Source organism: Lactuca saligna, chromosome 2 (assembly GCF_052625555.1).
Source record: "Lactuca saligna cultivar CGN05327 chromosome 2, ASM5262555v1, whole genome shotgun sequence".
In the NCBI taxonomy this organism is placed as follows: Eukaryota; Viridiplantae; Streptophyta; class Magnoliopsida; order Asterales; family Asteraceae; genus Lactuca; species Lactuca saligna.
Genome location: NC_136418.1, coordinates 85,898,347 through 86,186,704, shown reverse-complemented (window position 1 = coordinate 86,186,704; position 288,358 = coordinate 85,898,347). Strand labels below are relative to the sequence as shown.

At 38.2% G+C, this 288,358-nt stretch overlaps 2 protein-coding genes across 2 annotated transcripts; one reads left to right on the top strand and one right to left on the bottom strand.

The window, feature by feature from the left end:
* The first annotated feature begins 164,026 nt into the window (after nucleotides 1-164,026).
* On the top strand, nucleotides 164,027-165,485 carry LOC145028930 (zinc transporter 3-like). Its single transcript, XM_078977617.1, has 3 exons — nucleotides 164,027-164,593; nucleotides 164,809-164,958; nucleotides 165,073-165,485. The coding sequence occupies exons 1-3, from the start codon at nucleotides 164,027-164,029 to the stop codon at nucleotides 165,376-165,378; spliced, it is 1,023 nt and encodes a 340-aa protein (XP_078833743.1). The 3' UTR covers nucleotides 165,379-165,485.
* Nucleotides 165,486-179,027: 13,542 nt separating this feature from the next.
* Nucleotides 179,028-285,468, bottom strand: LOC145029841 (uncharacterized). Its single transcript, XM_078978297.1, has 8 exons — nucleotides 285,070-285,468; nucleotides 266,044-267,309; nucleotides 264,578-265,875; nucleotides 257,435-258,704; nucleotides 255,969-257,266; nucleotides 248,826-250,095; nucleotides 247,360-248,657; nucleotides 179,028-179,106 (listed from the first exon to the last, which is right to left on the bottom strand). The coding sequence occupies exons 1-8, from the start codon at nucleotides 285,466-285,468 to the stop codon at nucleotides 179,028-179,030; spliced, it is 8,178 nt and encodes a 2,725-aa protein (XP_078834423.1).
* Between the last annotated feature and the right edge of the window lie 2,890 nt (nucleotides 285,469-288,358).

Sequence of the window (288,358 nt, the reverse complement as noted above, 5' to 3'; positions counted from 1 at the left end):
AGCAACCAAACAAGTAACTATAAGTTTTTTTTGTTCATGTTTAGTGTATTATGTGTGTCTAAAAATAAACATTTTGTCAATGATAAAAGAAAAAAATCTATAAGTATAAGTATGTTTTAGTCACGGTAAAACATATTATTTGTGGCTAAAAGATAAATCATGTTCATGAAAAAAGGAAATACTTGTAATTATAAGTAATTTATTGTTACTTTTTACAATCTGGTGTATGTATAAAAGTAAAAGATAGTCATCGTAAAAAAAATTTATTGTAAGTATTTAATGATCACTGATTAAATTATTAGGGGTGTAAAAGCGAAACAAAAAAAAAAACAAACAAAAACAAACAAAAAAAAAACAAAACTATGATTAAATATAAAAGATGTGACTATGAGTATTTTATTGGTAATTTTTAGAACACAACCATGATTTAATCTCTTATGTGTTTTAATAGTTAACAATAGTCGTTATAAAAGAACTAGTTGATTGAAGAAGTTTCCTATGTTAATTTGATCCACATTTTGTATTGTTTTAAAGTTATTCTTCAAGAACCGATTGATTGAAGAAGTTTACTCTATTAAATCCTATGCACATAAGGTTTTTGATGATTTTATTATTATTATTTTTTAATTTGTGAATTTTAAAATTTTAATTACATGCATAAATTGATGTATAAAAAATAACCATAATTTCCTATAAATAAGAGTGATAATGGTTTTATATTAGTTAGTTTTGTGTTTACATAAAATATTAATAAGAAAATATATAGTTTTCAACTTTAAAATCAACAAAACATTATTTACATTTGGTTAGAAGGATTTTATTATATTTACAAATAGTTTTTGCGTTTATGGTTACTATCAGTCACCACTGCATAAGACCATAAGACCAAAGGGGAGTTATGAATATATGGCTAATAACAAACACCACCACCACCTACCGCCATTGCCGCCACCAACTACCGCTGCCACCGCCACCGCCACCACCACCGCCACCACCACATACCACTGCCACCACCGCCGCCACCCTCACTTGTCACCGCCACCGCCATCGTCACCACCACTCATCATCACCACCGCCAACCATCACTACCATTGTCTCCGACACCACCCACCTATCGTTGTCGCGACCACCACCACCACTTACTATCACCATAGCAACCACCACCACCTATCGCCGCCGCCACCACCATCACCACCCACCTGTCGTCGTCGTCACCACCACCACCACCACAATTTACTGCCACTGCCATTATTCACCGCTACTGCCACCGCCACCCAATACCTATCACCTAGGGGTGTTGATCTGGTAAAATTTTCGGGTTTCGGGTAGAACGGGTCGGGTAGTTCGGGTATTTCCTTAAAATAATAATACCCAATACCCGACCTATATTGTAACTCAGGTTCTCGGGTTTCGGGTATTCGGGTTTTAGGTTGGGCCGGGTACTTTCGGGTATACCCGAAAATTACTTAAGCATCACTTATTGATTTTTTTTAATTTTTTTTGTATTTCAGTTCCTTTAATAAAAATTAGGTAACAAAATATTTCATACAATTAAGAAGTACATATACGATAACAATACAAGTCATTTTAATATGTTATGTGATTTTTGCATTCTATTTCAAATTTGGATAAAAAAAACAGTTTATGGAGTACATGATCAATGTTTGATGAAATTTGGATCAACCAAACATGTTACATGATTTTATGCAAAAGGAAAATGAAGGGGAATCTAACATCTTATTCATTTTCATTATATTTGTTGTAACATTCTATTCAAAACGAAGTCATATAACATTTGGTTTAAACTATAAGGAACAATAATTATGTAAAATAATGAAACAACTTTAATAGTTATTATAACTAGTGTATTAATTAGTTTTTTTCTAAATCGGGTATTCGGGTGTACCCGGATTTTTTTAAACTTACCCAATACCTGACCTATTTAAAGATCGGGTTACACAATTACCCGAATTTTTAAACCCAAAACCCGATTTACCCGAACCGATCTACCCGAATGCATAACGGGCCGGGTCGGGTAATCGGGTATTGGGTACTTTCAACAGGCATAAAATTGATCATTTATGTCTTTTTGAACAACTTGCAAAAAATGACCTAAATGGTCAAATTGACCGAAAGGATCTAAAAATGTTGCAACTCCTTTCTTAAAATCATCCCTTTTCTGGTACGGAAAACCGATACATAACCTTATTAAAGGCAGAAAACACGAAAGCATTAAATGCAGGAAAAATTACATATAACAACATCAAATTAAGTACCAAAGTGTTATAAATCCGTACAAATATCAAAATAAACAACAAAAAGTGTTATAAAGTTATGTCATAACAAGTCTAACATACAAAACACAAAATAATTTGACAAACCATCATCTTCGCTCCCCTTGTTTCCTTCTTGATCATCACTTGGTGGCTTCCCCGAAATGAAAAACCACAATAAGCTGCTCGCTACACGTCGGGTTGTTAAGCGTTGCATGAAGATTTTCCATCTACATAATAAATAACAACATATATAAACTTATATGTTAAACTACCAACATAAACAAAAACTACCAAAGTACATTACTATTTCTTGTACTTAAATACAAAAAATACCAAAAGTACATTGCTATTTATTACACTTGCGACATAAGCACAATTACCGAAATCAACATGCTTTTATTTATCATTATATATATATATATATATATATATATATATATATATATATATATATATATATATATATATATATACATATAGCGTTAGGTATTAATTAGGAACCAAAGAACCGATCGTGGGAGTCAGAAATCATAATGATCAATGACAAAGGGAATGGATGTACATTTGTACAATAGACGCAAATATATTGGATTATGCAAAAGAATCCGACCTCTTTACCAAAAAAAACTCAACTTTTTTTTTTGTTTAATTTTTTACGCCATGTTGTTTATTGAAAAAACAAATCGAATATACTGTTGTTCACGATTTTTCATCCTCTTTCCATAGAGATTTATATTTATATATAAAAAACAAAATTTTTATTCAAAAAAAGAAACTCACCTCTTTTGTTCAAAATTGAAGTTTATTTTTATCAATAAAACTAACTATACCAAAGGTCTTAATTTTTTGTTAATGAACATCAACAAAGATTTAATAAAAAAAAACCTCAATCAGTTCAGATTCGTACTATGAATCTTCTAAATATAAACTGTAAATATTTCAATTTTAACATGCACAAATTAATTTAACGAAATTTGCCTATGAATCAAAATATATTTTCATGTAATTTTATGATATTTTAACGTTTTGATTACTAATAAATTAGTATTGTAAAATAAACAAACATATTTATTCACAAAATAAATTTTTTTGAAAAAAATCATGAACAATGGTATATTCGATTTTTTTTTCGATAAAAAGTATGGTCTAAAGAAAGTTAAACCAATGAAAGGGAGTGAGTTTTGTTATAATCTGATGCATGTTCGTCCATTGTAAAATTTTGCAGCTATTCCTTTTGCCGATGATTGTTTTAAATTATGACGCTTTAGATCGGTTCATTGGTTCTTTGATTAATAATAGTTTTCTATTGAACTATATATATATATATATATATATATATATATATATATATATATATATATATATATGTATGAGACTTTGAAATCAAATAGTGCAAGAAATTAATAGTTCTCTTTGATTACTTTCTAATTATTTTGTGCTAAACAAACTTAAATTCAAGAAATACCAACGTACATCGTTATATCTTGTACTTGAACAAAAACCAACTACCAAATTTTTTAACAAATAATCATCATTAAACAAAATTACTAAATCAACATATATATATATATATATATATATATATATATATATATATATATATATATATATATATATATATATGAGACTTTGAAATTAGATAGTCTTGCTTAATTGCGATGGTTGTGACTGTGGTGGTGGCTATGATGGTTGTGTAGTTGTGAAAACGGTAGAAGGGTTTCGGCCGATGCCTCTAATATGGATACGCCAAGAACCTAATACGTTGTTAAAATAAGTTGTTTCTTCAGCGGGTGTTAAATCTCTTTCTCTATTTAACCCTTGAGTTTGTTCTAAGACCTGTTGCACTAACTTATTATGTGTTTTCCAAAAACGATTGAAAATTAAGTCTAAACAAATACTTTATTCTATGATAAGATTATAATTATTTCTTACATATTGTTGCTCGGCTACATTACTAACAAATACATCGTTTTTATCGGTATTAGTAGCGCGGAATGTTTCAAGGTTGAGTTTAATATTAAAAATTAGACTATATTTAAGTAAATAATTACATATATCGTACGTTACCTTTTTATTGCAAGTAATACTATACGAGCTCGACCCCCCACGGTTTGCATACTTTTTCAATTCATTGACTTTTTTGTTTCTTTTTGAAGCTCTTTTGTGTTCATCCTTTGGAAATACTCAACTGCTTTCATCCAATCAATAGCTATATCTTCCAAAGGGTAGCTAATGCTCTCAGGATATCCTCATACCCTTCAATTGTCAAAAAATATTATTTTGCATCCTTTACGGTCTCTAAAATGTTTTGTTAAAGTCGTGTCAAAACTATCTAACAACCTAACACTCTTTGGATCCATGGAAACCTGATCCAAATAAAACTTGTAAGGTTACACCTTATGATCTCATAACTCAAACACTCTATACTCTAAATGATCAGCTCTAACGCCAACGTCAACGTGTAGTCATATAATCTAATGTGAACTTTGGATATTAGGTAAGTATACATATATGTTTAGAATAGATAGCATATTTGAAATCTTTGTGATAACGATTGTTTCTTAGTATATATTAGATACAATCACTTAATTGAAGGGATATACTTGTCTAATTCAATATTAGGATGAAACCCTAATGTTAACAATTTGGTGACCATATTTGTGACAACCCATTTTGTTGGTAAAAACAACCTCTTTCTTGGTGAAAGATAATTTGGTGAATTCTATATTCTCTTTATTTTGTTGTTCTTTATTTGCCTAGTTTCAATTGGACAGAAACTTGGAATCATGCAACTTGTATTGTACGATAAATCAGAACCCTCATCTTTTGGAAATTAAGACTAATTCCTTGTTCACATATAGATGTGAGTAAAGTGAATGACTAGGGGATCTAGTAGACATTGTTGTGCATTGGTCAAGGTACACTACAAAGAACAATAGGACTATTTGTCATGATTTACTAAGAGTTTAGTAAACATGGTTATGCTTACAAGATTAAGCATAATTCTGAATCATTGAAAAGTTTCAATGTATAGTAAAACGAATATGAAGAATTTATTAGGCAGAAAGATAAAAGTTTCTCCAATTTGAAAGGAATGGAGAGTATTTTAGTATCATGTTTTATGATTATCTTAATGATTATGGAAAACATATCACAATTGAACCTCTAAGGAAACCTTAGTGCACTTGCATGACTAAGAAGAGGAATCGGAAATTGTTAAAGTGGTTAAATCATTAAAGTGAATCATACTCCGTTCCAAAATTGAGTCTTAGAGTCATACTCCAAGATTGTTCCTTGGGTGACACATCTTAAGTAGGTTTATAACACATCATGAAATATGGAATATAAATGTTTTCTAACTCTTGCATATTTCAAATTGGTAGTTGTGATGTTTTGTCTAAAACAAAGACCAACTAAGACCAATTATATGAAGTGTCATTCTTGATAAGAATTTGCACTAACTCCTGAATGTTTGTTTGTTAAGGAGTATTTCTTGACAAGAGAATCTTATATCAAGAAGTCAGTAGGAGTCTTGAAGATCTTGAAAAGGTTCAGAAACTAATCAAGAATAAAACATATTGTTTATCGCTAGCACAAGATTTGATGTTTGTAACCTATCGTGTTGACATATTCTTGCTTCTGCGTTCATTCCAGCTAAAAGTTGACTATGCATGTGAGTTTTGTGAGTTCTCAATTGTTTGCATAAGGCAAAGCACACTACTAGAAAACAACCCTTTAATGACGTGCAAATCATGACACTCTGTGATTTACAATACGCAAAAGCATGTGCCCTAAAAAATAATGTCAACTCTTCTAAAATTTTGTCACACCCCCGAACCAGACGGCGGACACGTCCGAGGGCTCACGTGACGTAAATTGAATATCATTACAATGAATATACATGAATCATAACATAAATGTCACCATGCATCAATATATTACAACTGGAATTGTTCACCTCAAGTGCATTGTTTTAACATTACACATTCATAACATAAATTGTTAGAGTGCTTCTAACAACATAACATCCTAACATTACTTCATATTACTCTTCCGCTTACCTGTTACTTGAGAATACAAGTTATATTGGAAAAACATCAACATATGAAATGTTGGCGAGTTCATAAGCAATGTTGTGATGAAATGATTTGTGTAGTTTGTAAATCCTAGAAAATCCGATATTTTCTGAAAAGACTATTGTATATCAAAGTGTGAAGATCCATAAGTTGATGCATGAATGATTTCAAAAACACACACACACACACACACATATATATATATATATATATATATATATATATATATATATATATATATATGAAGGGTATTTTGTATTATAGTTATAAATCTCGAGCAAGTAGTATTGAATTCCCCAGAAAACCCAATGTTTTCCGATGTTGAAATGTATTGATGATTACTGATTTTTGTAAAGTCTTAACAAATGAATATTGATTAATCCACATTGTATATCGTCCTAATTTTGTCTACTTTGATTTCTCGTAAGCCTTAGCGAACGAAGAGAAGGGGAGCATTATGTCCCACTACTGTCGTAAGTACCTTAGCCTGTCTTGGATGCGAAAGACACGATAGTCCAACTCGCATTTGATTACTGTGACCTTACTAGCTTTTCTAACGGGACACTTTGGCCCACTAGCACATAAAAGCTATTGAAAGTCCTTTTATAAAATATTGGGTCATTGTAGGCCCAATAACATATAAGCGTTATCCCTTTGGGCCAAAAAATCATGTTGGTGGGCTTGCAAGGCCCAACAAGCATGATTTGAAACTCATAAGCCCAAAGTTTGTAGGTTTATTCATTTTAGTCATCACATATCTATTGGAGAGTTTTGATTTAACGATTGTTGTTTTGTATTGATTCGAGACCGAATCAATTCGTTTATAACGATATTTGGTGTTGAATGTGTATTCGTTTTCCGTTTTGTCCGTAATCGTAGATCTAGCATTTTGTCTTAATGAATTAATTTGTTTCAAAGTATAATTTTGAACTTTTCACTATCTTTCTTTTATAAAAATAAAACTTTTAGTCCTTTATATAAAAGAATTTGATTTCTAGTCCTTAAAACATTTTCTTGACACTTTTGTATCATAAACTTGTTGAAAAGACAGTTTTAGCCCAAAATTTATGTTGTTAACAGCTTTAGCCTTTTCAAAATGGAGTTTCTCGGTTAGAACCCCATATTTTGCAACTTTTACAATTTTGGCCCAAAATATAAAAAGTTTACGTTTTTTATCCTTTTTGGAATTTAAAAGTATTTTTGAACTTTGAAATAGTTTATTTCACTTCTTATCCCCTGTTTTGTAGAATATTACATTTCAGCCCATTTAAACTTCAAATTTCGCCATTATGGGCTTATTGGGCCGAAAAGCCCAAATTTAGCCCATTAAGCTAAAATTTTGCATTTCAAGTCCTTTGAAAATTCTAATATTCAGAAAAATGATTATAGAAACTGTTTTGACTCATTTGACCCTCAAGAAACTGTGCATTGACAGTTTTTAACCCAGGTTTTGTATTTTTGACAATTTAAGCCCTAAAATGGGTTTTATGTCAGAATATGTTCCTCATAACCTTATAAGCTAATTTTCTTGACTTGTTTAGTGTAAAATAACTTAGATTATGTTTGTTTTGTTTCTCATGTCATAGATCTCGAGTTAACACCCCTTTTTGTTACATATTTATCACAAAAACACATAAAATCACACACATACATGCATAAAATCACACATAGCATACATATACACATAGATCTACACAGTTTCTTGTATTATCCCGCATAAAACATATGAAAACCGAAAAGAGAGGGGTATGAAGCTCACCTTGAGTTGTGTTTTCGGTTTTGAAGAGAGAAAAGAAGAAAATTTCAATCCTAGCAAGTCTTCATGGTAGATCTCGAGTTTAGTGGCTTCTTGGATGTAAGATCACAAGTTTGAATATATTTAGAAGAGATTTTTAATAAAATGAAGTAGCTAGATTATGGATCCAAGCAATATCTTACCTTAGATGATGTATTTGTGGGAAGATCTTCTTGAAAGCTCCCTTAATCTCGAAAATTTGATGAATAAATAAAAACCTTCATTCTTTTAGATCAAAATGAGTTATTAAGTTTTTATTTCAGGAAAATTGAAAATTGTTCGAATTGTGTAATCATCAATTACTGACAGTGGTAAACGACCCAAAGCAATTTGATTATAATTCAATTCGTGACGATCATAAGTAGAAAGTTCATATTCTTCAGTCATTGATAAACAGTAAGGATGTTCTAGTAAGAGTTTGAGAGAATGGAAATGAATTTTGTGAGTGTGTGTGTTGTGTTCGGCCGAGAGGTGAAGAGAGGAGAGAAGCGAGAAGATTGATGAGATGGTTGCATGGAAATATGGGAGAATACATGGAGAACCATTAAGTAAAAATTAGGTGGCACACCAAAAGTCAACCCCTCCTTCTTTGTGGGATTGGGCTGAGAATGGAGAGGGGAAAAGAGAAGATGATTGGGCCTTGCATGCTTAAGCCCATATCGTGACTTATTAGATGATTTTTGGTCCAAAATAAATCAAGGTATAATTTTTATGATTCATTAGGGCTAAATTAAATTGATTGTGACCCATTAAGGCCCATTAAAGTTAACCTAGTGTATTTTGGGCACATAAGGCCCAAAAGTATTAAGTTTCATGTATATGAGTCCAATTAGGGCCCATTAGAGAGATCTAGATTCAAGATGGATAAATTGGAAGTTTATTAGTCCATTAGGCACAATAAGGAAATCCTAGTCCAAATGGACTTAAATTGGGATTTCAAAGGTTTCCATTTCTTTGTTGACCATTTGTAGTGCTAGAATGAAGTATTTGATGAAGTTTTGTTGTTATAGAATAAGGATCATGCATATTTTCATGTTATTGATTCATAGTTGTTATAAGTGTTGTATTTACAAGGCCTCAAAATTCCTAGATGTGACATCATCCCCCCGTTAGAGGGAATTTTGTCTCGAAATTCTTTTGAAAGCTAGATTTGAGAATGCGATAATAGATGAGGGTACTTCTTCTTTATTTGATCTTCGCGTTCCCATGTGAATTCTGGTATGCGTCTCTCGTTCCATCGAACTTTCACAATTGGAATGCGGCTCTGCTTGGTACGCTTTACCTCTCGGTCCATGATTTCAACCGGCTCCTCGATGAACAGAAGGTTCTCATTGATTTCGATTTCCTCTAATGGAATGACGAGAGTCTCGTTGGATAAGCACTTCTTTAAGTTGGAGACGTGGAACACAGGGTGTACACTGCTGAGTTAGGCGGGTAGTTGCAATCTATAAGCCACTGGACCGATTCGGGCGAGAATCTCAAAAGGTCTAATGTATCGAGGGTTCAGCTTGCCCTGCTTCCCAAAACGAATCACTCCTTTCCAAGGAGATACTTTTGGTAACACCCTATCTCCGACTTCAAATTCCAAGGGCTTTTGCCGTTTATCGGCGTAGCTCTTTTCTCTGTCTCGTGATGATTACAGTCGTGCTCTGATCTAAATTATCTTCTCGGTCGTCTCACGTATGATTTCCGGTCCCGTGAAGGCATTGTTTGGAGTCTGCCCTCCCGCTAGTTGGGTGTCTCCTACCTCAGCCCAGCACAACGGTGATCTACATTTACGCCCGTATAATGCTTCGTAAGGAGCAACGTTGATACTTGACTGATAACTGTTGTTATACGAGAACTCGATCAAAGTCAAGTGGGTATCCCATGATCTTCCAAAGTCTATCACACACGCTCGGAGCATATATTCTAGTGTTTGAACGGTTTGCTCGCTTTGAGCATTCGTTTGTGGGTGGTAGGCAGTGCTCATATCGAGTTGCGTTCCCATAGCTTTCTGAAGCGATTGCCAAAAGCGTGAAGTAAATCTATTATCTCTATCTGAGATGATAGATACCGGTACTCCGTGGAATCTCACGATTTCTTTAATGTATATTCTTGTCAGGTGCTCCATCTTGTATGATTTTTTTATTGGTAGGAAATGGGCGGATTTCGTTAGTCTATCAACTATTACCCAGATCGTGTCCAAACCGTCTGTCGACTTGGATAGTTTGGTCACAAAATCCATGGTAAACCTTTCCTATTTCCACTCGGGAATTACTGGTTACTGTAGTAATCCGGAGGGTTTATGATATTCCACCTTTACTTTAGCACAAGTGAGGCACTAGCTCACATAAGTGTCAATCTCTGGCTTCATATTTGGCCACCAATAATGTTGCTTAACATCCAAGTACATTTTGTCTGAACCCTGATGGATGGAGTTTCGCGTCTTGTGAGCTTCGTTCATGACTACCTCTCTGAATCCCCCAAGTTTAGGGACCCATATGCGGTTCATGAAGTAATATGCTCCATCTTCCTACACCTCCAAGTTCTTCTCCATTTCCACGCAACGCTTCACTTGTTTTGTTTTCCGCCTTCATGGCATCTGACTGGGCTGTTCTGATTTGTGAGGTCAGGTGGGACTGGATGGTTATCGAGAGAGTTTTCACATGACGGTTTGAGTATTCTTTTCGACTCAAGGCATCGGCTACCATGTTAGCCTTGCCTATATGGTACTTTATTTCACACTCGTAGTCGTTTAGCAGTTCGACCTATCTTTGTTGCCTCATGTTTAGCTCTTTTTGATTCAAGATGTGCTAGAGACTTTTATGGTAGGTGAAGACAGTGCACTTGGTATCGTAAAGGTAGTGTTTCCAAATCTTCAGGGCGAAGAACACTACTCCCATTTCCAGATCGTGGGTCGTGTAATTCACTTCGTGCATCTTTAGTTGACGGGACGCGTAAGCTATCACCTTTCCACGCTGCATGAGTACACAGCCTAAACCCTGATTTGACGCATCGCAGTAGACTATAAAGTCATCCGTTCCTTCGGGTAGTGATACCACCGGCGCACTGCAGAGTGCTTGCTTCAGAGATTGAAACACGACTTCCTGCTTGTCCATCCATATGAAGGGTACGCCGTTTTGTGTAAGCATGGTAAGCGGTTTGGCCGTCTTAGAGAAGTTTTGGATGAATCTCCTGTAATAGCCTGCGAGACCCAGAAATTGGCGAATTTCTATGGGTGTTGTTGGGATTGCCCATCCTTCGATAGCTTGAATTTTAGAAGGATCCACATGAATTCCTTCCTGACTAACAACCTGTCCCAAAAAGTTCACGCTTCGAAGCCAAAACTCGCACTTGGAGAGTTTTGCGTATAACTTTTCGGTTCGTAGGGCTTCCAGGATTTTTCGAAGATGTTGGTCGTGTTCTTCTTCACTTTGGCAATACACTAGGATATCATCGATGAAAATGATTACAAAATTATCAAGAAAAGGTTGGTAGATTCGATTCATTAGGTCCATGAATGCGGCAGGAGCATTCGTTAGACCGAAGGGCATTACAACAAATTCATAATGTCCGTAACGAGTTCGGAAGGCGGTTTTTGGAATATCCGCCTCCCGGACCTTGAGTTGGTGGTATCCAGATCGCAAATCTATCTTTGAGAAGTGACTAGCTCCTTGGAGCTGTTCGAATAGGTCGTCGATTCGTGGAAGAGATATCGGTTTTTGATAGTGAGCTTGTAAAGTTCTCTACAGTCGATACACATCCTGAAGGTACCTTCTTTCTTCTTAACGAAGAGAGCCAGAGCTCCCCAAGGTGAGAAACTGGGTTGGATGAATCCTTTATCCAAAATCTCCTTTGCGGGATTTACTAGTGGGGCGGGATGGTCTGGCTGCGCCTCGTTGACAGGTGTCGTGGTAGTGTCCTCGTCGGTGTCTTGTTTTTCCTAGATACGACTACATAACTGCCCAGGTTTAACCGCAACATACAACACCCATTTACTTATGTTTTGTTTTACTTTTAGTTACGGATTTCGACGGTTATGTATACTTGTATGCTTTTGAAAATACTTATATTTTAAGGTATACTTTTAGTTCAGAGCACTTAGGCCCCTTAGTGTTTATAGTCTTATACCATGTAAGGTTTGGTATACTAGTTCACTATAAACAAGGGCTCTGATACCAATCTGCCACACCCCGAAACTGATGGCGGAAACGTTCCGGGGCAGAGGACGTCATGAATATCGCAACCAATGTACATAGTAAGTGTAGTAAACACAAAGCATTACATTACATAGAATTATTACACTTATTTGAAATCAAAGTGTTACAAAAGTTGTACATATATATATATATATATATATATATATATATATATATATATATATATATATATCATATGAACAAAAAGTAAAGACTTGACTTCTATGCTCCGACTTCGCCAAAAGAATCGTTGGGTACCTGTCTAATGTGGACCTGAGAATACAAGCAGTTTGAAAATCAGCATACAGCTGGTGAGTTCATAAGAGGTTTGTTTTTTGAAAATGTACAAGTTTCCTTTGGTTTTCCGAAAAAGTTTGTTATCCAAGAAAATCCCGTATTTTCTTACAAGTTTAATTGAGTTATTCGTTTATTACACGGTCCGATTATGTATAGTTTGTTATCCCAGGAAAAACCCTTCTTTTCCTAAAGTGAAGTTTAGTTATCCAACAATTATATGGAAATTCATTTGTGAAATATAAAATATAACATTTTTGTCACACCCCGAAACCGAAGGCGGAAACGTTTCGGGGCGGAGGACGTCATGAATATTGCAACCAATGTACATAGTAATCATAGTAAACACAAAACATTACATTAAATATGAATAATTACATTTGTTTGAAAGCAAAGTGTTACAAAGGTTATACATATATCATATGAACAAAAGTTAAGATGAGTCTTCTATACGCTCCGTTTTCTCCAAAAGATTGTGGGTACCTGTCTAATATGGACCTGAGAATACAAGCAGTTTGAAAATCAGCATAAAGCTGGTGAGTTCATAAGAGGTTTGTTTTCTGAAAAAGTTCAAGTTTCCGTTGGTTTTCCGAAAAGTTTGTTATCCAAGAAAATCCCATATTTTCTTATAAGTTTATTTGAGTTATCCGTTTATTATACGATCTGGTTATGTACAGTTTGTTATCCAAAGAAAAACCCTTATTTTCCTAAAAGTAAAGTTTAGTTATTGAATCCAAATGTAATGTACAATTATCTGACATACTTGTTGTATTAGTTAGGTATTCTGATATCCTAGTTATTTTACACTTGAATGTATCCAGAGGCGTGCTTTCGTATTCGTATTTCCTATTCCTATTCATATTCATATTCGTATTCGTATCCGTATTCGTATCCGTATTCGTATTCGTATTCGTATTTGTATTCGTATTCGTATTCGTATTCGTATGCATATTCATAATCCTATTCCTATTCCTAGTCCAATTGCTATTAGTATTCGTATTCATATTCGTATTCGTATTATTCCTAGTTGAAATTACGTATTCGCTCTATTCCTAGCTGTACTTTCGTATTCGCTCTGTTCCTAGCTGTACTTTCGTGCTTGCTTTGTTCCTAGGTGTACTTTTGTATTCGCTCTGTTCCTAGCTGTACTTTCGTATCCGCTCTATTCCTAGTTGTACTTTCGTATTCGCTCTATTCCTAGTTATACTTTCGTATTCGCTCTGTTCCTAGTTGTATTTTCATATTCGCTCTGTTCCTAGTTGTACTTTCGTATTCATATTCGTATTAATCCTAATTGATGATTTGTATGAATTATTCGTAAATTATGAAATATAACATAGATTATAACACTTATAAAGGAATTTACATTTACCCTGAAAGTTTACTCTGCAATTTGAACCATTGGTTAATACGAATTTTGAGAATAAAGGCATACAATTTATGAAACATTTGAACTAAAAGTAATAAGTTTAAGTACAAGATTTTCTTGAACTTTTTCTTGTATCCCCCCCCCCCTCAAAACAGTGAAAAACATTGAAAATGGGTAGGGGTATGAACTCACCGGTCGTGAAGCGTGTCGGTTTGGGTGCTAAACGTCAGTTTGGGGCTTGATAACGCATGAGGTTCCTATGTAATATGAAATAATATACAAATGTATCTAATTACACTATAAATCACTAATTAGATATGATTATACACTCCAAGACGCGAAAACACTTCAAATCAAGTGTTTGGAGTGACCCGGGTGACATCTACGAACGCATATGGCTTGGATATGGAGTTTACTCTTCAAGCGTAAACTCCTAAGGGAGTTCACGGCCCTAATGACCCATTCCCCATGAGTTTACGGCCGTAAACTCACGGTGGGGTGTTCTAGGGTGCCTAATGGTCTTATATCACTTGGGAAAATTAACTATGATCAATTCTAGGGTAAAGGAATGGATTAAACCAATATATGGACCATTTAATGGAGTTTACAGCAGTAAACTAAGATTTTACGGCCGTAAACTCCCCCACACAAATTCCTTTGATGTTTTGGTGGTCCTAGGTCCTCACAAGTGTTTATAGCTAAATCTACAAGCCATAGAATGAATTTAAGGCACCATTTGACTAAGTTATAGGAGTTTACAGCCCAAGAACCCATCCTTGGGGGGGTTTACGGCTGCAAGCTCCTATGGGAATGATTTTCATTAAGTTTAAGGCCTCTAACTCGTTTGTGGTTGCTTCTAGACTTTAATCCAAGGCTTAGGAGGTGTGTAAGTGGCAATTTACCACCTTAGAAGGAGTTTACTACCCATGATTGGGTGTTTACGGACCAAGCATGATCTTGGGCAGTAAACTCATGTTTACTCCTCTAAAAATGAGTTTAAGGTGTTCTAAGTCCATTCCAATAAGTCCTTAAGCCATATCTAAGCTCCAAAGGTGGTTTGAAGGGTTTTTGGGCACCAAAACCCATTTTATGTGAGGTCACAGCCTAGGACTATTCTAGGGCCGTAAACTCATGGTAATGGTCCTATTTCGAAGATTAACCACGAATTTGAAGGCTAAGGATGCTATACTAGGAGCTAGGATAGTTACCTTGATGATTTGGAGCCTTAATTTGATGATTTTGGACTTAGAGTTTGGATTTGAGGAGAGAGGTTAGAGAGAGAGTGAAAAAGCTTCAAATGAGGCTTAATCAACTTAATATATGGTTCGGGTTTGGGACACGATGGAAATCTACCTGATACCGCCGTTAAATGGGGCTTTTGGTCGCACCCGATTAAGTAGTCGTAACCCGGCGGGACCAATTCTAAAAATTTTCAATTTAATAATTTGGGCAGTTTACATGAGTTTCTAGGGAGTTTGGACACTCATGAGATTATAATAAACATATAAATTTAAATAAATTAGCCCAAAAACGAAAACAGAACGAATTGCTAAAGATGGGTTTTACGGGCGGAATGGGTTACGGCGATGGAAAAACTTCGGGTTGTCACATTATCCCCCCGTTAGAGAGAATTTCGTCCCGAAATTCAAACTTTAGATACAATTTATGGATTCGGAAAGAAATACGGATACTTCTACTTTGTTGGATTTTTGCGCTCTCAAGTGAATTCGAGTTCTAGTGTGGCTTTCCAGTGAATCTTCACTGTTGGGATATGACTTTGTTTCGTACGTTAATCTCTCAATCCATGATTTTGAGTGGTTCTATTATGGGGTTCAAACTTTCGTTGGTTTCGGTCTCTTCGAAGGAATTACTAGGGTTTCATCGGGTAGGCACTTCTTAAGGAGAGAGACGTGGAATACTGGATGGATGCTGCTAAGTCCTGAGGGTAGTCAGAGTTTGTAGGCTACAGAATCAATCCTAAAGAAGGATTTTGAAAAGTTCTATGTACCTCGGGATACACGTTTCAGAATGTAACATGCCTTCTTTCTCATCGTTAACTATCTCGATGGTAAACGTTTTGGTTACTATTTGAGGGCTATGTTTATGAAGATGTTCGAATGAATAGCTAACAGTTTATCTTTATGTACTAGAATTGAAAAGGATTGCAAGTATAAAGGTTGTCGAAGAGGAATATACCTGTGGCAACGGTGGGATCGGCGGCTGTCTCACCTTGTCCTATAGCTAGGACTCTTCCAGTGTTTCCAGTTGTTGCTGCATTGGGGCAGTTTCTCTTATAATGTCCGACTTCACCGCAGCCATAACAGGCCTGACTGATGCTCACTCCGGAAGCTTGGTTTGTTGTTGTTCTGCAACTTCGCGCAAGGTGACCCTATTGGCCATAATTTTTGCAAAATTTCACACGATAGGGACCGGGGATGTGGTGGTGGTAACTACATTGGTCACACCACGGGAGAATACCGGCATATCCGGTGATAGGTGCTTGGGCTGGGAAATCGACGACACAAACAGCAGCAGGGGTAGTGGCAGCGTGGACTGCCACTATCTGTTGTTTCTTCGAGAAATCATGTGAAGGCTGACTTTTCTCCTTTGTCTCCCAAAATTTTCTTTTCTCACCACTTCTCTCTGTCGGCTCAGATGTGGTGGTTGCTTCCTTTATGTCCTAGCTATGGTCGATCAAGATTTCCGCTAGGCATTTGGTGTTGTCGTATGTATCCAGCTTCGCAGCTAAAACGTTCCCTTTGGTTGGCTGGGTCAACCCCCAGATGAACCTCTCAACCTTTTTTCTTTCCGGGGTCACCATCCCCGGACAAAGAAGTGCCAAGTCGTCAAACCTCGAAGTGTAAGCGGCGATATCAGAATCTTTCATCTTCAGGTTCCAAAGTTCATGCTCCAGCTTCTGTATTTTACCCCGAGGGTAGTACTCTGTGCGCAGAAGTTCCTTCATGACTTCCCAACCCATAGCATTGGCTACAGGTATGGTTAGAGATTTAACTCGGCCGTTCCACCAAGTCACAACTTTATCGGTGAACGTGCAGGCGGCGAATTTCACCTTGTCGGATTCTAAACATGCACAGATCTTGAAGGTAGATTCGATTTTCTCTAACCACCTAGTTAGGGAAATGACACCTCCTGTGCCATCGAAGAATGTGGGTTTCGCGTTCATAAAGTCCTTATAGGAACACTCCTTCCGGTGTCCCTGGCTACCTTCCTGGTTTTGGGTTTGGGTACCACCCCTTGAACCACTGGGGTTTATGTGAGACATTGCAGCTGTCACTGCAGCATCAACAGCTGCCTGGAACATGACAGGATCAAATTGAGGAGGAGGTGGTGGCGGAGGGTTGTTGTTATTCTTTGAATTTGGTATCTTTCACGGAGGCATCTTGATCTAAAAGGATCAGGAAAGAGAGGATGGTAAGTCCTCTGAATTGAATCAAGAGATATGAAACAAGGGATATTTCTTTATGACAGACATAGAATTCTATTAAGCGATAAAGCAGGAATGAGTCATCAAAGCAGATAAACTTTCGCTGAAATAATGATTGAGGAGCAACGCTGGGATGAGGATTTCTATAACAGATTTGGCTCAAGAAATACTCCCATAGTATTTCATGACTCGCTACAACGACGGCTCATTGTTTGGGTATTGGGTAAGTTTTAGGCATGCCGCATACCACAGTCACTCCCAAGCACATGTTGGCCGTGTCTCGAATGAATACAGTTGGCCGGGCTATATTGATCCTAGACACGACTACATAACTGCCCAGGTTTAACCGCAGCGTACAACACCCATTTACTTATGTTTTGTTCTACTTGTAGTTATGGATTTCGACGGTTGGGTATACTTTGTACACTTTTGAAAATACTTATATTTTGAGGTATACTTTTAGTTCAGAGCGCTTAGGCCCCTTAGTGTTTATAGTCTTATACCATGTAAGGTTTGGTATACTAGTTCACTATAAACAAGGGCTCTGATACCAATCTGTCACACCCTGAAACTGAAGGCAGAAACGTACCAAGGCGGAGGACGTCATGAATATCGCAACCAATGTACATAGTAATCATAGTAAACACAAAACATTACATTACATATGAATAATTACATTTGTTTGAAAGCAAAGTGTTACAAAGGTTATACATATAGCATATGAACAAAAATTAAGACGAGTCTTCTGTACACTCCGTTTTCTCCAAAAGATCATGGGTACCTGTCTAATATGGACCTGAGAATACAAGCAGTTTGAAAATCAGCATAAAGCTGGTAAGTTCATAAGAGGTTTGTTTTCTGAAAAAGTACAAGTTTCCGTTGGTTTCCGAAAAGTTTTGTTATCTAAGAAAATCCCATATTTTCTTATAAGTTTATTTGAGTTATCCGTTTATTAAACGATCCGGTTATGTACATTTTGTTATCCCAGGAAAAACCCTTATTTTCCTAAAGGTAAAGTTTAGTTATTGAATCCAAATGTAATGTACAATTATCAGACATACTTGTTGTATTAGTTAGGTATTCTGATATCCTAGTTATTTTACACTCGAATGTATCTAGAGGCGTGCTTTCGTATTCGTATTTCCTATTCCTATTCATATTCGTATTCGTATTCCTATTCGTATTCATATTTGTATTCGTAATCCTATTCCTATTGCTATTTGTATTCGTATTCGTATTCGTATTCGTATTTGTATTCATATTCATATTCATATTCGTATTATTCCTAGTTGAAATTACTTATTTGCTCTGTTCTTAGCTGTACTTTTGTATTCGCTCTGTTCCTAGCTGTACTTTCGTATTCGCTCTGTTCCTAGCTGTACTTTCGTATTCGCTCTGTTCCTCGTTGTACTTTCGTATTCGCTCTGTTCCTAGTTGTATTTTCGTATTCGCTCTGTTCCTAGTTGTACTTTCTTATTCGTATTTATATTAATCCTAATTGATGATTTGTATGAATTATTCATAAATTATGAAATATAACATAGATTATAACACTTTATAAACGAATTTACATTTAGCCTGAAAGTTTACTCTGCAATTCGAACCATTGGTTAATATGATTTTTGAGAATAAAGGCATACAATTTATGAAACATTTGAACTGAAAGTAATAAGTTTAAGTACAAGATTTTCTTGTACTTTTCCTTGTATTCCCCCCTGAAAACAGTGAAAAACGTTGAAAATGGGTAGGGGTATGAACTCACCAGTCGAGAAGCGTGTCGGTTTGGGTGCCAAACGTCAGTTCGGGGCTTGATAACGCGCGAGGTTCCTATGTCATATGAAATGATATACAAATGTATCTAATTAGACTATAAATCACTAATTAGATATGATTATACACTCCAAGACGCGAAAACACTTCAAATCAAGTGTTTGGAGTGACCCGGGTGACATCTACGGACGCATATGGCTTGGATATAGAGTTTACTCTTGAAGAGTAAACTCCAAAGGGAGTTCACGGCCCTAATGACCCATTCCCCATGAGTTTACGGCCGTAAACTTATGGTGGGGTATTCTAGGGTGCCTAATGGTCTTATATCACTTGGGAAAATTAGCTATGATCAATTCTAGGGTAAAGGAACCGATTAAACCAATATATGGACCATTTAATGGAGTTTACGGCAGTAAGCTAAGAGTTTACGGCCGTAAAATCCCCCACACACACTCCTTTGATGTTTTGGTGGTCCAAGGTCCTCACAAGTGTTTATAGCTAAATCTACAAGCCATATAATGAATTTAAGGCACCATTTGACTCAGTTATAGGAGTTTACGGCCCAGTAACCCATCCTTGGGGGGTTTATGGCCGTAAGCTCTTATAGGAGTGGTTTTCATTAAGTTTACGGCCTCTAACTCATTTGTGGTTGCTTCTAGACTTTTAATCCAAGGCTAAGGAGGTGTGTAAGTGGCAATTTAACACCTTAGAAGGAGTTTACTACCCTTGAATGGGTGTTTATGTCCCAAGCATGATATTGGGTACTAAAATCATCTTTACTCCTCTAAAAATGAGTTTTAGGTGTTCTAAGTCCATTCCAATAAGTCCTTAAGCCATATCTAAGCTCCAAAGGTGGTTTGGAAGGGTTTTTGGGCTCCAAAACCCATTTTATGTGAGTTCACAGCCTAGGACTATTCTAGGGCCGTAAACTGATGGTAATGATCCTATTTCAAAGATTAACCACGAATTTGAAGGCTAAGAATGTTATACTAGGAGCTAGGATAGTTACCTTGATGATTTGGAGCTTTAATTTGATGATTTTGGACTTAGAGTTTGGATTTGAGGAGAGAGGATAGAGAGAGAGTGAAAAAGCTTCAAATGAGGCTTAATCAACTTTATATATGGTTCAGGTTTGGGATACGGTGGATTTCTACCCGATACCGACGTCAAACGGGGCTTTTGGTCGCACCCGATTAAGTTGTCGTAACCCGGCGGGACCAATTCTAAAAATTTTCAATTTAATAATTTGGGCACTTTACATGAGTTTCTAGGGAGTTTGGACACTCATGACATTATAATAAACATATAAATTTAAATAACTTAGCCCAAAAACGAAAATGGAACGAATCGCTAAAGACGGGTTTTACGGGCGGAACGGGTTACGGCGATGGAAAAACTTCGGGTTGTCACAATTTTAAAACAAGCTTCACAAATAACATGATGGTTTACTCTGCAAGTTGAAGGATTGGTTAATACAGTTTTCTGTGTTAAAAGAATACAAAATATGAAATGGATCAAATAAAATCATAAGTTTGAGTACAAGATTTCCTTGTACTTTTGCTTGTATTCCCCCCTGAAAACATTGAAAAACAAAGAAAAAGGGTAGGGGTATGAACTCACCGGTCGAGAAGTGTGTTGGTTTGGATGCTAAACGATAGTTCGGGGCTTGAACGTGTGCGAGGTTCCTATGTAATATGAAAAGATACACATTTGTATCTAATTAGGATTTGAACTAGATATTAGACAAGATTTATACACTACAAGACGCGAAAACACTTCAAATAAGTGTTTGGAGTGACCCGGGTGACATCTAGGGACGTATATGGTTTGGATATGGAGTTTTCCCTTCAAGAGTAAACTCATAAGAGGGTTTACGGTCTTAATGACCCACTCCCCATGAGTTTACGGCCGTAAGCTCATGGTGGGGTGTTCTAGGGTGCCTAATGGTCTGACAACTGTTGTGGGGTAATGCTAGGCTTGATTTTAAGGCATTGGAAGGCAAATTGGACACCCTAAGGAACATTTGAGGAGTTTACGGCCGTAAACTCTTATGTGCCATGTCTCAGAGTGTTTTGGTGGCCCTAGGTCATTTACAAGTGTTTCTAAGTCATTATACAAGCCTTGGGATGAGTTTAAGGCACCATTTGACTAAGCTTTAGAAGTTTACGGCCTAAGAACCCATTCATGGGGGGTTTATGGCCGTAAGCTCCTATAGGGGTTGTTTTGGCATGTTTAAGGTCCTTAACTTGATTGTGGTTGCTTCTAGACTTTATTCTAAGGCTTAAGAGGTGTGTAAGTGGCATTTTAATACCTTAAAAGGAGTTTACTCCCCATGAATTAGTGTTTATAGTCTAAGCATATGCTTGGACCGTAAACTCAAGTTTGTCCAATTTGAGTATGGTTTGGTGCATGTCCTGAAGGATTATAAGGTTCTATACTCTCATGGAAGCTTTTTGGAGGTGTTTAGGGGCAAACTAACACCTTAAATGGTGTTTACGGCCCATGAATGAGTGTTTACAGTCCAAGCATGTGCTTGGGCCGTAAACTCATTTTTACACCCTAGGTGTTGAGTTCAAGGTTTTCTAAGTCCAATTTGGTAAGCCCTTAAGTCACATCTAAGCTCCAAATGAGGTTTGGAAGGGTTTTATGGCTTAAAAACCCCCATTTACATGTGTTCACGACTTAAGGATGTTCCAGGTCCGTGAACACATGTTTATGGTCTTATTTCTCATATAAATCACGAATTTGAAGGCTAAAGGTGTTATACCAGGAGCTAGGATAGTAACCTTGATGATTTGAAGCTTGATTTGGATGATTTTGGCTCAATTTCGAGTTTTAGAGAGAGAGTAGAGAGAGAGAGAGAGAGTGGAAAAGGCTTCAAATGAAGCTCTCTCAAATTTATATATTCTTAAGGTTTGGGACACGGTGGAATTCTACACGATACTGATGTTAAGTGAGGCTTTTGGTCGTACCCAATTTAATTGTTTTATAACTCAACGGAATAAAACTAAAATTTTTCCAAATAAAAATTTGGGGCATTTTCATGAGTTTCTAATGTGTTTGGACAATTATTAAGTCATACTAACAAACTCAAAATTAATGACTTAGAACGAAATGGAAACAATTCAAGACGACGAATTTTTAACGACGGAACGGGTTACGACGACAGAATGAACTTCGGGTTGTCACATTATCCCCCCGTTAGATGGAATTTCGTCCCGAAATTCAAACTTTAGATACAACTCAAGGATTTGGAAAAAGATACAGATACTTCTGTTTCATCGGACCTTCATGCTCCCAAGTGAATCTGGATCCTTCACTAATTGGGATACGACTTCGTTTCATACGTTTAATCCTTCGATCTTTGGTTTCGATTGGTTCTCTCATGAGGATCAGACTTTTGTTGATTTCGGTCTCATCAAAGGGATTACTATGGTTTCGCCGATTAGTTACTTCTTAATGACAAAGACGTGGAATACTGGATGGATGCTGCTAAGTTCTGAGGGTAGTCGGAGTTGTAGGCTACGGGATCGATCCTAATGAGGATTTCGAAAAGTTCTATGTACCTCGGGATACGCGTTTCAAAATGTAACATGCCTTCTTTCTCACCGTTAGCTATCTCGACGGTAAACATTTTAGTTACTAATTGAGGACTATGTTTATGAAGATGTTTGAATGAATAGCTAACATATTATCTTTCAGTACTAAAATCGAAATGGATTGCAAGCATAAGGGTTGTCAAACAGGAATATACCTGTGGCAACGGTGGGGTCAGCGGCTGTCTCACCTTGTCCTATAGCTAGGACTCTTCCAGTGTTGCCAACTGTTGCTGTCTTTGGGCAGTCTCTTATAATGCTCGACTTCGCCGCAACCATAGCAGGCCTGACTGATACCTGCTCTGGAGACTTGATTGGTTGGTGTTCTGCATCTTCGTGCAAGGTGACCCTCTTGGGCACAATTTTTGCAAAATTTCACATGACAGGGACCGGGGATGCGGTGGTGGTAACTACATGGATTACACCATGGGAGAATACCGGCATATCCGGTGATAGGTGCTTGAGCTGAGGAACCGACGACAGATACAGCAACAAGGGTAGTGGCAGCGTGGACTGCCACTATCTACTGTTTCTTCGAGAACTCCTGTGAAGGCTGATTTTTCTCCTTCGTCTCCCAACATTTTCTTTTCTCACCACTTCTCTCTGTCGGCTCAGGAGTGGTGGCTGTTTCCTCTATGTTCTCACTATGTTCGATCAGGATTTGCGCTAAGCATTTGGCGCTATCGTATGTATCCGGCTTCACAGCTAAAACGTTCGCTTTAGTTGGCTAGGTCAATCCCCAGATAAACCTCTCAATCTTCTTACTTTCCGGGGTAACCATCCCTGGACAAAGAAGCGCCAAGTCGTCAAACCTTGAAGTGTAAGCGGCGATATCAGAACCTTTCATCTTCAGGTTCCAGAGCTCATGCTCTAGCTTCTGAATTTCTCCTCGAGGGTAGTACTCTGCGAACAGAAGTTCCTTCATGACTTCCCAACCCATAGCATTGGCTACAGGTAGGGTTAGTGATTTGACTCGGTCGTTCCACCAAGTCAGAGCTTTATCGGTGAACGTGCAGGTGGCGAATTTCACCTTGTCGGATTCTGAACAAGCACAGATCTCGAAGATAGATTCGATTTTCTCTAACCACCGAGTTAGGGCAATGACACCTATAGTGCCATCGAAGAATGTGGGTTTCGCATTCAAAATGTCCTTATAGGAACACTCCTTCCGGTGTCCCTGGCTACCTTCCTGGTTTTGAGGCTGGAGACCACCTCCTGAACCATCGGGGTTTATTTGAGACATGGCGGCTGCCACTGTGGCAGTAAGAGCTGCCTGGAAAATTACGAGATCAAATTGGGAAGGAGGTGGTGGCAGAGGGTTGTTGTTGTTCTTTGAGCTAGGTCTTTTTCTTGGAGGCATCTTGATCTAAAAAGATCAGGAAAGAGAGGATGATAAGTCCTCTGATTTGAATCAAGAGATATGTTACAAGGGATATCTCATTATGACAGATATAGGATTTCATTAAGCAATAAAGCAGATAAACTATCGCTAAGGAATGATTGAGGAACAACGCTGGAATGAGAATTTCTATAACGGATTTGGCTCGAGAAATACTCCTATAGTATTTCATGATTCACTGCAACGGCGAATCGTTCTTTGGTTATTGGGTAAGTTTTAGGCATGTCGCATACCGCAGTCACCCCTACCACATGTTTGCCGTGTCTCGAATGAATATAGTTGGCCAGGCTATATTGATCCTAGACACGACTACATAACTGCCCAGGTTTAACCGCAGCATATAGCACCCATTTACTTATGTTTTGTGCTACTTGTAGTTACGGATTTCGACGGTTAGGTATACTTGTATGCTTTTGAAAATACTTATATTTTAAGGTATACTTTTAGTTTAGAGCACTTAGGCCCCTTAGTGTTTATAGTCTTATACCATGTAAGGTTTGGCATACTAGTTCACTATAAACAAGGGCTCTGATACCAATCTGTCACACCTAGAAACCGATGGTGGAAACGCTCCAGGGCGAAGGACGTCATAAATATCGCAACCAATGTACATAGTAAGCGTAGTAAACACAAATCATTACATTACATAGAATTATTACACTTATTTGAAATCAAAGTGTTACAAAAGTTGTACATATATATATATATATATATATATATATATATATATATATATATATATCATATGAACAAAAAGTAAAGACTTGACTTCTATGCTCCGACTTCACCAAAAGGATCGTTGGGTACCTGTCTAATGTGGACCTGAGAATACAAGTAGTTTGAAAATCAGCATAAAGCTGGTGACTTCAAAGGACGTTTGTTTTCTGAAAATGTACAAGTTTCCTTTGGTTTTCCGAAAATGTTTGTTATCCAAGAAAATCCCATATTTTCTTACAAGTTTAATTGAGTTATTCGTTTATTACACGGTCCGATTATGTACATTTTGTTATCCCAAGAAAAACCCTTATTTTCCTAAAGTGAAGTTTAGTTATCCATTAGTTGCACAGTCTAGTTAAGCATAGTTCAGTTATCCTAGTTGTCCTACATTCTATTATATCCAAAGGTGTACTTTCGTATTCGTAATCCTATCCTATTCGTATTTGTATTCGTATTCGAATTTGTATTAGTATTCGTATCCGTATTTGTATTCGTATTCGTATTCGTATTCGTATTCGTATTCGCATTCTTATTCCTATTCCTATTCCCATTCCTATTCGTATTCATATTCGTATTCGTATTCCTATTCGTATTCGTATTCGTATTCGCATTCCTATTCCTATTCCTATTTCTATTCCTATTCGTATTCATATTGGTATTCGCAATCGTATTCGTATTCGTATTCGTATTCATTCTGTTTCTAACTATACTTTCGTATTCACTCTGTTCCTAGTAGTACTTTCGTATCTACGGGGAGTTATATCAAGAACATTTTAATGCTTTAAGATTCATACTTTTAACAACAATTATATGGAAATTCATTTGTGAAATATAAAATATAACATTTTAAAACAAGCTTCACAAATAACATGACGGTTTACTCTGCAAGTTGAATGATTGGTTAATACAGTTTTTTGTGTTAAAAGCATACGAAATATGAAATGGATCAAATAAAATCATAAGTTTGAGTACAAGATTTCCTTGTACTTTTGCTTTTATTCCCCCCTGAAAACATTGAAAAACATTGAAAAAGGGTAGGGGTATGAACTCACCGGTCGAGAAGTGTGTTTGTTTAGATGCTAAACGATAGTTCGGGGCTTGAACGCGTGCGAGGTTCCTATGTAATATGAAAAGATACATATTTGTATCTAATTAGGATTTGAACTAGATATTAGACAAGATTTATACACTTCAAGACGCGAAAACACTTCAAATAAGTGTTTGGAGTGACCTGGGTGACATCTAGGGACGTATATGGTTTGGATATGGAGTTTACCCTTCAAGAGTATGAAATGTTGGTGAGTTCATAAGCAATGTTGTGATAAAATGATTTGTGTAGTTTGTAAAACCCAGAAAATCCGATATTTTCTGAAAAGACTTTTGTTTATCAAAGTGTGAAGATCCATAAGTTGATGCATGAATGATTTCAAAAACATATATATATATATATATATATATATATATATATATATATATATATATATATATGAAGGGTATTTTGTATAATAGTTATAAAATTTCGAGCGAGTAGTATTGAGTTCCCTGGAAAACCCGATGTTTTCCGATGTTGAAATGTATTCGTGATTACTGATTTTTGTATTGTCTTAACAAATGAATATTGATTAATCCACATTGTATATCGTCCTAATTTTGTCTACTTTGATTTATCATAAGCCTTAGCGAACGAAGAGAAGGGGAGCATTATGTCCCACTACTATCCTAAGTACCTTAGGCTGTCGTGGATGCGAAAGACACGATGGTCCAATTCTCATTTTATTACTGTGACCTTACTAGCTTTTCTAACGGGACACTTTGGCCCACTAGCACATAAAAGCTATTGAAAGTCCTTTTATAAAATATTGGGTCATTGAAGGCCCAATAACATATAAGCGTGATCCCTTTGGGCCCAAAGATCATGTTGGTGGGCTTGCAAGGCCCAAAAAGCATGATTTGAAACTCATAAGCCCAATGTTTGTTGGTTTATTCAGTTTAGTCATCACATATCTATTGGAGAGTTTTGATTTAACGATTGTTATTTTGTATTGATTAGATACCGAATCAATTCGTTTATAACGATATTTGGTGTTGAATGTGTATTCGTTTTCCATTTTGTCCATAGACGTGGATCTAGCATTTTGTCTTAATGAATTAATTTGTTTCAAAATATGATTTTGAGCTTTTCACTATCTTTCTTTTATAAAAATAACACTTTTAGTCCTTTTTATAAAAGAATTTCATTTATATTCCTTAAAACATTTTCTTAACACTTTTGTATCATAAACTTGTTGAAAAGATAGTTTTAACCAAAAATTTATTTTGTTAACAGCTTTAGCCCTTTCAGAATGGAGTTTCTCGGTTAGAACCCCATATTTCGAAACTTTTACAGTTTTGGCACAAAATATAAAAAGTTTACATTTTTTATCCTTTTTGGAATTTAAAAGCATTTGTGACCTTTGAAATAGTTTTTTATCACTTCTTATCCCCTGTTTTGCAGAATGTTACATTTCAGCCCCTTTAAACTTCAAATTTCGCAATTATGGGCTTATTGGGCTGAAAAGCCCAAATTTAGCCCATTAAGCTAAATTTTTGCATTTCAAGTCCTTTGAAAAATCTAATATTTAGAAAAATGATTATAGAAACTGTTTTGGCTCTTTTGACCCTCATGCAACCGTGAATTGACAGTTTTTAACCCAAGTTTTGTATTTTTGACAATTTAAGCCATAAAATGGGTTTTATGTTAGAATATGTTCCTCATAACCTTATAAAACATATGAAAACCATAGATCTACACATTTTCTTGTATTCTCCCCCATAAAACATATGAAAACCAAAAAGAGAGGGGTATGAAGATCACCTTGAGTTGTGTTTTCGGTTTTGAAGAGTGAAAAGAAGAAAATTTCGATCCTAGCAAGTCTTCTTGGTAGATCTCGAGTTTAGTGGCTTCTTGGATGTAAGATCACAAGTTTGAACCCCATATTTCGAAACTTTTACAGTTTTGGCACAAAATATAAAAAGTTTACATTTTTTATCCTTTTTGGAATTTAAAAGCATTTGTGACCTTTGAAATAGTTTTTTATCACTTCTTATCCCCTGTTTTGCAGAATGTTACATTTCAGCCCCTTTAAACTTCAAATTTCGCAATTATGGGCTTATTGGGCTGAAAAGCCCAAATTTAGCCCATTAAGCTAAATTTTTGCATTTCAAGTCCTTTGAAAAATCTAATATTTAGAAAAATGATTATAGAAACTGTTTTGGCTCTTTTGACCCTCATGCAACCGTGAATTGACAGTTTTTAACCCAAGTTTTGTATTTTTGACAATTTAAGCCATAAAATGGGTTTTATGTTAGAATATGTTCCTCATAACCTTATAAAACATATGAAAACCATAGATCTACACATTTTCTTGTATTCTCCCCCATAAAACATATGAAAACCAAAAAGAGAGGGGTATGAAGATCACCTTGAGTTGTGTTTTCGGTTTTGAAGAGAGAAAAGAAGAAAATTTCGATCCTAGCAAGTCTTCTTGGTAGATCTCGAGTTTAGTGGCTTCTTGGATGTAAGATCACAAGTTTGAATAGATTTAGAAGATATTTTCGATGAAATAAAGTAGCTAGATTATGGATCCAAGCAATATCTTACCTTAGATGATGTATTTCTGGGAAGATCTTCTTGAAAGCTCCCTTAATCTCGAAAATTTGATGAATGAGTGTAAGGATGTTCTAGTGAGAGTTTGAGAGAATGGAAATGAATTTTGTGAGTGTGTGTGTGTTGTGTTCATCTGAGACAAGAAGATAGGAGAGAAGAGAGAATATTGATGAAATGGTTGCATGGAAATATGGGAGAATGCATGGAGAACCATTAAGTAAAAATGAGGTGGCACACTAAAAGTCAACTCCTCCTTTTTTGTGGGCTTGGGCCGAGAATGGAGAGGGGAAAAGAGAAGATGATTGGGCCTTGCATACTTAAGCCTACATCATGACTTATCAGATGATGTTTGGTCCAAAATAAATCAAGGTATAATTTTTATGATTCATTAGGGCTAAATTAAATTGGTTGTGACCCATTAAGGCCCATGAAAGTTAACCTAGTATATTTTGGGCTCATAAGGCCCAAAAGTATTAAGTTTCATGTATTGAGTCCAATTAGGGCCCATTAGAGAGATCTAGATTCAAGATGGATAAATTGGAAATTTATTAGTCTATTAGGCCCAATAAGGAAATCCTAGTCCAAAATGGACTTAAATCAGGATTTCAAAGGTTTCCAATTCTTTGTTGACCATTTGTAGTGCTAGAATGAAGTATTTGATGAAGTTTTGTTGATATAGAATAAGCATCATGCATGTTTTCATGTTATTGATTCATAGTTGTTAAAGTTACAAGGCCTCAAAATTCCTAGTTGTGACAAATTTGAAGGATAGAGGACACACTTTTGTGCGTGCCCTAAAATTAACGTCCAACAAAAAAATTAAAAACATGGAGGTCACTTATTTAAAAATGGGCATCGTCTAGAAATGTCGCTTTATATTTTTTTTAATGAAAGGCTTGTTCTTTTCTTTTGTAGCTGGGGGGAAACGAAAATCCCAAAAGTTTGAAAGGCGGCCATCATTATCCTCTAAATTATTTCCATCGTTCTTTTCTATCTCTCTCTGTCACAACTAGAAATTTTGTGTCTTGTAATCACTATACTCAAGTAAATGTTGAATCAAAAACTTAAGAGCATGTGTGATACCTATTACTATGACATCAAAAACTTCAATCAAATACATCATACAAATACTACAAATAGTCATCAAGCAATTGGAAATCCTAGAAGTTCCTGTTAGGTCCATTTTGGACTAGGACTTCCTTATTGGACTCAATGGACCAATAAGCTTCCAATTTGACTATCATGGAATTAGAACCTTTAGATGGGCTCTAATTGGACCTACATTCATTCATTTCAACATTTTGGGCCATATTGAGCCTAGAATGAAATAAATTAAAAGTTTTAAACCATGATTAACCTAAACTAGCCCAACAAAGTGTAAAAATCATATTATATTTCTTTTGGGTCAAAAATCATCCAACCTAACTCTAATATTGGGCTTAGGGACATTAAAGCCCAATACTCTCTTTTCGTTCAAAATCTCGGTCCAACAACCCAACATGGAAGCGGGTTGACTTGCAATTGACACCTCATTATTATCTCTTGGTTCTCCATGCAACCTATCCCATGTTTCCATGCATATCACCTCAAGGTCTATTTCTCTCTCTCTCTCTCTCTCTCTCTCTCTCTCTTGCTCTCGGCCATTTTCAAACACACACACACACACCTCATAAACTCTCTCTAGATTACTCAAGAAATCATCCTTCCTCTCCATTCAAAAATCTCGAAAATTAGGAGGTTTTCAAGAGGATATTTCCACAAACTCTTCATCTAAGGTAAGGTTATGCTTGGATCTATGACTTAGATTATTTGTTTTATCAAAAATCTCTTTCTATTCCATGAAAAAATCGTGATCTTGCATCCTAGAATCACCTCAAACTCGAGATCTTCAAGAAAAGGGTGCTAAGGCCAAAAATCACCAAGTTTTCTTCCATCTTTTCTTCAAAAACCGAAACTACACCCTAAGCAGAGCTTCATACTCCCTATTTTTCAGTTTTATAAGTTTTGTGTGGGGGGGGGGGGAATACAAGTGAAAGTGTAGATCTATATGTATTTTGTATGCCTTGTATGATTTCTATGCTTATATGTGTGTTTTTGTGTATTTATGATGTTGGATCTAGCCATAAACTCCTAAAAATCGAGATATACTTTATGATAAATAATACTAGCATAAATTATATTTCTACATACAAAGTATTTCAAGAAAAATAGCTAAGTGGCTTAATAACATCTTCTTTGGGCTAAAAACTCAATTTTTGGACACAAAATGTTAAAAATATAAAGTTAAAGGGCCCAAAATGATGTATTACGGATTCTGATGGATGAGAGGAGTCAAAACAGTTTCAATAAAATATTTTCTAGAAATATACTCATTTGGAGAATTAAAAATATAAATTTCAAGCTTAATGGGCTAAAAATGACAATTTCGGCCCAATAGGGCCCAATATGCGAAATTTTCTGTTTTGAAGGGCTAAAACTATGTTTTTCTGTAAAACAGTGTTAATGGGCTACTAGTGTTCCAAGTCCTTTTCTAAGGTTTAAAATGCTTTTCAAAATTTAAAAGGACCAAAGTTGCAAAAATTTTCCGATTTGGGCCAAAATTGTAAAAACTGCGAAAAAGAGGTGTTACAACCGAGAAAACTGTATTTTCAGGGAACAAAACTGTTTTTAACTAACAATATGTTGAAAAATATCAATTTCGATAAGTTTTGGTGTTAAAATGACAAGAAAAATGGTTTAAGGACTAAACCGGAAATTTATTTATGCAAAGGGTTGAAAAGTAAATTTACAAAATAAAGAGGGGCTGAAAACAGAAAAATTTCAATGCTAATTCGATACATCCGTTGTGATCAAATATTGGCACCGCGACTACCGACGAAATACAATACACAACAATACCAAAAATCGTTGTTAAATGAATTGATTCGGTCTCGAATCAATAACAACCCGAAACTAGTAACACGACGATAACTCGATTCACACAAGTAACATTTGGGAATTCAATACACACGTGAGAGTGCACTGACGTCGATGCACCATCTTTGGGCCCCAAAGTGTAAAATCTTGTTTGTTGGGCCTAGCTAGCCCAATGACCTGATCTTTAGGCCCAAAGACTTCAACCTTACGAGTTATTGGGTCTTCCATGACCCAACACAGCGTAAAAGGACTTTCAATGGCTTTTATACTATTGGTCCCCAAGGGTCCTTTGGTACTGCTAGTAAAGTCGGTTATTCTAATGCGAGTCGGGTCAAGGGCCCTTCGCACTCTTTTTATCCCCAACCGACTAACAGAGTTATCGAGGTCATCGTGCCCTCTTTCTCTTCAAATGTGGGACTACAAGAAGTCAGGGCGGTTGGATTACGTGAATAGTACGGACGATGCCTACGGGATCGTTAGTATAGTTGTAAATTGGTCGTTTGCGTAACGCGTGTTTATAGCAATTCACCATGCGCAATAATCCGACGTCGCCTGGAATCAATGACTTCACACGCCGCGATGGTTCTACAACTACATGGAATTCAAAGTATTAGGAAAACATCGGGTTTTCCTAGGGTTTTTCAATACATACAGTTTCGAAATGTACACAAGTTTAATGAACACTTTTTACAACTATAGAAACAAACAAGCATACTTATGGATCTTCACACTTTTTATACTAAGCTCTTTTCAGAAAATATCGGATTTTCTGGTGGTTTTCAAAGAATACAAAACATTGGATTTCAAACATTACTTATGAACATTTCATATGTTGACGTTTTTCAAAATACTTGTATTCTCAGGTAACAAGTAAACCGAAGGAAAATGTACTCAGTGATGGCTTGCAGTTTGTTTATCTATGAACTGAACAATTTATTTTTTGGCATGTAATATTTTGAGACAGTGTAATGGATGTAAACACTATCAGTTGTTATATTTAAATGTTGGTGACGAATGATGTTATGTTTCATGTATATTCATTGTGATGGTATTCAATTGAGTCACAACAGCCCCCGGACGTTTCCGCCGTCTGGTTCGGGGGTGTGACACACTCTCTCTCTCTCTCTGTATATCTCTCTCACTTTAATACCCAAAAAAACCTAATATCATCACCAACCCTCTTTTCTCGCACATCAGAATCGCAATATCACCGAATCTCTGATCCCGTCTTTTGAATAGATCAAACCAGCAGGGGTTCTTAATTTCTCTATGTTGATGTGTGGTGACACGAACAAAAAAAAGGAGTGTAGCGCCTATACCTTTCAATTTCATTTTTCGGTTGCTTCAAATCGAATCTTTCTTTCTCTCTCACAGGGGTTTCTTTGTGCGTTCCCTTCACCTTCGTTGATGTCGTTTTCCAAGGCCATTATGGATAATCAGCATCATCGGTAAGTGGAAGTTATGATGGAATCTCTGTCGGATACAAAAGGCGTTCGAGAGAAATGGAGGACATCGATCAAGGCTTACTTACTTCTACCCATTGGAACTGCCATATCTCCCACTCAATGTTGAAATTGTTAGAAAAGCCCTAATTTAGTATTATACTCTCAAGTCTCAATTGGAATGCAAATCTTGATTCTCATTCGTTTCTGATTCTCATTTGTTCTAAGCATCTTTCCGTATTAATGAAAGATTATAGAAGCCCAAAAGCGGATACTAGAATTTCTTGAAACATGGGCCCAAACATGAATGTTATGCTCAAAGGCCGAAGCACTACACTCCTATATGGAATTGGAAAACATGACTGTATTCTATTAAAAACTACATTGTAATTGCAATCCGGAAACCCTCCAACATTATTTGCTCAAACAAGATTTTGTTCTTGTCTTTAGGTACCCATATGGTCTTGCTCGATTTTTTTTCTACCCTTTCTGGTTCTTTTAGGGTTTAGATGCTAATGCTCTTCTCATAAAGCATCGCTTGTGGCTTTGTATTTTGTAATCATTACTTAATGCTTCTATAGTTTTTAATCTTCATGTGGTAGTCCTATGGGCATTAGCCATCATCGGGTTTGTATTTGGGTGGCATTGAGGGATCCAACATTAGCTGTTAAGGAAAGGGAAGTTGAGGCATTGCGTTCTTGCCTTCATGTTATTGAAAAACGAGAGACAAGTTGGCGTGTGCAGTGATTAGTAGCTTAGTGTATTCACAAAGACTTTGAATCTTTTCAAATCCTATAATGTTATGTGACTATGTAAGTATTTTATGATCTATATATATTGATGTTAACAGGTATTATCGTATGTTTGAGGATACACATGATGGATTAGGGAAGAATGCTTTTGTACATAGCATATATACATGGTTCTCCTCTTGTAGTTGGTGAACTTTTGAGGTTGGTTTGGTTGATGTTCATTGAAAAAGATGGATTAAGGTAATGAACCCTAGTTGCTACTTGCTTGAATAAACTTTTTCCATGAAACAGAAATACAAGTGAATTCATGATGTCAAGATACAGAGAAGTTGCAGAAATTGTTCTTAGATATCTAAAACATAGGAATCCCCTTGTTCATCTCAATATAAATTCTTTATTTTAGTTTAGAGATTAGATATACAGAAAAGAAAAGAAGAATGCATGTTGTGTTTTATTTTAATTTTAATATAAAAAAATTGGGCAGATGTTGACATATGCTTAGCAATCTCGAGAGAGATCAAATTATGAGTAAGCAGCTCTGAACGAAAGAATGCAAGAGTACAAAAAGACAGATTGATTGGGAGAGCTGGTGGTGTTCAAATTCAAATTCAAATACAAATACAAATGGTTCCAACGGATCTCCAAATGGTGGGGATGGCATTCAAGCCATCGGGTGATGTTCCCATAAAATGATAGAGCCGGTCATCCAGTCTGCTTCAAAGGGCAAGGTTCAAACCATTCGCCTCTATCATTTTATGGTGTTATTTTACAGAGTTGAAAAAATAAGAGATCATCTCCAAGCTCTTACTTGAACATCCATGGGATTCTGTTCGGTATTCAACTGGTGGCTCTTTTCTGTATGACAGACCAGTTGTTTCTAATCCAGGGGTAATGGAAACCCATGCTCTTAACAAAGGTGGCAATGTGACCAATGGGTTTTGTCACAACTGTAAATTTTGAGCCATGTAATCTATGCATTCAACCTAATGTGACTCAAAAACTTCAATCAAATACAAGATACAAGTACTATAAGTAGTCATCAAACAATTGGAGACCCTAGAAGTTCTTGTTAAGTCCATTTAGGACTAGGACTTCCTTATTGGATCCAAATGGACCAATAAACTTCCAATTGGACTATCATGGGTTTAGGACCCTAATTGGGCTCTAATTAGACCCACATTTGTTTATTTCAATATTTTGGGCTAGGTAGAACCTAGAATGAAATAAAACACAAGTTTTGATCCATAATTTAACCTAACCTAGCTTAATAAAGCATAAAAATCACAATTTTATTTTATAAGTCCAATAAATACCCTAAACTACCTCTAATGTTGGGCTTAGGGGCAAAAGCCCAAATTTTTCCTTCTTCTCTCCCCATTCTCGGCCCAAGCCCAAGGAAAAGGGAGAGTTGACCTTGGGTTGCCACCTCACCTTTACATGTTGGACTTCCATGCATATAACTCATGTTTCCAAGCAAACATCATATCAAAGATCACTTCTTTTCTCTCTTCCCTTCTTGTTTCGGCCGAGGATAACCAACACACACACACATCTCACAAATTCTCTCAAAAATTCTCTCAAGAAACTCTCTCCTCCCCTCTCCAAAAATCTCGAAAATTAGGGACTTTCCAAGAGGATTTTGCAAGTAAATCATCATCTAAGGTAAGATTATGCATAGATCTATGGTTTAAATTCTTTTGTTATCAAAATCCTTTCCTAATCTATGCAAAAATCGTGATCTTGCACCCTAGAACCATCTCAAAACTCGAGATCTTCATCAAAGGGAGCCAAGGCCAAAAACACTTCATTTTTCCTTCCATTTTCCTTGCAAAACCGAATCAACACCCCAAGGTGAGCTTCATACCCCCTATTTTCTGTTTTCACTTGTTTTTGGGGGGGAGAATACAAGTCATAAGTGTAGATCTATATGTGTTTGTATGCTTTGTATGATTTCCATGCTTATATGTATGCTTTTATGTGTTTTTATGTTGGATCTAGCCTCAAAACTCATCAAAACCGAGATATAACTTGTGCTACATGATTTTAACTTCAAATATAGTTCTAAATACAAAGTGCTTCAAAAAAAAATGGCTAAGTAGTTTAGTAATAATTTCTTTGGGTTAAAAACACAAATTTTGGGCCTAAAATGTGAAAAATGCAAAAATAAGGGCCCAAATCGTCATTTCACAGATTCTGATGGATGAAGTGTGCCAAAACAGTTTTCATAAGTAAATTTCTGGAAATATACTCATTTAGGGGACTAAAATCATAAATTTTAAGCTTAATGGGCTAAAAATGTAATTTTCGGCCCAATAAGGCCCATTATGCGAATTTTTCTGTTTTGGAGGGCCAAAACTGTAACTTTCTGTAAAACAGTGGACTATAAGTGTTCAAACTCCTTTTCAAAGGTTAAAAATGCTTTTTAAATTTAAAAAGGACCAAAGTTGCAAAAATTTTCCAAATTGGGCCAAAATTGTAAAAGTTGCGAAAAGAAGGGGGTTAAAACCGTGAAAACTGCAAATTTCAAGGACTTAAACTGTTTTTATGAAAAATATGTTGAAAAATATTAATTTCAATAATTTTTGGTGTTAAAATGTCAAGAAAAATAGTTTAAGGACTAAACCGGGAAGTATTTAATATAAAGGGTTGAAAATGTAAATTTTACAAATGATGAGGGGCTGAAAACAGGAATATTTCAAGGCTAGTTCAACATACACAATTTGATCAAATAACGATACTGCGACTATCAACGAAATACAATACATTACAATACCAAAAGTCGTTGTTAAACGAATTGGCTCGGTCTCGAGCCAATAGAAATCTACAACTACTAACACTACGACACTACAATTCATACAAGTAACGTTTGGTTATACATACACATGCGAGTGTGCACAGACGTCTATGCACCATCTTTGGGCCCCACAAGTGTAAAATCTTGTTCGTTGAGCCTAGCTAGCCCAATGACCTGATCTTAAGGCCCGAAGACATTTTTTTTACGGAGTGTTGGGTTTTACCGATCCGGCACAACGTAAATGGACTTTCAATGGCTTCTTTACCTCCGGTCCCCAAGGGTCCTTTGGTCTTGCTAGTAAGGTCTACATTTTATGCGAGGCGGGTCTGGGACCCCTCGTACATTTTATCCCCAACCGGCTAATGGAGTTACCGGGGTCTTCGTGACCTCTTTCTCTTCGGATGTGGGACTACACCTAGTCAGGGCAATTGGATAACGCGATTAGTACTGACGACGCCTTCGGAGTCGTTAGTATAACTTTAAACTGGGCGTTTGTGTAACGCGGGTTTTTAGTAAATCATCCTGCTCGAGAACCTTCCAACGTCGCCCGGGACTGACACTATACGCTATGCAATGGTTTCAATGTAACATCATGTAATTCAAGGAACTAGGAGAACATCGGGTTTTCCTAGGGTTTTCAACACATACAAATTTAAAAGGCATACAACTTCAATGAACATTTTTTTTAGTATAGAAACAAACAAAGCATACCTATGGATCTTCACAAACCTTTTTAAAAGCTTTTCTTTTCAGAAAAATTCGGATTTTCTGGTGGATTTTTCAAACAATACAAACATTCGATTTTAAACACTACTTATGAACTCACCAACATTTCATATGTTGACGTTTTTCAAAATACTTGTATTCTCAGGGAATCAGTGAATCAAGGGAAATTACACTCAGTGACGGTTGCAGTTTATTTACGTACGAATCAAACAATTTAATTTTTGGGGATGTAATGTTTAAACAATGTTTGACATGTAAACACTACTGGTTGTACTATGCTGATGAATGGTAACGAATGTTGTTATGTTTCATATATATTCAATGTTATGGTATACAATTGAGTCACGGCAAGCCCCCGGACGTTTCCGCCGTCTGGTTCGGGGGTGTGACAGGTTTGTCCTCATGATGACATAGGATGCAACTTAAACCCTCAGAATGAGAATGAGATGGATGCTTGAATATAAAGTATTTATGCTGCACCAGATACTTCACTTTTGAAGGAAAAAAGCTTGAGAGCTTCGAACCAATGAAAAAAATGCAGCTAGAAGTTGTTTAGGTGATGAAATTAGAACATCCATGTTTCTTTTACTGGAGACCAAGTATCCAAAAGTAATTCCCATTAAATCACTGAATCAAGATAAGTGCCCTTCAGAGATCAGAAGCAGGAAAATGCGATGATATCAGTTGAGTAAATTCTGTGATATTTCTAATACCAATGATAAGGAAGAATTAGTCAACCAGTCAACAATTTGGTGTTATGGAAGGAGTCAATCTCTTTGGGAAGTAATGGGCCAAAAGAAGGTTTTTTGTTCTCGATAGCCGAGGAATTCTCCACTACTACCGCAAACAAAGCAGAAAACCATCTGTAACTCAACTTCCTTTACTTTACTTCAGTCTTCACTTCACTTATTATACATTTATATTTTTATTTTCGGCAACAGGGCTCTGGCAGTCAAATCTCTGATAAGAGGAATAGCTCTACACTCGGTCATGGCCTGCTGAGTTGTTGGCTTTCTAGTACTTTTTTACACAAATCAAATATATAAATTTTATTTACCAAATTACCCTTTTCTGGAATCATTTGATGCAACAAGGTGGATAGAGAGAAACCTAATTCGTCTATGTTCCAAATTTGGGGACTATAGAAAAGATGACACTTATTCATTTTCTTTAAACCCTAGTTTCTCATTTTTCCCTCAATTCATGTTCAATCTTCAAAGATCATAGTTTGTTCTGGTAAATGTTGGATTAGTTTCTAAGCCCGTAACCATATTTGGTAAGTACTTGACCCGGTTGTGCATGGTCCTTTTGGGTTGCCTTCACCAAAGCGACTTGACTAGAGAAATAATAGAGAAAGAGGTTGTTATGGTTTATTAATATATTATATGAATAATATATTAAAGGAGAAATAATATTTATTTAGTTAACATTGGTCAAGAATTAATTAAGAATTAATTTTGTGATTAAAATAAGTTAACTAAACTAGAGGGGCTGAACTGTAATTATGTGATAGTTGAAAAGTAGGGCAATGGATGCCATATAGGATAGGGTGGGCGAATTCAAGGGGATAAGGCCTTAGAATTCATCCATGATAAGGTTTCTAGGGTTATCCTTTGGACTACTTGGTGGGCAAGCGACCAGATAAGGATAAGGACTGAAACCCTAATCCCTACACCTATATAAACACCCCTTGGCATATGAATTTCGTCCATGCCTTGATTTAGGGTTCCTAGAGCCGAATTTTATACCTCTCCTCTTTCTCTCTTGCCTCTCCATTTGCTCTTGGTGTTTGTGAACAATTAGAGGTAATACACTTGTGGTACTTGCTTTCAAAGACAAGAAAATTCAAGATTTAAGTTGTTATTACAATATAACAACAAGAGGTATGTATTTCATCTTTCTTTGTCAATTTCGAAATCCCTAGAAGCTTGTTAGGGCTCTTCACATGTTCATAATGTTGTATAACTAATAGTGATAACATAGATCCAAATCTAGGGTTGCATGCACACATAGGATTGTTTGTATAAAACCCATCAGTGATATCAGAGCCATTGGTTTTTGTTTTCAATTAGCATTATACAAATGTATGAACTTGACAAATTAGGGTTTATGGACAATAAACTCTAGGAGGCATGAATTTTCGAAATTAGGGTTCTTGAACCCTGATTTACGAAATTTGGTTAGGGTTTCCCAAACCCTTTCCTTAGCCTCCAAGATTTCGAAATTGGTTAAGGTTTCCCAAAAACTTTCCTTAGCCTCCAAGTTTTTGAATTCTAAGGTTATCCTTGTTGGATAAGGTGTCTAAGTCCATAACTTATTTGGTATATACTTGACCCGACCCGGTATGGTCCATTTGGGTTGCATTTCATCCAAACTATTTATGGATAATTTTATGAGAGTTATACACATATGTTTATTAATATATTATAAGTTATAATATATTAATATGAAGTCATGTTATTTAATTAGTCTTAGTCTTAAATTAATTATGAATTAATTTAGAGATTAAAAGGAAGACTAATTAGATTGTGGGCTATTCGTTTTATATAGTGTGGGCTAACACTCATTTGTTAATGGGCTAGGCTTGTATGGAAGTCCATGGATGATCCATGGAGCTTTTAACCCATGGATCCTTGGAAAAGGAAAGGTCATGGGTTATTAGGGTTTCACCCTAATCATGTACACTATATAAGCATGCTTATGTTGCATGAAATAGCCACTAGTGGCACTAGTGTGTGTCTTTGTGTGTGACCGATTTTATGTGTGTGTATACACTCTTTCAAAGTTTTCCAAGAGTTTGTGGTGATTTTTGATTCCATTTGAGGCATTCACACTATTGGTGCTTGGCCCTCAAACTCCTTAGGAATTGAACTCATCATCAAAGGGTATGTAATCTCATCTAATTCTTTTATGTTTAAGAGTACCCCATGCCATGTTAGATAGGTTATGAACCTTGGAAAATTATTATTTTGCATGTATTTAGACAAACATAGATCCAAGGTTTATTAGGGTTGCATGCACACTTAGGAAGTGTTAGATTGCTCAAAACCCAACAGTGGTATCAGAGCCTAGGCTTGCTTGTTTAATACTTGATGCAAAATAGTGAAAAAAGTTGAAATTGTTGCTGTCTGGCTGATGGACTCGCCGAGTTCAAGGTAAAATTCATCCTACTCGGCGAGTAGGTTCGTGCACTCGACGAGTAGAATGAACAGAATGCAGAATTTCGACTTTTGCTGCTGGAAATGGACTAGAAACATTACCCTAAACTGTTTTGGTGTTTTAGAACCTGTTTTAGTTGGTGTAATGGTTGTTCTAATCCATTTACAATAGCATATATCAAAATTCCTTGATTTTTATGTGTTCATTTAATTCTTGAAATTTTGATGATCATGTTCATGTTCTTATGAATTTAGAAGATGATAGGAATTATTTGCTGAATTGTTTAGAATTAATTCTTGATCATTTATGTGTTTTAATGGAGTCCATAATTTGTCCTCAAGTTATGGATATCCAAAGGTCACGTTTCTTTAACACACACATTTAAACACATAAGTTACATGAAAATGAAGCGTCTTCATTTTATGAACCTTTAATTCATAAGTTATGAAATGAAAAGTTTTGGATAGTTACAAAACTTGCCCTCAAGTTTTGGAATTTGTAAAGTTTCACACACTTTAATAAACTTTAATTCCAACCCTTAGAGTTTTAATAGTTAAAACTCAACCCTTATACTATTTATAACATTAATGGTTAACTATTATATATATGTATAACAATAAGTCGTTCTACCGTTAGTAAGCCTCATTCACAAAGTCGGTCTATAAGGTGGGTATAAGGTTGTTGCCTATAAAATGGCAACTTAATGGGTGTCCACTCTCACCCACTGCTTGCTTGACTGGTGGAGGGTCGTTAGCTGAACGGGTAGGATCATGACTTTAAATTCTCATTAAAAGTATAATGATTATTATAAAGTAACTAAATGTTTTATTTAATTCCCAATCTGTCACAACTAGAAATTTTGTGTCTTGTAATCACTATACTCAAGTAAATGTTGAATCAAAAACTTAAGAGCATGTGTGATACCTATTATTATGACACCAAAAACTTCAATCAAATACATCATACAAATACTACAAATAGTCATCAAGCAATTGGAAATCCTAGAAGTTCCTGTTAGGTCCATTTTGGACTAGGACTTCCTTATTGGACTCAATGGACCAATAAGCTTCCAATTTGACTATCATAGGCTTAGAACCCTTAAATGGGCTCTAATTGGACCCACATTCATTCATTTCAACAATTTGGGCCATATTGAGCCTAGAATGAAATAAATTAAAAGTTTTAAACCATGATTAACCTAAACTAGCCCAACAAAGTGTAAAAATTATATTATATTTTTTTCGGGTCAAAAATCATCCAACCTAACTCTAATATTGGGCTTAGGGGCATTTCAGCCCAATACTCTCTTTTCTTTCAAAATATCGGCCCAACAACCCAACATGGAAGAGGGTTGACTTGCAATTGACACCTCATTATTATCTCTTGGTTATCCATGCAACCTATCCCATGTTTCCATGCATATCACCTCAAGGTCTATTTCTCCCTCTCTCTCTCTTGCTCTCAGCCATTTTCAAACACACACACACCTCACAAACTCTCTCTAGATTACTCAAGAAATCATCCTTCCTCTCCATTCAAAAATCTCAAAAATTAGGAGGTTTTCAAGAGGATATTTCCACAAACTCTTCATCTAAGGTAAGGTTATGCTTGGATCTATGACTTAGATTATTTGTTTTATCAAAAATCTCTTCCTAATCCATGCAAAAATCATGATCTTGCATCCTAGAATCACCTTAAACACGAGATCTTCAAGAAAAGGGTGCTAAGGCCAAAAATCACCAAGTTTTATTCCATCTTTTTTTCAAAAACCGAAACTACACCCTAAGGTGAGCTTCATACTCCCTATTTTTTTGTTTTATAAGTTTTATGGGGGGGGGGGGGGAATATAAGAAAATGTGTAGATCTATATGTATTTGTATGCTTTGTATGATTTCTATGCTTATATGTGTGTTTTTGTGTGATCATGAAGTTGGATCTTGTCATAAGCCCCTAAAAATCTAGATATACTTTATGATAAATGATACTAGCATAAATTATATTTCTACATACAAAGTATTTCAAGAAAAATAGCTAAGTGGCTTAATAACATCTTCTTTGGGCTAAAAACTCAATTTTTGGACACAAAATGTTAAAAATATAAAGTTAAAGGGACCAAAATGACATATTACGGATTATGATGGATGAGAGGAGTCAAAACAGTTTCAATAAAATATTTTCTGGAAATATACTCATTTGGAGGATTAAAAATATAAATTTCAAGCTTAATGGGCTAAAAATGACAATTTCGGCCTAATAGGGCCCAATATGCGAAATTTTCTGTTTTGAAGGGCTAAAACTGTGTTTTTCTGTAAAACAATGGACTACTAGTGTTCCAAGTCCTTTTCTAAGGTTTAAAATGCTTTTCAAAATTTAAAAGGACCAAAGTTGCAAAAATTTTCTGATTTGGGCCAAAATTGTAAAAACTGCGAAAAAGAGGGGTTACAACCGAGAAAACTGTATTTTCAAGGAACAAAACTGTTTTTAACTAAGAATATGCTGAAAAATATCAATTTCGATAAGTTTTGGTGTTAAAATGACAAGAAAAATGGTTTAAGGACTAAACCGGAAATTTATTTATGCAAAGGGTTGAAAAGTAAATTTACAAAATAAAGAGGGGCTGAAAACAGAAAAATTTCAATGCTAATTCGATACATCCGTTGTGATCAAATATTGGCACCGTGACTACCGACGAAATACAATACACAACAATACCAAAAATCGTTGTTAAACGAATTGATTCGGTCTCGAATCAATAACAACCCGAAACTACTAACACGACGATAACTCGATTCACACAAGTAACATTTGGGAATTCAATACACACGTGAGAGTGCACAGACGTCGATGCACCATCTTTGGGCCCCAAAGTGTAAAATCTTGTTTGTTGGGCCTAGCTACCCCAATAACCTGATCTTTAGGCCCGAAGACTTCAACCTTACGAGTTGTTGGGTCTTCCATGACCCAACACAGCGTAAAAGGACTTTCAATGGCTTTTATACTATTGGTCCCCAAGGGTCCTTTGGTACTGCTAGTAAAGTCGGTTATTATAATGCGAGTCGGGTCAAGGGCCTTTCGCACTCTTTTTATCCCCAACCGACTAACAGAGTTATCGAGGTCTTTGTGCCCTCTTTCTCTTCGGATGTGGGACTACAAGAAGTCAGGGCGGTTGGATTACGTGAATAGTACGGACAACACCTACGGGATCGTTAGTATAGTTGTAAACTGGTCGTTTGCGTAACGCGTGTTTATAGCAATTCACCATGCGCAATAATCCGACGTCGCCTGGAATCAATGACTTCACACGCCGCGATGGTTCTACAACTACATGGAATTCAAAGTATTAGGAAAACATCGGGTTTTCCTAGGGTTTTTCAATACATACAGTTTCGAAATGTACACAAGTTTAATGAACACTTTTTACAACTATAGAAACAAACAAGCATACTTATGGATCTTCACACTTTTTATACTAAGCTCTTTTCAGAAAATATCGGAATTTCTGGTGGTTTTCAAACAATACAAAACATTGGATTTCAAACATTACTTATGAACTCACCAGCATTTCATATGTTGACGTTTTTCAAAATACTTGTATTCTCAGGTAACAAGTAAACCGAAGGAAAATGTACTCAGTGATGGCTTGCAGTTTGTTTATCTATGAACCGAACAATTTATTTTTGGGCATGTAATATTTTGAGATAGTGTAATGGATGTAAACCCTATCAGTTGTGATATTTAAATGTTGGTGATGAATGATGTTATGTTTCATGTATATTCATTGTGATGATATTCAATTGAGTCACAACAGCCCCCGGACGTTTCCACCGTCTGGTTCGGGGGTGTGACAGGTTGGTATCAGAGATTTGTTTATAGTGAACTAGCATATCTAGCCACACATTGATATGCAACTATAAACCAAAAAGAGGGACTAACATAACTCTGAACAAAACAAGTAAAACACAACAATAAAACACCTTTGCTTTCATTAGGGATAAGGAACGTAACGCCGAACAAAACAAAATAATGCTAGTATCTCGGTTAATTCAGGACTGTTCTTAGTGGTACCAAGGAGCGGATGTAGCCTGATCAACTACATCCCCTCCAAGGTATAACTAACACATGTTCTGATGAGATCACGAGCTAGGGAACCTAAAAACAAACCCCTTTATCACCAAAAAGAGAACGTCTGTTTAGTCTGCAATAGTGGAAGAGGCATAGGATAATATTAGTGAACTTTTATGTGTTTTGCTATGTGTTGCGAATCTATGATTGTATGCTAAACGATAGAAGTACTTAAGTTTGTGCCATACACCTAGTCAGTAGGACCACAACCTCATGGAAACCACGTACACTCAACATCTTTCTGTTTCGCGACAAGAAGATGCCTCGCCGACCTACTCGCGGAAACCCTGGACCAACTACACCCGAAGTTGACTCCGCTGCATTCCAGGCAGCCGTGTCTGCTGCGGTCACCGCAGCTATGGCACAACTCCATCAGGGGAATAATGGAGGAGGCAACGGGCAAGGGGCAGGGAGTTCGAACAACGGGATGAATCAAGGACCTACCAAAACATGTATCTACAAGGACTTTACGAACGCCAAACCACGAAATTTTAACGGCACTGGAGGAGTGATTACGCTGAAGCGATGGATCGAGAAGGTGGAGTCGGTGTTCGAGATATGCGAATGTCCTGAGCAGATGAAAGTGAAGTTCGCGGCCTGCACTTTTGTGGATCAAGCACTCACCTAGTGGAACGGATATGTGGAAGCCATGACGCTCCCTGTAGCCAACTCTATGCCGTGGGCGGAGATGAAAGAAATGTTAATGGCTGAGTACTGCCCACGAGGGGAGATACAGAAGATGGAGCAAGAACTATGGAACCTCACTGTGCAGAATGCGAATATCGATGCCTACATATCAAGATTTAGTGAACTATCTCTGTTGTGCCCGGGTATGATCACCTCGGAAGGAAAGAAGATTGAGCGATTCATCTGGGGACTAACAACACCAATTCAAGGGAATGTGATAGCTGCGAACCCCGAAATATTTGACAGTGCAAAAAGATTGGCAAAGAAGTTGTATGACCATGACAACAAGAAGGACGAGAAGCCAGTGGAGGCTGAGAGAAAGAAGGAAGGTGATGGCAAGAAGGGGAAGAACAATAAGAGGAAGGGGCGCCAGGGCCCCGAGACCTCTAAAAAGCAGTAGACAGTGGCTGTTAACGTTGTCACCGCACCGATTCTAGCCGCACCACATGCTCCAGCCTCAGCTGCTTCAAATGCTTCAAGACCTTATTCCGGTAATCTTCCTAAGTGCAATAAGTGCGGTCTCCATCATAATGGAGAATGCAAGGATTTTCAGTGCACCAGTTGCAATAGAAGGGGACACTCTGCAAGGTACTGCAGGACTTACCCTCCCCAGAACCAAAATCAGGGAAACAACAACAACAACCATCGCAACAACAACAACATCATCACCGGCGGCAACAATGCAGGACCTAGCCACACCTGCTACGGGTGTGGAAGGACGGGGCATTTCCGCCGAGACTGCCCTAACAACAACAATTCAGGAAAACGGAGGAACAGGGAGGATGCTGACCATGGGTCAGGGTGAGGCTATTCAGGACCCCTCTGTTGTTATCGGTACGTTTCCCCTAAACCACACTTATGCATGCATCCTATTTGACACCGGAGCGGAGCAAAGCTTCGTAAGCGATAAGTTTAAGCATTTATTAAAACAACAGCCCCAAAAGCTAAATGAAACCTTTACGGTGGAAATGGCCAATGGGAAAACCGAATCCACTGGGGAAATCTACATCAGATGTACCCTAACCCTCAATCAACACGTCTTTCGAATAGACTTGATGCCTGTATCAATTAGGAGTTTCGATGTGATTATTGGCATGGACTGGTTAAGCCCCCACCATGCTGAAATTATGTGTCACGAGAAGGCTGTTCTCCTTCGCCTACCCAATCACGAAACCCTAGTAATTTACGGAGACAAACCTAGCATGAACCTTCGCCTCATCTCGTGCATCAAGGCACAAAACATCTATGAAAGAACAACTTGGAGTTCTTGTCTCACATAGTGGATAAGACCAAGAAAGAAACTAACATTCAAGATATTCCGGTAGCGTGTGAATTTCTAGACGTGTTTCCTGAAGATCTTCCGGGAGTACCTCCAGAGAGACAAGTGGAGTTTCGAATCGACCTCGTTCCAGGAGCAACTCCTCTCGCTAAATCACCCTATCGGCTGGCTCCTGCTGAAATGCAGGAATTATCCAGCCAACTCAGTGAGCTTCTGGACAAGGGATTTATCCGACCTAGTTACTCGCCATGGGGAGCTCCAGTCCTTTTTGTTAAAAAGAAGGACGGATCTTTAGAATGTGCATCGACTACAGAGAATTAAATAAACTCACTGTTAAAAATCGCTACCCACTTCCACGAATCGATGATCTATTTGACCAGCTCCAAGGAGCTAGTTATTTTTCTAAAATAGATCTACGGTCCGGATACCACCAACTCAAAGTCCGGGAAGAGGATATTCCAAAAACCGCTTTCCGAACTCGCTACGGACATTACAAATTTGTCGTAATGCCCTTCGGTCTAACAAATGCCCCTGCAGCATTTATGGACCTAATGAATCGAATATGTCGACCATTCCTCGACAAATTTGTCATTGTTTTCATCGATGACATCCTCGTCTATTCTAGAAGCAAAGAAGAGCATGGCCAACACCTCCGACAAATCCTAGAAACGCTGCGATCGGAGAAGCTATACGCAAAACTCTCCAAGTGTGAGTTCTGGCTCCGGAGTGTGAACTTCCTAGGTCACGTAGTTAGCCAAGATGGAATTCATGTGGATCCCTCTAAGGTCAAAGCTGTTGAAGGATGGGCAACCCCAACAAAGCCCACAAAAATTCGCCAATTTTTAGGGCTAGCAGGCTACTATAGGAGATTCATTCAAAACTTCTCTAAGATCGCCAAATGCACGGACAAACAAGAAGTCGCATTCCGAACCCTGAAACAAGCTCTCTGTAGCGCCCCGGTACTATCTCTACCTGAAGGAACAAAAGATTTTGTAGTCTACTGTGACGCGTCAAACCAGGGCTTTAGGGTGCGTTCTCATGCAACGTGGAAGGGTGATAGCTTACGCATCTCACCAACTAAAGATGCACGAAGTAAATTATACGACCCATGACTTGGAATTGGGAGCCGTGGTCTTCGCTCTGAAATTTTGGAGGCACTACCTGTATGGTACGAAGTGCATCATCTTCACGGACCACAAGAGTCTCCAACACATCCTGAACCAGAAGGAGCTGAACATGAAGGAACGAAGATGGGTTGAATTGCTAAACGATTATGAGTGCGAGATCAAGTACCACCCAGGCAAGGCCAACGTGGTAGCTGACGCATTAAGTCGGAAGGAGTACTCTAATCGTCGTGCAAAAACTCTCTCAATAACCATCCAATCTCACTTAGCCACTCAAATTGCGGTAGCCCAGTCAGAGGCAATGAAAGCGGAAAACAAGGCAAGCAAAGCATGCGCGGGATGGAGAAGAACCTAGAGGCAAAGGAGAATGGAGTATACTACTTCATGAACCGTATTTGGGTGCCTAAAGTTGGAGGATATAGTGAGGTAGTTATGAAGGAAGCCCACAAGACGTGATACTCCATTCATCCTGGTTCAAACAAGATGTAATTGGATATTAAACAACACTATTGGTGGCCTAACATGAAGGCGAAAATTGCTACCTACATTAGTAAGTGCCTTACGTGTGCCAAGGTAAAGGTGGAATACCAGAAGCCCTCAGGGTTATTAAAGCAACCAGTAATTCCTGAGTGGAAATGGGAGGGAATTTCTATGGATTTCGTGACCAAGCTACCCAAAATGTCGGATGGACTGGACACAATATGGGTAATAGTCGACCGACTGACGAAGTCTGCCCATTTCCTGCCTATAAAAGAATCCTACAAGATGGAAAGATTGACACGTTTGTACATTCGAGAGATCGTGAGACTCCACGGAGTACCAGTGTCTATTATCTCGGATAGGGACAGTAGATTCACTTCGCGCTTTTGGCAATCTCTCCATAAGGCACTAGGAACTCATCTCGACATGAGCACCGCCTATCATCCGCAGACGGATGGTCAAAGTGAACGAACCATTCAAACGCTTGAAGACATGCTTCGCGCATGTGTGATAGACTTTGGGAAGTCATGGGATACCCATTTACCTTTAGTCGAATTCTCGTATAACAACAGTTATCATTCAAGCATTAAGGTTGCTCCTTTCGAAGCACTATACGGGCGTAAGTGTAGATCACCGTTATGTTGGGCCGAAGTAGGTGACACCCAGCTAGCAAAAGCACATACGTCGGAGAAAGCACTAACGGGACTAGAGATCATTCGCGAAACCACAGAAAAGATCGTCCAAATCAGGGCTCGATTACAAGCATCACGTGACCGACAAAAGAGCTACGCCGATAAACGACGAAAGCCCTTAGAGTTTCAGGTTGGTGATCGAGTACTGTTGAAAGTCTCACCCTGGAAAGGAGTTATTTGTTTCGGAAGACGGGGAAAACTGAACCAACGATACATTGGACCTTTCGAGATCGTCGCCTGAATAGGTCCGGTGGCGTATAAGCTGCAGCTACCCACATAGCTAAACAGTGTTCACCCCGTGTTCCATGTCTCTAATCTAAAGAAGTGTCTATCAGATGGAACACTCGTCATTCCTCTTGACGAGATCGAAATCAACAAGAATCTCCTGTTCATTGAAGAACCAATTGAAATCATGGACAGGGAGGTGAAGCGTACTAAGCAAAGTCGCATCCCGATCGTGAAAGTTCGGTGGAACGCAAAGCGTGGGCCAAAATTCACGTGGGAACGCGAAGACCAAATGAAGCAAAAGTACCCTCACCTATTTTAGCATTCTCAAATCTGGCTTTCAAACCGAATTTCAGGACGAAATTCCCTCTAACGGGGGGATGATGTCACAACTAGAAATTTTGTGTCTTGTAATCACTATACTCAAGTAAATGTTGAATCAAAAACTTAAGAGCATGTGTGATACCTATTATTATGACATCAAAAACTTCAATCAAATACATCATACAAATACTACAAATAGTTATCAAGCAATTGGAAATCCTAGAAGTTCCTGTTAGGTCTATTTAAACACTATCAGTTGTGATATATAATGTTGGTGACGAATGATGTTATGTTTCATGTATATTCATTGTGATGGTATTCAATTGAGTCACAACAGCCCCCGGACGTTTCCGCCGTCTGGTTCGGGGGTGTGACACAATCTTAGTTACTTTAGGATAAATGTGAATTTGGTTCTAGCCCATGGAATTCACACTTTGTACATTACCAAGTCATTGGTGGAGCGTGTGTGGTTAACCGACACACTAACTTGGACTAGTAAGGATCACGAAGGGTGACTTAATGTTTTTCATAGATCAATGGAGCGTGTGTGGTTACCCGGCACATTGATTAGGTGATAATATTAAGGGTACCAAGTGAATTGGTATGGTTATTCACACCTTGTTTTGTGATCCTCGGCATCCCAGTCACAAAATTTGAGAGGGCACACTCGAGATTGAAACATGTCATTGAAAAGTTCAATGAATCTCAAAAGATCTAGGAATTTCAAATCCAATTAAAACCTAATAAATTATTTCGTTTTTCATGGTGGAAATTGGTGAATCGTCATTCGCCTACCTTCAAATATTTTATAGCTTGAATTACGGCATCCCTCTTCCAAATTATAAAATGTTGTGTTGGGTCCTAGCCTTAATATTTCATATTGGGTGTTATATTAAGGACTTTGAATCAACTAACTTGATTTTCTCCCATTATAGATGTCTGGTTCAGACAACTATGATCTTCCCAAATCTCTTGAAGATGGTTTCCCTCAACATCATGCTTCACTTCCTCCACCTCCTCCAATTATTCTCCCTCACCCACAAGTTCTTGAAAAGTTTAAAGTCACTCAATCCCTATTGGCAAGCATAGTCTATGTGTGCTCACATCTTGGAGATAAAGTCACATATTCACAAGCCGGGAGAGTTGGGTGTCAAATTTTCGTGAAAGTTGGATGTTCAATCACTTTCTTAGTAACATAGTGAGTCTCTTTGGGACTACTATGAGACGGACTATGACATGACCCTTAATGATGTTATCTTTTTGCTTGGTGTTGTGGAATCAACAATGATTTAGAACACCAGTAAAGCAAATTTGATTAAAAGAACAACTTCCCAAGTCTACATGGACATTGGCAATGGTAGCATTGGATATCTAGAAAAGGATTTCTCTTCCCAATGGAAAGGGATCAGCCATAGTCAACTCGGTTGACCAAATGGTAAAGAGAAAGGCTAAGTCTGAGGTAGTCTCATGTGCCATTACCAAAGGGTCCATGTGTTTTGTTGCCAAAGGAAGGGGAATTGGTTGCGAAGGTGCCCTATTCACCTAAAAGGTCATAAGGTTGATCAAGTCAGGAGGTTTGACTCTACTTCGGGTAAAGTCCACTGACTAACTCTATTAAGTTTCTATTTGGAGATTCTTATTACATAATGTGAATGGGTCACATGCTGATGTTTTTAAGAATCAAAGAAAAGATAGGAAGCTTAAAGTAAGTATATGTTGATTCTGATTGCGAAGGTGGGTTTCGATCACATGGTTCGGTAATTAGAATTTTGAGCTGTTGCTTAAGAGTTATAATATATTGCTTATGAATAAATAACAACAAGGTTTTCATGTGGATTGTAAGGATTTGTTTTTCCGCAAAGTTTTAAAATAAAAGAAAAAAAGGGTTTTAATTTTATTTATTTTAAAAATATCCTTATAATGGCATCTATGGAAAATTGTTGCTTATATGTTTCCAGTAATAGCAATATTGGAAAGTGGATTTGATTCTTTCATTTGTGGTAGTGTCTGAATTTACCAAATGAAGAAAGTTTTTCATCACCCAAGTTTCAATTGGACAAAAACTTGGAATCATACAAGTTGTATTGTATGATGAATGAGAATTTTCATCTTTGAAAATTAAGACTAATTCTTTGATCACATGTATATGTGAGTCAATTAAAGGACTAAGGAATTAGGTACACTGGGTGTGCGCTAGTCAAGGTCCACCACAAAGATTGATTTGTCATGATTTACTGAAGATTAGTAAATATGATTATACTTATAAGGTTAAGTATAATTTTGTAACATTGGAAAGGTTACAATGTATGACAAAACAAATGAGAAGAATAAAATTAGGTGGAAAGATAAAAGTTTCTCAAATCTGAAAGGATGGGAGAGTACTTTAGTATCATATTTCATGATCATCTTAATGATTATGAAACCATATCACAAATTCATACTCTAAGGACGTCTTAGTGCATTGTTATGGCTAAGAAGAGAGGTCATGAATTGTTGGATTGGTTAAAATCAAGAAGATGAATCATATTTCGTTCCAAAACAATTCTTAGAGTCATACTCCAAGATTGTAACCTGGAGTGACATAAAGGAAGATTTATTAACACTAGTCAAATGTAAGAGTAAAATGTTTTCAACTCTTGTACATTTGAGATTGGTAAGTTGTGATGTCTTGGATGAGACAAAGACTAACTAAGACCAATTCTGTGAAGTGTTAGTCTTGATAAGAATCCGCACTATCCCTTGAATATTTGTTTTGTCAAGGAATGGTTCTTGAATGGGGAAACTTATATATCAAGGGGACAGTGGGAGCCTTAAAGATCCCGAAAGAGTTTCAAGATTTAATCAAGAGTAAAACCTGTAATTTATCACTAGCACACGACTTAAGGTTTGCAACCTATCATGTTGACATAATTCTTGTTTCTGTACCTACTTCAAATAAGTTGAATTTGCATGTGAGTTATCAGAGTTCAACTTGGAAGCATTGGTGGGCCTTGTGCTACCAAGGTGACAAGAAACTAAGATTGAACAAGTTTAATCCACGTAAGGCTGAATTTGTCACTAACCTTATCTTGTGATTATGGTTTTGACAAATTCACATGGATAGGAACTCATACACTATAAAATCTAAGTTTCATAAGGTTTCTCTCCGATTCATGAAAATGATGGTGAGGAAACGTTTTCACTAAGTAGATTTTACGTAGATATCAATTGTGTTATTTGCATTTTCAAAAGTCGTTAGTGGAGTGCGTGTGGTTAACTGTCACACTAACATGGACTTGTGAGAATTGGCAAATGCCTAAGAAATTGAGACTATGATTACGACATCCCTTTTCATATTTCTTGAAATTGCTTAGACACACATGTGAGCTATCTAAGAAAGAGTGTATGAATCTAAATTTCAGAAGTCCAGCAGATTTCTGGAAATATGTCAGAGCTAGTGGGAGCATAAGTGTTATGTTGATAATCATCATGTTAGTGGGAGCATGATTATTACGTTTAGTGTTGCAAGTTAGCAATGTTAATTATAGAAAACAAAGTTTCAATTCGTGAAGTTGCAGGGGTTGAAAAGTTGTTTTGCTATAATTAAGGGAGAGGAAATTATACTTCGTTTCAATTCTAAAGCTTAGATTGAGATTTTAATCATCTTTAGTCAAGAATATATATATATATATATATATATATATATATATATATATATGAATTTTATGTTGGAATGGTTCAACTTGAAGAAATTCTATATATATATATTGCGTTTTCAAAATTCGATTATGATTACGGCATCCCTCTTCATAGTTAAATTTTGAACACATGGAAAATAAAAATATTGTAGTAAAAGACTGGTCTAGTATCATGTCTTTATGTCAAACATCATGAATCGTGTCCCATATGCTTCGGATATAGGATCGATTACATGTGCTATAATATTCATTTTTCTAAATTTTCCAAATGCTTAAGGCATTGAGAAGGGAAAAGTCTAGAACTGGATATGACTAAAGTGATTACGCAATTATCGAGGACAATCTGAGGTTCGCCAAAGATTGGTTGCTCAGGGAAAGTTGGAAGTATGATGTAAGTTGTCGGAAAGGACCATATTGACATATTCTGAAAAGAAGTAACTTTTGTTCGGAAGTGATAGTCAAAATGGGACTATGGAAATGTCTCCATAGGTGGAAGTTATTCAATCTATGTAAGATTAGAAAACCTTAATGCAAAAAGGATGTTCAAAGAAATGTACTTTGAATATGAGACTTCCGTTCCATAGAAGTTGACCTTCTTTGGAATACTCTATAATGACTGTTGACAAGGTTTTGGTGACTTTGTGCATAATCATTACAAGAGGAACATTGCATAAAAGTTTAAAATCTAACAGATTTTTTGGTAAATGATAGGAATCGGGGATTCTCACATTTACAATAAGGATTTGGGATTGTGAAATGAGTATCATTGGAATCATGTTCAATTGATCTACATCACAATGTAAGGATCATAGACAAACATAGTGTGCATACTTGGAGTATGGCATAACTATTGTTTAGAAAACCAAAGTGTACATGCTAGGAGCATAGGACGACTGTTGTTTTTTATTCAAGTCTTAAGTTGATTGTTTGAAACATTATACAATGAATAATGTGTAATTAATATGGTGATAAATAAAAGGTGGTTCTATTTATATTCAAAAGGGTTCTGAGACCATATTGGATTCGATTATTATTGTGTTTCACTTTGCATGTTTTGACTTCCTAAATAGTTAGGTTATTCTTTCCGAATGACTAAGTTATTTAAACACTCCACAGTCGTTTATATGTTGGAAGTAGGTATGAATCAAGACTATCATGAATCGAGTTTGTAGATGGCTAAATGGGTTTAGTCATAGCAATGGTTGCTACAACATTCATGAGTGCTCATAAGTTATGAGTATTGGAATAAACCCACACTCACTTGTATCACTTCATGGAATTTATCTCGAGTGATCGTGAGATGGTAATATCATATAAATCTTCAAACCTAGAGATATGAGTTGTTATCTATGAGTTGGTTGTGCATTGATTGCATGCAAATGCATCAGGAACTTGATGTTATAAAACGTGCCTTTGTCTACAATTCAACAAGTAGTAGAACAAGCATATGAGTCGAAGTTTATCTGTTCCTTCTAGAAATAGAAGCGATATCTGGGCCCCTCGATGATTTTGTTGTGACCTATGTACCGGCCGGTCAGAACTAAATTGATGTGTTCGATTAAGTTCTTTGTCAAACAAATCGAAAATCGGGAAACAAACTGCTGGACAATAAGTACAACGTTGTTCCATGTATTTGTCCGGCTGATATCATGAGAACAGAGGATTATACGATCACTTATCTAAAATGGCGCTTCATAGTTCAACAGAGATTTCGAGAGCTATGATTGCTGGTTGGTTCCTGAAGTAACATACGCAAATATAGTTATTAGACTTATCCAAGTGGGAGTCTGTTGGATAAGGTGTCTAACTCCATAACTTATTTGGTATATACTTGACCCGACCCAGCATGGTCCATTTGGGTTTCATTTCATCCAAACTATTTATGGATAATTTTATGAGAGTTATACACATATGTTTATTAATATATTATAAGTTATAATATATTAATATGAAGTCATGTTATTTAATTAGTCTTAGTCTTAAATTAATTATGAATTAATTTAGAGATTAAAAGGAAGACTAATTAGATTGTGGGCTATTGGTTTTATATAGTGTGGGCTAACACTTATTTGTTAATGGGCTAGGCTTGTATGGAAGTCCATGGATGATCCATGGAGCTTTTAACCCATGGAGCCTTGGAAAAGGAAAGGTCATGGGTTATTAGGGTTTCACCCTAATCGTGTACACTATATAAGCGTGCTTATGTTGCATGAAATAGCCACTGGTGGCACTAGTGTGTGTGTTTGTGTGTGACCGATTTTATGTGTGTGTATACACTCTTTCAAAGTTTTCCAAGAGTTTGTGGTGATTTGTGATTCCATTTGAGGCATTCACACTATTGGTGCTTGGCCCTCAAACTCCTTAGGAATTGAACTCATCATCAAAAGGTATGTAATCTCATCTAATTCTTTTATGTTTAAAAGTACCCCATGCCATGTTAGATAGGTTATGAACCTTGGAAAATTATTATTTTGCATGTATTTAGACAAACATAGATCTAAGGTTTATTAGGGTTGCATGCACACTTAAGAAGTGTTAGATTGCTCAAAACCCAACAATCCAACCCTTGAATTTCGAAATTTTCCTCCTTCCCCAAGAGAAGATCCTATTTTTTAGGAATTTGGATAAATGCCATGTCTTGTAATTATCTTTTAAGTGTTTAAATTTGGTAATTAAAGATTTTGAATTATCCCATCCCATAATTTCGAATTTTAGGGGATTTAAGGGATTAAGTTAAATTAATTGTTTCATTTAAAAGATCTCCTTACCAAAATAGAAGATAATTGTCAAATTAATTAGATAATCGTTGCCTTATGTGATAAACTTTATTTATTTGAATTATTTGATAGGTTATCTCGCAAGAAATTGAATTAGGTCATATTTAGATAATTACTAATTAATTGGTTCATTATTATTATTTGTAATTTGATCTAGAATGTTCTTGCTCGTGTTTTGAAAAGTTTCAAAACTTGCACTCAAGTGTTGGAATTTAAATTTTGATTAAAAGTTTAATTTTAAAATGTTAAATTCTAAAACCCTAGTTTTGAAAAGTTCAAATTTCACCCTTTTGGTCTTATTTAGTTAATTAAAAGTATAATAAAAAGAAAGTTAATAAATCCATCATCGTTTGGTTTATATTTGATTAAATTAAAAGTGTGATTTATATAATTAAACCACATAGTATTTTAAAAGTGTAAAATACACCCTTATACTATATATAACATTAAAAGTCTAATATTATGTATGTATAACTTAAATTCTAGTCTTACCATTAGTAGGTCTTATTCACGAAGCTAGTCTATAAGGGGTGTTTAAGGAAATTGCCTATATAATGGCGATTGAATGGGTATCCACTCTTACCCACCGCACACTTGACTAGTGGAGGGTCGTTAGCCGAACGGGTAGAATAGGGAAAACCCTCTCCTCATTAAAAGTATAATGAACTATAAAGTAACTAAATGTTTTACAAAATTACCAATCTTAGTCACTTTAGGCAAAAGTGAGTTGATCCAAATCCATGAAATTACACTTTGTACCCTTGCTAAGACGTTAGTGGAGCATGTGTGGTAAATCGGCACACTAATTGGGTTCTAAGAAAAGGCGGCAAAGGGTGACTCCATGTTTTTCATAGTTCGACGGAGCGTGTGTGGTTAACCGACACATCGAATAGGTGACTGTAACATTGGGGGAACCATGTATATTTGCATGGTTATCACACCCTGTTTTGTGATCCTCGGCATCCCAATCACAAATCGAGGGGCATATCGAGATTTAAACATGCCATTGAAAAGTTCAATGAATCTTAAAAGATCTAGGAGTTTTCAATACATTTAAGACTTAAACTCTTTTTCGTTTTTTCATGGTGGAAAATTAGTGAATCGTCGTTCACTTACCCTCAAATGTTCTGCAAGTTGGATTACGGCATCCCTCTTCCAATTTGTAGGATGTTGTGTTGGATCCTAGGCTTAATTTCTCATTTGGGTGTTTCATAAAGGATTCAATCAACTAACTTGAATTTTCTCCTGTTTTGTAGATGTCTGATTCTAACCATGGTCTTCCCGAATCCCAAGGAAAAAGTGTTCCTGTCGAAAGTGAAAGCTCGTTCCAAAGTGAAGGTTCAATGTGGACTAGCTTGATTTCACTTCCTACTCCTCCTCCCGTTGTTCTCCCTGACCCACAAGAACGAAGACTTGAAAGGTTCAAGATCACCGAAGCCCTGTTGGAGATGAAACATGAAGATGGTAAGCCCGTGTGTGCTCACATTCTAGCAATGAAATCACACATCGATAGGTTGATAATGTTGGCTGGCACTTTCCCAGAGAATTTGGCTGTAGACTGGGTTCTTTAGTCACTTCCTAAATCATATAATGAGTTCATAAGAGAGTATTATATGATGGATCTTGATGCAACCCTCATTGACCTGACTTACGTGTTGATTGTTGCTGAATCAGAAATGATTTGGCGAAGCAATGGAGTAGTTGTGTCCAAAAACTCAACCTACCATGTTTCTATGGATACTCCAGAAAAATCCACTTGTTTCCATAGTCATGAAAAGTGGCATTGGAGACGAAGCTGCCCAGTGTACCTGAGAGATCTAAGAGATGGGAGAGTCAAGGCGTATGGCTCTGCTTCAGGATCAAGGAAAAGAGAGGAAGCTTGATAGAAGAGCAAGACGAGTCTGATCACGAAGAAATGGATTACGATTGGATGGATTCGAAGATCAGATTTTGAGCTTAGAGAGTTATGATAGATTTGTTAGGAATATTTAGCTACATAGTTTTTCAATTTGATTTTGCATTGTAAGGACAAATGTTTTGCGCTGCTTTTATGAATAAAATAAGTTTTGTTAGACTTATTTATTGATATCCTTGCAATGAAATCGTTATGGAAATTTGATGTTTGTAATAAATGGATGTGATTCTTAGTTATTTTATTTATGGAAATGTTGAAATTTTCTTAGTAAGGAAAGATTCCCATCGCACAAGTTTCAATTGGATAGAATCTATGAATCATATGATTTGAATCATGTGATGTATGGAGATCTTAATACTTAGAAATTTTAAGACTAATTCCTTGACAAAAGGTCAAGTGAAGGACAAGGAGACCGGGTTCGCAATGTTGTGCACCGGTTAAGTCATAATGTAACGCCATGTTCTAAAATATTCGTTTATGGAATTTCAAAGGCCAAGGCCAGGGGTGTTTTAGTCCTTTATTAAATTGGAGTTATTATGCGAGAAGTTTCCGGGTCGGGTTATGTTGTTAGAAGCGTAGGATTTCTCGCCACCTTTCTATGGATATAAAGCTCATCAGAAACGAATCTAGAATGAAGGAGTTATGTCACTTCGAAGATTTGGCGAGAATGGCCCTTAAAGAGAAAAGTTTGCATAGAAGACCATTCATGCATGTTTATAACACGCGTGGGTACACCCAACATAGGTTGGGTTACGCCCAGCATACCAGGAGGTACGCCCAGCATACGCTAAAAGGTTATGAAACCCTAATTTCGGATTGAGCACTATATAAAGGACATTATGGTTCCAACCCTAGCCCCCATATGAGCCTCCCCAACCTCCGAAGAAACCCTAGAATGTCCCTACCATCATTTTATGAGATCTTGACCTTGGAGAACCCATTTTGTTGGATTAAAGCTTGGAAGCAAAGAGAAGAAGATTGGCAAGGAGGAACCTTTGAAGCTAGAGCTTGTAGATCTGGGATAAGTGCTTCATTTCGGACCTTTGCAAAGTAAAAAGTCTTGAGCTTGATGATTAACCTCTTAGATCTCCTTAGTGCAAGTTTATGGACCTTTTGGTCCCAAGATTGGGACTTTATGACTTAAGCTCGTTTCTAAGACCAGGGTTGCCTCCCTTAGAGTCATATGAGTCCCAGAAGCAGTAAAGTTTCGACCTTTGTGATCCTATTAATTCCATGCATGAGATCTAGTCCCCTTTATGGAAGTGGAAGAGTGTTGTGAGAGTTTGGGTTGGTTTGGGCCATATAAAGTCACCAAGTCAGTGACTTTATGGCTTAATGCATGGAATAAGCCTTGGATTTGAGTTTGTAGCTTCTGAATTGGGGTATTAAGAACTTATTAGAAAGTTGATTTAATGAGGCTGTACGCTAGGCGTACAAGGAGGTACGCACAGCGTACAAGCCACCAGCCAGTACGCTCAGCGTACCTAGGAGTACGTCCCGCGTACATTGCCAGATTTGGGCCTTGAGCTGTTGGGCCTTAGTGTGGGCTGTGTTTTGGACTATAGGTCTTTGGGCCTTAGTGGGCCATCAAGAGTCAGTGTTTATGGGCCAAGTATATGTTTTGGGCTTAAGGTAAGGTCCAATAATGGGGTTGGGCCCAATGTAGCAACTAGGTCATTAGTGGGCCTTTAGTGGGTCATTGATGGACTTAGAAGAATTTAAGGTTGGGCCTTGGTTATGACCCATACCATAGTAAGGAGGTAAAATAGTCATGTTACCCATCAAAAGATTTCCCTTTTTGATTTAGTGTTTGACTTTTCATGATAGCCGGAGAGCAGCCGGAACATTAATTGGGGATCTTTCACTCGAGTTTTCAACAGCCATCATTTCGAGGCGAGTTTCCTTCCAGTAGGAACGGGTCTAAGGCCACAATGCCGGCCCGTTTATCTAGCAGTAGTTTCCGGACTTCAGTCTAATGCAGTAGTTAGTATGTTTGATGCCTTCGTGGCTCATACAGGATTTATGTGTTACATGTTCCAGTTCACGGCCCGATGCAGTATGCAGTATATGTGTGTTCATGTTAGTTGATATGTTTATGTTATGCTTTGTTCAGTTAGTTTCGGACTTTGGTCCGATGCAGGGGACAAGGTCCCAGTCAGTTTCTGGACTTTGGTCCGATGCAGGGGGGGCAAGGCCCCGGTTAGTCCGGACTGCGGTCTGATGCAGGGGACAAGGTCCCAGTCAGTTTCCGGACTTCGGTCCGATGCAGGGGGCAAGGCTCCAGTGAGTCCGGACTTCGGTCCGTTGCAGTGGGCAAGGCCCAGTATGTGCTTTATATGTTGTATGGTATGTGGTAGTTTGGGGGAGCTCAATTAGCTTCGTGCTTGTGGTTTTCAGTTTTGGTTTCAGGTACTCAGTTTTCAAAAGAGGAGCTCGGAGAGGTTGTAGTGCACACACCATAGTCAGATAGCCTGGGGAATGTTTTACTCTGATAATGAGATTATGTTATGAATTTAATACTCGAAAATTATATTATGACTTATGATATGATTTTATAAATATGGTTTTAGTAATGTTTTAAAAGAAATTTTTAGTCGTGATTTCTGGGTCGTTATAAGTTGGTATCAGAGCGTTGGTTTGAGGGATTCAGGCACACTTTCGGGTCTGTCTGAACTCAAACTAAGGAAATTGTAAGATGTTTTTTTTCGAAAGAAAAGAGTTTTAGAAAAGTAAAAAGATTCTTAGAAAGAAAAGGACTTTGAAAAGAGAAAAGGGTGTGGTGCATGTGATCAACCGAGCTCAAGTAAGTACTCCCAAATTCCCCATACAAGTAAGGACTATCGGTTTCAGTTTCAGTTCTAGTTCAGTTTCAGTAGAATAGCATGCTAGTATAGGACTAAGGATCTAGGAGGATGCCTTATGTCCCTGCTTATGTGTTTCAGCCTTATAAGAATTGCATGCTAGTATTGAGTAGACAGCAGTAGGATAGCCTGTTTTGGTTATGCCTGATAGTATGAGTTCAACATTGAATGCTAGTATAGTTTCTTGATTATGAGAGTAGTTTGCATGAGTATGTTTCCTTTATCCGAATGCTACTTGCTTTGTGCTTTGTGGGACTCTAAGTAATAGGAGTTAGTCATTAGGTGAATACATCACATCACATGTGATCCAGGTTGAATAAAATCAGAGTGTCGGATTTGACCCTTTTGCACAGCTCTCGTCTGAGTCTAACTGTTGTAGGGATGAGTCTTGTACTCGAAGGATTATCCGAGCCTCAATGAATGTGATGGTATTCAGGTGGTGCCTAATTGGCATTACGAGGAGGCCTTAAGCAGCTGAGGACTGTTTTGGGTGGAGTCAGAGGTTCCCTAGGGAAAGCCTAGGATGAGAGTAGCGAAGATTAGTAGTAGAGAAAAAGGGACTTGGTGGAGTTGAGGTAAATCTTGAGGAAAGTACGGATAAATGTGGAACGTAGTATGGGCCCGTACTACTGAAAGCAGAGGATCCGTACTCGATTCAAGAGGGGCCAAGGCAAAGCCAGGGAACTAGTAGAGGGTGTGAGAAGTCCCTCAGCAGCGGTGTGAACTGATCAGTAATGTGTTATGTTCTTAGCATGGTGACGTTGCGTGATATATCAGTTGGCAGTTCAGGTGCCGAGGAGGGATCTACCTCAGGTTCTAGAGCCGGGCAGCTTGATGATCAGATGAGGGATTTCATTTCCGCAGAGATCATGCGCGACATCATTGATCAGACTCCAGTGATTTTCGGTTCGGTTAGAGAGGCCATCATGGAGCTTATGGATTGTCATCTTGAGGCCTTTAGGGTTAGGATAGTTTCAGGATAGTTTGGGGCTCGTCTAGAGCCTGATGCTTATGGAGTTCAGGGATCCATTAGGAAGGGAGTTCCCATTTGTAGCTCTTACCATCAGGGGACAATTGTGAGTGGGGCACCCTGTCTCCAGGAGAGACCTTTGCATGATTGGGTAGTTAATGAGGTTTCGCTAGTCATTCGCGAGGAGTTGCCCAACATCATTGAGCGGGTCACTGGTCGGTTGACCGCTAAGTTCCAGGGACAGCCAGTTGGTGTTCGTACGGTTGATGGAGTAGTCGGTGTCACTCGGGAGCAGGAGAGTGGTTTGGATGTGCAACTCGGAAAAAGGAAACAGGCACGTGTTGCAGGGAGATTGGGAAGAAGTGTAGAGTCCTACTCAGCTGAGTTGGGCGCTGGAGGTCAGGAGGACCAAGAGGTGTGTGGTAAGTGTGGAGGGACTCATGGGTTTGCTTGTCACAAGTTCAGGTGCTTCATGTGCGGAGAAAGGGGACATGTGTATCGAGATTGTAAGCAGGATTAGAGATGTTTTCATTGTCACCAGCCAGGTCATTTCAAGTCTTGATGTCCCGTTTTGGTGATGGAGAAAGTTCAGGGTCAGGCACCCATCCTTCCGAAGAAAGTCAATATCGAGCCGCACTAGATTGCAGGTATGTAATCTGAATTGTACCCTTTTGAAGTAACTCTATTATTATGGTACTGCATCGATGTTAGTAAGCATGTAACCGTGAGTATTATATTACATGTTTGTGTCAGAGATATATGCCATTTGCATACGTTGGGAGTAGAATGGTGAATTGGAGGTCGTCACCTCTAGATCAGGTTATTTTGGATACAGTATGTATAGCATCTATATGTAAGATTCAGTAGTGTCTCACTACTTGCGGAAGGTGTTAGTCGGGTAATGATCAGTTATATTCTCAGTAGCGAGTAGCTAGTGGTCAGAAGGGAAGTGGGTTGGGGATGTGCACCCCAAACGTAGGTTCTCAGGATGTAGTCCCTAAAGCAAATACAATTAATTGAAGGGTGCTCAGTTTGATAGCAAGAATGGTTCGGATCTGGTAAGAGTTAGTTGGAGCGCCAACATAGGTAAACGTTGGCGGACAACAGATCGCCCTTTTAACGGAAAGATGGTTGGGAATCCTTTCGACCAGTGAGCAGTAAGGAGTTAGTTGGATCCAAGTGGGGGAGAACCCTCCGAGTATACAAGGGTAAGAGTACGCAGATCCAGAATGAATACGCGGCCTCTGAGAAGAAAAGATAGTAGCAACGATTGATGGACTGAGGAATTCAGAGTTGGGAGTTTGACGAACTTCCCAACAATGAGTTCACGTGATCGAGATGGTTAGTAGCTGGTTGGGAATTCAGGGTTGGTGGACCGCCTATAGGACACTAGTGAGTCGGAATGAGGATCTTGGGAACGATTAGCACGAGATGCTTTTGTGTTAGTAGTCAGTGGCGGAGGCGACATGCAGGGTTGTGTGGATTCAGGAGTTGGGGGTTTGGAAACTTCCCAATGATAGTTTCATGTATCCGTATTAGTAGACGGTCGGTTTGGGAACCAAGCCGAAGGATCCCTCGACGGACCGCTAAGTGTATCAAGAATATAAGAAGTCGAGGTTGATGTAGCATTCGATGTTTGAGGGCTGGTTTTGAGAAATCAGGATGAGGAATCACTAGCAGGACTAGGGATAGTCAGGATCTCCTCAGATAGTAGTAGTAGTGTTGTAAGTCTGCGGGGGTAGCCGTAGCATTCACTAGCAGTCAAATAGTAGTAGTAGTAGTGTTGTAAGTCTGCGGGGGTAGCCGTAGCATTCACTAGCAGTCAAATAGTAGTAGTAGTAGTGTTCTAAGTATGCGTGGGTAGCCGTAGCATTCACTAGCAGTCAGATAGTAGTAGTAGTGTTGTAAGTCTGCGGGGGTAGCCGTAGCATTCACTAGCAGTCAGATAGTAGTAGTAGTAGTAGTGTTGTAAGTCTGCGGGAGTAGTCGTAGCATTCACTAGCAGTCAGATAGTAGTAGTAGTGTAGTGTTGTAAGTCTGCGGGGGTAGACGTAGCATTCATTAGCAGTCAGATAGTAGTATAGTGTTGTAAGTCTGCGGAAGTAGCCGTAGCACTCGTCAAGTTAGTAGATGGCATGAGCGCGTTATTTGGACGCGGGGGGAAATAATAGTACCCACCAGTTCGGGTGCAGCAATGAAGATATGGCAATCCACGGGTTAGATTTCGGATTTCCCAAATGGTTCAGTTATGGTTAAGCCGACGATTCGACAGTCGGATCGTCACCACAGTTATGAGATCAGGGTAGCAGTGGACCGTCGGGGTTCGGGTATGTTAGGGGCTACTATTAGTTTGGGAGCCATCATGTTGTTAGTCGTGGAATTGATGATGTCAAGATGTGACGTTTGGACCTGATCGGTGGATCGATAGGTTGTTAGAGCCACAGTGACAGGATAAATAGTGGAAACTAGTTCTAGAGAAAGATTTCGTTTAGAAGTCGTGGGAGCGACTAAGTGAGGAGTTCTTTGAGTCCATAGTTGAGTTGGAACTAGGTGTTGCAGATAACCGACAAATGGTTGGAGACCAAGAAGGTCTTGAGATAATTTGGGAAGCAGAGTTTTAGGCATGTTCAGTGTTTCATGCAGTTCAGTGTTTCAGGCGTATTCAGAGTTTCAGGCATGCTCGGTGTTTAATGCAGTTCAGTGTTTCAGGCATATTCAGAGTTTCAGGCATGTTTAGTGTTTAATGCAGTTCAGTGTTTCAGGTGTATTCAGAGTTTCAGGCATGTTCAGTGTTTCATGCGGTTCAGTGTTTCAAGCAGCTCAGTGTTTCAGGAAGTTCAGAGTTTCAGGCATGTTCAGTATTGCAGGCAGTTCAGTGTTCGGATAGTTTCAGAGTTTTTGACAGTATTAATATTTTTGTTGGCATTCAAGTAAGGACGATATAGTTGGTTGATTTGGGAATGGCAAGTCCCTCTCAGCAGGATCAGTTAAGTCTTCTGCCAAGTATAAGTGATCTGCAAGGGTAATTAAGCAGGTAGCCTTTCTTTCGGGAAGGGAGACTCAAGTTTTTTTGAGGTTGAGTAGTCAGATGAGAGATAAGAAGGCTAGTTCCAGCATTTTCGATTCAGTATGGGTGGCAGAGTGGATAGAGTGGTTATAGATAGTCGAAGTATCTTCAGAAGTCGCTGAAAGTGACTATGAGATTGCGATGGGGTTTAGTAACTGGCAGGAATCCGGTAAACCAGATATGGAGGTATCAGTAAGGACCAGGGCGGTCTCGGTTCATCCGGAAGGCGGATAAGGGAAAACAGAAATTTTCAGTCAGTGGCAGTAATGGAAATCGGACTATGGTAGAAGTCGACTAGTTGATTGATGAGTACTCAATGCTAAATAGCAAAAAGTTTCTGGTGCATAGCTTGTGGTAAGCAGTAAGTGGGTTATGAAATAATTGACCATAACGGACTTTGAGGACGAAGTCTAGTTTAAATGGGGGACAGTTGTAATGCCCTATTCTAAAATATTCGTTTATGGAATTTCAGAGGCCAAGGCCAGGGACGTTTTAGTCCTTTATTAAATTGGAGTTATTATGCGAAAAGTTTCCGGGTCGGGTTATGTTGTTAGAAGCGTAGGATTTCTCTACACCTTTCTATGGATATAAAGCTCATCAGAAACGGATCTAGAATGAAGGAGTTATGTCACTTCGAAGATTTGGCGAGAATGGCCCTTAAAGAGAAGAGTTTGCATAGAAGACCATTCATGCATGTTTGTAACATGCGTGGGTACGCCCAGCCTAGGTTGGATTACGCCCGGCGTAATGAGGCAGCTGGGTCGCGGATGTTCAAGACGTACGCCCAGCGTACCAGGAGGTACGCCCAGCATACACTAAAAAGTTATGAAACCCTAATTTTGGATTGAGCACTATATAAAGGACATTATGGTTCCAACCCTAGCCCCCATATGAGCCTCCCCAACCTCAGAAGAAACCCTAAAATGTCCCTACCTTAATTTTATGAGATCTTGACCTTGGAGAACCCATGTTGGTGGATTAAAGCTTGGAAGCAAAGAGAAGAAGATTGGCAAGGAATAACCTTTGAAGCTAGAGCTTGTAGATCTGGGATAAGTGCTTCATTTCGGACCTTTGGAAGGTAAAATGTCTTGAGCTTGATGATTAACCTCTTAGATCTCCTTAGTGCAAGTTTATGGACCTTTTGGTCCCAAGATTGGGACTTTATGACTTAAGCTCGTTTCTAAGACTAGGGTTACCTCCCTTAGAGTCATATGAGTCGCAGAAGCAGTAAAGTTTCGACCTTTGTGGTCCTATTAAGTCCATGCATGAGATCTAGTCCCCTTTATGGAAGTAGAAGAGTGTTTTGAGAGTTTGGGTTGGTTTGGGCCATATAAAGTCACCAAGTCAGTGACTTTATAGCTTAATTCATGGAATAAGACTTGGATTTGAGTTTGTAGCTTCTGATTCGGGGTATTAAGAACTTATTAGAAAGTTGACTTAATGAGGCTGTATGTTGGGCGTACAAGGAGGTACGTACAGCGTACAAGCCACCAGCCAGTACGCTCAGCATACCTAGGAGTACGCCCTGCGTACGTTGCCAGATTTGGGCCTTGAGCTATTGGGCCTCGGTGTGGGCTGTATTTTGGACTATAGGTCTTTCAGCCTTAGTGGGCCATCAAGAGTCAGTGTTTATGGGCCAAGTATATGTTTTGGGCTTAAGGTAAGGCCCAATAATGGGGTTGGGCCCAATGTAGCAACCAGGCCATTAGTGGGCATTTAATGGGCCATTGATGGACTTAGAAGAATTTAAGGTTGGGCCTTGGTTATGACCCATACCATTGTAAGGGGGTAAAATAGTCATGTTATCTATCAAAAGATTTCCCTTTTTGATTTAGTGTTTGACTTGTCATGATAGCTGTTGAGCAGCCGGGATAGTAGTCGGGGATCTTTCACTCGAGTTTTCAGCAGCCAGCATTTCGAGGTGAGTTTCCTTCTAGTAGGAACGAGTCTAAGGCCACAATGTTGGCCCGTTTAGCTAGCAGTAGTTTCCGAACTTCGGTCCGATGCAGTAGTCAGTATGTTTGATGCCTTCTTGGCTCAGACAGGATTTATGTGTTATGTGTTCCGGGTCATGGCCCGATGTAGTATGCAGTATATGTGTGTTCATGTTAGTTGATATGTTTATGTTATGCTTTGTTTAGTTAGTTTCGGACTTCGGTCCGATGCAGTTAGTCCGGACTTTGGTCCGATGCAGGGGACAAGGTCCCAATCAGTTTCTGGACTTCGGTCTGATGTAAGGGGCAAGGCCCACAAAACAAATGAAGTAAAGAATCCTGTTGACTGGTTAGTCCAGACTTCGGTCCGATGCAGGGGACAAGGTCCCAGTCAGTTTTCGGACTTTGGTCTGATGCAGGGGGGCAAGGTCCCAGTGAGTCCGGACTTCGGTCCGATGCAGTGGGAAAGGCCCAGTATGTGCTTTATATGTTGTATGGTATGTGGTAGTTTGGGGGAGCTCACTAAGCTTCGTGCTTATGGTTTTCAGTTTTGGTTTCAGGTACTCAGTTTTCAAAAGAGGAGCTCGGAGAGGTTGCAGTGCACACACCATAGTCAGATAGCCTGGGGAATGTTTTACTCTGATAATGAGATTATGTTATGAATTTAATACTCGAAAATTATATTATGACTAATGATACATTTTTATAAATATGGTTTAGTATTGTTTTAAAGGAAATTTTTAGTCGTGATTTCTGGGTCGTTATACATAAATAACAATAAGATTATTCATCATGTTTACTAAAAGGTCTAGTAAATATGGTTACACTTACAAGATTAAGTATAATTATGAATTATTGAAAGGTCTCAATAAAAGCATAACAAATAAAAGGAATCATTATGCAGAAATATAAGAAGTTTCTCCAATCTAAGAAGAAGGGAGAGTACTTCTATATCAAGTTTTATGACCGTCTTAGTAATAGTAAAGAACCATATTAGAATTCATCCTCTAAGGTCACCTTAGTACACTAGTTTGGCTAAGAAGAGGAATCAAGAATTGCTATAGTGGTTAAGACATTAAATCATACTTCGTTCCAATATCGAATTAAGATTGTGACATCGAGTGACACATCTTAAGTAGGTTTATAACACTTAAATGTGGAATGGAGAAAGTTTTCTTATTCCTACACATTTGAAATTTGTAAGTTGTGATGCCTTGAAGAAGACAAAGACTAACGAGAACAAATTAAGTTAAGTGTTAGTCTTGATAGAATCTCGCGCTAACTCTTAAATATTTCTTTTCTCAAGGAATGTTTCTTGACAAGAGAATCATATATGTCAAGAGGTCAGTGGGAGTTTGTATGATCATGAAAAGTTTTCAAGAACTAATCAAGAATAAACCTAATCAACTATTACTAGCACACGACTCTAGGTTCGTAACCTATCGTGTTGACATATACTTGTTTCTGTGCCATTTAAATTTAGTCAACTATGCATGTGAGTTCTACGAGTTCTCAATGGACTGGATAGGAGCTAGGCACCTTGATCAATGGATAGTACATTGAATTGTAGGGTTGAGCTGCTCAATAACTTGGAAGCAATGGTGGGACCCTTAATGGCAAGAAATTAAGAATGAACATGTTCTGTCCGTAAGAGTTTGGATTTGTCACTAACATTATCTTCTGATTATGGTTATAACAAATTCACATGGATAACGGCACATACAAAATAAAATCTAAGCGTCATAAGGTTTCTCTCCTTCATGAAAATGATTGTGAGGAAACGCTTTCACTAAGAGAGATTTTGAAGATAGCATTATGTAATTTGGGTTTCTCAAATTCAACTATGATTATGACATCCCTCTTTATAGTTCAAATTGTGGGAAATGGCAAATGGGTATGAACATTTTAGACTTATTACTATAAGTTCTAGAATCGTTTAGACACACGCATGAGTTATATAAGAAAAGGTGTATGAGGTTGAGAAGCTTAGATAAAGTCTTATCGAAGCGTCTTAGTATTAGAAATATGAACTTAAGAAACTCAATAAGAATTGTTTTCTAGAAGTTCAACTGTTTTCTGAATACATGCCATAGCTAGTAGGAGCATAAGTGTTATGCTGGTATGAATATAATCATCATGTTAGTGGGAGCATGATGATTATGGTAAGTTGCCAGTGAGCAATATTAATTATAGAAAACAAGTGTTTTAATTTGCAAAGTTGCAAGGGTTGAAAAGTTGTTTTCTATAGTAAGGGAGAGAATATTGTACTTCGTTTTGAAATCTAAGAGCTTAGATTGAGAAATTTTAATCAAATGTAGTCAAATATATGAATTGCATTCTCAAAATTCGATTATGATTACGACATCCCTTTTCTTAATTCGAGTTTTGAGAGCATGGAAAATAGAAATATTATTGCAAAAGACTGATAAAGTGTCATGTCTTTATGTAAGACCTTATGTTTCGTGTTCCATACGCTTAGAGTATAGGATCGATCACATATGCTGTAATAATTGATCGTTCTAAAATTTTCCAAATGCCTAGAGCATTAAGAGGGAAAAAGGACTAGAACTGAACATGACTAAGTTTATTAAACAACTATCAAAGGACAATCTAAGGTTCACCAAGGATTGGTTGCTTGTGAATAGTTGGAATTATAGTAGTGGATGAACCATATTGACATTATTATTACAAGATTTGATAATGAGTTGTCATATGGAAAATATGGAAATGTTTGCATATTGGGAGTTGGATGTTAAGAATCTATATGTCTAGATTAGAAAATTTTATGCAGAAGGATATTTAAAGGAATGTACCTTGAATATGAGACTTTGTATCTATGGAATTGTCTTGCAATAATCTCCGATAGAGGACTTTGTAATTTCATTGGCAATAGTCTTTGTGACTTTATTGCAGTGACATTACAAAATGATCATTACATAAAACGTTAGAATATAACATATTCTATAAGTGGCAAGAATTTGATATTCTTACACTTGTGATAAGGATTGGGGGTTGTGAAATGAGTATGATTGGAAATGTGTTCATTTGATCTATTTCACAAAGTAAGGACCATAGGTAAACATTGTGTGCATGCTAAGAGCATGGGACAATTGTAGTAATAACTCAAGTAATAAGTTAATTAACCGAAACAAAAAATAATGAGTAATCCATATGGTGATAATAAAGGGTGTTTTATTTGTACTCAAAGGTTTGGGACCATATAGGATTAGTATAATTCTTGTGTTTCACTTTGCATGTTTTGACTTCCTGAATAATTAATTATTTTAGAATAATCAAATTATTCGAATGGTCCACGGTCGTTCATATGTTGGAAGTAGGTATGAATGAAGACTATCATGAATTGGTTTGTAGATTGTCTAAAGTGTATCAGACATAGCAAAGGTTTGCTGCAACGTTCATGAGTGCTTATGAATATGATTTTGAGCATTGTATTAAATCCACGCTTACTTGGATCGCTTTAGGGATTTTATCACGAGCGATTGGTGAGACAATAATATCATGTATTCTTGAAATCGAGATGTGTGAGTTGTATCTTGTGAATCGGTTACACATTGATAATATGTAAATGCACCAGTAACTTGGTGTTATAAAACATATTGTTGTGTGTGATTTGGTGAGTGAGTGCAAGCAAGGATTGAGTCGAAGTTTATCCATTCCTTTTACCCAAAGTGGGATAAAAGCAATATCTGTTGGCCCTTCGATGATTTAGTGATGAAAAATGTAAAGGCTCGGCCGGGCTAGGGCTAATTTGATTTGTTCAATTAGTCAGTAGTCGTAAATCGGAAATCGGGAAACAACACATAGACTGAGAGAATGATTTCAATCAATGTCTCACGTCTATACGATATCTAGAATGGAGGAATATATGATCCCTTATCTAAAGGACAGGTTACTGATAAGATCAGAGTTCGACAGCGTCTTTGATAGCTACGGTTGCCAATCGGGTTGTACTTGCATTTATGGTTACTAGAGTTATCCAAGTGGGAGACTGTTGGATTAGTGTCTAAGCCCGTAACCATATTTGTTAAGTACTTGACCCGGTTGTGCATGGTCCTTTTGGGTTGCCTTCACCAAAGCGTTGACTGGAGAAATAATAGAGAAAGAGGTTATTATGGTTTATTAATATATTATATGAATAATATATTAAAGGAGAAATCATATTTATTTAGTTGACATTGGTCAAGAATTAATTAAGAATTAATTTTGTGATTAAAATAAGTTAACTAAACCATAGGGGCTGAACTGTAATTATGTGATAGTTGCAAAGTAAGGCAATGGATGCCCTATAGGATAGGGTGGACGAATTCAAGGGGATAAGGCGTTAGAATTCGTCCATGATAATGTTTCTAGGGTTATCCTTTGGGCTGCTTGGTGGGCAAACGACCAGATGAGGATAAGGACTGAAACCATGATCCCTACACCTATATAAACACCCCTTGGCATATGAATTTCATACCTCTCCTCGTTCTTTCTTGCCTATCCATTTGCTCTTGGTGTTTATGAACCATTAGAGGTACTACACTTGTAGTCCTTGCGTTCAAAGACAAGAAGATTCAAGATTTAAGTTGTTATTACAATCTAACAACAAGAGGTATGTATTTCATCTTTCTTTGTGAATTTCAAAATCCCTAGAAGCTTGTTAGGGTTCATCACATGTTCTTAACGTTGTTTTACTAATAGTGATAACATCAATCCAACTCTAGGGTTGCATGCACACATAGGATTGTTTGTATAAAACCCATCAGTAAAAACTGGTTAATTTACCGAATTGCCCCTTTTTTTGTGTTTTTAATTTTCTGAAATGTTGGTAGGTGTTTAATAATAGTCCAGATGAAACTGCTTATTTTCGAATGATGTTAAACAGAGAAAGCATAACAAATGCAACTGTGATGATTCAGCCTTCATTAATTTCATATTCATTTAACTCAATTCCTTTTCCGGCATTTCTTGATGTGGCATCAATTTCAGTCGATATAATCTTGTTATTAGATTCTTATTTTAGTTTAGTTGTTTTTCATGGCATGACAATTTATCAATAGAGAAACAATGGCTGCTAACGTCAACCTGAACATCAAGTACTTTTTCCTCATTTCACTTTTCCTTTTTATAATTTTAAAAGAAAAAACCATCAGATTAATATTTTCTTTATATTTTGTAGGTATTTGCTCCGTTGTTACAAGCTCCATGTGAAGATGCAGATTGGTTGTGTGTGATCAACATGGCCTTCCTTGGTTTCTGAATGTAATTTACTCTATAATTAATTAATATTTTTTGAACAAGACTAAATGGCTACTAACCGTTTGAACGAGATTAAATGGCCATTTTACCCTTGCATTCCAAATAACAAATTTTACAATATTCATTAATTCTATAGTAAATTACATTCTTGGTTTTTGAATAGCTGATTTTTTCAATTTTGGTCACAAAAATACGTGAAAAACAGGCAAGATTCTTATTGGCTAAGTTGAATCCATCAGCAACATATAACAATGAAGTGGCTACAGTTGGAATGTATATCATCTTTAATGATGATGTCAACACTAGTAGACCTTTGCAAAGTGTTGAAATAAGGTTTTAGAGAAACTGGTATATATAGATTTCACTTCATGTTTTTGCAGATGAGAGTAAGAGATGCTTTGAACTCTACTCTTATGAGGAAATGGTTGTTGATTTCATTGTCTTTATCATGGGTGAAGAGGTAACTAGCCAGTACTGTGTTTATCATTATATATCTATAGAGTGTTTTACTATAAGCCTCATCTTTTTGTGATGTGCAGGTTAGAAAATACCAGGATGCATACAAGGTTAGAATTTTAAAAGCATTCCTCTTGATCTATCAAGTTTGTGTGTGTTTTGGTCTTATAATATTAGATTTGTTTATGCTTAGATAGATTACAAAAAGATTGTTATACAAGTATGGGCCTGACAGGGTTGTTGACACCCTATCATAGAGGTTAAATAATTAGTTCTTCCCTCATATATTTAGGTCCTTACAAGATGCATTTGATGATGTGAAGGTATATTAAGATCATAAGATCATAAATTTCATTTCTAATATGTTTCAAAAAATGTCAACAACATGCAGGAGAAATTATACTATGCATTGGTTCCATTGTTAAGGAAAGCTATTGGATGACAAGGAGGAAGTCTAATAACCCTTGAGACACTAAATGTGTAGTGGTTGCACAAGGTCTTAGGTCGGTAATCATGTCGTGTATCTAAAATCCAATCGTCACCATCGATCCAAGTCGACCTCGATCTAGATCAAGGTGACCAAGGGTTGTTAGTTTTATAGGAATGTATAACCCATGTTAGCTATTATTTTTGTTTAACATTTGAATGATTATTTGTATGACATATTATACTTTGTGCAATTTATTTTTATTTTTTCTGTATGAAATTTTATTTTATATTATGAGACAATAAATGTGTGATGTAATTTGAAAATTAGTAAATTTAGAATATATATATATATATATATATATATATATATATATATATATATATATATATATATATCATTTTTAAAACATTTAAACTTTATGACATGCAAAAATGTGTGTCATCTTTCTTTATGACATGGGCTTTAACGATACGCAATGCAAGTCGGAAATGTGCATCGTTTTACGACATGCAAAAGCGTGTCATCTTCTTTATGACAGGGTCTTCGTTGACACGCATTGCACGTCGTAGACGCGCGTCGTGAATGCGTTTCGTCTCTCGTTATGACAGGGCCTTCCTTAACACGCATTTGTGCGTCGTCTGAGCGTTTTACGACACGCATTGCGCGTCGTAAAAGGCTATTTTTCTAGTAGTGGCACCTTGATCAGCGAGAGTTCTTTGATTAGTAAGGGTGATCTACTCAACAACCTGGAAGACACGGTAGGCCATTATGCTACCGAGTGGCAAGAAATTAAGATTGAACAAGTTCAGTCCATATGAGTTTGAATTTTTCATGGACTTTATCCTATGATAATGGTTAGGAAATAACAAATTCACATGGATAGGAACACATACACCATAAAATCTAAGTTTCATAAGGTTTCTCTCCAATTCATGAAAATGACTGTGAGGAAACGCTTAAACTAAGTAGATTTTAAAGACTTAGAAATTGTAATATTTGTGTTCTCAAATTCGATTATGATTACGACATCACTCTTCATAGTTGTAATTGTGAGAAATGGCAAATAGTTTCAACATTCAGAACTTATTGTTGTAAGTTCTAAAATAGTTTAGACACACATATGAGGTTTTTATAAAATGTGTATGAGATTAGATAAAGGCTTATCGAAGCATCTCGTATCAGAAATTTGAACTTTGGAAAGTAATTCAATAAGTATTGATTTCTAGAAGTTCAACCGATTTCTGGATACATGTCAAAGCTAATGTGAGCATAAATGTTATGCTAGTAACAAATAATTCTTATGCTAGTGAGAGCATATTTATTATGGTAAGTGTTGCAAGATAGCAATGCTATTTATAGGAAACAAAATGTTAATTCGCAAAGTTGCAGAATTTGAAAAGTTTAGATTGAAGTATTAAGGGAGAGGATACTTATACGAATCCAAAAGTTTAGATTGAAGTATTAACCATACTTATTAATATACATATATATATATATATATATATATATATATATATATATATATACACATATGATTACCATGCTGAAATGTTTCAACATTGGAAATTCTATATATGGAAATATACTATAGCAAAAGACTGGTCAAGTATCATGCCTTTATGTAAGACATTATGAATCGTGTCCCATATGCTTCGAATATAGGATCGATTGCATATGCTATATATAATATTCACGTGTTCTAAATTTCCTAATGCCTAGGTCATTAAGAGGGAAAAGGGACTAGAACCGAATGTGACTAGAGTGGTTAAACAACTGTTAACAACAATCTAAGGTTATCTAGGGATTGGTTGCTTAATGACAGTTGGAAGTATAGTAATGGATAGACTATATTGACATTATTATGAATAGACAGAATTCTATTAATAGTTCATTGTCATATGGCAAACATGGAAATGTTTTCATAATGGGAGTTAGATATTGAGAATCTATGTGTAGGTTAGAAACTGTAATGCGAGAAGGATATTCAAAGGAATGTACTTTGAATGTAAGACTTGAATTCTGGGGAATTCTTTTGTAACAATCTCCAATGGAATACTTTGTAATATCATTGGCAATGTCTCTATGACTTTGGTACCATGGCATTACAAAATGAATCGTTGCATGAAAGCTTCGAACCTTACACTTATGATAAAGATTTGGAATTGTGAAATGAGTTTTTGTTTATTTCACAAAGAAATGACCATAGGAAAACATAGTGTGCATGTTTGGAGCGTGGGATAACTATTGTTTTAATTCAAGTATTAAGTTGATTAGCCGAAACATCATACAATGAATGATGTGTAATAAATATAGTGATTAAATAAAAGATGTTTTATTTATATTCAAAAGTTTTGAGACCATATTGGATTTGATTATTCTTGTGTTTCACTTTGCATGTTTTGACTTCCCAAATAATAAGATTATTCAAACATCCACAGTCGATCATACTTTGGAAGTAGGTTATGAAAGTAGAATGTCATGAATGGGTTTTTTTGTAGGATTGTCTAAGGTGTTATACATAGCAAAAGTTTGCTACAAACATTCATGAGTGCTCTTGAAATAAGATTTGAGTATTGGACTAAACACAGTCTCACTTAATCACGTCATCGATTTTATCACGAGTGATTAGTGAGACGATATTATCTTATATTCTTCAAATGGAGACATATAGTTGCAATTTAGAAGTCGGTTGCACATTGATGATGTGAAAATGCACCAGTAACTTGGTGCTATAAAACATATCATTGTGTGTGATTTCATGACTAAATAGAGCAAGCACATGAGTTGAAGTTTATTCGTTCGTTTTACCCCGAGGGGATAAAAGTGATATATGTAGGCCCCCTCGATGATTTGGTGATGACAACCCTAAGCGCTTGGCTAAGCCTGGACTGATTTGATTTGTTCAATTAATCGGTCTTCATAAATCGGAAATCGGGAAACAACACATGAAAAGAGAGAATGATTATAATTCATGTCTCAGTTCATACGATATCAATAATGGAGGAATATATGATCCTTATCTTATTGACGCGTTACTAATAAGATCAGAGTTTGACAACGGTCTTTTGAGAGCTACGATTGCAAATCGGATTTTGAAGTCGTACTAGTAATTATAGTTATTAGAATTATCCAAGTAGGAGACTATTGGATTAGGTGTCTAAGCCCATAACTATAATCGGTATGTCCTTGACCCGATACAGGCATGGTCCATTTGGGTTGTAACACTCTGGAACAATTTGATAGGATGGATATTAGAGAAAGAGGTTAATGTGCTTTATTAATATATTATATGTATAATATATTAATTGAGAAATCATATTATTTAATTAGTATTGATCAAGAGTTAATTTGGAATTAATTTTGTGATCAAAAGAGACTAATTAAATTAAAGGGGATTGATTGTGTAAATCTGTGATATATATAGTTTGGGCTAATGATCCATATTGATTAGTAATGGACTAAGTTCATGTAAGACTCCATGAAGAGTTATTCCAAAGGGCTTATCATATGGATTATTGGATTAAGGCCCAAGGAAGTGGATTAGGGTTTAACTCTTGGATTCTACACTATATAAATGTAACCCCTAAGCCAAAAATCATGCACTAGTGATTCCAATAAGCTCTAGATGATTTTTATGTCTCTAAACCTCTTTCTCAAGTTCCTCCTCTTCTTCTTGGTTTGTTATAAAACATTTGAGGCATCACAATTGAGGTGCTAGGATCTTAAAAGACCAATTCCTACAAGCTAAAATTGAGAGGTGTTATTCTAACTTATTTTATGTTTGAATTACCAATATTGTATGCTAGTTGTAGGTTTCAAGATTTTGAAATTTTTGTTGCATGTATAACTAGAGAAAACTTAGATCCAAAGCTATTAAGGTTGTATGTGCACCATCGGAGTGTTATAGTACATAAAAACTCAACAATAAGTTGGGTACCATGATGGTTCTTGGTGGGAACTTGCGTTGGGAATCATGGGTGTTTATGTGAGAGGCTTTCTCATTTGTAGGTTATAAGTTAAGGAATATGAATGCCAAGAGTATCAGTTAAAGGTTTCATGGTTGAAGGGATGGTTTCAGTTTTGATGATAGATTAGGTTCTTATGATTGTGTTGGATGGGTTCTAGCTATGTGGAGGTCAGGCAAGTATGAGGTTCGTATTTTTATACGTATTTCATTATATGATTGGTCATGGGTTTCTTCAAATGGTTAGACCAGGGCAAGTCAGTTTGTAAGGTTGTAGGAAGACCACAACATGAATGGAACCGGGTAGTGGTAGGTCGTTGGAGACTAGTTGTGATATAAAGCTACATTTGGTCTTGTAGCATTCACTTTTAGCATTGGAATTGGTGGTGCTAGGGTTGTCGGGCTTTATGATCGGTTGGAGTCGTAAGTGGTAAGATAGATAAGGGCAATTATTGCCAGATGAGGCCTTCATGTGGAAGTCGTGTAGGTTAAATGTATGTGTATTTTGACTCAGCAACCGGGCGGGAATCTAATGTTTCATTTAGAGGTAGACAAGTTGGGCCCATGGAGGTCTCGACTGCTTTGGAAGGCAGCTATGGGCACCAAATTAAGTCAAGATAGTGTATGTAGTTTGGGAATTGTAGGTGGAGTCGCTTGTTATTCGGAGAAGATGGTAAGACAATTGCAGCTTCGATTGGATAATCTGAGAGTAAATGATTTGAGCCTGTTGTGCAACACTCGTCTGAGTCTAACCGTTGTGGGGATGAATCTTCTACTCCAAGGATTATATGATCCTTCTGTCAAGTATAAGTGTTCTACAGCAGTAAATGACTCGTGATTTTCTTCCCAATGCAAGCAACAAGATAATCAACGACTGGAAGCGTATTGTTGGTCTGGAACTCTTTAAGGTTTCAGGATGGTAGTGATTCATTATGGTCGGTCTATTAGGGAGTCAGACCAATTCAAGAATTTGAGATTTGAGGCTTCAGGTAAGGTAGGGTTGGTTTTCTGCATGGGATTATGGATTCGTCTTCTTCGGATTTAGAGAGTTCTTCCATGGTTGGGTTTGGTAGCCTTGGGAAGACAGTGTGTGTTCGGGGATGTGGATGCATTCTTCAGGTCGTCTGGGTGCCTGGGATGGTAAGGAACGATTTTGAGGAGGAAATCTAATTCAATTAGGGGAGAGTTGTAACATCCAGAATCTTGAGGAGCAAATGTATGGAATGAATCTCATTTTTAGGACTAGACATGGCGTGTTGGAGGAACCAATACAGAGTGTCTAGTTAAAAGGAAAAGAGTGGTTCTTATTAAGGTCAACACGACGTGTTGGTGTCTAAACACGGTGTGTTGGAAGATGGGAAGGAAACCCTAATTTTAGGATGTTGTACCATATATAAACTCTTTAAGCCCTAAGGGTTGGTCTCCATACCAGCCTCCATTGACACTAAAACCCTAAATCGATCCCTAAGTTTCTTTGTGGTGTTTTGAGCTAGTAAGAAGCTTTTGGTGTTTATTTTTGGGCTTCATGAAGGAAGAGGAGATCTTGAAGTTGTCTAGCTTGGTAGATTGGCCTTGAATCCAAAATCATCATCTTGTTGGAAAGCTTTCCAATGTATCAAGCTTTCATCTTGGCTTTTAGATGTCTAGATCTCTTCATTTTGTGCCTTGTTCTGCTTTTGATCCCTTTTTGTTGGAGTATGAGCATTCTAACACTCCTAAGTGTACATGCAACCCTAAATACCTTTGATCTATGTTTTATCTATTATACATGCAAATATGAATATTTCAAGGTATTACCCTATCTAGCATACAATATTTGATACTTGGGTAATAAAACAAGTTAAAAGACATACCTTTTTATGTAGTTTGATTCCTTGATGCTTAAGAGTCGAGTGCCCCAAGTGTGACACCTCAAATGGTTCACACAACACCATGAACATTTGGAATAACTAGAAAATAAAGGATACTTGGTTCTCTCCTTATGAAATTCGGCTTTCCCTCCTCACTATCAACTAGTGTTCATTTTTAGCACCCATTTCATGAACCATATGAGTATTTATATAGTGTGGAGGACTAGGGTTAAACCCTAATATCCATGACCTTTCATTTCCATAGGATCCATGGGTTAAACAATCCATGGACTATCCATGAAATCTTAGCCCAACCTAAACGAACTAGGCCCACTACACACACACACACACATATATATATATATATATATATATATCTAAGAGTCCACATTTAATTAGTTCCTTTTGATCACTCAATTAATTATAAATTAATCCTTGATCAATACTAATTAAATAATATGTTTATATATAAATATATTATAACTTATAATGTATTAATATAAATCACTAGTATCCTTTTTTACTCATCTTCTCTATCCAATTGTCCCGATGCCATGCAACCCAAATGGACCATGCCGAGTCGGGACAAGTACATACCAATTATAGTTATGGACTTAGATACTAATCCAATACTTTTTGGGTTGGTGAGAGTGTGAAGTTGTTTAAGGGATTGTTATTCCAAATCTAAGTTTGTTTTAGTCCCTTTGAGCATAAAGGTGCAAGCTTTACGAGATTTATGGTGTCATGCATGCATTGAGTCAATTATTAAGTCCCTTTTAAGCTTAAGGGCTTCATCTAGACATGCATGAATGTCACACCCCAAAACCAAGAACGGCGGAAACGTTCTGGGGCGGTGGACGTCATGAACAGTATCACAACAATGAAAAGTAGTAAACAAGAAACAACATCATCTATTGCATTAATAGTATAATTCTTAAGTACAAGTGTATTCTTTCATAGATTAAAACAACATAATGAATAATCAAAATAAAATATGAGTCTTGACTGCTCCGTCTTCACAACACCTGGTCGTTGTACATGTCTATTGGTGACCTGAGAATAAAAATTATTTTGAAAGCGAGTATCAGCAATAAAGCTGGTGAATTCATAAGTATTTAATGTCATTGATTAGTAAAACTTGCGAAGAAAAGACTTGTAATTGTTTGAAGGATAAGTTTGTATTTGAACTATGTAAAGTTTTGTTTAACTTTGAAAACTCCTAGAAAAACCTATATTTTCTACTAGTATAAAAAGTAGTCTTCTACCAAGACTCGACTGTCTTGTGTGTTTGTCTCTTTGTAAAAATTAAAGCTTTTCCTAAGTATGACTATCATTAACAAAATATAGTTTTATATTACCTTTTAGGTGAAAAGATCACAATTTGAATATAATTGGAAAATGTATATGTGTGCTACAGTATTATTTGTATTAATTGCTGAAGTAATAACTATTATTATTCAAATCTAGTCTACCTCATCGATTATGTGAATGTAACACAAAATAAAGGTAATAAGGAAATAATATAATTATTTTAATCGTATCCTTTTGTACTAGGATATTCACGGCATGGAAACTCGCCGAACAGTACAACCATAAACATCCGTCGACGTGCATTTTCCCACAGTAGCTATTAGTCGGGTGTGGAATGGTAAGTCCCGTATAGTAACTATAAATATCTATTCAGGTAGTACGAATAGTATCTCTTCCTATAGTATGAATTAGTATCTAGTATTCTCTGATATAGTATGCTCTGTCTAGTATTCTCTGTTATAGTATTCTCTGTTATAGTATTCTCTGATATAGTATTCTATGTTATAGTATTATCTGTTATAGTATTCTCTGTTATAGTATTCTCTTCATATAGTATGTAATGTATTAGTATTGTATCACTATAGACTCATGAATGAACCGACTCTTGTTTGATTCCTTGTACTTGGAATAGTAAGTAGTATCTCCTAACTATACCTATTATAGCTACTTGTAATGTACTTGTTTAACCGAAAGTATGCCTTTGCTACCCAAAGGTACTGAACTAACTGATAGAACTTTTATGTCTATATATGTATACATGATATATAGTTAATATTTAGACGACATTCAGACGAATAACCGATGCCCTAAGGCCACATCCCAACGAGGAAAAGGATATAAAGCAAGCTAGCCGTCCTAAGTCCATTAAACATTACTTATATAACTATACATATATAGGCATGCATTTGACAATATAAAAGTATAAAATAAGTTTTGTAAAACCTTTGAAAAGTTTAATAACTAAGGAAAGATGACTTGATGTCAGTTTGGAAAATGATTTTAAAGCAGTTTGTTTGATAAGAATAGTTTTATGTATAAGGAAACCTTTATTTGAAATGCAATTGTAATAAAGTTTGAAAGGAAACATACAGTATCTAAGAAAGTTTGATAAGGAGTTTTAAACACGTAAAAACATTTGAGAAAGCCATTTGAAGTAATCTGTTTGGTAAAACAGCTAAAAGTGTAGTAAATCCATTTGTAGGCTAGTTATTAATCACATGTGATTGATGTACTAACTAGCATGATTCAACTTGTATTCCCCCATGAAAGCATTTATAAGCATTTAGAAACATTTAAATGTTAATTAAGGGGTATGAACTCCCCTGTAGTGAGTGGATCGTATGGAAGTGTCGGACAAGGTGCTATGTGTCAAGTGAAGACTTGAACACACACGATGATCCTAGTTAACATATAATAAAGATATATGTATCTAATTAGACACTTAACAACTAAATAATCAAGTTAAGACACCCTAGGACATGGAAACACTTTAAATCAAGTGCTATAGGTACCAAAGGGTTGCATCTATGGGTTGTATGGCATGACATTGGAGTTTACGGCCCAAGGACCACTCCTTATGGAGTTTACGGCCCAAGACCATTTCCCCATGAGTTCATGGCTTTAAATTCATGGTACTAAGTGCCAAATTGTGTTTTGAGGTCATACAAGTCATGATTGAGCATCCGATGATCAAGTCCAAGCCTTAGGAAAGCATTAGGGGCACACTAACACTACCTTGTAGATTTCACGGCCTAAGGACAACTTCCTTAAGTGTTTACAGCCGTAAACTCTCATGGGGACTTGGTTTTATTGTTTTTTAAGGTCTTAAATACTTCTAGGAAGGATCAAGGTTGGCATCCAAGGCTTAGGAAGGAACTAAGGTCCATTTAACCACTTTAAGAGGGGTTCACGGCCCAAGAACATCCTTGGCCATGAACTCCTTTGTTCTTATGATTCTTGATGATTTTAAAGTGTTATTAAGATCATACTAAGCACACAAGAATCTAGGGCAAGTGTACTTACAAGCTAGAAGCTCGATTGGGTGTTTAAGGTCCAAGAACACTAGTGTGTGTTCTTGATGTTCTTGGTGTTTTGAAGAACACTTGAAGATCTAGTTGAAAAGAAATAATGAATGGATGAAATGATGTATAAACACTAGGTGATAGGTTATAACAACAAATCAAGTCGAGAAACACAAACGTTTTCAGAAGATCGGGCAAAGAACGGGGTGTAAACTTGAGGGTGGAAGTGAGAAATGAGGAGTTGGGGGAGTAAAATCATGCCTAAGGCATGAGTTCACGGCCACACAAGAGTTTACGGCCCAAACTCTAAAATTTTGGCCATGAACTCTTTATTAGGGTGCATTGGGTGGGTTTGCTACTTCAAGGCCCAAGACGGTACTTCCTTTCTTTCGTTCGTTTGAAGAATAAATAATTATAACACTCAAACGGACTATTAAATTGGCTAACAATTATTAAAAATGAAATCGAATTTTAATTGAAGTGATTGGTTTTAGAATTTCTACGAATGAAATTTTGGGTTGTCACATCATCCCCCGTTAGAGGGAATTTCGTCCCGAAATTAGGTAAAGGAGTACGTATGAATAATCGAGTCAAGAGGTGGGGATACTTCCTAATCAATTGAATCCTCGCGTTCTTAAGTCAACTTAGGTCCTCAGTTGGCATTCCAGCGAACCTTCACTATCGAGAAGCGACTTTGATTCGTTCACTTGAGCTCTCGGTCCATGGTCACTACGGTTCGTCCACGAAGGTGAGGCTCTTGTTGATCTCAATCTTGTCGATTGGGATTACAAGAGTCTCGTCAGACAGACACTTTTTCAAGTTCGTGATGTGGAGGGTAAAATGTACGTTACTGAGTTCGCGGGTAGGTTGAATTTGTAAGTTATAGGGCCGATTTTTGGCAAGAATCTTGAAAGTCCTAACTATCCTGGATCTAGCTTACCACGTTTTCCCAAGCGTATTACGCCTTTCCAGGGTGAGACTTCAAAAAGAATTTGGTTTCTCACTTGGAATTCCTAAGGTTTCTTTTTTTGTTTCTCTTCCTAGTCAAGGGCCACTCCCTTCTGCGTCAAAGTCGTAAAAGGTTCCATAATTCGCGAGGAGTTCTAAACGAACTACGACAGTAGGTCAGCGAGACCTAGAATTTGCCAAATTCCCGTCGGCGTCTTCGGTGTTGACAAATCCTCAACGGTTTTGATTATTGGAAGGGTCCTCAAGAAATCCTACATCACTAATAGTGTGCTTTAGGAATTCGATTCTTCAAATCCAAAATTCGTATTTAGAGAACTTCGCGTAAAGCTTCTCTGATCGTATTGTTTCCATCGTTTGTTGTAGACGCTCTTCATGATTTCCTTCTTACTACGAGATTAGATAAGTAAGTCATTTACAAGGACTATGACAAACTGATCCAAGTAAGAATGGCGTACCCTATTCATTAAGTTCATGAATACTACGGGTGCATCGGTCTTATCCGAGGGGTATCAGTTACAGACTCGTAGTGTCTGTATCGAGTTTGGAAGATTGTCTATGGGACATTCTTCTCCAACACTCGTAACTGGTGATATTCGGAACTCAGGTCTATTTCTGAAAGGTAAATCGTTCCTGGCGGTTGGTCAACCAATTCTTTTATGTGAGGCAGATGGTAATGGTTTCTAATGGAGATCTTGTCGAGGTCTCCGATAGTCGATGATCCTACGTATCATTCCGTCTATCTTCTTGAAGAATAAGACTGGAGCTTTCCAAGGTGAGAAGCTTGGTCTTTCCATTCCATTGTTGAGTAGTCGTTAAGCTGTCCGGAGGGTTCTTGTATCTCAGTGGGTGTTATAATGCAGGGCGATCTAGTTACAGGCGTCGTATTGGGTTCTAAGTTTGTTCGCATGACGATGCCATTACTTGTAGTCTTGGGCAGTCTCCGTCCTGAAGTTCATATTAGAAGTCATACATGGTTCATCAATCACAGTCTCGTGTATACGAGTCGTATATAATTAAGATAGAAAAGGTAGTCGAATGAATGATTCTTCTTTAAGCTCACATCCCAACGAGTGGAATCGTCAATTCTAAGCCTGTAGAACCTTGATTATATACCACTCCTATGTATACATTCTTCAACGATAGATTAACCGTACGTGTCTTTGGATTGAACTTGACGTACTATACGAATGGTACTTCGGGGAGGTTTGCTGAGGTTTCTTTGGAAAGGATAACAAACATGAGGCACTCTAGAAAGACGATTTCTGAGAAGGAGGTTTACGCACGAAGGTGGTATTGTGAGGATTGAATTTACTCAAGTTGAATGATAATATCAGAATCTCTTGGAAAATAAAGGTACTATATTTGATCAAAAAGGCGTTACAGAAAAAACACAACAGTGTAACTTATAACAGAGTTTCAATACTTTTAGATTTACTATAGGAATCCTGCTCCGAACAAGGTATACTACAAAGGACAAGTATACGCAGCACGTGCGTCCCTTAACTGACGGGATCTCGCAAAGGATAAGACTCGAGTTGCACTAGTTTTTAAACATGTTTAAAAACATACTAAATAGTGACGATTGGAAGTGAACCCATATTATAGTAGGGTCCTTCGTTGCCTTTTTCCATTCTGAGGTCAAACTTGTGACAACCGTCAAAATCCAGTCAAGTCAAAGTCAACTAAAGTCAACATGTCAAACCGATTGACTCAAGTAACCCTTGTGTACTAGGGCTTACGTTAGGTAATTACTATACAACTCGCTATGCTAATGAGAAATCATCAATCGAAAAGTTCATACATCTAGATTCCCTTAACCTAAAACTGTGGTAAGTAACGAGCAAACCGACAAAACAAAGTTGCATACTCATCGGGAGTGTGTAAGGTCCTTAAACACGGCATAACGGGGCTTACGGACCTTGCGTTGCGAAGCCAAACACTCACAAATGTTACACACGAAACCTCTCTCAATCGTTTTCACTCTATCTCTCCTTATCTAGAATCTCTTCCAAATCTCTCCATGTATGTCAAATCTCTCCAAAATCTCTCTTTTTATGAGAAATCTCTCCAAGAGTGTGAAATCTCTCCCAAATCTCTCTTTGTATGAGAAATCTCTCCAAGAATGTGAAATCTCTCCCAAATCTCTATTTGTATGAGAAATCTCTCCAAGAATATGAAATCTCTCCCAAACCTCTCTCAAAATCTCTCTCAACTTTTTATAGTCACTCGGGGCATCCCGACCCTCGAATTTGGCGGAAACGGCTCAAAAACGGAAGTCTACGCGAAACCTCTTAGAGACCGAAACCCTAAGCAGCCGAGACCGAGACCGAGACCGAGCCTCACCTTCTCCCATCCCACCTTCGCACCTTTGGTTATTTTCTCCTTCCCCTCTAGGTCATTCTCCACTTTCGGTCCCATAGAGCAACCGAACTTCGGCCTCGGTTCTAAGCTCCTTAGGAGCCGAACCATCGCAATTTCGGCCAGAAATTCGTATTTTTGTCATTTTTGCCCAATATTCATTATTTTAACACGGGATTTTCTCCAAATATCATATTTTAACATATAAGACCCTAAATAATTATAATTTAAACTTGTTTTTATGAAAATCTTTATTAAAGGAATAAAATCTAGTATGTGAATAATTGAGGTGGAGTGTTGACTTTGCTTTACCTTATGACACAAGCAACCACCCCCACACCCACTCTATGACCAGCCACACCTCCCCACCTTACCTAGGTCACTTCAATGTCCTTTCCACTCAATTACCAACCCTCGCCACATCCTTACGGCCGGAACATCCATCCTCTCTCCTAACTTCTCTCATTTTCTGTCATTCTTCCATCAAGATCAAACTTCACTTTCTCTCATTCATCTCTCTAAAATTCGAGATTGAAGGCCATTCTCCAAGATTTTCTTCTACCTTTGGTAAGTATTAACATCCTCCATGAGATTATTACACTTCATTCTACTCCAATCATCGATTGCTTACACAAACTCCATCACCTTAATGTAAGATTCTCAAAAATCTTCAAGGCATCTTCAAGTGTTCTTGAGTTGAAGACTCCCATCTTTCAACAATCATCTACTGAAATCACTCAAGGTGATTTCATACCTCTACATTTTCATGTTTTCTCAAGTTTTTAGGGGGGAATACAAGTTAAAACACCAAGAACATAACTAAACTTTCCTAACAGTCTTCATCAGAAAAGTTGGACTCCATTCACGGACTGTTTTGGAAAACTTAAACATTTTAGTTTTCAAAACTGTAGTAGGTGCGAATAGTTCAAGTTCTTACCTTTAAAATGACTACTTGCACATCTCCATACGATTTTTCTACAATTTATGGTGATTTTTACAAAACGGCCTATCATTTCAAACATCAATCCGGACCAGTCTGTGATTATGGACTTGTTCACACAAGTTAGAGGTCATTAAAAATCATGAGAAAAATTATGGAGAAACTAGACTCATTTTCAAAACTCTCAGAATTTTTCGATTCTTATTTAGACCGTTGATGATTTTCCAATAGATTTTCTAAGAACAGCAAATCAAAATGTAAACAACAGAAAAATGCTATCAATTTCATTTCGCCTTGTAACATGTTGAGCAAGGTGTATATCTTTATGTGATTATATGTTATTAAAATATATGACAATATTTTCTTAGTATGTAGACATACATCAGTTAACAAATGGATTTTTTTTAACAAAGCATAGAGATAACAATTTGTTATAATTAAAGTACACCTATTACATACAAACATTTGAATAAACTATGTTATGTATAGTTTATGTACATTACCACTTTTACCCTTGTTTTGATAAACTATAATAGGTATAGTTTAGATTACATCACATAAAACACTCATACAAAAAGGGTACATTTATACAAAAAGGTTCTACACTCACACACACTACATGTAAGCTTGTTAACTCGGGTTGTGAGACATTCTCTCCCTATACGTCCAAGTACGGGATCCAAATTCTTGTAAGTTAGAACCAAAATCTCTTGTAGGTAGAGCATGATAATTATGTATAGATCTATATTGGGGTTGACATCCCACACCTTGCTGCTAGCTACAGCCGGACCGGCAGGTCTGCGGGTGACAAGAGTCATAGGATCAGGGTGTCTGAAAGACGTTGTGCAGGTTACCTCTAGTCATAGTATGGTTATAGTGACTAACATAGGGAGCTAACAATACATAAAGTTTACGGGATTTTTATAAAATAAAAGGGGTTTGATGTCGATTTAAAATCACTTTTTTTATATCAATAAGTACGGATATTACTGTACACTTTCGGTCTTGGTATTTAAGACTACACATCATTTGGTATTGATGAATACACATCATTTAAAACCACTTTTATATCTTTAAGTATGGCAAATACTTGTTATTTCTCGGTCCTGGGATTTAGGACTACATATACATATTAAAGAAAATATTGGATTTTTTGGATACATATTCTATCACTTTTACAAGGAAAACGGCTTACTTCTCTAAAGAAATCTCTTATGAACTCACCAAAATTTGTGTTGACACTTTTTCAAAAAACTTGTATTTTTAGGAAATCACTAAACAGGAAATCGAGTGCATTTTAAGGATGGGACATTAAGGCGTCAAACATTTCATATTTTGTCAACATATTGTTATTGATTTTGAAACATGTTCTTTCTTCAATGATGTAACTCTTTCAATTATATATATGTTGATTTGTCTTTACTTTCATCACTATTGCCATTGTTGTTATGATACTATACATGAAGTCCTCCACCCCCGGATGTTTCCGTCATCCTTGGTTTGGGGGTGTGACAGATTGGTATCAGAGCATTGTTTATAGTGAACTAAGTATATCGAACCACATAAGATATACAAACTATAAATGCATTGGGACTAAGGTATCTGATTTAAAGTTTTCAAAACAACTATACTTTTAGAAACAAATAGTTTGTTGTTAAAAGTATACATGCATGCATACGTACTAAGGTCAGCATCATTCTAGAACAAAACAAAAGTAATGATTGTTGAATGGAACAAGTAGGCTTGGGGATGTATAGTCAGGTCTGGGAAGGACATAGCCTGATCAACTATGTCTAACCCAGAAGTGATTAGCGTATGCCCGAGAATGGTTGTGGCATTGCAACAACTCTAAAAACTTACCAATTCTATCTACAAACAAACATTGAAAAGCATAAATCAAACATTAAAAATACTATAGGAGTATTTTGTAATACTATAACCAACTTATGTGAAAACTAAAGACCCCTATAAGTAATTAATTATAGAGTTAGACGCCTAGTAGTATCTCTTCCACTCCTATTCTCGCACGTATAACATAGCAAGATCCTAGTTACCGGGCGACCCCTACTTTCCCAATCAGAGAAATGGTGGATGGTTATGAGGAGAATCAGAAATGGAACCAGAGGTAATCAACCCTCCATACATAGCAAGGGTTCCCGCGAACCGTTTCGACTACATCGAACTTGTGCCCCGTTGAGCAACTGTGATCGAGGGTTGAAGTCGACAACAATGACAGCAATAACCATGTGGAGACCAACGAGGATGCTATGACCTCAACCACGGGGGATCGGCTGAAGACCAGACAGATCGCGAACATCGGGGATTAAAACGGGTAGACTACAACCCGAGTTCGGAAACTGCACTCTACTACAGACCCTACTATCTCATGTACCCGAGACTCGGAGATAGACTACTATTTCAGAGGCCAACATTATTTTTAGAACCTTATCACCGCTCAGGTAGAGGCAAGAGAGTAACAGGATAGACACACGACATCCAAAGAGAGGAGGATTGCAGCCAAGCATCGATTGGCAGATCTGCAAGGTGCATCGACATTGCCTCAGGCATCGCAAGGGACGGATCGTCGTGAGTAGAGTTCATGCTGCTCACAAGACCTTGTAAATTAGGTTCATGAGTATGCGTTGGTGCTACTCTATTCTAGGCGTAAGCACGACACTGCGATTTAAGCGGTCATACTAATCGAGAGATCTAGTTGCTATCAGAACTTTTCCTTGCATGAAGGTGAGACAAACCAGCATCGAGGTCAAAATTTTCACTGAAACCATAATTACTAGAATCATGTTAACAAAATGGGTTTACGGCAGATCCATCAGACTCAAAGGTGTATTAAGTCTTAATTATACCACTAAGCATACATCAAATGGTCATAAGAAAGACCTAGCTTGGATCAAATTTCAAGGTTTCACTTGGATATAGAACTACTAAAATACATGAGTTTATCATCTAAAGACCCTCATTATGAATTGTTTTCAGAACACCATAAAACAATCAAAATGCATTACAAAATGAACTAAGATAAACTTAGTTAGAAAACTCACGACGTATAGTCATCCTAAAAACTCATTTCCGTCACACCTTTAAACACCTTGGTTGAGAGATGCCTTCTTCGTAGACCTATAGGGTGCGATCATACCAACACTAATGCACCGGATCCCATCAAAACTCCTCAGCTAAGTGTGGTTGGGCAAACATGATCCTAAGATGAGTAAAGCTTAACGCCCGTACGAAACCTACTTATGCCCACTACCATAACTCTGTCTTAGGAACGTTAGTAGAAACACTAAGAATAGTACAACAATGTGCAAAATTTATATATGTGAATATAAATCGTAAGAATGCACTTGAGATAATTATCGCCACTCACAAAGTCGTTTTCATCGTGAAACAGAGCAATGTCTTCACCAAGAGGCAACCAATCATCTAGCAAGGCGCCAACCCTACAGATAGACACTGCTACTTTTTAAGCTACAGACACGACAGCCGTGGCAGCCGTCATGGCGCATCTCAATGCTAACAACGCCAGGAAGGATGGAAGCGGCACCGACAATACAGATAGTGGTAATAATCAGGAAGACCAACGAGTGTCTACCAACGAAGGCGCCTCAGGCCACAAACCTACGACCAATAAGCAAAAGTTTTGGGACGAAAAGAAGTGTAACCTACCTCAAAAATTCGCTATAAGAAAGCAATCCGTAGCTGCACCTGCCATTACAACAGAAGTCATGACACATGGCTCAACACTAGCCAGAAGGTCGGTCACCCGAGCGCCGGCCATACCATATGAGGGATCACTTCCTAAGTGTAACAAGTGTAACTACCATCACATAGGAGCCTGCCGGATTTTACACTGTAACAACTGCAACAGGAAAGGACACACCGTCCGTTTTGACAAGGCCCTGACTCAGCACATCGCTTCAACCACCAATACTAGTGTAAGTCCAGTGTGATACCTATGCGGTGAAACCGAACACTTCAAGAGAGAGTGTCCAACTGAGAAGAATGACGAAGGAGCAGGAGGAGGGTGATGAACACACCAATAGGAGCAACAAGGTGACCATGTTAGGACTTTTGTAATGTCTCCAACGACAAAAACGTTTAAGCACCATATGTTTGTAATGAATTTGGTATGCTTGCTAAAATCACCGTCTTTCTAAAAGTAGTTAAAATAATCTCTCATTCAAATCAAACCAAAAAAACTCATATTTGACCTCAGGATCATTACCTGTAAACTATAATGACCTTGTACTTACATCAGGGTTACTTATAATCAAAATACTAAAGTCATGAAACTAATAGTTCCATCCTGACTCCTATTCCACGTCTAGTGGTAAGAATTGAGTGGGGCCACCCACTCGACGATTGCACCAACATCAAATTACATACGACGTTCATATACCGCTCGATCATAGAATGACCTGTCAGGGATCATGATATAAAGTATCATTACCAGTTATCGAAACACATCCACTACCAGTGCTAGACATTGTAGTACAAACCATTTGCGATAATAATAACATCGAGCAGAACGGATCACACTGGAAAGAAACACAAGATACTCTATCCCTCTAATGAGCACTTCTTACGAATGCAACTTAACACATGTTTTACCTAAAGAGATACTATTGTCACCATTCAATTTCGATTGGCATAGTCCTCATCTTCCCGATTGAACGACTATGAAAGGAACCTTCACCTAACCCACCGAATATCGAAACCTTTGTCTCCTATAAACAGGTCCTACAAGGACCTCCGGGTCATCTCTCGCCTTGAAAAACCCCAAAACACTCACCAGAGGAGTGTTATACCTTCCGAAACCTTATCACAAGTATTCCCAGGAGACCCTTCGGGAATGTCACGCATACAGCAGACAAGGTTCAAGCACAGAAGCTTGGGACGGATACGGTTAGTCTACCACTACTACGTATATACGTGAGGATAATGTATAATTAAGATTCTACGGACATTGGATGTGTGCTTCCGCCCTATTTCCTGTTCCATGACTGGTTGTGGACTTGGGGTAGAGTCACCCATCCAACTGTCTTGCCAACCTTAAGTACACACGACTTATATGCGCAGGTTAATGATAGATGGACCAGGTACGAGTCCTGCCATGAACTACAGGCCAAGGTTGCCCAGGATGACAAGTGAATGTCCTACCATCCGAATAAGTCTAGTCGCGTAAACCAAACCCACATGCTTCCTACCGAGCTAAGCAATCAAGGAACACTGCGGCAGGCCCTACGTAACGCTCCGAGGAGAAGTTATTACTTATGACTTAAGACAGCTAAAGACGTATGAGGTCGGCTAGGTAACGCATGACCTCGAACTAGGAGCGGTAGTATTCTCCCTAGAGGTCTAGAGGCACTACCTCCACGACACGAAGCATACAATCTTCACCGATCATAAGAACCTAGAAGGCACGGACGGCAGGGCATGTTATCTCATGAACCGGATCTGGACACCGAGATTGATGGATTCAAAAATAATGTCACAAACGAAGGACACGAGAACTCGCCACTCCCTTCATCCAGACTCGGACAAGAATGTCCAGACCTTAAAAAGTGCCATTAGTGGGCGAATAGGAAAGCAAACATCGTTACACACATGGGCAAGTATCAGACTTGTGCTAATGACAAAAGAGAATAAAGGAAGCCTTCGCGTCTCCTACAACAACCAGTGATACCTGAAAGGAAGTGGGAGCGGCTAACCATGGGCTTCATAACCAAGCTACACTAGGCAATGGATGGTCTCGATACCATTTGGGTAAGCATCGACAGATTGGCCGAAAAATGTACACTCCTGCTAATCAAAGAAACTGACAGGATGGAGGAATCGACTAAAACGTACATCAAAGAGATTATGCTACCACATGGTCTATTAATATTTGTTATCCCTATCAGAGATAGTAGATTCGTTTCGTGACCCTGGCAACCCTTTCAGGGAACTAAGTTAGACTTGAGCATGGCCTACAAACAGCAAACCAATGGGCAGAACAGAAGGGATTGTTCAAAACTTGGACGACATGTTAACAGCAGGGGTGATGAAATTCAGTAAAACGTGGAGGTACTCACTTACCACTTGACGAAATCAAAATGAACGAGAGTCTTCACTTTGTAGCGGGGAGCATAAAGGCACACATAGAATACACTATCATTTCAAAACAATAACTCCTTTAAATTGACTTAGCTCAAGTTACAATAAGAAATTCAAAGGCGTCATTTAACATCAGGCGGATTGGTCCCCACCATATCAATTTCTTGTACTACGAGAAGTTTTCACCATCTTTTCTCCAAATTTATGAAGTCCCGGTCAAAGTGCTAATTTCGGGACGAAATTCCCTCTAAGGGGGGGGATGATGTGACAACCGTGAAAATCCAGTCAAGGCAAAGTCAACTAAAGTCAACAAGTCAAACCGATTGACTCGACTAACCCTTGTGTACTAGGGCTTACGTTAGGTAATTACTATACAACTCACTATGCTAATGAGAAATCATCAATCGAAAAGTCCGTACATCTAGATTCCCTTAACCTAAAACTGTGGTAAGTAACGAACCAAACCGATAAAACAATATTGCATACTCATCGGGAGTGTGTAAGGTCCTTAAACATGGCATAACGGGGCTTACAGACCTTGCGTTGCGAAGCCAAACACTCACAAATGTCACACACGAAACCTCTCTCAATTGTTTTCACTCTATCTCTCCTTATCTAGAATCTCTCGCAAATCTCTCCACGTATGTCAAATCTCTCCTAAATCTCTCTTTGTATGAGAAATCTCTCCAAGAGTGTGAAATCTCTCCTAAATCTCTCTTTGTATGAGAAATCTCTCCAAGAATGTGAAACCTCTCCCAAATCTCTGTTTGTATGAGAAATCTCTCCAAGAATTTGAAATCTCTCCCAAATCTCTCCACGTATGTCAAATCTCTCCAAGAGTGTGAAATCTCTCCCAAATCTCTCTTTGTATGAGAAATCTCTCCAAGAATGTGAAATCTCTCCCAAACCTCTCTCAAAATCTCTCTCAACTTTTTATAATCACTTGGGGCATCCTCATAGAGGCCGAAACCTCTTAGAGGCCGAAACCTCTTAGAGACCAAAACCCTAAGCAGGCGAGACCGAGCCTCGTTATCCCAGCCGAGACTGAGACCGAGCCTCACCTTCTCCCATCCCACCTTCGCACCTTCGGTTCTTTTCTCCTTCCCCTCTCGGTCTTTCTCCACTTTCGGTCCCATAGAGCAACCGAACTTCGGCCTCGGTTCTAAGCTCCTTAGGAGCCGAACCTTTGCAATTTCGGCTAGAAATTCATATTTTTGTCATTTTTGCCCGATTTTCATTATTTTAACGCGGTATTTTCTCCAAATATCATATTTTAACATATAAGACCCTAAATAATTATAATTTAAACTTGTTTTTATGAAAATCTTTACTAAAGGAATAACATCTAGTGGGTGAATAATTGAGGTAGAGTATTGACTTTGCTTTACCTTATGACACAAGCAACCACCCCCACACCCACTCTATGACCAGCCACACCTCCCCATCTTACCTAGGTCACTTCAATGTCCTTTCCACTCAATTACCAACCCTCGCCACGTCCTTAAGGCCGGAACATCCATCCTCTCTCCTAACTTCTCTCATTTTCTCTCATTCTTCCATCAAGATCAAACTTCACTTTCTCTCATTCATCTCTCTAAAATTCGAGATTGAAGGCCATTCTCCAAGATTTTCTTCTACCTTTGGTAAGTATTAACATCCTCCATGAGATTATTACACTTCATTCTACTCCAATCATCGATTGCTTACACAAACTCCATCACTTTAATGTTAGATTCTCAAAAATCTTCAACGCATCTTCAAGTGTTCTTGGGTTGAAGACTCCCATTCTTCAACAATCATCTACTGAAATCACTTAAGGTGAGTTCATACCCCTACATTTTCATGTTTCTCAAGTTTTTAGGGGGGGGGGGGGGAATACAAGTTAAAACACCAAGAACATAACTAAACTTTCCTAACAGCCTTCATCAGAAAAGTTGGACTCCATTCACGGACTGTTTTGGACAATTTAAGCATTTTAGTTTTCAAAACTATATTAGGTGAAAATAGTTCAAGTTCTTACCTTTCAAATGACTACGAGCACATCTCCATACGATTTTTCTACAATTTATGGTGATTTTTACAAAACTGCCTATCATTTCAAACATCAATCCGGACCAGTCTGTGATTATGGACTTGTTCACACAAGTTAGAGGTCATTAAAAATCATCAGAAAAATGATGGAGAAACTAGACTCATTTTCCAAACTCTTAGAATTTTTGGATTCAGACTTGGACCTTTGATGATTTTTCTATAAATTTTCTAACAACAGCAAATCAAAATGTTAACAACAGAAAAATGCTATCAATTTCATTTCACCTTGTAAACTGTTGAGCAAGGTGTATATCTTTATGTGATTATATGTTATTGCAATACATGACAATATTGTCTTAGTATGTAGACATATATCAGTTAACAAATGGATTTTTTTATAACAAAGCATAAAGATAACAATTTGTAATAATCAAAGTACACCAATTACATACAAACATCTAAATAAACTATGGTAAGTATAGTTTATGTACATTACCACTTTTACCCTTGTTTTGATAAACTATAATAGGTGTAGTTTAGATTACATCACATAACACACTCATACAAAAAGGGTACATTTATACAAAAAGGTTCTACACTCACGCACACTACACGTAAACTTTTTAACTCAGGTTGTGAGATATTCTCTCCCCGTACGTTCGAGTACGGGATCCAAATTCCTGTAAGTTATAACCAAAATCTCTTCTAGGGAGAGCGTGATAATTGTGTAAAGATCTATATTGGGGTTGACATCCCACACCTCGCTGCTAGCTACAGCAGGACCGAATGGTCTGCGGGTGACAAGAGTCATAGGATCAGGGCGTCTGAAAGACGTTGTGCAGGTTACCTCTAGTCATAGTATGGTTATAGCGACTCACATAGGGAGCTAACAATACATAAAGTTTACGGGATTTTTATAATAAAAAAGGGGTTTTATTTCGATTTAAAATCACTTTTTTTATATCAATACGTACGGATATTACTGTACACTTTCGGTCTTGGTATTTAAGACTACACATCATTTGGTATTTATGACTACACATCATTTAAAACCACTTTTATATCTTTAAGTATGGAAAATACTTGTTATTTCTCGGTCCTGGGATTTAGGACTACATATACATATTAAAGAAAATATTGGATTTTCTGGATACATATTCTATCGCTTTTACAAGGAAAACGACTTACTTCTCTAAAGAAATCTCTTATGAACTCACCAACCTTTGTGTTGAAACATTTTCAAACAACTTGTATTCTCAGGAAATGACTAAACATGAAATCAAGTGCATTTTGAGGATGAGACGTTAAGGCGTCAAAGATTTCCTATTTTGTCAACATATTGTAATTGATTTTGAAACATGTACTTTCTTCAATGATGTTACTCTTTCAATTATATATATGTTGATTTGTGTTTACTTTCATCACGATTGCCATTGTTTTTATGATACTATACATGAAGTCCTCCACCCCCGGACGTTTCCGCCATCCTTGGTTTGGGGGTGTGACAAAACTCCTCTTATTCCACCTTCATTCTTCTCATTTGGGCAGTCCCTTTTGATATGTTCCATTACGCCACACAGATGGCATATCCGAGAAATTTCAACATTGGTGGTTGAAGTAATGTGTTGAATCCGAGTCCTGCAGAAGCTCGTAGTGTGTCCCTTTTGGTTGCAGTTCCTGCAGTGCAACAGATGACAACTACCTAGATGATGGAAGCTACACTTATTGCACTTGGGGATGTTACCAGCATACTGTCTGGCTGGGTTAGGGATATCCACGATGCTAGTAGGGATGGTAGTAGGAGTTGCAGATGTTGTAGCCACGAAGGCTGCGACTGGTGATTGTTTCTTGTTCGTCCCTCGGGGTGATTTGCCTTTAAACTTATCCCTGAAATTTCGTTTGTTACTCTTGGGTTTGGGATTCGGAGTGTCGTGGTAGTTCGTTACTTGATGATGTACTTGATTGTTTCTTGGATTGGAATTATTGATAACCATCCCACTAACATTTGCGTTGTTAGTGTTAAGGTGAGTCAGAACAGCTGTCACGGCAGCTGAGACTGCAGCTTGAAAGGTAGCTGCATCTATCTGAAGAGTTGGTGTTTGGTTGATGGATTGACTACTTTTCTTCGGAGACATGATACGGTTACATGGGACGAAAATGAATTCGTGAGCGATTATGGTTGAACCTAGATGTATTTCGATCGTTTATGTAAAGAGTAGAAGTATGTTCTCGAAGGTTTGACCTACATCCCTATGATGCAGTCCTGGTGCATAGTAAAAGTAAGTTCGTAGAATGGTCACAAGACGTTTGTCGTTCAAACCAGGGCTCCATTGGTTGGGGAATAGCATGATCCCACCTTTGAAAGAGAATTGGGAATGATCCCTGACTTAAATTACCCTAGTCCAATAACTTGACTAGAGTGAGTTTCAGATAGACTCCAATGATAGTACGATGAAAGTATTTGAACGAAGCGAGACACAGAAATTAGCCGACTATCAATATCATTGATATTCATGACGTAGTAAGTTTGGGAAAATTGACCTTGAGGAAGATCTTTGTGACATCCCGAAGTTTGTTCCGTCGTCGTAACTCGTTTCGTCATTAAAAAAATTTGTCGTCTTGAATTGTTTCCGTTTCGTTTCTAAATTAATTCATTTATTTTGAGTTTGCTATTATGACTAAATAATTTTCCAAACACATTAGAAACTCACGAAAACGCCCCAAATTTTAATTTAGAAAAATTTTAGTTTTATTCCGTCGAGTTATAAAACAATTAAATCGGGTACGACCAAAAACCTCGCTTAACATTAGTATCGGGTAGAATTCCACCGTGTCCAAACTTTAAGCATATATAAAGTTGAAAGAGCCTCATTTGAATCCTTTTCCACTCTCTCTCTCTACTCTCTGTACTTTCTCTCTCTAAAACTCAAAATTGAGCCAAAATCATCCAAATCAAGCTCCAAATCATCAAGATAACTATCCTAGTTCCTAGTATAACACCTTTAGCCTTCATGTAAGGGGGGGGGGGTGAGCCTTAAAACCCCTCCAAACCTTATTTGGAGCTTAGATATGACTTAAGGACTTATTTGCATGGACTTAGAACACCTTGAACTCATCATCTAGGTTATAAACATGAGTTTATGGCCCAAACACATGCTTGGAATGTAAACACCTATTCATCAAGAGTAAACTCATTTTAAGTTGTTAGTTTGCCCTAAACACCTCCAACATGCTTCCATGAGTGCATTGAACCTTAGAATCCTTCAAGAAATGCACCAAATCTTACAGAAATGGGACAAACTAGAGTTTACGGTCCAAGAACATTCTTGGACCATAAACACATCTCCTTAGACCTTAAACTCATCCAATGGGTGTTAAAGTTCCCTTAACACCTTGTATGGCTTAGAAATGGGTCTAGAACTTAGTATGCTTAACTTTCAACCACTAAAACCCATGAATCTTGGACAAACATGAGTTTACGGTTGTAAACTCAAGTGTTTAAGGTAGTAAACTCCCAGGAACATCTTCATAGATCGTAAACTACTTTCCCAAGGCCAATTCAAGTCCCAATCACTTCCTAAGCCATGGAATCAACCCTAGAACCTTCCTATGTGCATTGTAATTTACCTAGGACCACCAAAACATCTTAAAACATGACACATAAGAGTTTACGGCCGTAAACTCATAGTTTACTACCGTAAACTCCTCAAATGGTCCTTAGGGTGTCCAATTTGCCTTCCAATGCCTTAAAACCAAGCCTAGCATTACCCCACAAGAGTTGTAAGACCATTAGGAACCCTAGAACATCTCACCATGAGTTTACGGCCATAAACTCATGGGGAGTGGTTCATTAGGGCCGTAAACTCTCTTATGAGTTTACTCTTGAAGAGTAAACTCCATTTCCAAGCCATATACGTCCCTAGATGTCACCCGGGTCACTCCAAACACTTATTTGAAGTGTTTTCACGTCTTGGAGTGTATAAATCTTGTCTAATTTGTAGTTCAAATCCTAATTAGATACAAATATGAATCTTTTCATATTACATAGGAACCTCGCACACGTTCAAGCCCCAAACTAACGTGGAGCATCCAAACCGACACACTTCTCGACCGGTGAGTTCATACCCCTACACCTTTCGCATTTTTCAATGTTTTCACGGGGGAATACAAGAAAAAGTACAAGGATAGCTTGTACTCAAACTTATTATTTCATTTGAATTGTTTTATATCTCACGTGCTTTTAACAATCAAAACCATATTAACCAACAGTTTGAATTGCTGAGTTACTTTTCAAATCTTATTATATATTGTTATAATATATGTTTCTCACATGATTTTCCACTTTGTTATTGTTAAAGGCATTAGTTTAGTACTTTTGATTTTGTCCTTTGTAACACTCCACAGAGATACGCGAGTGGAGGACCGCCCTTGTAATTAGAATTTAAAACAGGAGTTTCCGCATTATTACTTGTAAATTTGTTAATCTTAATAATTGGAGACACGTCCTCTGTAAACACTCCACAAAGATATGCGACTGGAGGACCGCCCCCGTAACCAGAATCTCCTGGAGTGAGAGTGTGACTTGAGTGTATAGATCTATACGGGGCTGACTACCCCGCACCTGGCTGTTAGCTACAGCCGAACCGAAAGGTTTAAGGGTGACGAAAGTCATAAAATGATAATGGACTCCCTATTGCCATATCTAGTCTATCGTATGGTTATGGAACTCGCAATTTAGATTACGGAGATTTAATTGTTGGTAATAATGAATTTAGTAAGCTAATAACCATAAGAATTAGTTTACTTTTCACACAATAGTTATATATACGTGTTAAAACTAACATACATTTCAAGGATAACCAGGCTTTCAGGAAACCTCACATAAACATTTTTAAGTATGGTAGATACTTGTACATTACATTTTGGACTAGATAACCAAACACAAACTTTTAGTAAAATAAGGGTTTTTCCTGGGACAACTGAGCTGTTCTTAACTAGATCGTGTAACTAATGGACAACTAAACTTCACTTTTAGGAAAATAAGGGTTTTTCCTGGGATAACTGAACTGTTCTTAACTAGACCGTGTAACTAATGGACAACTAAAATTTACTTTTAAGAAAATATGGGATTTTCTTGGATTCATAACATTTACAGAAAACCAAAGGAAACTCGTTCATTTTTCAGAAAAACAAACCGCTTATGAACTCACCAGCTTTAAGCTGATTTTTAAACTGCTTGTATTCTCAGGTCCACATTGGACAGGTACCCATCGATCCTTTTGGCGAAGACGGAGTACATAGAAGACGCGTCTTTACTTTTGTTCGTATGATGCGTTTAAACCTGGGCAGTTATGTAGTCGTGTCTAGGATCAATATAGCCTGGCCAACTATATTCATTCGAGACACGGCTAACATGTGCTTGGGAGTGAGTGTGGTATGCAGCATGCCTAAAACTTACCCAATACCCAAATAACGAGCCATCGACACAGCGAATCATGAAATACTATGGGAGTATTTCTCGAGCCAAATCCATTATAGAAATCCTCATTCCAGCGTTGCTCCTTAATCATTCCTTTAGCGATAGTTTATCTGCTTTGATAATTCATTCCTGCTTTATTGCTTAATAGAATTCTATGTCTGTCTTAATGAGATATCCCCTGTTCCATATCTCTTGATTCAACTCAGAGGACTTACCATCCTATCTTTCCTGATCTTTTTAGATCAAGATGCCTCCAAGAAAGTAACCTAGCTCAAAGAACAACGATCGTCGTCTACCACCACCTCCTCCTCAAATTGATCCCGTAATGTTCCAGGCAGCTGTTACTGCCGCAGTGGCAGCCGCCATGTCACAAATGAACCCAGGTGGTTCAGGAGGTGGACTCCAACCTCAAATCCAGGAAGGTAGCCAGGGACACCGGAAGGAGTGTTCCTATAAAGACATTATGAATGCGAAACCCACATCTTTCGATGGCATTAGAGGTGTCATTGGCTTAACCTGATGGATTGAGAAAATCGAGTCTATTTTTGAAATCTGTGTCTGGTCTGAAGCTGATAAGGTGAAGTTCGCCGCCTGCCTGTAGCCAATGCCATGGGTTTGGAGGCCATGAAGGAACTTCTGCTTGCAGAGTACTGCCCTCGGGGCGAAATGCAAAAGCTAGTACACGAACTTTGGAACCTGAAGATGAAGGGTTCCGATATCGCCGCTTACACTTCAAGATTTGATGACTTGGTGCTACTCTGTCCGGGAATGGTTACCCTGGAGAGTAAGAAGATTGAGAGATTTTTCTGGGGGTTGACCCAGCCAACTAAAGGAAATGTCTTGGCTGCGAAGCCAGACACCTACAACAGCGCCAAATGCCTAGCGCAAACCCTGATCGACCATAGCGATGACCTAGAGGAAGCAGCCAGCACTCCTGAGCCGACAAAGAGGAGCGGTGAGAAAAGGAAGTTTTGGAGGAAGAAGAAAAGTTAGCCTTCTCAGGAGTCCTCGAAGAAGCAGCAAACTGTAGCAGTCCATGCTGTTACAATCCCAGTTGTTGCTGCTTCTGCAGTAGGATCCACAGCTCAAGCACCTACCAGTAGGTATGCTGGTAACCTTCCCTTATGCGACAAGTGTAAATACCAGCATAACTTCGGCCCCTGCAGTGAACTGTCATGCTCCAACTGTGGTAAACAGGGGCATACGATTCGATTCTGCGAGGCGCCAGCCCAATCAACCAGCCAAGCTTCTAAAGCAGGTATCGGTCAGACCTATTATGGTTGTGGTGAAGTTGGTCATTACAAGAGAAACTGCCCCAAAACAGCAACAACTGGTAACACCAGAAGAGTCCTAGCTATTGGACAAAATGAGGCAGCCGCCGACCCCGCCGTTGCCACAGGTATATTCCTCCACGATAAATCTTATGCCTGTAATCCTTTTCAATTCTAGTGTTGAAAGAGAATTTTTTAGTATTCATTCAAACACCTTCTTAAACGTAGTTCTTCGTTAGTAACCGAAACGTTTACCGTCAAGATAGCTAACGGTGAATAAAAGAACGTTAACGACATATCCATAGGTTGTATCCTTACTCTGGGCGACTATTCCTTTCCATTCGACCTAATGCCAATTTTTCTTGAAGGGCTTTGATATTATCATTGGCATGGATTGATTCAGTCTCAATCGTACCGATATCCTTTGTTCCGAAAAATCTATCCATCTCAACCTTCCCCCGGTCAAACTCTTATAATCTGCGACAATAAACTTAGTTTCAGCTGTTGCATCATTTCGTGCATCAAAGCTCAAAAGGCTTCTCCGAATGGAGTGCCATAAATTCCTAGTCTATGTAACCATTGAGAAACAGGAAGTTGCATCCCCGAATTCTACAATTTTTCCTGATGTCTTTTCCGAAGAGCTTATGGGAATTCCCTCCGAACGCCAAGTAGAGTTTCGCATCGATCTAATTCCAGGAGCAAACCCTGTAGCCAAATCTCCGTATCGATAGGCTCTAGAAGAAATGCAAGAGTTACCCAGTCAGCTACGACTTCACAGGAATGATGTTTCCAAAGCAACATTCAGGACTCGATATAGTGACTACGAAGATGTAGTGATGCCCTTCGGTCTAACCATTTTCTTTAGCCATGTAGTAATCAAAGAAGGCTTGTTACTTTTTAAACACGTATCCCGAGGTACATAGAACTTTTCAAAATCCTCATTAGGATCGATCCCGTAGCCTAAAAACTCCAACTACCCTTAGAACTTAGCAACATCCATCTGGTATTCCATGTCTCTGTCCTTAAGAAGTGCCTACCCGATGAAACCATAGCAATCCCTTTGATGAGACCGAAATCAATGAAAGTCTGAACCTCATGAGAGAACCAATCGAAACCAAAGATCGAAGGATTAAACGTACGAAACAAAGTCGTATCCCGATAAGTGAAGGATCCGAATTCACTTGAGAGCGTGAAGATCCGATGAAACAGAAGTATCTGTATCTCTTTCCAAATCCGCGAGCCGCTTCTAAAGTTTGAATTTCGGGATGAAATTCCCTTTAACAGGGGGATAATGTGACAACCCGAAGTTCGTTCCATCGTCATAACCCGTTCCGTCATTAAGAAAATTCGTCGTCTTGAATTGTTTCTGTTTCGTTTCTAAATTAAGTCATTTATTTTGAGTTTGCTATTATAACTTAATAATTGTCCAAACACATTAGAAACTCACGAAAACGCCCCAAATTTTTATTTAGAAAAATTTTAGTTTTATTATGTCGAGTTATAAAACAATGAAATCGGGTACGACCAAAAACCTCGCTTAACATCAGTATAGGGTAGACTTCCACCGTGTCCCAAACTTTAAGCATATATAAAGTTGAGAGAGCCTCATTTGAAGCCTTTTCCACTCTCTCTCTCTCTACTCTTTCTCTACTTTCTCTCTCTAAAACTCGAAATTGAGCCAAAATCATCCAAATCAAGCTCCAAATCATCAAGGTACCTATCCAAGTTCCTAATATAACACCTTTAGCCTTCAAATTCGTGATTTATATTAGAAATAGGACCAAAAACATGTGTTTACGGCCCTGGAACACCCTTAGGCCGTGAACACATGTAAAGTGGGGGGGGGGGGGTGGGGTTGAGCCTTAAAACCCTTCCAAACCTCGTTTGGAGCTTAGATATGACTTAAGGACTTATTTGCATGGACTTAGAACACCTTGAACTCATCATCTTGGGTGTAAACATGAGTTGACTGCCCAAGCACGTACTTGGACCGTAAACACCTATTCATCAGGAGTAAACTCATTTTAAGATGTTAGTTTGCCCCTAAACACCTCCAACAAGCTTCCATGAGTGCATAGAACCTTATAATCCTTCAAGAAATGCACCAAATCTTACACAAATGGGACAAACTTGAGTTTACGGTCCAAGAACATTCTTGGACCGTAAACACATCTCCTTAGACCTTAAACTCATCCAATGGGTGTTAAAGTGCCCTGAACACCTTGTATGGCTTTGAAATGGGTCTAGAAATTCGTATGCTAAACTTTCAACCACTAAAACCCATGAATCTTGGACAAACATGAGTTTACGGTTGTAAACTCAAGTGTTTAAGGTATTAAACTCCCAAGAACATCTTTATAGACCGTAAACTACTTTTCCAAGGCCAATTCAAGTCCCAATCACTTCCTAAGCCATGGAATCAACCCTAGAACCTTCCTATGTGCATTGTAATTTACCTAGGACCACCAAAACATCTTAAAACATGACACATAAGAGTTTACGGCCGTAAACTCATAGTTTACTACCGTAAACTCCTCAAATGGTCCTTAGGGTGTCCAATTTGCCTTCCAATGCCTTAAAACCAAGCCTAGCATTACCCCACAAGAGTTGTAAGACCATTAGGAACCCTAGAACATCTCACCATAAGTTTACGGCCATAAACTCATGGGGAGTGGTTCATTAGGGCTGTAAACTCTCTTATGAGTTTACTCTTGAAGAGTAAACTCCATTTCCAAGCCATATACGTCCTTAGATGTCACCCGGGTCACTCCAAACACTTATTTGAAGTGTTTTCACGTTTTGGAGTGTATAAATCTTGTCTAATATGTAGTTCAAATCCTAATTAGATACAAATATGAATCTTTTCATATTACATAGGAACCTCACACACATTCAAGCCCCAAACTAACGTGGAGCATCCAAAGCGACACACTTCTCGACCGGTGAGTTCATACCCCTACACCTTTTGCATTTTTCAATGTTTTTAGGGGGGAATACAAGAAAAAGTACAAGGATAGCTTGTACTCAAACTTATTATTTCATTTGAAATGTTTTATATCTCACGTGCTTTTAACAATCAAAACCATATTAACCAACATTTTGAACTGTTGAGTTAGTTTTCAAATCTTATTATATATTGTTATAATATATGTTTCTCACATGATTTTCCACTTTGTTATTGTTAAAGGCATTAGTTTAGTACTTTTGATTTTGTCCTCTGTAACACTCCACAGAGATACGCGAGTGGAGGACCGCCCTTGTAATTAGAATTTAAAACAGGAGTTTCCGCATTATTACTTGTTAATTTGTTAATCTTAATAATTGGAGACACGTCCTCTGTAAACACTCCACAGAGATACGCGACTGGAGGACCGCCCCTGTAACTAGAATCTCCTGGAGTGAGAGCGTGACTTGAGTGTATAGATCTATACGGGGCTGACTACCCCACACCTGGCTGCTAGCTACAGCCGAACCGAAAGGTTCAAGGGTGACGAAAGTCATAAAATGATAATGGACTCCCTATTGCCATATCTAGTCTATAGTATGGTTATGGAACTCGCAATTTAGATTACGGAGATTTACTTGTTCGTAATAATGATTTTAGTAAGCTAATAACCGTAAGAATTAGTTTACTTTTCACACAATAGTTATATATACGTGTTAAAACTAACATACATTTCAAGGATAACTAGGCTTTCAGGAAACCTCACATAAACATTTTTAAGTATGGTAGATACTTGTACATTACATTTTGGACTAGATAACCAAACACAAACTTTTAGTAAAATAAGGGTTTTTCCTGGGATAACTGAGCTGTTCTTAACTAGATCGTGTAACTAATGGACAACTAAACTTCACTTTTAGGAAAATAAGGGTTTTTCCTGGGATAACTGAACTGTTCTTAACTAGACCGTGTAACTAATGGACAACTAAAATTTACGTTTAAGAAAATATGGGATTTTCTTGGATTCATAACATTTACAGAAAACCAAAGGAAACTCGTTTATTTTTCAGAAAAACAAACCGCTTATGAACTCACCAGCTTTAAGCTGATTTTTAAACTGCTTGTATTCTCAGGTCCACATTGGACAGGTACCCAGCGATCCTTTTGGCGAAGACGGAGTACATAGAAGACGCGTCTTTACTTTTGTTTGTATGATATATATATATATATATATATATATATATATATATATATATATGTATTATACATGTAACTCTTTGTTTTTCGACAATGTAAATGAATCTATGTAATGTAAAGTTTTTGTGTTTACTATGCTTACTATGTACATTGGTTTCGATATACATGACATCCTCCACCCCGGAACGTTACCGCCTTTGGTTCCGGGGTGTGACAGTCTTACATCATATCCGGAGTAGAAAGGTTTTGCCCGCATAAAGGCCTAGCTAAAAGTACCTACAGTACAAGATAGTTTCATACAAAAATGCCACATAGTACATAGACAGGAAAACGATTCTTTTAAACAAGGAAGGAAAATAAAGCATTCCCTACTGGTGATGCTCATCCCTTTGGTGAACTCTCAATTCAGCCAGTTGACGTTCCATATCAAGCAGGTGCCTCTCGTACAGCCTCTTGCGTACTCGAAGCTCTATGACTTCGGCTCGTGTTTCAGCCAGTGCTTGTAACAGGGTGTCATGGCCTTTCTCAAATCTCTCATGAGTGTGTTCAAGGTGATTGGTGCGGATGGTATGCATTCTTGCATTGGCATCAACCTCTACAATACGATGGAGAGCTGTCCTGCCCTCAATCTCATTTTGGGCAACTCTACGGACCAGAATTGGAAGAATTCTGTCTGCTAAGCTTCCTTTGCTTATGTTGTAGAAGCTTTGGTTTCCATTAAACGGCATAGGCTGCTCTTTCTCTTCGCTCCATGTCTCCAAACATTCTACCCAAGGGGGCATTGGGCCATGAAAAGTTGGACGAGGGTTAGGAATTGGAATAGGAGCTACCGGGGGTAGGTTATCAACTTCGAGCTTGGAGTTAGCATCATCTGAAAGGTCTTCAATATGGTGATCATTCAAAGGGATTGGATGATCATCCTCTGGTTCTTCTCCAAATCATCTAGCATTGCCTTCGTTCAGAAGGTACGGGTTGTCATGGGGAGGAGTCCAGCCATGTTATCTACGCGAGAATTGGGGTAAAGAAATAATTAAAACATGAACTAACTAGATAATTATAAGATAATCATCATTAGTTACATCACTATTTGTAAAGTGCATACTAATTATATGTAATCCAAACAGGATAGGCCTTCGAATAAGTGACCTGAACTCCAAATTCACAAGGAACAAGGGTAAAGCAAAATTTCACAGATTCTAAGTCTATATCATCCTAGTTACATATAACCTTAATGTATCCACTTATCAACTATTGACCTAGTAATGAAGATCTTTTTAGTTCTTAAGTAAGAAATCATAGTAACACAAAATACTCATATAGTATTTTAGACTTATGTTCTATTCTAGAGTTCTCATTGTGGTAGTGTTGGTAAGTTTTTAGACGTGTTGCCACATCAAAACCATTCTTGGGCATATGCTAATCACTCCTCGGACCAGCATAGTTGATCAGGCTATGCTAGTCCCAAGACTGACCATACATCCCCGAGCTTACTTGTAATATTCAACAATCATAATACTTTTGTTCTTGTCATTGTGGCACGGATTTTAGTATGAATGCAGGTATGTATACTTAGTTAAATATTTTATTATTTACAAGTATAAACTCTTGGTCATAGTATTTTAATCCCATTGTATTTATAGTTAGTATATCTTTTATGGGTTGATATACTTAATTCACTATAAACAATGCTCTGATACCAATCTGTCACACACCCCAAAACCAAGAACGGCGGAAACGTTCTTGTGCAGAGGACGTCATGTACAGTATCACAACAATGCAAAGTAGTAAACAAGCAACAACATCATCTATTGCATTAATTGTATAATTTTTAAGTACAAGTGTATTTTTTAATATAATAAAACAACATACTGAATAATCAAAATAAAAGACGAGTCTTGACTGCACCGTCTTCACAACACCTGGTCGTCGTACCTGTCTATTAGTGACCTGAGAATACAAGTTATTTTGAAAGCGAGTATCAGCAATAAAGCTGGTGAATTCATAAGTATTTAATTTCATTGATTAGTAAAACTTGTGAAGAAAAGAATTGCAAATGTTTGAAGGATAAGTTCGTATTTGAACAATGTAAAGTTTTGTATAAGTTTGAAAACTCCTAGAAAAACCTATATTTTCTACTAGTATAAAAAGTAGTCTTCTACCAAGACTCGACTGTTTTGTGTGTTTGTCTCTTTGTAAAAATGAAAGCTTTTCCCAAGTATGACTATCATTACCAAAATATAATTTTATATTACCTTTTATGTGAGAATATCACAATTTGAATATAATGGGAAAATGTATATGTGTGCTACAGTATTATTTGTATCAATTACTGAAGTAATAACTATCATTATTCAAATCTAGTCTACCTCATCGATTATGTGAATGTGACACAAAATAAAGGTAATAAAGAAATAATATAATTATTTCAATCGTATCCTTTTGTACTAGGATATTCACGGTGTGGAAACTCGTCGAACAGTACAACCGTAGACATCCATCGACGTGCATTTTCCCATTATAGCTATCAGCCGGGTGTGGAATGGTAAGTCCCATATAGTAAGGATAAATATCTATTCATGTAGTATGAATAGTATCTCTTCCTATAGTATGCATTAGTATCTAGTATTCTCTGATATAGTATGCTCTGTCTAGTATTCTCTGTTATAGTATTCTCTGATATAGTATTCTCTGTTATAGTATTCTCTGTTATAGTATTCCTGTTATAGTATTCTCTTCATATAGTATGTAATGTATTAGTATTGTATCACTATAAACTCATGAATGAATTGACTCTTAGGTGATTTCTTGTACTTGGAATAGTAAGTATTATCTCCTAACTATACCTATTATAGCTATTAGTAATGTACTTGTTTAACCAAAAGTATGCCTTTGCTACCCAAAGGTACTGAACTAACTGATAGAACTTTTATGTCTATATATGTATACATGATATATAGTTAATATTTAGACGACATTCGGATGAATAACCGATACCCTAATGCTACATCCCAATGAGGAAAAGGATATAAAGCGAGATAGCCGTCCTAAGTCCTTTAAACATTACTTATATAACTATACATATATAGGCATGCATTTGACAATATAAAAGTATAAAAGAAGTTTTGTAAAACCTTTGAAAAGTTTAATAACTAAGGAAAGATGACATGATGTCAGTTTGTAAAAACGATTTTAAAGCAATTTGTTTGATAAGAACAGTTTTAAGTATAAGGAAACCTTTATTTGAAACGCAATTGTAATAAAGTTTGAAAGGAAACATACAATATCAAAGAAAGTTTGATAAGGAGTTTTAAAAATGTAAAAACATTTGAGAAAGCCATTTGAAGTAATTTGTTTGGAAAAACAACTAAAAGTGTAGTAAATCCATTTGTATGCTAGTTATTAATCACATGTGATTGATGTACTAACTAGCATGATTTAACTTGTATTCCCCCCATAAAATCATTTATAAACATTTAGAAAGATTTAAAGGTTAATTAAGGGGTATGAACTCACCTGCAGTGAGTGGATCGTATGGAAGTGTCGGACAAGGTGCTAGGTGTCAAGTCAAGACTTGAACACACACGATGATCCAAATTAACATATAATAAACATATATGTATCTAATTAGACGCTTAACAACTAAATAATCATGTTAAGACACCCTAGGAGATGGAAACGCTTTGAATCAAGTGCTATAGGTACCAAAGGGTTGCATCTAAGGGTTGTATGGCATGTCATTGGAGTTTATGGCCCAAGGACCACTTCTTATGGAGTTTACAGCCCAACACCATTTCCCCATGAGTTCATGGCCGTAAAATCATGGTACTAAGTGCCAAATTGTGTTTTGAGGTCTTACAAGTCATGATTGAGCATCCGATGATCAAGTCCAAGCCTTAGGAAAGCATTAGGACCACTCCCTTAGGTGTTTACGGCCGTAAACTCTCATGGGGACTCGTTTTGATTGTTATTTAAGGTCTTAAATACTTTTAGGAAGGATCAAGGTTGGCATCCCAGGCTTAGGAAGAAACTAAGGTCTATTTAACCACTTTAAGAGGTGTTCACGGTCCAAGAACATCCTTGGCCGTGAACTCCTTTGTTCTTGTGATTATTGATGATTTTCAAGTGTTATTAAAATCATACTAAGCACACAAGAAGCTAGGGCAAGTGTACTTACAAGATAGAAGCTCGATTGGGTGTTTAAGGTCCAAGAACACTAGTGTGTGTTCTTGGTGTTTTGAAGAACACTTGAAGATCTAGTTGAAAAGCAATAATGAATGAATGAAATAATGTATAAACACTAGTTGATAGGGTATAACAACAAATCAAGTCGAGAAACACTTACGTTTTTAGAAGATCGGGCGAAGAACGGGATGATAGTTGAGAGAGAACGGGGAGTAAACTTGAGGGTGGAAGAGAGAAATGAGGAGTTTGGGGAGTAAAATCATGCCTAAGTCATGAGTTCACGGCCACACAAGAGTTTACGGCCCAAACTCTAAAAGTTTGGCCGTGAAATCCTTATCAGGGTGCATTGGGTGGGTTTGCTACTTCAAGGCCCGAGATGGTACTTCCTTTGTTTCGTTCGTTTGAAGTACTTTTAAATTGGCTAACAATTTTAAAAAATGTAATTGACTTTTAATTGAAGTGATTGACTTTAGAGTTTGTATGAATGAAAATTTTGGGTTGTCACATCATCCCTCTGTTAGAGGGAATTTCGTCCCGAAATTAGGTAAAGGAGTAGGTATGGATACTCAAGTCAAGAGGTGGGGATACTTCCTAATCGATTGAATCCTCACGTTCTTAAGTCAATTCAGGTCCTCAGTTGGCATTCCAGCGAAGCTTCACAATTGGGAAGCGACTTTGCTTTGTTCACTTGACCTCTCGGTCCATGGTCACTACGGTTCTTCCACGAACGTGAGGCTCTAGTTGATCTCGACTCATTGAGTGGGATTACAAGAGACTCGTCAGACAGAAACTTTTTCAAGTTTGTGACGTGGAGGGTAAAATGTACGTTACTGAGTTCGCGGGTAGGTTGAATTTTTAAGTTACATGGCCAATTTTTGGCAAGAATCTCGAAAGTCCTAACTATCTTGGATCTAGCTTACCACGCTTTCCCAAGCGTATCAAGCCTGTCCAGGGTGACACTTCCAAAAGAATTTTGTTTCTCACTTGGAATTGCTAAGGTTTCTTTTTCTTGATTCTCTTCCTAGTCAAGGGCCACTCCCTTCTGGGTCAAAGTCGTAAGAGGTTCCGTAATTCGCGAGGAGTTCTAAATGAACTACGATAGTAGGTCAGCGAGACCTAGAATTTGCCGAATTCCCGTCGGCGTCCTCGGTGCTGACAAATTCTCAACGGTATTGATTATTGGAAGGGTCCTTAAGAATTCCCACATCACTAGTAGTGTGCTTTAGGTGTTCGATTCTTCAAATCCAAAACTCGTATTTAGAGAACTTCACATAAATCTTCTCTGATCGTATTGTTTCCATGGTTTGTTGTAGACGCTCTTCATGATTTCCTTCTTACTACGAGAGTAGATAAGTAAGTAATTTACAAGGACAATGACGAACTGATCCAAGTAAGAATGGCGTACCCTATTCATTAAGTTCATGAATACTATGAGCGCATCGGTCTTATCCGATGGGTATCACTTACGGACTCGTAGTGTCCGTATCGAGTTTGGAAGATTGTCCTTGGGGCATCCTTCTCCAACACTCGTAACCGGTGATATTCGGAACTCAGGTGTATTTCTGAAAGGTAAATCGTTCCTTGCGGTTGGTCATCCAATTCTTCTATGCGAGGCAGATGGTAATGGTTTCTATTGGAGATCTTGTCGAGGTGTCCAATAGTCGATGATCCTACGAAACATTCCGTCTATCTTCTTGAAGAATAAGACTGGAGCTTTCCAAGGTGAGAAGCTTGGTCTTTCCATTCCATTGTTGAGTAGTCGTTAAGCTGTCCGGACGGTTCTTGTATCTCCGTGGGTGTTAGAATGCAGGGCGATATGGTTACAAGCGTCGTATTGGGTTCTAAGTTTGTTCGCATGACGATGTGATTACTTGTAGTCTTGGGCAGTCTCCGTCCTGAAATTCATACTAGCAGTCATACATGGTTCATCAATCACAGTCTCGTGTATACGAGTTGTATATAATTAAGATTGAAAAGGTAGTCGAATAAATGATTCTTCTTTAAGCTCACATCCCAACGAGGAAAAGAAGTTAAAGTGGAATCATCTATTCTAAACCTGTAGAACCTTGCCACTCCTGTGTATACATTCTTCAACGATAGATTAACCGTACGGGTCTTTGGATTGAGCTTGACGTACTGTACGAGTGGTACTTGGGGCAGTTTTGCTGAGGTTTCTTCGGAAAGGATAAGAAACATGAGGTACTCTATGCATTAGTACTTCGGAGTTCTGAAATGACGGTTTCGCTAGAAAGACGATTTCCAAGAGGGAAGTTTACGCACAAAACTGGTATTGTGAGGATTGAATTTACTCAAGTTGAATGATAACATCGGAATCTCTTGGAAAATAAAGGTACAAGATTTGATCATAAAGACGTTACAGACAAAACACAACATTGTAAGTTTTAACAGAGTTTCAGTACTTTTAGATATACTACAGGAATACTGCTGCGAACAAGGTATACTACAAAAGAAAAGTATACGTAGCACTTGGGTCCCTTAACTGACGGGATCTCGCAAAAGATAAGACTTGAGTTGCACTAGTTTTTAAACATGTTTAAAATAATACTTAATACTGACGATTGGAAGTGAACCCATATTATAGTAGGGTTCTTCGTTGCCTTTTTCCATTCTGAGGTCAAACTCCTCCTGCTCCATCGTCATTCTTCTGTATTGGGCAGTCCCTTTTGTAATGTCCCATTACACCACATAGATGGCATATCCGAGAAACTTCAACATTGGTAGTTGAAGTAATGTGTTGAATCCGAGTCCTGTAGAAGCGCGTAGTGTGTCCCTTTTGTTGCAGTTCCTGCAGTGCAATAGATAACATAGATGATGGAAGATGCACTCATTGCACTTTGGGAGGTTACCAGCATACTGTCTGGCTGGTTTAGGGATATCTGGGATGCTAGTAAGGATAGTAGTAGGAGTTGCAGATGTCGTACCTGCGAAGGCTGCCATCGGTGATTGTTTCTTGTTCGTCCCTCGGGGTGATTTGCCTTTAAACTTATCCCAGAATTTTCGTTTGTTACTCTTAGGTTTGGGATTCGGAGTGTCAACGTAGTTCGTTACTCGATGATGTACTGGATTGTTACTTGGATTGGAATTATTAATAACCATCCAGCTAACATTTGCATTGTTAGCGTTAAGGTGAGTTAGAACAGCTGTCATGGCAGCTAAGACTGCAGCTTGAAAGGTAGCTGCATCAATCTGAAGAGTTGGTGTTTGGTTGATGGATTGATTACTTATCTTCGGCAACATGATACTGTTACACGGGAAGAAAATGAATTCTTGAGCGATTATGATTGAACCTAGATGTATTTCGATCATTTATGTAAAGAGTAGAAGTATGCTCTCGAAGGTTTGACCTACATCCCTATGATGCAGTCCTAGTGCAGAGTAAAAGTAAATTTGTAGAATGGTCACAAGACGTTTGTCGTTCAAACTGGGTTTCCATTGGTTGGGGAATAACATGATCCCACCTTTGAAAGAGAATTGGGAATGATCCCTGACTTAAATTACCCTAGTCCAACAACGTGACTAGAGTGAGTTTCAGATAGACTCGAATGATAGTATGATGAAAGTATTTGAACGAAGCGTGACACAAAAATTAGCCGACTATCAATATCATTGATATTCATGACGTAGTAAGTTTGGGAAAATTGACCTTGAGGAAGGTCTTACATTATATCCGGAGTAGAAAGGTTTTGGACGCATAAAGGCCTAACTAAAAGTACCTACAATACATGATAGTTTTATAGAAAAATGCCACAAAAGACACAGACTGTAACATCCCGAGTTCAGGGGTGCAAAGTTCAGGGTTCAAAGTTAAAATGTGAATGGTCAACTCTGCGAGTCCATGGGTAGACTCGGCGAGTAGGGTCGTGATTCTGGTCGCATGTCTAGTGTCCAACTCGTCGAGTCGGTGGCTGGACTCGGCGAGTTGGTGCTATGTGGAGAAAAGCCTAATCCCAGGGATTAGGACCTATATAAAGAACATAATACCCTCTCCCCAGCCTGTTTGCTCTCCCTTGAAGTCTAGAAACCCTAATATTCATTGTGAGAGAATTAGAGAACATTTGGATCTTGAAGGAGTGTTTGTTGAAGAGATCTTTGAAGATTATGAGGCTTGGAGCAAGGGGCTTTTCAATGTTTTGACTTATTCTTCTGTTGGAGCCTTCTTTTTAGGTAATGATTCGTTGCTTGAGCTATTATCCATCTAGATCTATCATTTGTGGGATTTTTCGGTGTATATCTAGTGCTATCTTGGGTTTGGAGGTTAGATCGGAGGTTGCTACCTCAGATCTAGAGTAATGGTGATCCAAAAGAGCATAAAGTCCCTGTTCAAGAGCTGTTGATGAAGTCTTTTGGCCCCAAACCTTAGCCCAAGAGTGTTTTATGCTTAGATCTCCTTAGATTCACGTAGAGTTTGCCACTTTACGTAATGGATGGCTTGTATAAGAGTAGATCTATGGATTGGAAACCCTGCATGGCTTGGAAAGCCTCTGTATGGGTTAAGAGCTAGTAGTACTTGGCAAGTCACATGGGTGCACTCGGCAAGTTGCATGAAGATAGGCAGAAACTTGGCGAGTTGGAAGAACAACTCGGCGAATTGGTTGAAGATAGTCTTGCACTCGACGAGTCTGTTCTTGGACTCGACGAGTTGAGGTCCAAACCTTTTCTGGTTAAGCTGAGAATTGGTGAGTCAAGGGATGACTCAGTGAGTTGAGTACGGTTTGACTCAGAGTTGTGGGACTCGGCGAGTCTTGGGGCGACTCGGCGAGTTGAGTCGTGTTATGGGAGTTTCCGAGCATGGAGACTCGATGAGTCAGCGGGTTGACTCGACGAGTAGAGTCAGTCAGGAGGGTTGGCTTGACCAAGAGTTGACCAGTTGACTTTAGGGGTATTTTGGTGGTTGTTGGTACTTATTGGTTTCGGTGATTCAGTGGTGGAGTTCGTGATGGTGGTCGAACAGCGTGATCTTATTCTTCAGTCGATAGTAGCAGGTGAGTCTCCTCACTATACGTTACCTTGAGTGGTAGTTATGTGTGACCGGAGGGTCTTATGTGCTTACATTGAGTATTATGTTATATGTGTTATGCTATGCATCATGTCTTTGTGATTTATGCTATGAGGAGTTTATAGACCAGACTGCAGGGTCCAACGATATAGACCAGACCGGAGGGTCCAATGAAACAGACCGGGGCGGAGGGTCCAATGATACGGAACCGGAGGGTTCCGCTGAGACACACCGACCGGAGGGTCATATTGTAGCCTTGAGTGGTGTATGTTTTGAATGTGGTATTTTGGGGAACTCAGTAAGCTTCGTGCTTGTCGTGTTATGTGTTATGTGTTTCAGGTTCTGTAGATTCGCGGGAAGGCGGCGACTCGATTGTACACACACAAGAGAAAAGAGTGATGAATATAGATCCTGGAATTTTATATTGTTCTAAAAACCTTGTTGATGATTTTTGAATAAAAAAAAGTGTTTATATGGAATAACGTGCATTTTTATGAAATAAAAAAATGAATAAAATAAATTTAAAATTTTTCGGTGTTACAAGTTGGTATTAGAGCCTTGGTTTGAGGGATTCGGGTACACCTTCGGGTATGTCCGGACTCAAACTGAGGATTGACAAAAAGGTTTTCAAAAGAAACGGGTTTTCTAAAAATGATTAAGAGAATTTATAAGAGAAAGAGACAACGAGCAGTGTGTACAATCAGCCAACGCCCAAACAGTGATTTCCTTAAAAATACCCTTACATTGTGTGTTACGAGTAATATGTGAAATGTTGTATATGCTAGAGAGTAGGCTAGGTATTTTATATTTTAGCACTAGAGTGGCCTGATTTGCGATGCCTTAGCCTAGGAGTTACTTTTATTTGTAAATTGCTTTTGTGTATGTGCAAATTATGGGAAGCTAGTAGGAATCCTATTTAGAGAAGGATTTGAGCAGAGGAGTCACAATCTAATCCCATCAATATCTCAAACAGGATCGGATCAACGACGAAGATTCCTATTCTTTACACCCAGGATTATGAAGTCTGGGCGCATCACTTTGAAGATTATGTCATCGGATCGGAAGACAATGGATACCTCATTTGGGAAGCAATCGTTTCTGGACTGTTTGCTCACTCAGGAACGTCAAAAATCATTAAAACTCAGAAAGAGTATAATGATCTGCTAAAGGACGTGAAGGATGTTGCTCAAGACGAAAAGGAAAAGTTTCAGTGCAACATTAAAGAATTGAGACTGATTCGATTCGCTCTTCAATCAGATACATTCCGGTTGGTGAGTTCATGCAACACTGCTAAAGAAATCTGGGATAGGCTGCGAGAGCTATATTCCACAGACGAAGATCTAGAGCATTCTATTCAGACCTTACTTTTTTCTGAGTTTGGTGAATTTAAATAGAATTCTGATGAAACTGTTACTCAAACGTTTGATCACTTCAATCATCTTCTTAGCAAGATGATCAAACACGATATAGAAAGGAAGCTGATTGAACAAAAAGTAACCTTTTTGAATGGCCTTAGATCTGAGTGGAGAGCGGTTGTGTCCACTGTTAAAGCTCATGAGCAGTTTAAATCTTATTCATTTGCAAAGCTGGTGGGGATTCTGAAATCCCAAGAAAAGATTGTTTTGCAAGAGAAAAATGTGGCCTCTGGTTTAGGGTCCTTGGCTCTCCTGTCTAAAAGCAAAAGTGTGGTAGAAGAGGAACATCTCAACTTAGAAGACTATGATCTTACCTCTGAAGATTATGCAATGATGGTGTCAAATCCAAAGAGGTTCATTAAGAAAAGGTTCCCTACCAATAAGAACCGCAATTGGCAGGGAAGCTATAGTTCTGAAAAGGTTAGGGAGGAACCAAAGACGGAAGAACCAAAGAAAGAGGCGAAAGTTGAAGGAGATTCTGGTGTGAACTGCTACTACTGTGGAGGAAAGAACCACTATGCTAAAGACTGTGTCCTAAAGAAAATGGCTGAGAAGGATGAGTAAAAAGATGAAGAGGCTGTGTTGATGAAAAAGCTGGAAGAGATCAAGATAAAGAAAGCTACTGCTAACCCTTCGATGAATGCTTTAATTGTGCAGGGTTCGGCAGCGGATGATGAAGTTCGGCGGCGTGCAGGTCTGGTCAACCGACTCAGAGGATGATGAGGTCAGGAAGCCATCTCATGGAAAGGTGTACATTGCAAGAGGTGGGAAGTGTTTGATGGTGACATAGGTCAGAAAATTCATCGCATGATTTTGCCCTTCCTTGAGTTTAAGGAGGATGAAATCGATGATGAAGCATATAATTGCGAAAGTGTAGTTTCGTCTGATGATGTGAATCCGACTTATATGTATGGTCTGGACAAAATTGAATCTTTTATAAAGTCCAAGGACCATAAGGACATGCTGAAAAACCTTTTGGATGAAAACGATAAACTGAAACTGAGGACCGAAACCATACAAAAATTTGACTCATTGAATGCCAACTTGAGTTCAGAAAATAAAATTGATGTTAAAAACGCATCTGAGCTTAATGAGGATGATGATATGAGCGTAGTTTCTGTAGAGGATGAAGTCGACTGTTCTGAGTTTGTCAAGAGCGAACCCGAAAACCACAAAAATCTTATTTCAGAAAATTCTATGGAGTTTGCTCGTTTGTCCCAAAATAAGTCCCCGATTCTTGAAGAAAAGGCTGTTGTGTACCAAAAGGTGAGAACAACACCGAATCAGGTGTATAAGGTCACAGGAATAACCGAACATCAGACAGCCGAACTCACCGCCATAGTAAACGAAGATAATGCAGATGGCTGTGATGAGTTTTTCTGGTCTGCTCCTATAGATAATGCTAAAGAAACCGTTGGTCTGTCAGAGCGGACGTCCTGGAAAACCAAAGGCAGATATCTGCCAGAGCCACTAAATAAGCCTGACAACTTCGATGTACCAAGTACTAGTGGTACAAAAGAAGTTCCTGTAGAAGAAGTCACTCCTTCAAGCGAAACATCATCTGTTCAAAGTGAACCGACTGATAGGAAGCAAAAGCAAAAAGCCAACATCCACAGACAGTTGAAGCAAGTGAAGGATCAAAAGCAGCAAAGAAATCTGAGATACAAAAAGAATCTCTCAGAACGAAAACAGTTTTGGCGATCTCAAAAGGCCCATTTCTTTTATCATGACTAAAATTCAAAGTCAGAGAAAAGTGCTGTTAGGCCGCAAGAAAGTAATAACTACCGAAAGGACAAGTTCGGTTCTGAAAGGAATAACATCCGAAGGGAAAGGTTCGGTTCAGAGAACACCAGCTACTGAAAGCATAGGTTCGGTTCCGAGAGCAAAAGCTACCAAGGTTCAAAGTTCGGTCCCACTAATGACCAAAAACAAAAGGGTCACTCAGAACCTCAAGTGAAGAAAACTTCTTAGTCTAAATTCTCTCGTTCTGATTCTTCTCAACCCCATTCTAAATCCAATTATGTTCGAAATCAAAATCCAAAATCTTCAACGGATTTGAAAGGAAAATCGAAGGTTTCCTCAGTCAAGAATGATCAAAAGCATTCTAAGGCCCAAACGCCTAAACCTGAATCCAAACCGACTGTAAAAAATCCTAAAAAAATTAAAGTTTTCACCATTAAGAAGAAAGATGAAAGAACTTTAATAAAAAGAACGTATTTTGTTGACATTTCTCTAACTATTCCTGTTCCTGTGAAAGGCTCACGTGGACCCAAGAAACTTTGGGTTCCTAAATCTGCTTGATTTTTGCAGGTCATCAGTGATGAGCAGTTCGGCGAAGAATGGTATATTGACAGTGGTGGCTCACGTCACATGACAGGAAGGAAGGAAGAGCTGAGGGAATTTCGATCTCTTCCAAACGGCGGGAATGTAAAGTTCAGGAACAACTCATATGGCACGATAAAAGGTTATGGAATGATTACAAATGGAGACTTCACGATTAGAAAGGTTGCATAAGTTGAAGGGCTACAACATAACCTCATCAGTGTATCTTAGCTTGTTGGAGGTACCGGTCTTAAAGTTTCGTTTGATGATGAGGGTTCGAAAATATTAGAGAAGAAAACAAAAAGAGTGATTCTGAAATCGGAGCGCAAAGGCGAAATCTTTCCTCTCAATCTCAAACCTATCAAAGGAAATCCAGCTATCTGTCTATTATCCAAAGCATATTCTGAAGAAAGTTGGATGTGGCAGCGAAGGCTCTCCCATCTCAATTTCAAGGATATCAACAAACTTGTCACTAGAGGTCATGTTCGGGGTCTTCCATTGCTCAAGTTTGATCAAGAACATTTGTGTGCTGCGTGTGAAATGGGGAAGCAGAGTCATCAAAGTCACCCATCCATCATAAACACTAAAGTCGTTGAACCACTTGAGTTAATTCACATTGACTTGTGTGGTCCATCATCTATCGAAAGCATTGGCGGTAGCAAGTATATTCTTGTTATTGTTGATGATTTTTCACGTTTTACATGGGTGTTCTTTCTGAATCACAAATCCGAGGCAACTCTCAAGCTAAAGATGTTTATCAAGCAGGTTGAAGTGCAGCTGAGGAAAGTCGTTCGCAACATCAGAAGCGACAATGGGCTGGAGTTCAAGAATAAAGAATTTGAAGACTTTTTAGCAGAAAATGGAACCAGTCACAACTTCTCAGCTCCTTACACCCCTCAACAAAACGGGATTGTTGAAAGACGAAACCGATCTTTGTGTGTGGCGGCCCGAACCATGTTAAGTTTCGCTTCTCTACCTTTATATTTCTGGGCTGATGCTATTGCTACAGCATGTTTTACGCAGAACAGGTCCTCTCTCAATAAGCGTTTCACTCTTACTCATTACAAGATCATCAACAACAGAAAGCCAAACGTCAAATTCTTCCATGTATTCGGCTCACGATGCTTTATCTTCAATTCTAAAGAACATCGTAACAAGTTCGACGTTAAAGCCGATGAAGGGATTTTTCTGGGATACTCTCTGACTTCGAAAGCATACAGGGTTTTAAACAAGCATTCGAGGAAGATTGAAGAAATGTATTATGTGACTTTCGATGACAGTTATGTCAAGAAGCTGAAGGCCACGAAAGAAACAGTTGGATAAATTTTCTCTCAAACAGGGCAAGTCACAACCTCGATTGCAAATTTGTTTGAGCAGTTTGTGGAGTTATTCGATGAACCGGAGAAGGCTACTCTCTCATGGATGCTCTTGCAAGCTTCAAGAAGACTTAGCTGCCGAGAACTCTCTCATGGATGCTCTCGCAAGGAAGACTACCGCTCTGAAGGTCAAGAGCATTCAACTCTCCAACTCTCAACAGGAGATTGATTCTCTTCGATCTGAAAGAGAGGTGGTTAAATCGTGTGTTTCGGATGTCCACTCAGCAATCTCAAACATCCTTGAAGCACATGACCCCATCCTCAATTATTCTGTTAGGCGTGACCTTGCAGAGAAGCTTGCTCCCGCCCTCTCTCTACTCAGCAAAATAGAAGGGCTACTTGATTTCATGTCCATTCTGAAACAATGGGGAGAAAAAGTGAATATGTCTCAACCACCTCCTACTTCAACAGCAACACACACAACCGAACCTCCTCTAGTAGGCCAAGCCTTCGGTTCCGGTGTAAAAGACAAGGGCAAAAAGATTGCTGAGCAGAGTGATGAAGATGATAAAGAGACGATTGCCGACATTCTGAAGCGGCAAGGTCGAGACAAAGAGGTTGACATTAATGCTCGTGTGGCTAGAGAGGCTGAAGAAGCCGAAAGAAGACAGAAGGAAGCCCACGACCTTCTCGAGAGTAGGAAAACTCTTTTTCCACTGTGGACTCTTGAGAAGCTGATTAGAGAAGCCATCGAAACACCAAGTATCTTGTAGCTAGAACCTATGATCTCTTTAGATCGTTCTAACACTGTCGACTCGCAGTTCGACATGCCACTGACCCGAAAGGCATTTGTTTTTCATGCCTTTTCAAACATTGCAGAGTTCCCTCATCCTCATCCACAGGTTGATCGGGACTTAGTAGAATTTTATCTGAGGGCAGCTCAACCCCAATACCAAACTTGGAGCGCTCAGAAAATTGTCAATGTTCGGGTCCTAAAGCCGTTCAGGGAAGGTAACTTCACCAACGTTCGGTTCAAGGTACTACGGGGATCTACCAAGACCGAACATGCCATCTCACTTGCAGATCTTCCCAACCTTAATCCCCATGACTGGATTATCTTGCACAACATTCTTCTTACAAACGAAGCAGAATATGGTCCGATCATCGACCACTTTAAGAGGATGATTGTTTGCTATGTCATGGAAGTTGCTTTGATGGATCAGGAGATAGCGAGCGTATTAAAGAAGAAGCCTACCATATCTCCTGTTGGCTCTGCCAGTGATCTCAACATGATGCAGATGGGGAAGATTGACCCAAAGAGAAACTCCGTCATGTTTACCAGGAACGAAGGACAGAAATGTCTTTTCGCCTTGGCAGACAAACATCTCTACACCACTGCCTGTTTGGAACACGTTTTAGGGATCATCCATCGATGCAAGCAGAACACATCGGATGATGTAAAGTACTTTGATGATATGATTCAATGGTACATTCGGTTCAGACAGACTATCCTTGCACAGATCTCACGTCTGTTTGATACAACAAAGAAGGTTCCCGCTGCTGGCCCAAGCAAGAAGAAGAAGTAGTCTCGCTCCAAATTGATGCAAAGGCGGAGATTGTTGGGTCGTATTTTGTGTTGCATCTATTGGGCTCTTTAGCTTGTCCAATATATATCTCCGGTATGGGCCTGTCCATCCATGAGTTTTGTAGGGTTTAGTATAAATAGATGCTTGCATGCATCCTAGAACGAGATGATTAGCAGATGATTAGTATTGATTAGAAAAGTATTGTTCAGTAATATCATCGTTCTTATTTTGTAACCCTAGCATCCTCTACAGTGGAAGTTCTTAGTCGAGTTCTGCAGATGATCGAGTAATCTAATCATTCGACACATTCCAACTCATACTTGTGTTTCGTTTTTATTATCTTTATGTTCATCATTTACCTGTTACAAAGATCTAATCAATCTAAGAGTTATTTCATAACTCATCAATTCTAATGAAGGGAGGCAGTATTCGTGTATGATGTTGTGAGTTCGAGATCAGTGATTGAGATAATGCATCGTGGGATGTTGTGATGGTGTCCTGAAGTATCAGAATATGTTGTTATTAAGTTCGGATTATTTTGGAATTGTGAGGCGGAGGAAGATAGTGGGTATCAAGTGAATACGGTTCCGGTGAGAACCCTATGGCCAAATGACATCATGTGAGATTATTCGGGAAGGTGGTTTGCAGCAGGGAAAGGTGTGTTTGGATGCTTTCAGAAATAACAGTGCATAGTTTGAGTAAGTGTGTACACCTACGCATGGCCAGTCCGCAGGGCATGAGTTGACGATCACGGTGTGGCGTCTACGTGAAAATGAGATTATGAAGAGGTAAGGGTTGGTATGGTAAGACTGCGGGGAGCCATAGTTCAGTGTCTTAGAGAAAAGGTTGTGGTGATGCTACGGGGAGCCATAGTATTCACGGATCAAAGAGAAGGTGTGGTGATGCTACGGGGAGCCGTAGTATTCATGGGTTAGAGAGATGTTGTGGTGATGTTACGGGGAGCCGTGGTATTCAAGGATCAGAGAGAGGTTGTAGTGATGCTACAGGGAGCGGTAGTACTCACGGTTCGGAGATAGGTTGTAGTGATGCTACGGGGAGCCATAGTATTCACGGATCAGAGAGGTTGGGGTGATACTATGGGGAGCCGTAGTACTTACGGATCAGAGAGAGATTATAGTGATACTACGGGGAGTTGTAGTACTCTCGGATTAGAGAGAGATTGTAGTGATGCCACGGGGAGCCGTAGGAAGCACTAATCAGGGACGAGATTTTGGTTATCTCAATTGTTTGGAGTGGTTATATTGGATGGAATCGTGATTGTAGTAGATGGGTGAGTTAAGTGTGGGTTGCAAGTGGTCCAACCTGGGGATTGATCAAACTCTTGAGATGAGTTTGATTTTAGTAGTGCGTCGGGAAGGCGACATGAGGTTTCAGATTCAGAGAATGAGTACTCTTCTGAAAAGTTAGTTGTCATCTGGAATTGAGACCAGAGGTTTAGTGTTTGAATGGGATAGTGCAGTGAGTTGCATGAAATTCTTTAGCCTTAGATGTCAAGTGTCAGTAGAGAGAATGGATGATTAAGAGTATGGTGGTTGAACATTGTGTTTGTGCCACTGGTATGGAAGCGCATCCGGGTTGGGTGGCTGTTGAGGTTGTAGAAGAATCTCCGGTGGTTTAGAACCAAAGGAGTTTAGAAGAAATGCAAGGATAGAGCCTTGGAATTAAGTATGGTTGTGATTAGGAGGTTATGTATATAGTGGTAATTCATCCTGGGGATGTCTGATGGTATCGTCAGTATGTCAGGTTTTTCCAACCCGAGGATGTAAAGCAGGCTTATCATGTGTATGCGATTGTAAAGGAGAGCTCAGGAGAGTTGTTCAGGAGCTGAAGGATGGGTCATCCTGCCAGCACTGAAAGAAAAGAGTTGGATTGGGATTGAAAGCGGGATGTGTCCCAGAAGTGAATTTGATAAAGGTTATGCTAATCAAGGAAAGGGATAGCAATTTGGTCTGGGGTGATATCTAGCTGTGTAAAGGTCAAGCGATCGTTGTGATTTGGAGCGAGTGAAGTATCATGGAGTGGTACTTGATTGATAAGTGTAGGTATCAGAGGATGAGGCGATGGTCAGGACACCGCAGGGGAAGAGTTAGGTTTTGGGTTTCGGTGGTAATGTTTTGAGGAACCTGGTTCGGTTAATGCCAGGTGGTGCATTGCGAGAGTAGTTTCTGGAGTTGTGTTGTCGCAGGCTTCAAGGATGAAGCCTAATTTAAATGGGGGAGAATTGTAACATCCCGAGTTTAGGGGTGCAAAGTTCAGGGTTCAAAGTGAAAATGTGAATGGTCAACTCGGTGAGTCCATGGGTAGACTCGGCGAGTAGGGTCGCGATTCTGGTCGCGTGTCTAGTGTCCAACTCAGCGAGTTGGTGTTGTGTGGAGAAAAACCTAATCCCAGGGATTAGGCCCTATATAAAGAACATAATACCCTCTCCCTAAGCTCTTTGCTCTCCCATGATGTCCAGAAACCCTAATATTCGTTGTGAAAGAATTAGAGAACATTTGGATCTTGAAGGAGTGTTTGTTGAAGAGATCATTGAAGATTAAGAGGCTTGGAGCATCGGGATTTTCAAGGTTTTGACTTATTCTTTTGTTGGAGCCTTCTTTTGAGGTAATGATTCGTTGCTTGAGTTGTTATCCATCTAGATCTATCATTTGTGGGATTTTTGGGTGTATATCTAATGCTATCTTGGGTTTTGAGGTTAGACCTGAGGTTGCTACCTCAAATCTAGAGTAGTGATGATCCAAAAGAGCATGAAGTCCCTGTTCAAGAGCTGTTGATGAAGTCTTTTGTCCTCAAACGTTAGCCCAAGAGTGTATTATGCTTAGATCTCCTTGGATTCACGTAAAGTTTGCCACTTTACGTGATGGATGGCTTGTATAAGAGTAGATCTATGGATTGGAAACCCTGCATGGCTTGGAAAGCCTCTGTATGGGTTAAGAGCTGGTAGTACTCGGCGAGTCACATGGGTGCACTCGGCGAGTTGCACGAAGATAGGCAGAAACTCGTCGAGTTGGAAGAACAACACGGCGAGTTGGTTGAAGATAGCCTTGGACTCGGTGAGTCTGTTCTTGGATTCGGCGAGTCTGGTCTTGAGTGTCGCACCCGAAAACCATGAAAGGCGGAAACGTTCTGGGGCGGAGGACGTCATGTACAGTATCACAACAATGAATAGTAGTAAAGAAGTAACAATATCATCCATTGCATTAATAATATAATTTCATACAATTGTGTTCTGTCAAGTTATATAGACACCAAATTATACATATCAAAATAAAATACGAGTCTTGAATGAGCTTCATCTTCTCAAAACCTGGCACTTGTACCTGTCTACTGGTGACCTGATAATACAAGTTATTTTGAAAGCAAGTATCAACTTAAAGCTGGTGAGATCATAAGTATATTAGTGTCTGTGGTTGTATGAAAGAATTTGTAAAATGTTTGTAAGATGTTTTGTAAGATGTTTTGTAAGGTGTTTTGTACTCTCCTTGAAACCCCTGTGTTTCCTACTAACTGTAGCCTTCTACCAAGGCATCTAGTGTCTATGCGTGTGTCTCATGTTAGAGTGTGTCTTTTCCTAATTCTAACTATCATGAACCAAAAATATAGTTTTTACATGCATCGTGTGAATATTCACGAAGTGAATGTTATGGGAAAATACCGTAGTACTATAGTATTTGTAATAAGTGACTACCGCTGTACTAACTACCTTAAAACAAAAGGTGTTTAAAGTAACATGTGATTGACCTGTATCCTGCTACCGACTCTAGTAAAACAACGATGTAAGACGCCGTAAGAAATGACATTTGGCACCCGTAGACTTGCAAGTCCCACTATGGCGAGTCGGAAGGTGTAGGATAGTCAATCTAGTATAGATCTATACCCAAAATCATATGCTCCCCAGCTAAGGAGATTCGGGATACAAAAACGGTCATGGCAGGAATTGCCATGACCCCTTTAACGGTTCACATAACTGCATGAATGTATATGTAATTAATGTGCTAACTGTGAAGTGTACTCTTTCTCTGTCTAGCCTGTATATACTTTAATGTTTTGCATGTGCTAGCTGTAATGTATGTTCTCTCTCTATCTAGCATGTATAGTAATGTACTGTGTGTACTACTCGTACTGACTCTTCAATGAACTGACTCATTGTATGTTTCATTGCTGCTAGTAATATTATTAGTATCTTCCTGTGTTACCCCCATGGTAGCTTACTAGTAATGTATGAACATGTTTGTGAAACCCTTGCTACCCAAAGGTATGGAACTGGTTGAAAGAACTTTTAAGTCTATATATGTATACATAATATATAACTAATCTTTAGACGACCTTTCGACGGATAACCGATGCCCTAAAGCCATATCCCAATGAGGAAAAGGAGATAAAGCGAGCTGGCCTTCCTAATCCCTTTAAATATTGCTTAGATAACTATACATACATAGGCATGCATTTGATAATAAGTATAAAAGAGTTTGAGTAAAAGTATTTTACAAGTAAAAGAGTTTGTAAAACAGTTTGAAGCATAACATCTTGGTACACAGCTTGAACAGTACGTATACTACTGGTTTGGTAGTTATTAATCACATGTGATTGATATAATAACTATAAGTATTCAACTTGCATCCCCCCCCCCCCCCATAAAAGCATTTAAAAACATTTAAATCATTGATTAAGGGGTATGAACTCACTTGTAGTGAATAGTTTGGATGAACGAATTGTATAGGATGCTAAGTGTCAAGGTAAGACTTGAACACACACGCGGATCTTATTTAACATATATGACATATATATTATTACAATTAGTGTTTAAAACAACTAATTATTGAATTGAGACCACCTTAGGTACTAGTAAACACTTATATTGAAGTGTTACAACCATAAGTGATTATATATAAGGGGTATTTGGCTACACAAGGGAGTGTATGGTCAATTCACACACTATAAGTGTGTGTGCGGCCAGTGTGTGCAGCCAGTGCGTGTGTGAGGCCATACATACATAGTGTTCTTGGTGTTCTTGGCTAAGGATGCTACCTTTTATGAAGATACTCAAAGAGATTTGGATGATACTTGAGAGGATTTCGGGTCCTAGCTTTGAAGAAATGTAGAATGTGTTAAAAAATGACTAAGTCTTGAATATATAGGGGGGTGCGTGCGGTTGGGATGGGTGTGTGGCCGAACACTCTTGTGTGCGGCCTCACACACCTAGTGTTGGTGTGATTGGCGAAAATGCAAGGTGATACACCCATAATACTTATCCCACGACTCCTACCTTGCTGATACTAGGATTAAAACACTCTATTTGTCTCCAAACAGTTCTAGAAAATAGCAAGAAAACGAGTTTAACTTTGATAAAATTTGAAGAATGTAATCTAGAAATTTTCGGGTTGTCACATCATCCCCTCCTTAGAAGGAATTTTGTCCCGAAATAAGAGTTTAAGAAAATAAGTAGTTACAAATAACTAAGTAAAAAGATGAGGATATTTCAGTTTCATCTGATCCTCACGCTCTCAAGTGAATTCCGGTCATCGCTTGGCGTTCCAGCGAACCTTCACTATCGAGATACGACTTTGCTTCGTCTGCTTGACCTCTCGGTCCATGATCTCTACTGGTTCTTCCACGAAGTTGAGGCTCTCGTTGATCTCGATCTCGTCGACGGGGATAAAAAGAGTCTCGTCGGACAGACACTTTTTCAAGTTTGATAGGTGGAAGGTAGAATGTACGTTACTAAGTTCGCACGGTAAGTTAAGTTTGTAAGCTACAGGGCCGATTATTGCGAGAATCTCGAAAGGCCCAATGTACCTTGGATTTAACTTTCCACGCTTTCCGAAGTGTATTAAGCCCTTCTAGGGTGAGACCTTCAATAGAACACGGTCACCCACCTGGAATTCCAACGGTTTCCTACGTTTATCAGCATAGCTTTTCTGTCGGTCTCTAGATGCATTCAATCGTCCGCAGATCTGAACGATTTTCTCTGTCGTTTCTCGTATGATTTCCGGACCTGTGAGAGTGCTGTCAGGAACTCGTCCTTTAGCTAACTGGGTATCACCCACCTCAGCCCATCACAGAGGGGATCTGCACTTTCGGCTATAGAGGGCCTCGAATGGAGCAGCCTTTATGCTCGTGTGATAACTGTTGTTGTAGGAAAATTCGACACGGTGTAAATGAGTATCCCATGCTTTCCCTAAGTCGATCACACAGGCTCGCAACATATCTTCCAAGGTTTGGATAGTTCTCTCACTTTGCCTGTCGGTCTGTGGATGGTAGGTTGTACTCATGTCCAGCCTAGTTCCTAAGGAACTTTGTAACGACTGCCAGAACCTCGAAGTGAATCTACTATCTCTGTCCGAGATAATGGATGAGGGAACACCGTGCAGTCGTACAATCTCCCTAATGTAAGTTCTTGTAAGTTTCTCCATCTTGTTTGTTTCTTTTATCGGCAGGAAGTGTGCAGACTTGGTCAATTTGTCGATGATGACCCATATGGTATCAAGTCCACCCGTTGTCTTGGGAAACTTGGTTATGAAATCCATAGTTATCCGCTCCCACTTCCATTCTGGTATCTCAGGCTGTTGTAATAGACCAGAGGTTTTCTGTTATTCAACCTTGACCTTAGCGCAAGTAAGGCATTTACTCACGAAGCTAGCAATCTTTGCTTTCATGTTAGGCCACCAGTATAACTTTTTAAGATCCAGATACATCTTATCTGAACCCGGGTGCACGGAATAACGAGTGTTGTGCACCTCGTTCATGACCAAGTCTCTAAAACCACCTAGTTTAGGGGTCTAGATCCGGTCCATGAAATAATAAGCCCCGCCACCCTTAACCTCCAAGTACTTATCCATCCCGCTCAGGGATTCACTCGCCACGTTTTTAGGCTTCAAAGCGTCGAGCTGAGCCACCTTAATTTGTGTGGACATGTGCGAATGTATAGTCATAGTCACTGTTTTGACTCTACGACTAGAATATTCCTTCCGACTTAGGGCGTCAGCTACTACGTTGGCTTTAACCGGATGATAACGAATTTCGCATTCGTAGTTACTGAGTAGCTCGACCCACCGTTGTTGTCTCATGTTGAGCTCCTTCTGGTCGAATATGTGTTGTAAGCTTTTGTGGTTTGTGAAGATAGTGCTCTTCGTTCCATACAAGTAATGTCTTTAGATCTTCAGAGCAAACATAACTGCTCCTAGTTCAAGATCGCGGGTCGTATAGTTGAACTCATGTGTCTTCAGTTGCCTCGATGCATAGGCGATTACCTTACCTCGCTGCATCAGAACACATCAGAGCCCTTGATTCGACACATAAAGTCTTTTATTCCTTCGGGAAGGGATAGTATTGGTGCGGTGCACAAGGCGCGTTTGAGCGTTTGAAATGCTCTTTCCTGCTTCTCTTCCCAGTCAAAGGCCATGCCCTTCTGGGTCAGTGTTGTAAGAGGTTTCGCTATGCGGAAGAAGTTCTGAATGAACCTGCGATAGTAGCCAGTGAGGCCTAGAAATTAACAAATTTTTGTAGGCGTCTTCGGTGCTGACTAGTTCTCAATGGCTTTTATCTTGGAAGGGTCCACGTGTATTCCCTCCTCGCTAACCACGTGCCCTAAGAATTCGACTCGTCGAATCCAAAATTCGCATTTTGAGTACTTCGCATAGAGCTTCTCTGAACGTAATGTTTCGAGGACTTGTCGCAAATGTTGACTATGCTCCTCCTTACTACGAGAGTAGATAAGTATGTCATCCATGAAGACGATGAAGAACTGATCCAAGTAAGGACGACACACCCTATTCATTAATTCCATGAATACTACCGGCGTGTTTGTCAATCTGAACGGCATTTCTACGAATTCATAGTGGCCATAACGAGTTCGGAAGGCTGTCTTTGGAACATCCTCCCCTAGCACTCGTAGTTGGTGATATCCGGATCTCAAGTCAATTTTTGAAAAGAAATTCGCCCCTTGAAGTTGGTCAAATAAACTGTGGATCCTAGGCAAAGAGTAACGATTTTTGATGGTCAGTTTGTTGAGCTCCCTGTAGTCAATGCACATACGAAACGATCCGTCTTTCTTCTTGACGAACAAAACTGGAGCTCCCCAGGGTAAGAAGCTTGGTCTTATAAAGCCCTTGCTGAGCAGTTCGTTAAGTTGACCGGACAGTTCTTGCATCTCTGCAGGTGCTAGACGATAGGGCGATTTGGCTACCGGGGTAGCCCCTATAACTAAGTCGATTCGAAACTCGACTTGACGTTGCGGAGGTAATCCTGGGAGTTCTTCTGGAAAAATGTCGGGAAAGTCACGTACTACAGGAATGTTCTGAATGTCCTTCGTTTCTTGGCTCACATCGACCACATGAGCAAGGAATGCACGACATTCCTTTCGTAAGAATTTCTGAGCTTGGATGCTCGAGATGATACGAAGGTTCATGTTGGGTTTGTCGCCATAAACTACTAAGGTTTCACCAGACAGCAAATTAAGGCAAACAGCCTTTTCATAACACACGATATCGGCACGATGAAGACTCAACCAATCCATGCTGATAATGATGTCGAAACTTTCAATTGAGACTGGCATGAGATCGATCGAAAATGAATGATTATCTAAAGTTAGGGTACACCCTATGAATATGTTGCTGGTGCTCTCTGTCTTTCCATTAGCCATTTCTATAGTGAACGGTTCATTAAGTGCTCGTGATTTTTGCCTAAGTAAATGAGGAAATTTTTGGTTCACGAAACTCCTCTCCGCTCCACTATCAAATAGAATGCATGCATAAGAGTTATCGTGGAGGAACATACCAGTGACCACTACGGGGTCGACAACCACTTCCTCATGGCCTATGGCCAGAACTCTTGCTGCTCCACCGGCAAACCCCGCCTTCGGGCAGTTTCTTTTGAAGTGGCCTACCTCGCCACATCCGTAGAAAGTTTGGCCCACTGCAGCACCGGGGGCTTGGTTGATTGGTTTCGCCGCAGCTTTACAGAAACGGGCTTTGTGCCCCCTCCTGTTGCAGTTCAGACACTGCATCTCCCGGCAGGCACTGACGTGATGGAAGTTGCATTTGTTGCACTTGGGCAAACTTCCAGCGTACTGCTTTATCAGAGCAGCAGCGGCAGGTGCTATCGCAACATGTATTGCCACGACCTGCCTCTTCTTGGCAGCCTTATCCTTCTTTTTGTCATCCCAAAACTTCTGCTTGGAATCAGCAATTCTTGCAGGTTCTGAGATGGCCAGGGTAGTTGTTGCAGCTAGGGTATGAACCCCGTAGTCTATGAGTCACTGTGCCAGTCGTTTGGCACTATCAAATGTAGTTGGGTGTGATGCCAAAACATTTCCCTGGTATGGTGGCACTAGCCCCCATATATATCTCTCGATTTTCTTTCCCTCTGAAGGAATCATGTTGGGACAGAGGGCCACCAGCTCGCAGAATATGGCGGTGTAGGTGACTACATTGGAGCCCTTCATGGTTAGGCTCCACAACTCTTCCTCCAGCTTCTGGATCTAGCCCCTCGGGCAGTACTCCTCAATCATGAGGTCTTTCAAAGATTCCCAGCCCATAGCATTAGCCAATATAAGAGATAGCGAATTAACATGGCTATTCCACCATGTTAGGGCTTTCGTTTCAAAGGTGCAAGCAGCGAACTTCACCTTGCTCTCTTCGGGACAGGAGCAGATTTTGAAAACCGATTCGGTTTTCTCGAACCATTGCGAGAGGGCAACGACTCCGCCAGTCTCGTTAAAGGACAATGGCTTGCAGTTTGTGAAGTCCTTGTAGGAGCACTCTTTCAAGCACACAAGGATTTCACCATGAGTAGATAGGACTGGGGTTCCTCCTCCAGTGGAACCTGATGAGTGGTACTGAGCCATGGATGTAGCCACAGCCGCAGCCACCGCAACATTTAGAGCTATCGTGTCGAACTGAGGAGTAGGTGGTTAAGAAGGTAGAGGAGCTGGTGTTTCGTTATTAGGGTTACGCCTTGGGTTCCTACGAGGCGGCATCTTTGATCTAAAAGTTTATGAAGATGAAAGCATTGATAAGAATTGATGAAAAGGCTCATGGACTAACTCTTTATAGCCCAACAATACGATTGAATGTAGATCTAGAACTAATAGATGATCTCATTTGGATAATAATTCCCATAAGATTAGGTACCTGTCAATATTACTGGAATTATAGATGTAACAAGTTCGGAAAAAACGGCCAACAGAAAGAGGCCTTACATCAACTAAAATGGGAAAATTTTGACAGACTACGACCTAATCAAGACCTAATGGGTCCAAGATTTACTAAGGTAGGAAACTATACTAAAGTTTTTACACTAACTAGTTTATATCCAAAAGAAGAGTTGATGAGAATCTATCAGCGACGAGAACTACAAGAGTGAGTTCTTGATTCTGACATTATACATTCTATGTCCCTCATGCGCCTATCAGCTCTTGCTTGCTGAGCTCGAAGTTCTCTGACTTCAGCTCGGGTTTCAGTGAGTTCCCTCTAAAGAGCTGCATTGTGGACCAGAGTCCTTTCATGAGCAGACTCTAGCTGGCAAATGCGGACAGTGTTAATGCCAGAGTTGGCGTCAAATTCCATGACTCGGTCGATAGCTGCTCGACCCTGTTCTGTGTTCTGAGCAATCCTACGAACTATGATTGGTAGGACTCTGTCAGCAGAACCTCCCTCAGTGAGGTTGTTGAAACTTTTGTCTCCATTGTAGGGAATGGGTTGACCCTGTTCCTGACTCCACCTATTCAAGTTCGTGGCCCACAGAGGTGTGGGTCCTTGAAATGTTGGACGACGGTTTGGGTTTTCATCAGCTGGGGGCAGGTTGTTGACTTCTGGCTCTGAGTCAGAACCATCAGAAAAGCCTTCGGCTTCATGATCATCCAAAGGAATTGGGTGATCATCTTTTGGTTCTTCTTCCAGCCATCCTGCATTGCCGTGGTCGGGATAGTACGGGTCTCCTGGAAGGTGGAATCCAGCCATTAAATCTACGCGAAAAGAGAGGTATAAGAATCTAGCACATAAGTAACTTATAGTAATGCGAAATACTCCTATAGTATTTTAAGTTTAGGTTCTAACGTTCTCATTGTGGTATTGTGGGTAAGTCTTTAGACTTGTTGCAACCTCACAACCACACTTAGGCACATGCTAGTCAACCCTAGGATAATATAGTTGATTAGGGTATTTCTTCCCAGTTTTGACTATATGTCTCTAAGTCTACTTGTGTTGCCCAACAATCGAAATACTTTTGTACTGTCTTAGTGACACTAATTTTAGTATGAATGCAGACACGTATACTTAGTTAAATATTTTAAATATTTAAAGTATAAACTCTTGGTCAGAGTATTTTTAATCCCCATGTATTTATAGTTAGTATATCTTTTATGGGTTGATATACTCAATTCACTATAAACAAGGCTCTGATACCAATCTGTTGCACCCCAAAACCATGAACGGCGGAATCATTATAGGGCGGAGGACGTCATGTACAATATCACAACAATGAATAGTAGTAAACAAGTAACAACATCATCCATTACATTAATAATATAATTCCATACAATTGTGTTCTGTCAAGTTATATACACACCAAAATATACATATCAAAATAAAATACGAGTTTTGAATGAGCTCCATCTTCTCAAAACCTGGCACCTGTACCTGTCTACTGGTGACTTGAGAATACAAGTTATTTTGAAAGCGAGTATCAGCTTAAAGCTGGTGAGATCATAAGTATATTAGTGTCTGTGTTTGTATCAAAGCATTTGTAAAATGTTTGTAAGATGTTTTATAATATGTTTTGTAAGATGTTTTGTACACTCCTAGAAAACCCTATGTTTCCTACTAACTGTAGCCATCTACCAAGGCATCTAGTGTCTGTGCATGTGTCTCATGTTAGAGTGTGTGTTTTCCCAATTCTAACTATCATTAACCAAAAATATAGGTTTTACACTATCGTGCATCGTGTGAATATTCACGAAGTGAATGTTATGGGAAAATATCATAGTACTGTAGTATTTGTAATAAGTGACTACCGCTGTACTAACTACCTTAAAACAAAATGTGTTTGAAGTAACATGTGATCGACCTGTGTCCTGCTACCGACTCTAGTAAAACGATGATGTAAGACGCCGTAAGAAATGACATTTGGCACCCGTAGACTTGCAAGTCCCACTGTGGCGAGCAGCAAGGTGTGGGATAGTCAATCCAGTATAGATCTATACGCAAACTCATATGCTCCCCAGCTAAGGAGATTCGGGATACAAAAACAGTCATGGCAGGAAGTGCCATGACCCGTTTAACGGTTCACATAACTGCATGAATGTATATGTAATTAATGTGCTAACTGTGAAGTGTACTCTTTCTCTGTCTAGCCTGTATGTACTATAATGTTATGTGTGTGCTAGCTGTAATGTGTGTTCTCTCTCTATCTAGCATGTATAGTAATGTACTGTGTGTAGTACTCGTACTGACTCATGAATGAACTGACTCATTGTATGTTTCATTGCTGCTAGTAATAGTATTAGTATCTTCCTGTGTTACCCCCATGGTAGCTTACTAGTAATGTATGAACATGTTTGTGAAACCCTTGCTACCCAAAGGTATGGAACTGGTTGAAAGAACTTTTAAGTCTATATATGTATACATAATATATAACTAATCTTTAGATGACCTTTAGACGGATAACCGATGCCCTAAAGCTACATCCCAACGAGAAAAAGGAGATAAAGCGAGCTGGCCTTCCTAAGCCCTTTAAACATTGCTTATATAACTATACATACATAGGCATGCATTTGATAATAAGTATAAAAGAGTTTGAGTAAAAGTGTTTGACAAGTAAAGAGGTTGTAAAACAGTTTGAAGCAGAACACCTTGGTAATCAGCTTGAACAGTAAGCATACTATTGGTTTGGTAGTTATTAATCACATGTGATTGATATAATAACTATAAGTATTCAACTTGCATCCCCCCCATAAAAGCATTTAACAACTTTTGAATCATTGATTAAGGGTTATGAACTCACTTGTAGTGAATGGTTTGGATGAGCGGATTGTATAGGATGCTAAGTGTCAAGGGAAGACTTGAACACACACGCGGATCCTATTTAACATATATGACACATATATGATTACAATTAGTGGTTAAAACAACTAATTATTGAATTGGGACCACCTTAGGGACTAGTAAACACTTATATTGAAGTGTTACAACCATAAGTGATTGTATATAAGGGGTATTTGCCTACACAAGGGAGTGTATGGTCAATACACACACTATAAGTGTGTGTGCGGCCAGGGTGTGCGGCCAGGAGACGTGTGCGGCCAGTGTGTGCGGCCAGTGCGTGTGTGAGGCCATACACACATAGTGTTCTTGGTGTTCTTAGTGTTCTTGGCTAAGGATGCTGCCTTTTATGAAGATCCTCAAGGAGATTTTGATGATACTTGAGAGGATTTCGGGTCCTAGCTTTGAAGAAGTGTGGAATGTGTTCAAAAATTACTAAGTCTAGAATATATAGGGGGAGTGTGTGTGGTTGGGATGGGTGTGTGGCCGCACACACCTTGCGTTAGTTTGATAGTCTCTAATGCAAGGCGATACACCCATAATACTTATCCCACGACTCCTACTCTGCTTAAACTAGGCTTAAAACACTCTATTGGTCTCCAAACAGTGCTAGAAAAAAGCAAGAAAACGAGTTTAACTTTGATATGAATTGAGGAATGTAATCTAGAAATTTTCGGGTTGTCACATTGAGGTCCTAACCTTTTCTGGTTAAGCTGAGAATCGGTGAGTCAAGGGATGACTCAGTGAGTTGAGTACGGTTTGACTCAGAGGTGTGGTACTCGGCGAGTTGAGTCGTGTTATGGGAGTTTCAAAGCATGGAGACTCGACGAGTCAGCGGGTTAAATCGGCGTGTAGAGTCAGTCAGGAGGGTTGGCTTGACCAAGAGTTGACCAATTGACTTCCAGGGGTATTTTGGTTGTTGTTGGTATTTATTGGTTTCGGTGATTCAGTGGTGGATTTCATGACGGTGGTCGGAGCAGTGTGATCTTGTTCTTCAGTCAGCAGTAGCAGGTGAGTCTCCTCACTATACGTTACCTTGAGTGGTAGTTATGTGTGACCGGAGGGTGTTATGTTCTTACGTTGAGTATTATGTTATATGTGATATGCTATGCATCATGTCTTTGTGATTTATGCTATGCGGAGTTTATAGACCGGACCGGAGGGTCCAACGATATAGACCAGACCGGAGGGTCCAATGATACATACCGGACCGGAGGGTCCAACGATACGGAACCGGAGGGTTCCGCTGAGACACACCGACCGGAGGGTCATATTGTAGCCCTGAGTGGCGTATGTGGTGAATGTGGTATTTTGAGGAACTCACTAAGCTTCGTGCTTACCGTGTTATGTGTTATGATTTTCAGGTTCCGTATCAAGCAGTTGTCTCTCGTACACCCTCTGGCGTACACGGAGCTCTATGACTTCGGCTCGTGTTTCAGCTAGTGCTTGCAGCAGGGTCTCATGGTCTCTCTCAGATCTCTCATGAGTGTGTTCAAGGCGATTGGTGCGGATAGTATGCATTCTTACATTGGCATCAACCTCTGTGATACGTTGGAGAGCTGTCCTACCCTGAATCTCGTTTCGGGCAACTCTACGGACCAGAATTGGAAGAATTCTATCTGCTGAGCTTCCTTCGCTTATGTTGTAGAAGCTTTGGTCTCCATTAAACAACATAGGTTGCTCTTTCTCTTCGCTCCATGTCTCCAAACATTCAACCCAAGGGGGCGTCGGGCCATGAAATGCCGGACGAGGGTTAGGAATTGGAATAGGAGCTATCGGGGGTAGGTTCTCAACTTCGGGCTCAGAGTTAGCATCATCCGAAAGGTCTTCTACATCGTGATCATTCAAAGGGATTGGATGATCATCCTATGGTTCTTTTAGAAACCATCTAGCATTACCTTCGTTCGGAAGGTACGAGTTGCCGTGGGGAGGAGTCCAGCCATGTTATCTATGCGAGAATTGGGGTAAAGAAATAATTATTAGACGAACTAACTAGATAATTATAAGATAATCATCATTAGTTACATCACTATTTGTAAAGTCCATACCAATTATATGTAATCCAAACAGTATAGGCCTTCGAATAAGTGATCTTAACTCCAAATTCACAAGGAATAGGGGTAAAGGAAAATTTCACAGATTCTATGTCTATATCATCCTAGTTACATATAACCTTAATGTATCCACTAAGCAACTATTGACCAAGTAATGAAGATCTTTTTAGTTCTCAAGTAAGAAATCATAGTAACACAAAATACTCATATAGTATTTTAGACTTATGTTCTGTTCTAGAGTTCTCATTGTGGTGGTGTTGGTAAGTTTTTAGATGTGCTGCCACATCACAACCATTCTTGGGCATATGCTAATCACTCCTAGGACCAGCATAGTTGATCAGGCTATGCCACTCCTAAGACTGACCATACATCCCCGAGCTTACTTGTGATATTCAACAGTCGTAATACTTTTGTTCTTGTCATTGTGACATAGATTTTAGTACGAATGCAGGTATGTATACTTAGTTAAATATTTTATTATTTACAAGTATAAACTCTTGGTCAGAGTATTCTAATCCCATTGTATTTATAGTTAGTATACCTTTTATGGGTTGATATACTTAATTCACTATAAACAATGCTCTGATACCAATCTGTCACACCCCAAAACCAAGAACAGCGGAAACGTTCTGGTGCGGAGGAGGTCATGTACAGTGTCACAACAATGCAAAGTAGTAAACAAACAACAACATCGTCCATTGCATTAATAGTATAATTCTTAAGTACAAGTGTATTCTTTCATAGAATAAAACAACATAATGAATAATCAAAATAAAAGACGAGTCTTGACTGCTCCGTCTTCACAACACCTGGTCATCGTACCTATCTATTGGTGACCTGAGAATACAACTTATTTTGAAAGCGAGTATCAGCAATAAAGGTGGTGAATTAATAAGTATTTAATGTCATTGATTAGTAAAACTTGTGAACAAAAGACTTGTAAATTTTTGAAGGATAAATTTGTATTTGAACAATGTAAAGTTTTGTTTAAGTTTGAACACTCCTAGAAAACCTATATTTTCTACTAGTATAAAAAGTAGTCTTCTACCAAGACTCGACTGTTTTGTATGTTTGTATTTTTGTAAAAATGAAAGCTTTTCCCAAGTATGAATATCATTACCAAAATATAGTTTTATATTACCTTTTATGTGAGAAGATCACAATTTGAATATAATGGGAAAATGTATATGTGTGATACACTATTATTTGTATTAATTACTGAACTAATAACTATTATTATTCAAATCTAGTCTACCTCATCGATTATGTGAATGTAACACAAAATAAAGGTAATAAGGGAATAATATAATTACTTTAATCGTATCCTTTTGTATTAGAATATTCACGGTCTGGAAACTCGTTGAACAGTACAACCGTAGACATCCGTCGACGTGCATTTTCCCACTGTAGCTATTAGCCGGGTGTGGAATGGTAAGTCCCGTATAGTAAGTATAAATATATATTTAGGTAGTATAAATAGTATCTCTTCCTATAGTATGCATTAGTATCTAGTATTCTCTGATATAGTATGCTCTTTCTAGTATTTTCTGTTATAGTATTCTCTGTTATAGTACTCTCTGATATAGTATTCTCTATTATATTATTCTCTGCTATAGTATTCTCTGTTATAGTATTCTCTTCATATAGTATGTAATGTATTAGTATTCTATCACTATAGACTCATGAATGAACTGACTCTTGTGTGATTTCTTGTACTTGGAATAGTAAGTAGTATCTCCTAACTATACCTATTATAGCTACTAGTAACGTACTTGTTTAACTGAAAGTATGCCTTTTCTACCCAAAGGTACTAAACTAACTGATAGAACTTTTATGTCTATATATGTATACATGATATATAGTTAATATTTAGACGACATTCGGACGAATAACCAATGCCCTAAGGCCACATCCCAACGAGGAAAAGGATATAAAGCGAACTAGCCTTCCTAAGTCCTTTAAACATTACTTATAAAACTATATATATATATATATATATATATATATATATATAGGAATGCATTTGACGATATAAAAGTATAAAATAAGTTTTGTAAAACCTTTGAAAAGTTTAATAACTAAAGAAATATGACTTGATGTTAGTTTGTAAAACGATTTGAAAGCAGTTGGTTTGATAAGAATAGTTTTAAATATAAGGAAACCTCTATTTGAAACGCAATTGTAATAAAGTTTGAAAGGAAACATAGAGTATGTAAGACAGTTTGATAAGGAGTTTTAAACATGTAAAAGCATATGAGAAATCCATTTGAAGTAATATGTTTGGTACAATAGCTAAAAGTGTAGTAAATCCATTTGTATGCTAGTTATTAATCACATGTGATTGATGTACTAACTAGCATGATTCAACTTGTATTCCCCCATAAAAGCATTTATAAACATTTAGAAAGATTTAAAGGTTAATTAAGGAGTATGAACTCACCTGCAGTGAGTGGATCGTATGGAAGTGTCGGACAAGGTGCTAGGTGTCAAGTGAAGACTTGAACACACACGATGATCCAAGTTAACATATAATAAACATATATGTATATAATTAGACACTTAACAACTAAATAATCAAGTTAAGACACCCTAGGACATGGAAACACTTTGAATCAAGTGCTATAGGTACCAAAGGGTTTCATCTAAGGGTTGTATGACATGACATTGGCGTTTATGGCCCAAGGACCACTCCTTATGGAGTTTACGGCCCAACACCATTTCCCCATGAGTTCATGGCCGTAAACTCATGGTACTAAGTGCCAAATTGTCTTTTGAGGTCTTATAAGTTGTAACATCCCAAAATACGACCCGGAAATTTTTGTTTTAATAATAATAAAAATCATATACTGAACGTCATATCATAAAAACCATACGTCAAATATCTCAACTCATAATAAAATGTCGTGAAACAACTGTATCAAATCAAACTATCAATCCAAACAAACTCCCAGGATAAAGACTGAATCTGTGGTGTGTGCGATGCCATCATCCCGAGCTCTTCCCTTTACTTGCGGAAGTACCTGAAACCAAAACTAAAGCTGTAAGCACGAAGCTTAGTGAGCTCCCCCAAACTACCACATACTATACAATAACATAAGCATGTACTGGGCCTTGCCCACTGCATCGAACCGAAGCCTGGAAACTGCATCGGACCGTAGTCTGGAACTGACTGGGACCTTGTCCCCTGCATCGGACCGGTGTCCGGAACTAGCTGTCTCGGACTGAAGTCCGGAACTGACTGCATCGGGCCGAAGTCCTGAACTAACTGATCAGAGCATAGCATAAACACAAATCAACTAGCACAACACACATCATCATACACACATATACTGCATACTGTGTCAGGCCGTAGCCCGGAACACATAACACATAAATCCTACCAGAGCCACGAAGGCATCAAACACAGTATCTACTGCATCGAACCGAAGTCCGAAAACTACCTCTAACTAATCGGGCCAGCATTGTGGCCGTAGACCCGTTGCTACCGGAAGGAAACTCACCTCGTAGCCTAGCTGTTGAAAGGACTACTCCGGAATCTGTCTGTTGCGGCTCCGGTTTCACCCCGGCTACAATTTTCATAAGCACCATCAATTAAATACTGATAATAATACTGAGAGAAAAATGACTCTCTTACCCCTGGTCCAAGTCAGCCTAACTATCAAAGTCAACATTCAGTTGACCTGACTCGTCGAGTTGGGTTGCCAACTCGTCGAGTCCTTACTCTTACTTTCTTGATTCTACTCGCTACTACTCGTCGAGTTTTGGCACAAGCTCGACGAGTTCCTCTTTTCTACTAACACTCCGACAATCTGCATCCGACTCGCAGAGTTGTATGAACAACTCGTCGAGTTCTCCTTCATCCGATGAACATTCTAGTTGTGACTCGCCGAGTTGTATGAACAACTCGTCGAGTCTGTTCTTGAGGCATGAAGTTGCCTTGGACTCGCTGAGTCAGGGCATTGACTCCCCGAGTTCTTCCACGAATGAGTCTAACCCTCTAGCTCACCGAGTCCAACTCTCACTTACTGGTTCCACTCGGCATAACTCGAAAACGGAAAAATAGGGGACTCGCAACTCGCCTCGCCGAGTCGTATGCATGCAAACACTATATACTCGATTCTGCTTGAAACCAGTCCATACCATTAATAGATATGGGTTCCTGGGACTTGATTAACACGTAAAGTTTCCAACTTTACGTGTAAATAACATCAAATGAAGGTTTTAAGGTTCAAAGCACACTATAATAGTAGATCTAGAACTTGCATGCAAAATGGATCCATAAAGGTGCAAGATCTAAGCTTCTAGAATATAAACCTAGCTAGATCCGAAGGCTAATCAACTCCATGAGTCCTCTATGCTACTACTAAGCCAAGAAATGATTAGAGAATAGCTTTAATGGCTTCAAAAAGGGGATTTACGCATAGAAACAAAAAGGGGCAAGATATACCTTACTATCTTCTAAAATTCCTCAAGGATCTAGGATCTCCTTTTTCTCCTCTTGATCTACCTTCCTTTTTCTCTCAAGATCTTCAAAGAACACACGAAAATCACACAAAATGCAAAGAGGGATCTATGGTTTTGAGAATGATGCTTTGAGGGGTGATGGGGGCTAACTTGTGGCCTCAAAAGGTGTTTAAATAAGGTGCAAACCCTTGAAATTAGGTTTTCATCCAGATTGGCGGACTCGCCGAGTCCGTAATATAGACTCGCCGACTCGCCAACTTAAACATGCTCAAATTGCCGACTCTACTCGACGAGTTCAGCTACCGACTCATCGAGTTCCCCTTAAAACTTGAAGAAAGTAACAATAAACAGAAAAATAAATATCATACCAAAATTGGGGTGTTACAACGCTCCCCCACTTGTCTCAGACTTCGTCCTCGAACTCTGCTGCCGCTGAATCTAGGAACAAGTCGGGGTAATGCCCCCGCATCTCCTCCTCGGACTCCCACGTCCACTCAGAATACTTTCGGTGCTGCCACTGTACCTTTACCAACTGAATCACTTTGTTCCTCAAAGTCTTCACCTTCCGATCCAAGATCGCAACTGGCTTCACGACATAATTCAGGCTGCTATCAACCTGAATATCCTCAATGGGCACTACTGTCGACTCGTCCACCAAACACTTTCTCAACTGAGAAACATGGAATGTGCTGTGGATCTGGCTAAGCTCTGACGGAAGATCCAACCGATAAGCAACCCGACCCACCCAGGCCAAAACCCTAAAAGGACCAATGAAACTGGGGCCCAACTTGCCCTTCTTTCGAAAATTGATAACACCCTTCCAGGGAGATACCTTCAGGAGGACCATATCGCCCACCTGGAACTCCAAATCTGAACGCCTCCTATCGGCGTAACTCTTCTGCCGACTCTGCGCAGTCTGCAGTCTACCACAAATCTGCTGGATCAATTCTGTCATTTTGAGCACCACCTCGATGCTTCCAATGACTCGTTGACTGACCTCGCCCCAACAAATCGGGGTCCTACAGTTCCTCCCATAGATCATTTCGAAAGGAGGTCGATCGATACTTGCGTGGTAACTGTTGTTATACCAAAATTCCGCTAACAGAGGATACGTATCCCAACTGCCACCTAAGTCCAAAACACATGCCCGCAGCATGTCCTCGAGAGTCTGAGGATGGAAAGCGGTGCTAAAATGGAGACGAGTACCCATCTCGTCGTGAAACTGCTTCCAGAATCTGGAAGTAAAACAGACATCTCGGTCTGACACCACTGAAACAGGCACTCCATGACGTGCCACTACCTCCCTCACATAAATATCAGCTAACTTTTCTGCTGATATGCTCTCCTAGATCGGTATAAAATGAGCACTCTTCGTCAATAGATCCACAATAACCCATATAGAATCCACTCCATGCGCAGTCCTGCGAATCTTCGTGATGAAATCCATGGTAATGTCTTCCCATTTCCACACCGGAATGTCTAACGGTTGCATCTTGCCGTGAGGTCTCTGGTGCTCTGCCTTAACCTTCCTACAGGTTAGGCACCTCTCCACATACCAACCGACATCCCGCTTCATGCAAGGCCACCAATAATAGGGTCGAAGATATCTATACATCTTCGTTCCCCTGGATAGATGGAAAATCGAGACTTATGGGCCTCATCCATCAACACTTGCCGTACTCCGACCTAGTACGGCACCCAAACTCTCCCATGAAGGGTCAACAATCCTCTACTATCATAGTCAAAAGAAGCTACTCGGCCCACGATCCTCTCACACTTCTGTCTCTCCTCCTTGAGACCCTCTACCTGTGCCTCCTTAATTCGCTCCAATAATGGAGTAATCACCGTCATCCTCAAACAAATGTCTCTAATCGGGGCCGCTACTGCCTTGCGGCTCAAGGCGTCGGCCACTACGTTGGCCTTCCCTGGGTGATAATGGATCTCACAGTTGTAATCCTTTAACACGTCTAACCATCGCCTCTACCTCATGTTTAGATTCGGCTGAACCATGAGGTACCTCAAGCTCTTGTGATCCGTGTAAATTGTACAACGGACCCCATAAAGGTAATGCCTCCAAATATTTAGGGAAAACACCACTGCCCCCAGCTCTAAATCATGCATAGGATAATTAGCCTCGTGAGGCTTTAACTGTCTCGAGGCATAAGCTATCACATGGCCTCGCTGCATCAACATTGCTCCCATACCCGTGATTGAGGCATCAAAGTAGACTACGAAATCCTCTACTCCCTCTGGCAGGGTAAGAATTGGTGCCTCACACAATATATTCCTGAGGGTCTCAAATGCTACCTGCTGCTCAGGCCCCCAACGAAACGCTACCGACTTCTTGGTCAGTCGGGTGAGCGGTACTGCTATCTTGGAGAAATCCTGGATGAATCTCCTGTAATACCCTGCCAACCCTAGGAAACTCTGAATCTCGGAAGGAGACTTCGGGACCTCCCACTGCATCACGGCCTCAATCTTGGCCGGATCTACAAAAATACCCTTCTGGTTGACGAGGTGACCAAGGAACTGCACCTCGCGCAACCAAAACTCACACTTGGAGAACTTTGCGAAAAGTCTCTCCCTCCTCAAAACCTCTAGCACCTCTCTCAAGTGCTCCTCATGTTGCTCCTGAGTCTTGGAATAGACCAATATATCGTCTATGAATACTATCACAGACCGATCCAGCATCGGCCTGCACATGCGGTTCATGAGGTCCATGAACTCTAGCACCTCTCTCAAGTTCTCCTTTTGATCTACCTTCCTTTTTCTCTCAAGATGTTCAAAGAACACACCAAAATCACACAAAATGCAAAGAGGGCTCTAGGGTTTCGAGAATCATGCTCTGAGGGGTGATGGGGGCTGACCTGTGGCCTCAAAAGTTGTTTAAAAACGGTGCAAACCCTTGAAATTAGGGTTTCATCCAGACTGGCGGACTCGCCGATTCCGGAATATAGACTCGCCGAGTTGCCAACTTAAACGTGCTCGAATTCCTGACTCTACTCGACGATTCCAGCTACCGACTCATCGAGTTCCCCTTAAAACTTGAAGAAAATAACAATAAACAGAAAAATAAATATCATACCAGAATTGGGGTGTTACACAAGTCATGATTGAGCATCCGATGATCAAGTCCAAGCCTTAGGAAAACATTAGGGGACACTAACACTACCTTGTAGAGTTCACGGCCTAAGGACCACTTCCTTAGGTGTTTACGGTCGTAAGCTCTCATGGGGACTTGTTTTGATTGTTGTTTAAGGTCTTAAATATATCTAGGAAAGATCAAGGTTGGCATCCAAGGCTTAGGAAGAAACTAAGGTCCATTTAACCACCTTAATAGGGGTTCACGGACCAAGAACATCCTTGGCCGTGAACTCCTTTGTTCTTATGATTCTTGATGATTTTCAAGTGTTATTAAGATCATACTAAGCACACAAGAAGCTAGGGCAAGTGTACTTACAAGATAGAAGCTCGATTGGGTGTTTAAGGTCTAAGAACACTATTGTGTGTTCTTGGTGTTCTTGGTGTTTTGAAGAACACTTGAAGATGTAGTTGAAAAGCAATAATGAATGGATGAAATGATGTATAAAAACTAGGTGATTGGGTATAACAACAAATCAAGTCAAGAATCACTTACGTTTTTGGAAGATCGGGCTAAGAACGGGATGATAGTTGAGAGAGAACAGGGAGTAAAATTGAGGGTGGAAGTGAGAAATGAGGATTTTGGGGAGTAAACTCATGCCTAAGGCATGAGTTCACGGCTACACCATAGTTTACGGCCCAAACTCTAAAAGTTTGGTCGTGAACTCTTTATTAGGGTGCATTGGGTGGGTTTGCTACTTCAAGGCCCGAGATGGTACTTCCTTTCTTTCGTTTGTTTGAAGAATAAATAATTATAACACTCAAACGTACTTTTAAATTGGCTAACAATTATTAAAAATGTAATTGAGTTTTAATTGAAGTGATTGACTTTAGAGTTTGTACGAATGAAAATTTCGGGTAGTCACAATGAACGTAAAGCTGGCAACTTTATTTGTTAATCCCTTGCTCTATCAAGCCTTTTTGGTTGGGTTTTGGACCCTTTTTGGTAATCCCTATGGGTAAATATGGCTACTTTACCCTTCTAAGTCTCATTTTGTTCTAGATATGAGTTGTGGTGTAAGATCCCGAGTTCAAGAGTGCAAGTTCAGGGTTCAAAGTGTTAATGTGGAAGGGCAACTCGGCGAGTCCATGGGTGGACTCGGCGAATAGGGTCGCGACTCTAGCCGCGTGTTAAGTGGCCAACTCGGCGAGTCGGAGGCTGGACTTGGCGAGTAGGTGCTGAGTGGAGAAAACCCTAATTTCGGAGGATAAGCCCTATATAAAGGACATTATACCCTCTCCCTAGCCTCTTTACCCTCTCTTGAAATCTAGAAAACCCTATGGCGCGTTTGTGAGGGATTTGAGCGCATTTGAACCTTGGAGAAGAGATTTTGGAGGAGATCTAGGAGTGTTAAGAGGCTTGGAGCAAGGGGCTTTGCTAAGATTCAAATTTCTCTTCTGTTGGAGCTTCCTTTTGAGATATTATTTCGTTGCTTGGGTTGTTATTCATCTAGATTCATCATTTTGGAGTATTTGGAAAGATTAGCTTGTGCTATTTTGAGTTTGGAGGTTAGATTTGAGGTTGCTACCTCAGATCTGGAAAGGAGAAGGTCTAGAGTGCATTAAAGTCCCTGTTCTGGAGTGTTTGGTGAAGCCATCTTGTCCCAAACCCTAGCCCTAGAATGTAAAATGCCTAGATCTATTTGGATTCACGTAAAGTTTCCCACTTTACGTGATGGATGGGTTGTAGAAGGGTAGATCTATGGTTTGGATCAACTGCATGGCCTGGAAGGCTTCTGTACGGGTTAAGATCTAGAGGCACTCGGCGAGTCACAAAGGTGTACTTGGCGAGTTGCTTGAAGATGGTTAGGAACTCGGCGAGTTAGAAAAACAACTCGGCGAGTAGGTTGAAGATTTCCTTGGACTCGACGAGTCTGTTCATAGACTCGACAAGTCTGGTCGTGAGGTCCTAACTTTCTCCTGGTTGAGCCATGAATGAGTGAGTCAAGGGAGGACTCGGTGAGTTGAGTGCGAGGGGACTCAGAGTTGTGGGACTCGGCGAGTTGAGTCGCGGAGTGGGGAAGTTCTGAGCATGGGGACTTGTCACACCCCAAAACCAAGAACGGCGGAAACGTTCTGGGGCGGAGGACGTCATGTACAGTATCACAACAATGTAAAGTAGTAAACAAGCAACAACATCATCCATTGCATTAATAATAGAATTATTATACAAGTGTGTTCTGTCAAATTTTGATAAACACTAAAGCATAAATCAAAATGAAAGATGAGTCTTGAACAAGCTCCATCTTCCTTTCTCCTTGCATCGGTACCTGTCTATGATGACCTGAGGATACAAGTAATTTTGAAAGCGAGTATCAGCTTTAAAGCTGGTGAGATCATAAGTATTTAGTGTCTTAATTTGTATGTAAGAATTTGTAAGTAAATGAATTGTAAGTACTGAAAATGTATATGAACTGTAAGTATGAAAATGTTTGTAAAACAACTATAAACGTTTGAAGAACTCTAGAAATCCCTATGATTCCTACTATTATATAAGGGTGTCTTCTACCAAGACCTAACTATTCTCAATGTAGTCTTCTACCAAGACTTAACTGTTCTAAATGTTTGTATCATGTAAAAGTGTGTAATTATCCCAAGTGTAACTACTATTAGCAAAATATGGTTTTTACGTTTATAATTTAAGTGAAAAGATCACTAAATATGTGTATAGGGAAAATTAATGTAGTACTAAAATGTAGCGCTATAAGAACTACTGCTGTACTAACTACCTTAAACCGGATTTATATTAAGGCATCATGTGATTAATTGTACCATACTATTGACTGGTAACAACGACATAAGAATGATCGTAATAAGGAATGATGTTTGGCACCCGCAGACCTGCAGGTCCGGCTGTAGGTAGCAGCAAGGTGTAGGATAGTCAATCCAATATAGATCTATACGCAAACTCACGCTCTCCCTTCAAGAGACTTTGGCTACAACTCGGGCCATGACATTTAAGGCATGCTCCGATACATATCGCAATAATTAACGTATTTATATATATGTAATGTAATGAACTGTTCTAGATGTAATGTATGTGCTCTCTACCTAGGAAGTACAGTAATGTACTCGTTCTAGTATCGTTGTGTATGTTCTCTTTCTAGTATAGTTGTGTATGTTCTTCTCTAGTATAGTTGTATATGTTTTTCTCTAGTATAGTTGTATATGTTCTTCTCTAGTATAGTTGTATATGTTCTTCTCTAGTATAGTTGTATATGTTCTCATAGTAGTAAGTATTGACTCATGAGTGAACTGACTCATAGTATTTTATTGTGTTCTAGTAATAGTTCTAGTATCTTCCTAAACTACCCATATGGTAGTTTACTAGTAATCTAACTGGTACGTATGGACATGGATGTATACCCTTGCTACCCAAGGGCATGGGATGAACTAGAAGGGCCTTTATGACTATATATGTACATATGTTATATAACTAATATTTAGACGACCTTCGGACGAGTACCCGATATCCCACCACACCACATCTCAAGCGCGAAAAGGAACTAGGGTGGATAGCCTTCCTAAGTATTTTAAACATTTCTTATATAACTATACATATAGAGGCATGCAATTTATAATATAAAAGCATAAATATGTTTCGTAAAACATTTGGACATAATTATTATCTTTAGAAAAGATCGACTTGATCTCAGTCTATAAAACAGTTTGAAGGCATAGGTTTGATAAAACAGTTTAAGTATAAGGAAACATTTGTTTGAAACACAATTGTAAATAAGTTTGAAATGTGATATATAGAGTAAAATGTACAGTGTAATAAGGAGTTTTAAAAACATATAAAATGTTTATGAAAAACATTTGAAGGAAACTGTTTGGTAAAATGGCTAATGAGTAGCCAATCATTTGAATGCTGCTTATTAATCACATGTGATTGATATAATAATTAGCATAATCCTACTTGTATCCCCCCCATAAAACATTTAAAAATAGTTTAAAACATTGATTAAGGGGTATGAACTCACCTGCAGTAAGTGACTGGAATTGAACGGACTGTTATCGTAAGGAAGGATCGGACAAGTGCTTGGTGTCAAGTGAAGACTTTAGACACACCCAATGATCCTAATTACATATGAAGACATATGTATATAAATAATTAGTGATTAAAACACTAATTATACAATTATAAACATTTAAACGCGAGGAAAACACTTTTGGTCAAATGCTAGGAGGGTAATGGGTTGCAACAAAGGAGTGAAATGCCCCTAATGGGAGTTTATGGTCTAATGACCATATGCTTTGGAGTTTACGGCCCAGGGGAGTAAACTCCTGGTCGTAAACTCTCCTTAGGGTCACTAAATGAAGCTTAGAATTACTACAACTCTAGTGGTGAATTGTTTCAAGGCTAAATCAAGTGTTTGGGCTTCCTATTAACTCCTTTAAGGAGTTTATGGCCCTAGGATCATATTCCCTTGGAGTTTACGGCTGTAAACTCCCTTGGGAGGGCGTTTATGGTGTTTTCAAGTCTCTAACATTTCAAGGTTATGATCTATGTTGGGTTCTAGGCATAAGGAAGGAGTTAGGGTGTCATTTGACCCCTTTATAGGGGTTTACGGCCCAAGAACTTGTCTTGGCTGTAAACTCCTTAATAATTGTGATTCCATATGTTTTCTAGGCTTTAAACACTTTAGGGTACATGTCTAAAATCAATTCTAAGCCTTAGGTGCCTTAAAAGCACCATTTTGAGCATGCTTGTTAGAGTTTACGGCCTAAGATACTTTTGGCAGAAAATATTTCTATTCCCGGAATGAACTCTAATATCCTAGAGTATTGGAATAACAGTGTTGCACAAAACCCTAGTGCATCCACTCTCCTAACATCTCCTTAAGTGTAAAATCCTGAAAACTGCCAAACTTATACTCGAAATCTGAGTTTTCACTGTAACTGTTCTACTTCTATTGGCTTCAAATGGTTTCTTCAGAATGGAAATTTCGGGTTGTCACAGGACGCGGCGACTCATCGGGTTGACTCCGCGAGTAGAGTCAGTCAGGAGGTTGAATTTGACCAAAGTTTGACCAGTTGACTTCCAGGGGCATTTTGGTAATTGTTGGCTTTTTTTTTAGTTCAGTGTTGGTGTCGGCGAGTGGTGGAGATTGTGTCAGTGGTCGGAGCATCTTAGTCTTATCTTTTCAGTCAGCAGTTGCGAGGTGAGTTATCCTCACTATATCAACAGGGTCTAAGGTACCAAGGTCGACCCTTTATCGGATTGTGATCCGGGTATCGTTTTTATGTTATTGCTTTGATATGTTTGCATCCTGGTAGTTAGGGTGGTATATGCTAGTGATCGGTTAGCTCGGTATCCTGGTTAGGATGATGATATGTTTGTAGATGTAAAATTGTAAAAGTCGAATATAGTGTTTTGTATAGTTTCACATTTTATGTTATTTTACTAAATCATCTTTGTGCGAAGTGAAATGTCTAGACTTAGTATATTTTTTGTACACTCATGTTCCCTATAAATAGGGACTGAGGTTAGAAGTAGAGAAAGACTTTTCGTAACAAATATCTTTTTTCTGCTTATGTTGTAATCAGTCTTTATCAATATGAGATTTGATTAATATTTACTCTTCGTGTTCTAAATCTTCAATTACTCAAATCAAACTTTGCTTTCTCAAATCTCGATCACAATTCTCTTCAATTGGTATCAGAGCAGGATTCAAACTGCTACGATCTGATTTTCGTGTAAGAATCATTTGCTTTTTGAGTTGCAACTTTACTCAAAATATTCCGTGCATTTTGGTTTTGAAAATCACATTTGATCTTCAGATTTGAATTGATTCTATTTTTGAATTGTAAAATCGAGTAATCAATTAGTGATTTGTGATCAATTCAATTGATCAAATTCTCAATTTCATCAAGTTTTTCAAGCTTTCTGAAAATTTCTGTGTTCATCAATGGCGAACTTCAACATGAATACAATGACTTCCTTCTCTCACTTGCTTGGTTCTTCAACCAAAATTCCGATGTTAATTCCAGAATACTATGATCAGTGGGCTGTAGAATGGAAGATTACTTAAATGGAATTGATGAAGAACTTTAGAATTGTATCGATGGAACAGTGCAAGCTCCAGTTAATGTTCAATCAATTGGTACATCTACTACATCTACTGAAGTTGTTGAACAACAAAAACGTTTGAAGAATAATGAAAAGAGGTGTATGAGGGAACTAAGAGGTGCTCTACCTCCTGTGGTTTACAATTACATCCGTAGTTGTAAAACAGCCAAGGAGATATGGAACACTCTAAAAGAAAAGTACCAAGGTAGCGAAAAGACGAAGATCAACTCTGTGAAGCAATGTCTAGTTGAACTGAAGGAATTCAGACAAAAGGATGCAGAAACTCATGAAAATTACTATGATCGTCTGAATGAGCTTAGTTTTCGCTACAATAGGTATGGAATCACTAGGTCTCTCATGGAGTTCAATTTAACTTTCATTATGGGTCTTCGCAAGGAATGGCGAAGTGTGAGCATGATGATTAAGAATCAACATAGTTTTGATACAACTAAATTGAATGATCTCTACAATCAATTGAAAACACATGAATGTGAAGTTTCAGAAATCTATGAAGAATCAAAACAAAGTATTGGAGGTCCTTTGGCTCTTGTTTCAAAGGTAACAGAAACTGATGCTAATGAAAAAGATGGTTCAGATGATGAAGGATTTTTTATTAACTCTGATGATGAAGCTGTGGCATTCTATTAAAACAACAAAGTTAACAAGTTTTTCAAAAAGCCTTTTAATCCAAAAGGAAAGGCTAGTGATGTGAAGAATGCAGTCACAAGAACTGGAGGAGAGGACAGGAAGAAATTGGAGAAAGCGGATGAGAAACAATAAGATACGAAAGAAGTGAATAAGCTGAAAGGTGATTCAGGAATTTACTGTCACTACTGCAATGGTGCGAATCATTTTGCAGCTGATTGCATGTTGCGAAAGAAAGAAGAGAAGAAGGAAAATGTTAAAGATGAAGCATACTACTCTAAAAAGATTGAAGAGATACGTGCTAAGACCAAAGGAGTGTCTTTGGTTGTGAAAGGTGAAATTGATAATGAAGAAAGTGGTACGTATCAGATCTGGTCTTCAGAATCTGATGACGAGGAAATGAGGCATCCCACACATGGAGCAATGTTCGCAAGTTTTGAAGATTGCGAAGAGGAAATTTCAAGAAGGTGCTTCGTATCCAAATCCACAGACAAATCACCCATGACAACCAAGGTACGTGCAATACTTAAATCTTTTAATATTCCTTTATCTGCTTATGATGCTGAAATTGTTTCATTTGATGAAACTGTGGCTTATTTTGATTCTGTTATTGTGTCTGCTAGTACTGAAGCTCAAAAATTAAGTATGCAACTAGGTGAGACATGGAGAGAATTAGAAATAAAGAGGAGCAGAGTAGAAAAACTTGAAATGCCGATCAAAAATATAGATTGTGATAGGAATAATCTTACAAATGATGTTAGGTTTCTGCTAGCACAAAGGAACATATATTGTAATTCTGCCAAACGGCTATATGCAAAATTAACTGCTATACATCATTCTTCTGACATTAGCAAAGAACAACATAGGAAACTATTACCTTTTCTTGAATATGAACGTGAAAAAGTTGATGTTGTTTCTTATGATTGTGAAAGTACAATTGCTCAATTTGACAAAATACCTGATGATAGATATACATATGGTGTTGCCAAAATTGATGAATTTCTGAATGTTGATGAGTTAGTTAACATTGTCAATGAAAGTTTGACAAAGAGTGAACAAGTGAAAATCTTAAAGAAAACAAAAACTTCAACTCTTGCCTCTCAATTCAATTATGCTGATATTGATGAAAATTCAGATAATGTGAGTGAAATCAGTGAGATAGAAGAGGAAGAAGAGGTTGATTGTTCTCAATTGTCAATAGTTAATATCACATCTAAGATTAAAGGTAAAGAAATTATTTTTGATTCGATAGTAGAGGATGAAATTGATAAACCTTTAACTTCACAACATTGTGAGTTTGATAATGTGGAAGTTGAAAGCTGGAAATCTGATGATAATGAAGAAAACAGAGAAGAAAAGAAAGATTCAAATGAAACACCTCAAAGAGTTGTGGTTGATCAAGTGTTTGAAAATACAAAAGAATATGACAAAATTTTAAATGACAAAGGCACACATTATTTGGAAACCAACAGAGTGGTATATCCAAATTTTGTATGTACTGATAAAACCATTTTTCCAAATCAACTTTTTGTCACTACTGGAAATGCTGAGAAAGTTCATCCTGAATTCAACAAAATGATTGAAAAAGATAATCTAAAGTCAACCACAGAAGGTTTTTTCGCAAATCAAAACACAGAAGAAAACAATTTAACTCAAAATTCTTATGTGTTTCAAAAACAAAAATCATTACAAAAATGGGTAATTAAAGGTGAAAAACCAAACAAAATTTTTGAAAAAGTTGAAAAATCAAAGGCTGAAGTGAAATTAAATTCTCATGAATTCAAATTGATGGTTGGAAATTATTCAACAGAAAATAATGTTTCAAAAAGAAAAGCAAGAAAAGCAGTTTTCTGGCAAGTTGTGTCAAATGACAAACCAAGAGATGAAAAAGAACAAATTTCAAAAACAAAATCATCAAAATTTCAGAGCAATAATAAACAAACAAATTTTGTTGATAAAAGTCCATATGTTCGCAAATATGACAACAATCGAAAATTTCATAATTCGCAAAAATTTGCAAATAATCAAAAGTTTCAAAATGTTGGCAAATTCACTAAAACTTCATCAAGTTTGACAGATTCAACTCAAACAAAAATAAAATTTTCACCAAAACAACCAAATTTTCCAAATCCTTCAGTTTCAAAACAGACCAAAGTTTCATATACAAAAGGAAAATCTGATGTAAGTACTATCAATCGATGGTTTGAAGGGAAAGAAAGAAAATATCAAAGTGGGAAGTTTTCAGAGCAACAAATCAAGAATGCATTTGACAAGTTCGCAAATAACTCTTCCACTGATAGTTCATCATCTTATCATTCGCAAGTTCCAGTTCAAAAATGGAAACCAGTTATCAAAAATGTGAATGTTGTGAAGGATAAGATTACAATCAATGGAAATCCAAAACTATTGAATGGCTATATCTCAATATCTAGATCTGATGATGTTGATATAATGGATTCTGTCACAAACAAAGTGAAAACATGGTTTTTAAATTCAAAGAATTTGTTTCATTATACTAATGATGGACCCAACAAGTCTTGGGTTCCTAAATTCTTTCAATAAATGCAGGTGATGTGTGACGAGCAATATGATTCGAAATGGTATATTGATAGTGGTTGCTCTGGTCATATGACTGGAAGAAAGGAAAACTTGCGAGATTATAGAAGCTTGGAAAATGTAGGAGTAGTAAAATTTGGGAATAATCACAAGTGTCACGTGAAAGGATATGGGAAAGTCACAAATGGAAAATTCACTGTGAACAGAGTTGCTTATGTTGAAGGACTTCAACATAATTTGATAAGCGTGTCACAACTTGTTGTTGGTACTGGAAATCAAGTTGTATTTAATGAAGATGGAAGTATCATTTCAAATGCGAAGTCAAATGAAATACTTCTCAAATCCAAAAGATATGGTGATATGTTTACACTGGACATCAAACCAATTGTGGGAAAACCTGCTATGTGTTTACTATCAAAAGCATCTAATGATCTCAGCTGGCTTTGGCATAGAAGATTGTCACACTTGAACTTTCGAAATATTAATAAACTTGTCACTGAAGATTTAGTTCGAGGGTTACCAGTACTAAAATTTGACAATGATTCTTTGTGTGCAGCTTGCGAACAAGGAAAACAACATAGAAAAGGTCATCCGATTGTGATAGATTCAAAAATCGTAGAACCATTGGAACTTCTTCACATTGACTTATGTTGACCGTCAACTATTGCTACAATCAATAAAAAGCGGTATATTTTAGTTATTGTAGATGATTTCTCTCGATTCACATGGGTGTTTTTTCTCAGGTTGAAATCTGAAGTTGCTCAGACAATGATTGATTTTATCAAAAAGATTGAACTTAGTCTGAAGAAGAATGTATGAAAAATTAAAAGCGATAATGGTTCTGAGTTTAAAAATCAAACTCTTGATATTTTTCTCACAACCAAAGGCATTTCGCATAATTTCTCATCACCATATACTCCACAACAAAATGGTGTTGTTGAAAGAAGAAATCGATCTCTATGCGAAGCAGCCAGAACCATGTTAACATATGCGAATCTACCTCAATATCTTTGGGCAGAAGCAGTGTCCACTGCCTGTTTTACTCAGAATCGATCATTCATTCATCGAAGATTCAATGTTACTCCATATGAAATAATCAATAATCGGAAACCTAATGTAAAATTCTTTCATGTTTTTGGTTGCAGGTGCTTTATCATGAATCTCAAAGATAATTTATCCAAGTTCCAAGCTAGAGGTGATAAAGGCATATTCTTAGGATATTCATAGAATTCAATTGCATACAGAGTGCTTAATAAAAGAACAAGAAAAGTTGAAGAAACTTTCAATTTAACGTTTGATGATTACTATCTTAAACAAATGGATAGTAAATTTGAAAATAAATCAATACTTGTGGATTCAAATACTCAAATTGATAATTCTGAAATCAATGATTTTGATTATGACTTAATTTTCGGAATTCCTGACAGGGCAATTGAAGCAGAAAATAGTGCTCCTGATAATCAAACATCAGAATCCTCAAAACATACTAATGATTCAACAATAACTACAACGTCAATAACTTGTGAAAGTACACCTGATATTCGTATGGAGGAGGAGCATATGAGTATTCATGAAGATAGTCAGCCAACTTTCGAGGGGGAGAATGAAATTATGAATCATCAAGTTGAGGGGGAGCATTCGCAGAATCAACAGGAACATCATTTTTCGGGGGAGCATCAAGATGAAGATCATGTTGAGGGGAAGCATGATGAAACAGAGACAATTAATCTTGATGAAAATGATGAGTTTCATGAACTAAATGATAATTTTTCTGTTGCAGGATCTGAAAATGAAGATATGTATGAAGATGCACCATTAGAATTTGATCCTAATTTTCCACCACTTGAGAAATGGACAAGAAATCATCCAAAAGAACAGGTAATTGGTAATCCACAAGATGGTGTGTTGACAAAAGCTCAAGTTCATGCGAAAAATGAGGTACTGAATGCGAACCAAGAACTATGTATGTTTAATGTCTTTATTTCGAAAATAGAGCCAAAGACAATAAAGGATGCTATAGAACACTCAGATTGGGTTGTTGCTATGCAATCTGAACTGGGTGAATTTGAACGAAACAAGGTTTGGAGATTAATTCCTAAACCCTCTGATGTTTCAATTGTCGAATTAAAATGGATTTTTAAAAACAAAACCGACAAAGATGGCAATATTTTTCGAAATAAAGCTAGACTAGTGGTTAAAGGTTATTCGCAACAAGAAGGGATAGACTATGAAGAAACATTTGCACCTGTTGCAAGACTTGTAGCAGTTCGCATATTTTTAGCTTATGCAGCTCACAAAGACTTTGATGTTTATCAAATGGATGTTAAATGTGCATTCTTAAATGGAGAACTAGAAGAAACAGTGTATGTTGAACAACCACCAGGATTTATAAACAATGAACATCCTAATCATGTTTACATCCTAGATAAGGTTGTATATGGATTAAAACAAGCACCAAGAGCCTGGTACGCAACACTTACAAATTTCTTGAAACAATCTAAATTTAAACAAGGATCAGTTGACCCCACATTATTTCACAAGAAAGTTGGGTGTCATCTAATGCTTGTTCAAATTTATGTTGATGATATTATCTTTGGCTCAACTGATCCAGCATTGTCAACTGAATTTGAAAATCTAATGAAAAGTCAGTTTGAAATGAGCATGATGGGAAAAATTAATAATTTTCTTGGCTTAAATATAAGACAGAACAGGGATGGAATCTTAATCAATCAAGAAAAATATACGAAGAACTTGCTTGAAAAGTTTGGAATGTCTAATAGCACGAAACTAAGAGTACCAATGGCAGTAGGAACAAGACTAAATCCTTCGTTAGATGCTCCTGCTGTTGATTTAACACTATATCGAAGCATGATAGGGTCTTTATTGTACATAACTGCAAGTAGACCTGATATTATGTTTTCGGTTTGCAATTGTGCTAGATATCAAGCTAATCCCAGAGAACCTCATTTGACTGCAGTGAAAAATATTTTTGGCTATCTTAAGGGAACAGTTTCTTTAGGACTTTGGTATCCTACAAAAACAGGGTTTTTCATTCAAGCTTTTTCAAATTCTGATCTAGGAGGTTGTACTCTGGATAGGAAAAGTACGAGTGGTGGATGTCAACTATTGGATGGGAAGTTGGTGAGTTGGCAATCAAAGAAACAAACTTGTGTGGCTATTTCAACTGCTGAGGCAGAATACATTGCTGATGCTGCTTGCACTTCGCAAATTATTTGGATTCAGAGTCAACTTCGTGACTATGCAATAAACATGAAAAATATTCCTTTGTATTGTGATTCGCAAAGTGCAATTCGCATTTGTCATAATCCAGTACAACATTCAAAGACAAAACACATTGCTCTTCGATATCATTTTATCAAAGATCATGTGGAAGATGGGAATATTGAAATTCATTTTGTTAAAACAACTGAACAACTTGCTGATATTTTTACAAAACCTCTTGATGAAAAATCATTTGTTAGAATTTTAGCAGGTTTGGGGATGATTAATGCGAATTCAATTTCAAAAACTCATGCCTAAAAGTCTTGTTCAGCAGTTATGAGTAAAATTTGTTCAGAGGTTACTGTTCATTCAGAGGCTTCGCATGGCTTCGCATCCACATCTTTTCGCATCTGAGATCATAACAACTAAGGTAAGGTTTACGACTAGTTTTATATTTTTTTTAACTTTTGAAAAATCAAAAATCCAAAAAGATTTTATTTTGTTATGTTTTTAATTTTGAAAAATTAAAAATCCAAAAAGATTTTATTTTTTAATGTTTTTAATTTTGAAAAATTAAAAATCCAAAAAGATTTTATTTTGTTATGTTTTTAATTTTGAAAAATTAAAAATCCAAAAAGATTTTATTTTGTTATGTTCTTAATTTTGAAAAATTCAAAAATCACAAAAATATTTTTGTTTTCTTTGTTTTTTTTTAACTTTGTATGCTGAGAATTTAAAACAGGGCTAAAATGCGAAGAAGTCATACTTATGTGTTTCTACGGGAAGGTATTAAATTTCTTTTAAAAACTAGTTAGGATGTCCCTAGAAGCATGCTGCTGTATGTAGACCACAAGCCTCAACAAGACTCTATGTGTGAAAAGAAATCCGTAATGAAATTATCATATGAAAATTTCTTCCCAAAAAGGCTTATATTCGCATAAGTCAAAAGTGCTACCTTACTCTTCTCAAATGAGTTAAGATTTTTCTGTTTTGTCCATTATAACAGAGGTACACTTCGATTCTTATCGAATCTTTTTATACCAAACAATTCTTATAATCCAAATATTTGAAGAGATTTGTCCTTGAGGTCTTTGATCAAACCAATCAAAACCTAGACAAATCACAAGTCTGTGTTTATGATCTAACATCATGAGTCCGTGATGGAAGTGAAACCCAAAAATCATAAACCTTAAGGAATTGACGGGGAACTTTGTTCCAGATTTTTACGAAACCTTTGTTTCAGTATCAAAAATTCCGAAACTTTAAAACATATTCAATTCGCATGTGTGGTCTTGATCAAATATTCACAACCAACAATGTTTGTTACCCAACAAGATCCAGAACAAATTTTCTTTTGAATATGATTTCTGTGTAAATTTATTTGCAAATCCTAGTCATGATAAATATTTTCACAAGCCAACTTGTCACTAACTACATTGGTCAAACAAGTAATTTGATTTACAATTTCTCACCTTATGTTAAGGCTGGTATGTAATGAAATTTAAAACCAATCCAAAATGTCTTTTAAAAGAAGCCCTTCGATACTTCTCTACGAGTATTCGATTATAATTCACGGGAAACTACACAAGCTATTGATTATCTCTCTTGATGATTAACGAAGCAACCTTTGCCTGGGGTTTAACTGCATTCATGTCAAATTCAATTTTTGACATCACAAAATTCCAAATTTTTTGTTTCTCATCTTAATCTGTTGACACAATGCACACACGAAATCCTTGAGGTTCTGAGTAAAACCAACTCAGACTGATGATTTCGCAAATCTGGCATATGATTTCACTTTATATCCCAAAAGTGAAAGAGCCTTGACTCCATGTGAAGGGTTTTAACGTTTCAGATTCAATAACGAGAAACTTGACAGGCTGTGTACTCAAGATGGTTGGTATTCTATCCGGTTTTCAAGGAGATGTGACAGTTACTTTTTGAAGCATGGTTATCTTTTGCAGTCATGATCCGATTTTCAAGGTGCCACATCAGATAACATTAAATGCATCCCGCTTTAATTTCAAATCAATTTGAGTAAACTATAAAAGGGGGATCAAGAACACTATATACGGTTACGCAAACAGAACTCTCACAATCCTCCAAAGTTTCAACCTTGATCAAACTTCAGCTCTTTCAAACCCTAAAAATGGGAGCCACTCAATCCAACACTGATGAAGTTCTTTCTCAATCCCTGATGAAAATACAAATCACAAATTATCAAGTTGATCCAAATGTATCTTCTTATCATGAAGGCTTGAAAATGCTTATCGCTGCCCTGAAACGATCACCTCTGTCCACTGCCATGTTTAGTTCCTTCTCTGTTCCGATGACATGGTTGTCCCTGGCAGCTTCAACGGCATCATAAAACTTTCCAAGAATATGTTTGTTGAATTCCTGTAGATTCCAAACAACCCTCCATTTTTCAAACATGATAACTCTCAAATCATTCACATGTTCAACGAGATGGGCCATCAACCAGAGCTTGAGAAGATCAGTGACTTTCGAAAGTCTGGGTTGCCCTGCATATGGAATTTCTTATTTGGAATTTTCCTTAAATGCCTAACAGGAAGATCAGTTGGACTGGATAGAGGACGAATGGAAGTATATGCCATGGTTATGGGCATATACTATGATATAAACGTTGATTATGCAACCCAATTATGGAAGGAATTTGTTAAGAGTCTCGAAAACACAAATTCGGAAAAGGGGATTTCGTGTGCAAGATATTGGAGCTTGATTCTGGAGAAGGTCTATGAAAAAGAAGCAATTCCAGTAATGGAGGATGTTGAAGTTGCTGAATTTTCTTTGTATCAGTTTCCAAAGGCAGTAGAAGATGATGAGGCAATTTTTACACATGTGGCTCGCATTCCAGATGCGATGCTTCACAAGGTATCTCAAACTCACAAAGTCTTGGTGAGATATTTGTGAACAATTAATCAACAAGAGCAGACTCGAGTATTATTAGATGTTGCTGCTCCGTCAAAGAAAAAGAAGCTCATAAAGAAGGATGCGAAAGGTTCATCTTCACAACAAGTTCAAGATGAAGATATTCAGATTGAAGAAACTTCATCTAAATCAAAGAAAGAAATAATACCTTCTAAGTCTGGGGTATTGAAGAAAATTCGCAAGGCTGAGGTGAGCAGTAAAGGCGTTACTATTCGTAGTATTCCAGCTCCGGTTTCTCCAGGAAAGAAAAGGCAAAGAGCTGAAGATGTTGCCAAAAACATGCAACGTACTCTCATCAAAAGAAGAAAGATGGTGATTCGCAATGAATCATCAGATGAAGAAATAGTACCAGAAACTCCACCAGTGACATCTACGGTAAATGTTTCATTACCTATCATCCATACTTCACAAATCTCTACCACCTTACCACTAACGGAACCACTCGAAATAGTCACTACCAAATCAGTTTCTAAGGAGGTACCTATTTCTGATACGCTTGTCAACGTATCTGATACGGGGGCACCTATCCTGAGTGTTACAACCACAATCCCAATCTCTTTACCTATTTCTTTACCAATTGTTTCAATTCCATTTACAACTTTATCCACCACCTCATCAATTTTTAATCATGCTCAGTACAAGATTAGTGAATTCAGACAATTGTCAGCTGGATTTTCCAATAAATGAAATGCTATTCATCACTGCTCAGTACAAGATTAGTGAGAAGTTTGATAATACTGATGATTATACACACATGAAAATCAGATTTCATGCTGTTTTAGGGAAGAATCCAGATGAAGTTTGGTCTTTAATGAAGATCAAAAAGGTGCTGACAATCAAGAAAGATATATTGTTTGAATACATGCTTCAAAATTTTCATTATTTTGTTATCCGAGCAGACAACAAGTAGTACGACTTCACTGTAGCAGATTTTCCTTTGATGAACTGCAATGATTTAATTCAAGTGGCTCTGATTTTGAAGCATATGGAAGAAAATAAGCTCAAAGGCTCTGAGACTGAAGTGTTCAAGATAGGCTTCGCACATGTTAAGACATACATCTTTGTGCGAAGTGAAATGTCTAGACTTAGTATATTTTTTGTACACTCATGTTCCCTATAAATAGGGACTGAGGTTAGAAGTAGAGAGAGAATTTTCGTAACAAATATCTCTTTTCTGCTTATGTTGTAATCAGTCTTTATCAATATGAGATTTGATTAATATTTACTCTTCATGTTCAAAATCTTCAATTACTCAAATCAAACTTTGCTTTCTCAAATCTCGATAACAATTCTCTTCAATGTTATGTGATCCGCTAGATAGGCTTAATTGAATGTGAATTCTTATATGATTGAATGTTTATGTGCACATGGTTGTTGGACTGAGGTTTGGGTTGAGGAGGGTCCTGCTTTGTGTTGTAGGCCAACATACACAGGGCGGACCGGTTATCCCGAAGGCCGAGTAAGCAGTCCGGATAGGCTGCAGGCCCCAAGACGGCGGACCAGACGTGTCGAGACTCAGAGACTGGACCAGGTGGATTGAAGGCCTGGTGCGGGCGGACCAATCACACTGTAGACTCGATGTATATGGCTAGACTCGGAGGGTGGACCGGGTGGACTGTTGGCCGGTGCGGCGGACTAGTCTCAACGTAGACCCGAAGTGCATGGTTGTTCTGTGTTCTGTTATTATATGTATGCTATGTATGATATGGGCCGGAAGGCATTATGTTATGGGCCGGAAGGCATTATGATGTAGACACGATTGTATTGAAAACCCTTTTGTAATAACTTTATGAAATCGGGTTGTTTTTGAAAATTTTAAATTGGTTGAAATTTTTAGAGCGTTACACGTGGAGCTCTTGGAATCGGAGGTAGTAGCTTAATGTATTAAGTTGTGGAAACTTGGGAAGACACGATGTTTTTGCAAGCCAACACGCCACATGGCGTGTTGGATGGGGTTTCCCGATTATCTGGATGTTGGAAGAACACGACGTGTTTGCAAGTCAACACTGATTGCTTGGTTAACATAGACTGTTGACTTTGACTTTGACTAGAAGTTTGATCAAGGTTGACCATGGGTTATGTTGGGCTATGTTTGGGGCACAATTTGGAAAATTAGGCCAAGTATGGGCCTTGAGTAATTATTTGGTTTTGGTCCTTTTAGATTTTGAGTTTGGGCTTTTGTCATGGGCCAAACTATGTAAGGGGTAAAATGTTCTTTTTACCTTAATAATGGACTGTTGGACTTATAGTTATGGATTGGGACCCAAATGTTGATCGGATGTTGTTTTGATATAGTTCGGGGATCTGTTAGTGAGCAGCCGTGGATTTTCTGTGCGTTTCGGCAGTGCGAGGTGAGTCTCCTCACTATGTTTAGCGAGTCGAAGGCACCAATCCCGACCCATAGTTTTTATGTTAGGATGTAAGTATTTTGTGTGACTCTTGCATGTGTGTGTATTGGTATGTATGTTGGACGGGTTAGGGCCCGATAGTTATTCTATATGCTAATATTAGGTTATACATATACGATTTGTATGTGGGCGGGGCACGGTGATTATGCAGTATGCTACTATCTTTTTGTTTTCTGCATGTGTTTGAATGTTATATGATTATATAGTTATATGTTTAGTAGGCGGGGCCCATTATTTAAGTGTAGGCGGGGCCCATATCTCAGTAGGAGGGGCTTGTTATAAGAGTGTGAGCAGGGCCCATATCTCAGTGGGCGGGGACTGTTATGCGAGTGTGGGAGGGGCCAGTATCTCAATGGGTGGGGCCCCTTATGCGAGTGTGGGCGGGGCCCGTATCTCAGTGGGTGGGGCCTGTTATATGAGAAGTTATGTATGTTATGTGGTATCTTGGGAAACTCACTATGCTTTGTGCTTACAGTTTTAAGTTTATGTTTTAGGTACTTTGGTTTTCAAATGGAAGAGCTCGGGAGGATTGCAAAGCACACATCGCATGTTTCCACATTCTGTGATTTACTCTGATTCGATGATGTTTTGCAAAATCTTGATTACCTTGGTTGTATGGAAATGATATGTATTAACGATTTATTAATCTAAAACGAAAATTTTATGACTTTATTTTTGCGACGTTTCACCTCTAACTCTTATTCTCTTGATTTTTCAGTGAACTCTACAACCCGGCTACAGGTAGACTCCTTGCATTGTTCCTCCTCTTACCTTTTATTATAACATTGTATCTTATTTGACTTTCCCTTTATTGTTTCCGGAAACTCCAAATCACCCATCATCTAAAAGATACAGTCCCGACATCGAAAAAATGATCTGTTATTTTTTTATGGTGTAGGTCGTAGACAGGGTGGAAGTTGCACACTTGATATTCCTTTTTTGTGAATGTAGTTTCTAGATCAAGACAAAGATGCACACCTAGGAAACATTTTTTTCACTATAGATAATTATGGTTTTTAGGATGAAGTAGACGAATGGATATGATGAGGTTCACAATTCTCATGAATTACAGTTTAATATCTAATGAATTAGAAATGCATTTCCCAGAGATCTTAAACTAATGGTGTCCTATTCACTCATTGGAAAATATATACACTTGGAGGCAAAATGGAAACAAAATCCCTAAAAACAACAGTACCGGTGAATAGCCCAACACAGACTAATCCCCATCAGAAAAATTGTTTGTGTTAAAGGTACGCCCTACGATTTCCTCAAAAACCCTATACATCAAAAAGCAAAATCGAAAGACTTACTGATGACATCAGTTTGGTGTTGGACAAGAAAAAGGGAAGAAGCTGAAAGTCGTCATCGACGTGTGGGTTGAGCAACCCGATAGGTGAATGAAAATTGATTGTGTTTGGAGAAGAGGAAGGTGGATTGTGTTTGGAGAAATAGGGAGTTTTAATTCGTTGACCATGGAAAATTTTAATGCAAGGTTCAAAATTTAAGAGAAAATAAAAAAGCCACGTTGTAATTTTTATTTAAAAAAAAAATCATGTAGACTAAATATAACCGGTGAAACCGGAATCAAATTGCATAATTGCTTTATTTAGTAGGTAAAATGATATTTTTAGGGCCTATTGCGCAATAAAATTATTTTAGTGACTAAATCAAACAATTGACCAAACTTTAATGTGCTATGATGACATTTTCCCATAAAATTAAGGGTTATTCTTTAATAAATATTATTTTAAAAAGTTGAAAATTCATGACAAATTTTTGGACTTTAAAAACTCACACCCTTAAACACGATCAATTTTTTTTGTAATACATATAACTCCAATTTAATAATAAGTACCCATGTACTAGTTGCACATAAATCATGTATTATCGAATGCGATAACAAAATTTTGAAATTTAAAGGCCTCATTTTTGTATTTGTCCCTAGCCTCAAATTGGCTTGGACCGTCTGAACACTTCCGACAAACCCCATACCCTACAAGTACCATCACCAAGCCTTCGCCTTCGTGCGATATCGGTAGAACTTTTGTTTTTGATAACAGATTAATAATGGATCTCATCGAGCAAAAATATATGGCCACCGGCGCAATCAGAACATATATATTCCAATGAATAGATGGGTTAATACGGTCACATACGTCAAGGTGAGAAAAAAAATGGGTTTTATTTGTTTTTTATTATGGCGTGTACGGAGCATCCTTTTAAGTGTGTTACCATGTTATCGTGAGAACCTTCAAAACAACGGCGATGTACATCTTAAAATATGATATATTTTTACGCTATAAAAAGTGGATGAAAGTTAATTCCAAAATTAAATGGGTTTTGCAGATATGGATTAGTTTGTGATAACGACAAGTTTGTTTAAGGAGACTGAGTTTGTATGTCATACAATTTGTACATGATAATAAATGCGTGATATCTTTTATGAGTGATATGTTTTAAGATTTCTTTTTTACCCTATATATTAAAAAGCGCACGCACTCAGAAAATACGTTGACAATTAATTCGAAAATCAAATGGAATTTCAGAAACCAATAGTTACGGCATTTTTGTTATTAAGCCTAGTCATTAGAGTCTTTGCTGATTGCAGTTGTGAAGACGAAGAAATCCACGGCAACAAAAGCGAAACCCTTAAGTACAAATTAATCGCACTTGCTTCCATATTGATTGCGGGCGGAATCGGCGTATCTCTACCTTTCGCTGGCAAAATCTTTCCGGCCTTACGCCAAGAAAAAGATGGTTTCTTCCTAATAAAATCATTCGCTGCGGGCGTGATGCTGGCTACAGGTTTTATCCATATACTTCCAGACGCGTTCGAGAGCCTGATGTCTCCATGTTTGAAAGAACAGGTTTGGGGGGATTTTCCTTTATCTGGGTTTGTGGCTATGATTGCAACCATTGTGACGTTGATGTTTGAGAGCTGGTCAGTGGCATGCCATCCTAAGAATCAGACGGTAGCAGTTGAAGGGGTTGACGATGAAGAAAATAACGTTGGGGTTGTGACTGTTCACATGCATACAACCCATCACCATTCTCACGCCAATGATAATTCCCAAGTTTATCGATATCGGATTATTTCCCAGGTAAATTACTAGATCTTTCAAATCTTTTTGTTTCTTTTGAACGACAAAGTTAATTGAAATAAAAATAACTAGGCTGCAAACAGATAAATTATTAAAGACACTAATTAAGATGAACCAATCGACGATATCCTTTAATTATGTCTATAATTAAACTTTAAGGTGGGTTACAAGAAGTAATATATTGGTGAAAATATTATTTATCTTTTGGATCGCAGGTGCTGGAATTAGGAATTGTCGCTCATTCAATAATTATAGGATTATCGTTAGGTGCTTCCAAAAGTCCGGAAACCATAAAACCACTTATTGTTGCTTTGTCCTTCCACCAATTTTTCGAAGGATTAGGCCTCGGTGGATGCATCTTTCAGGTACGGATATTATCAACAAATTAATTAGATTTATTTTAGTCTACGTAATTGGGTTGAATATCAACTATGGCTACGAATAAATCCTATATATATAACATGGTTCACTTATTTCAGGCAAAAATCAAGTCACTGGCGATTATATCAATGGGAGCGTTTTTCACCCTTACGACTCCAGGTGGAATTGTAATCGGAATATTGATGAGCAACAGCTATAAAGAAAACAATACAAATTCTCTTATTGTCGAAGGCGTGCTAAATGCTGCATCTGCTGGAATGTTAATATATATGGCTCTTGTCAACCTACTTTCTCCGGATTTCAATAATCCGAGGATGCAAAACAAGAAGATGCTTCTACTTGGTTCAAATGTTTTTCTTCTTCTTGGTGCCGGCTTGATGTCTCTCCTAGCCAAATGGGCTTGAGAATATATTGTTTTCACTGAATGGATTTGTCAAATTATAATTTCCTGATAACTAAGAGCATTAATTTTACAATTGTTAAAATGTTTCCAGATTCATCATAATCTTCATCATCATCATGTGATTCTTTGTTTCCTTCTGTAGCTCTTTTTCATGAAATTATTTGTACCCATCAAGAGTCACCAACAAGGGAACTAAATTATAGGGGTCAAACCAGACTTTTTATTTATTAGTTATTTTGTATTCTATGTGAGAACCGCTTCTAGATCACATTGATGTCAACAAAATTTAAATGATTAATGAAACAAAACAATGATTTTAATGGTTTATAACAATAGTTTTCTGTTACCCACACCGAAAATTTGTACCGATCCTTCTTCCATTAACACCACATCAAGATCAGCACTTGGCAGACGGATCTAAATCAGGTTAAACACCATCACGCTGAGAAAAAAAATCGAACTTTTTAGTGTTGTAATTAAAATTACAAAAATATACGAAGTGCATCTATGGTGGACGAGTCCCATAACATCTTTCTAAACACAAAATGCCGTTGTAGTTTAATTTTCAGGGTACCAAATTGCCCTATCTACATGCCAAAAACATTAGGTAAACAAACTTTACCTAGAATATGTTAACATCCTCACAAAAAAAACCTAACCTTTAGCGACGACAAAAAACGTCGCAATTGATGACCCATATCGTCGCTAAAGGGTCGTCACTATTACCTCTTGGTTAATACTCGTTTGTCGTCGCAAATAGCATCATCGTCACTAAATGTCCCTGCCATCACTATTAGCGCCATCTCTATTAGTATTTGTCAGAGTTTTTCCGGCTACTCTTCCCGGAATCAGTTGTCATCGCAATTGGTCATTGTCGTCCCTAAAGGTGTCGCTGCTAATGTTTTTTTTTTAAAAAAAAAAAAACAATTTATTTATGATATGAGTTTATATATATAGAGTAAATTACTGAAATCGTCCCTGTGGTTTGGTCAAAATTGCACGTTTGGTCCCTAACTTTTTTTTTTGCACTCGGATCGTCCCTATAGTTTGATTTTGTTGCGTTTTTCGTCCCTATGGTTTGATTTTGTTGAATTTTTCGTCCCTTATATACATAAAGTTAGGGACCAAACATGCAATTTTTACCAAACCATAGGGACAAAAAACGCAACAAAATCAAACCACAGGGACGATCCGAGTGTAAAAAAAAGTTAGGGACCAAACATGCAATTTTGACCAAACCACAAGGATGATTTCAGTAATTTACACATATATATATATATATATATATATATATATATATATATATATATATATAATAATAATAATAATAATATGGAAATTTGATAAAAGTACAGAAATACATACCACATTACATAAAACATCTAACTATAACACATTACATAAACTATCTAATAAATCCAAAAAACATCATCCATAACAGAAAACAAAAAAATACTATGTGTCTTCTTCTTCCTAATCGTTGTTTTCCTCGTTCATTTGCTTCTTAAATGAGCGGATAATATATCCAATTGCCGTCACAAACGTCGGGTTTTGAAAAAAAAACATTCACATCAACATCCTACAACTAAGTCACAAGAACATTAAGTCATTAACAATTTAAAAAACTATCAAACTATCAAATTGACCACCAACCGAATTAAGTCGTTAACAATCTAATAAATTATTAAACCGTCAAATCAATTAAGTCTTTGACAATTTAACAAACTACCAAACTACCAAACTACCAAAATTTACTATAAATGCCTCAAGTTCTTAACAATATAGCAAAGCTACCAAATTTTTTATGAATTTAACAAGAACCTGTGTTGGTTGCAGTGCTTATAACTGTGACTACTACTAGGAAGGAGCACTTGTACCTGCTGAAGAAGGACGTTTAGGCCCAATGCCTCTCACATGCCTACGTTGAGCACCTAATAATTTCTCAAATATTAAAGCTAGATGTTTAGTATTTTTATCCTTTGCAGGTTATCAGCCGGTTGCATACATACATGGACTAGAGCTGACAAAAATTGACCCAACCCGTCAACCCAACTTGAATGTAACACCCAAAAATTTCATGCCAATTTAAAGCTTTTTCAAAAAAATTTAAAACCAATCATCATTACAAAGTTGTTTTCAAAATATCTAACATCAGAGTTTTCCCAGAAACATAAACAAATCATGAGGAGTTGTATGATCATGCCTTCGCCTTGCTGCGATCACCTGATGTACCTGAAACAATAAACTGAAACTGTAAGCCCGAAAGCTTAGTGAGCTCCCCCAAAATACCAAATCCATACCAAATTAACCACAACCAATAACAATTTCAGATCAGCATGTATAATGAGCCTTCAGCCTGACTGCACCGCCTCACAAGGCCTACAGCCTATCTGGACCGTTCCCGAGCCTTCGGCATGACTTGACCGCCTCGCAGGCCTACAGTCTATCCGGAACACTTCCTGGGTATGTTGTCGTACAGCACAAAGCAGGACCGCCCCAACCCAACCCCCAATCATTGAACATGTGCACATAAATACCATACGCTAGCTCATATCATATAATAGTCAAAGCGATCTAACATATCACTAATCATAGCAAGATCCCAATAACCGGGATACAGACCTAACCGGTCACTAACCATAAGCATACCATTATCCTAAATACCAGGATGTAATCAATAAACATATCATGCCATATTCCCGATACAATGTATAAAGGGCCGGCCTTGGTGCCTTAGACCCTGTTGATATAGTGAGGATAACTCACCTCACAATGTCGCACTGAAAATGATAGGCTCAAACTCTCGAATCACCAACACGAATTCCACCACATATAGTTACCATAAAACCCTTTTTCCATAAATCTCCAAATTACCAAAATACCCCAGAGGTCAACTGGTCAACCCTGGGGCGAAGGTCAAAGTCAACAGTCAAGGTCAACAGCCCTTGTTAACCCAAATTGTCGAGTGCAGTTCACCGACTCGTTGAGTTCTTCCTGAACTCGAGAAGTCGTGAAATCCTAGGTTAACTAGTCGATTTCCCTTATAACTCGTCGAGTTCACACGTGTCCAAAGGTTGAGTAGAACTCTAGCCGACTCACCGAGTCTTCGACATACTCGCCGAGTCCAGGGCAATCTTCAACGGACTCGCCGAGTTGTTCATCAACTCGTCGAGTTCATGCATATCTTCATATGACTCACCGAGTCCCTTCAATCCTTCATCCATACAGATGCTTTTTAAGCTATGCTAAGGCTCCACATTGTAGATCCAGCTTCCCATGGCATGTTTATCATGTAAAGTTGCAAACTTTATGTGCATGCAAGGCTCTAAATGACAAATGTAAGATTATAATTAAGTTTTACACTTAAGGAGAGCTTCATGCAGGACCAAGCTCGAAACTTTATGAACCTAGAACCCAAGAAGGGTCCAGATCTGAAGTTGCAACTTCAGATCTAGCTCATACACCACAATATCATCATAACCAAGTAAAAAATACCCTAAACTCCACCCAAATGAGATCTAGAAAGATATGAGGTAGAGGTGACGAATTGATACCTTCAAATGATGCTAATTGAGGTCGATTTCTGATCCCCACAAGTTCCATGCTTCTAGCCACTTGTTTCTCTAAGCTGTCCTCAGTAAGATTCACCTCCCAAAACTTATAACACACAAAATGAAGCACACACACGAATTAGGGTTCGTTTGGTTCTCAAAAGACTGCAAGGGGGTAAAGGGAGGCTGTTGATCCTTTAAAAAGGGTGCAAAACCCCAGGGTTAGGGCTTCATCTGCCAGCTCTTACTCGTCGAGTCCCTTCTTGGGCTCGGCGAGTGTCATTAAAACGTGTGGACTTACCCGCTACTACTCGAAGAGTAGGGCAACCAACTCGTCGAGTAGGTGAGTAGCCCTTGAAACCAAGAACTTTATATTAAATCAATACCTGAAAAATATGGGTGTTACAATTCTCCCCCACTTGAACTAGACTTCTCCCTCGAAGTCTGTCGTGGCGAACAGTTCCGGATAATGCTCCCGCATCTGTGCCTCTAGCTCAAATGTCCACTCGGACCGCATATGATGTTCCCATTGTACCTTCACCAAAGGTATCTCCTTGTTCCTCAGAATCTTCATCTTTCTTTCCAGTATGACCACATGCCTCTCCATGTAATTCAGGCGCTCATTGACCTGAATGTCATCTAGCGATTCCACCGCCTCCTGGTCCATAACGCACTTTCACAATTGAGAAACGTAGAATGTGCTATGAATCCGACTAAACTCCTCCGGAAGCTCTAACATGTATGCCACCTTGCCAATCCTGGCAATGATCCTTAACGGCCCAATATATCGGTGACCCAATTTTCCCCTCTTCCTAAAGCGAATCACACCTTCCAGGGTGAGACTTTCAGGAGTAACATATCACTGACCTGAAACTCTAACTCGGATCGGCGCTGGTCGGCATAACTCTTCGGCCGACTCTGAGCGGTCTGCAACCACTGCCTAATCTGCTGAATCTTCTCGGTAATCTGCAAGACCACCTCTGTCCGACCCATCACCCTGTGTCCAACCTCACCCCAACAAACCGGGGTGCGATATCTTCGCCCGTACAACAGCTCGAAAGGCCGGGTGCCAATGCTGGAATGATAGCTGTTGTTGTAGGCGAACTCTGCAAGCGGTAGGTGGGAATTCCAGCTCCCACCGAAATCTATGACACACGCCCTCAACATATCCTCGAGGGTCTGAATGGTCTGATCGCTCTGGCCGTCTGTCTGGGGTGAAATGTTGTGCTGAAGTGCAACCGCGTGCCCAGTTCCTCGTGGAACATCTGCCAGAAGCGAGAGGCAAATCTAACATCCCGGTTGGAGACATTGGAGACCGGAACCCAATGAAAAGCAACGATCTCGCGGACATATATGTCGGCCAATTTCTCGGCCGGCAAACTCTCTCGTATGGCCAAGAAATGGGCACTCTTGGTCAATCGATCCACGACGACCCATATAGCATCAAACCCCTTTGCCATTCTCGGCAACTTGATAATAAAATCCATCGTGATCTGTTACCATTTCCACATGGAAATCTCCAGGGGATACAGCTTGCCTTGCGGCCTCTGATGCTCGGCCTTGACCACCCTACAGTTCAAGCACCTCTTGACGTACCAAGCGATCTCTCACTTCATGCACGGCCACCAGTAGCTCAATCTCAAATCCGTGTACATCTTGGTGGACCCCGGGATACAGCTTGCCTTGCGGCCTCTGATGCTCGGACTTATGAGCCTCCTCCATGACTGTCTGTCTAACTCCACCAGACATCAGAACCCATACCCGATCGCACTGGGTCAATAATCCTCGTCTATCCTGCACAAACCGGGTGTTCTCACCCATGATCCTTTCCAACCTCCAGTTCTCCGGTCGCATGCCCTCAACTTGGGCATCTCTGATCAAACTCACAAGCGGAGAATCCACCGCTATCCTCATACATACCGCTGGAATGGGAGACCGACCTGACTTGCGGCTCAAAGCATCCGCAACCACATTCACTTTACCGGGGTGGTAAAGGATCTCGCAGTCGTAGTCTTTGACTACATCCAGCCACCTACGCTGCCTCATGTTCAGGTTTGGCGGATCCATGATGTGTCTCAAACTCTTGTGATCCGTATATATGGTACAATGAACCCCATACAAGTAATGTCTCCATATCTTGAGAGCGAACACCACCACTCCCAGCTCCAGATCATAAGTAGGATATCTCGTCTCATGTGGCTTCAACTGCTGCGATACATAAGCTATCACCCGTCCCCCCTGCATGAGGACCGCCCCTAAACCTGTGATGGATGCATCACAAAAAACCACGAAATTGTCAACTCCCTCCGGGAGTGTCAAAATTGGAGCCTCACACAACCGCTGATGGAGGGTCTCAAACGCCCTCTGCTGCTCGGAACCCCACCGAAAATCCGCCCCCTTCCTCATCAGACGAGTGAGGGGTACTGCAATCTTAGAGAAATCCTTTATGAATCTTCGGTAGTACACTGCCAATCCCAGAAAGCTCCTAATGTCCGAGGGAGATTTCGGAACCTCCTACTGCATAACTGCCTCGATTTTGGCCGGGTCAATTAAAATCCCATCTTGGTTAACGAGGTGCCCGAGGAACTTGACCTCTCGTAACAAAAACTCGCACTTCGAGAAATTGGCGTATAGCCGTTCTTGTCTCAGAACTCCCAACAACTTCCTGAGATGCTCCCCGTGTTGCTCCCGAGTCTTGGAATACACCAAGATATCATCTATAAACACGATGACTGAGCGATCCAGCATCGGTCTGCAGACCCGATTCATCAGGTCCATAAATATTGTCGGCGTGTTGGTGAGCCCAAACGGCATCACCACGAACTCGTAATGACTATAACGAGTCTGAAATGCGGTCTTCTCCACGTCCTCCTCTCTTACCCGGACCTGATGATACCTCGACCTCAAATCTATCTTGGAGAACCAAGATGCCCCCTGCAACTGATCAAGGAGATCATCTATCCTCAGGAGTGGATAACGGTTCTTCACCGTCAACTTGTTCAACTCCCTATAATCAATGCACATCCGGTGCGAGCCATCCTTCTTCCTGAGAAAGAGGATCCGTGCGCCCCATGGATAACTAATCGGTTGAATGAACTGCTTGCGCAACAATTCCTTCAGCTACGAACACAGCTCCTGCATCTCGGGTGGTGCCAATCGGTACGGAGCCTTGGCGATAGGAGCCGCACCTGGTATCAAGTCGATTCGGAACTCAACCTGCCTCTCCGGAGGTATTCCTGTCAACTCCTTTGAGAACACGTCAGCAAACTCCCTAACCATTGGAACCTCTAAAACTGAAATTTTATCCCTGACCCGTGTATCCACCACATACGCTAGATAACCCGCACACCTGTGCTGAATACACTGTCGAGCCCTGGCGGCTGAACAAAACCTTGATCCCACTCCGGTTTCCTCACCATATACAACTAGTTCTCCCCCACTTTGGGTTCGAACTACCACCCGCTGGCCCTCACAGTGAATTATAGCACCGAACCGACTGAGCCAATCCATGCCTACAATCACACACACCTCCCCCATGGGGATTGGAATGAAATCTATCAGAAAGGACACCTCAAAAATATCCAACTCACACCCTTGATAAACCGAAGAAGCAGAAACTATTGGGTTTTAGTATACTACAACATCCTATAGTGTACATGCAACCCTATAAACCTTGGATCTATGTTTCCTCTATTATACATGAAAATATGAATATTCCAAGGAATTACCCTATCTAGCATACAATCCTTGATACTTGGGTAATATAACAAGTTAGAATACATACCTTTTAATGAAGTTTGATGTCTTGAACTTTAAGAGGTTAACCCCAATAGTGTGGAAGCCTCAAGTGGAATTACAAATCACCAAAACACCTTGGAAAACCTTTAGAGAATATAGATACTTGGCTCACACTTATGAAATCCGTTACTTCCCTCTTTAGTGTATCCACACTAGCCACTAAGCTAATTTCATGAACCATAAGACCCTTTATATAGTGTGGAGGATTAGGGTTAAACCCTAATACCCATGACCTTTCATTTCCTAGGATCCATGGGTTAAAGCTCCATGGACTATCCATGAAGACTTAGCCCAACCTAAATGAGCTTGGCCCACTACACACACACACACACACACACACACACATATATATATATATATATATATATATATATATATATATATCTAAGAGTCCATATTTAATTAGTTCCTTTTGATCGCTTAATTAATTATGAATTAATTCTTGATCAATACTAATTAAATAATATGATTATATATTAATATATTAGAACTTATAATATATTAATATAAATTATAAATATACTATTCTCCAAAGACTATCCATATAAATTGTGTCGGTGAAGTGCAACCTAAATGGACCATGCCGGGTCAGGTCAAGTACATACCAAATATAGTTATGGACTTGGATATTAATCCAATAGTCTCCCACTTGGATAAGTCTAAAACTATTATTGAGTATGACTTCAAAAACCAACTGGCAATCATAGCTCTTAAAGCCGCTGTCGAACTCTGATCTTGTGTAACGACACAAATTTTAAGTCAAAAAATTTCTTTTTAAATTAACTGATTCATAAAAACGTTCATGAGAAAATACTGTGAAATTACATCGTCTCAATAAACAATGTATCATGTCTGAAAACCCAAGTCACAAAATAATAACATGTCAGAGTACAATCCCAAAATATCCACAGTGTGGAAAACAAGAGAGTGTGTATGATGTGCCGCTACCGCGCCAGCTCCTTACCCTTTGAGAAAGAGGTACTTGAAACCAAAATTGTAAACTGTAAGCACGAAGCTTAGTGAGTTCCCCCATCATACCACATACCAGACAATCACATAACATACATACTGCCAGACAATTTTGGGGTGCCCGACCTACCCGGTATGGCCATTCTAGGGTGCTGACCTACCCGTATGGCTATTTTGGGGTGCCGACCTACCCATGCGGCCATTTTGGGGTGTTGTCCTACCCATGTCAAGCCATTCTGGGGTGCTGACCTACCCTTCGATCCTAACAACCGACCCTCGGGGACTATTCCACCGCTTGCTACTGCTATCACATATATCATAACATAAACATACTATCAGCCATATATGGGGTGTCCGAACTACCCATCGGTCCTAACAACCGAACTTGGGGACTATTCCCCTCCTACTACCACTATCACATATAACATATCATGCTAGCATATAAACATATCAACACATATTATGAGATATATCTGGGGTGTCTGACCTACCCTTCGGTCCTAACAACTGAACTCTACTACTATCACATATAATATATCATGCCAGCATATAACATATCAGGTAGTAGCAAACCTAGATGATATCACAAAGACAATCATCTAATCATACAACTCCTATTGATGGGCCGACATTGTGGCCGTAGACCCACCTCTACTGGAAAGTAACTCACCTCGAACAAATAGCTGTTGATAATCCGTGTGGAAAGTCTCTGCCTGCTGCTGCTCTGGAAATCCTCCAGCTACAATCCCCACGAAACACTTAGTCAAAAACTGACATCTAATCTTAGGGTAAAATGACCATTTTACCCCCAGTCCAATCCAAGTCAAAGTCAACTTCAAGTTGACCCAACTCGCCGAGTTGGGCTGTCAACTCATCGAGTCCCTAACCCTTTACACGTACTCATCCCCGACTTGACTCGTCGAGTTTGGCGATGACTCTACGAGTTCCTCTCCTATAAGAACATCGAATGATCCTTCATCCGACTCGCCGAGTTGTATGAACAACTCGTCGAGTCTACCTTCAATCTTAAGGAGATTGCCTTGGATTCGTTGAGTCTGTTCTTGCACTCGTCGAGTCCCAGGAACTCCAGGTCTAAAACTAAGTCCAACGCGTTGGGTCACTCTTTCTGACCTTCTACAGTCCTTCTAACACCCAACTGAGTTCTTTAGACCCTTGACAGATATGGGACTCAAAGCCCTTGACTCTTCGAGTCCCAAGAATGGACTCGTCGAGTCGGTCACGTCCATTCACAAAATCTTCGATTTCTGATGTACAACCCTTGATCAAAAGATAGATCCAAGCCTCTACAATCGACCTAGCACGTAAAGTTACAAACTTTACGTGCTGGCATGGGACTTCGAGCTCAAAAGGTCCTAAAACAAGCTCTTGGGTTGCATGGGGTCTTCCTTGGGTGGAAAAGCACCGACTTTCTGCCTTGTGACCCCTCAAAGGACCTAGATTCGAATCCTTGTCCCCAGCTGTCCTTGCATTCATGGTTGACTACATAAAATGGCTTATAAAAGCCCTAAATCTCCACAAAATGAGATCTAGCAATTGAACAAGAAAGTTAGCAACTTTATACCTTCTGAGGACTGAAGATGAAGCACAAACTCGAACCCCTCTGCTCTCCTCTTGTTTCCTCAAGTTCTTCTCCTTCCTTCTTAGACCACCAACACCAAAAGCCACCAAAATGACTTAGATTGCTTCAACAATGGCTAGGGTTTTCTATAGAGGGTTTCTAGGAGAATAAGGGACGATGGAGGCTGTATGAGGTTGCTTCAATAGGCTGCAAACCCTCAGATTAGGGTTTTTGTCCAGCCAGAGCCAAATCATCGAGTCCGGGACCTGACTCGATGAGTCCATCACTTAAATCCCGCGTTCTGTCCTGCTTCTACTCGGCGAGTTGGTCCTTCAACTAGCCGAGTCCAAGGCCAAAAATACAAAACACTTAGATAAAAATAAAAAGAAATACGTACCATGAACCAGGTGCTACATCTTGTCAATGACTTGTCCATTAGATAAGGGATCATATATTCCTCCATTCTAGATATCATATGGACTGAGACATGGATTATAATCATTCTCTCTGTCTATTTGTTGGTTCCCGATTTTTGATATATGATGACTGACTGATTGCACAAATCAAATCAGTCCTGGCTTGGACAAGCACTCACATGTGTCATCATTAAAACATTGAGGGGCCCACAAATATCGCTTTTATCCCGAAGGTAAAAGGAGTGGATAAACTTCGACTCAGATGGCTTATTCTACTACTTGTTGAATCATACACAAAGACACGTTTTATAACATCGAGTTACCAATGCGGTTTCGTGCAATCAATGTACAATTAACTAATAGTAACAACTCATATCTCTAGGTTTGCAGAATATAAGATATTATCGTCTCATGATCACTCGTGATAAAATCCATGAAGTGATTCAAATGAGCGTGGGTTGAATCCAATACTCTGAACTTATGAGCACTCATGAGTGTTGTAGCACAACTTTGTCCACCAACTTGGACCTCTACAAGCCAACCCATGACAGTCTTGATTCAAATCTACTTCCAACATATGACCTACTATGGATGGTTTGACTAAATTAGTCATTCCGAAAGAATAACCTAGTTAATATGGAAGTCAAAACATGCAAAGTGAAACACAAGAATAAATGAATCAAATATGGTATCAAACCATATGAATATAAATAGACAACTTTTATTTATCACCATACTAATTACTCATTATTCATTATTTCGGTTTTATCAACTTTATACTTGAATTAAAACACTATTTCTCTCATGCTCCAAGCATGTACACTATGTTTTTCTAAACAATAGCTTTGCCATAGACCAAGTATGCACTCTATGTTTATCTATGATCCTTACTTTGTGAAATACATCGATTGAACATAATTTCAATGATTCTCTTTTCACAATTCCAAATCCTCGTCGTAAATTTAAGAATTCCTAATGTTTATCGAAATCTATTTAGATTATAACTTATATGCATTGTTCCTCTTGTAATGATTATGCACAAAGCCACAAAGACTTGGCAACAATCATTACAGAGTATTCCATTGGAGAGCAATTACATGGAAACGATGTCTCAAATTCAAAGGGCATTGCTTTGAATATGTTTCTTGCATTAAGTTTCTTTAACCTTACACAGATTGTTTCCACCTATGAAGACAACTCTATATTCCTATTTTGACTACCACTTCTGAACAAGAGTTCCCTCTTTTCAGACTATTTCAATATGGTCCTTCCAATATAAATAGTATACTTCCAACTGTCCTTGAGCAAACAATCTTTGGTAAACCTTAGATTGTCCTCGACAATTGCTTAATCACTTTAGTCATATCCAATTCTAGACATTTTCCCCCTTAATGCCCCAAGGCATTTGGAAAATTCAGAAAGGATAAATATTATAGCACATGTAATCGATCTTGTACCTAAAGTAAATGGGACACGATTCATGATGTTTCACATAAAGACATGGTTCTAGATTAGTCTTTTACCATAATAATTTTTTGTTTTCCATATTCTCAAAATTTGACTATGAAAAGGGATGTCATAATCATAATTGAATTTTGAGAACGCAATATATAGAATTTTCTTAAGTTGAACCAATCCAACATGAAATTCATATATATATATATATATATATATATATATATATATATATATATATATATATATATATATTCTTGACTAAAGGTGATTAAAATCTCAATATAAGCTCTTTAGAATGATTATAAACTCAATCTAAGCTTTTTAGAATTTAAATGAAGTATAATTTCCTCTCCCTTAATTATAGCAAAACAACTTTTTCAACCACTGCAACCTCACGAATTGAAACTTTTGTTTTCTATAATTAACATTGTTAACTTGCAATACTTATCATAATTATCATGCTCCTACTAACATGATGATTATTAGCATAACACTTATGCTCCCACTAGTTTTGACATTTCTCCAGAAAACAACTGGACCTCTAGAAGTCAATACTTTATTGACATTCTTACCAAAGTTCAGATTTCTGATACTTGATTGCTTTGATAAGACTTTATCAAAATCATACACCTTATCTTAGGTAGCTCACATGTGTGTCTAAACAATTTTAGAACTATGAAAAAGGATGCCATAATCATAGTATCAATTGTTTAGACTTTTTGCCATTTCTTATAAGTCAAGGTTAGTGTGCCGGTTAGCCACACAAGTTCCACTAATGACTTTGATAACTACAAATATCACAATTGATATCTACTTAAAATCTACTTAGTGAAAGAATTTCGTCACCAACATTTCCATGAATCGGAGAGAAACCTTATGACACTGATATTTTATGGTGTATGTGTTCTTATCCACGTGAATTTCTCAAAACCATAATCACAAGACTAGGTTAGTGACAAATCCTAACTCATATGGATTGAACTTGTGCAATCTTAACTTCTTGCCACCTAGCAGCTCAAGGGCCTGCCATTGCTTCCAAGAAGCTATGCAAACGATTGAGAACATGTAGTACTCAAATGTATAGCCAACTTAACTGGAATGGGCACAAAAATGTCAACACGATAGGTTATAAACCTCTAGTTGTGTGCTAGTGATGAAATACAGGTTTTATTCTTGATTACTTCTTGAAACCCTTTGAGGATCTTTTAGACTCCCACTATCTCCTTGACCTATAAGACTTTCTTGCCAAATATTCAAGAGATAGTGTGGATTCTAATCAAGACAAACACTTAACACAATTAGCGTAAGTTGGTCTCCGTTTTATCCAAAACATCACAACTTACCAAATTCAAACATACAAGAGTAGAAAACCTTTTACTCTTACATTTCACTAGTGTTAATAAACCTTCTTTAAGATGTGTCACTCAAGTTACATTTGTGGTGGGCTTGATCAGTGCACAAGAATGTGTACTCAATCCCTTAGTCCTTTACTTGACTCACACATCCATGTGAACAAGTAATTAGTCTTAATTTTCCAATGCTTGAAAGTTCTCATTCATCATACTATACAACTTGCATGATTCCAAGTTTCTATCCAACTGAAGCTTGGGTGATGAGAATCTTTCCTTATTTGGAAAATCTAGACACTACCACAAATGAAAAAATCAAATTCATTTTTCTAATATTGCTATAAACATATAAACAACAAGTTTTCTGAATGCCATTGTAAGGAGATAAAAATAAAGTAAAACAAACTTTTATTTATTTTAAAATGCAGAAAAACTTTTCCTTACAATGCAACTTGAAATGAAAACTATGCTATTACATGTTTCCTAGCAATATATCATAAATCCTAAGAAGTAGCTCAATAACTCAATCTTCAACCAAGCGAAAGAAATCCATCTTTCCGACCAAATTCAGCATACTCTTTCTTTAAGTTTCCTTCCCTTTGTTTGATCCTGCTAAATATCAAAATGCAACCGAGTCACATTTTGTATTAAGAATCATCAACTAGGAACTTAACAGAGTTAGATAATGGACTTACCTGAAGCAGAGTCAAACTTTTGATTCTTTTTTCTTTCAAGTAGCTTGGGCAGCTTCGCTTCCAATGCCCCTTTTCTTCACATTGAGAACATATAGACTCTTTGGGAATGGTACATAGGCTATTCCAGACTAAGAATTTCTCTTTACCTTCTGGTCAACTGGCTTGACCAAGGCCGATCCCTTTGCATTGGGAAGAGAAAGTTTTTCTGAACTTCCAATGTCACCATTGTCCATGTCCATGGAAGGTTTGAGAAATAGACCTTCCATCCATATTTTCTTGACTATTGCACCAAATCATTTCTGATTCAGCAGGAATAAGCAAATAAGAAAGATCCATTAGGGTCATGTCGTGATCTGTAACATAGTATTCTTTCTATATGACTCAGGAAGTGACTGAAAGACCCAGTCAATAGCCAACTACCTTGAGACAACGACACCCGACATTCTCAACCTGTCGCTGTGTGACTTCAGTCCTAAAACATGAGTGCACACATGACTTCCAACTTTATGTTTTATTGTGAGTAGGGATTGAGTGATCTTGAACTTTTCAAGTTCTTACACTTATGGGTCAGGGAGAATAATTGGAGGAGCTAGAGGAAGAGAAGTATAACTTCCACGAGCCAAACTCGGGAAAGTCATATTCATTAGGAAAGCTTGATTTGGGAAGATCATTGTTGTCTAAACCATACATCAATAATGGGAGAAATTCATGGAAAGTTGATTTAAGTCCCTAATATAACACCCAATATGAAATATTAAGGCTAGGACCCAACAAACTATTTTATAACTTGGAAGAGGGATGCCATAATCCAAACTATAAAATATTTGAAGGTAGGTGAATGACGATTCACCAATTTCCACCAAGATAAACGAAATGTATTATTAGGTTTTAATTGGTTTTGAAACTCCTAGATTCTTTTGAGATTCATTGAACTTTTCAAAGGCGTGTTTCAATCTCAAGTGTGCCCTTCAGGTTTTGTGACTGGGATGCCAAGGATCACAAAACAAGGTGTGAAGTAACCATGCAAATTGTGACAAGCTGAAATTTCCATTCTGAACAAATCATATCAAGCCAATAGAAGTTAGAACAGTTACAGTGAAATTCCAGACTTTGGGTATAAGTTTCACAGTTTTGCAGGATTTACACTTAAGGAGATATCAGGAGAGTGGATGCACTAGTGTTTTGTGCAACACTGTTATTCCAATACTCTATGATATTAGAGTTGATTCCGGGAATAAAATATTTTTCTGCCAAAAATCTCGGGACTATATATAGAAATCTGAACCATATTTATTCATTAGTTACATTTCCAACTAGAGAAAAGTCAATTTCTCTCTCACGGATCTTCGGGTTTTTATCCCAAATTGTGAGTACTTCTATCTAGTTGTATTGTATAGCTTAGATTGTGTTTTATAACATCAAAATCGGATCCAAACCCCAAGATTCGGGAGTTTACCACCCATGAACACTTGGAGAGTAAAATCCTTTTTAAGGGCCAAAAGAGTGCCCAATGTCCCTCAAAGCCTTAGAACTCAAACTAGAAGCCACCAATACATGGTTAGACCACATAATCAATTAGAAACAAAGGGTGAAAGTGAGTTCACGGCCAAGGAAGTTCTTGGGCCGTGAACTCCATGTTTAGGTGCCAAAATGCCTTAAAAACCTTCCTTAAGCAAAGAGACTAATTTAGACATGTACCCTAAAGTGTTTATAGCCTATAAAACATAAGGAATCATAAGGATAAAGGAGTTTATGGCCAAGACAAGTTCTTGGGCCGTCAACCCCTATAAATGGGACAAATAGCACCCTAACTCCTTCTTTACGCCTAGAACCCAACATAGATCATATCCTTGAAGTGTTAGGAACCTCAAAACATCAAATGGTACTCCTGACCATGATTTTACGGTCGTAAACTCATGGGGGAGTGGTCCCAAGGCCGTGAACTCCTAAATGGAGTTAAAAAGAGGCCCAAACACATGTTTAAGCCTTGAAGCACTTCACCACTTAAGTTTTAGTAATGTTAAGCTTCATTTAGGGACCCTATAGACAGTTTACGGCCATGAGTTTACTCCCTTGGGCCGTAAACTCCAACACGTATGGTCTTTTGACCATAAACTCCCATAAGAGGTCTTGTACTCCTTTTTCGCAACCCATTAGTCTCCTAGCACTTGACCAAAAGTGTTTTCCTCGCATTTGGATATTTATACATGTTTAATTAGTGTTATAATCACTAATTGTTTATATACATATGTCTTCATATGTAATTAGGAGCATTGTGTGTGTCTAAAGTCTTCACTTGACACCTAGTAGTCCAACAACTTTAGTTCATCCGTATCACCCACAGCAGGTGAGTTCATACCCCTTAATCAATGTTTTGACTATTTATAAATGTTTTATGGGGGGATACAAGTAGAATCATGCTACTTATTATATCAATCACATGTGATTAATAAGCAACATTCAAATGATTTACTACTCATTTGCCGTTTTACGAAACAGTTTCCTTCAAATGATTTTCATAAACACTTTATATGTTTAAAACTCCTTATTAAACTGTACATTTTACTCTTTAAGTTTCATTTCAAACTCATTTACAACTGTGTTTCAAGCAAATGTTTATTTATACTTCAACTCTTTTATCAAACCCATGCTTTCAAACCGTTTTATAGATTGACATCAAGTCGATCATTTCTTAAGATAATAATTATGTTCAATGGTTTTACAAAACTTATTTATGCTTTTATATTATAAATTGCATGCCTCTATATGTATCGTTATATAACAAATGTTTAAAAGACTTAGGAAGGCTATCCACCCTATTTCCTTTTTGCGCTTGAGATGTGGTCTGGTGGGATATCGGGTACTCATCTGAAGGTCGTTTAAATATTAGTTATATAACATATGTACATATATAGTCATAAAGGCCCTTTCAGTTCATCCCATGCCCTTAGGTAGCAAGGGTATACATCCATGTCCATACATACCAGTTAGATTACTAGTAAACTACCATATGGGTAGTTTAGGAAGATATTAGAACTATTACTAGAATGCGATATCATACAATGAGTCAGTTCATTCATGAGTCAATACTTAATAGATAGAGAGAACATACATTACTATGAGAACACATACATTACATTACTATGAGTACATATACAACTATACTAGGAGAAGAACATATACAACTGTACTAGAGGCAGAACGTATACAACTATACTAGAGGAAGAACGTATGCAACTATACTAGAAAGAGAACATATACAATGATACTAGAACAAGTAACAATACATTACATATACATATATACATTGACAGAATTGTGATCCACTGTATCGGAGCATGCTCTAAATGTCATGGCCCGAGTTGTAGCCAGAGTCTCTTGGAGGGAGAGCGTGAGTTTGCGTATAGATCTATAATGGATTGACTATCCTACACCTTGCTGCTAGCTATAGCCGGACCTGCAGTTCTGCGGGTGCCAAACGTCATTTCTTTTTACGACCATATCTTTGTCGTTGTTACCAGTCGATAGTATGGTGCAATTAATCACATGATACCTTAATATAAATCCGGTTTAAGGTAGTTAGTACAACAGTAGTTCTTATAGCACTACACTACAGTACTACATTAATTTTTCCCTTTACATATATTTAGTGATCTTTTCACTTAAACATTGAATGTAAAAACTATATTTTGTTAATGATAGTTACACTTGGAAAATTACACACTTTTAAAAGAAACAAACGTTCAGAGCAGTTGGGTCTTGTTAGAAGACTACATATAGATCAGTTAAGTCTTGGTAGAAGACTCCCTGTTATAATAGTAGGAATCATAGGGATTTCTAGAGTTTTTCAAAACGTTTACAGTTGTTTTACATACATTTTCAACACTTACGAGTCACATATATTTTCAATACTTACGATTCACATACATTTTCAATACTTACAATTCATATACATACAAATTCTTACGTACAAATTAAGACACTAAAATACTTATGATCTCACCAGCTTCAAAGCTGATATTCGCTTTCAAAATTACTTGTATCCTCAGGTCATCATAGACAGGTACCGATGCAAGGATTAGGGAAGATGGAGCTCGTTCAAGACTCATCTTTCATTTTGATTTATGCTTTAGTGTTTATCAAAATTTGACACAAAACACTTGTATAATAACTATATTATTAATGCAATGGATGATGTTGTTGCTTATTTACTACTTTTCATTGTTATGATACTGTACATGACGTCGTCCGCCCCAGAACGTTTCCGCCATTCTTGGTTTTGGGGTGTTACAGATTGGTATCAGAGCATTGTTTATAGTGAATTAGGTATATCAACCCATAAAAGATATACTAACTATAAATACATAAGGGATTAAAAATACTCTGACCAAGAGTTTATACTTTAAATAATAAAATATTTAATAAAGTATACGTGCCTGCATTCATACTAAAATTAGTGTCACTAGGACAGTACAAAAAAATTACGATTGTTAGGCAACACAGGTGGGCTTAGAGACATATGGTCAAAACTGGGAAGATATAGCCTGATCACCTATATTATCCGAGGGTTGACTAGCATGTGTCTAAGTTAAATTGTGTGGTTGCAACAAGTCTAAAATCTTACCAACCCTACCACAATGAGAACAGTAGAACATAACAATAAACTTAAAATACTATAGGAGTATTTGGTGTTACTATAAGTATGTTATACTTGAGAACTAAAACAGGATCTCATTACCAAGTTGATAGTTGCTAAGTGGATAGACTAAGGCTATATGTAATTAGGATGTTATAGACTTAGAATCTGTGAAAATTTTACTTTACCTCTATTCTGTGAATTTGGAGTTAAGGTCACTTATTCGAAGGCCTATCCTGTTTAGATTACATAATTGGTATGAACTTCACAAATAGCGATGTAACTAATGAAGATTTTCTAAATAATTATCTAGATAGTTCGTCTAATTATTATTTTCTTACCCCAATTCTCGCGTAGATAACATGGCTGGATTCCATCCCCACGGCAACCCGTGCCTCCCGAATGAGGTCATTGCTGGATGGTTGGAAGAAGAACCAGAGAATGATCATCCTATCCCTTTGAATGATCACCATGATGAAGACCTTTCGGACGATGCTAACTCCGAACCCGAGGTTGAGAACCTACCACAGGCAGCTCCCGTTCCAATTCCTAACCCTCGTCCGCCTTTTCATGGCCCAATGCCTGAGTGGGTGGAATGCTTGGAAACATGGAGCCAAGGACAAGATCAACCCATGCCATTTAATGGTGACCGAAGCTTCTACGAATTGAGCAATGGGGGCTCAGCAGACAGAATCTTGCAAATCTTGGTCCGCAAAGTGGCCCGAAATGAGATTCAAGGCAAGACAACCCTACATCAGATTACCGAAGTTGTCGCTGATGCGAGAATGCATACTCTCCGCACCATGGAACCCTGCTGCAAGTACTGGCTGAATCACGAGCCGAAGTCATAGAGCTCCGAGTACGCTAGAGGGTGTACGAAACAAACCTACTTGACGTGGAACGTCAATTGGCTGAACTGAGAGTTCACCAGAGGGATGACCGTCGCCAGTAGTAGACACTTTACTTTATTTTCCTTATTAACAGGAATCGTTTTTCTGTCTATGCCCGATGTGGCATTTTCTATGAAATTATCTTGTACTGTAAGTACTTTTGGTTAGGTCTTTACGCTGTCAAGGACTATCTTCTCTGGATATGATGTAAGACCTTTACAAGTTCATTTTCCTGAACTTTTACGTCATGAATATGAAAGATATTGACAGTCGGCTAACTTCTGTGTCATTTCCTTTATTCAAGTACTCTCATCATACTTTCATTGGAGTCTATCTGAAACCTACTTTAGTAAAGTCATTGGACAATAGTAATTTAGCTCCTGAGACATTTCCATGTCTCTTTTAGTGGTTGGATCTTGTTATGCACCAACCATCGATACCTCGGCTTGAACGGCAAACGTCTTGAGACCATTCTACAAACATACTTCTAATCTGTACTAGGACTGTATCATAGGGATGTAGGTCAAAGTGTCGAAAACATAGTCTTTCCCTTTTCTTGAACAATCGAAGTACATCTAAGGTCAACCAGAATCGCTTACAAAATCCCTATCTTTCGTGTTAACAAAATCATGTCGTCTTCCAGAAACAATCAGCCGAGCAACGAAACCCCTATCCTCCATATCGATGCCGCTATATTACAAGCTGCGGTAGCAGCTGCTGTGACAACCTTCCTTACGCACATCAACTCAGGCAACACAAGCAAGACTGAAAATGGAGTCGAGAGTTCCGATGGTATTACCAAACTGGGAAACCAACAAATGGCAACAGTCATGGACTTGCGAAGCCAAAAGACCGAAAGGAAGAGACGATATCGTTAAGCCCTAAAGGAGCGCAAGAGAGCCCAAAGACTAGCCATGCAACAGCAACAAGTGGAAACCCCTGCCATTCCCGTACCGAGCAGTCCATACGAGGGAAAACTCCCAAAGTGTGATAAGTGTAGTTTCCATCATCATGGGGCTTGCCATGAGATGCAATGTTGCAATTGCCTGAAAATAGGGCACAATGCTCATAGCTGTGGAGCACCAGCACATCCCATCACTCAAGTCCCTTTCATCGGGACCAACCCTAAACACGAGAGTAGTGATAAAGCCAAACGCTTTAGGAAGCAATTTCCAAGGTGGAGTAATGATGAAGGCACTCGTGTCCACATAAAACTGACTAAACACCTCACTTCCACCACCAATGTTCGTGTTGTCCAGATATGTCACCAATGTGGTGAAATTGGACACCTCAAGAAGGATTGCCCGATAGTGAAGAACTCGGGTGCTGATGGGAAGGTTCTCAGGATCACAGCTGCAAGAGAAACTACGTCCGACCCTCGTTAATGTAACTTAGGCGTGTTGTTGTAACACACTTATAAACTATCCAAAACTAGTGCAACTAGAGGCTTGTCTTTTGCGAGATCCCTTCCGTATAGGGATGCTTGTACTGTGTATACTTGTCTTTTGTAGTATACCTCATTCGCAGCAATGGTCTTGTTGTAAGTCTAAAGTATTGTAACTCTGTTGATGGTTGCACGGTTGATCTTTGTCTGTAAACATCTTATGTTCAAATCTAATGTCTTTTAGTTTTGGTATGATTCCGACATTATCATAAAACTAGATGCAATTTGGTCCACGCCATATCAGCTTCATACGTACGTCTCCTTATCAGTAAACATCTTTTTAGCGAAACCGTCATTTCAGAACACCGAAGTACTCATCCATGGAGTACCTCTTAGTTGCTTTCTCTCCGAAGAAATCCCCGAAGTACAACTCGTGCAGTACGTCAAGTTCAATCCAAGGATTCATACGGTTGATCTATCACTGAGTAATGTATACATAAGAGTGATATATAATCAAGGTTCTATAGGTTTAGAATTGATGATTCCACTTTAACTTCTTTTTCCTCGAAAGGATGTGAGCTTAAAGAAGAATCAGTTATTCGACTACCTTTTCAATCTTAATTATATACGACTCGTATACACGAAATTGTGATTGTGAAACTACGTATGAATTCTAATATGAACTTCAGGACGGAGAACTGCTCAAGACTATGAGTAATCGGATCGTCATGTGAACAAACTTAGAACCCAGTACGACTTCTGTAAACAGATTTACCTACAGCCTAAACACCTACGGAGATACAAGAACAGTCCGGACAACTTAGCGAACTGCACAGAAATAGAGTTCGAAGACTAGGTTTCTCACCCTGGAGAACCCCGATCATATTTTTCCAGAGATCTACAAATTGCATTATATGTACCTCGGCTATCGAGGACTCCGTCAAGATTTTCCAGTAGAAATCATTATCTCTGCCTTGCATAAATGATTGGTTGAGCAAACTCAAGGAAAGAATTACTTTCAGAAATGTATCTGAGATCCGAATATCACCAGTTCGAGTGTTAGGTAAGGATGTCCAGAAGACTATCTTCCGAACTCGATGCAGACACTTCAAGTCCGTAGTGATACCCTTCGGATAGGACCAATACGCCCATAGCTTTCAGGAGCTAAATGAGTTGGGTACGTCTTTATTACTTGGATCAGTTCGTCATTTCTCCATGTGATGACTTACGTATCTACCCTCGTGGTAAGAAGGAACCCCTGGAAACATTACCTTTAGAGGAACCTTCGCGAAGTTCTCTAAGCACAAGTTTTGAAATTGAAGAGTCAGGTTCCTATGACACACTATTAGTGATATGGGAATTTTTGAGTACCCTTTCAATTTGTCAAAACCGTTGAGATTTTGTCGACACTAGAGACGCCGACAGACATTCGCCAAATTCTAGGTCTTACAGACCTACTGTCATAGTCCATCCAGAACCCCTCGCAAATCACAGAAACCTGTACGACTTTTACCCGGTAAGGGGTGGCCCTTGACTAGGAAGTTTAGCAAGAGAATGAACCTTTGGAATTCCAAGTGAGAGATCAAGTTCTTTAGGAAAAACTCACTATGGGAGTGGCTTAGTACGCTTTGTATCACGTGGAAAGCTAAATCCAAGATAGATAGGACCTCCTAGATTCTTACTAGAGTCAGTCCTATATCTCGCAGACTAGATCTACTCCACGAACTCAGTAACGCACATTCTACTCTTCGCTTCCCGATCGTGAAACCATACCTTTCCGTTAGGACTTTAGTAAGTCTACTCGTCGAGATCCTTGCCTTCGTATTAGAACCGTAGTGACCCTCGACCGAGAGGTCAAGCGGACGAAGCAACGCCGTTGCCCATTAGTGAAGGTTCGTTGGGATACCAACCGAGAACCCGACTTCACTTAGGAGCGCTAGAACAAATCGATTAGGAATTTTCCTCCTCATAACTTGATCATTCGTACCTACTCCCTTGCCTAAATTCTAATTTCGAGACGAAATTCCCTTCAACAGGGGGATGATGTGACAACCCGAAATTTCCATTCTGAACAAACCATATCAAGCCAATAGAAGTTAGAACAGTTATAGTGAAATTCCAGACTTTGGTTATAAGTTTCACAGTTTTTTAGGATTTACACTTAAGGAGATATCAGGAGAGTGGATGCACTAGGGTTTTGTGCAACACTGTTATTCCAATACTCTATGATATTAGAGTTCATTCCGGGAATAAAATATTTTTCTGCCAAAAATCTCAGGACTATATATAGAAATTTGAACTATATTTATTCATTAGTTACATTTCCAACTAGAGAAAAGTCAATTTCTCTCTCACGGATCTTCGGGTTTTTATCCCAAATTGTGAGTACTTCTATCTAGTTGTATTGTATAGCTTAGATTGTGTTTTATAACATCAAAATCAGATCAAAACCCCAAGATTCGGGAGTTTACCGCCCAAGAACACTTGGAGAGTAAACTCCTTTTTAAGGGCCAAAAGAGTGCCCAATGTCCCTCAAAGCCTCGGAACTCAAACTTGAAGCCACCAATACATGGTTAGACCACCAAATCAATTAGAAACAAATGATGAAAGGGAGTTCACGGCCAAGGAAGTTCTTGGGCCGTGAACTCCATGTTTAGGTGCCAAAATGCCTTAAAAACTGTCCTTAAGCCAAGAAACTAATTTAGACATCTACCCTAAAGTGTTAATAGCCTAGAAAACATAAGGAATCACAAGGATAAAGGAGTTTATGGCCAAGACAAGTTCTTGGGCCGTCAACCCCTATAAATGGGACAAATAGCACCCTAACTCCTTCTTTACGCCCAGAACCCAACATAGATCATATCCTTGAAGTGTTAGGAACCTCAAAACATCAAATGGTACTCCTTACCATGATTTTACGGTCGTAAACTCATGGGGGAGTGGTCCCAAGGCCATGAACTCTTAAATGGAGTTAAAAAGAGGCCCAAACACTTGTTTAAGCCTTGAAGCACTTCACCACTTAAGTTGTAATAATGTTAAGCTTCATTTAGAGACCCTATAGAGAGTTTATGGCTAGGAGTTTACTCCCCTAGGCCGTAAACTCCAACACATATGGTCTTTTGACCATAAACTCCCATGAGAGGTCTTGCACTACTTTGTCGCAACCCATTAGCCTCCTAGCACTTGACTAAAAGCGTTTTCCTTGCATTAGGATGTTTATACATGTTTAATTAGTGTTATAATCACTAATTTTTTATATACATGTGTCTTCATATGTAATTAGGACCATTGTGTGTGTCTAAAGTCTTCACTTGACACCTAACAGTCCTACCTCTTCAGTTCATCCGTATCACCCACAACAGGGGAGTTCATACCCCTTAATCAATGGTTTAACTATTTTTAAATGTTTTATGGGGGGGGGGGGGTACAAGTAGAATCATGCTACTTATTATATCAATCACATGTGTTTAATAAGCAACATTCAAATAATTTACTACTCATTAGCCGTTTTCCAAACAGTTTCTTTCAAATGATTTTCATAAACACTTTATTTGTTTAAAACTCCATATTAATTTGTACATTTTACTCTTTATGTTTCTTTTCAAACTCATTTACAATTGTGTTTCAAACAAATGTTTATTTATACTTAAACTGTTTTATCAAAACCGTGCTTTCAAACCGTTTTATAGATTGACATGAAGTCGATCTTTTCTTAAGATAATAGTTATGTTCAAAGGTTTTACAAAACTTATTTATGCTTTGATATTATAAATTGCATGCCTCTATATGTATAGTTATATAAGAAATGTTTAAAAGACTTAGGAAGGCTATCCACCCTATTTCCTTTTCACGCTTGAGATGTGGTCTGGTGGGATATCAGGTACACATCCGAAGGTCGTTTAAATATTAGTTATATAACATATGTACATATATAGTCATAAAGGCGCTTCCAGTTCATCCCATGCCCTTGGTTAGCAAGGGTATACATCCATCTCCATACGTACCAGTTAGATTACTAGTAAGCTACCACATGGGTAGTTTAGGAAGATACTAGAACTCTTACTAGAATGCGATATCATACAATGATTCAGTTCATTCTTGAGTCAATACTTGCTAGATAGAGAGAACATAGATTACTATGAGAACATATACATTACATTACTATGAGTACATATACAACTATACTAGAAGAAGAACATATACAACTATACTAGAGGAAGAACATATACAACTATACTAGAGGAAGAACATATGCAACTATACTAGAAAGAGAACATATACAACGATACTAGAACGAGTAACAATACATTACATATACATATATACATTAACAAAATTGTGATCCACTAAATCGGGGCATGCCTTAAATGTCATGAACCGAGTTATAGCCAGAGTCTCTTGGAGGGAGAGCGTGAGTTTGTGTATAGATCTATACTGGATTGACTATCCTACACCTTGTTGCTATCTACAGTCGGACCTGCAGGTCTGCGGGTGCCAAACGTCATTTCTTTTTATGACCATACCTTTGTCGTTGTTACCAGCCGATAGTATGGTGCAATTAATCACATGATACCTTAATATAAATCCGGTTTAAGGTAGTTAGTACAGCAGTAGTTCTTATAGCACTACACTACAGTACTACATTAATTTTCCCTTTACATATATTTAGTGATCTTTTCACTTAAACATTAAATGTAAAAACTATATTTTGTTAATGATAGTTACACTTGGAAAATTACACACTTTTACAAGAAACGAACGTTCAGAGCAGTTGGGTCTTGGTAGAAGACTACATATAGATCAGTTAAGTCTTGGAAGAAGACTCCCTGTTATAATAGTAGGAATCATAGGGATTTCTAGAGTTTTTCAAAACGTTACAGTTGTTTTAAATACATTTTCAATACTTACGATTCACATATATTTTCAATACTTACAATTCATATATATACAAATTCTTACTTACAAATTCTTACATACAAATTAAGACACTAAAATACTTATGATCTCATCATCTTCAAAGCTGATACTCGTTTTCAAAATTACTTGTATCCTCAGGTCATCATAGATAGGTACCGATGCAAGGATTAGGAAAGATGGAGCTCGTTGAAGACTCATCTTTCATTTTGATTTATGCTTTTGTGTTTATCAAAATTTGACAGAAAACACTTGTATAATAATTATATTATTAATGCAATGGATGATGTTGTTTCTTATTTACTACTTTTCATTGTTATGATACTGTACATGACGTCCTCCACGCCAGAACGTTTCCGCCGTTCTTGGTTTTGGGGTGTGACAGAAATATACTTGGTACCCTTAATATTTACTCCTCAATCGATGTGCTGGTTAACCACACACGCTCCACCGATACTATGATAAATATTAAGTTACCTTTTGTCTACCTTGTTAAATCCAGGTTAGTGTACCGGTTAACCACACACGCACCACTAACGGCTTAAACAAAGTGCAAAGTGTAATTTCATGGATTAGCACCTTATTCACATTTTCCTAAGTAACTAAGATTGGGAATTTATAAGTGTTGAGTTACTTCGTATTTATTATTATACTTATAATGAAAGGATAATTTTAGTTCTTGTCCTACCCGTTCGGCTAATGATCCTCCACCGGTCAACGAAGCAGTGGGTGAGAGTGGACGCCTATCAAACTGCCATTTTATAGGAAGTAACCTTATATCCCCTTATAGACTGGCTTCGTGAATGAGACCGACTAATGGTAAAACGACTTTACTCTTATACATATACATAAATATTATTAACTTATAATATAATAAAGTATAAGGGTTGATTTTAGATATTTAAAATACTTGGTGGTTTAATCTATTAATTAAACTATACTCTTAATTTAATTAAACTTAAACCATGTCATTATGGAATTATTAATTCTCTTTTAATTAAGCACTTCAATAAAAAAACATAAAGATGCTAAATCAAAATTAAAACAATTTAATTAATTGTTTAAGTTATGAAGCCAAGAGTCTTAGAATTCAATTCTCTTTTTTTTCTCAAAAAAAAACTTTTTTCAAATTCCAAAACTTGAGGGCAAGTTTTGTAACTCTTGAAAACTTTTGGATTCCATAACTTATGGAGTTAAATGCTTGTTTTATGATGAAACTTTTCATGGTCCATAACTTAAGAACAAGTTATGAAATTCTTTAAAACATTAACACCAAGTTTTTGTAACTCCATAAAAAATTTTGAATAATATTTTTTTATTATTGTAAAAAACTTTCATATCCATAACTTATGGAAGTTTCAAAACTCTTAATATCACAACATCAAAAAAAAAATTTGAGCTCGCAAATTTTATGACATAATTTGTAACTCCTTAAAACATTTGGATCAAACTTTTAAAACTTATAAAATAATCATATCGTTTTATCTTTTACTAAATTTGACATAATTCAACTGAAATAGCAAACGCTTCAAATTTTACAAATAATTAGTTTTTCACAAACCAAGTAATTATCTTAAAATTTGACAAACTTCATGTTTTTTTTTTCTTTTTTTTTTCCAACTTTGAAAATCAAACTTTTGCATGAATATAACAGAAAACAACCCATGGCTCTGATACCACTGTTAGTTTTAGTATACTACAACATCCTATGGTGTACATGCAACCCTATAAACCATGGATCTATGTTTTCTCTATTATACATGTAAATATGAATATTCCAAGGTATTACCCTATCTAGCATACAATCCTTGATACTTGGGTAATATAACAAGTTAGAATACATACCTTTTAATGAAGCTTGAAGTCTTGAACTTTAAGAGCTTAGCCCTAACAGTGTGGAAGCCTCAAGAGGAATCACAAATCACCAAAACACCTTGGAAAACCTTTAGAGAATATGGATACTTGGCTCACACTTATGAAATCGGTTATTGCCCTTTTTAGTGTATCTACGCTAGCCACTAGCCTAATTTCATAAACCATAAGACCCTTTATATAGTGTGGAGGATTAGGGTTAAACCCTAATACCCATGAACTTTCATTTTCCTAGGATCCATGAGTTAAAGCTCCATGGACTATGCATGAAGTCTTAGCCCAATATAAATGAACTTGGCCCACTACACATATATATCTAAGAGTCCATATTTAATAAGTTCCTTTTGATCACTTAATGAATTATAAATTAATTCTTGATCAATACTAATTAAATAATATGATTATACATTAGTATATTAGAACTTATAATATATTAAGATAAATCATAAATACACTATTCTCCAAAGACTGTCCATATAAATTGTGCCGGTGAAGTGCAACCTAAATGGACCATGCAGGGTCGGGTCAAGTACATACCAAATATACTTATGGACTTAGACAATAATCCAATAGAAACCTCGTGTTCGTTGGAGATAGAGACTCGCAACGGACACTCTAATTCGCCCACTGGCACACTGAACTCCTTACTGAATGACTGGGATACGAAGGACCGACTCGCCCCCGAGTCAAATAAAACCAAGGCAGGCAAAGAGTTCACTAAAAACGTACCTAATCATAGGTACAACAGATAAGCATAATACAATTATAACAATTTAAAATAAAAGAGAGAAACATACCAGCAACCACATTTGGTGTTGCCCTGGTCCTCTGCGGTCAACTGAAAAGCACGCCCCTGAGCCTTCGGAGGCTCTATCTTGACTGACCTCCCATACATTATCCTCAATGTAGTTGACACTGGAGCCTGCGCCGGCCTGGCTGCAAGTTGTCGACAGTTGGTCTTCACGTGACCATCCTGATGACAGTGATAGTATAACCTCATATCCGATGCAGGGGCTATCCGGCGACAATCCCTAGCTTGGTTGCCCACCTTGCCACACTTGTGGCACCCACTACCCGTCCGAAAAACTCCGGGATGACTCTTTCCGCACTTTCCACAAGTGCAACTCTGATGGCCCCCGATCCTAGCATCAGCGGTCTTAGACCACTTAGGCGCCGGCTGCGACTGCGTCGGGGCCTGCCGCTACTCCCTCATTTGCAGCTCAATCTCCAACTTACTCCGCCTAGTGGCTTCCTGCAACTCCAAAAGAGTATCACATCACTGGGTAGACACAAACTGATGGATGTCGGTCTTGAGCATGCTCAGATAACGGGTCATCTGAGCCTGCTCAGAAGCAAACTCCGGTCAGAACATCGCACTCTCCGTGAACATGCGGGTGATCTCCATTCCCGACTCCCCCTCCTATCTCAAACTCAAAAACTCATGCTACAGCTGTTCCCGCTCGACCCGTAGAATGTATCGGGGGCGGAACATATCCCTGAACTGCTCCAAAGTAACAGTAGCTCTTTGATCATCAGTGTACGACCCAATCGCCGATCTCCACCAGTCCTTGACCTCGGACCTTAGCAGGTTTAGAGCACACCTGACCTTTAGGTCAGTAGGACACAAGCAGGTAAAGAAACACCCCTCTACATCTGCAATCCACCTCATCACCTTGATGGGGTCCTGTGTCCCATCAAAAGTAGGGGGCTTCGTGTTATCGAAGTCCCTGTATTGGAAGCCCTAAGTGGCTCCTCCTCCTCCTCCTCTACATCTGCAAGGGCTGCGTATCGCTCGTCGAAGTACTTGACCATGGCGGTCTTAATGGACCATAACATCTCCGACAGCTGTGCCCAGAACACCGCAACAACCTCATCATGAGGAGTTGTAAGATCATGTCTTCGCCTTGCCGCGATCACCTGATGTACCTGAAATAATAAACAGAAACTGCAAGCCCGAAATCTTAGTGAGCTCCCCTAAAATACCAAATCCATACCAAAATAACCACAAAAAATAACAATTTCAGATCAGCATGCATAATGAGCCTTCAGCCAGACTGCACCGCCTCATAGGGCCTACAGCCTATCTGGACCGCTCCCGAGCCTTCGGCATGACTTGACCACCTCGCAGGGCCTACAGTCTATCCGGACCGCTTCCTGGGAATGTTGGCCTACAACACAAAGCAGGACCGCCTCAACCCAACCCCCAATCAATGATCATGTGCACATAAATACCATACGCTAGCTCATATCATATAATAGTCAAACTGATCTAACGTATCACTAATCATAGCAACATCCCAATAACCGGGATACAAACCTAACCGGTCACCAACCATAAGCATACCAATATCCTAACTACCAGGATGTAATCAATAAACATATCATGTCATAATCCCGATACAATGTATAAAGGGCCGGCCTTGGTGCCTTAGACCCTGCTGATATAGTGACGATAACTCACCTCACAATGTCGCACTGAAAATGATAGGCTCAAACTCTCGAATCACCAACACGAATTCCATCACATATAGTTGCCATAAAACCCTTTTTCCATAAATCTCCAAATTACCAAAATACCCCCAGAGGTCAACTGGTCAACCTCGGGGTCAAGGTCAAAGTCAACAGTCAAGGTCAACAACCCATGTTGACCCAAATCGTCGAGTGCAGTTCATCGACTCGTCGAGTTCTTCCTGAACTCGAGAAGTCGTGAAATCCTAGGTTGACTCGTCGAGTTCCCTTATAACTCGTCGAGTTTGTACGTGTCCAAAGGTTGAGTGAAACTCTAGCCGACTCGCCGAGTCTTCGACTTAGTCGACGAGTCCAAGGTAGACTTCAACGGACTCGCCGAGTTGTTCATGAAATCGTCGAGTTCATTCCTATCTTCATATGACTCGCCGAGTCCCTTCAATCCTTCATCTGAACAAATGCTTTTTAAGCTGTGCTAAGGCTCCACATTGTAGATCCAGCTTCCCAAGGCATGTTTATCATGTAAAGTTGCAAATGTTACGTGCATGCAAGGCTCTAAAGGCTCTAAATGGAAAATCTATGATTATAATGAAGTTTTATACTCAAGGAGGGCTTCGTGCAGGACCAAGCTCAAAACTTTATGAACCTAGAACCCAAGAAGGGTGCAGATCTGAAGTTGCAACTTCAGATCTAGCTCATACACCACAATATCATCATAACCAAGCCAAAAATACCCTAAACTCCACCCAAATGAGATCAAGAAAGAAATGAGGTAAAGGTGACGACTTGATACCTTCAAATGATGCTAACTGAGGTAGATTTTTGATCCCTACAATTTCCTTGCTTCTAGCCACTTGTTTCTCTAAGCTTTCCTCACTAAGATTCACCTCTCAAAACTTATAACACATAAAATGAAGCACACACACAAGAATTATGGTTGGTTTGGTTCTCAAAAGACTACAAGGTGGTAAAGGGAGGCTGTTGATCCTTTAAATAGGGTGCAAAACCCCGGGATTAGGGTTTCATCTGCCAGCTCCTACTCGTCGAGTCCCTTCTTGGGCTCGACGGGTAGTTCATTAAAACGCATGGACTTACCCGCTGCTACTCGAAGATTATGGCAACCAACTCGTCGGTATTGCATATTACACACTCATTAAGAGCAACGTAAGTAAAAGGTAATATATGACCACATTAATTATTTGTGTGTCCATACGGTATCGTTTATTACACACTCAGTAAGAGCAACCAAACAAGTAACTATAAGTATTTTTTGGTCATGTTTAGTGTATTATGTGTGTCTAAAAATAAACATTTTGTCAATGATAGAAGAAAAAAATCTATAAGTATAAGTATGTTTTAGTCACGGTAAAACATATTATCTGTGGCTAAAAGATAAATCATGTTCATGAAAAAAGGAAATACTTGTAATTATAAGTAATTTATTGTTACTTTTTACAATCTGGTGTATGTATAAAAGTAAAAGATAGTCATCGTAAAAAAAAATTATTGTAAGTATTTAATGATCACTGATTAAATTATTAGGGGTGTAAAAGCGAAACAAAAAAAAACTATGAATCTTAATTTTTTGTTAATGAACATCAACAAAGATTTAATAAAAAAAAAAACCTCAATCAGTTCAGATTTGTACTATGAATCTTCTAAATATAAACTGTAAATATTTCAATTTTAACATGCACAATTTAATTTAACGAAATTTACCTATGAATCAAAATATATTTTCATGTAATTTTATGATATTTTAACGTTTTGATTACTAATAAATTAGTATTGTAAAATAAACAAACGGATTTATTCACATAATAATGAATTGGTTTTTAAAAAAAAAAATCATGAACAATGGTATATTCGATTTTTTTTTTCGATAAAAAGTATGGTCTAAAGAAAGTTAAACCAATGAAAGGGAGTAAGTTTTGTTATAATCTGATGCGTGTTCGTCCATTGTAAAATTTTGCAGCTATTCCTTTTTCCGCTAATTGTTTTAATTTATGACGCTTTAGATCGGTTCATTGGTTCTTTGATTAATAATTGTTCTCTATTGATATATATATATATATATATATATATATATATATATATATATATATATATATATATATATATATGAGACATTGAAATCAAATAGTGCAAAAAATTAATAGTTCTCTTTGATTACTTTCTAATTATTTTGTGCTAAACAAACTTTAAATTCATGAAATACCAACGTACAACGTTATATCTTGTACTTGGAACAAAAACCAACTACCAAATTTTTTAACAAATAATCATCATTAAACAAAATTACTAAATCAACATATATATATATATATATATATATATATATATATATATATATATATATATATGAGACTTTGAAATTAGATAGTCTTGCTTAATTGCGATGGTTGTGACTGTGGTGGTGGCTATGATGGTTGTGTAGTTGTCAAAACGGTAGAAGGGTTTCGGCCGATGCCTCTAATATGGATACGCCAAGAACCAAATACGTTGTTAAAATAAGTTGTTTCTTCAGCGGGTGTTAAATCTCTTTCTCCATTTAACCCTTGACTTTGTTCTAAGACCTGTTGCACTATCTTTATATGTGTTTTCCAAAAATGAGTGAAAATTAAGTCTAAACAAATACTTTATTCTATGATAAGATTATAATTAAATTCTTACATATTGTTGCTTGGCTACATTACTAACAAATACATCGTTTTTATCGGTATTAGTAGCGCAGAATGTTTCAAGGTTGAGTTTAATATTAAAAATTAGATTATATTTAAGTAAATAATTACATATATCGTACGTTACCTTTTTATTGCAAGTAGTACTATACGAGCTCGACCCCCCACGGTTTGCATACTTTTTCAATTCATTGACTTTTTTGTTTCTTTTTGAAGCAATTTTGTGTTCATCCTTTGGAAATACTCAACTGCTTTCATCCAATCAGTAGCTATATCTTCCAAAGGGTAGCTAATGCTCTCGGGATATCCTCATACCCTTCAATTGTCAAAAAATATTATTTTGCATCCTTTACGGTCTCTAAAATGTTTTGTTAAAGTCGTGTCAAAACTATCTAACAACCTAACACTCTTTGGATCCATGGAAACCCGATCCAAATAAAACTTGTAAGGTCACACCTTATGATCTCATAACTCAAACACTCTATACTCTAAATGATCAGCTCTAACGCCAACGTCAACATGTAGTCATATAATCTAATGTGAACTTTGGATATTAGGTAATTATACATATATGTTTAGAATAGATAGCATATTTGAAATCTTTGTGATAACAATCGTTTCTTAGTATATATTAGATACAATCACTTAATTGAAGGGATATACTTGTCTAATTCAATATTAGGATGAAACCCTAATGTTAACAATTTGGTGACCATATTTGTGACAACCCGTTTTGTTGGTAAAAACAACCTCTTTCTTGGTGAAAGACAATTTGGTGAATTCTATATGCTCTTTATTTTGTTGTTCTTTATTTGCCTAGTTTCAATTGGACAGAAACTTGGAATCATGCAACTTGTATTGTACGATGAATCAGAACCCTCATCTTTTGGAAATTAAGACTAATTCCTTGTTCACATATAGATGTGAGTAAAGTGAATGACTAGGGGATCTAGTACACATTGTTGTGCATTGGTCAAGGTACACTACAAAGAACAATAGGACTATTTGTCATGATTTACTAAGAGTTTAGTAAACATGGTTATGCTTACAAGATTAAGCATAATTCTGAATCATTGAAAAGTTTCAATGTATAGCAAAACGAATATGAAGAATTTATTAGGCAGAAAGATAAAAGTTTCTCCAATTTGAAAGGAAAGGAGAGTATTTTAGTATCATGTTTTATGATTATCTCAATGATTATGGAAATCATATCACAACTGAACCTCCAAGGAAACCTTAGTGCACTTGCATGACTAAGAAGAGGAATCGGAAATTGTTAAAGTGGTTAAATCATTAAAGTGAATCATACTCCGTTCCAAAATTGAGTCTTAGAGTCATACTCCAAGATTGTTCCTTGAGTGACACATCTTAAGTAGGTTTATAACACATCATGAAATATGGAATATAAATGTTTTCTAACTCTTGCATATTTCAAATTGGTAGTTGTGATGTTTTGTCTAAAACAAAGACCAACTAAGACCAAATATACGAAATGTCATTCTTGATAAGAATTTGCACTAACTCCTGAATGTTTGTTTGTTAAGGAGTATTTCTTGACAAGAGAATCTTATATGTCAAGAAGTCAGTAGGAGTCTTGAAGATCTTGAAAAGGTTCAGAAACTAATCAAGAATAAAACCTATTGTTTATCGCTAGCACAAGATTTGATGTTTGTAACCTATCGTGTTGACATATTCTTGTTTCTGCGTTCATTCCAGCTAAAAGTTGACTATGCATGTGAGTTTTGTGAGTTCTCAATTGTTTGCATAAGGCAAAGCACACTACTAGAAAACAACCCTTTAATGACGTGCAAATAATGACACTCTGTGATTTACAATACGCAAAAGCATGTGCCTTAAAAAATAATGTCAACTCTTCTAAAATTTTGTCACACCCCCGAACCAGACGGCGGACACGTCCGAGGGCTCACGTGACTTAAATTGAATATCATCACAATGAATATACATGAATCATAACATAAACGTCACCATGCATCAATATATTACAACTGGAATTGTTCACATCAAGTGCATTGTTTTAACATTACACATTCATAACATAAATTGTTAGAGTGCTTCTAACAACATAACATCCTAACATTACTTCATATTACTCTTCCGCTTACCTGTTACTTGAGAATACAAGTTATTTTGGAAAAAACATCAACATATGAAATGTTGGCGAGTTCATAAGCAATGTTGTGATTAAATGATTTGTGTAGTTTGTAAATCCTAGAAAATCTGATATTTTCTGAAAAGACTATTGTATATCAAAGTGTGAAGATCCATAATTTGATGCATGAATGATTTCAAAAACATATATATATATATATATATATATATATATATATATGAAGGGTATTTTGTATTATAGTTATAAATCTCGAGCAAGTAGTATTGAATTCCCCAGAAAACCCAATGTTTTCCGATGTTGAAATGTATTGATGATTACTGATTTTTGTAAAGTCTTAACAAATGAATATTGATTAATCCACATTGTATATCGTCCTAATTTTGTCTATTTTGATTTTTCGTAAGCCTTAGCGAACGAAGAGAAGGGGAGCATTATGTCCCACTACTGTCGTAAGTACCTTAGCCTATCGTGGATGCGAAAGACACGATGGTCCAACTCGCATTTGATTACTGTGACCTTACTAGCTTTTCTAACGGGACACTTTGGCCCACTAGCACATAAAAGCTATTGAAAGTCCTTTTATAAAATATTGGGTCATTGTAGGCCCAATAACATATAAGCATTATCCCTTTGGGCCAAAAAATCACATTGGTGGGCTTACAAGGCCCAACAAGCATGATTTGAAACTCATAAGCCCAAAGTTTGTAGGTTTATTCATTTTAGTCATCACATATCTATTGGAGAGTTTTGATTTAACGATTGTTGTTTTGTATTGATTCGAGACCGAATCAATTCGTTTATAACGCTATTTGGTGTTGAATGTGTATTCGTTTTCCGTTTTGTCCGTAATCGTAGATCTAGCATTTTGTCTTAATGAATTAATTTGTTTCAAAGTATGATTTTGAACTTTTCACTATCTTTCTTTTATAAAAATAAAACTTTTAGTCCTTTATATAAAAGAATTTGATTTCTAGTCCTTAAAACATTTTCTTGACACTTTTGTATCATAAACTTGTTGAAAAGATAGTTTTAGCCCAAAATTTATTTTGTTAACAGCTTTAGCCTTTTCAGAATGGAGTTTCTCGGTTAGAACCCCATATTTCGCAACTTTTACAATTTTGGCCCAAAATATAAAAAGTTTACATTTTTTATCCTTTTTCGAATTTAAAAGTATTTTTGAACTTTGAAATAGTTTATTTCACTTCTTATCCCCTGTTTTGCAGAATATTACATTTCAGCCCATTTAAACTTCAAATTTCGCCATTATGGGCTTATTGGGCCGAAAAGCCCAAATTTAGCCCATTAAGCTAAAATTTTGCATTTCAAGTCCTTTGAAAATTCTAATATTCAGAAAAATGATTATAGAAACTGTTTTGACTCACTTGACCCTCAAGAAACTGTTTATTGACAGTTTTTAACCCAAGTTTTGTATTTTTGACAATTTAAGCCCTAAAATGGGTTTTATGTTAGAATATGTTCCTCATAACCTTATAAGCTAATTTTCTTGACTTGTTTAGTGTAAAATAACTTAGATTATGTTTGTTTTGTTTCTCATGTCATAGATCTCGAGTTAACACCCCTTTTGGTTACATATTTATCACAAAAACACATAAAATCACACACATACATGCATAAAATCACACATAGCATACACATACACATGGATCTACATAGTTTCTTGTATTATCCCCCATAAAACATATGAAAACCGAAAAGAGAGGGGTATGAAGCTCACCTTGAGTTGTGTTTTCGGTTTTGAAAAGAGAAAAGAAGAAAATTTCAATCCTAGCAAGTCTTCATGGTAGATCTCGAGTTTAGTGGCCTCTTGGATGTAAGATCACAAGTTTGAATATATTTAGAAGAGATTTTTGATGAAATGAAGTAGCTAGATTATGGATCCAAGCAATATCTTACCTTAGATGATGTATTTGTGGGAAGGTCTTCTTGAAAGCTCCCTTAATCTCGAAAATTTGATGAATAAATAAAAACCTTCATTCTTTTAGATCAAAATGAGTTCTTAAGTTTTTATTTCAAGAAAATTGAAAATTGTTCGAATTGTGTAATCATCAATTACTGACAGTGGTAAACGACCCAAAGCAATTTGATTATAATTCAATTCCTGACGATCATAAGTAGAAAGTTCATATTCTTCAGTCATTGATAAACAGTAAGGATGTTCTAGTAAGAGTTTGAGAGAATGGAAATGAATTTTGTGAGTGTGTGTGTTGTGTTCGGCCGAGAGGTGAAGAGAGGAGAGAAGAGAGAAGATTGATGAGATGGTTGCATGGAAATATGGGAGAATACATGGAGAACCATTAAGTAAAAATTAGGTGGCACACCAAAAGTCAACTCCTCCTTCTTTGTGGGATTAGGCTGAGAATGGAGAGGGGAAAAGAGAAGATGATTGGGCCTTGCATGCTTAAGCCCATATCGTGACTTATTAGATGATTTTTGGTCCAAAATAAATCAAGGTATAATTTTTATGATTCATTAGGGCTAAATTAAATTGGTTGTGACCCATTAAGGCCCATTAAAGTTAACCTAGTGTATTTTGGGCACATAAGGCCCAAAAGTATTAAGTTTCATGTATATGAGTCCAATTAGGGCCCATTAGAGAGATCTAGATTCAAGATGGATAAATTGGAAGTTTATTAGTCCATTAGGCACAATAAGGAAATCCTAGTCCAAAATGGACTTAAATTGGGATTTCAAAGGTTTCCATTTCTTTGTTGACCATTTGTAGTGCTAGAATGAAGTATTTGATGAAGTTTTGTTGTTATAGAATAAGCATCATGCATGTTTTCATGTTATTGATTCATAGTTGTTATAAGTGTTGTATTTACAAGGCCTCAAAATTCTTAGTTGTGACATCATCCCCCCGTTAGAGGGAATTTCTTCCCAAAATTCTTTTGAAAGCTAGATTTGAGAATGCGATAATAGATGAGGGTACTTCTTCTTTATTTGATCTTCGCGTTCCCATGTGAATTCTGGTCTGCGTCTCTCGTTCCATCGAACTTTCACAATTGGAATGCGGCTCTGCTTGGTACGCTTTACCTCTCGGTCCATGATTTCAACCGGCTCCTCGATGAACAGAAGGTTCTCATTGATTTCGATTTCCTCTAATGGAATGACGAGAGTCTCGTCGGATAAGCACTTCTTTAAGTTGGAGACGTGGAACACAGGGTGTACACTGCTGAGCTCTGCGGGTAGTTGCAATCTATAAGCCACTGGACCGATTCGGGCGAGAATCTCAAAAGGTCCAATGTATCGAGGGTTCAGCTTGCCCTGCTTCCCAAAACGAATCACTCCTTTCCAAGGAGATACTTTTGGTAACACCCTATCTCCGACTTCGAATTCCAAGGGCTTTTGCCGTTTATCGGCGTAGCTCTTTTCTCTGTCTCGTGATGATTACAGTCATGCTCTGATCTAAATTATCTTCTTGGTCGTCTCACATATGATTTCCGGTCCCGTTAAGGCATTGTTTGGAGTCTGCCCTCCCGCTAGTTGGCTGTCTCCTACCTCAGCCCAGCACAACGGTGATCTACATTTACGCCCGTATAATGCTTCGTAAGGAGCAACTTTGATACTTGACTGATAAGTGTCGTTATACGAGAACTCGATCAAAGTCAAGTGGGTAGCCCATGATCTTCCAAAGTCTATCACACACGCTAGGAGCATATATTCTAGTGTTTGAATGCTTCGCTCGCTTTGAGCATTCGTTTGTCGGTGGTAGGCAATGCTCATATCGAGTTGTGTTGCCATAGCTTTCTGAAGCGATTGCCTAAAGCGTGAAATAAATCTACTATCTCTATCTGAGATGATAGATACCGGTACTCCGTGGAATCTCACGATTTCTTTAATGTATATTCCTGTCAGGTGCTCCATCTTGTATGATTGTTTTATTGATAGGAAATGGGCGGATTTCGTTAGTCTATCAACTATTACCCAAATCGTGTCCAAACCGTCTGTCGACTTGGGTAGTTTGGTCACAAAATCCATGGTAATCCTTTCCTATTTCCACTCGGGAATTACTGGTTACTGTAGTAATCCAGAGGGTTTATGATATTCCACCTTTACTTTAGCACAAGTGAGGCACTAGCTCACATAAGTGTCAATCTCTGGCTTCATATTTGGCCACCAATAATGTTGCTTAACATCCAAGTACATTTTGTCTGAACCCTGATGGATGGAGTTTCGCGTCTTGTGAGCTTCGTTCATGACTACCTCTCTGAGTCCCCCAAGTTTAGGTACCTATATGCGGTTCATGAAGTAATATGCTCCATCTTCCTACACCTCCAAGTTCTTCTCCATTTCCACGCAGCGCTTCACTTGTTTTGTTTTCCGCCTTCATGGCATCTGACTGGGCTGTTCTGATTTGCGAGGTCAGGTGGGACTGGATGGTTATCGAGAGAGTTTTCACATGACGGTTTGAGTATTCTTTTCGACTCAAGGCATCGGCTACCATGTTAGCCTTGCCTAGATGGTACTTTATTTCACACTCGTAGTCGTTTAGCAGTTCGACCTATCTTCGTTGCCTCATGTTTAGCTCTTTTTGATTCAAGATGTGCTGGAGACTTTTATGGTCGGTGAAGACAGTGCACTTGGTATCGTAAAGGTAGTGTTTTCAAATCTTCAGGGCGAAGACCACTGCTCCCATTTCCAGATCGTGGGTCGTGTAATTCACTCCGTGCATCTTTAGTTGCCGGGACACGTAAGCTATCACCTTTCCACGCTGCATGAGTACACAGCCTAAACCCTGATTTGACGCATCGCAGTAGACTATAAAGTCATCCGTTCCTTCGGGTAGTGATACCACCGGCGCACTGCAGAGTGCTTGCTTCAGAGATTGAAACACGACTTCCTGCTTGTCCGTCCATACGAAGGGTACGCCGTTTTGTGTAAGCATGGTCAGCAGTTTGGCCGTCTTAGAGAAGTTTTGGATGAATCTCCTGTAATAGCCTGCGAGACCCAGAAATTGGCGAATTTCTATGGGTGTTGTTGGGATTGCCCATCCTTCGATAGCTTGAATTTTAGAAGGATCCACATGAATTCCTTCCTGACTAACAACCTGTCCCAAAAAGTTCACGCTTCGAAGCCAAAACTCGCACTTGGAGAGTTTTGTGTATAACTTTTCGGTTCGTAGGGCTTCCAGGATTTTTCGAAGATGTTGGTCGTGTTCTTCTTCGCTTCCAGAATACACTAGGATATCATCGATGAAAATGATTACAAAATTATCAAGAAAAGGTCGGGAGATTCGATTCATTAGGTCCATGAATGCGGCAGGAGCATTCGTTAGACCGAAGGGCATTACAACAAATTCATAAAGCTGGTGAGTTCATAAGAGGTTTGATTTTTTAAAATGTACAAGTTTCCTTTGGTTTTCCGAAAAAGTTTGTTATCCAAGAAAATCCCGTATTTTCTTACAAGTTTAATTGAGTTATTCGTTTATTACACGGTCCGATTATGTATAGTTTGTTATCCCAGGAAAAACCCTTCTTTTCCTAAAGTGAAGTTTAGTTATCCAACAATTATATGGAAATTCATTTGTGATATATAAAATATAACATTTTTGTCACACCCCGAAACCAAAGGCGGAAACGTTCCGGGACGGAGGACGTCATGAATATTGCAACCAATGTACATAGTAATCATAGTAAACACAAAACATTACATTACATATGAATAATTACATTTGTTTGAAAGCAAAGTGTTACAAAGGTTATACATATATCATATGAACAAAAGTTAAGACGAGTCTTCTGTACGCTCCGTTTTCTCCAAAAGATCGTAGGTACCTCTCTAATATGGACCTGAGAATACAAGCAGTTTGAAAATCAGCATAAAGCTGGTGAGTTCATAAGAGGTTTGTTTTCTGAAAAAGTTCAAGTTTCCATTGGTTTTCCGAAAAGTTTGTTATCCAAGAAAATCCCATATATTCTTATAAGTTTATTTGAGTTATCCGTTTATTATACGATCCGGTTATGTACAGTTTGTTATCCAAAGAAAAACCCTTATTTTCCTAAAAGTAAAGTTTAGTTATTGAATCCAAATGTAATGTACAATTATCTGACATACTTGTTGTATTAGTTAGGTATTCTGATATCCTAGTTATTTTACACTCGAATGTATCCAGAGGCGTGCTTTCGTATTCGTATTTCCTATTCCTATTCATATTCGTATTCGTATTCGTATCCGTATTCGTATTCGTATTCGTATTCGTATTCGTATTCGTATTCGTATTCGTATTCGTACTCGTATTCGTATTCATATTCGTAATCCTATTCCTATTCCTAGTCCTATTGCTATTAGTATTCGTATTCGTATTCGTATTCGTATTATTCCTAGTTGAAATTACGTATTCGCTCTATTCCTAGCTGTACTTTCGTATGCGCTCTGTTCCTAGCTGTACTTTCGTGTTCGCTTTGTTCCTAGCTGTACTTTCGTATTCGCTCTGTTCCTAGCTGTACTTTCGTATCCGCTCTATTCCTAGTTGTACTTTCGTATTCGCTCTATTCCTAGTTGTACTTTCGTATTCGCTCTGTTCCTAGTTGTATTTTCATATTCGCTTTGTTCCTAGTTGTACTTTCGTATTCATATTCGTATTAATCCTAATTGATGATTTGTATGAATTATTCATAAATTATGAAATATAACATAGATTATAACACTTATAAAGGAATTTACATTTACCCTGAAAGTTTACTCTGCAATTCGAACCATTGGTTAATACGAATTTTGAGAATAAAGGCATACAATTTATGAAACATTTGAACTAAAAGTAATAAGTTTAAGTACAAGATTTTCTTGAACTTTTGCTTGTATCCCCCCCCCCCCCTCAAAACAGTGAAAAACATTGAAAATGGGTAGGGGTATGAACTCACCGGTCGTGAAGCGTGTCGGTTTGGGTGTTAAACGTCAGTTCGGGGCTTGATAACGCATGAGGTTCCTATGTAATATGAAATGATATACAAATGTATCTAATTAGACTATAAATCACTAATTAGATATGATTATACACTCCATGACGCGAATACACTTCAAATCAAGTGTTTGGAGTGACCTGGGTGACATCTAGAACGCATATGGCTTGGATATGGAGTTTACTCTTCAAGAGTAAACTCCTAAGGGAGTTCACGGCCCTAATGACCCATTCCCCATGATTTTATGGCCGTAAACTCACGCTGGGGTGTTCTAGGGTGCCTAATGGTCTTATATCACTTGGGAAAATTAACTAGGATCAATTCTAGGGTAAACGAATGGATTAAACCCATATATGGACCATTTAATGGAGTTTACAGCAGTAAACTAAGATTTTACGGCCGTAAACTCCCCCACACAAATTCCTTTGATGTTTTGGTGGTCCTAGGTCCTCACAAGTGTTTATAGCTAAATCTACAAGCCATAGAATGAATTTAAGGCACCATTTGACTAAGTTATAGGAGTTTACGGCCCAAGAACCCATCCTTGGGGGGTTTACGGCTGCAAGCTCCTATGGGAATGATTTTCATTAAGTTTAAGGCCTCTAACTCGTTTGTGGTTGCTTCTAGACTTTAATCCAAGGCTTAGGAGGTGTGTAAGTGGCAATTTAACACCTTAGAAGGAGTTTACTACCCATGAATGGGTGTTTACGGCCCAAGCATGATCTTGGGCAGTAAACTCATGTTTACTCCTCTAAAAATGAGTTTAAGGTGTTCTAAGTCCATTCCAATAAGTCCTTAAGCCATATCTAAGCTCCAAAGGTGGTTTGAAGGGTTTTTGGGCTCCAAAACCCATTTTATGTGAGATCACAGCCTACGACTGTTCTAGGGCCGTAAACTCATGGTAATGGTCCTATTTCAAAGATTAACCACGAATTTGAAGGCTAAGGATGCTATACTAGGGGCTAGGATAGTTACCTTGATGATTTGGAGCCTTAATTTGATGATTTTGGACTGAGAGTTTGGATTTGAGGAGAGAGGTTAGAGAGAGAGTGAAAAAGCTTCAAATGAGGCTTAATCAACTTTATATATGGTTCGGGTTTGGGACACGATGGAAATCTACCCAATACCGCCGTTAAACGGGGCTTTTGGTCGCACCCGATTAAGTTGTCGTAACACGGCGGGACCAATTCTAAAAATTTTCAATTTAATAATTTGGGCAGTTTACATGAGTTTCTAGGGAATCTGGACACTCATGAGATTATAATAAACATATAAATTTAAATAAATTAGCCCAAAAACGAAAACAGAACGAATTGCTAAAGAAGGGTTTTACGGGTGGAATGGGTTACGGTGATGGAAAAACTTCGGGTTGTCACATTATCCCCCCGTTAGAGGGAATTTCGTCCCGAAATTCAAACTTTAGATACAATTTATGGATTCGGAAAGAAATACGGATACTTCGACTTTGTTGGATTTTTGCGCTCTCAAGTGAATTCGAGTTCTAGTGTGGCTTTCCAGTGAATCTTCACTGTTGGGATATGACTTTGTTTCGTACGTTAATCTCTCAATCCATGATTTCGATTGGTTCTATTATGGGGTTCAAACTTTCGTTGGTTTCAGTCTCATCGAAGGAATTAATAGGGTTTCATCGGGTAGGCACTTCTGAAGGACAGAGACGTGGAATACCGGATGGATGCTGCTAAGTTCTGAGGGTAGTCGGAGTTTGTAGGCTACGGAATCAATCCTAAAGAAGGATTTTGAAAAGTTCTATGTACCTCAGGATACACGTTTCAGAATGTAACATTCCTTCTTTCTCATCGTTAACTATCTCGATGGTAAACGTTTTGGTTACTATTTGAGGGCTATGTTTATGAAGATGTTCGAATGAATAGCTAACAGTTTATCTTTCAGTACTAGAATTGAAAAGGATTGCAAGTATAAGGGTTGTCAAAGAGGAATATACCTGTGGCAACGGTGGGATCGGCAGCTGTCTCACCTTGTCCTATAGCTAGGACTCTTCCAGTGTTGCCAGTTGTTGTTGCATTGGGGAAATTTCTCTTATAATGTCCGACTTCACCGCAGCCATAACAGGCCTGACTGATGCTCACTCCGGAAGCTTGGTTTGTTGTTGTTCTGCAACTTCGCGCAAGGTGACCCTCTTGGCCACAATTTTTGCAAAATTTCACACGACAAGGACCGGGGATGTGGTGGTGGTAACTGTATTGGTCACACCACGGGAGAATACCGGCATATCCGGTGATAGGTGCTTGGGTTGGGAAATCGACGACAGAAACAGCAGCAGGGGTAGTGGCAGCGTGGACTGCCACTATCTGTTGTTTCTTTGAGAACTCATGTGAAAGCTGACTTTTCTCCTTTGTCTCCCAAAATTTTCTTTTCTCACCACTTCTCTCTGTCGGCTCAGAAGTGGTGGCTGCTTCCTCTATGTCCTAGCTATGGTCGATCAAGATTTCCGCTAGGCATTTGGCGTTGTCGTATGTATCCGGCTTCGCAGCTAAAACTTTCCCTTTGGTTGGCTGGGTCAACCCCCAGATGAACCTCTCAACCTTTTTTCTTTCCGGGGTAACCATCCCCGGACAAAGAAGTGCCAAGTCGTCAAACCTCGAAGTGTAAGCGGCGATATCAGAATCTTTCATCTTCAGGTTCCAGAGTTCATGCTCCAGCTTCTGTATTTTGCCCCGAGGGCAGTACTCTGCGCGCAGAAGTTCCTTCATGACTTCCCAACCCATAGCATTGGCTACAGGTAGGGTTAGAGATTTAACTCGGCCGTTCCACCAAGTCACAACTTTATCGGTGAACGTGCAGGCGGCGAATTTCACCTTGTCGGATTCTGAACATGCACAGATCTTAAAGATAGATTCGATTTTCTCTAACCACCTAGTTAGGGAAATGACACCTCCTGTGCCATCGAAGAATGTGGGTTTCGAGTTCATAAAGTCCTTATAGGAACACTCCTTCCGGTGTCCCTGGCTACCTTCCTGGTTTTGGGTTTGGGTACCACCCCTTGAACCACCGGGGTTTATGTGAGACATGGCGGCTGTCACTGCGGCATCAACAGCTGCCTGGAACATGAAAGGATCAAATTGCGGAGGAGGTGGTGGCGGAGGGTTGTGGTTATTCTTTGAACTGGGTATCTTTCACGGAGGCATCTTTATCTAAAAGGATCAGGAAAGAGAGGATGTACGTCCTTTGAATTGAATCAAGAGATATGAAACAAGAGATATTTCTTTATGACAGACATAGAATTCTATTAAGCGATAAAGCAGGAATGAGTCATCAAAGCAGATAAACTATCGCTGAAGTAATGATTGAGGAGCAACGCTGGGATGAGGATTTCTATAACGGATTTGGCTCAAGAAATACTCCCATAGTATTTCATGAGTCGCTACAACGACGGCTCATTGTTTGGGTATTGGGTAAGTTTTAGGCATGCTGCATACCACAGTCACTCCCAAGCACATGTTGGCCGTGTCTCGAATGAATACAGTTGGCCAGGCTATATTGATCCTAGACACGACTACATAACTGCCCAGATTTAACCGCAGCGTACAACACCCATTTACTTATGTTTTGTTCTACTTGTAGTTATGGATTTCGACGGTTGGGTATACTTTGTACAGTTTTGAAAATACTTATATTTTGAGGTATACTTTTAGTTCAGAGCACTTAGGCCCCTTAGTGTTTATAGTCTTATACCATGTAAGGTTTGGTATACTAGTTCACTATAAACAAGGGATCTGATACCAATCTATCACACCCCAAAACCGAAGGCGGAAAAGTTCCGGGGCGGAGGACGTCATGAATATCGCAACCAATGTACATAGTAATCATAGTAAACACAAAACATTACATTACATATGAATAATTACATTTGTTTGAAAGCAAAGTGTTACAAAGGTTATACATATAGCATATGAACAAAAATTAAGACGAGTCTTCTGTACGCTCCGTTTTCTCCAAAAGATCATGGGTACCTGTCTAATATGGACCTGAGAATACAAGCAGTTTGAAAATCAGCATAAAGCTGGTAAGTTCATAAGAGGTTTGTTTTCTGAAAAAGTACAAGTTTCCGTTGGTTTCCGAAAAGTTTTGTTATCTAACAAAATCCCATATTTTCGTATAAGTTTATTTGAGTTATCCGTTTATTAAACGATCCGGTTATGTACATTTTGTTATCCCAGGAAAAACCCTTATTTTTCTAAAAGTAAAGTTTAGTTATTGAATCCAAATGTAATGTACAATTATCAGACATACTTGTTGTATTAGTTAGGTATTCTGATATCCTAGTTATTTTACACTCGAATGTATCCAGAGGCGTGCTTTCGTATTCGTATTTCCTATTCCTATTCATATTCGTATTCGTATTCGTATTCCTATTCGTATTCGTATTTGTATTCGTAATCCTATTCCTATTGCTATTTGTATTCGTATTCGTATTCGTATTCGTATTCGTAGTTGTATTCGTATTTGTATTCATATTCGTATTCGTATTATTCCTAGTTGAAATTACTTATTCGCTTTGTTCTTAGCTGTACTTTTGTATTCGCTCTGTTCATAGCTGTACTTTCGTATTCGCTATGTTCCTAGTTGTACTTTCGTATTCGCTCTGTTCCTCGTTGTACTTTCGTATTCGCTCTGTTCCTAGTTGTATTTTCGTATTCGCTATGTTCCTAGTTGTACTTTCTTATTCGTATTCGTATTAATCCTAATTGATGATTTGTATGAATTATTCATAAATTATGAAATATAACATAGATTATAACACTTTATAAAGGAATTTACATTTAGCCTGAAAGTTTACTCTGCAATTCGAACCATTGGTTAATACGATTTTTGAGAATAAAGGCATACAATTTATGAAACATTTGAACTGAAAGTAATAAGTGTAAGTACAAGATTTTCTTGTAGTTTTCCTTGTATTCCCCCCTAAAAACAGTGAAAAACGTTGAAAATGGGTAGGGGTATGAACTCACCAGTCGAGAAGCGTGTCGGTTTGGGTGCCAAACGTCAGTTCGGGGCTTGATAACGCGCGAGGTTCCTATGTCATATGAAATGATATAAAAATGTATCTAATTAGACTATAAATCACTAATTAGATATGATTATACACTCCAAGACGCGAAAACACTTCAAATCAAGTGTTTGGAGTGACCCGGGTGACATCTACGGACGCATATGGCTTGGATATGGAGTTTACTCTTCAAGAGTAAACTCCTAAGGGAGTTCACGACCCTAATGACCCATTCCCCATGAGTTTACGGCCGCAAACTAATGGTGGGGTATTCTAAGGTGCCTAATGGTCTTATATCACTTGGGAAAATTAGCTAGGATCAATTCTAGGGTAAAGGAACGGATTAAACCAATATATGGACCATTTAATGGAGTTTACGGTAGTAAACAAAGAGTTTACGGCCGTAAACTCCCCCACACACACTCCTTTGATGTTTTGGTGGTCTAGGTCCTCACAAGTGTTTATAGCTAAATCTACAAGCCAGATAATGAATTTAAGGCACCATTTGACTAAGTTATAGGAGTTTACGGCCCAGTAACCCATCCTTGGGGGGTTTATGGCTGTAAGCTCCTATAGCAGTGGTTTTCATTAAGTTTACGGCCTCTAAATCGTTTGTGGTTGCTTCTAGACTTTTAATCCAAGGCTAAGGAGTTGTGTAAGTGACAATTTAACACCTTAGAAGGAGTTTACTACCCATGAATGGGTGTTTATGTCCCAAGCATGATATTGGGTACTAAAATCATGTTTACTCCTCTAAAAATGAGTTTAAGGTGTTCTAAGTCCATTCCAATAAGTCCTTAAGCCATATCTAAGCTCCAAAGGTGGTTTGGAAGGGTTTTTGGGCTCCAAAACCCATTTTATGTGAGTTCACGGCCTAGGACTATTCTAGGGCCATAAACTCATGGTAATGGTCCTATTTCAAAGATTAACCACGAATTTGAAGGCTAAGAATGTTATACTAGGAGCTAGGATAGTTACCTTGACGATTTGGAGCTTTAATTTGATGATTTTGGACTTAGAGTTTGGATTTGAGGAGAGAGGATAGAGAGAGAGTGAAAAAGCTTCAAATGAGGCTTAATCAACTTTATATATGGTTCAGGTTTGGGATACAGTGGAATTCTACCCGATACCGACGTCAAACGGGGCTTTTGGTCGCACCCGATTAAGTTGTCGTAGCCCGGCGGGACCAATTCTAAAAATTTTCAATTTAATAATTTGGGCACTTTACATGAGTTTCTAGGGTGTTTGGACACTCATGACATTATAATAAACATATAAATTTAAATAACTTAGCCCAAAAATGAAAATGGAACGAATCACTAAAGACGGGTTTTACGGGCGGAACGGGTTACGGCGATGGAAAAACTTCGGGTTGTCACAATTTTAAAACAAGCTTCACAAATAACATGATGGTTTACTCTGCAAGGTGAATGATTGGTTAGTACAGTTTTCTGTGTTAAAAGAATACAAAATATGAAATGGATCAAATAAAATCATAAGTTTGAGTACAAGATTTCCTTGTACTTTTGCTTGTATTCCCCCCCCCCCCCCCCCCCCCTGAAAACATTGAAAAACAATGAAAAAGGGTAGGGGTATGAACTCACCGGTCGAGAAGTGTGTCGGTTTGGATGCTAAACGATAGTTCGGGGCTTGAATGTGTGCGAGGTTCCTATGTAATATGAAAAGATACACATTTGTATCTAATTAGGATTTGAACTAGATATTAGACAAGATTTATACACTACAAGACACAAAAACACTTCAAATAAGTGTTTGGAGCGACCCGGGTGACATCTAGGGACGTATATGGTTTGGATATGGAGTTTTCCCTTCAAGAGTAAACTCATAAGAGGGTTTACGGTCCTAATGACCCACTCCCCATGAGTTTACGGCCGTAAAGTCATGGTGGGGTGTTCTAGGGTGCCTAATGGTCTGACAACCGTTGTGGGGTAATGCTAGGCTTGATTTTAAGGCATTGGAAGGCAAATTGGACACCCTAAGGAACATTTGAGGAGTTTACGGCCGTAAACTCTTATGTGCCATGTCTTAGAGTGTTTTGGTGGTCCTAGGTCATTTACAAGTGTTTCTAAGTCATTATACAAGCCTTGGGATGAGTTTAAGGCACCATTTAACTAAGCTTTAGGATTTTACGGCCTAAGACAATACAAAAATCAGTAATCACTATCTTTCTTTTATAAAAATAACACTTTTAGTCCTTTTTATAAAAGAATTTCATTTATATTCCTTAGAACATTTTCTTAACACTTTTGTATCATAAACTTGTTGAAAAGATAGTTTTAACCAAAAATTTATTTTGTTAACAGCTTTAGCCCTTTCAGAATGGAGTTTCTCGGTTAGAACCCCATATTTCGAAACTTTTACAGTTTTGGCCCAAAATATAAAAAGTTTACATTTTTTATCCTTTTTCGAATTTAAAAGCATTTGTGACCTTTGAAATAGTTTTTTATCACTTCTTATCCCCTGTTTTGCAGAATGTTACATTTCAGCCCCTTTAAACTTCAAATTTCGCAATTATGAGCTTATTGGGCCGAAAAGCCCAAATTTAGCCCATTAAGCTAAATTTTTGCATTTCAAGTCCTTTGAAAATTCTAAAATTTAGAAAAATTATTATAGAAACTGTTTTGGCTCTTTTGACCCTCATGCAACCGTGAATTGACAGTTTTTAACCCAAGTTTTGTATTTTTGACAATTTAAGCCATAAAATGGGTTTTATGATAGAATATGTTCCTCATAACCTTATAAGCTATTTTTCTTGACTTATTTAGTGTAAAATAACTTAGATTATGTTTGTTTCCTTTCTCATGTCATAGATCCCGAGTTAACACCCCCTTTTGGTTATATATTTATAAAAAAAACACATTAAATCACACACATACATTCATAAAATCACACATAGCATACACATACACATAGATATACACATTTTCTTGTATTCTCCCCCATAAAACATATGAAAACCAAAAAGAGAGGGGTAGGAAGATCACCTTGAGTTGTGTTTTCGGTTTTGAAGAGAGAAAAGAAGAAAATTTCGATCCTAGCAAGTCTTCTTGGTAGATCTCGAGTTTAGTGGCTTCTTGGATGTAAGATCACAAGTTTGAATAGATTTAGAAGATATTCTTGATGAAATCAAGTAGCTAGATTGTGGATCCAAGCAATATCTTACCTTAGATGATGTATTTGTGGGAAGATCTTCTTGAAAGCTCCCTTAATCTCGAAAATTTGATGAATGAGTGTAAGGATGTTCTAGTGAGAGTTTGAGAGAATGGAAATGAATTTTGTGAGTGTGAGTGTGTTGTGTTCTTCTGAGACAAGAAGATAGGAGAGAAGAGAGAATATTGATGAGATGGTTGCATGGAAATATGGGAGAATGCATGGAGAACCATTAAGTAAAAATGAGGTGGCACACTAAAACTCAACTCCTCCTTTTTTGTGGGCTTGGGTCGAGAATGGAGAGGGGAAAAGAGAAGATGATTGGGCCTTGCATGCTTAAGCCTACATCATGACTTATTAGATGATGTTTGGTCCAAAATAAATCAAGGTATAATTTTTATGATTCGTTAGGGCTAAATTAAATTGGTTGTGACCCATTAAGGCCCATTAAAGTTAACCTAGTATATTTTGGGCTCATAAGGCCCAAAAGTATTAAGTTTCATGTATATGAGTCCAATTAGGTCCCATTAGAGAGATCTAGATTCAAGATGGATAAATTGGAAATTTATTAGTCCATTAGGCCCAATAAGGAAATTCTAGTCCAAAATGGACTTAAATCAGGATTTCAAAGGTTTCCAATTCTTTGTTGACCATTTGTAGTGCTAGAATGAAGTATTTGATGAAGTTTTGTTGTTATAGAATAAGCATCATGCATGTTTTCATGTTATTGATTCATAGTTGTTAAAGTTACAAGGCCTCAAAATTCCTAGTTGTGACAAATTTGAAGGATAGAGGACACACTTTTGTGTGTGCCCTAAAATTAACGTCCAACAAAAAAATTAAAAACGTGGAGGTCACTTATTTAAAAATGGGCGTCGTCTAGAAATGTCGCTTTATATTTTTTTTAATGAAAGGCTTGTTCTTTTCTTTTGTAGCTGAGGGGAAACGAAAATCCCAAAAGTTTGAAAGGCCGCCATCATTATCCTCTAAATTATTTCCATCGTTCTTTTTTATCTCTCTCTGTCACAACCAGAAATTCTGTGTCTTGTAATCACTATACTCAAGGAAATGTTGAATAAAAAACTTAAGAGCATGTGTGACATCAAAAACTTTAATCAAATGCATCATACAAATACTACAAATAGTCATCAAGCAATTGGAAATCCTAGAAGTTCCTGTTAGGTCCATTTTGGACTAGGACTTCCTTATTGGACTCAATGGACCAATAAGCTTCCAATTTGACTATCATGGAATTAGAACCTTTAGATGGGCTCTAATTGGACCCACATTCATTCATTTCAACATTTTGGGCCATATTGAGCCTAGAATGAAATAAATTAAAAGTTTTAAACCATGATTAACCTAAACTAGCCCAACAAAGTGTAAAAATCATATTATATTTTTTTTGGGTCAAAAATCATCCAACCTAACTCTAAGATTGGGCTTAAGGGCATTAAAGCCCAATACTCTCTTTTCCTTCAAAATCTCAGCCCAACAACCCAACATGGAAGAAGGTTGACTTGCAATTGACACCTCATTATTATCTCTTGGTTCTCCATGCAACCTATCCCATGTTTCCATGCATATCACCTCAAGGTCTATTTCTCTCTCTCTCTCTTGCTCTCGGCCATTTTCAAACACACACACACCTCACAAACTCTCTCTAGATTACTCAAGAAATCATCCTTCCTCTCCATTCAAAAATCTAGAAAATTAGGAGGTTTTCAAGAGGATATTTCCACAAACTCTTCATCTAAGGTAAGGTTATGCTTGGATCTATGACTTAGATTCTTTGTTTTATCAAAAATCTCTCCCTAATCCATGCAAAAATCGTGATCTTGCATCCTAGAATCACCTTAAACTCGAGATCTTCAAGAAAGGGTGCTAAGGCCAAAAATCACCAAGTTTTCTTCCATCTTTTCTTCAAAAACCGAAACTACACCCTAAGGAGAGCTTCATACTCCCTATTTTTCTATTTTATAAGTTTTGTGGGGGGGGGGGGGGAATACAAGTGAAAGTGTAGACCTATATGTATTTTGTATGCCTTGTATGATTTCTATGCTTATATGTGTGTTTTTGTGTATTTATGATGTTGGATCTAGCCATAAACTCCTAAAAATCGAGATATACTTTATGATAAATGATACTAGCATAAATTATATTTCTACATACAAAGTATTTCAAGAAAAATAGCTAAGTGGCTTAATAACATCTTCTTTGGGCTTAAAACTCAATTTTTGGACACAAAATGTTAAAAATATAAAGTTAAAGGGCCCAAAATGACATATTATGGATTCTGATGGATGAGAGGAGTCAAAACAGTTTCAGTAAAATATTTTCTAGAAATATACTCATTTGGAGGATTAAAAATATAAATTTCAAGCTTAATGGGCTAAAAATGAAAATTTCGGCCCAATAGGGCCCAATATGCGAAATTTTCTGTTTTGAAGGGCTAAAACTGTGTTTTTCTGTAAAATAGTGGACTACTAGTGTTCCAAGTCCTTTTCTATGGTTTAAAATGCTTTTCAAAATTTAAAAGGACCAAAGTTGCAAAAATTTTCCGATTTGGGCCAAAATTGTAAAAACTGCAAAAAAGAGGAGTTACAACCGAGAAAACTGTATTTTCAGGGAACAAAACTGTTTTTAACTAAGAATATGCTGAAAATATCAATTAAGATAAGTTTTGGTGTTAAAATGACAAGAAAAATGGTTTAAGGACTAAACGAGAAATTTATTTATGTAAAGGGTTGAAAAGTAAATTTACAAAATAAAGAGGGGCTGAAAACAGAAAAATTTCAATGCTAATTCGATACATCCGTTGTGATCAAATATTGGCACCGCGACTACCGACGAAATACAATACACAACAATACCAAAAATCGTTGTTAAACGAATTGATTCGGTCTCTAATCAATAACAACCCGAAACTACTAACACGACGATAACTCGATTAACACAAGTAACATTTGGGAATTCAATACACACATGAGAGTGCATAGACGTCGACGCACCATATTTGGGCCCCAAAGTGTAAAATCTTGTTTGTTGGGCCTAGCTAGCCCAATGACTTGATCTTTAGGCCCGAAGACTTCAACCTTACGAGTTGTTGGGTCTTACATGACCCAACACAGCGTAAAAGGACTTTCAATGGCTTTTATACTATTGGTCCCCAAGGGTCCTTTGGTACTACTAGTAAAGTCGGTTATTCTAATGCAAGTCGGGTCAAGGGCCCTTCGCACTCTTTTTATCCCCAACCGACTAACAGAGTTATCGAGGTCTTCCTGCCCTCTTTCTCTTCGGATGTGGGACTACAAGAAGTCAGGGCGGTTGGATTACGTGAATAGTACGGACGATGCCTACGGGATCGTTAGTATAGTTGTAACCTGGTCGTTTGCGTAACGCGTGTTTATAGCAATTCACCATGCGCAGTAATCCGATGTCGCCTGGAATCAATGACTTCACACGCCGCGATGGTTCTACAACTACATGGAATTCAAAGTATTAGGAAAACATCAGGTTTTCCTAGGGTTTTTCAATACATATAGTTTCGAAATGTACACAAGTTTAATGAACACTTTTTACAACTATAGAAACAAACAAGCATACTTATAGATCTTCACACTTTTTATACTAAGCTCTTTTAAGAAAATATCGGATTTTCAGGTGGTTTTCAAACAATACAAAACATTGGATTTCAAACATTACTTATGAACTCACCAACATTTCATATGTTGACGTTTTTCAAAATACTTGTATTCTCAGGTAACAAGTAAACCAAAGGAAAATGTACTCAGTGATGGCTTGCAGTTTGTTTATCTATGAACCGAACAATTTATTTTTGGGCATGTAATATTTTGAGACAGTGTAATGGATGTAAACACTATCAGTTGTGATATTTAAATGTTGGTGACCAATGATGTCATGTTTCATGTATATTCATTGTGATGGTATTCAATTGAGTCACAACAGCCCCCGGATGTTTCCGCCGTCTGGTTCGGGGGTGTGACACTCTCTCTCTTTCTCTCTGTATATCTCTCTCACTCTAATACCCAAAAAAACCTAATATCATCACCAACCCTCTTTTCTCACACATCAAAATCGCAATATCACCAAATCTCTGATCCCGTCTTTTGAATAGATCAAACCAGCAGGGGTTCTTAATTTCTCTATGTTGATGTGTGGTGACACGAAAAAAAAAAGGAGTGTAGCGCCTCTACCTTTCAATTTCATTTTTCGGTTGCTTCAAATCGAATCTTTCTTTCTCTCTCACAGGGGTTTCTTTGTGCATTCCCTTCACCTTCGTTGATGTCGTTTTCCAAGGCCATTATGGATAATAAGCATCATCGGTAAGTGGAAGTTATGAAGGAATCTTTGTCGGATACAAAAGGCGTTCGAGAGAAATGGAGGACATCGATCAAGGCTTACTTACTTCTACCCATTGGAACCGCCATATCTCCCACTCAATGTTGAAATTGTAAGAAAAGCCCTAATTTAGTATTATACTCTCAAGTCTCAATAGGAATGCAAATCTTGATTCTCATTCGTTTCTGATTCTCATTTGTTCTAAGCATCTTTCCGTATTGATGAAAGATTATAGAAGCCCAAAAGCGGATACTAGAATTTCTTGAAACATGGGCCCAAACATGAATGTTATGCTCAAAGGCCAAAGCACTACACTCCTATATGGATTTGGAAAACATGACTGTATTCTATTAAAAACACATTGTAATTGCAATCCGGAAACCCTCCAACATTATTTGCTCAAACAAGATTTTGTTCTTGTCTTTAGGTACCCATATGGTCTTGCTCGATTTTTGTTCTACCCTTTCTGGTTCTTTTAGGGTTTAGATGCTAATGCTCTTCTCATAAAGCATCGCTTGTGGCTTTGTATTTTGTAATCATTACTTAATGCTTCTATAGTTTTTAATCTTCATGTGGTAGTCCTATGGGCATTAGCCATCATCGGGTTTGTATTTGGGTGGCATTGAGGGATCCAACATTAGCTGTTAGGGAAAGGGAAGTTGAGGCATTGCGTTCTTGCCTTCATGTTATTGAAAAACGAGAGACAAGTTGGCGTGTGCAGTGATTAGTAGCTTAGTGTATTCACAAAGACTTTGAATCTTTTCAAATCCTATAATGTTATGTGACTATGTAAGTATTTTATGATCTATATATATATATATATATATATATATATATATATATATATATATATATATATATATTGATGTTAACAGGTATTATCGTATGTTTGAGGATACACATGATGGATTAGGGAAGAATGCTTTTGTACATAGCATATATACATGGTTCTCCTCTTGCAGTTGGTGAACTTTTGAGGTTGCTTTGGTTGATGTTCATTGAAAAAGATGGATTAAGGTAATGAACCCTAGTTGCTACTTGCTTGAATAAACTTTTTCCATGAAATAGAAATACAAGTGAATTCATGATGTCAAGATACAGAGAAGTTGTGGAAATTGTTCTTAGATATCTAAAACATAGGAATCCCCTTGTTCATCTCAGTATAAATTCTTTATTTTAGTTTAGAGATTAGACATACAGAAAAGAAAAGAAGAATGCATGTTGTGTTTTATTTTAATTTTAATATAAAAAAACTGGGCAGATGTTGACATATGCTTAGCAATCTCGAGAGAGATCAAATTATGAGTAAGCAGCTCTGAACGAAAGAATGCAAGAGTACAAAAGACAGATTGATTGGGAGAGCTGGTGGTGTTCAAATTCAAATTCAAATACAAATACAAATGGTTCCAACGGATCTCCAAATGGTGGGGATGGCATTCAAGCCATCGGGTGATGTTCCCATAAAATGATAGAGGCGGTCATCCAGTCTGCTTCAAAGGGCAAGGTTCAAACCATTCGCCTCTATCATTTTATGGTGTTATTTTACAGAGTTGAAAAAATAAGAGATCATCTCCAAGCTCTTACTTGAACATCCATGGGATTCTGTTCGGTATTCAACTGGTGGCTCTTTTCTGTATGACAGACCTGTTATTTCTAATCCAAGGGTAATGGAAACCCATGCTCTTAACAAAGGTGGCAATGTGACCAATGGGTTTGTCCTCATGATGACATAGGATGCAACTTAAACCCTCAGAATGAGAATGAGATGGATGCTTGAATATAAAGTATTTATGCTGCACCAGATACTTCACTTTTGAAGGAAAAAAGCTTGAGAGCTTCGAACCAATGAAAAAAATGCAGCTAGAAGTTGTTTAGGTGATGAAATTAGAACATCCATGCTTCTTTTACTAGAGACCAAGTATCCAAAAGTAATTCCCATTAAGTCACTGAATCAAGATAAGTGCCCTTCAGAGATCAGAAGCAGGAAAATGCGATGATATCAGTTGAGTAAATTCTGTGATATTTCTAATACCAATGATAAGGAAGAATTAGTCAACCGGTCAACAATCTGGTGTTATGGAAGGGGTTAATCTCTTTGGGAAGTAATGGGCCAAAAGAAGGTTTTTTGTTCTCGATAGCCGAGGAATTCTCTACTACTACCGCAAACAAAGCAGAAGACCATCTGTAACTCAACTTCCTTTACTTTACTTCAGTCTTCACTTCACTTATTATACATTTATATTTTTATTTTCGGCAACAGGGCTCTGGCAGTCAAATCTCTGATAAGAGGAATAGCTCTACACTCGGTCATGGCCTGCTGAGTTGTTGGCTTTCTAGTACTTTTTTACACAAATCAAATATATAAATTTTATTTACCAAATTACCCTTTTCTGGAATCATTTGATGCAACAAGGTGGATAGAGAGAAACCTAATTCGTCTATGTTCCAAATTTGGGGACTATAGAAAAGACGACACTTATTCATTTTCTTTAAACCCTAGTTTCTCATTGTTCCCTCAATTCATGTTCAATCTTCAAAGATCATAGATTGTTCTAGTAAATATTGGATTAGTTTCTAAGCCCGTAACCATATTTGGTAAGTACTTGACCCAGTTGTGCATGGTCCTTTTCGGTTGCCTTCACCAAAGCGACTTGACTAGAGAAATAATAGAGAAAGAGGTTGTTATGGTTTATTAATATATTATATGAATAATATATTAAAGGAGAAATCATATTTATTTAGTTAACATTGGTCAAGAATTAATTAAGAATTAATTTTGTGATTAAAATAAGTTAACTAAACTAGAGGGGCTGAACTGTAATTATGTGATAGTTGAAAAGTAGGGAAAGGGATGCCATATAGGATAGGGTGGACGAATTCAAGGGGATAAGGCCTTAGAATTCATCCATGATAAGGTTTCTAGGGTTATCCTTTGCACTACTTGGTGGGCAAGCGACCAGATAAGGATAAGGACTGAAACCCTAATCCCTACACCTATATAAACACCCCTTGGCATATGAATTTCGTCCATGCCTTGATCTAGGGTTCCTAGAGCCGAATTTTATACATCTCCTCTTTCTCTCTTGCCTCTCCATTTGCTCTTGGTGTTTGTGAACAATTAGAGGTAATACACTTGTGGTACTCTCTTTCAAGGACAAGAAAATTCAAGATTTAAGTTGTTATTACAATATAACAACAAGAGGTATGTATTTCATCTTTCTTTTTCAATTTCGAAATCCCTAGAAGCTTGTTAGGGTTCTTCACATGTTCATAATGTTGTATAACTAATAGTGATAACATAGATCCAAATCTAGGGTTGCATGCACACATAGGATTGTTTGTATAAAACCCATCAGTGATATCAGAGCCATTGGTTTTTGTTTTCAATTAGCGTTATACAAATGTATGAACTTGACAAATTAGGGTTTATGGCCAATAAACGCTAGGAGGCATGAATTTTCGAAATTAGGGTTCTTGAACCCTGATTTACGAAATTTGGTTAGGGTTTCCCAAACCCTTTCATTAGCCTCCAAGATTTCGAAATTGGTTAAGGTTTCCCAAAAACTTTCCTTAGCCTCCAAGTTTTCGAATTCTAAGGTTATCCTTGTTGGATAAGGTGTCTAAGTCCATAACTTATTTGGTATATACTTGACCCGACCCGGCATGGTCCATTTAGGTTGCATTTCATCCAAACTATTTATGGATAATTTTATGAAAGTTATACACATATGTTTATTAATATATTATAAGTTATAATATATTAATATGAAGTCATGTTATTTAATTAGTCTTAGTCTTAAATTAATTATGAATTAATTTAGAGATTAAAAGGAAGACTAATTAGATTGTGGGCTACTGGTTTTATATAGTGTGGGCTAACACTCATTTGTTAATGGGCTAGGCTTGTATGGAAGTCCATGGATGATCCATGGAGCTTTTAACCCATGGATCCTTGGAAAAGGAAAGGTCATGGGTTATTAGGGTTTCACCCTAATCATGTACACTATATAAGCATGCTTATGTTGCATGAAATAGCCACTAGTGGCACTAGTGTGTGTGTTTGTGTGTGACCGATTTTATGTGTGTGTATACACTCTCTCAAAGTTTTCAAAGAGTTTGTGGTGATTTGTGATTCCATTTGAGGCATTCACACTATTGGTGCTTGGCCCTCAAACTCCTTAGGAATTGTACTCGTCATCAAAGGGTATGTAATCTCATCTAATTCTTTTATGTTTAAAAGTACCCCATGCCATGTTAGATAGGTTATGAACCTTGGAAAATTATTATTTTGCATGTATTTAGACAAAGATAGATCCAAGGTTTATCAGGGTTGCATGCACACTTAGGAAGTGTTAGATTGCTCAAAACCCAATAGTGGTATCAGAGCCTAGGCTTGCTTGTTTAATACTTGATGCAAAATAGTGAAAAAATTTGAAATTGTTGCTGTCTGGCTGATGGACTCGCCGAGTTCAAGGTAAAATTCATCCTACTCGGTGAGTAGGTTTGTGCACTCGACGAGTAGAATGAACAGAATGCAGAATTTCGACTTTTGCTGCTGGAAATGGACTAGAAACATTACCCTAAACTGTTTTGGTGTTTTAGAACTTGTTTTAGTTGGTGTAATGGTTGTTCTAATCCATTTACAATAGCATATATCAAAATTCCATGATTTTTATGTGTTCATATAATTCTTGAAATTTTGATGATCATGTTCATGTTCTTATGAATTTAGAAGATGATAGGAATTATTTGCTGAATTGTTCAGAATTAATTCTTGATCATTTATGTGTCTTAATGGAGTCCATAATTTGTCCTCAAGTTATGGATATCCAAAGGTCACGTTTCTTTAACACACACATTTAAACACATAAGTTACATGAAAATGAAGAGTCTTCATTTTATGAACCTTTAATTCATAAGTTATGAAATGAAAAGTTTTGGATAGTTACAAAACTTGCCCTCAGAGTTTTAATAGTTAAAATTCAACCTTTAATTTGTAAAGTTTCACACACTTTAATAAACTTTAATTCCAACCCTTAGAGTTTTAATAGTTAAAATTCAACCCTTATACTATTTATAACATTAATGGTTAACTATTATATATATGTATAAGAATAAGTCGTTCTACCGTTAGTAAGCCTCATTCACAAAGTCGATCTATAAGGTGGGTATAAGGTTGTTGCCTATAAAATGGAGACTTAATGGGTGTCCACTCTCACCCACCGCTTGCTTGACTGGTGGAGCGTCGTTAGCCGAACGGGTAGGACAATGACTTTAAATTCTCATTAAAAGTATAATGATTATTATAAAGTAACTAAATGTTTTATTTAATTCCCAATCTGTCACAACTAGAAATTTTGTGTCTTGTAATCACTATACTCAAGTAAATGTTGAATCAAAAACTTAAGAGCATGTGTGATACCTATTATTATGACATCAAAAACATCAATCAAATACATCATACAAATACTACAAATAGTCATCAAGCAATTGGAAATCCTAGAAGTTCCTGTTAGGTCCATTTTGGACTAGGACTTCCTTATTGGACTCAATGGACCAATAATCTTCCAATTTGACTATCATGGGCTTAGAACCCTTAAATGGGCTCTAATTGGACCCACATTGATTCATTTAAACATTTTGGGCCATATTTAGCCTAGAATGAAATAAATTAAAAGTTTTAAACCATGATTAACCTAAACTAGCCCAACAAAGTGTAAAAATTATATTATATTTTTTTTGGGTCAAAAATCATCCAACCTAACTCTAATATTGGGCCTAGGGGCATTAAAGCCCAATACTCTCTTTTCTTTCAAAATATCGGCCCAACAACCCAACATGGAAGAGGGTTGACTTGCAATTGACAGCTCATTATTATCTCTTGGTTCTCCATGCAACCTATCCCATGTTTCCATGCATATCACCTCAAGGTCTATTTCTCCCTCTCTCTCTCTTGCTCTCGGCCATTTTCAAACACACACACCTCACAAACTCTCTCTAGATTACTCAAGAAATCATCCTTCCTCTCCATTCAAAAATCTCGAAAATTAGGAGGTTTTCAAGAGGATATTTCCACAAACTCTTCATCTAAGGTAAGTTTATGCTTGGATCTATGACTTAGATTATTTGTTTTATCAAAAATCTCTTCCTAATCCATGCAAAAATCATGATCTTGCATCCTAGAATCACCTCAAACTCGAGATCTTCAAGAAAAGGGTGCTAAGGCCAAAAATCACGAAGTTTTCTTCCATCTTTTCTTCAAAAACCGAAACTACACCCTAAGGTGAGCTTCATACTCCCTATTTTTCTGTTTTATAAGTTTTATGGGGGGGGGGAATACAAGCAAATGTGTAGATCTATATGTATTTGTATGATTTGTATGATTTCTATGCTTATATGTGTGTTTTTGTGTGATCATGATGTTGGATCTAGTCATAAGCCCCTAAAAATCGAGATACCTTATGATAAATGATACTAGCATAAATTATATTTCTGCATACAAAGTATTTCAAGAAAAAGTAGCTAAGTGGCTTAATAACATCTTCTTTGGGCTAAAAACTCAATTTTTGGACACAAAATGTTAAAAATATAAAGTTAAAGGGACCAAAATGACATATTATGGATTCTGATGGATGAGAGGAGTCAAAACAGTTTCAATAAAATATTTTCTGGAAATATACTCATTTGGAGGATTAAAAATATAAATTTCAAGGTTAATGGGCTAAAAATGACAATTCCGGCCCAATAGGGCCCAATATGCGAAATTTTCTGTTTGGAAGGGCTAAAACTGTGTTTTTCTGTAAAACAGTGGACTACTAGTGTTCCAAGTCCTTTTCTAAGGTTTAAAATGCTTTTCAAAATTTAAAAGGACCAAAGTTGCAAAAATTTTCCGATTTGGGCCAAAATTCTAAAAACTGCGAAAAAGAGGGGTTACAACCGAGAAAACTGTATTTTCAGGGAACAAAACTGTTTTTAACTAAGAATATGCTGAAAAATATGAATTTCGATAAGTTTTGGTGTTAAAATGACAAGAAAAATGGTTTAAGGACTAAACCGGAAATTTATTTATGCAAAGGGTTGAAAAGTAAATTTACAAAATAAAGAGGGGCTGAAAACAGAAAAATTTCAATGCTAATTCGATACATCCGTTGTGATCAAATATTGGCACCGCGACTACTGACGAAATACAATACACAACAATACCAAAAATCGTTGTTAAACGAATTGATTCGGTCTCGAATCAATAACAACCCGAAACTACTAACACGACGATAACTCGATTCACACAAGTAGCATTTGGGAATTCAATACACACGTGAGAGTGCACAGACGTCGACGCACCATCTTTGGGTCCCAAATTGTAAAATCTTGTTTGTTGGGCCTAGCTAGCCCAATCACCTGATCTTTAGGCCCGAAGACTTCAACCTTACGAGTTGTTGGGTCTTACATGACCCAACACAGCGTAAAAGGACTTTCAATGGCTTTTATACTATTGGTCCCCAAGGGTCCTTTGGTACTGCTTGTAAAGTCGGTTATTCTAATGCGAGTCGGGTCAAGGGCCCTTCGCACTCTTTTTATCCCCAACCGACTAACAGAGTTATCGAGGTCTTCGTGCCCTCTTTCTCTTCGGATGTGGGACTACAAGAAGTCAGGGCGGTTGGATTACGTGAACAGTACGGACGACGCCTACGGGATCGTTAGTATAGTTGTAAACTGGTCCTTTGCGTAACGCGTGTTTATAGCAATTCACCATGCGCAATAATCCGACGTCGCCTGGAATCAATGACTTCACACGCCGCGATGGTTCTACAACTACATGGAATTCAAAGTATTAGGAAAACATCGGGTTTTCCTAGGGTTTTTCAATACATACAGTTTCGAAATGTACACAAGTTTAATGAACACTTTTTACAACTATAGAAACAAACAAGCATACTTATGGATCTTCACACTTTTTATACTAAGCTCTTTTCAGAAAATATCGGATTTTCTAGTGGTTTTCAAACAATACAAAACATTGGATTTCAAACATTACTTATGAGCTCACCAACATTTCATATGTTGACGTTTTTCAAAATACTTGCAGTTTGTTTATCTATGAACCGAACAATTTATTTTTGGGCATGTAATATTTTGAGACAGTGTAATGGATGTAAACACTATCAGTTGTGATATTTAAATGTTGGTGACGAATGATGTTATGTTTCATGTATATTCATTGTGATGGTATTCAATTGAGTCACAACAACCCACGGACGTTTCCGCTGTCTGGTTCGGGGGTGTGACAGGTTGGTATCAGAGCTTTGTTTATAGTGAACTAGCATATCTAGCCACACATTGATATGCAACTATAAACCAAAAAGAGGGACTAACATAACTTTGAACAAAACAAGTAAAACACAACAATAAAACACCTTTGCTTGCATTAGGGATAAGGAACGTAACGCCGAACAAAACAAAATAATGTTAGTATCTCGGTTAATTCAGGACTGTTCTTAGTGGTACCAAGGAGCGGATGTAGCCTGATCAACTACATCCCCTCCAAGGTATAACTAACACATGTTCTGATGAGATCGCGAGCTAGGGAACCTAAAAACAAACCCCTTTATCACCAAAAAGAGAACGTCTGTTTAGTCTGCAATAGTGGAAGAGGCATAGGATAATATTAGTGAAGTTTTATGTGTTTTGCTATGTGTTGCGAATCTATGATTGTATGCTAAATGATAGAAGTACTTAAGTTCGTGCCATACACCTAGTCAGGAGGACCACAACCTCACGGAAACCACGTACACTCAACATCTTTCCGTTTCGCGACAAGAAGATGCCTCGCCGACCTACTTGCGGAAACCCTGGACCAACTCCACCCGAAGTTGACTCCACTGCATTCCAGGCAGCCGTGTCTGCTGCGATCACCGCAGCTATGGCACAACTCCATCAGGGGAATAATGGAGGAGGCAACGGGCAAGGGGCAGGGAGTTCGAACAACGGGATGAATCAAGGACCTACCAAAACATGTATCTACAAGGACTTTACGAACGCCAAACCACGAACTTTTAACGGCACTGGAGGAGTGATCGCCCTGAAGCGATGGATCGAGAAGGTGGAGTCGGTGTTCGAGATATGCGAATGCCCTGAGCAGATGAAAGTGAAGTTCGCGGCCTGCACTTTTGTGGATCAAGCACTCACCTGGTGGAACGGACATGTGGAAGCCATGACGCTCCCTATAGCCAACTCTATGCCGTGGGCGGAGATGAAAGAAATGTTAATGGCTGAGTACTGCCCACGAGGGGAGATACAGAAGATGGAGCAAGAACTATGGAACCTCACTGTGCAGAATGCGAATATCGATGCCTACATATCAAGATTTAGTGAACTATCTCTGTTGTGCCCGGGTATGATCACCTCGGAAGGAAAGAAGATTGAGCGATTCATCTGGGGACTAACAACACCAATTCAAGGGAATGTGATAGCTGCGAACCCCGAAACATTTGACAGTGCAAAAAGATTGGCAAAGAAGCTGTATGACCATGACAACAAGAAGGACGAGAAGCCAGTGGAGGCTGAGAGAAAGAAGGAAGGTGATGGCAAGAAGGGGAAGAACAATAAGAGGAAGGGGCGCCAGGGCCCCAAGACCTCTAAAAAGCAGCAGATAGTGGCTGTTAACGCTGTCACCGCACCGGTTCCAGCGGCACCACATGCTCCAGCCTCAGCTGCTTCAAATGCTTCAAGACCTTATTCCGGTAATCTTCCCAAGTGCAATAAGTGCGGTCTCCATCATAATGGAGAATGCAAGGATTTTCAGTGCACCAGTTGCAATCGAAGGGGACACTCTGCAAGGTACTGCAGGACTTACCCTCCCCAAAACCAAAATCAGGGAAACAACAACAACAACCATCACAACAACAACAACATCATCACCGGCGGCAGCAATGCAGGACCTAGCCACACCTGCTACGGGTGTGGAAGGACGGGGCATTTCCGCCGAGACTGCCCTAACAACAACAATTCAGGAAACAGAGGAACAGGGAGGATGCTGACCATGGGTCAGGGTGTGGCTATTCAGGACCCCTCTGTTGTTACCGGTACGTTTCCCCTAAACCACACTTATGCATGCATCCTATTTGACACCGGAGCGGAGCGAAGCTTTGTAAGCGATAAGTTTAAGCATTTATTAAACCAACAGCCCCAAAAGCTAAATGAAACCTTTACGGTGGAAATGGACAATGGGAAAACCGAATCAACTAGGGAAATCTACATCGGATGTACCCTAACCCTCAATCAACACGTCTTTCGAATAGACTTGATGCCTGTATCAATTAGGAGTTTCGATGTGATTATTGGCATGGACTGGTTAAGCCCCCACCATGCTGAAATTATGTGTCACGAGAAGGCTGTTCGCCTTTGCCTACCCAATCACGAAACCCTAGTAATTTACGGAGACAAACCTAGCATGAACCTTCTCCTCATCTCGTGCATCAAGACACAAAAACATCTACGAAAAAACAACTTGGCGTTCTTGGCTCACATAGTGGATAAGACCAAGGAAGAAACTAACATTCAAGATATTCCGGTAGCGTGTGAATTTCCAGACGTGTTTCCTGAAGATCTTCCGGGAGTACCTCCAGAGAGACAAGTGGAGTTTCGAATCGACCTCGTTCCAGGAGCAACTCCTCTCGCTAAATCACCCTATCGGCTGGCTCCTGCTGAAATGCAGGAATTGTCCAGCCAACTCTGTGAGCTTCTGGACAAGGGATTTATCCGACCTAGTTACTCGCCATGGGGAGCTCCAGTCCTTTTTGTCAAAAAGAAGGACGGATCTTTAGAATGTGCATCAACTACAGAGAATTAAATAAACTCACTGTTAAAAATCGCTACCCACTTCCACGAATCGATGATCTATTTGACCTGCTCCAAGGAGCTAGTTATTTTTCTAAAATAGATCTACGGTCCGGATACCACCAACTCAAAGTACGGGAAGAGGATATTCCAAAAACTGCTTTCCGAACTCGCTACGGACATTACGAATTTGTCGTAATGCCCTTCGGTCTAACAAATGCCCCTGCAGCATTTATGGACCTAATGAATCGAATCTGTTGACCATTCCTCGACAACTTTGTCATTGTTTTCATCGATGACATCCTCGTCTATTCTAGAAGCAAAGAAGAGCATGGCCAACACCTCCGACAAATCCTAGAAATGCTGCGATCGGAGAAGCTATACGTAAAACTCTCCAAGTGTGAGTTCTGGCTCCGGAGTGTGAACTTCCTAGGTCACGTAGTTAGCCAAGATGGAATTCATGTGGATCCCTCTAAGGTCAAAGCTGTTGAAGGATGGGCAACCCCGACAACGCCCACAGAAATTCGCCAATTTTTAGGGCTAGCAGGCTACTATAGGAGATTCATTCAAAACTTCTCTAAGATCGCCAAACCACTTACCTCGCTTACACAAAAGGGTGTACCACTCAAATGGACAAACAAACAAGAAGTCACATTCTGAACCCTGAAACAAGCTCTTTGTAGCGCCCTGGTACTATCTCTACCTGAAGGAACGGAAGATTTTGTAGTCTAATGTGACGCGTCAAATCAGGGCTTACGGTGCTTTCTCATGCAGCGTGGAAGGGTGATAGCTTACGCATCTCACCAACTAAAGACGCACGAAGTAAATTATACGACCCATGACTTGGAATTGGGAGCCGTGGTCTTCGCTCTGAAATTTTGGAGGCACTACCTGTATGGTACGAAGTGCACCATCTTCACGGACCACAAGAGTCTCCAACACATCCTGAACCAGAAGGAGCTGAACATGAGGCAACGAAGATGGGTTGAATTGCTAAACGATTATGAGTGCGAGATCAAGTACCACCCAGGCAAGGCCAACGTGGTAACTGACACATTAAGTCGGAAGGAGTACTCTAATCGTCGTGCAAAAACTCTCTCAATAACCATCCAATCTCACTTAGCCACTCAAATTGCGGTAGCCCAGTCAGAGGTAATGAAAGCGGAAAACAAGGCAAGCGAAGCATTGCGTGGGATGGAGAAGAACCTAGAGGCAAAGGAGAATGGAGTATACTACTTCATGAACCGTATTTGGGTCCCTAAAGTCGGAGGATATAGGGAGGTAGTTACGAAGGAAGCCCACAAGACGCGATACTCCATTCATCCTGGTTCAGACAAGATGTATTTGGATATTAAACAACACTATTGGTGGCCTAACATGAAGGCGGAAATTGCTACCTACATTAGTAAGTGCCTTACGTGTCCAAGGTAAAGGTGGAATACCAGAAGCCCTCAGGGTTATTACAGCAACCAGTAATTCCTGAGTGGAAATGGGAGGGAATTTCTATGGATTTCGTGACCAAGCTACCCAAAACGTCGGATGGACTGGACACAATATGGGTAATAGTCGACCGACTGACGAAGTCTGCCCATTTCCTGCCTATAAAAGAATCCTACAAGATGGAAAGATTGACACGTTTGTACATTCGAGAGATCGTGAGACTCCACGGAGTACCAGTGTCTATTATCTCGGATAGGGACAATAGATTCACTTCACGCTTTTGGCAATCTCTCCATAAGGCACTAGGAACTCATCTCGACATGAGCACCGCCTATCATCCGCAGATGGATGGTCAAAGTGAACGAACCATTCAAACGCTTGAAGACATGCTTCGCGTATGTGTGATAGACTTTGGGAAGTCATGGGATACCCATTTACCTTTAGTCGAATTCTCGTATAACAACAGTTATCATTCAAGCATTAAGGTCGCTCCTTTTGAAGCACTGTACGGGCGTAAGTGTAGATCACCGTTATGTTGGGCCGAAGTAGGTGACACCCAGCTAGCAAAAGCACATACGTCGGACAAAGAACTAACGGGACCAGATATCATTCGCGAAACCACATAAAAGATCGTCCAAATCAGGGCTCGATTACAAGCATCGCGCAACCGACAAAAGAGCTACGCCGATAAACGGCGAAAGCCCTTAGAGTTTCAGGTTGGTGATCGAGTACTGTTGAAAGTCTCACCCTGGAAAGGAGTTATTTGTTTCAGAAGACGGGGAAAACTGAACCAACGATACATTGGACCTTTTGAGATCGTCGCCCGAATAGGTCCGGTGGCGTATAAGCTGCAGCTACCCACAGATCTAAATAGTGTTCACCCCATGTTCCATGTCTCTAATCTAAAGAAGTGTCTATCAGATGAAACACTCGTCATTCCTCTTGATGAGATCGAAATCAACAAGAATCTCCTGTTCGTTGAAGAACCAATTGAAATCATGGACAGGGAGGTGAAGCGTACTAAGCAAAGTCGCATCCCGATCGTGAAAGTACGGTGGAACGCAAAAAGCGTGGGCCAGAATTCACGTGGCAACGCGAAGACCAAATGAAGCAAAAGTACCCTCACCTATTTTAGCATTCTCAAATCTAGCTATCAAACATAATTTCAGGACGAAATTCCCTCTAACGGGGGGATGATGTCACAACTAGAAATTTTGTGTCTTGTAATCACTATACTCAAGTAAATGTTGAATCAAAAACTTAAGTGCATGTGTGATACCTATTATTATGACATCAAAAACTTCAATCAAATACATCATACAAATACTACAAATAGTCATCAAGCAATTGGAAATCCTAGAAGTTCATGTTAGGTCCATTTTGGACTAGGACTTCCTTATTGGACTCAATGGACCAATAAGCTTCCAATTTGACTATCATGGGCTTAGAACTCTTAAATGGGCTCTAATTGGACCCACATTCATTCATTTCAACATTTTGGGCCATATTGAGCCTAGAATGAAATAAATTAAAAGTTTTAAACCATGATTAACCTAAACTAGCCCAACAAAGTGTAAAAATCATATTATATTTTTTTTGGGTCAAAAATCATCCAACCTAACTCTAATATTGGGCTTAGGGGCATTAAAGCCCAATACTCTCTTTTCTTTCAAAATCTCGGCCCAACAACCCAACATGGAAGAGGGTTGACTTGCAATTGACACCTCATTATTATCTCTTGGTTCTCCATGCAACCTATCCCATGTTTCCATGCATATCACCTCAAGGTCTATTTATCTCTCTCTCTCTCTTGCTCTCGGCCATTTTCAAACACACACACACCTCACAAACTCTCTCTAGATTACTCAAGAAATCATCCTTCCTCTCCATTCGAAAATCTCGAAAATTAGGAGGTTTTCAAGAGGATATTTCCACAAACTCTTCATCTAAGTTAAGGTTATGATTGGATCTATGACTTAGATTATTTTTTTTTATCAATAATCTCTTCCTAATCCATGCAAAAATCATGATCTTGCATCCTAGAATCACCTCAAACTCGAGATCTTCAAGAAAAGGGTGCTAAGGCCAAAAATCACGAAGTTTTCTTCCATCTTTTCTTCAAAAACCGAAACTACACCCTAAGGTGAGCTTCATACTCCCTATTTTTCTTTTTTATAAGTTTTATGGGAGGTGGGTAATAGAAGCAAATGTGTAGATCTATATGTATTTGTATGCTTTGTATGATTTCTATGCTTATATGTGTGTTTTTGTGTGATCATGATGTTGGATCTAGTCATAAGCCCCTAAAAATCGAGATATACTTTATGATAAATGATACTAGCATAAATTATATTTCTACATACAAAGTATTTCAAGAAAAATAGCTAAGTGGCTTAATAACATCTTCTTTGGGCTAAAAACTCAATTTTTGGACACAAAATGTTAAAAATATAAAGTTAAAGGGCCCAAAATGACATATTACGGATTCTGATGGATGAGAGGAGTCAAAACAGTTTCAATAAAATATTTTCTGGAAATATACTCATTTGGAGGATTAAAAATATAAATTTCAAGCTTAATGGGCTAAAAATGACAATTTCGGCCCAATAGGGCCCAATATGCGAAATTTTCTGTTTTGAAGGGCTAAAACTGTGTTTTTCTGTAAAACAGTGGACTACTAGTGTTCCAAGTCCTTTTCTAAGGTTTAAAATGCTTTTCAAAATTTAAAAGGACCAAAGTTGCAAAAAATTTCCGATTTGGGCCAAAATTGTAAAAACTGCGAAAAAGAGGGGTTACAACCGAGAAAACCATATTTTCAGGGAACAAAACTGTTTTTAACTAAGAATATGCTGAAAAATATGAATTTCGATAAGTTTTGGTGTTAAAATGACAGGAAAAATGGTTTAAGGACTAAACCGGAAATTTATTTATGCAAAGGGTTGAAAAGTAAATTTACAAAATAAAGAGGGGCTGAAAACAGAAAAATTTCAATGCTAATTCTATACATCCGTTGTGATCAAATATTGGCACCGCGACTACCGACGAAATACAGTACACAACAATACCAAAAATCGTTGTTAAACGAATTGATTCGGTCTCGAATCAATAACAACCCGAAACTACTAACACGACGATAACTCGATTCACACAAGTAACATTTGGGAATTCAATACACACGTGAGAGTGCACAGACGTCGACGCACCATCTTTGGGCCCCAAAGTGTAAAATCTTGTTTGTTGGGCCTAGCTAGCCCAATGGCCTGATCTTTAGGCCCGAAGACTTCAACCTTACGAGTTGTTGGGTCTTACATGACCCAACAGAGCGTAAAAGGACTTTCAATGGCTTTTATATTATTGGTCCCCAAGGGTCCTTTGGTACTACTAGTAAAGTCGGTTATTCTAATGCGAGTCGGGTCAAGGGCCCTTCGCACTCTTTTTATCCCCAACCGACTAATAGAGTTATCGAGGTCTTCGTGCCCTCTTTTTCTTCGGATGTGGGACTACAAGAAGTCAGGGCGGTTGGATTACGTGAATAGTACGGACGACGCCTACGGGATTGTTAGTATAGTTGTAACCTGGTCGTTTGCGTAACGCGTGTTTATAGCAATTCACCATGCGTAATAATCCGACGTCGCCTGGAATCAATGACTTCACACGCCGCGATGGTTCTACAACTACATGGAATTCAAAGTTTTAGGAAAACATCGGGTTTTCCTAGGGTTTTTCAATACATACAGTTTCGAAATGTACACAAGTTTAATGAACACTTTTTACAACTATAGAAACAAACAAGCATACTTATGGATCTTCACACTTTTTATACTAAGCTCTTTTCATAAAATATCGGATTTTCTGGTGGTTTTCAAACAATACAAAACATTGGATTTCAAACATTACTTATGAACTCACCAACATTTCATATGTTGACGTTTTTCAAAATACTTGTATCCTCAGGTAACAAGTAAACCGAAGGAAAATGTACTCAGTGATGGCTTGCAGTTTGTTTATCTATGAACCGAACAATTTATTTTTGGGCATGTAATATTTTGAGACAGTGTAATGGATGTAAACACTATCAGTTGTGATATTTAAATGTTGGTGACGAATGATGTTATGTTTCATGTATATTCATTGTGATGGTATTCAATTGAGTCACAACAGCCCCCGGACGTTTCCGCCATCTGGTTCGGGGGTGTGACACAATCTTAGTTACTTTAGGAAAAATGTGAATTTGGTTCTAGCCCATGGAATTCACACTTTGTACTAATCCAAGTCATTGGTGGAGCGTGTGTGGTTAACCGGCACACTAACTTGGATTAGTAAGGATCACGAAGGGTGACTTAATGTTTTTCATAGATCAATGGAGCGTGTGTGGTTAACCGGCACATTGATTAGGTGATAATATTAAGGGTACCAAGTGAATTGGTATGGTTATTCACACCTTGTTTTGTGATCCTCGACATCCCAGTCACAAAATTTGAGAGGGCACACTCGACATTGAAACATGCCATTGAAAAGTTCAATGAATCTCTAAAGATCTAGGAATTTCAAATCCAATTAAAACCTAATAAATTATTTCGTTTTTCATGGTGGAAATTGGTGAATCGTCATTCGCCTACCTTCAAATATTTTATAGCTTGGATTACGGCATCCCTCTTCCAAATTATAAAATATTGTGTTGGGTCCTAACCTTAATATTTCATATTGGGTGTTATATTAAGGACTCTGAATCAACTAACTTGATTTTCTCCCATTATAGATGTCTAGTTCAGACAACTATGATCTTCCCAAATCACTTGAAGATGGTGTCCCTCAACATCATGCTTCACTTCCTCCACCTCCTCCAATTATTCTCCCTCACCCACAAGTTCTTGAAAAGTTTAAAGTCACTCAATCCCTATTGGCAAGCATAGTCTATGTGTGCTCACATCTTGGAGATAAAGTCACATATTGACAAGCCGGGAGAGTTGGGTGTCAAAGTCTCGTGAAAGTTGGATGTTCAATCACTTTCTTAGTAACATAGTGAGTCTCTTTGGGACTACTATGAGACGGACTATGACACGACCCTTATTGATGTTATCTTTTTACTTGGTGTTGTGGAATCAGCAATGATTCAGAACACCAGTAAAGCAAATTTGATTAAAAGAACAACTTCCCAAGTCTACATGGACATTGACAATGGTAGCATTGGATATCTAGAAAAGGATTTCTCTTCCCAGTGGAAAGGGATCGGCCATAGTCAACTCGGTTGACCAAATGGTAAAGAGAAAGGCTAAGTCTGAGATAGTCACATGTGCCATTACCAAAGGGTCCATGTGTTTTGTTGCTAAAGGAAGGGGCATTGGTTGCGAAGGTGCCCTATTCACCTAAAAGGTCATAAGGTTGATCAAGTCAAGAGGTTTGACTCTACTTCGGGTAAAGTCCACTGACTAACTCTATTAAGTTTCTATTTGGAGATTCTTATTACATAATGTGAATGGGTCACATGCTGATGTTTTTAAGAATCAAAGAAAAGATAGGAAGCTTAAAGTAAGTATATGTTGATTCTGATTGCGAAGGTGGGTTTCGATCACATGGTTCGGTAATCAGAATTTTGAGCTGTTGCTTAAGAGTTATAATATATTGCTTATGAATAAATAACAACAAGGTTTTCATGTGGATTGTAAGGATAAGTTTTTCAGCAAAGTTTTAAAATAAAAGAAAAAAAGGGTTTTAATTTTATTTATTTTAAAAATATCCTTACAATGGCATCTGTGGAAAATTGTTGCTTATATGTTTCCAGTAATAGCAATATTGGAAAGTGGATTTGATTCTTTCATTTGTGGTAGCTTCTGAATTTACCAAATGAAGAAAGTTTTTCATCACCCAAGTTTCAATTGGACAGAAACTTGGAATCATACAAGTTGTATTGTATGATGAATGAGAATTTTCATCTTTGAAAATTAAGACTAATTCTTTGATCACATGTATATGTGAGTCAATTAAAGGACTAAGGAATTAGGTACACTGGGTGTGCGCTAGTCAAGGTCTACCACAAAGATTGATTTGTCATGATTTACTGAAGATTAGTAAATATGATTATACTTATAAGGTTAAGTATAATTCTGTAACATTGGAAAGGTTACAATGTATGACAAAACAAATGAGAAGAATAAAATTAGGTGAAAAGATAAAAGTTTCTCAAATCTGAAAGGATGGGAGAGTACTTTAGTATCATATTTCATGATCATCTTAATGATTATGCAACCATATCACAAATTCATACTCTAAGGACGTCTTAGTGCATTGTTATGGCTAAGAAGAGAGGTCATGAATTGTTGGATTGGTTAAAATCAAGAAGATGAATCATATTTCGTTCCAAAACAATTCTTAGAGTCATACTCCAAGATTGTAACCTGGAGTGACATAAAGGAAGATTTATTAACACTATTCAAATGTAAGAGTAAAATGTTTTCTACTCTTGTACATTTGAGATTGGTAAGTTGTGATGTCTTGGATGAGACAAAGACTAACTAAGACCAATTGTGTGAAGTGTTAGTCTTGATTAGAATCCGCACTATCCCTTGAATATTTGTTTTGTCAAGGAATGGTTCTTGACTGGGGAAACTTATATATCAAGGGGACAGTGGGAGCCTTAAAGATCCCGAAAGAGTTTCAAGATTTAATCAAGAGTAAAACCTGTAATTTATCACTAGCACACGTCTTAAGGTTTGCAACCTATCGTGTTGACATAATTCTTGTTTTTGTACCTACTTCAAATAAGTTGAATTTGCATGTGAGTTATCAAAGTTCCACTTGGAAGCATTGGTGGGCCTTGTGCTACCAAGGTGACAAGAAACTAAGATTGAACAAGTTTAATCCATGTAAGGCTGAATTTGTCACTAACCTTATCTTGTGATTATGGTTTTGACAAATTCACATGGATAGGAACTCATACACTATAAAATCTAAGTGTCATAAGGTTTCTCTCTGATTCATGAAAATGATGGTGAGGAAACGCTTTCACTAAGTAGATTTTACGTAGATATCAATTGTGTTATTTGCATTTTCAAAAGTCGTTAGTGGAGTGCGTGTGGTTAACTGGCACACTAACATGGACTTGTGAGAAATGGCAAATGCCTAAGAAATTGAGACTATGATTACGGCATCCCTTTTCATAGTTCTTGAAATTGCTTAGACACACATGTGAGCTATCTAAGAAAGGGTGTATGAATCTAAATTCCAGAAGTCCAACAGATTTCTGGAAAAATGTCAGAGCTAGTGGGAGCATAAGTGTTATGATGATAATCATCATGTTAGTGGGAGCATGATTATTACGTTTAGTGTTGCAAGTTAGCAATGTTAATTATAGAAAACAAAGTTTCAATTTGTGAAGTTGCATGGGTTGAAAAGTTGTTTTGCTATAATTAAGGGAGAGGAAATTATACTTCGTTTCAATTCTAAAGCTTAGATTGAGATTTTAATCATCTTTAGTCAAGAATATATATATATATATATATATATATATATATATATATATATATATATATATATATATATATATATATATGAATTTTATGTTGGAATCGTTCAACTTGAAGAAATTCTATATATATATTGCGTTTTCAAAATTCGATTATGAGTACGACATCCCTCTTCATAGTTAAATTTTGAACACATGGAAAATAAAAATATTGTCGCAAAAGACTGGTCTAGTATCATGTCTTTATGTCAAACATCATGAATTGTGTCCCATATGCTTCGGATATAGGATCGATTGCATGTGCTATAATATTCATCTTTTCTAAATTTTCCAAATGCTTAAGGCATTGAGAAGGGAAAAGTCTAGAACTGGATATGACTAAAGTGATTACGCAATTGTGAGGACAATCTGAGGTTCGCCAAAGATTGGTTGCCCAGGGAAAGTTGGAAGTATGATGTAAGTTGTCGGAAAGGACCATATTGACATATTCTGAAAAGAAGTAACTCTTGTTCGGAAGTGATAGTCAAAATGGGACTATGGAAATGTCTCCATAGGTGGAAGCTATTCAATCTATGTAAGATTAGAAAACCTTAATGCAAAAAGGATGTTCAAAGCAATGTACTTTGAATATGAGACTTCCGTTCCATAGAAGTTCACCTTCTTTGGAATACTCTGTAATGACTGGTGACAAGGTTTTGGTGACTTTTTGCATAATCATTACAAGAGGAACATTGCATAAAAGTTTAAAATCTAACAGATTTTTTGGTAAATGATAGGAATCGGGGATTCTCACATTTACAATAAGGATTTGGGATTGTGAAATGAGTATCATTGGAACATTGTTCAATTGATCTACATCACAATGTAAGGATCATAGACAAACATAGTGTGCATACTTGGAGTATGGCATAACTATTGTTTAGAAAACCAAAGTGTACATGCTAGGAGCATGGGACGACTGTTGTTTTTTATTCAAGTCTTAAGTTGATTGTTTGAAACATTATACAATGAATAATGTGTAATTAATATGGTGATAAATAAAAGGTGGTTCTATTTATATTAAAAAGGGTTCTGAGACCATATTGGATTCGATTATTATTGTGTTTCACTTTGCATGTTTTGACTTCCTAAATAGCTAGGTTATTCTTTCCGAATGACTAAGTTATTTAAACACTCCACAGTCATTCATATGTTGGAAGTAGGTATGAATCAAGACTGTCATGAATCGAGTTTGTAGATGGCTAAATGGGTTTAGTCATAGCAATGGTTGCTACAACATTCATGAGTGCTCATAAATTATGAGTATTGGAATAAACCGACGCTCACTTGTATCAATTCATGGAATTTATCTCGAGTGATCGTGAGACGGTAATATCATATAACTCTTCAAACCTAGAGATATGAGTTGTTACCTATGAGTTGGTTATGCATTGATTGCATCCAAATGCATCAGTAACTTGATGTTATAAAACGTGCCTTTGTGTACAATTCAACAAGTAGTAGAACAAGCATATGAGTCGAAGTTTATCTGTTCCTTCTAGAAATGGAAGCGATATCTGGGCCCCTCGATGATTTTGTTGTGACCTATGTACCGGCCGGTCAGAACTAAATTGATGTGTTCGATTAAGTTCTTTGTCAAACAAATCAAAAATCGGGAAACAAACTGCTGGACAATAAGTACGACGTTGTTCCATGTATTTGTCCGGCTGATATCATGACAACAGAGGATTATACGATCACTTATCTAAAATGGCGCTTCATAGTTCAACAGAGTTTTCGAGAGCTACGATTGCTGGTTGGTTCCTGAAGTAACATACGCAAATATAGTTATTAGACTTATCCAAGTGGGAGTCTGTTGGATAAGGTGTCTAAGTCCATAACTTATTTGGTATATACTTGACCCGACCCAACATGGTCCATTTGGGTTTCATTTCATCCAAACTATTTATGGATAATTTTGTGAGAGTTATACACATATGTTTCTTAATATATTATAAGTTATAATATATTAATATGAAGTCATGTTATTTAATTAGTCTTAGTCTTAAATTAATTATGAATTAATTTAGAGATTAAAAGGAAGACTAATTAGATTGTGGGCTATTTGTTTTTATATAGTGTGGGCTAACACTCATTTGTTAATGGGCTAGGCTTGTATGGAAGTCCATGGATGATCCATGAAGCTTTTAACCCATGGATCCTTGGAAAAGGAAAGGTCATGGGTTATTAGGGTTTCACCCTAATCATGTACACTATATAAGCGTGCTTATGTTGCATGAAATAGCCACTAGTGGCACTAGTGTGTGTGTTTGTGTGTGACCGATTTTATGTGTGTGTATACACTCTCTCAAAGTTTTCCAAGAGTTTGTGGTGATTTGTGATTCCATTTGAGGCATTCACACTATTGGTGCTTGGCCCTCAAACTCCTTAGGAATTGAACTCATCATCAAAAGGTATGTAATCTCATCTAATTCTTTTATGTTTAAAAGTACCCCATGCCATGTTAGATAGGTTATGAACCTTGGAAAATTATTATTTTGCATGTATTTAGACAAACATAGATCTAAGGTTTATTAGGGTTGCATGCACACTTAGGAAGTGTTAGATTGCTCAAAACCCAACAATCGAACCCTTGAATTTCGAAATTTTCCTCCTTCCCCAAGAGAAGATCCTATTTTTTAGGAATTTGGATAAATGCCATATCTTGTAATTATCTTTTAAGTGTTTAAATTTGGTAATTAAAGATTTTGAATTATCCCATCCCATAATTTCAAATTTTAGGAGATTTAAGGGATTAAGTTAAATTAATTGTTTAATTTAAAAGATCTCCTTACCAAAATAGAAGATAATTGTCAAGTTAATTAGATAATCATTGCCTTATGTGATAAACTTTATTTATTTGAATTATTTGATAGGTTATCTTGCAAGAAATTGAATTAGGTCATATTTAGATAATTACTAATTAATTGGTTCATTATTATTATTTGTAGTTTGATCTAGAATGTTCTTGCTCATGTTTTGAAAAGTTTCAAAACTTGCACTCAAGTGTTGGAATTTAAATTTTGATTAAAAGTTTAATTTTAAAATGTTAAATTCTAAAACCCTAGTTTTGAAAAGTTCAAATTTCACCCTTTTGGTCTTATTTAGTTAATTAAAAGTATAATTAAAAGAAACTTAATAAATCCATCATCGTTTGGTTTATATTTGATTAAATTAAAAGTGTGATTTATAAAATTAAACCACATAGTATTTTAAAAGTGTAAAATATACCCTTATACTATATATAACATTAAAAGTCTAATATTATGTATGTATAACTTAAATGCTAGTCTTACCATTAGTAGGTCTTATTCACGAAGCTAGTCTATAAGGGGTGTTTAAGGAAATTGCCTATATAATGGCGATTGAATGGGTATCCACTCTTACCCACCGCACACTTGACTAGTGGAGGGTCGTTAGCCGAACGGGTAGAATAGGGAAAACCCTCTCCTCATTAAAAGTATAATGAAATATAAAGTAACTAAATGTTTTACAAAATTACTAATCTTAGTCACTTTAGCCAAAAGTGAGTTGATCCATATCCATGAAATTACACTTTGTACCCTTGCTAAGACGTTAGTGGAGCGTGTGTGGTAAACCGGCACAGCAATTGGGTTCTAAGAAAAGGCGGCAAAGGGTGACTCCATGTTTTTCATAGTTCGACAGAGCGTGTGTGGTTAACCGACACATCGAATAGGTGACTATAACATTGGGGGAACCATGTATATTTGCATGGTTATCACACCCTGTTTTGTGATCCTCGGCATCCCAATCACAAATCGAGGGGCATATCGAGATTTAAACATGCCATTGAAAAGTTCAATGAATCTTAAAAGATCTAGGAGTTTTCAATACATTTAAGACTTAAACTCTTTTTCATTTTTTCATGGTGGAAAATTAGTGAATCGTCGTTCACTTACCTTCAAATGTTCTGCAAGTTGGATTATGCATCCATCTTCCAATTTGTAGGATGTTGTGTTGGATCCTAGGCTTAATTTCTCATTTGGGTGTTTCATAAAGGATTCAATCAACTAACTTGAATTTTCTCCTGTTTTGTAGATGTCTGATTCTAACCATGGTTGTCACACCCCGCTAAAGCGGAAACGCAAGGTATGACAGCGATAACGGTTTCATTGCAAAAGATAAAGATACATCACCATAGCAGTATTTAAAAGTTTACAACCCATAGCTTCAAAAGAACAAAATACAAGTTTTTCAAAATAACATTGTTCAAAATATAGCTTCATAATAGCTTCAACACGATGCAGCATGCTCTATGATGATGAATCTTTACATCCACTTACTAATTATTTCCTGAAAAAGCATGTAAAACGAGCGTCAACTATGAAAATAGTTGGTGAGTATCACAAGTTTATAAAATCGAGCGTACAATAAGGCTTTTCGTAAATACAAGTACATTGCTTCAATGATAAACAAGTTGATTGCTATTAATGAATACAAGTTTATTGCTATAACGAGAAACGCGTTTGTATGTGTATGAGCAAACAATGAGTCTCAACCAAACCTATGACTGAAGCCCTATCGAGATCTATGCTTATCGTTCCATAGATGAATATGGTATCATGCACTCCAGCGATTCGGGCGAGTGAGGAGTTGTCAATTCCTAATAGCGCTATCCATAACGACCATTGGCTCAAAGAGTTAATGGTTAGAGATAAGGGAAGGGCCTTTGTACGATAAGTTCTCATGTTCCGTGTTGCATAGACATACATAAAGAAACATAGCAATACAATAGCAATCATGTTTGATACAATTCAATTTAAGTACAACATGCAAACAATAGTTTTTCTGGACATGCTTTTCCACCCCAAAACATAAAAAACGAAAATAGGGGAGTGCGTGAATACTCACGATGTTTTGTGTAGACACAAGCGGTACTTCGGGATGCACCAACGTCTTACTACCGGGATCCTACGACACCAAACACACGCACTAGTGAGTTTCCATGTCGATATCTAATGCTAATATACTAAACTCTACATATAGGGAAATGCCAATTTATGTTTTAGTATTGGATTTATATCATTTTGTTACACTTTTTCTGATGTATTGAAATTTTACAAGTCGTGCGATTAATTACAACCTTGGAAGGTTAATTTTCCAAATTTTAAGTCTCAATAACAACATAAATTCACGAAAAATAGTATTCGAGGGATAAAAATTCTCAAACTTTTTATTTAACTGTTAATACACAATACTAAGCTGGGAAAATTATAAAAATGGATTTCTAAGCTGTTTAATTATATTTTATAATTTTTGAGCATTTATTTCAATAAAAATTGAAATAAATAGTAAACAGTTTCCAAAATTACCCAAACTTTTTATTTAATTGTTATTATACATAAATAGGCTGGGAAAAATATAAAATATATTTTTCAGTGGTTATTTGTATTTTTCCTTGTTTTATTCCTTTAAATAGTCATTAATTAAAGAAATATTATTAAACAGTTAAAATAAATTACCTTAAATTTTTGTAACATCATTTACAGTATAAATATCTTGGGAAAAATATCAAAAGTGGTTTTCATAATGTATAAACTGGTTTTGGGTATTTATGTATATTTAAGTGAATTTTAGTGCAATTAACTTTAGAAAATAAGGGAAAAATAGTTTACAGTGGAGAAAAATATTCAAAATTTTTATGTAACCTCCTACTATATAATATGATATCCTGGCAAATTTTCATGAATTTTGGATAATCAGAACTATTTTTCCCATTTTTAAGCCATTATAATTACCAAAACTTGGGAAAAATAGCTAGACATGATGAAAAATCTTGAAATTATTTTCTTGAGTCACCCATCACAAGTAAGGTATGCGAAAATTGTTAGATACAATTTTCACATCCTAAAAAGTGGTTTTGTAATTTATCATGTCCTAAATAAAAGAAAATTAGAAATCATATGAAATAGTAACAAAAATTGCTGAAATTTGGTGAGGGGTCATTATTCCCCATAAGTATCATCCATGAATTTATTTAGGATTTATTGACCTCTGGAAGTATTTTATATGATTTATGCCCTTGGTTTTAGCAATAATTCTAATAAATCAAATAAATAACAAAAGCTCTTGAAATTTTCCAGATTATCTCATGCATGCAAGGGCTTTCAAAAGTAAAAATGTTAAGAATGTATTCAGAAGAGAAATGAGGGTAATGATTCCAAACAATTTAAGAAAAGTTGCATGCAATAATGCATGAAGTGTAGATGTGGCTGAGGTTCATGAATTTTTGTAGCCCATTCAGTGAGGTTTTAAGCCACGAAATTTCAACCATAACTCACTAGATATGTTAAGTTTCTAAGGTATTTTTCCTAAGATTTATGGTTGGGTTTAAGACCATTGTTTAAGCAAGATAAAAATAGTGATCACAGAAAAAGAGCTGTATGCGCAACCTTTTTGTAAAATCTGCCAAAAATCGGATATTTAATATTTTACAGTAAGACCAGTTGGGTTTGAAAGTTAACTCGTGGAACTAACCAATACAAAAAGAATATCATGATTTGGTTAAAAAATGACTGAGTTATGACTGTTCAAAGTCGAACAAAATAATCTGGCAGATTGCATGTTTGCTTGTGTGCATTTTTAGGGTATTTCAATAAGAACATCATGCATGTCCTTGGTAAGGCCCGATTTCTAACACATGCATGGAATGAATGAGCATCCAAGATGTACTAGAAATGGTTTAATGCTTTCGTTCATGCATGAACACACAAGAAATGGAGAAGAACATGAAATATTATGTTTTGATGTCACATGATCATATGTGCATCTTTTTCACTCCTTGCATGGGTTTGATCCCGGATTTTCACCATTTCAAACACATGCATTGTGTTATGGTGAGAATCTACAAACCACAAGGGGAGAATAAAGATTTCTAGCCATGGAAAGGCATAGAATCCTAAAAGAAGAGAAAACTAAGAAGGAAAAGAAGTAGAATCATCAAACTATGGAAGAAGATGATGTTGTTTACCTTGGTTATGATCTTGAGAGAAGTAAGAACACTTCAAGGTCTTCAAAGTCTTGAAATTTGGCAGAGAAATGAGAGAAATTTCGTGAGTTTAGAGAGAGAGAGGAAGAGGGTGAAGTGTGTGAAGAGAGTGAAGTGAGAAGAGTGAAGAGAGAAGAGGTGGAGTGTGGGTTTGAGTTTAATCATGAGTTTTGGGAAGAGAGTGCATGGGGAGAGGGGAGATGGCCAGATTTTTGAGGCATTAAAGCCTCCTCTCTCCTAAATTCAAATTTTTATAAAAAATCCCTCCTTAATTTTTATAAAAATCTAATTTTTATAAAAATCTAATTTTTATAAAAGTGATTCTTTAAGCAATTTTTGATTTATTTAAAAATCTTGTTTTTAACTAATAAATTATGATTAATACTTGTAATTTATATTTCTATTTCATTGGTATAATCCATAATTTGATTAATAAAATTTGATATTAGAAAGTTTATAGCCAAATTTTATAAAGTTTTTAAGCTTTATATTTTATAACTTTGGATTTTTGGCTCTTTAGGGTTTTTGGAACATTGTTTGGTATTCAACAACATGTTGAAGTATAATTAGAGTGTTTTAATTTATTTTTAGAGTTTTATACCCTATTTCAATTATAACAAAGTTTGAAGCTTATTCTAATTATAGTATTGGCATTTCCTATTGTAGCTAAGCAACTTACTAGAATTGTAAGTATCAAGTATATTAGTCCTAGACCTTAGTTGGATCCTAGTTTATGCAAGATTTTTGACCTAATTTATACTACTAGGTCATGGCATGTTGTGCATGAATGGTTATTATAAAGATGCATGAGTCCAAGAATGACCTGAATTGACAGTTGTCACAGTATCCCCCACTTAAAAAGAATTTCGTCCCGAAATTCATTCTATATCATCGCTTGTCATCGCATGGGAATAGTTGCGGATACTTTTCCTTTATGTAATCCTCGCGCTCCCAGGTGTACTCCGGCCCGCGTTTTGAGTTCCATCGAACTTTCACAATCGGGATCTTACTCCGCTTAAGTTGTTTTACCTCCCTGTCAAGGATTTCTATCGGTTCCTCAACGAAGCTCAGCTTATCATTGATCTTAATTTCCTCCAGGGGTACTATTAATGTTTCGTCGGCTAGACATTTCTTAAGGTTGGAGACGTGGAATGTGTCGTGAATGGCGCTTAACTCTTGGGGCAATTGGAGTTTATACGCTACCGGACCAATCCTTTCAAGGATTTCAAAGGGTCCAACATATCTCGGGCTTAGTTTTCCTTTCTTACCAAAACGCACAAGCCCTTTCCAAGGCGACACTTTTAAAAGTACCTTGTCTCCTACTTGGAATTCTAATGGTTTTCGACGATTATCCGCATAACTTTTCTGACGATCTCTAGCAGCTTTAAGCTTATCTTTGATGATAGTAATCTTGTCAGATGTTTCCTGGATAAGTTCGACTCTAGTCAACTGTCTGTCACCGATTTCTGTCCAGCATAAGGGCGAACGACACTTGCGTCCATACAATGCTTCATATGGAGCACATTGGATACTCGTGTGGTAACTGTTATTGTAGGAAAACTCAATTAGGGGCAAATGAGTATCCCAATTTCCTTTGAACTCAATGACACACGCTCGTAGCATGTCTTCCAATGTTTCTATTGTTCTCTCTGTTTGCCCATCTGTCTGAGGGTGGTAAGCTGTGCTCAAATCTATCTTGGTTCCTAGTGCCCTCTGTAACATCCACCAAAATCGAGATGTAAAACGACTATCTCTATCAGAAATGATAGATAGGGGTACACCATGCAGAGAAACAATTTTGTCGATGTAGATTTGGGCCAATTTTTCCATCTTGAAATCTTCTCGAATAGGGAGAAAGTGAGCGGATTTCGTCAGTCGATCCACTATGACCCAAATTGAGTCGTGACCTCTAGCAGTTCTAGGGAGTTTGGTAACGAAATCCATAGATATTTGCTCCCATTTCCATTGGGGAATTTCAGGTTGTTGCAACAACCCGGAAGGTTTCTGATGTTCAGCTTTGACTATTGAGCATGTCAAACACTTCCCGACGTACAAGGCAATATCCTTTTTCATTCCAGGCCACCAATAGTACTCTTTAAGATCCTTGTACATCTTATCTGCTCCAGGGTGGATGGAGTATTTAGATCGATGAGACTCTTCTAATACCATGTCTCTCAGGTTGTTAACCCTTGGAATCCAGACCCTGTCTTTAAAATAACGAACTCCATCAGGTTTGGTTTCAAATCTTTCTTCCAAACCATGTAAAGTTTCGCCTGGAAGATTTTCCTTGCATAACGCTTTCTCCTGGGCATTAATGATTTGAGATTTCAAGCTTGTCTGAATTACCATTCCCAAAGCTCTCACACGGGAAGGTTTCACTCTTACTTTCCTACTAAGAGCGTCGGCTACTACGTTAGCCTTTCCTGGGTGGTATCGTATCTCACAATCATAATCACTAAACAACTCTACCCATCTTCTCTGCCGCATGTTTAACATTTTCTGATCCAGGATATGCTGAAGGCTTTTGTGATCGGTATAAATGGTGCATTTGGTTCCGTACAAATAATGCCTCCATATCTTAAGGGCGAAAACTATTGCTCCTAGTTCTAGATCATGGGTGGTATAATTCTTCTCGTGCGGTTTGAGTTGTCTGGAAGCATATGCAATGACCCTATCTTTTTGCATTAGCACACATCCTAATCCTTGATGAGACGCATCACAATACACCACAAAGTTCTCTGATCCTTCTGGTAAAGCCAGAATTGGTGCATTGCACAGCTTGTTTTTCAGGATTTGAAACGCCTCTTCGTGTTTCTCTTCCCAGAGAAATTTTCTATCCTTTTGGGTCAAAGATGTTAATGGTTGAGCAATCCTAGAGAAATTCTCAATGAAGCGTCTGTAGTACCCAGCTAATCCTAGGAATTGTCGTATTTCTGTCGGGGTTTTGGGGGCCTCCCATTTCTTGATTGCCTCTATCTTAGCTGGATCTACATGGATTCCTCTTTCACCGATCACATGACCAAGAAAATGTACTTCCCGAATCCAAAATTCACACTTAGTGAACTTGGCATACAATTTTTGTTCCTTCAACAGCTCCAACACTAGCTTTAGATGTCTATTGTGATCTTCTTTGGTCCGCGAGTAAACAAGTATGTCATCGATAAAGACAATTATAAACCTGTCTAGGTATGGTCTACAGACCCTATTCATCAAATCCATGAATACAGCGGGTGCGTTCGTTAGTCCAAAAGGCATGACTAAGAATTCATAATGTCCATAACGGGTTCTAAACGCTGTCTTGTGAATGTCCTCTTCGTGAATTCTTAGCTGATGATACCCTGACCGAAGGTCGATTTTTGAGAAGTAGGAAGCGCCCTGCAACTGATCGAACAAGTCATCTATTCTAGGGAGGGGATATCGATTCTTGATTGTCATCTTGTTCAATTCTCTGTAATCAATGCACATTCGGAACGAACCATCTTTCTTTTTGACGAATAACACTGGGGCTCCCCAAGGTGAAGAACTTGGTCGAATAAACCCTTTGTCTAGAAGTTCTTGAAGTTGTCCGGATAGTTCTTGCATCTCGGATGGTGCAAGGCGATATGGTGCTTTTGCTACCGGTGCCGCTCCGGGAACTAAGTCTATCCGAAATTCGACCTGTCTATAAGGGGGTAGACCGGGCAATTCCTCCGGAAATACTTCGGGATAGTTTTGAACCACCGGAATCTCCTTGAGTTGCTTAGCTTCTAGTTCTCTTTCTAGCACGTGGGCCATGAATGCAATACAATTCCTCTTCAGGTACTTGTGAACCTTCACGCTTGATACTATGTTTAAACTTCTTCCTGGCTTCTCACCGTGTATGATAAGGGTTTCTCCATTAGGGAGAGGCACTCTGATGACTTTCTCATAACAACCAATGTCTGCTCTATTTTTGGATAACCAATCCATCCCTACTATCACATCAAAACTACCTAGCTCTATAGGAATTAGGTCAATGCTAAAGAGTTTATCAGCTAAATTCAGAGTACAACCAGGAATTATATCACTAGCCCTAATTTCATACCCATCAGCAAGTTCAATAGCATATGCAATCCTCATCTTTACCGATTTCAAGCCAATTAACGGTCTAAATGCTAAAGAAACAAAACTCCTATCTGCTCCCGCATCGAATATTACTGATGCAAAGTGGTTGTTCAGGAGGAACGTACCTGTTATCACTTCAGGGTTCTGACGAGCTTCTTCTGCACCAATCACAAAGGCTACACCTCTTGGTTGTCCAACTTGATTTCCTTGAAAGTTTTTCCTGGCTTGGCCTTGTCCATTGTTACCAGGTCCATTGTTCAGTTTAGGACATGCTCTACGGAGATGATCATTACTCCCGCACTCGTAACATGTCCTTTTTCCCTCCTTATTCACCTTACAATACTTCGAGTAATGGCCTGTTTGCTTACAGTTTTGGCACACCGGGCAAGCTCCCTTGTGATGGAAGTTACACTTATTGCACTTCGGAAGCGGCCCTGAGTACTGCTTTTGCTCCTGCACTTCTTGTCCTTGAGTTTTCACTGGTTCTTGCTCCTGGGCTCTTAACATAAATTTTCTTGAGACTTTCTACTTCCTCCCTGACTTGCCTCCATACTTCTTCTCTCCCTGATCTGCTGGCTTCCTCTTGCTACTAGAGCTTTCCTTTGTCAATGCTCCCATCCTTATCACATCACAATCAGGAACAGCCCACCAAACACATAATATGCTGTCATCGCATGACCTGCCTCTCGTCTAGCAGCACTAGCAGTGTCAGCAGTCTCCATCGAATGCTGATACAGGATTTCCATTCCTGCCAAGACTTCATCCAAAACTTCTCGATGCCCAGCTGTCACAGCGAGACTGTGACGTTGGCCCGCTGCTATCGACTGCAATCTCCAGGACTCCTCCGGGGTCATACCTGGCTGTCTGACAGGTATCCCTATAACTTGCTGAGGTGAGGGTGCTCTCGGTCCTGCATCGCTGGGTTCTGCTCCGCTAGGTCCTGCCGTGCCATTACCTGCTGTGCTGGCGGGTATCCTTCCTGGAATGGGAACACTCTTCCTCGCTGTCCTCCGAATGCGAAGTCCATAGAGCGGTGGCTGTGGCAACACCGATGTCGGTGATGCCTCGCGTCGTTGACTCGGGGCGTTGTCATTGCTGATCTCCACCGAGTTCCCAGTATCTTCCGTATCCTCTGATGGGTCTTCTTCTATCGAGGCGGGGGGATTACGTCGAGGGATAACAGTGACGTAGCCGGATTCATCGGCTGAGGCGGTAGCGCGGGAAGATGACGATGTTGACATAGTGGACTGTGACATAGTTTCAATGAGATATGAAATAAATGACAATGCATGCCTATAATATGCAATGCTTACACACACCAAAATTAACCTTTTGAAATTTTTAAATAAGGTTTTCTCAAATATTTTTGTTGAACATATTCCCATTATAATTAGCTCAAGCTTTGTATAAATCTTTTCTTAATTAAACATAGGTGATCAGGCTATGTTTAATCAAGGTCCAATAATACAACTCCCAACCTAATTATACTTGTAATATGTTTGATGTAAAAGGAATTTCTTTGTAAGTTTTAGTTATAGGTTGTGTTTTCTTAAAGAAAAACCGATGTTCTCTATAACTTTAGCTCTGATACCACTTCTGTCACACCCCGCTAAAGCGGAAACGCAAGGTATGACAGCGATAACGGTTTCATTGCAAAAGATAAAGATACATCACCATAGCAGTATTTAAAAGTTTACAACCCATAGCTTCAAAAGAACAAAATACAAGTTTTTCAAAATAACATTGTTCAAAATATAGCTTCATAATAGCTTCAACACGATGCAGCATGCTCTATGATGATGAATCTTTACATCCACTTACTAATTATTTCCTGAAAAAGCATGTAAAACGAGCGTCAACTATGAAAATAGTTGGTGAGTATCACAAGTTTATAAAATCGAGCGTACAATAAGGCTTTTCGTAAATACAAGTACATTGCTTCAATGATAAACAAGTTGATTGCTATTAATGAATACAAGTTTATTGCTATAACGAGAAACGCGTTTGTATGTGTATGAGCAAACAATGAGTCTCAACCAAACCTATGACTGAAGCCCTATCGAGATCTATGCTTATCGTTCCATAGATGAATATGGTATCATGCACTCCAGCGATTCGGGCGAGTGAGGAGTTGTCAATTCCTAATAGCGCTATCCATAACGACCATTGGCTCAAAGAGTTAATGGTTAGAGATAAGGGAAGGGCCTTTGTACGATAAGTTCTCATGTTCCGTGTTGCATAGACATACATAAAGAAACATAGCAATACAATAGCAATCATGTTTGATACAATTCAATTTAAGTACAACATGCAAACAATAGTTTTTCTGGACATGCTTTTCCACCCCAAAACATAAAAAACGAAAATAGGGGAGTGCGTGAATACTCACGATGTTTTGTGTAGACACAAGCGGTACTTCGGGATGCACCAACGTCTTACTACCGGGATCCTACGACACCAAACACACGCACTAGTGAGTTTCCATGTCGATATCTAATGCTAATATACTAAACTCTACATATAGGGAAATGCCAATTTATGTTTTAGTATTGGATTTATATCATTTTGTTACACTTTTTCTGATGTATTGAAATTTTACAAGTCGTGCGATTAATTACAACCTTGGAAGGTTAATTTTCCAAATTTTAAGTCTCAATAACAACATAAATTCACGAAAAATAGTATTCGAGGGATAAAAATTCTCAAACTTTTTATTTAACTGTTAATACACAATACTAAGCTGGGAAAATTATAAAAATGGATTTCCAAGCTGTTTAATTATATTTTATAATTTTTGAGCATTTATTTCAATAAAAATTGAAATAAATAGTAAACAGTTTCCAAAATTACCCAAACTTTTTATTTAATTGTTATTATACATAAATAGGCTGGGAAAAATATAAAATATATTTTTCAGTGGTTATTTGTATTTTTCCTTGTTTTATTCCTTTAAATAGTCATTAATTAAAGAAATATTATTAAACAGTTAAAATAAATTACCTTAAATTTTTGTAACATCATTTACAGTATAAATATCTTGGGAAAAATATCAAAAGTGGTTTTCATAATGTATAAACTGGTTTTGGGTATTTATGTATATTTAAGTGAATTTTAGTGCAATTAACTTTAGAAAATAAGGGAAAAATAGTTTACAGTGGAGAAAAATATTCAAAATTTTTATGTAACCTCCTACTATATAATATGATATCCTGGCAAATTTTCATGAATTTTGGATAATCAGAACTATTTTTCCCATTTTTAAGCCATTATAATTACCAAAACTTGGGAAAAATAGCTAGACATGATGAAAAATCTTGAAATTATTTTCTTGAGTCACCCATCACAAGTAAGGTATGCGAAAATTGTTAGATACAATTTTCACATCCTAAAAAGTGGTTTTGTAATTTATCATGTCCTAAATAAAAGAAAATTAGAAATCATATGAAATAGTAACAAAAATTGCTGAAATTTGGTGAGGGGTCATTATTCCCCATAAGTATCATCCATGAATTTATTTAGGATTTATTGACCTCTGGAAGTATTTTATATGATTTATGCCCTTGGTTTTAGCAATAATTCTAATAAATCAAATAAATAACAAAAGCTCTTGAAATTTTCCAGATTATCTCATGCATGCAAGGGCTTTCAAAAGTAAAAATGTTAAGAATGTATTCAGAAGAGAAATGAGGGTAATGATTCCAAACAATTTAAGAAAAGTTGCATGCAATAATGCATGAAGTGTAGATGTGGCTGAGGTTCATGAATTTTTGTAGCCCATTCAGTGAGGTTTTAAGCCACGAAATTTCAACCATAACTCACTAGATATGTTAAGTTTCTAAGGTATTTTTCCTAAGATTTATGGTTGGGTTTAAGACCATTGTTTAAGCAAGATAAAAATAGTGATCACAGAAAAAGAGCTGTATGCGCAACCTTTTTGTAAAATCTGCCAAAAATCGGATATTTAATATTTTACAGTAAGACCAGTTGGGTTTGAAAGTTAACTCGTGGAACTAACCAATACAAAAAGAATATCATGATTTGGTTAAAAAATGACTGAGTTATGACTGTTCAAAGTCGAACAAAATAATCTGGCAGATTGCATGTTTGCTTGTGTGCATTTTTAGGGTATTTCAATAAGAACATCATGCATGTCCTTGGTAAGGCCCGATTTCTAACACATGCATGGAATGAATGAGCATCCAAGATGTACTAGAAATGGTTTAATGCTTTCGTTCATGCATGAACACACAAGAAATGGAGAAGAACATGAAATATTATGTTTTGATGTCACATGATCATATGTGCATCTTTTTCACTCCTTGCATGGGTTTGATCCCGGATTTTCACCATTTCAAACACATGCATTGTGTTATGGTGAGAATCTACAAACCACAAGGGGAGAATAAAGATTTCTAGCCATGGAAAGGCATAGAATCCTAAAAGAAGAGAAAACTAAGAAGGAAAAGAAGTAGAATCATCAAACTATGGAAGAAGATGATGTTGTTTACCTTGGTTATGATCTTGAGAGAAGTAAGAACACTTCAAGGTCTTCAAAGTCTTGAAATTTGGCAGAGAAATGAGAGAAATTTCGTGAGTTTAGAGAGAGAGAGGAAGAGGGTGAAGTGTGTGAAGAGAGTGAAGTGAGAAGAGTGAAGAGAGAAGAGGTGGAGTGTGGGTTTGAGTTTAATCATGAGTTTTGGGAAGAGAGTGCATGGGGAGAGGGGAGATGGCCAGATTTTTGAGGCATTAAAGCCTCCTCTCTCCTAAATTCAAATTTTTATAAAAAATCCCTCCTTAATTTTTATAAAAATCTAATTTTTATAAAAATCTAATTTTTATAAAAGTGATTCTTTAAGCAATTTTTGATTTATTTAAAAATCTTGTTTTTAACTAATAAATTATGATTAATACTTGTAATTTATATTTCTATTTCATTGGTATAATCCATAATTTGATTAATAAAATTTGATATTAGAAAGTTTATAGCCAAATTTTATAAAGTTTTTAAGCTTTATATTTTATAACTTTGGATTTTTGGCTCTTTAGGGTTTTTGGAACATTGTTTGGTATTCAACAACATGTTGAAGTATAATTAGAGTGTTTTAATTTATTTTTAGAGTTTTATACCCTATTTCAATTATAACAAAGTTTGAAGCTTATTCTAATTATAGTATTGGCATTTCCTATTGTAGCTAAGCAACTTACTAGAATTGTAAGTATCAAGTATATTAGTCCTAGACCTTAGTTGGATCCTAGTTTATGCAAGATTTTTGACCTAATTTATACTACTAGGTCATGGCATGTTGTGCATGAATGGTTATTATAAAGATGCATGAGTCCAAGAATGACCTGAATTGACAGTTGTCACAGTATCCCCCACTTAAAAAGAATTTCGTCCCGAAATTCATTCTATATCATCGCTTGTCATCGCATGGGAATAGTTGCGGATACTTTTCCTTTATGTAATCCTCGCGCTCCCAGGTGTACTCCGGCCCGCGTTTTGAGTTCCATCGAACTTTCACAATCGGGATCTTACTCCGCTTAAGTTGTTTTACCTCCCTGTCAAGGATTTCTATCGGTTCCTCAACGAAGCTCAGCTTATCATTGATCTTAATTTCCTCCAGGGGTACTATTAATGTTTCGTCGGCTAGACATTTCTTAAGGTTGGAGACGTGGAATGTGTCGTGAATGGCGCTTAACTCTTGGGGCAATTGGAGTTTATACGCTACCGGACCAATCCTTTCAAGGATTTCAAAGGGTCCAACATATCTCGGGCTTAGTTTTCCTTTCTTACCAAAACGCACAAGCCCTTTCCAAGGCGACACTTTTAAAAGTACCTTGTCTCCTACTTGGAATTCTAATGGTTTTCGACGATTATCCGCATAACTTTTCTGACGATCTCTAGCAGCTTTAAGCTTATCTTTGATGATAGTAATCTTGTCAGATGTTTCCTGGATAAGTTCGACTCTAGTCAACTGTCTGTCACCGATTTCTGTCCAGCATAAGGGCGAACGACACTTGCGTCCATACAATGCTTCATATGGAGCACATTGGATACTCGTGTGGTAACTGTTATTGTAGGAAAACTCAATTAGGGGCAAATGAGTATCCCAATTTCCTTTGAACTCAATGACACACGCTCGTAGCATGTCTTCCAATGTTTGTATTGTTCTCTCTGTTTGCCCATCTGTCTGAGGGTGGTAAGCTGTGCTCAAATCTATCTTGGTTCCTAGTGCCCTCTGTAACATCCACCAAAATCGAGATGTAAAACGACTATCTCTATCAGAAATGATAGATAGGGGTACACCATGCAGAGAAACAATTTTGTCGATGTAGATTTGGGCCAATTTTTCCATCTTGAAATCTTCTCGAATAGGGAGAAAGTGAGCGGATTTCGTCAGTCGATCCACTATGACCCAAATTGAGTCGTGACCTCTAGCAGTTCTAGGGAGTTTGGTAACGAAATCCATAGATATTTGCTCCCATTTCCATTGGGGAATTTCAGGTTGTTGCAACAACCCGGAAGGTTTCTGATGTTCAGCTTTGACTATTGAGCATGTCAAACACTTCCCGACGTACAAGGCAATATCCTTTTTCATTCCAGGCCACCAATAGTACTCTTTAAGATCCTTGTACATCTTATCTGCTCCAGGGTGGATGGAGTATTTAGATCGATGAGACTCTTCTAATACCATGTCTCTCAGGTTGTTAACCCTTGGAATCCAGACCCTGTCTTTAAAATAACGAACTCCATCAGGTTTGGTTTCAAATCTTTCTTCCAAACCATGTAAAGTTTCGCCTGGAAGATTTTCCTTGCATAACGCTTTCTCCTGGGCATTAATGATTTGAGATTTCAAGCTTGTCTGAATTACCATTCCCAAAGCTCTCACACGGGAAGGTTTCACTCTTACTTTCCTACTAAGAGCGTCGGCTACTACGTTAGCCTTTCCTGGGTGGTATCGTATCTCACAATCATAATCACTAAACAACTCTACCCATCTTCTCTGCCGCATGTTTAACATTTTCTGATCCAGGATATGCTGAAGGCTTTTGTGATCGGTATAAATGGTGCATTTGGTTCCGTACAAATAATGCCTCCATATCTTAAGGGCGAAAACTATTGCTCCTAGTTCTAGATCATGGGTGGTATAATTCTTCTCGTGCGGTTTGAGTTGTCTGGAAGCATATGCAATGACCCTATCTTTTTGCATTAGCACACATCCTAATCCTTGATGAGACGCATCACAATACACCACAAAGTTCTCTGATCCTTCTGGTAAAGCCAGAATTGGTGCATTGCACAGCTTGTTTTTCAGGATTTGAAACGCCTCTTCGTGTTTCTCTTCCCAGAGAAATTTTCTATCCTTTTGGGTCAAAGATGTTAATGGTTGAGCAATCCTAGAGAAATTCTCAATGAAGCGTCTGTAGTACCCAGCTAATCCTAGGAATTGTCGTATTTCTGTCGGGGTTTTGGGGGCCTCCCATTTCTTGATTGCCTCTATCTTAGCTGGATCTACATGGATTCCTCTTTCACCGATCACATGACCAAGAAAATGTACTTCCCGAATCCAAAATTCACACTTAGTGAACTTGGCATACAATTTTTGTTCCTTCAACAGCTCCAACACTAGCTTTAGATGTCTATTGTGATCTTCTTTGGTCCGCGAGTAAACAAGTATGTCATCGATAAAGACAATTATAAACCTGTCTAGGTATGGTCTACAGACCCTATTCATCAAATCCATGAATACAGCGGGTGCGTTCGTTAGTCCAAAAGGCATGACTAAGAATTCATAATGTCCATAACGGGTTCTAAACGCTGTCTTGTGAATGTCCTCTTCGTGAATTCTTAGCTGATGATACCCTGACCGAAGGTCGATTTTTGAGAAGTAGGAAGCGCCCTGCAACTGATCGAACAAGTCATCTATTCTAGGGAGGGGATATCGATTCTTGATTGTCATCTTGTTCAATTCTCTGTAATCAATGCACATTCGGAACGAACCATCTTTCTTTTTGACGAATAACACTGGGGCTCCCCAAGGTGAAGAACTTGGTCGAATAAACCCTTTGTCTAGAAGTTCTTGAAGTTGTCCGGATAGTTCTTGCATCTCGGATGGTGCAAGGCGATATGGTGCTTTTGCTACCGGTGCCGCTCCGGGAACTAAGTCTATCCGAAATTCGACCTGTCTATAAGGGGGTAGACCGGGCAATTCCTCCGGAAATACTTCGGGATAGTTTTGAACCACCGGAATCTCCTTGAGTTGCTTAGCTTCTAGTTCTCTTTCTAGCACGTGGGCCATGAATGCAATACAATTCCTCTTCAGGTACTTGTGAACCTTCACGCTTGATACTATGTTTAAACTTCTTCCTGGCTTCTCACCGTGTATGATAAGGGTTTCTCCATTAGGGAGAGGCACTCTGATGACTTTCTCATAACAACCAATGTCTGCTCTATTTTTGGATAACCAATCCATCCCTACTATCACATCAAAACTACCTAGCTCTATAGGAATTAGGTCAATGCTAAAGAGTTTATCAGCTAAATTCAGAGTACAACCAGGAATTATATCACTAGCCCTAATTTCATACCCATCAGCAAGTTCAATAGCATATGCAATCCTCATCTTTACCGATTTCAAGCCAATTAACGGTCTAAATGCTAAAGAAACAAAACTCCTATCTGCTCCCGCATCGAATATTACTGATGCAAAGTGGTTGTTCAGGAGGAACGTACCTGTTATCACTTCAGGGTTCTGACGAGCTTCTTCTGCACCAATCACAAAGGCTACACCTCTTGGTTGTCCAACTTGATTTCCTTGAAAGTTTTTCCTGGCTTGGCCTTGTCCATTGTTACCAGGTCCATTGTTCAGTTTAGGACATGCTCTACGGAGATGATCATTACTCCCGCACTCGTAACATGTCCTTTTTCCCTCCTTATTCACCTTACAATACTTCGAGTAATGGCCTGTTTGCTTACAGTTTTGGCACACCGGGCAAGCTCCCTTGTGATGGAAGTTACACTTATTGCACTTCGGAAGCGGCCCTGAGTACTGCTTTTGCTCCTGCACTTCTTGTCCTTGAGTTTTCACTGGTTCTTGCTCCTGGGCTCTTAACATAAATTTTCTTGAGACTTTCTACTTCCTCCCTGACTTGCCTCCATACTTCTTCTCTCCCTGATCTGCTGGCTTCCTCTTGCTACTAGAGCTTTCCTTTGTCAATGCTCCCATCCTTATCACATCACAATCAGGAACAGCCCACCAAACACATAATATGCTGTCATCGCATGACCTGCCTCTCGTCTAGCAGCACTAGCAGTGTCAGCAGTCTCCATCGAATGCTGATACAGGATTTCCATTCCTGCCAAGACTTCATCCAAAACTTCTCGATGCCCAGCTGTCACAGCGAGACTGTGACGTTGGCCCGCTGCTATCGACTGCAATCTCCAGGACTCCTCCGGGGTCATACCTGGCTGTCTGACAGGTATCCCTATAACTTGCTGAGGTGAGGGTGCTCTCGGTCCTGCATCGCTGGGTTCTGCTCCGCTAGGTCCTGCCGTGCCATTACCTGCTGTGCTGGCGGGTATCCTTCCTGGAATGGGAACACTCTTCCTCGCTGTCCTCCGAATGCGAAGTCCATAGAGCGGTGGCTGTGGCAACACCGATGTCGGTGATGCCTCGCGTCGTTGACTCGGGGCGTTGTCATTGCTGATCTCCACCGAGTTCCCAGTATCTTCCGTATCCTCTGATGGGTCTTCTTCTATCGAGGCGGGGGGATTACGTCGAGGGATAACAGTGACGTAGCCGGATTCATCGGCTGAGGCGGTAGCGCGGGAAGATGACGATGTTGACATAGTGGACTGTGACATAGTTTCAATGAGATATGAAATAAATGACAATGCATGCCTATAATATGCAATGCTTACACACACCAAAATTAACCTTTTGAAATTTTTAAATAAGGTTTTCTCAAATATTTTTGTTGAACATATTCCCATTATAATTAGCTCAAGCTTTGTATAAATCTTTTCTTAATTAAACATAGGTGATCAGGCTATGTTTAATCAAGGTCCAATAATACAACTCCCAACCTAATTATACTTGTAATATGTTTGATGTAAAAGGAATTTCTTTGTAAGTTTTAGTTATAGGTTGTGTTTTCTTAAAGAAAAACCGATGTTCTCTATAACTTTAGCTCTGATACCACTTCTGTCACACCCCGCTAAAGCGGAAACGCAAGGTATGACAGCGATAACGGTTTCATTGCAAAAGATAAAGATACATCACCATAGCAGTATTTAAAAGTTTACAACCCATAGCTTCAAAAGAACAAAATACAAGTTTTTCAAAATAACATTGTTCAAAATATAGCTTCATAATAGCTTCAACACGATGCAGCATGCTCTATGATGATGAATCTTTACATCCACTTACTAATTATTTCCTGAAAAAGCATGTAAAACGAGCGTCAACTATGAAAATAGTTGGTGAGTATCACAAGTTTATAAAATCGAGCGTACAATAAGGCTTTTCGTAAATACAAGTACATTGCTTCAATGATAAACAAGTTGATTGCTATTAATGAATACAAGTTTATTGCTATAACGAGAAACGCGTTTGTATGTGTATGAGCAAACAATGAGTCTCAACCAAACCTATGACTGAAGCCCTATCGAGATCTATGCTTATCGTTCCATAGATGAATATGGTATCATGCACTCCAGCGATTCGGGCGAGTGAGGAGTTGTCAATTCCTAATAGCGCTATCCATAACGACCATTGGCTCAAAGAGTTAATGGTTAGAGATAAGGGAAGGGCCTTTGTACGATAAGTTCTCATGTTCCGTGTTGCATAGACATACATAAAGAAACATAGCAATACAATAGCAATCATGTTTGATACAATTCAATTTAAGTACAACATGCAAACAATAGTTTTTCTGGACATGCTTTTCCACCCCAAAACATAAAAAACGAAAATAGGGGAGTGCGTGAATACTCACGATGTTTTGTGTAGACACAAGCGGTACTTCGGGATGCACCAACGTCTTACTACCGGGATCCTACGACACCAAACACACGCACTAGTGAGTTTCCATGTCGATATCTAATGCTAATATACTAAACTCTACATATAGGGAAATGCCAATTTATGTTTTAGTATTGGATTTATATCATTTTGTTACACTTTTTCTGATGTATTGAAATTTTACAAGTCGTGCGATTAATTACAACCTTGGAAGGTTAATTTTCCAAATTTTAAGTCTCAATAACAACATAAATTCACGAAAAATAGTATTCGAGGGATAAAAATTCTCAAACTTTTTATTTAACTGTTAATACACAATACTAAGCTGGGAAAATTATAAAAATGGATTTCCAAGCTGTTTAATTATATTTTATAATTTTTGAGCATTTATTTCAATAAAAATTGAAATAAATAGTAAACAGTTTCCAAAATTACCCAAACTTTTTATTTAATTGTTATTATACATAAATAGGCTGGGAAAAATATAAAATATATTTTTCAGTGGTTATTTGTATTTTTCCTTGTTTTATTCCTTTAAATAGTCATTAATTAAAGAAATATTATTAAACAGTTAAAATAAATTACCTTAAATTTTTGTAACATCATTTACAGTATAAATATCTTGGGAAAAATATCAAAAGTGGTTTTCATAATGTATAAACTGGTTTTGGGTATTTATGTATATTTAAGTGAATTTTAGTGCAATTAACTTTAGAAAATAAGGGAAAAATAGTTTACAGTGGAGAAAAATATTCAAAATTTTTATGTAACCTCCTACTATATAATATGATATCCTGGCAAATTTTCATGAATTTTGGATAATCAGAACTATTTTTCCCATTTTTAAGCCATTATAATTACCAAAACTTGGGAAAAATAGCTAGACATGATGAAAAATCTTGAAATTATTTTCTTGAGTCACCCATCACAAGTAAGGTATGCGAAAATTGTTAGATACAATTTTCACATCCTAAAAAGTGGTTTTGTAATTTATCATGTCCTAAATAAAAGAAAATTAGAAATCATATGAAATAGTAACAAAAATTGCTGAAATTTGGTGAGGGGTCATTATTCCCCATAAGTATCATCCATGAATTTATTTAGGATTTATTGACCTCTGGAAGTATTTTATATGATTTATGCCCTTGGTTTTAGCAATAATTCTAATAAATCAAATAAATAACAAAAGCTCTTGAAATTTTCCAGATTATCTCATGCATGCAAGGGCTTTCAAAAGTAAAAATGTTAAGAATGTATTCAGAAGAGAAATGAGGGTAATGATTCCAAACAATTTAAGAAAAGTTGCATGCAATAATGCATGAAGTGTAGATGTGGCTGAGGTTCATGAATTTTTGTAGCCCATTCAGTGAGGTTTTAAGCCACGAAATTTCAACCATAACTCACTAGATATGTTAAGTTTCTAAGGTATTTTTCCTAAGATTTATGGTTGGGTTTAAGACCATTGTTTAAGCAAGATAAAAATAGTGATCACAGAAAAAGAGCTGTATGCGCAACCTTTTTGTAAAATCTGCCAAAAATCGGATATTTAATATTTTACAGTAAGACCAGTTGGGTTTGAAAGTTAACTCGTGGAACTAACCAATACAAAAAGAATATCATGATTTGGTTAAAAAATGACTGAGTTATGACTGTTCAAAGTCGAACAAAATAATCTGGCAGATTGCATGTTTGCTTGTGTGCATTTTTAGGGTATTTCAATAAGAACATCATGCATGTCCTTGGTAAGGCCCGATTTCTAACACATGCATGGAATGAATGAGCATCCAAGATGTACTAGAAATGGTTTAATGCTTTCGTTCATGCATGAACACACAAGAAATGGAGAAGAACATGAAATATTATGTTTTGATGTCACATGATCATATGTGCATCTTTTTCACTCCTTGCATGGGTTTGATCCCGGATTTTCACCATTTCAAACACATGCATTGTGTTATGGTGAGAATCTACAAACCACAAGGGGAGAATAAAGATTTCTAGCCATGGAAAGGCATAGAATCCTAAAAGAAGAGAAAACTAAGAAGGAAAAGAAGTAGAATCATCAAACTATGGAAGAAGATGATGTTGTTTACCTTGGTTATGATCTTGAGAGAAGTAAGAACACTTCAAGGTCTTCAAAGTCTTGAAATTTGGCAGAGAAATGAGAGAAATTTCGTGAGTTTAGAGAGAGAGAGGAAGAGGGTGAAGTGTGTGAAGAGAGTGAAGTGAGAAGAGTGAAGAGAGAAGAGGTGGAGTGTGGGTTTGAGTTTAATCATGAGTTTTGGGAAGAGAGTGCATGGGGAGAGGGGAGATGGCCAGATTTTTGAGGCATTAAAGCCTCCTCTCTCCTAAATTCAAATTTTTATAAAAAATCCCTCCTTAATTTTTATAAAAATCTAATTTTTATAAAAATCTAATTTTTATAAAAGTGATTCTTTAAGCAATTTTTGATTTATTTAAAAATCTTGTTTTTAACTAATAAATTATGATTAATACTTGTAATTTATATTTCTATTTCATTGGTATAATCCATAATTTGATTAATAAAATTTGATATTAGAAAGTTTATAGCCAAATTTTATAAAGTTTTTAAGCTTTATATTTTATAACTTTGGATTTTTGGCTCTTTAGGGTTTTTGGAACATTGTTTGGTATTCAACAACATGTTGAAGTATAATTAGAGTGTTTTAATTTATTTTTAGAGTTTTATACCCTATTTCAATTATAACAAAGTTTGAAGCTTATTCTAATTATAGTATTGGCATTTCCTATTGTAGCTAAGCAACTTACTAGAATTGTAAGTATCAAGTATATTAGTCCTAGACCTTAGTTGGATCCTAGTTTATGCAAGATTTTTGACCTAATTTATACTACTAGGTCATGGCATGTTGTGCATGAATGGTTATTATAAAGATGCATGAGTCCAAGAATGACCTGAATTGACAGTTGTCACAGTATCCCCCACTTAAAAAGAATTTCGTCCCGAAATTCATTCTATATCATCGCTTGTCATCGCATGGGAATAGTTGCGGATACTTTTCCTTTATGTAATCCTCGCGCTCCCAGGTGTACTCCGGCCCGCGTTTTGAGTTCCATCGAACTTTCACAATCGGGATCTTACTCCGCTTAAGTTGTTTTACCTCCCTGTCAAGGATTTCTATCGGTTCCTCAACGAAGCTCAGCTTATCATTGATCTTAATTTCCTCCAGGGGTACTATTAATGTTTCGTCGGCTAGACATTTCTTAAGGTTGGAGACGTGGAATGTGTCGTGAATGGCGCTTAACTCTTGGGGCAATTGGAGTTTATACGCTACCGGACCAATCCTTTCAAGGATTTCAAAGGGTCCAACATATCTCGGGCTTAGTTTTCCTTTCTTACCAAAACGCACAAGCCCTTTCCAAGGCGACACTTTTAAAAGTACCTTGTCTCCTACTTGGAATTCTAATGGTTTTCGACGATTATCCGCATAACTTTTCTGACGATCTCTAGCAGCTTTAAGCTTATCTTTGATGATAGTAATCTTGTCAGATGTTTCCTGGATAAGTTCGACTCTAGTCAACTGTCTGTCACCGATTTCTGTCCAGCATAAGGGCGAACGACACTTGCGTCCATACAATGCTTCATATGGAGCACATTGGATACTCGTGTGGTAACTGTTATTGTAGGAAAACTCAATTAGGGGCAAATGAGTATCCCAATTTCCTTTGAACTCAATGACACACGCTCGTAGCATGTCTTCCAATGTTTGTATTGTTCTCTCTGTTTGCCCATCTGTCTGAGGGTGGTAAGCTGTGCTCAAATCTATCTTGGTTCCTAGTGCCCTCTGTAACATCCACCAAAATCGAGATGTAAAACGACTATCTCTATCAGAAATGATAGATAGGGGTACACCATGCAGAGAAACAATTTTGTCGATGTAGATTTGGGCCAATTTTTCCATCTTGAAATCTTCTCGAATAGGGAGAAAGTGAGCGGATTTCGTCAGTCGATCCACTATGACCCAAATTGAGTCGTGACCTCTAGCAGTTCTAGGGAGTTTGGTAACGAAATCCATAGATATTTGCTCCCATTTCCATTGGGGAATTTCAGGTTGTTGCAACAACCCGGAAGGTTTCTGATGTTCAGCTTTGACTATTGAGCATGTCAAACACTTCCCGACGTACAAGGCAATATCCTTTTTCATTCCAGGCCACCAATAGTACTCTTTAAGATCCTTGTACATCTTATCTGCTCCAGGGTGGATGGAGTATTTAGATCGATGAGACTCTTCTAATACCATGTCTCTCAGGTTGTTAACCCTTGGAATCCAGACCCTGTCTTTAAAATAACGAACTCCATCAGGTTTGGTTTCAAATCTTTCTTCCAAACCATGTAAAGTTTCGCCTGGAAGATTTTCCTTGCATAACGCTTTCTCCTGGGCATTAATGATTTGAGATTTCAAGCTTGTCTGAATTACCATTCCCAAAGCTCTCACACGGGAAGGTTTCACTCTTACTTTCCTACTAAGAGCGTCGGCTACTACGTTAGCCTTTCCTGGGTGGTATCGTATCTCACAATCATAATCACTAAACAACTCTACCCATCTTCTCTGCCGCATGTTTAACATTTTCTGATCCAGGATATGCTGAAGGCTTTTGTGATCGGTATAAATGGTGCATTTGGTTCCGTACAAATAATGCCTCCATATCTTAAGGGCGAAAACTATTGCTCCTAGTTCTAGATCATGGGTGGTATAATTCTTCTCGTGCGGTTTGAGTTGTCTGGAAGCATATGCAATGACCCTATCTTTTTGCATTAGCACACATCCTAATCCTTGATGAGACGCATCACAATACACCACAAAGTTCTCTGATCCTTCTGGTAAAGCCAGAATTGGTGCATTGCACAGCTTGTTTTTCAGGATTTGAAACGCCTCTTCGTGTTTCTCTTCCCAGAGAAATTTTCTATCCTTTTGGGTCAAAGATGTTAATGGTTGAGCAATCCTAGAGAAATTCTCAATGAAGCGTCTGTAGTACCCAGCTAATCCTAGGAATTGTCGTATTTCTGTCGGGGTTTTGGGGGCCTCCCATTTCTTGATTGCCTCTATCTTAGCTGGATCTACATGGATTCCTCTTTCACCGATCACATGACCAAGAAAATGTACTTCCCGAATCCAAAATTCACACTTAGTGAACTTGGCATACAATTTTTGTTCCTTCAACAGCTCCAACACTAGCTTTAGATGTCTATTGTGATCTTCTTTGGTCCGCGAGTAAACAAGTATGTCATCGATAAAGACAATTATAAACCTGTCTAGGTATGGTCTACAGACCCTATTCATCAAATCCATGAATACAGCGGGTGCGTTCGTTAGTCCAAAAGGCATGACTAAGAATTCATAATGTCCATAACGGGTTCTAAACGCTGTCTTGTGAATGTCCTCTTCGTGAATTCTTAGCTGATGATACCCTGACCGAAGGTCGATTTTTGAGAAGTAGGAAGCGCCCTGCAACTGATCGAACAAGTCATCTATTCTAGGGAGGGGATATCGATTCTTGATTGTCATCTTGTTCAATTCTCTGTAATCAATGCACATTCGGAACGAACCATCTTTCTTTTTGACGAATAACACTGGGGCTCCCCAAGGTGAAGAACTTGGTCGAATAAACCCTTTGTCTAGAAGTTCTTGAAGTTGTCCGGATAGTTCTTGCATCTCGGATGGTGCAAGGCGATATGGTGCTTTTGCTACCGGTGCCGCTCCGGGAACTAAGTCTATCCGAAATTCGACCTGTCTATAAGGGGGTAGACCGGGCAATTCCTCCGGAAATACTTCGGGATAGTTTTGAACCACCGGAATCTCCTTGAGTTGCTTAGCTTCTAGTTCTCTTTCTAGCACGTGGGCCATGAATGCAATACAATTCCTCTTCAGGTACTTGTGAACCTTCACGCTTGATACTATGTTTAAACTTCTTCCTGGCTTCTCACCGTGTATGATAAGGGTTTCTCCATTAGGGAGAGGCACTCTGATGACTTTCTCATAACAACCAATGTCTGCTCTATTTTTGGATAACCAATCCATCCCTACTATCACATCAAAACTACCTAGCTCTATAGGAATTAGGTCAATGCTAAAGAGTTTATCAGCTAAATTCAGAGTACAACCAGGAATTATATCACTAGCCCTAATTTCATACCCATCAGCAAGTTCAATAGCATATGCAATCCTCATCTTTACCGATTTCAAGCCAATTAACGGTCTAAATGCTAAAGAAACAAAACTCCTATCTGCTCCCGCATCGAATATTACTGATGCAAAGTGGTTGTTCAGGAGGAACGTACCTGTTATCACTTCAGGGTTCTGACGAGCTTCTTCTGCACCAATCACAAAGGCTACACCTCTTGGTTGTCCAACTTGATTTCCTTGAAAGTTTTTCCTGGCTTGGCCTTGTCCATTGTTACCAGGTCCATTGTTCAGTTTAGGACATGCTCTACGGAGATGATCATTACTCCCGCACTCGTAACATGTCCTTTTTCCCTCCTTATTCACCTTACAATACTTCGAGTAATGGCCTGTTTGCTTACAGTTTTGGCACACCGGGCAAGCTCCCTTGTGATGGAAGTTACACTTATTGCACTTCGGAAGCGGCCCTGAGTACTGCTTTTGCTCCTGCACTTCTTGTCCTTGAGTTTTCACTGGTTCTTGCTCCTGGGCTCTTAACATAAATTTTCTTGAGACTTTCTACTTCCTCCCTGACTTGCCTCCATACTTCTTCTCTCCCTGATCTGCTGGCTTCCTCTTGCTACTAGAGCTTTCCTTTGTCAATGCTCCCATCCTTATCACATCACAATCAGGAACAGCCCACCAAACACATAATATGCTGTCATCGCATGACCTGCCTCTCGTCTAGCAGCACTAGCAGTGTCAGCAGTCTCCATCGAATGCTGATACAGGATTTCCATTCCTGCCAAGACTTCATCCAAAACTTCTCGATGCCCAGCTGTCACAGCGAGACTGTGACGTTGGCCCGCTGCTATCGACTGCAATCTCCAGGACTCCTCCGGGGTCATACCTGGCTGTCTGACAGGTATCCCTATAACTTGCTGAGGTGAGGGTGCTCTCGGTCCTGCATCGCTGGGTTCTGCTCCGCTAGGTCCTGCCGTGCCATTACCTGCTGTGCTGGCGGGTATCCTTCCTGGAATGGGAACACTCTTCCTCGCTGTCCTCCGAATGCGAAGTCCATAGAGCGGTGGCTGTGGCAACACCGATGTCGGTGATGCCTCGCGTCGTTGACTCGGGGCGTTGTCATTGCTGATCTCCACCGAGTTCCCAGTATCTTCCGTATCCTCTGATGGGTCTTCTTCTATCGAGGCGGGGGGATTACGTCGAGGGATAACAGTGACGTAGCCGGATTCATCGGCTGAGGCGGTAGCGCGGGAAGATGACGATGTTGACATAGTGGACTGTGACATAGTTTCAATGAGATATGAAATAAATGACAATGCATGCCTATAATATGCAATGCTTACACACACCAAAATTAACCTTTTGAAATTTTTAAATAAGGTTTTCTCAAATATTTTTGTTGAACATATTCCCATTATAATTAGCTCAAGCTTTGTATAAATCTTTTCTTAATTAAACATAGGTGATCAGGCTATGTTTAATCAAGGTCCAATAATACAACTCCCAACCTAATTATACTTGTAATATGTTTGATGTAAAAGGAATTTCTTTGTAAGTTTTAGTTATAGGTTGTGTTTTCTTAAAGAAAAACCGATGTTCTCTATAACTTTAGCTCTGATACCACTTCTGTCACACCCCGCTAAAGCGGAAACGCAAGGTATGACAGCGATAACGGTTTCATTGCAAAAGATAAAGATACATCACCATAGCAGTATTTAAAAGTTTACAACCCATAGCTTCAAAAGAACAAAATACAAGTTTTTCAAAATAACATTGTTCAAAATATAGCTTCATAATAGCTTCAACACGATGCAGCATGCTCTATGATGATGAATCTTTACATCCACTTACTAATTATTTCCTGAAAAAGCATGTAAAACGAGCGTCAACTATGAAAATAGTTGGTGAGTATCACAAGTTTATAAAATCGAGCGTACAATAAGGCTTTTCGTAAATACAAGTACATTGCTTCAATGATAAACAAGTTGATTGCTATTAATGAATACAAGTTTATTGCTATAACGAGAAACGCGTTTGTATGTGTATGAGCAAACAATGAGTCTCAACCAAACCTATGACTGAAGCCCTATCGAGATCTATGCTTATCGTTCCATAGATGAATATGGTATCATGCACTCCAGCGATTCGGGCGAGTGAGGAGTTGTCAATTCCTAATAGCGCTATCCATAACGACCATTGGCTCAAAGAGTTAATGGTTAGAGATAAGGGAAGGGCCTTTGTACGATAAGTTCTCATGTTCCGTGTTGCATAGACATACATAAAGAAACATAGCAATACAATAGCAATCATGTTTGATACAATTCAATTTAAGTACAACATGCAAACAATAGTTTTTCTGGACATGCTTTTCCACCCCAAAACATAAAAAACGAAAATAGGGGAGTGCGTGAATACTCACGATGTTTTGTGTAGACACAAGCGGTACTTCGGGATGCACCAACGTCTTACTACCGGGATCCTACGACACCAAACACACGCACTAGTGAGTTTCCATGTCGATATCTAATGCTAATATACTAAACTCTACATATAGGGAAATGCCAATTTATGTTTTAGTATTGGATTTATATCATTTTGTTACACTTTTTCTGATGTATTGAAATTTTACAAGTCGTGCGATTAATTACAACCTTGGAAGGTTAATTTTCCAAATTTTAAGTCTCAATAACAACATAAATTCACGAAAAATAGTATTCGAGGGATAAAAATTCTCAAACTTTTTATTTAACTGTTAATACACAATACTAAGCTGGGAAAATTATAAAAATGGATTTCCAAGCTGTTTAATTATATTTTATAATTTTTGAGCATTTATTTCAATAAAAATTGAAATAAATAGTAAACAGTTTCCAAAATTACCCAAACTTTTTATTTAATTGTTATTATACATAAATAGGCTGGGAAAAATATAAAATATATTTTTCAGTGGTTATTTGTATTTTTCCTTGTTTTATTCCTTTAAATAGTCATTAATTAAAGAAATATTATTAAACAGTTAAAATAAATTACCTTAAATTTTTGTAACATCATTTACAGTATAAATATCTTGGGAAAAATATCAAAAGTGGTTTTCATAATGTATAAACTGGTTTTGGGTATTTATGTATATTTAAGTGAATTTTAGTGCAATTAACTTTAGAAAATAAGGGAAAAATAGTTTACAGTGGAGAAAAATATTCAAAATTTTTATGTAACCTCCTACTATATAATATGATATCCTGGCAAATTTTCATGAATTTTGGATAATCAGAACTATTTTTCCCATTTTTAAGCCATTATAATTACCAAAACTTGGGAAAAATAGCTAGACATGATGAAAAATCTTGAAATTATTTTCTTGAGTCACCCATCACAAGTAAGGTATGCGAAAATTGTTAGATACAATTTTCACATCCTAAAAAGTGGTTTTGTAATTTATCATGTCCTAAATAAAAGAAAATTAGAAATCATATGAAATAGTAACAAAAATTGCTGAAATTTGGTGAGGGGTCATTATTCCCCATAAGTATCATCCATGAATTTATTTAGGATTTATTGACCTCTGGAAGTATTTTATATGATTTATGCCCTTGGTTTTAGCAATAATTCTAATAAATCAAATAAATAACAAAAGCTCTTGAAATTTTCCAGATTATCTCATGCATGCAAGGGCTTTCAAAAGTAAAAATGTTAAGAATGTATTCAGAAGAGAAATGAGGGTAATGATTCCAAACAATTTAAGAAAAGTTGCATGCAATAATGCATGAAGTGTAGATGTGGCTGAGGTTCATGAATTTTTGTAGCCCATTCAGTGAGGTTTTAAGCCACGAAATTTCAACCATAACTCACTAGATATGTTAAGTTTCTAAGGTATTTTTCCTAAGATTTATGGTTGGGTTTAAGACCATTGTTTAAGCAAGATAAAAATAGTGATCACAGAAAAAGAGCTGTATGCGCAACCTTTTTGTAAAATCTGCCAAAAATCGGATATTTAATATTTTACAGTAAGACCAGTTGGGTTTGAAAGTTAACTCGTGGAACTAACCAATACAAAAAGAATATCATGATTTGGTTAAAAAATGACTGAGTTATGACTGTTCAAAGTCGAACAAAATAATCTGGCAGATTGCATGTTTGCTTGTGTGCATTTTTAGGGTATTTCAATAAGAACATCATGCATGTCCTTGGTAAGGCCCGATTTCTAACACATGCATGGAATGAATGAGCATCCAAGATGTACTAGAAATGGTTTAATGCTTTCGTTCATGCATGAACACACAAGAAATGGAGAAGAACATGAAATATTATGTTTTGATGTCACATGATCATATGTGCATCTTTTTCACTCCTTGCATGGGTTTGATCCCGGATTTTCACCATTTCAAACACATGCATTGTGTTATGGTGAGAATCTACAAACCACAAGGGGAGAATAAAGATTTCTAGCCATGGAAAGGCATAGAATCCTAAAAGAAGAGAAAACTAAGAAGGAAAAGAAGTAGAATCATCAAACTATGGAAGAAGATGATGTTGTTTACCTTGGTTATGATCTTGAGAGAAGTAAGAACACTTCAAGGTCTTCAAAGTCTTGAAATTTGGCAGAGAAATGAGAGAAATTTCGTGAGTTTAGAGAGAGAGAGGAAGAGGGTGAAGTGTGTGAAGAGAGTGAAGTGAGAAGAGTGAAGAGAGAAGAGGTGGAGTGTGGGTTTGAGTTTAATCATGAGTTTTGGGAAGAGAGTGCATGGGGAGAGGGGAGATGGCCAGATTTTTGAGGCATTAAAGCCTCCTCTCTCCTAAATTCAAATTTTTATAAAAAATCCCTCCTTAATTTTTATAAAAATCTAATTTTTATAAAAATCTAATTTTTATAAAAGTGATTCTTTAAGCAATTTTTGATTTATTTAAAAATCTTGTTTTTAACTAATAAATTATGATTAATACTTGTAATTTATATTTCTATTTCATTGGTATAATCCATAATTTGATTAATAAAATTTGATATTAGAAAGTTTATAGCCAAATTTTATAAAGTTTTTAAGCTTTATATTTTATAACTTTGGATTTTTGGCTCTTTAGGGTTTTTGGAACATTGTTTGGTATTCAACAACATGTTGAAGTATAATTAGAGTGTTTTAATTTATTTTTAGAGTTTTATACCCTATTTCAATTATAACAAAGTTTGAAGCTTATTCTAATTATAGTATTGGCATTTCCTATTGTAGCTAAGCAACTTACTAGAATTGTAAGTATCAAGTATATTAGTCCTAGACCTTAGTTGGATCCTAGTTTATGCAAGATTTTTGACCTAATTTATACTACTAGGTCATGGCATGTTGTGCATGAATGGTTATTATAAAGATGCATGAGTCCAAGAATGACCTGAATTGACAGTTGTCACAATGGTCTTCCCGAATCCCAAGGAAAAAGTGTTCCTGTCGAAAGTGAAAGCTCGTTCCAAAGTGAAGGTTCAATGTGGACTAGCTTGATTTCACTTCCTCCTCCTCCTCCCGTTGTTCTCCCTGACCCACAAGAATGAACACTTGAAAGGTTCAAGATCACCGAAGCCCTGTTGGCGATGAAACATGAAGATGGTAAGCCCGTGTGTGCTCACATTCTAGCAATGAAATCACACATCGATAGGTTGATAATGTTGGGTGGCACTTTCCCAGAGAAGTTGGCTGTAGACTGGGTTCTTCAGTCACTTCCTAAATCATATAATGAGTTCATAAGAGAGTATTATATGATGGATCTTGATGCAACCCTCATTGACCTGACTTACGTGTTGATTGTTGCTGAATCAGAAATGATTTGGCGAAGCAATGGAGTAGTTGTGTCCAAAAACTCAACCTACCATGTTTCTGTGGATACTCCAAAAAAATCCACTTGTTTCCATAGTCATGAAAAGTGGCATTGGAGATGAAGCCGCCTAGTGTACCTGAGAGATCTAAGAGATGTGAGAGTCAAGGCGTATGGCTCTGCTTCAGGATCAAAGAAAAGAGAGGAAGCTTGATAGAAGAGCAAGACGAGTCTGATCACGAAGAAATGGATTACAATTGGATGGATTCGAAGATCAGATTTTGAGCTTAGAGAGTTATGATAGATTTGTTAGGAATATTTAGCTACATAGTTTTTCAATTTGATTTTGTATTGTAAGGACAAATGTTTTGCACTGCTTTTATGAATAAAATAAATTTTGTTTAACTTATTTATTTATATCCTTGCAATGAAATTGTTATGAAAATTTGATGTTTGTAATAAATGGATGTGATTCTTAGTTATTTTATTTATGGAAATGTTGAAATTTTCTTAGTAAGGAAAGATTCCCATCACCCAAGTTTCAATTGGATAGAATCTATGAATCACATGATTTGAATCATGTGATGTATGGAGATCTTAATACTTAGAAATTTTAAGACTAATTCCTTGACAAAGAGTCAAGTGAAGGACAAGGAGACCAGGTTCGCAATGTTGTGCACCGGTTAAGTCATAATGTAACGCCATGTTCTAAAATATTCGTTTATGGAATTTTAGAGGCCAAGGCCAGGGGCGTTTTAGTCCTTTATTAAATTGGAGTTATTATGCGAGAAGTTTCTGGGTCGGGTTATGTTGTTCGAAGCGTAGGATTTCTCGCCACCTTTCTATGGATATAAAGCTCATCAGAAACGGATCTAGAATGAAGGAGTTATGTCACTTAGAAGATTTGGCAAGAATGGCCCTTAAAGAGAAAAGTTTTCATAGAAGACCATTCATGCATGTTTATAACACGCGTGGTTACGCCCAGCATAGGCTGGGTTACGCCCAGCGTACCAGGAGGTACGCCCAGCATACGCTAAAAGGTTATGAAACCCTAATTTCGGATTGAGCACTATATAAAGGACATTATGGTTCCAACCCTAGCCCCCATATGAGCCTCCCCAACCTCTGAAGAAACCCTAGAATGTCCCTACCATCATTTTATGAGATCTTGACCTTGGAGAACCCATTTTGGTGGATTAAAGCTTGGAAGAAAAGAGAAGAAGATTGGCAAGGAGGAACCTTTGAAGCTAGAGCTTGTAGATCTGGGATAAGTGCTTCATTTCGGACCTTTGCAAGGTAAAAAGTATTGAGCTTGATGATTAACCTCTTAGATCTCCTTAGTGCAAGTTTATGGACCTTTTGGTCCCAAGATTGGGACTTTATGACTTAAGCTCATTTCTAAGACCAGGGTTGCCTCCCTTAGAGTCATATGAGTCCCAGAAGCAGTAAAGTTTCAACCTTTGTGGTCCTATTAATTCCATGCAGGAGATCTAGTCCCCTTTATGGAAGTGGAAGAGTCTTTTGAGAGTTTGGGTTGGTTTGGGCCATATAAAGTCACCAAGTCAGTGACTTTATGGCTTAATGCATGGAATAAGCCTTGGATTTGAGTTTGTAGCTTCTAAATTGGGGTATTAAGAACTTATTAGAAAGTTGATTTAATGAGGCTGTACGCTAGGCGTACAAGGAGGTACGCACAACGTACAAGCCACCAGCCAGTACGCTCAGCGTACCTAGGAGTACATCCCGCATATGTTGCCAGATTTGGGCCTTGAGATGTTTGGCCTCAGTGTGGGCTGTGTTTTGGACTATAGGTCTTTGGGCCTTAGTGGGCCATCAAGAGTCAGTGTTTATGGGCCAAGTATATGTTTTGGGCTTAAGGTAAGGTCCAATAATGGGGTTGGGCCCAATGTAGCAACTAGGTCATTAGTGGGCCTTTAGTGGGTCATTGATGGACTTAGAAGAATTTAAGGTTGGGCCTTGGTTATGACCCATACCATAGTATGGAGGTAAAATAGTCATGTTACCCATCAAAAGATTTCCCTTTTTGATTTAGTGCTTGACTTTTCATGATAGCCGGAGAGCAGCCGGAACAATAATTGGGGATCTTTCACTCGAGTTTTCAGCAGCCATCATTTCGAGGTGAGTTTCCTTCCAGTAGGAACGGGTCTAAGGCCACAATGCCGACTCGTTTAGCTATCAGTAGTTTCCAGACTTCAGTCTAATGCAGTAGTTAGTATGTTTGATACCTTCGTGGCTCATACAGGATTTATGTGTTACGTGTTCCAGTTCACGGCCCGATGCAGTATGCAGTATATGTGTGTTCATGTTAGTTGATATGTTTATGTTATGCTTTGTTCAGTTAGTTTCGGACTTTGGTCCGATGCAGGGGACAAGGTCCCAGTCAGTTTCCGGACTTTGGTCAGATGCAGGGGGGGTAAGGCCTCGGTTAGTCCGGACTGCGGTCTGATGCAGGGGACAAGGTCCCAGTCAGTTTCCGGACTTCGGTCCGATGCAGGGGGCAAGGCTCCAGTGAGTCCGGACTTTGGTCCGATGCAGTGGGCAAGGCCCAGTATGTGCTTTATATGTTGTATGGTATGTGGTAGTTTGGGGGAGCTCAATTAGCTTCGTGCTTGTGGTTTTCAGTTTTGGTTTCAGGTACTCAGTTTTCAAAAGAGGAGCTCGGAGAGGTTGCAGTGCACACACCATAGTCAGATAGCCTGGGGAATGTTTTACTCTGATAATGAGATTATGTTATGAATTTAATACTCGAAAATTATATTATGACTTATGATATGATTTTATAAATATGGTTTTAGTAATGTTTTAAAAGAAATTTTTAGTCGTGATTTCTGGGTCGTTATAAGTTGGTATCAGAGCCTTGGTTTGAGGGATTCAGGCACACTTTCGCGTCTGTCTGAACTCAAACTAAGGAAATTGTAAGATGTTTTTTTTCGAAAGAACAGAGTTTTAGAAAAGTAAAAAGAATCTTAGAAAGAAAAGGACTTTGAAAAGAGAAAAGGGTGTGGTGCATGCGATTAGCCGAGCTCAAGTAAGTACTCCCAAATTACCCATACAAGTAAGGACTATCGGTTTCAGTTTCAGTTCTAGTTCAGTTTCAGTAGAATAGCATGCTAGTATAGGACTATGGATCTAGGAGGATGCCTTATGTGCCTGCTTATGTGTTTCAGCCTTATAATAATTGCATGCTAGTATTAAGTAGACAGCAGTAGGATAGCCTGTTTTGGTTATGCCTGATAGTATGAGTTCAACATTGAATGCTAGTATAGTTTCTTGATTATGAGAGTAGTTTGCATGAGTATGTTTCCTTTATCCGAATGCTGCTTGCTTTGTGCTTTGTGGGCCTCTAAGTAATGGTAGTTAGTCATTAGGTGAATACATCACATCACATGTGATCCGGGTTGAATAAACTCAGAGTGCCGGATTTGACCCTTTTGCGCAGCTCTCGTCTGAGTCTAACTGTTGTAGGGATGAGTCTTGTACTCGAAGGATTATCCGAGCCTCATTGAATGTGATGGTATTCAGGTGGTGCCTAATTGGCATTACGAGGAGGCCTTAAGCAGTTGAGGACTGTTTTGGGTGGAGTCAGAGGTTCCCTAGGGCAAGCCTAGGATGAGAGTAGCGAAGATTAGCAGTAGAGAAAAAGGGACTTGGTGGAGTTGAGGTAAATCTTGAGGAAAGTACGGATAAATGTGGAACGTAGTATGGGCCTGTACTACTGAAAGCAGAGGATCCGTACTCGATTAAAGAGGGGCCAAGGCAAAGCCAGGGAACTAGTAGAGGGTGTGAGAAGTCCCTCAGCAGCGGTGTGAACTGATCAGTAATGTGTTATGTTTTCAGCATGGTGACGTTGCGCGAGATATCAGTTGGCAGTTTAGGTGCCGAGGAGGGATCTGCCTCAGGTTCTAGAGCCGGGCAGCTTGATGATCAGATGAGGGATTTCATTTCCACAGAGCTCATGCGCAACATCATTGATCAGACTCCACTGATTTTCGGTTCGGTTAGAGTGGCCATCATGGAGCTTATGGACAGTCATCTTGAGGCCTTTAGGGTTGGGATAGTTTCAGGATAGTTTGGGGCTCGTCTAGAGCCTGATGCTTATGGAGTTCAGGGATCCATCAGGAAGGGAGTTCCCATTTCTAGCTCTTACCATCAAGGGACAATTATGAGTGGGGCACCTTGTCTCTAGGAGAGACCTTTGCATGATTGGGTAGTTAATGAGGTTTCGCTAGTCATTCGCGAGGAGTTGCCCAACATCATTTAGCGGGTCACTGGTCGGTTGACCGCTAAGTTCCAGGGACAGCCAGCTGGTGTTCGTACGGTTGATGGAGTAGCCGGTGTCACTCGGGAGCAGGAGAGTGGTTTGGATGTGCAACTCGGAAAAAGGAAACAGGCACGTGTTGCAGGGAGATTGGGAAGAAGTGTGGAGTCCTACTCAGCTGACTTGGGCGATGGAGGTCAGGAGGACCAAGAGGTGTGTGGTAAGTGTGGAGGGACTCATGGGTTTGCTTGTCACAAGTTTAGGTGTTTCAAGTGCGGAGAAAGGGGACATGTGTATCGAGATTGTAAGCAGGATTAGAGATGTTTTCACTGTCACCAGCCGGGTCATTTCAAGTCTTGATGTCCCGTTTTGGTGATGGAGAAAGTTCAGGGTCAGGCGCCCATCGTTCCGCAGAAAGTTAAGATCGAGCCGCACTAGATCGCAGGTATGTAATCTGAATTGTTCCCTTTTGAAGTAACTCTATTATTATGGTACTGCATCGATGTTAGTAAGCATGTAACCGTGAGTATTATATTACATGTTTGTGTCAGAGATATATACCATTTGCATACCTTGGGAGTAGAATGCTGAATTGGAGGTCGTCCCCTCTAGATCAGGTTACTTCGGGTACAGTATCTATAGCATCTATGTGTAAGATTCAGTAGTGTCTCACTACTTGCAGAAGGTGTTAGTCGGGTAATGATCAGTTATATTCTCAGTAGCGAGTAGCTAGCGGTTAGAAGGGAAGTGGGTTGGGGATGTGCACCCCAAACGTAGGTTCTCAGGATGTTGTCCCTAAAGCAAATACAGTTAATTGAAGGGTGCTCAGTTTGATAGCAAGAATGGTTCGGATCTGGTAAGAGTTAGTTGGAGCGCCGTCATAGGTAAACGTTGGCGGACAGTAGATCGCCCTTTTAACGGAAGGATGGTTGGGAATCCTTTCGACCAGTGAGCAGTAAGGAGTTAGTTGGATCCAAGTGGGGGAGAACCCTCCGAGTATACAAGGGTAAGAGTACGCAGATCCAGAATGAATACGCGGCCTTTGAGAAGAAAAGATAGTAGCAACGATTGATGGACTGAGGAATTCAGAGTTGGGAGTTTGAAGAACTTCCCAACAATGAGTTCATGTGATCGAGATGGTTAGTAGCTGGTTGGGAATACAGGGTTGGAGGACCGCCTGTAGGACACTAGTGAGTCGGAATGAGGATCTTGACAACGATTAGCACGAGATGCTTTCGTGTTAGTAGTCAGTGGTGGAGGCGGCATGCAGGGTTGTGTGGATTTAGGAGTTGGGGGTTTGGAAACTTCCCAACGATAGTTTCATGTGTCCGGATTAGTAGACGGTCGGTTTGGGAACCAAGTTGTGACAACCGTCAAATTCTGGTCAATTCAAAGTCAAATAAAGTCAACAAGTCAAACCGGTCAACTCAATTTGCCCGTAGGTACTAGAGTTTACGTTATGTAATTTCTAAACAACTCTCTATTCTAATGAGAGATCATAAATCGAAAAGTGCGTACATCTAGATCTCCTTAACCTAAAACTGTGGTACGTGGCGAGCCAAACCGATAAAACAATGTTGCATACACATCGGGAGTATGCAAGATCCTTAAACAAGGCTTAACGGGGCTTACGGACCTTGCATTGAGAAGCCAGACACTCACATTCATCACACACGAAACCGCTCTCAATCGTTTTCACTCTATCTCTCTATATGTGAAATCTCTCCAAGAATGTCAAATCTCTCCCAAATCTCTCTAAGTATGTGAAATCTCTCCCAAATATCTCTTTGTATGTGAAATCTCTCCAAGAATGTCAAATCTCTCCCAAATCTCTCAAAGTATGTTAAATCTCTCCCAAATATCTCTTTGTATGTGAAATCTCTCCCAAATCTCTCTAAGTATGTGAAATCTCTCCCAAATATCTCTTTGTATGTGAAATCTCTCCAAGAATGTCAAATCTCTCCCAAATCTCTCTAATTATGTGAAATCTCTCCCAAATATCTCTCTGTATGTGAAATCTCTCCAAGAATGTCAAATCTCTCCCAAATCTCTCTAAGTATGAGGAATCTCTTCCAAATATCTCTTTGTATGAGAAATCTCTCCAAGAATGTCAAATCTCTCCCAAATCTCTCTAAGTATGTGAAATCTCTCCCAAATATCTCTTTGTATGTGAAATCTCTCCAAGAATGTCAAATCTCTCCCAAATCTCTCTGAGTATGTGGAATCTCTCTCAAATCTCTCTCGAAATCTCTCCAAACTTTCTATAATCACTCGGGGCATTCCGACCCTCGAATTTGGCGAAAACAGCCCAAAAGCGGAAGTCTACGCGAAAAACGGGCTTGAGGAACCGAAACCCCTCTTAGGACTCGAAAGTCCTCTTAGGACCCGAAAGTCCTCTTAGGAACCGAAACCCCTCTTAGGAACCGAAAGTCCCCTTAGGAACCGAACCCTCCTGATGCAGAAGAACCGAACCAAACCCTCCTGATGAAGAAGAACCGAATCGAACCTTCCCTTCTGACCACTTTCGCTTCTGACCCTCGCTTCTGAGCTTCGGACCGAACCCTCGGCCTAAGACCCTTCGCATCTCGCCTCTGGTTCGCAACCCACTTCCGACTCGGCACCAGCAAGGACCGAACGTCGGCCTAGGGACCGAACCTCGGCCTAGGACCGAGAGGTCTCGCTGGGAATGCTTTTCTTCCCAGTTTTCAACTAAATTCGCGTTTTAGGCCCGTTTTTAATTGTTTTAACATGGGATTTTCACCCAAAACTTTATTTTAACATATAAGGACCCTTAACTATTAATTAATCACATTTTTAAGGATAAAACCTTATCCAAAAGAGAGTGGGTGAAGTACAAAGGTAGAGTGTTGACTTTACTTATTTCTATGACACAAGCAACCACTCCCATACCCACTCCATGTCACTATTCACCACCAGCCCATCCCTAGTCACTTCATAGGTCCTTTCTCACTATTTTCAACTATTCCCACGTTCTTAGGGCTGGGACATCCATCCTCTCTCCTCACACTTTAATCATTCTCTCATTTTTACTAAGAATCACACTCCAAACTCTCTCATCTTTTTCTCTCTAATTCGAGAATTTCAAGGCATACTCCAAGACTCTTCTCCTACAATTAGTAAGTATCATCATCTTACTTATGATTATTACACATCCTCCTACTCAAAATCATAGATTGCTTACACAAACATCATCACATTCTTGTTAGATCTTCGAATCATCAACTGATTCTTCAAGTGTTCTTGGGTTGAACACTTCTCTTCTTCAACACTTACCTACTGAAATCACTCAAGGTGAGTTCATACCCCTACATTTTCATGTTTTCTCAAGTTTTTAGGGGGGGAATACAAGTTAAAACACCAAGAACATAACTAAACTTTTCTAACAGCCTTCATCAGAAAAGTTCAACCCTATTCACGGACTGTTTTGGACAACTTAAACATTTTAGTTTTCAAAACTGTTTTAGGTGCATCTAGTTCCACTTCTTAGCTTTAAAATGACTACTTGCACATCTCCATAAGATTTTTCTACAATTTATGGTGATTTTTACAAAACTGCCTATCATTTCAAACATCAATCCGGACCAGTCTGTGATTATCGACTTTTTCACACAAGTAAGAAGTCATTAAAATTATAATAAAAATTATGAACAAACTAGACTCATTTTCCAAACTCTCAGAAGTTACAGAACTTGATTTGGACATTTTATGATTTTTCTACAATTTTTCCAATAACAGTTACAGAAAATGTTATTAACAGAAAAACACTATAAATTTCATTTCACCTTGTAACATGTTGAGCAAGGTATACATCATTATGTGATTATGTGTTGTTGCAATATATGACAATTTTGTATTCTTATATAGACATACATCAGGAAACAAATGGATTTACACCTCCACAAGTATGGTAAATATATAAATGATATTACAAGGCTATATCCATTAAAATATAAACATTGGTAAATTATGACAAGTAAGGCTTATGCTCACTACCCACACAAATAATTAATAAACTATAATAGGTATAGTTTAGGGTTATTTTACATAACAAACACATGATTAAAGGTTTTACACATACAAAAGAGTTATTACCACAATGGATAATTATGATAAACTATAATAAGTATAGTTAAGCCATTATACCCCCACAAACGAACACGCTAGTTATCATCGGTATAGTTATGGCATATATATATTACAAACAAAGTGGTAAACTATAATAGGTATAGTTTATGTTTCATCTACACTATGAACTTAATTACAAGAAAGGAATTGACCATCACCACCACTTTTGGTAAACTATAATATGCATAGTTCATGTTCACTAGTCACTATCACTATTTGATGAACTATGATATGTATAGGTTATATTCACCATCACCACCACTTTTGGTAAACTATAATATGCATAGTTCATGTTCACTACTCACTATCACTATCCGATGAACTATGATATGTATAGTTTATGTTCATAGTCACTACTACTATTTCATACACTACACTAGGGTTTGGTTCCGGTTTTTGGATTTAAGTCCACATTAAATTTTCGCATTGTTAGACTTCAACTATAATCGTTGAGCGTATATGCTTGAGTCATACAAGAATTTAGTCTGGATTGGCTTAGAATTTGTGGTGCCCGCCTCATCTCCTGTTCCTCGTTGGGTTGTGGACCTAGGGCAGACCCAATATATTCAACATTTTATCTAACTTAAATCTTCTATAACTTATATACGATGGACGATTATAGGGGAAATCTACGGGTCAATCTAGGGTTCATTAATACATCATATAGGAATATGCTGTTTACACTTAACTAAGAAAATATTGGATTTTCTGTAAATCAACTCTATCGATTTTATAAGGAAAACGGTTTCTACTCCAAACAAAACTCTTATGAACTCACCAACTTAATTGTTGACACTCTTTCAAAACTACTTGTATTCTCAGGAAATCAGTGAAACAGGAAAACTTTAGCGCTTTGAGGATAGGACGTTAAACCGTCAACAATTTATTTTTGTCATCATAATGTAATTGATTTTGAAACATGTAAACATATACTTTGGTGTAACTTTTTCAATTATATTTATGATGGTTGTATTTACTTTGAGCACTATTATACACGTTGTTGTGATACTGTACATGAAGCCTCCACCCCCGGACGTTTCCGCCATCCTTGGTTTGGGGGTGTGACAGATTGGTATCAGAGCATTGTTTATAGTGAACTCAGTATATCGAACCACATAAGATATACAAACTATAAATACATTGGGACTGAAAGTCTCTGATTTAAAGTTTTCAAAGCAACTATACTTTTAGAAAAAAATAATTTCTTGGTAAAAGTAGGAGCATGTGCATACACACTATGGTCAGTATCATGGTGGGATGGGACAAAAGTGGTGATTGTTGAACAATACGAGTAGGCTTGGGGATGTATAGTCAGGTCTGGGAATGACATAGCCTGATCAACTATGTCTCACCCAGAAGTGATTAGCATATGCCCAGGAATGGTCGTAGGTGTTGCAACAAGTCTAAAAACTTACCAACACTACCACAATGAAATACCATAGGGGTATTTGGTGTTATTATAATTACTTATTTGAGAACTAAATAGATTTTTATCAATAGGTCAATAATTGCCTAGTGGATACATTAAAATTATATATATCCAGGACGTCATACACTTAGAATCTGTGGATCTTTGCTTTACTTCCTGTTCTCGTTGGATTGGGGATTTAGAGTTAGGATCGCTTATTCGAAGGTCTATCATGTCCCAAATACATATGACTAGTATGCACTAAACAATATATTGAAGTACCTGATAAAGATCATCTTATAATTATCTAATTAGTACGTCTACTTAGTTATTTCTTATATCCCCATTTCTCGCGAAGATATCATGGCTGAATTCCATCCCCACGACGACCCGTACTACCCTAACCACGACAATACTGAATGGCTTGGAGAGGAGCCAGAGAATGATTACCGAATCCCTTTGGATGGTCACTAAGCTGAAGGCTTTGTTGATGGTTCTGACTCCGACCCTGAAGTGGAGAACCTACTCTGATGGCTCTTGTTCCGAATCCTATCCCTCGTCCGGTTTTTCAAGGCCCGACGCCACCTTGGGTAGAGTGCTTGGAAACCTGGAGCGAAGAACACGACCAACCTAGGCTGTTAAATGGAGACATTCGAATCCTTCAGAATCCGGAGACTACACTATTCAAGGGAACCGTAGCATTGCCCAAGATTTTCCTTACGTTATTGAGGTGTAGACCTATTTTCCTCGAACCCTATATTACAAACAATTTACATATGGTAACTCCACGAAATTCTTAATATATACCAACTGATTTTAGGAGGGGATCAGGCACGAAACAAATCACAAGTTGCATTTGAGTCACTACCACTAAAATTCATTCATAGGGGCTTTGTTATGAATTACATACAAAATACTTTTAAGTCAGAACATAATAAAGACAAGTCTGGCTTGATAACATCTGACTTGTCACTACTATTAAAAACTTATCGTTTGTTCGTCTCTACCAACTTATGACAGGACTATGCCGCCAAAGAAAAAGTCCAGACCCTCCGGAAGCACAGCACCGCCCCCTCCGCAGTTTGATCCCATAATGTTTCAAGCTACCGTAACAGCAGCCGTGGCGGAAGCAATGTCGCAAATGGGTACAAATGGTTCCGGCGGCTTTGGATCCGGGAATACTAACTCGAATCAGGGGGACAACACAGGGCGTACTAAGGAGTGTTCTTACAAAGACTTCATGAATGGCAAACCCGATCCTTTCGATGGAAGCGGGGGCATCATCGCGCTGATGCAATGGTTCGAAAGGACCGAAGCAGTCTTCAAAATATGTGTTTGTCCCGAAGCGAGCAAAGTCAAGTATGCGACATTCACTTTCACAAGAAAAGCTCTTACTTGGTGGAATGGCCGAGTTAAGTCACTTACTCCTGCAGTGGCTAACTCCATAGGCTGGGAAAACTTAAAAGCGTTGATGTTAAAGGAGTATTGCTCGAGGGGAGAAATACAAAAACTCGAAGAAGAACTCTGGAATCTCAATATGTCGGGGACGGATCTCGAAGCTTATACTGCCCGATTCAATGACCTAGCACTCCTCTGTCCTGCAATGGTCACCCCAGAGGAGAAAAAGGTAGAATGATACCTTTGGGGGCTATCATCCCAGATCCATGATAGTGTATTGGCCTCAAGACCAACTACCTTCGACGGCGCCAAGGAGTTGGCACAACAACTCATCGACCATCGTGCCAGCCATGACACTATGACAACCACGCCAATTTTTGTTGTTCATGCTGCCACAACCCTCACCACACCAACTCCCATGAAACAATACGCTAGAACCCTTCCGAAATGTAACAAGTGTAGCTTCCATCACACTGGGGCTTGTAGAGAATTGCATTGCATGAACTGCAATAGGAAAAGGCACACTACCCGTTTCTGTAGGGCACTGGTACGACCCATCAACCAGTTCCCCGGCTTTGGAGTAAGCCCTGACTGTTACAAATATGGAGAAACAGGCCACTTTAAAAGGAACTGCCCAAGAGCAAGAGATGCCAGTGGTGGTGGAAGGGTGCTTGCGCTCACCGAAGGAGAGACCACCCCGGAACTGCCCGCAAATATCAGTACGTGTTTCTAACATCGACGTTTAAATTCCAAATTTCTTTATATGATTAAATCTAGCATCGATTAAAACATGCATAGTAGTAATGCCAAGGATTAAACTGAGAGCGTAAACTATAAGAAATTCCAAGGCCGTCATGTGACATCAGGCAGGTTATTCCTTACCATAATCAATTTCTTGTACTGTAAGTACTTTTAGTTAGGCCTTTAGTCGGCCAAAACTCTCCTGCTCCGGATGTAATGTAAGACCCTCTTCAAGGTCAATTTTCCCTAATTTGTTACATCTTAAGCATCAATGACGTGGTCAGTCGGATAAATTCTGTGACACTCTTTGATTCAAATACTCCCATAGGAGTCTATTTGGAACCCACTTTAGTCAAGTTGTTGGACTAGAATAATTTCGCTCCAGGATCGTTCCTAATTCTCTTTCAAAGGTTGGATCATGTTATTCACCAACCCACGGAACCCGGTTTGAACGACAAACTTCATGAGACCATTCTACAAATTTACTTCTACTCCGTAATAGGACTGCATATAGGATGTAGGTCAAACTTTCGAGAACATGCTTCTACTCTATAGGTGAACGGTCGAAATACATCTAGGTTCAATGTTAGCCCTGACTAGGAACTCTAGTTCATTAAGAAGGATTACTAAGAATGTTATTTGTTATGATTTCCTCACTTATACATTCCCCAGTTATATATAACGAATACCTGGTAGATAATAGAATGTGAGAATTCTGACTTAGTTTCTTTTCCTCGTTGGGATGTGAAACTGAAGTAGAATCACACATTTTACTATCCACCCAGTGTTGGTTATATCATAATCTGTATAAGCTAAGTTTTCATGTATAATAACTCATCTCTTAGTCAGAATCAAAATAATGTAGAGCCGACCTTAGTCATTCACAAACTCCATGCCTGATTTCAAATTTCGGGACGAAATTCCCTCTAACGGGGGGATGATGTGACAACCGTCAAATTCTGGTCAATTCAAAGTCAAATAAAGTAAACAAGTCAAACCGGTCAACTCAATTTGCCCGTAGGTACTAGAGTTTATGTTATGTAATTTCTAAACAACTCTCTATTCTAATGAGAGATCATAAATCGAAAAGTGCGTACATCTAGATCTCCTTAACCTAAAACTGTGGTACGTGGCGAGCCAAACCGATAAAACAATGTTGCATACTCATCGGGAGTATGCAAGATCCTTAAACAAGGCTTAACGGGGCTTATGGACCTTGCATTGCGAAGCCAGACACTCACATTCATCACACACGAAACCGCTCTCAATCATTTTCACTCTATCTCTCTGTATGTGAAATCTCTCCAAGAATGTCAAATCTCTCCCAAATCTCTCTAAGTATGTGAAATCTCTCCCAAATATCTCTTTGTATGTGAAATCTCTCCAAGAATGTCAAATCTCTCCCAAATCTCTCTAAGTATGAGGAATCTCTTCCAAATATCTCTTTGTATGAGAAATCTCTCCAAGAATGTCAAATCTCTCCCAAATCTCTCTAAGTATGTGAAATCTCTCCCAAATATCTCTTTGTATGTGAAATCTCTCCAAGAATGTCAAATCTCTCCCAAATCTCTCTAATTATGTGAAATCTCTCCCAAATATCTCTTTGTATGTGAAATCTCTCCAAGAATGTCAAATCTCTCCCAAATCTCTCTAAGTATGTGAAATCTCTCCCAAATATCTCTCTGTATGTGAAATCTCTCCAAGAATGTCAAATCTCTCCCAAATCTCTCTAAGTATGTGAAATCTCTCCCAAATATCTCTTTGTATGTGAAATCTCTCCAAGAATGTCAAATCTCTCCCAAATCTCTCTAATTATGTGAAATCTCTCCCAAATATCTCTTTGTATGTGAAATCTCTCCAAGAATGTCAAATCTCTCCCAAATCTCTCTAAGTATGTGAAATCTCTCCCAAATATCTCTCTGTATGTGAAATCTCTCCAAGAATGTCAAATCTCTCCCAAATCTCTCTAAGTATGAGGAATCTCTTCCAAATATCTCTTTGTATGAGAAATATCTCCAAGAATGTCAAATCTCTCCCAAATCTCTCTAAGTATGTGAAATCTCTCCCAAATATCTCTTTGTATGTGAAATCTCTCCAAGAATGTCAAATCTCTCCCAAATCTCTCTGAGTATGTGGAATCTCTCTCAAATCTCTCTCGAAATCTCTCCCAACTTTCTATAATCACTCGGGGCATTCCGACCCTCGAATTTGGCAAAAACAGCCCAAAAGCGGAAGTCTACGCGAAAAACGGGCTTGAGGAACCGAAACCCCTCTTAGGACCCGAAAGTCCTCTTAGGACCCGAAAGTCCTCTTAGGAACCGAAACCCCTCTTAGGACCCGAAAGTCCTCTTAGGAACCGAAACCCCTCTTAGGAACCGAAAGTTCCCTTAGGAACCGAACCCTCCTGATGAAGAAGAACCGAACCGAACCCTCCTAATGAAGAAGAACCGAACCGAACCTTCCCTTCTGACCACTTTCACTTCTCACCCTCGCTTCTGAGCTTCGGACCGAACCCTCGGCCTAGGACCCTTCGCATCTCGCCTCTGGTTCGCAACCCACTTCCGACTCGGCACCAGCAAGGACCGAACCTCGGCCTAGGGACCGAACCTCGGCCTAGGACCGAGAGGTCTCGCTGGGAATGCTTTTCTTCCCGGTTTTCAACTAAATTCGCGTTTTAGGCCCGTTTTTAATTGTTTTAACATGGGATTTTCACCCAAAACTTTATTTTAACATATAAGGACCCTTAACTATTAATTAATCACATTTTTAAGGATAAAACCTTATCCAAAAGAGAGTGGGTGAAGTACAAAGGTAGAGTGTTGACTTTACTTATTTCTATGACACAAGCAACCACTCCCATACCCACTCCATGTCACTATTCACCA

Coding starts and splice junctions, on each gene's coding strand:
- LOC145029841 (XM_078978297.1), bottom strand. CDS start 285,468: ATGTTAGAAACACGTACTGATATTTGCGGGCAGTTCCGGGGTGGTCTC. Junction 258,705..264,577: donor GAGGATTACATAAAGGAAAA/GTATCCGCAACT, acceptor ACCCCCTTATAG/ACAGGTCGAATTTCGGATAG. Junction 248,658..248,825: donor TAGTAGCCGACGCTCTTAGT/AGGAAAGTAAGA, acceptor AAACCTGATGGA/GTTCGTTATTTTAAAGACAG.
- LOC145028930 (XM_078977617.1), top strand. CDS start 164,027: ATGGAATTTCAGAAACCAATAGTTACGGCATTTTTGTTATTAAGCCTA. Junction 164,594..164,808: donor GATATCGGATTATTTCCCAG/GTAAATTACTAG, acceptor TTTGGATCGCAG/GTGCTGGAATTAGGAATTGT. Junction 164,959..165,072: donor TCGGTGGATGCATCTTTCAG/GTACGGATATTA, acceptor CACTTATTTCAG/GCAAAAATCAAGTCACTGGC.